The following is a 227231-nucleotide window of genomic DNA, read 5'->3' as shown; positions in this document are numbered from 1 at the left end:
TTTGTACCAGGAATATGTGATATTATTCCATAAAAAAGAAGTTTCATGTCATCGGGTACATAAATAGTTGCTTTTGTTTTGTTTCCATTTTGATCAGTGACAGAGTGGATTGGCTTAAGAAAAGAAGAGTGGAGGGTGAGAATATATTGCATGTAGGGAAGGAAAAGCTTCACAGAGGAAAAATGCAGGAAGGAAAGCTGAAAGAGGAGACCCACATGGAAGTGGGGAAGGCGGAAAGATAAGAGGAAAGTTTAATATTATTCTGAACTTTCATATGGGAGAAAAACGAAACAGGAGAGAGGATAGAAGATACAGAAGATTAAGGAAGCATAGGCAATCTTTGAGCTGGGAAAAACAAATAATGCAGATTTTTCTGGGTAAACAACAGGGACTGCTCAAGAAAGCAACCACGAATTCATAAAAAAAAGATTGAAGGAATGTCAGAAAACAGGCATATCTCTATTTTTCATGTAGAAAAGACTGTCATCCTGTGGCCCTTCAGCTGATGAAAGTATAGCTTTTATGGCTTTCTTTTTTAATTCCTGTAGGGGAGTTTGTGTTTTTTTTCCATCAAGCTTTTCAGTAGAAAGAGGTACAGAAGCCCAAAGAATGACTGGAATTGTTTACAGTCACATCAGTATTGAACTGAAAATTCAGAAAAGTTAAATTATTCCGATTATGAGGAAGTATTTCTTAAGTGTGAATATTATGGAAGAGTTGTTCAAGGGAGATTCTAGTTTTGCCCTTTGGGATATTTGAAACTGGCTTGGACAGGAGACCAGAAAGGTGACTGGTGGTGTACTACATGTTGTGTGTGTGAACGTGAGCGCTGCAGAATCGCATGCTGTGTCATGCGCAGCTGAACCACTATTGCTTTCCCTACATTTGCAGCAGGTCTGTATCTTTAGCTAGATTCACAGACAAGCAGTGCTGCATGAATTTGAATCCCGACACTTGTATTCCAGGCTGGGATTTGAAGTGCAATCAGGAACTGGCAGCTGCTCGTGGAATATTTGAATAGGGAGGTTATATTCAGAATTTTCCTTCAGCACCAAGTATGGGCAATAAATATTCTTATGCATAAGGATTTATACATCCCTCATTAGTTGCACATGTCTAAATCCTCTTTACATTGAGATACTTACAGTGGTGGTTTTAGTTATTCTTAGGGTTGATCCTTCGGCCAAAAAATGTATGACAGGGTTTGATAGTTGCACACTTGCTTCTGTTAAGCCCAGCTATTAAAAATACTTCTAATTTCCATTCAGTGAGTATACTCAATTTGTCTTCATAGCTGTGGTTGAAGGAACAGGTTTGTATTTTTCATTAGCTAATGGTTACACATTAAGTTTTGTGTCATTGGCAGAGAATTTTAGAGCTGAATTTCTTCCTCATTCCAGAGTCTACATGTGGCAGAAGGTTTGTTTGAAGAGGGACAGCTAAATGGTCTTCTCATTCTAAAATGCTTCTGGAAATTCCCTTCTTGACTCATACACTTGTAGATTTAGGTTCTGTTTGTCATGCATGAATAATGCCTAATTCTCTTCAGCCTGGCGGGATTATGTGACTCTTAGAGGTATTTATTCTGTTGGGCTTTGAATGACAGAGATCTGTACAAACAACAGTTTGTTCTTTCTAGAACAGTGTATGGTGCCATTGTCTGCAAAGAGGAAATATGTCTGCACTAGGAATAGTCATGAACTGCAGTCTTACATTCGTGTGCTTCTGAGTTGCAGGGGGATTTAGGGTTCTGAGTCCAGATCTTGGCTCAATACACACTTTTGTCTCTTACTAAGAAGGTGAATCACTGTCTTGACTGCTGGTCAGAATGACCACAGGCTTAGAGTCCTATTCACAGTCAAGACCAACATTTTGTGGTTTAGGATCAACTGTTGTCTAAATGTGTGAGACACATAGTGGGTTAACAACAGCAGTATAAATAGAATATATTGCAGCTTTTAGTAGCTTGGACAAAACGTCACGTTCAGCTGCTGTGATGATTTGCTCTTGGGGGTAGGAAACTTTGGAGCATGGAGACTGGCATTGCTGAATTTTGTCCTCTAGGGCAAGTGTGGAAGAGATAGGGTGGCTGGCTCCTGATCACGGGCTTGTAATGAAAGGCCAAGGCCCTACCTGGAGTTTCTCTGCCTGTGGGTGTTGTGTTGCTTTCCCGGCCCACCTCTAGCTGCCAGAGTGGGACTGCAGGAAGACCAGAATGATCTGGGCTACAGACCACTGCTAGGAGTTGTGGGTGGACATACTTCCATTTCTGCAAGTAAAAATGCCTTTCCGAAGAAAACGTCCAACTTTGACCTGGGCATTTTAGGTCATTAGAGATGTCACTAATTAGTAAAATGCCGGCAGATGGCGCCCGAGAATACTGAGTGCCGAGACCGGTCACCCGGACCCAGCATCATGGGCTTTATTACCTGAACATTTTTTCACATGCCGCACTTAAGAAGCTCCACGTAGTGCATCTTCTTAAATTAATTTGTAGAGCAACAAGTAATGTGTCAAATCGACAGCCACCCATTGCTACATGTAAGAACCGAGACTGTTGGTTGTGGCAAAAAGTAGCTTTGCAGTGCCACTGGCAGGGGAGGAGGCAGGATTCCAGAGGGTAATGCCGATGGCAGGAGGGAAAAAATCCCTTCTCCCAATTGTGGCTCCACTTCAAAAGTAGTGACTTGTCTGAAACAAATGCATACGGTAAATAAAACCCTTGCAGAAGGCCAGTTAATTGCAAACAGATAATTGCTTGGGTGGGTGTAATGGTGACGGTATGTCAGGAATTAATTGTTTTACTTAGTCATGCTTTGCAACATATGTTCAAGCATTTCTTTACTCTCATGAATATTGGAGAGAATGAGATGGGATGCCTAGACGTGGGAGTTTTCTTCTCTTGCTCTGGCACTCAGGTGCAATACACAGAGGGATTAAAAACGGATTAGATGAGCATTCTTGAGGGAATAGAGAACTCTGGGAATGGTGCTCTGGCCTATTAATTGCGAAGGATGCAAAAAACTGTCCCGCCCTTTTCTGGTTTGGAAAAGAACAGTATTTATATTGGCTTTTATCTGGTTTACAGCTTTCTTCCTGTTCTTCTCCCCCATCTTTCTTTTTAACTGTTTAAGCACATACAGTGTGTCTTCACAATTATATTCAGGTGTCCGTGATGTATCCCATGTGCCTTCAAATGTCAGTAGGACGGGAAATAAAACTGTGACTCATAAATTAATACTAAGATTCTTGTATAATTCGAACTTGTCAAGATACAGAGTTTTACTTTTAGGCAATTTATTCTCTAGGGCAGTGTTCTCTACCTGGTTGTTTCAGAACTTTATTGTTGAATTCAATGGGACGGATGGGAGGCCATGACGTGTGTATGCTTTGTGCACCCATTTTTATTTATTCTTGTGTATTTTCTAGATGATGAGTGTGGAGGATAGTCAGAGTGTGTAATTATTATGTGTTAATTAGTGCCCCAAAGCTATATTTAATTAAGCCTTTAAGAGCAACAGTTTACACCTATTCCTGGGAAATACATTTCTCTTTGTGATGTAGGGCTCCTGTTGTAATGCCTAATTAGAAACCCGACAGCTTGTCCCATTGAACACTTATTTTTCTGTGGGGAAAGATAAGAACACTGGTAACGAAGGGCAAAATGTCAGTGTCACAATTTTAGCAGCTGAAGCTATTCTGTCTGTCTCCTGCCAAATAGCCTATTAAACCTTTTAGCATTATGCTGTCTGTGACACTAGGAGTTGGTCCCATTTATACTAATAGCTTTATTGTGAGAGAGTAGCATGAATACCCTTCATTAGTCCTACAGATAAAATCCTGCATAGTACATGGAACATAAGTCTCTTAAAACATGTTGTTCTCAATGTACTGTAGCATGTGAGGTGGTATCTGTTGATGTAGGTTTAATATACAGCATAAACTGCCTGTCACTGTTCTACTGAAGCATCATGTCAGATTGAAAACATAAACCTGATGTCTATATTTTCCATTTATTCCACAGCTTCTGTCAAACTAATTGACCCTTTACTAGCCCCTTTGTCTCTTCTTCTATGTGTACTCTTTTCAAAGAAAGCACTCCTTAGAATTCTCAGTATAGTTCAGGATGGCACAAAGAAAATGTGCCAAACTGAGCAGAAGTTCACCAGGCAGACTTGTCAAAAACATTTTCTGAGCTGTGCTACACTTTAATGCAATCAAATGTTATCTTTTCATAGGGTTTGCTTCCTTACTTAGCAGTTGTTCAGAAATGCAGTATGCTATTTGCTTATGCACCATTATTTGATTCACAGAATTTTAATTTTTTTTTTTCACAGATACTAGTCAAGAAACCAAATCTAGTGCGGTTTTTAAAAAGTAAAAATATTATTAGGGACTTCAGAGTTATGGTATTGCTTAGAAACAGGTATCAAAGCCTTTTATCCTACTCTGTTGGGACTTTGAGTTCCTATGAAATTACAGAGTGCAAGATATTGTAGGAATCTGCCTGAAAAGCTTAAGCAGACAGTGAACTCTTAGTCATGGTAAGAAACCATACTGTCCTGATACAAAAAAATAATCAAACAAAAAGCAGTCAGAGGTAGATGTGTAGTCTGTGAATACTGAGTAAGAATTAAAAGAAAAACTGAAGCAGTAAAACACCTCAGACACTGTGCAAGGTGCTGCAACTCACTGTGCATGCTTGGAAGAAAAATCTTGCAAGACATTCACATAGAGTAGCAGATGCTTTTGGAGTAACTAGAAGAGGCATTCTGCTGCATGGTGTTTTGTTGCATTAGTCCATAAACAAGGACAACCTGCAGCTCCAGTAAAACAGACCTGTGTTCTAGATTAACAGAGCAATGACAGAAAAAATAAACAGAAACGAAGTATGCATGAGTGAGCAGAGAGTGAAATTTGCCCCGATTTGCCTATGTAAATTTAGTTCATCCCCGGTGTGTACATGGTTTATTATATAGCCTTTAATCCTGTAATCGCATGCTGTGGGAAACAGCTCAGTGAAACCACATTGTGATTTCTCTTGTCCACAGTTGTGGTACCATGCCATGCAAGGGTTTACATTCCCACACATTTATTTCATGCATTTCTCTTGTCTTTAGCTTCCTCCCAAAATAATGAAATAATTAAACAGCTTATATCCTGCAAAGATCTATTAGCCAGTATGTTCACTTTAAACTTTTCTATCGGCCGGGGTTGTAATTGCTGCAAATCTGTGTTTTAAGCATTATGTAAGAGTTGAAGCTATGTTCCTTTGTTATAGTCTGGTTTCCATACAGTGTTTGCAGAGATACTGCTGTGCTTTGTTTGCACATCCATCTTTTGGTATCCTTCTGGTTAAATGAAATTTTCCTTTGTCAGGCTTTCAAGTCACCAGATGCTAAAGAGGCAGCTGATAGAAGATTTTGTCCCCAAAGCTGCAGTTTGAAGACACATACAGTAATTCCTGGTCCCCATATACTATTGTACAGAACAACATGTGGTCTTCTGCCAGTCTTACTAGGGAAGCAGTGTGAATGTGAGCTCTTTCTGTCACTAAGATGGATGTATTGGTTTTTGCAGGGCTTTTGTACATGGCTATCAGTCAGTCTGATACTACTTCCAGGCTTTGATTTTGTGTAGAATGAACTGATCTTGAGACTTCCAGGAGGAAAAAACCTCAACATCAGAAGAGAGAAATTCAGTATTTCTTCACCTAGCATACTCTTGAAGGAAAGAAGATATGCAAATTCGTTTGGATTTCTTTATATCAGACTGGAGTTACAGCTAGCAGTGCCCTTACAACATGCTGGCTGTTCCTCCACTCAGCCTCTTGCTAGGTGATGGGTACTGCAGTGCAATCACAAAATGGGTGTGCTATTGCCATACAGTCTGTTTGTGTACCACGTATCCATTGGTTTGGGTTTTCATTTTCAGAATAGGCCAGTTTGAATTTTCTTGTCACAGTGAAGGCTTCTTCATTTAGGTTTACTGTGAGAGGAAATTTCACAGCTTCTACTTAAAGACTTGCAGAAGGCCTTCTTGCTGAGTCTCTAACGTTTCCTGTTAGGTAATTGAGGTTATTGTAACACATTACTTAAGGGGCATACAAGAGAACAGACTTCATTTGATATTCCAAAATAAACGCTGACACAGTTTTTCAGTTAAAAAAAGTTTGCCAGAATATTTTAGAAACTAACAATTATATGCTAATATTTCTAGACTAACAGGAATAGAAATTAGAATTAATGAGTTCTCTGCAGGTACATCTGTCACATATTTAATGAAACGAGGCATATTTCATGCTCACAGCACTCTGCTAACATTATGCAACCCCTGTAATCGCTCTCTGCAGTAAATACGAATCTTGATTTGCTGCTAAAGAAAATGAAACTTAGTTTCTAGGCATGAGATGCTAAGCGTGTCTCTCCCTGAAGTCAGTGGATAGAAGTGTTGCTTGGACTCTGTCAAAAGCTGTGCCCTCGTGGACTTGATGATATTGCTTGTGACTGGAAATGTCCTCCTCTAAAACATCTTTACAAGTTAGAAGCTCTGACTGCTGTAGCTGTGTGTTGCCCGGTTGGGTGCATCAGTTTGCAGTCACTGAAGCCTCGAGTACAGAGAAGCAGCAGTTTCCAACCATACCTGTTGAGCTGCTCATGTCTCCTGGGTTAAAGACAGAGATAAAGGCCAAATAGATATATTTGCTTACAGAACAAAATTTTAACCCGGAGCTATGCTGTCAAATTTTCTGTGGATGCTAATTAAGTGTCCTGATTTGCCTCTGTTGACATTCTCCCCGGTGTAAAATTAGAATAGTAATTGCACCTATCTTAGAAGAAACTGGAAGAAGAAATCCTTCCCTAGCACTGAGCCAGTGTTGATCCAGTCAAAATATGTCTTAATATTTCGTATGATAGAAAAAGTGTACCTAGCTAAGGTGCCAGGCACTGCTGCCCTTAACATCGTACACACACTGACAAGGGCATCCTCTTCTTCTGGCAGACTGTTTCATTCATAATAAACAGGTAGATACAGTGCTCTTGGCTTCCAGTCTTTCCATAATTCACAATATGGCCATAAACAAATTGCGTCCGTGATTCACTTAACCTGAAATTTCTAAAACAGTTTACCTAGAAGTGCAAATCTGTTTGAAATTTCGCTGTTTTTCACATACTTGGCTTATTCTTATTTTTAGTCACAAGTAATACAGCTGACTATGAGCAGTTATTAATGTAAAAGCTGAATATAAGGCATGATAGTTTCAACAGTTGCTGCTGTGGTTCTACCTCTGTGTGCAATTGGTGTCGAACTCGCTTGCTCAAAATAGAAGACCCCCTCTCAGTTGGTTTGAGTGTGGTCCTGGGAGATGTTCATGCTTCTTTCTGAACTGACACATCAGGATAGGATAATTCTATACATGTCTATAGCAGATATCCTTGGGCATAGAGGTGGGCCTAAAACAGAAGCTTTAATTTGGATTGGGGCTGTTTGAAGAGACTGAGAGGCTGTTTGAAGAGGGCTGTTTGAGAATCCCATTTTAAGCTTGATTTCTGCAGATTCTAGTTCTGCAGTTCTAGTTCTGAATTTTCCCTGGGCTACAAATAAGGAGAATCTTTCTTCAGTCTGGATGTTCAGTATATATTCTGTCTTTGACACCACTGTTGTTGGACTTCTTGACAGAATAGAAAACCTTTCATTTTGCCTGTTCAGGGAGTTTCTATTTACCCTGTGTAATAAAAACTTTTCTCATGAATGTAGCAAGACCATGCTTCATATTTTTGTTCCTGAATTGTAGGCAATACATTATTCCTTTTCCAGGGAAATGGGGGACTGGAGTACACGGAAATATTTTTCTTTCCAAAAGTATCTCATGCTGCACTTGAGTTATTAGGCTTTCTTCTTGCAGTGCTAACACATATAGCAAGCTCTTAAGCACCTGAGATAATACTCTCTTTTTTCCCCTTCCTTTCCAGTGCATCAGCATGACTGTTACTTTGTGCCTTTGCTTTAAAATTGGTTTCTTCTTGCAGACAAACATCCAGTCAGAAAGATATCTTGTTTGCAGGTAGATCATCTGGGCTACTGTCTAGGAGCCCCTCAAGCATATATTAGTGACAAAAATTTTTCAGCAGTACTCATTATTTAGTTCCTCCATAAGGGCTTTTGAAGAATAACTAAATTTCTGTTTATTTTTAAGGATATAGAAATGAGTTGTTGATAAGAACTCTTAATGTCTCACCACAGTCAGTGTCCCTGAACTGAAGAAACCAGTGTACTTCTGTTGCTGTTCGTTTGCTTTGTTTTTGAGCTGTAGCATCTGAAAAAAACTGTTTGTAAAAAGGAAAAGTAAATCTAGGGGTGATGTAATCTAATCCCGATGGTATAGTCCTGATGGCTGTAGACTGAATGTATTTAGCACGTCCTTGTTTCTCTCCCTCAGGACATGTCTGCCCTGGAGACCGCAATGTAGTTTAGAGGTATCCAAGCTGATCCTAAACTAGACTGTCCAGAAACAGGGAAAATTAGCCATGGCAGACTCTCTTCAGCATTGCTGTACCTGGAGAGCTTCCAGGTCTCGGTCAAACAAGCTGGGCTCGTTTAAATCTTGTTTTGGTTTCTATGTATTGTATCTGAAGCTTCGGTAAGGATCTATCTAGTTCTGCTTTTCCCTCTTTAATCTAGGGAAAATGTTATGTGTGCCATAGGAAAAGCTTTATGAGTTGTGAATAACAAATGTTGGGCGGGGACAGTAATTTTTGTAGAATGTCTTTAATTCTTCAGGGGCTGCACTAATCATCAGCACCTAGACAAGAAAGCGTGCTGGAGTAGAAGAGGATCATGTCTTGTATCCATTCTCCTAGAAGAGATTTTGAAACCACACTGAAATACCAAGAACTCTCTTTTGTTACTACTAAACGAAATTCCTGAGAATGATGAATGAGAAGAGAATAAAAGGGTTTTAATTATTTTGATCTAATCTGTGGAGTTTAGTTACGTATCCAGTTTTAAATCTGGTTATGTCTGCAAGTGGCTTTAGCACTTCCTCTTAATTCAAAGAGCAAATGCAACCATGTCATTCTCTCACAGACTTCTCTGTAAAAGGTCTTTAAGGTTGAAATGCCTGTCAGAAATATTAATTTGTTTTCTTTGTGTCCTTTTTTTATTCCTGAAAATTTGTTTGTTAATAATCTACAAAATGTGGGTAAGCATCACTTAGAAGAAACAAGCAAACTTGAAATAAATAAATGTGACAACTTTTGAGATTGAGAACAGTTTACAAACAGAAACAATACGGAATTATAAAGTCATGGTTTTGGTGACCTTTGGTCACTGTGCATGTGTGCTGCACTCTGCAAGGTGGTGAGCAGATCCTCCAGAGAAAATGTGCAAGGCCTTATTTCTGTTGCTTAGGGCTTGTGTTTTTTAAGATGAAAACAAGCATTCAGTACAAAGATGGCCAAAGTGACTCACTTTTCCCCAGGCCTTCACCCATCCAGGTCATCTGAAGCCTTGTGTCAGCTGGTTGCTCTTCCTCACTGTTCCTGTTCCTCAGAACCACACCTAAGGACTGTTAAAGTGTCAACATCTCTCCTGTCTTCCCTCTTTAAAAAGGCACCTCTTTACAAATGTTGCACCTTGCAGGTCATTCCAATTTGTAAGCACTTAAATTGTTGAGGAAGTGAACTAAACTGTCCAAGCCTTCAGCACCCTTCGCTGGTCCTGATCCTGGTTTGCTCATTTTAGGCCTCAGGGTGGCCATTTGCTTGCTGGCCGTTGCCAAGTCTTCTTGAAGTCAGACGAGAGCTATCTGAGTAATGGAAGATGAAGATCCAAGACTGTAAAATATCAGTGCAAGGCCGTTTTCCTACCGTGCAGATCATGTTTCGTTCTGAGTCATGCTTAAACAGGTTCAGCAGCTGTGCATTTTAAATTTTTTTAAAGGCATGTTATTTTCATGGCAAGGTAGATGTAAAAATAGAGTCTGAAATAAATCCAGGTTGACAAATATCGACTGTGTTAATTTTAGCAGGAATTAAAACTTCCCATTTGAAGCTGTGTTGGTTTTAAGAGCATCATGGATAGTTCATCTGAAGTGGTTTCTCCAGTTTTGACTCCTGCTGTTTTGTATCTCCAGCTTTTGATTGAAACAAGTTCCTTCACAACTGACAAGATATCTTGGAAGAACAACCTGTGAATTTCTGGACCTGGTCATCTTTATATAGCTACTCTGGCTTTTATATCTGGCACAGATGTCTCAGATAACCTCCATCTCCCTTTTTTATTGTACTAGCACTTCCATGCATATCCATGTTCCCAGCTATCTGTAAGATCCCAGCACACAAGCATGCACTGCATGTTAATAGTGCATCGTCTGTTGAAATTCAGCTTGCTTCTGTGAATTCATCTGTCTCCTGCTGTCAGCTCTCTGTATTGTATATTTTGTAATAGGGCAGCTCATGCATTAAAGATCCTTATTGATCAGCCATGATTTGAAGAAGTGCTATTCAGACTTGGCCTAGAGTTAAGCATAAGTCAAATCAAGGACAGGGCTGGCAAGTATTCAGGCTCAGGCACCACAATGCTGAAATCTGCATTTATTCTAATCTGTTCAGATATGATTTCTGCAATGCAGCCAGTGGCTAAGGCAGACCTTAAGTCCAAAGAATCCTTGACTGTTGGTCTGTTTCCAAAGACTTAATCCCTTTTTGTCTTGAGGTTCTTTTGTTCCTCCTTATGCCTCCACAGAATTTAATGATATTTCTGCTGCTGTTTTATTTTTCCTGAAGCAGTCCTTCACATCACTTATGGATTGTTGGTCCTTTTGCACATTATTTTTGAAGTATTAATTTCACTTAATCCTACTTCTGCAGCGCTCTCTTTCAGCTGACATGTGAGCACACTTTGAATTACATCAGTGCTACACTGTCAGTGTAGAGGCAGTATCCCACCGTGATGCAAGGCACTCCTCCTCCAAAGACTGAGTTGAACACGCAGCCTCCGCTTTCCTCCCTGTGGTTAAAAATTGGAAACTGAGCACAGAAATCTTCCTAGCACCATCATATCACAGATTAACAGTTTAGAGAGTTTGATGCATTAACAAGTGTTACAGATATTACAATTGGAACAAAAAGGGAAAATGAAGAAACAAGCTGTGCTGCCCAAAGTGCCCATCTGTCATCTTTGTAGGTAACCTGGCAATGCTTTATTTTATTTTGAGAGGTGGAATCTTTAATAGGTAGAATCAGCCACCTGTTGCTGTGCAGGCAAGACATCTTATCCCATTCTGCTCCTTTCCTTCGTAACGTCCTCGTGTCTATCTGTGTCCCACGTGCACTCTGAAAAAAACAGCTGCCTTCTCCGGGCTGACTGCACTGAGGAAGAGGTGACTGTGAGCAAGACAGGGAGGTTCCCGACCTCATTTTCAGTGCCCAGCCTGAAAATGCATCTGGGTTCAGCAATTACAGAGGAAAGTCCTTGTGACTTGCTGGAGCTCACACTCTGCAAGTGGGTAGTGGTCACACAGTCTGACTTCATACAGAGTTGTAAAAGACATCAGGATCTCCAGAAATTCAGTAGTTTCAAATGTGAGAAACTGTAAAGTACATGAGAGTTAGAATTCTTCTGAGAATTATATGTAAATTTATTTTAGGGACAACAAGATGCACATCTTGCCGGTTACAGGCTCTTCAAGAATAAAAACCAAAACCAAAACCAAGAACAAATCCCAAAAAAACGCAGCCCCTCTTTAAGATTTCTGTTTTAATATAGCCATGACAGTGTATTTTTCTCTATGACTTATTTCTTGGGAACAGCTGATTCATTTCTTGCTGAAAGTCTCTTCAAAATTTTTGGCCAGTGGCATGGAAAACTTTGATGCAGAGGTTTATAAGAAGCTGAAGTCTTTTTTTCTTTTTTTTTTTTTTAAATGGGGAATGGCAGGCAGCTGTACAGCGTGGAGTTCTGTGAGCCCAGAGTACAATACACGTATATGAAAACACAACCTTAACGTTGTCATCCAAGTGACTAGAACATGACTTTAATTCTGTTAAAGGAATGTAGAATATTTTAAAACAATCGAATCGTGTTTCACTGGTAGTAATTGTGTTCATGCAGGTAAACAAGGCTAGCATACTAGATTTACATATATTATGGACATCTGACCTTTCCCGTAAATCTGAGCAAGATAACAGGTCTTGGATTTCATCTGGAGCCTAGAGTTTGTATCCACTTAGCACTATGGCTGCAGCTTTTCTGCTCCTAGCAGGCAACTGCTTTGCCCTAAACTGAGATTCCGTATCACATAGCAAGTTTCTGTATTACAAAGGTTGTGTAAATTGAATTACACTAACACCACCTATGGATTCAGGGCTATCTTATTTGCATAACAAACGGTCTTAAAAACGGTGTGCATGCTGTACAGTCACCAATTAGGCTTTCTTTTCAATTCTCTTGGTCGTTCATAAGAAGAGGGAAGGTTTTTTTCTTTGGTGGTGGTGGTGGTGCAAAGAAAAGCTGCTAATGAAGGAACGATGAATGGTCTGATTGTGTTGCTGTTTGTGTAGTTTCACCTTCATTTGCATCAGTACCAGGCACAGACCCCAAGACTCATTTTTCAGTTTTCAGTGCTCCTCTTCTTTGGCCCCTGCCTGCACTAGAACCAACCAAGCAAGCACATTTATCTTTGCCTCCTAGAATACAGAAGAGGAATATGTCCCTTCTTGCATCACTGAGGCCTACACGTGGTGGAATGTGAACCTCTCCCCAGCACATCTCCTGTCTTCAGTTGCAGGTTGATTTGGAAATCTGAGACCAGCTGGAGGATACACAAAGTGTCCTGGAAGCTATCACTGTCCTTTCCCTCAAGAACGCTCAATGCGGTATCTCTAAGTGTGTATCCATGTCCTGATCCAAGGAATGGATCTCGTGTTTCGAATGCTTTTCCAGCAGTTCCCACAGTGTGTTTGGCACTGTAAACATAACTCCCCTCACCCCCAAAACCAGAGAAGGCACACAAACAGAGGGTCAGATTGCTTACATAGCAAACCCCTCAGTGACTCAAAAGTCTGTGAGTCCCCTCTGCAGTGGAGCAATCCCTCTTGCCCTCTAGCAGCCAATGAGTATACACAACCCACATCTGACAAGTGGCTTTTCAGTTCTGGATTTCTTTATTTCTTCCTATTTTTCCTGTCATTTTGAAAACATATCAACTGCCAAAAAAAAGTGGTTTTCTTTTTAGAATAGAAAAAAAAGAAAAAGAAAGAATGTGGCCCTTTGTTTTCTATATCTGTTCAGGGAACAAGCTTCATTTGATTGAATGCCAGGGAGAGGATAATGCAATCTCCCATTAGGCTTGTTTGCATCTTTTTCCAGGATGACAGTTTAAGTCTGCTGGCTACAGATGGCCTTTGACAACTGACAACACTTGCTGTTATGCCAGTGTATGACTTCATCTGTGTGACACTGCATGTGACTGCAGCTTTCTTCTTCCTCTTTGCTTCCAGAAACTCTTCTCCGTTTCAGTAGCACCAGAATAACAGAGGTTTCCCTTGCATAAAAGATCAAGAAGCCTAGAACTGCACTGCTGTTTATGCTAACAGACACTGGGAACTGGAAAAACAGTGTGGCTGGGATCTGTTTGTTTGGGGTTTCAGCCACCAAGGCTGAAGTTAACTTGGCCAAATTTGGTAAAGCATCTTTGCAACTTCAGTTCTTTTTTGAACCATCAGTTTCCAATTCTGCTGAGGTCCACCTGGCCAACTAAGAGTTTCTGTAATACCTGTCTCCTGTGCACCAGAGTGCTTCCCAAGTAAAGAAACACCAGGTTGTGCAGAGCTGTCTCCTTCTGGTGCAAAGCCTGCGGACCTGTGCTGGAATTTGCAGAAGCAGTTTTTGTCTCCTCTGAGTCTTGGCAACCCCAGGGAATGCTACAACTTGAATGAATTAAGTCATCCATCATCTAGCAGTGACTGGAGTAGGCTGAACTCATTCCCGTTCTGCCTTTTGCTTCTTCAGAAGCAGTAAAAACTAACATTTATATTCTAGACTTTTCTTTTTCCCACATTCAAACAGGGCTCACAGTTTGCTCTATGGTTGGTAGGTATTATCTTTTCCTAATTTTTATTACAATTTTTGGATCTAAACATGATCCTAGGGTCTATTTCAACACAGCTAACTTAATATTGACTTTTTTTAAAAAGTGGGAAATATACTTTTATCTTTCCCTCAACATTTTTTTCAGTTTATTGTTCTAGACAAATAGAAAGCTGAGATACATGTACAGTGATGTGCCTCATCAGGCAGTGCAGTCCGTTGTAGGCTTGGACTGGGGATGAAGTTTAGCAGATTCTGGGCCTCATGACAGAAGATGATAGCCAAAAAGTTAAATGCTGTGCAGGAACAAAACTCTAGTCCTTACAGAACATAGCAGTGGTATTATCTGTCAGCACCTGAGGTGCAGCTTGCTCTAGCAGACATGGAAATACTTTGAATGTCAGGCACGTGGCCTCTGAGCCCTGGGACACATACAGTGCAGGAGGGACCATGAGTCTTTCCTCTTCTAGGAGGTTCTCTGTTGTGTCTTGGAAGAGGCAATCTAGCTGGTTGTGGCAGAAGAAAATAGTGGCTTGCAGGGGGAAATCGGCTTGCCCAGGAGTTGTATTTTTCATTCTTTTTTATTCTTAATGGAACTACAGGAAGCCTGCTCTGAACTGTATGGTACAGGTATTTCAGATTCTTCATATTAGTCATTCAGTTTTAGCAAAATGATGTGGTTTTCAATATCCAGGGAGCAATGGAGAATATATACAATAATTTCTATTTGTTCAAAGATCACATTTCAGAGCTGATCCTTGGAGTCTTCACCTTGGAGTCACACTCCTGTGAAAATGCCACTGTCGTGAGCCTGCGAACCATGCTAAAGAATAGGAAAATAAATGTGCTTTTCTGAAAATTCATTTTCATTGAGTGATAATGTCCTTGAGTCTGGCCCACTGTCAAAAATAGTGGACAGTTTAGGAGAGGAATAAAAATTAACATCCCAAGATTTGTATTTGGTATTAGTAAGGAGCACCCTGCTTCTGCAGAGCATGAGGAAATTCCATAACAATTTCAGAAGACAGTTTATTAAAATAAAATTGAACTATGCTGAATAAGTAAGCTGCCTCAGAGGGAAGTTTTGGAAATAAAACACTCTGAGAAGGTGATTCTGGCTCTATACTGTAAGCAGGCTGAATTAGCCCTTGCCTGATGAATGAGTCACAGAACAGTTCAGTGACTCTCTTTACAAGAGAACTTCTGCACGTACTACTAGTAAAATGTTCTATCCCCCACATCCTGCTAAGAAAGGATGGGACAGATGCTGCAGATCTAAAACTTTGACACTTATCCCATCTGGTCATATGGTAATTTAAGAGATGACAAAATACAGGAATGACACTGGCCAAAAGAATTTCCATCCCAGCTTCTTTAGTCATGTGGCAGATGTGTTAGATGAACAATCAGGGTGACATCCAGTGTGTTGGAAGTGCTGAGTTACAGTTCCTGTACTGTTCTGAAATCCACCACCTCCTCTATCAGGCAGAGTGTTTGACCCCTTCAAGCTGGCAGACATGTGGCCAGCTAAATGTCATCTCTGTTGTTATGCTCAAACCGCCTTTTTCACAGATGTAGTTACCAGAATGTTCATATTCTTTCTATAGAGTCTCCTAATGCAACTCCTCTTCCAAAAGGTCTTGGATGAAAAATATGGATTGCTTCTTGTGCCCTTGATCCTTGTGACTGTGGATGAATCTGTCTGCTCTCTTGTTTTGAGACTTAAGAAGAACGTGTGAATTTTCCCCTTGTTCCGCCTGATCTTTCTCTATCTAGTGGCTGTGAAGCTGAGCCCTTGGGAAGGACAAAGACTAGCAGCTGCCTGGCTGTGAGAAATCACTTTGGCTGGCAGTTTGTGAAAGAGCACTGTCTGTTGACTGGTAGTGATATAAATACTCAGGACTGGATTGACAGTGTGCAGGACATGAGCCTGCTGGGAATAGCGAAATTGAGACATGACTTCTTTCCTTCTTTTGTGCTCCTTTTGTGAAGGCATGAAGGGTGTCCAGCAGCAAGTGTCTTTCCTTCCCCAAGATAAGCCGTTAGAGGACAAATTGAACTGAGCGGTGAGGAGTTGTTGGTATTGCCTTCCACTTGGTTTCAACTTCTACAAACAAAGCTAGAGCTGGTAAGTGAATATAGTTTAGAGAGCTTGCTGGACCCTCCCCAAAGCACTGAGTCTTAAGGCAGATCTTGCCTCTCCCAGGCTGAAATGACAGAGCGTGCTTTGGTGTTGGCTACCTTGGGCCATTTTTTTTTGTAGTTTACCTCACTGCCCATCAGTTTGAGGCTTGATATTTTCAGATAATTTCAGTGATGGTGCAGAGGCAGCTCTCATGACAGTTAGGGGACTGTATTTGAAACCTAATTAATATGGTGACATCAGTACTGAGCAATGTTATTTGCAGTCAGATGTGGCCAAAGTGACCAATGGTTCTGCTGCAAGACATAAGCAATTAAAAAAAAAAAAAAAGGAAAAGAAAAGTTTAAATAGCTTCCTAGTATATATATTCCCAGAACTTTAAAACTGATCATTAGAGCCCTTTTAACTTACCTGCTCTTGGGTCAGATGAAACCAGTATGATTACTCAGAAGCACTCGTAATATCCAGGTGGGATGAATATTACAGCTAAGCTAGGAAGCTGCTGTTCTGCTTATTACTAGACCAATAACTGCATCAGGTCTGGGATTTTCCCAGTAATATAACCTAGGACCTAAATCTGTTTGTGTGTATTATGTAGTGGCATGTGAAGCAGAACCGTTTTGTCTATTTACTTATATTTATGTCCTTTATTTCCCCTTTTCTTTGGGGGAATTTTTGTATACGCAGGAGGAAAGCACCTGAGACAAGCTCTGAAAATTGTTGGGTAATTTGCAGGCAAAAAGCATAGGAGGGGAAATGCATGAAAGGAAAACTACCAGATTGTGAAAGGAAACTAAGACTGACTTTTTGCTTTGTTCTTATTGATACATGCTGTTTCTACTTCACATTCTTAAGTTGCTGAGAAACCCTGTCATCTGCAAACAAAACCAGCTCATGCAGTATAGAGCTGTGTGCAGAATGTAAAGAGGGAGATGTCTGTAGTCAGCCTATAAGAGCTTGCCACATTATTTCCATGCACACAAAAAGTTACTTACTTTTTGGCACCAGATTTACCACCTTGAGAGGCAATCTTTCTGCATTTAATATATTTTATGTCAGGAAGTTTTTCTGAAGACTTCAGTCCCATATTCTTAACTAGTAAATAAAAAGTTAGTATTAAGTTATGCATTATGTTCCAAAGCATCAGTCAATATTGTATTGAAATTACAGTGTGTAGGATTACTACTGTATTACATAGTCTTTTAAGCAGGAACACCTGACTCAGGGTTACTGAATATTTCTCCATACCCTTGAAAAGACAAGCAGTTTAAGTACTAGATTCTTGCAGAATACCTCCAGTTAAGATTTTACTGGGAATCTGTACTTTGATCCTGTAGTATCTTCAACATTCTGTTTTCTGTCCATTTTTGTGTGTCCTGCCATCCCTTTGTTAACTCTCAGGATGAAAAAAAGGCCTTAGCTGTGGACTCCTTTCTGAGGTGCTCAACAGCATTTACCCAGTAAGGGCCAAGTCTGTCCTTGGATTTTTAGAATGAAGCCCTAACTAGGAAATGCTAAGACTGCAGGATTATATCTGAAATAAAAATTCGGTCCCAGTGGTGAAATCACAGAACATTTTCTCAGCCAAAAGCTGCTTAGTCAGACAACCTGAGTGTAATGGACTGGCTATATTTGTGTTGCTGCAGTGACACATTGAAAGCCTCAAACCAAGAGGGCCCAGCTGGCTCAAGATCCCTAATCGAAGATATTCACGGTAATGAAGCGTTGTCACCAGTGAGCTGGTGGTAGGCAGATGGCCGTGCACAGACTGCTGCGAGGGGTCTCCTCACATTCAAATTCCCCATTATATCTGCAGGGGTCTGCTGTCCTTAATAGGGGACTCATAGCTGGGCTTAATGGGCTCTGACTAATGACTAAAAAGGAAAAAAAGATGAAGAATTAGCTCCTTTGTGATTTTCCTTGCTGTCTTTCACCCATCCTTGACAGGCTGTAAATGGATTTTCCCTAGCTGCTACTTTTCACTGGGAAAATGAGCACGGTATGTTTTTCGATGATTAGTCATTATCTATAGGGTTTGTGCTCAGCTCTTGCCTTGCCACCACGTGAGAGCAGGAGGGAACAAGGAGACCTTTCAGTTACCAAGTGAGAATTCCTACTAGGGTGTCTATGGGAAAAAATTGCCTCAAAGCTGTTCATCCCCAGGGCAGGAACAAACCATGGCTACCTCATTGCTTGGACACTTTGCCTCAGCAGCCATCATGACTATCCACCTCCTCTGTAAGCAGCTGTATCTGAGCACGCTCAAACAAGCTGTGTACACATCAAGGAGAGAGAAAACACTGCAAACACTCACATTTTCTACCTTGTTTTAGCCCACGCTCGACATTTTTTGAAGGCTTCAGATTTCCAGATATTTGTGATCTAAAATATGTGCAACAAACAGCTCTTTTGTTGATAAGGTTAAGAAATGTAAAATGTTAGTCTGTCCTTCAGAAGGCTTAGCAAGTAATTCCAACATCAAGGGAAACTGCAGTAAGTTCCCTGATGTGTGGTGTTTACACTCTGTTTGCAGACACCTTGGCATACATGATATCACAGTGTTTGTCATAAGTGTGTTGGGTCAGTATTTAACTTTTGAAATCTTGAAAAATGAATGAGGGAGATTGACGAACTGAGAATACTGCTGTCGAGGGCAGGGGGGAGAAGAAACATTTATAATTCAATTTTTAAAAAATGCTTTCTTATGTCTTTATTTTGGTGAGTCAGTAAGGCCTGCTATAAGACAGGAAAGGAAAACCCTTTTAAAACAGGCAAGTTTTTTTCCAAGCTGAAGAACCTGAGAAGATCTGGGCTTTTTTCAAAGTATATGCAGTCCCCTAACAGATGCAGCCATCAACTTCTTCCAAAAGCCCAGCATGGTTATGACGCTACACTGTGGTGAAAGAGAGAATGCAGGGACTATTTAACTGGGGATTCCTGCCAGGGTGTCTATAAGAAGAAATTGCCCCACTGCTGGTTTTAAAAATGTGCTTTGACAGGTGAAAATGTGTGAAGGACAATGGGGGATGGAAAAGAGAAACCTACTTCCACAGAAGGGTAAATGTATGGACAATTTAAGCTACAGTTTTAGGTTTGTACATCTGAAATATTTGCCAGAACATTACGTGGGATGTTTCTTAGAGCTGAATGATATCCTGGTGTGCGTGAATTTTTTAAAAAAGAAACATTACATTTGTTAATGTTCTGTGATAAGCCTATTGTCAGTGTGAAGCTGAGTCCAAATAAATGTGTTTTGTTTTGCAAGGTGATTAACTCTGAGCACCGCAAGTGAGAGAGAGTTTCCCCTGAGCAAATCTTGAAGTGGTGCAACACTAGTCAGCTACTTGGACTCTCACAGGTGTGTGCAGTTTTAAAAGGAGCTATTATAGAAAGTTTATCTGGGGTTTGCCAGGCTTGCAAAGGCATTACATAGGTTGGTTGAGAAAGAAAAGTCATTTCAGCAGTCTGCAGAGCATGACTTAGTATTTTCAGAGCCAAAAAAAGGTTCTTTAGACTTCTTCTTCCTTGCTTTATGCCTATATATCCTTTTTTGAAGGATTCAGACGCTAGTGCTTATGGTTTGAAGACTTCATTGGTCTAAGAGCATAAATGTTGTCAGCCTACATAGAATGAGTGATGTGTACAAGTTTGTGTAGTATGGAATCCTCTTACTTAGTCATGAAGAGAAAATTAGTTACAGATTGCACAACAACTGAAGTGGCCTGTAAAATAACAAAATCTACAAATATTGTTTGGAAGTGGCCTCTCAGAGCACTGGCTGTTGGTAGGTAGGACATGCTTTATGGAAAGCATCAAACAGCTTTGAGCTGTCATTCCTCCCTACCTTCCTTCCCCTTTCCACCAAGCTGTACCTATCTGCACAGAGCAGTAAGCCTTTTCAGGATCATCTCTTTTGGCACTGAATAAGAAATCCACAGTCTTAAACAACAAATTGACTTGGTTTAACTAGGTAACATATGGAGATACATTTTTTGTTTACCAAGCAAGGTAAGTAGTAGATAGAAAATTAATTCTGCTGTTTACTACTCTAGTAGTAAGCCAGAAAGAACAATAAAGCATGTTGTGGTATAGAATAGTGCCCTGTATGTGTCTGTGAGATGGTGAAGTCAAGTTCTGAAGACAATGTCTGTTGAACTCAGTGGAAAGATTCTTAAGGAGTTGGGGTAGTCTGGAGTCTAAGGCTGGGGGAGAAGAGGTGATGTCACCTCAAAGCTGTGTGTCCTCTTTACTGTCCAGCAAGGAATTTTATCACTATTTTCCAATGTAAAAAATTAAAATATGCTGCTTTTGTTTAAAAACCATAAAAAGTTTAGAAGGTGTTTGAAGGAAACAAGCATAGAAAGACAGAAATAGCTAGAGAGAAAAAGAGGAAGATGATGTGGACCAAAGGGAAAGAAGGCAGAGAGTGCTGAAGTGAGGTCAGAAGTTGCTTTTAGAAAGTTTTCATTTTGAGGTTTTGAATGTATAATTTCAAAAAAGGATTTGTCTCCTCTGTGTAAGGAAAAGTAACAAAAAGAAGACAGAAGTATTACTAATTCATGGCTAGGGATTGACTATTGTTGCTTCCCCAGAAGCAGCGATCTGGATCTTTTGTTTCATTGTGGAAGTTGCAAGGCATACTGTGAACTCCGCATTGATGTAGCAAAGAGTTTGAGCTAGCAGAGGAGGCTACTTCCTCAGAAAAAGTAATGACTAAGGAGTGACAGCAACAGAAATAACTCCTGGTGGGGATGGGAGCTACTCAGCACCATTGTGTGACTGGGCTGAATCAGTTCCCTGACACCATCTTCAGAGATCTGCTGGTGAAAGCTCAAACTAGGGAAGGCTCTGCTGGGGCTGAGAATGGTTTGTGACTATAGCTGACTAAAAGATGACAACACATTCCAGTTTTGGGGTATTTCTTTTTAAAGCTGTTGTGTGATGTCTACCCAGTAATAGTAGAGAAACTGAGAGGCTGTTCCAGACTCACTCTGACTTTGCTTTGTTTGCATTTACAGTTAGTAATTCTGCTTCTCAGCAAGAAACGGGCATATTAACATGGACAAGTGTAAAAATATAGAAAAATCCAGAAGGCAGTTACATTCAGTTGGCCTAAATTACAGGTTAATTAACATAATTGATGTTTGCTGGTTTATTGCAGCTGAGGACCTGGCCAGAATAAGTACAGTGTGTAGCACAATTGTAATGTACCTTCAGTTAACAGAAAATTGGAAACACTTGTAATTGCTAGTATATCTGGTAAATCACAGGAAAGACTCATTCATTCATTTCAGTTTGAATTAATCTGTAAGAAGCAATGGCAGTTTTTCTGAAGCAGATATGTAAAATGACTGTAATAGCTTTTGTTCAGCCATGAAATGAGACATTTGAACATGGTAGATCACCCAGTGTTTTGATAACATGAAATAATGAATCAGTAAAATGCTCTTAGTACCCTACTAATTGGTTCTAATGGAAGTAAATTACCTTGGTTGAAAATTGCTTAATGGACAACCTAAGATAGGTTTCTGTTATAATCAGACAAAGCCAATTTTTATAAAAATATATATTTTTATTTGGGTTCAGTCGATTTAGGGTGGGAAGCAATAGGCAAAGCAGCACTGGGTGCATGGAGAGCCGCAACTCTGCCACACGCACCCCGAGTTCCAAAAAGCAGCGTTTTTTATACTCTTGTGCCATCGTCTTTAACCGATCTCCTCCCGGCAGATAGTTGTCCTGCTCTTTTCCATTGGGTCATTTGGGTTGCTGGGGTGTTTTGCGGAGAAATTACTCTATAACTTTTGGAGTTATAAAGTGGGTATGTTTATTCAGCACTGGGCACATGGGGGATCGCTCCACCACAAGCATGCGCGCCGTTTGCAGCTCCTGTCCAGCTTATATGTTACAGAATAGTGCATATTCATAAAACGCCTCCCCGCCTCCGCTTGCTTCTCATGGTAATCAGGTCTCCTCCCCTTGCGCCTGCGTACTGAGCTCCTTTGGCCTTGTTCGGTGGTCGCAGATTTACGGGCGAGGGTCGCATAGATGAAGTATCTCCTCTTCCTCGCTGATGAACTTTTCACCTCGTCGTTCTGCACAGCCTCAGTTGTTCCCTGGGCCCTGGCCAAACCACCAGGCCAGTTTGTGCTAGAATCTAGGATGATTTGTTGCTGGAACATACAACTTCAAGGACCATAAGAAACTTCTCTTTGGGCTAGGAGATACTCGCCTAGCAACGTTATCAACACCTGGTATGTCTTGTTCGAACAGTCCCATACGCCTCCCCTTGTTTTTGCGCAGACCTTGCACCATCAATCTAAGATTGTTTAGACTCCCTGTCTCAGGGGTGCATGTCCTCCTCCTATTGGGTCTTTTGAAAGTCTCAAAGCCTTGGTCTCCTGGTGCGCTTTTCTCCTTTTGGATCTCTTAAAAGCCTCATGATCCCATCCTTTTGGCGGGCTTTTCTTCAGACAGCAGTTACATGTCAGCTCTAGATGGGGTTTCTGAGATTGTTCCGTTGTTCCACATTGTTCCAACAGAATGCTAGGTGGGATTTCTGAGACACGGTTACATTGTTCCAATCTGAATGGCCCACTTTGCATTTAATTGTTCGACATTTACAGATCATTCAAGTGTACCTACCTGCCTTGCCCAACCTAGCAAATTAGTTACAATAGTTTATTACAGTTTCATTTGTTTGGGAGGTTATTGAGATGTTTATTGTATTGTACTGAAAAGAGGGTTTTGGTCAAAAACTTTTAAAAAATTAACCTGCTCATCAGAACCCATATTCATAAGGCAGTCCAGTTTGAACTTGAAAACCACATTTTCAGCACTGATAAAATTTTGCAGCTTGGGTGACTCTGAGAAACTAAGCAATTGTCACCTCTAACCTGTCATGTCTCAACATGGATGTTCAGTGTAATGCTACCATGCTTATAAAAAAACGCCCGAAAAACCAACCCCCCCGACCCAACCCAACCCAACCCAGTCACTGTGACAACTTATATTAATTGAAGGACTAACTCACTCTTCACCTTTCTGAGTTAAATCTGTGTGTAAAACCAATCTTAAGGTAAATGCTCCTTAATAAGTGCTCTGTGCCTCTCTTCGTCACCTTCCACCACAGGGAGAGTTCAAAAGGAAGGAGAATATCCTCTTTAAGGATATTTTTATCCTATTTAAGGGTCGTTTAGATGAGATGTTGGGGGATGTGGTGTAGGGAAGAACTTTGTAGAGTAGGGCTGAGGGTTGGACTCAATGATCCCGAGGGGCTTTTCTAACCCGAATGATTATTCTGTGATTCTGTGATGCAGTGGGAGCCTTGGAGAGCAGGGAGACTGTCCAGGGATTTACTGTCGAGGGAGACTATCTTTCAGTCAGATTAGTCTGTTGGAAAGATATTTCCAGTAGCTAGCAACAGGTTTTCCTCTTCTTCAATGAGTATAAACAATTTATACTTCAAACAGGGAGTTCAGATACAATTTGCTTTCTATTTTTAGTTTAACTCATAATTTTGTGGTGGGGTAGGTTCAGGTACAGAGACTACCTACACAAAGGAGACAATGAAATGTGCCAAAAGAGCAAGATGAAAGTTTCTGAAAGAAAACGATTTTTTTTCAGACAGCCTGTAATTTCATTTTGGAACAAGGAAAAGATGAAAATTATCTATGTCTGCTATTGGTGGAGGGAAGGAAAGAAAAGAATGACTGATACAATGTGGAAGTGAGCAAGAATAATTTTAGTCACGTTAGTGAAAAAATTTTTTGTCATACAGAAAATCCTCAGTTTTGACTGTCTCAGTTTACCCACCGGCTGCTCCCTTCAGTACTTTCACTTTCTCTGGCAGTACTTTCACGGGTCATTTCTGCAGTTGGACATTCCACATTTCTTCCTTCTGTCTAGAGATAACTACTGAATATCTTACAGTTCAGATGGTTGCTGCCCAGGTTAAAAGTGGGAAAGCAATAGTTGCTGAATTGTTAATTTTGTTTGGTCAGAATTTAGTGAAATAACTGTCTGCTTAACTCACTGTGGATAGTTTTTATGTTTGAAAAATATTTCGAATTGAAGGATTATATCATGCAGTGTGCATGACTGCTGTGAATCAGGTCCCAATTAAAGGTTTTTACCCATCCATCTTCTCTTCCTCTTTAATGTAACAAATATTAAATAAGATCACAGTAGGAAAAGTCTGAAGTTGTGATATCTTTCAATTAACTATTCTTGGATTTCTGCTATCATATTAGGGCTAATTCTACAGTCCCTTGGGGCTGTACAAAGATAATGGGAGCAGGTGTTTCAGCAAGTTCTCAGGAATAATTCCTGAAATTCACATCCTCTCTCTGAAGCTAATTCTTCATGCACCTAAGTATTGCTGTTAAGCAACACAGGCTTATTTCTTTGAGTAAAATTCACATGTACAGGTGAGGCTTGTTGAAGGTTTTGGGCTTCTCTGTAAATATGAAGCAGTGTAAATCAAACTAGGCTGTAAATACTTTTCATCGCTGTTGCATTCTTGTTGCATCAATACACAAACAGTAAAATGCAGTTTAGGAAAAGCTAGAAACTAGAATAAGATTTACTAAACTATTTACCAGTGCAAAGGCCCAATCTTGATATCTTTGTAATGATGTAAATTACTAAAGCCTAATATAAGTATCTGCTGGATGTGTGAGGCCTGAAAATAAGTTGGTTTGCACTTAGGAAGTCAGAGGAAATGTATTTGGCATAAACTATTTCATAAAAATTTAATACAGATCACTGCCTGACAGCCTGGTTGATCCTGTGTGTATTAAAGACAATTCTGGTGTTTTTGTACTGAGTGCTATCATCTTTTTGGCTGAAGTCTGCAATATTTATACACGTGAATTATTTTATTTATATGAATACTTTTATTGAACTCACACATGTAAATATTTTCAGTGTGGAGTGTTTGTCAGAGTAAATTCTTCAGAGAAGTGATTATAGTGCCTAATTTTTGGCTCTATAGTAATATACGATAATTTAAACACATATTGGAAATATATTTATAAAAACTTCAGTGGCAAATACTCTTTCTAAAATATGTTTTGAAAAAGGACATATTACTAACCATTGAGAAGAAATTTACAGGAGTGCAAAAACATTGGATTTACATATGTTGGGAAGCAAAATTTAATTTTTTTGGATAGACTTACTCAGTGTAATCATGCTGCATGTACTTAGGGAAAGGGAGGGTTTGGGTTTTTTTTAGCTGACTACATTTGAAGGGAAATTTATGGCAAAGGTTGTGGGACAAATAAAATCTGGTATCAGTGTTTATAATCCTGCTGATTTCAGTTGAATTACATATGGTAAATCAGGTTTGGACCACTTGACTGTCAACAATTTGTTGGTCTTTTGTAAAAAAGATCAAACTTAAGTCTAGTTGCGATCAAACAAATTTCCACTGAGGTTTGAGTCATACCAACTAAATTCAGACCGTGTCAGCCATTGACCCAATTTTTGCATAATGGGATACTTAAAGGAGTAGATGTTGGTCTTTCTGTGGATATTCTGCCATTGGCCAAAAGACTGGGCCAATTCTTCCATGTTAGTGAAATATATCTGGATGAAGTTACACAGTCAGATTAGTACTTTACACTGCTGACTCAGTTTCACCAATATAGTAATCGAAATGTGTTTGGTTGCCTAGGATTTCCTGCTGCAACATCTGTCTTACTGAAATCTTTCTTGATACAAAGATTCAGGTAAGAACACTGATTTTTTTTCTTGAAGCTTTGAAGTGTAGTCACTCAGAGACATGCATCAGGTCTTGTAATTAATATTTTTTAGCCATGCTATGTAGTATAAAGGGCTTCAGAAGCATCTTTCTGTGCCAGGCTGGAGTTCACTTTGCACGCTTTCTTTGTTAAATGTGAGAAGCACACCAGCACTCGAAATGCCTGCCTGATAAGCTGATGTACTTTTTATCTACTTGGAGCCTGACTGACATCTTTGAACACTGTTGTATCTAAACAGCTTGAATATGTGACCTCATTCCTTAAATACCATCACTTGAACAGCTCTTGTTGCTAAAATAAAAGCAGTGTTGATGCTCTGTTGTGAAAACTCCCACAGACCCTCTGACAAGCGCAAACTAAACCACACCTTCTTTTACTATGGTAAAAATGAGTGCTTTTTTGTAGCAACTACAGTGTACCTGTAGCAGCAATTACAGCGAAGGTCTTGCGGTTTTTTATCACATTCACTTTATGTTAACCTGTGACTGTCACAGAAAGCTCTGGCACGTGGAATAAGACTAGAAAACAGACCTCAGGAAAATGATCCCAGAAAGGTAAAGTGGCTGAATAATTTTGTTTTCTTATACTGACAAGTAGTTTGTTAACTACTCCTGAAACGGAGGGAAGACTGGAGTTGAGCCAAACTTTCCAGTAAGATGAAAAGAGGCCAGGATCAGCTTTCTCATTTTATGCTGTCTTTTAATGCTCTGAAATAAGCCTTCTGCAACGCAGGCCTGTGTCAGTACTTTGTGAAGTACAACGAGGATTTTAAAACCACAAACTATCCCTCCATTCAAACACAACTGTGTGTTTCTCTGGAAACAATGTGAGTTTTTTCCCAAGAGGTGATATTTGGAAAAGCTGAACTTTTACTGGGAAGCTCAAGTAGGGACTGGTTAAAAAGAATCTTAAAATCTCTGAAAACCATTTTTGTTGGAAGGATTGATGTGCTAATTCTCTGCAAAGTAAATAAAAAAGGAAAAAATGTCTTATTTTACTGAACGTATTTATTGACTATTGTTTAAACAGTCTTTGGTTAGAGTTTGGTGCTTAAAATAGTATTTTTAAATGCAATTGTGACTACATATTTACGTACAACATACATCCGTGTTTTACGGATGCATTTATGACTAGAGATGCAAACTCTGGTACTTGTTCTGTCACTATTGGTAATATTGAGGCAAGTGCCATAAAGGCCAAGGGGTCATAGGGCAGAAAGGATATTGAGGTGAGTGCTGCATCTTTAACAGAATCTGGACTTCTCCTGCCAAAAGCTGGCTATAGATTGGTTTAAATTGTGTTTTATTATCAGAGCATAACCTAATTTTCTTAAAGTAAAAATTTTTAAAATCTAAATCCCGCTCTTAGGTCCAGTCTGGCAAATATTTTGCTACTAAGCACAGTTTTGGATACTAGATAGGGCAGGTTGTGACTGTGAAGAGGAACATCCATATACAAGCGCTGCAGAATCAGGACCTGTTACGAGCAAATGAGAGTGCTTATGGTTTTATTCATGGATGTGAGGGTCAAAAGAATTAGAAAATGGTGTTGTCCCTGAATTACGTATTGCATACAACCATGGTTTACTTACTGGAAGTTTTACTGGTCTGAAATAACGGTGAATTACGTGGATTGATTTATGCTAAAGAGAGCTCACTATTTTTAATCTTTCCATCCAGTAATATGAATTGCCATTGGGATCAGTGTATGGTTGTCACCTGTTTCTGAAAGCTTGCTATTATTTTGTTAAGGGAAGAGTGTGACTGAGAGGGACCATTTTAATTTGTATTTTAATATATAACAAACAACTGGATATAGCATTTACATAAAAATAAAGGACTTCAGTGTAACTTTGGATGCCAAATCTGCATTTGGGGGGCAAAAAAGGGCAGAAAATCTTGTATACAATCTCTGTGTAACTGGCGATCACAGCAGGTTGGACATTTCTGCAGGAGAAAGGTAGTAGCCGCAGTCGTTGGTTGTTAGCTGGGCACATTTGCATACCTGCTGCTGAGACAGGGAGGACTTGGGCCAGCCTGTTTGGCACTGGGGAAGGTGAGGGAACAGCTGCCTTGGAGAAGGCCCTGGCCTCGAGATTCCACAAGGCTTTAAAGGTCGAGAGGAAGCACCTTGAGGCCAATATTGAATGTGGCTGGCAACCAGGGTAACTAAGCCACTAAGGGAGTTATGTGCTTACTCTGCTGCCAACAAAACTCCTGCCAGCATCTTTTTGTAGTAGATGAAGTCTATTAATTCTGCATGCATACACATCAGCAGAAAGGATCTAACATTACACTGATCTAAATGGAACAAAACATAGACATCAAGAAGGAGAGTCACATCCGAAAGAGGCAAGGAAGTTACTGGCAATATCCCCCAAAAGAAAGGAGGAACTTTTTGCTCCCATGAAGGCATCCTGGTACCAGAGATTCCTAGGGTTGAGGAAGAACAGTATGAGATGCTGGAAAAAAAATGCATAACTTAAATTGTATCTAGATAACATGGACATTTGCTCTGTTCATACTGCATTAATTTGCAGGCTTCTTAACACTCTGCACACAGAAGAGTCAGGTGCACTGACAACGCACAGAAGTGGCAGATGGAATAGTGGTAATGATTTTTAATTACATCTTTGTGATACTTGGCATAGGAATGAAATTTAAGCTTCCTGATTACTTTATTAAATCCATAAGTGAAAAATTTACAGATTGAAGGAAAGAACTGAAAGTAGTGCTGTGAGGAGATCCATAATGAGCAATTTAATGAAGTAGTTAAAGCCACTGTAGAACACAAACTGTTTTTAATTGGAAACATTGGACAGTTTAATCTATTGAATGTTCAGAGGAAATCAAATATGCCGTTGTATAAAAAGCAGCTGGGACACAGGGAGAATGGCACTTATATCAGTGCTCTGTAAGAGGTCAATGACAATTTTAATTGATGCTATTTCAGTTCTTGTGGTATGGTGGTAACTAGAATAGAAATATCTGAACTGCTTGTTGTGGACTTTATTCAGGAGAATCTTCAGCTTAGAATCAAGTACAGAGATTAGATGAAATACGCAGATAAAAGAAAATGGGTGTAGTTAAAGATCATTTTATGGGTACATCCCATTCCATTAATTTCTGAGAAATACAGGGAGTGGCAACATTCATTTTTTGTCAAAGACACAGTTAATAATTAAGCCAGATATTACAAAGGCATGTTACACAAAACCTAGCATACAATTCTAAAAAAAAAAAAATTACAAACAACAATTGCTTTAAAGATTTCTTTTCTTGATTTTTTTAAAGACTTTGCAGAGCCCTTTTATGGCTTGTTCTTTGTCAGCCTGAGATCACAGCATGGTCCTACTAAATCTGTCTCTTGATTTCTTTGGTGCCAGTGTTGCATACCATCCCAAATAGAAACTATTACTAAAGTAGTGGGAAGATTGGCTCCAGTTTGAACAACAGCAGTATTCCCAGTTAGGTTTTGCTTTTTTCATATATACAGAGGAAGATGGCTGTAGGGCATTAGAGACAATAAGAGGAAACAGAATATAACTAATTTTGGAGGTAGTGGATTCCTAAGCTTATCTGTGGGGAGACCTACTATCATTGCTTTAAAAAAGAAACAAGAAAAAGTTCTAGCTTTTGGTCTTTGAAATGGGATGAAAGCTTGTGGTAGGGTATTGGGAGGTATTTTTTAACTTGTGGTCCATGGGTATGTGAAGAGCCAATAATCTGTTGACCTCTCTGGACTGAACATCAGGAAGCCAGACTTTGGAACTCCAATGGTCCCATCCACTTCCATCTTGGTATCAGACTTTAGCTTGGAGTGTTATTCTGCAGAGATATCTTCTGATACCATGCTTTGCATGTAGCCCACGTTCCATTTAGTTAATTCTGACCCTCCTAAGCCTAACCGTAGCAGCGTAGATTCCCAGCTAACGCTGATTCCCAACAGCGTGTTAATTTCAGTGGAGCAGCCTGATCCTAAACTGGGATCTGATACCAAAACTCTTTGCATAAGAAGGTTGGATCTGATTTTAGTGACGATTATCTTAAATACATAATATGAACTCTCTAGAGCTAATCTTTATCCAGCTTGGTAAAAATTAAGGATCACTTCACTGTTCCCAGGAGCAAAGATACAAATGCATGATCTCACACATTTCTGGGATTATCTTTTGGAAATCGTACAGTCTACCAGTGTCATTAGCCTGTAAAGCTGCGACAAAGTGCTGTGGTATTCTTAGAATGAAGTTGTGCTCCTTACACTGCGGAGCTGTGTAGAAGAAAAGCTCCCTCTGGAGAAACAAGGGGGAGATGATTTCTGCAGGGCTGCTGCATGCCCGGAAAGTGATCTACAAGCTACAGTTCTCAGGCTGATGCAGCAGGGTTTCAGCTCTGTTCTTGCAGTAATTCAGACCCTCAGGAGCCCTGAGGAATGCATTAATATCGGTAACTTTACCTTAGGACAACACCAACTTCTTTTTAAATGTCCTTTTTTCCACTGCTAGCTCTGGTCCATGCAGCTTTTCCAAACTCTTGTCAGTGTTTCTCACTTCATCACACCAGTCTCTGGGTTTGAAGTGCCTATCCTGGGGTCATACTTTAGCTGAAGAAGTGATGAGTTAAATAGCTGCATCTCTTGAAATGTTCATTTCCAAGACTGAGTACCTTTGGGTTTTTTTCCTCAGCTCTTTTGTGCTTTCTAGGTTTTAGGTGTAATCCTTCCAAAATGCTTTAATCACATTAAAGGTTTAATCATAGTTTTGCTTATTACTATTATTATACTTTCAAATGCCTTTTCAGCTTTTATTTGTGGGTGGTGTTTTGTTTTTTTTTTTTGCTTAATAGTCGTTTGAGAATTAATTCTTAGTCTACAGGAAGTTTAATCCGAGTATATTCATAAATGCAGAGACTCAAATTTGTTATTATTTGTTTAATGAACGCATAGTTGTTTCAGAATATTATCTAACCTAGGGTGACACCTTCCTATTTTAATATCTTTATACAATTGGGACAAGCAGAATGGAAGGTCAGGCTGTAAAGTCAGTCCTCATCATACTAAAGCCACTGTAACTGCTGCCTCTTGATTTACCTTGCACCAGATTTTAGTCCTCTTGCCTTCAGATACCCATAAACATCTGCATTTTACTGTAGTAACACTTAGGTGCACATGCCTGAGAGAAAAACTGTCCGTAGAAATAAGTTTTGAATGAGAAGAGAAAATAGAGAATAATGTAGGCTTAAATGTATATTTAAAATACCAGAACTGAGTCAAACTGTAAGTGCATCCAGTGCAGCAAGGTAACTTGAAATAAGAGTTTTTGGTTGTTTTTCTGCTTCTAAGGAGAATTTGGTGCCCTTTCCTTTCTTCTGGCTTAATTTCAAATAACAGAACTGAATCCAGCTATTAATACATTCAGTGCAGCAAGGTAACCTGAAATTACATTTTTCACTGTTTCTGTGTCTCATCTATTTTTGTGCTAGAAAAGGGGATTTCTTGCCCTTTCCTTTCTGTCTTCATCTCTTACAATTGCTGTGTATTGGGCTCATGATTAATTTCACTCTTTTTCTCCTAACCCTCTCATGTCTGGCCAGAGGCCACTCTTCCAAAAACTTAGGGATAAGATTCCATTTTGTTCTGCCTGTTTTCTTTCTTCTCCAGCTGCTGCTGCCTGACACTGCTTGGCTTGTCCTCACATCCAGGCTGCAGAGCACCAGGAGCTTGCTCAGCTATCATTCACAGTTTCTGTGCACAAATTCCCACTTTTCTCATTTGCTGTTTCAGTCTCTTCCCCACTAAATCATCGCTGACAAGCCCTAAACCCCCTAGCTTCAGTATGGTGTTGGTCTTCCTGAGAAGCTGACTTCAGACACATGGAGGGAACAGCCAGCCATTCTTCATGCTACATGAGATGGCCATTATTTTTGGAAGAGTACCACACAGCTTATGACAGTGTCGGAGTTTCTGTGTAGCAGCACTGAGAACACAAATACCCAACATTATCTCTTGCAGCGATCTTGTGGGTTCCTCATCCAAGTCTTGCCAAACCCTAAACCTGCCTATCTTGTTAAATCACATGTGATGTTGCCCCAGGTGACATGGCTACAAACATTGCATACACATATCCCACACGTCTCTGTGTTGCAAATACTCAGAAATTATTTTAAAATAAATCAGTCATGTGCTAACATGAAGCCTGATGTGTTGGCAACAGGGGCATTGGGATCAAGGGCACCCTCAGCAAGTTTGCCAACACCACCGACCTGTGTGGTGCGGTGACATGCTGCAGGGTAGGGATGTGCCATCCAGAGGGACCTGGACAGGCTGGAGGGGTGGGCCCCTGCACACCTCCTGATGTTCAACAAGGCCAAGTGCAAGGTCCTGCACACGGGTTGGGGCAATCCCAAGCACAAATACAGGCTGAGCCATGAGTGGAGTGAGAGCAGCCCAATGAGAAGGACTTGGGGGTATTAGTGGATGGAAAACTGCCTGTGAGTCAGCAATGTGTGCTCACAGCCCAGAAAGCCAACTGTACCCTGGGCTGCACCCAGAGTAGTGTGGGCAGCAGGGCGAGGGGGGGGGGATTTTCCCCCTCTGCTCTGCTCTCATTAGATCCCCCCTGCAGTGTTGGGTCCAGCTCTGGGGGCACCAACAGCACAAGGACACAGACCTGCTCGAGTGGGACCAGAGGAGGCCATGAAGATGCTGGGGGGGGCTGGAGCCCACCCCCCCCCTCCCCCCCCGTGAGGACAGTCTGAGAGAGTTGGGGGGGTTCAGCTGGAAAAGAGAAGGCTCCGGGGAGACCTTAGAGCGGCCTCCCAGGACTGAAAGGGGCTACAGGAAAGGGGGGAGGGACTTGTCATCAGAGGGGAGGGATAGCATGAGGGGCAATGGTTTTAAACTGAAAGAGGGTAAGTTTAGATACGGTATAAGGAATAAATTCCTCCCTGTGTGGGTGGTGAGGCCCTGGCACAGGTTTCTCAGAGCAACTGTAGCTGCCCCCTCCCTGGAAGGGTTCAAGACCAGGCTGGACAGGGCTTTGGGCAACCTGGGCTAGTGGAAGGTGTCCCTGCTCATGGCAGGAGGTTGAGACTAGATGATCTTTAAGGTCCCTCCCAACCCAAACCAGTCTGTGATTCTATGAAGCAGAATAAATGACAATTAAATTGTTTTGTGTATTGTGCCGTTAACTTCACGGGCATAATGATTCTTCTGAACTTTAGCAGTGTGGGTTACCAGCACCTGAGTCAGCAGTGCTTCCAGGTGATGTGCTTGGCCTGTCTGTGGAGCATGAGAAATCTGATTGGAAGATTTTAAAAAAGCCCATCGTGGCAGGAGGTATTTATAATGTCCATGTATCATACAGGGGCTGTGATCAGGATTGTGGGTTCATCGTGTGACAAAGTGTGTGCAGTTAGCTATAATATAGTATAGAGTGCCTGTATCTGCTGTTATATTCTGGTCTGCTTATGTATCTAAATTTAGTATTATAGGATGCAATTCTTAGCTCACTGAAGGTAATTTTTTTACTCCTTTTTTTTTTTTTTTTCTCAATGCTTGTATATATTTCCTTGTTTGCTTTTAGATCTGTCTTTCAAATCCAAGCAAATCCAAAACATCTGCAAGAGAAATCAACTCACGAATAATGGTAGGTAGCAAACTGACTGCTCTTTTTCCACTGACCTCTTCGGTTTGTTGTTACCTCATTTTTCCAAAACACCCCCACGCAACATGTCTTTCATCCACCTGTTGTATTGGGTTTTGTGAACTGTGTGTAGGAGGAATTGACTTCTTAACGTGCCAGTACATTGCACAACACAGGGAGCCTTGGTACTTGACTGGGAAGCCTAAGCACTCCATAGGGTAAACATGAACTTAATGAAAGCCAAACAGCCAGTCAGGCCAGAGACAGAATATTTTGCTTTTTTGGTTCACATTTTACACGTGCATTTATACATCCAACCATATATATATGCCACACACAACTATAAAAGCATAGATACTTAGACTGAAGGAATATCCACAGTTTGAACTGAAATTCCCAAGCAGAGGGGAAGACAAAATCCCTACCAGAGTGTGTTTTGAGAATGAGATATTAGTAGGAATGCAATAAAAATTTTAACTGTCGTTCAGTTGCCATAAAATGATCTAAAGTTGAACCAATGTCTCATATATCATGTATTTCTATGGAGGCACCTAATTTCATTGTTAAAGCGGTTCACTTACCATTTCTGAATGGCACTTGCCATTTCTGAAAAATATGGGAGATGATATCCTGCACTGTTTTGGGGAATAATACGTTTATCTTTATTTGGTTGCAGTTAGATGGATGCTGTTTTAGTCTGAGGGAACTAAAGTGAATAGTTTTAGATTATGCCAGTTGCCAGTGCTGATCTTTGTATTGTGTGGGTCAGCAGCTGGAGGTCTAGTCCATTTTAGCATCCCTTTTTGTCTGCTCCCAGCTGTCTTTCCTCTTATCCCACAGTGGGATACATAAATTACTTTTACAAGTTCAACATCCTGGGGCAGCCAAAGAAATGGATTTTGGAGGGAAAAAAAAAAAAAAAAGCGCAGATCAGGGCAGAGAGGCTGAGTTGGGTGAGTCTACAGAGGTAGCAACCATCACTGACTTTGTGGAAAGGGCAGGATAGAAGTTTTGATGAAGTATTGTATTTAGTTAATATAAAATGCATATACATTTTGGTGTCTTACCTCTTTTTTTATTATATTCTTGAAGAAAAATAAAGGATACTTTGCTTCAGAGAAAGATTTCAGTACAACTATTGAACATCTGCACAAAGAACAAGCTATGAGAAGGGCAAAGCTAGGTCCAATGAGCAGCAACATGATGGCAGCAATGATCTGGTGAGGGGATTTGTCTAAAAGTGGACTGAATTTGAAGATTCCTCTGGGACAAGAGTAGAAGGTAAGGTAAACATGGCACTTGCTTAAGCGCTGAAAAGAAACCACATGGGTGATCAGAGGTACATCCTACCATCACATCAGTTACATGTGCATGTCAAAGTGTGAAGAAACTGCCTATATATGGTCTGTAATCATGCAACTATTGAGCAAAATAGAGGAATTCTTAGATTTCACTAATAGGAACAAGGCGGCCACCATCAAAATAATTTATTTAAAATGGCAATCAATAGGCCTGTTGTTTAAAGTTCATTCTTTTTTACTAGGGTACTTACCAAACAGTTTGACGCTGTAAGAAACATAATGTGCTGAAAGAATAAATAAAATTGATGTGAATTCAGTGGCAGCCTATAACTATGCATATATATATGTATGCCTTATTAACTTGTTCCTCCTCTGGATTATAGTCTAGGCAAGAGAAATGACACTGCTGGTGTAGTGTCAAAAAGCTGCTTATCATCACTCAATAAGGCTGGATTTACAGCAGACTACACAGTTGAAGCACTATATGCTTTTATTCTTTTAAGAGAAGTTGTTTGAAACTGATTTGCTAGGTGACGTGTTGGAAAAAAACCACAGAAATTTTAAGGAAGTCGTTATTCTCATGAAAAATCTGAGCCAATAGGGAATAGGTACAAATAAAAATTTAAGCAAAGAGAAATGGAGAATGAAATAAGTTTCTGAGGACAGACACCACCTGCCATCTTAGTTCATCTACATTAGCTTCAAGGAAGGTTGCAGTATGCTCCATCAGAGAGCTCTGTTCAACATGACAACAGCACACTGCAAAATTGTTGAATCAATTTAGTGGGATAAATCTTAAAGACTGCTAGTTCTAAATTCTGATTTTTATTTTCTAAAGCTTAAAGTGGATAAGATCTGGGTGAGAAATAAATAACATAGAGCTAGCTACCTCTAAAACCAAACTGATTTTTTTTTTTTTCAGTTTACCCAGGCATTTCTATCCAGGATACAGTCAAGTTATACTTATTTCTAGACTCATGCATTAAAACTTGAACAGCAACCTGATTCTACCTAATGGAATAAAACCACTTAATCTTAGCTAATAGCCTATGCTGAAGTAGTAATTTGTTACACGGTATTCAAGTAGTCAGTTTTTACCAAAATATGTTGGTTTTTCACAAGTTACAATGAGAAGAGTAAAATCTATATTTGCACTGCAAAAAATGCATTTCAAAAGAGCTCAGATTAAGTGATATCTGCCGACCATTGTGCCCTAGAAAGTCTGAAGAACCTCGATTTTCTTTGGGAAGTAGTCCTCTGTAGCTTCTTTTGCATGTGCTGTTTTTTCAAGATCTTTTCCTTTTGTTTCTATTCCTTTTCACAAGATATATCAGAGAGAATTCAGCCTACAAGATTTATCTCTTTTTTTTTTCCTGTCGTTGCCAAAACTGTGGCTGCACCTAGGTAGTCTTCACCACAGCCTGACTTACATGACTCACCTAAAATACATTCCTACCTACAACAGTGAGAAACTAGTTCCAAAACCAGTAAAACTAGCAAACTCAGGTTTCCTATAGCTTCAGGTCTTACATTGTTTGCATCTCTATCCTGGAATATCTTCAGTCGTTCTCACACCTCTCAGCCTCCTTTTTGGTTTTGCCATCTGGGTAAAAGACAGACACATTTGTAAAACCTGTATACTAGGTGTTGGCTCCTAAGTGGAACGGGTAATAACCAGGCTCTCCTGGCTCCCTCGCCACAGGACAGCTCATCAACTCTTTGTAATTTAGCCAGATGATGATTTTTACAAATCTGTCTGGATTGAATATCCTTGAATATGGCTGCTGCCACAGTTAACTGAAATTGTCCAAAGCGTTCAAAAGCTGGAGTGTTTTCTGTGGGGAAAGGTGAGAGTGAGAAAGGGCTTCAGTGTCTGATCAGCTTGGTGTGATACTGAGAAAACAGGATAGTCATGTTGAATTTTTTTTTAGCTGTCCTATCTTTGTCTAACCCAGATAAAAGGAAGAGCTCCCTAAATGCTCATAAGAAAGAAGCAGCAGTCAGAGTTTGGTGGTGTCTTCCAAAGGCACCATACCTGCTGTCTTTGGGAGTCAGAAACGCACTGCGACCCCAAAACACCACCATAACTCAAGTAAAGACTCCAGCTGCTGTGGTCTGATAAAAGCAGTTACAAGGGACAAGTTATTAAGCAGTGAGCAAAGTGCTAGAAAATGGGCTGGTTCCTTTCAAATGGGAGCCATTTACAATCAGTAATGTTGCTTCCAGTGCAACCTTTGCTTCTATATTTAAGTTTCACAGTCCCAGTAGCAATGCCATCAACCTTGTTTACAGTAATGGTGAAAATGTTGCTACTATCAATCTGTTTACTCCTCAGGCATATTTGGCAGCCAAGGGAATAACCCTGAATGTTGGTTAGCAGGCTGTTTCTTTCCTAAGCCGGTAAATATCAATGCTAAAAAAGAGCAAAAATTGATTTCTAATTTATAGGCACTTTTAAAAAGCAGACCAATTTAAATTCTAAATTATTATAACTTTCATGAATTCCAACATTTTAAAAAAGCTATTAAACTAATGTAGGGGTAAAATCCTGTGATTTCAGATAGTTCGTTCTTGCTGTTGGAGTTGTAAATTCTAGTCACCAGACTAGCAGCATCACAGCTCAGCATCTGGAAGCAGAATGGTGGAGCTGCCAGATCAGCTCTTACCACCTGCCTCTTCCCCTGAACATGCAGGGGATGTACTTTCCTCAATCGGTTGCTTCAGCTAATTCAGCTCAGTCACTTGTACATTCCAAGTTAAGAAATCAAAAGTTGAGCACCACTGATTTAGAGAGAGGTTAGATACTCTGAGCCTGGAACGTGGCATCCAAACTCTGTTCATGGTCTAAAACTACACCTGTAGCTTGTAAAACTGTTCTTCTATGCTCTACTTTGTGATGGAATGAGTAGATCCTCTTTTCTTCCCTCCCTGGGAATTGGACTGCACAAATGTGTCTGTCCAAATGACCTGAAAGCTAGTGGGCATCAGTGGACTTTCTTCTCTCCATTGAACCCCCAGGCATACAGGGAACAAACATTGCTGGTTCATTACTTTAAGTACAGTGTGTGGGATGTTCACATAAACCAGAGCAGAACAATAATAAAACCTTAAAAAAACAAGCTAAGTATCAAGGCTGAAAAGTTTGAATTTGGACATGTCCTTGAGTACAGATTTAGGGATGCTGAGATCTAAACTTGATACTGATTTCAACCATTCCTGTTTAAATGAAAAGTAGGAGGGGAGAACACGAATTAGAAAACGTAGTTGTGACACTAGCTTGATCTCTTTGCAAGAGGTATTAATAGAGAATGTTTTTTTTCTGTTTAGGTCCAACGAAGCTGGTGGTCCTTATGTTCCTTGGGAGTGTAAAGTATTACGGCCAAACTGGTAAGTGAATAATTTAATTGTATTTCTTAAAAGTGTGAGGGTCTGAAGTGTAGCCATATTAAACCTAAAGTGGGGAATTGCCTGTATTCTGAGTAATTTGAAAAGTTTTCATTCATTCAAATAAAACCATTGAATAAATGAAACCATTCTTTCAAATTCCTTAGAAAAATCTAGGAATGCTCACAGAGTCTCAGAAGACTTCACATTCTTGTATGTTTACATTTTTCTGCAGTGACGTGATGAATTTAGAAATTGGTATTAAAAATTGTTTAGCGTACATCATTGCTATGGTTTTGTTTTCCTAATATGCTGTTATTAACATGTGAATGGACTCATTTGATTCAATGTTGTTATTACTGTCTTGCATCATTATAATAATGAAAGGTAAATCTTTAAGTCTTAATTTTCAGTTAAGGACTTTTCTGATTGAGTGCATAGTCCCTCACAGTGTCCCACCCTCACCTCCCTGACTGGGTGGACAGGAAAGGACTTCGAGGAACATATTTATTTTCAATCCACACTATCAGCTTGTTGGGAACTTGTTATTCCTACAAGTTAAGCTGCCTTCACTGGGGTCAGTATTTAGATAGGAGGTTATCCAGGAACATGGAAGCACTACAAGAAATGTTTGAGGTTTTTGCATGGAAGTCTCATCTCTCCTCAGTGCAAACACTGTCTTCTTTGGAAGGATCCCACTGCTTAGAGCCCTATATGTCAGTAAGACATAACATTGGCATCTTAACTGTGTATTGTCTTTTAAGGCCTAATGGTTCTTTCCAAGGAAAAAAAGTAATTAGACCATGAAATGCTGGGGTTTCAACCCCAAGCCCCAAATTAAGGTTGCCATATGGGTGATTCCCACAGCCCTTCACAAAGGGGTGGTGAGTTTCCCTTTAGGCTTCCCTCCAGAGTGCAGCTGCCTTGCAGGGAGAGCCATTAGGTAAAGGAGCCCCAGGTGTCCCGCATGAAGTAAGCAAAGGTCCGGTGTCCCACTTAGGGATAAAAGCTGGGACCACTTGCAGGAAGGGGCAGTGTCTGTTTGTGAGGTAGATCCACTTTGCAGGGTTTCCTGTTGCGGGGGGGGAACCTCCCTTCTCCCTGGGACTGGGCTCCAGTCAGGTCTGGCTTTTGTAAACAGGCTGTGTAGAGATTCAATATGTGGATTCCTTGGTCTTATGTATTTGGCTTGTTGACTTGGTTGTCTCCTGTCCCTTCTATGGGAAACTGCATTTCACCATTTATTCCACCCATTGTTGGTCGTGCAGTGTTATTGTTGGGGTCAGTGGGATTGATGTCAATTATGTATTATCTGACTTGTTTGTACCCCCAGCGCTCACCCATGTACTGACCCTTTTGTATCAAATACAATTTGGTTATTGGTTCATCTTTATGCTGCCTGTGTCCTTTATGCTAGGCATAATAATTGGCAAAACAGACCAAAATCCAATTAACAGGGGATTCCAGTGCAGTTTTAGTGAGGTGAATTTCTTGTGTCACAGTCTCATTTGCTGGAGAGCATTTTTGTGGCTTTGATTCACTTCAATGTTGCTATATTTTAAGGGTGATCAGATATATTCTTGTTTGCTGTTGTAACATCTTTTTTAATGTTATGCACCACCTTTGGTTACTTTGAATGGAAGCTTAAACAGACCCAGCTGTGGCTTAGGAAGAAATTATCTGGATGTATGAATTTAAAGCTACAGCTAATGGCAATGTTTCACCTGTGGCAGTTGGTGTAATTTAGAGATGTCCTTAAACCACCCTCATTTATGCAGATGGATTGGCTTAGCAGCCAGCTGGTGGGCTGAAGGAAGTTTTAAAAAGTGTTTCGTGACAGATCTGAATCAGAATATTGTGTATTGACATGGTTATTAGGACATTTACCATAGAAATGGACTGCTTTGATTTATCAAGATGATGTTGGGGTTATCAAAAAAAGTGGAAAAATTGGCTCTAAGTAGGTTTATGGGATGTTAGAAACAATTCCAGAATAGGAAGTGCCCGGAACACTAAAGAACATGGCAGGTTTAAAAAGCTACTGTCAAGAAAATGTTAATTATACCAGGCCAAAAGTCAGGGCCCCCAGAAGATCCTGATAAAGCTGAACCTGACTCAGTTACAAAGAGTTGGTAATCCCTCTGTACTATTGCTTTAACACTTTTCCCCTCCCTATGCTACATTTGTATTAATAAACTAAGCAGTGATTTGGTCACAATATCCCACTGCTGATTTTGAGAAGTACAGCAGGTGTTCAAATGAAGGCAAACCTGCTAGGTAGATATGCTTGATGCTCAAGGCACTGCAGCACAGGTATAATCTGGAAACAGAAGAATCAGAGCTTTATCCTTCCAGTGATAAAGACATGATGCCTGAAACCTGGAGGATTGTACTTTGAGCTTAAAAGGCAGCATAGAAATCCAACCATCCCTGCAATTTTAAGTCCACCTTTTTAAATTGCTACCTGAGACCAAATGTTTTTTTTTCCTGTTTGATCCTGCTGTGAAGTGATAATACTTCATTTGTCCCATCAGAATTATCTTCCTAGTCTATGATATTCTGTGAGATCATATTACTTCTGTGTAAAATCAAGCAGAAGGTCACAGGGGACCGGAAAAAAGCCAAGCAGCACGTAGTCATTGTCAGCACTGCTGTGGAAATTCAGAAACATGCCAGCCGGTGTTTCTCTTCCACACGCTGAACCCTTTTCTTTCTAAATTCACTATATGAAAACACCTCATGAAAAGGTTTGTAAATTAAGTTGCTGAATATCTGCAAAGTACTCCTACTTGTTGACAGTCTCCATATAAGAATTGTGAAGTATTTTTCCAAAGAGCTAAAAGAAAGGGTGTTTTGCAGTATACTTTCAGTACTGGAGAGCTGTGTTTTCCTCTCGCTTGTTTAATTTGACTTTCTCAGGCTATCTGGAATTCCCTTCCTGTTTTCCTCCAAGACCTTTAGTCACTTCCTTTCTCTACATAAAAAAACCTTTCATTTTTCTTTAACTGATGATAGATTCTCTTTCAAGCATTACAATAAAATCAGCTGAATTTATACATAGATTTTTCCTACTTGTAGATGACCAAAAATCAGTGCAGTTAGTTATGTTTAGTTTCCATGCTAGTCTGTACTCAGAATTATACAAATTTTTAAAAGTATCTTGTTGCCATAGGGTATATTTTAATGGAATGTGAAAAGTCCATTTTCTTGTTTAACCAATAACTTGGCTGGTCAAATTATAAGGTATTCAACGTATTTTTATTTACTATACAAAAAAATGCAGGTTTACAATACAAAACCAAAAGTCTATTTACTTTCCTGGTATGTAATAAATGAGAACACAGAAAAGCTGAATTTTCCTTTTGTAAAATATTTTAGGCCCAGTCATCTACTGTGACTGGGGTAAAATGCCACTGAAAATTACAGACCTCTACTCAACCATAAGGTTGTTAAATCTGGCCCTTTTCTCTCACATCAAAGCCATCACCAGATTGTTACTCATTTCTTAATGTAAATTAGTATATTAAGCTTCTTGAAAGAGTAAAAATGTTCTATGAACGTACATTACCCAGAAGTGAGTGCCCTCCCCCAGGTACATTTTCCAAACTGACTAGTGACAGGAAAAGAAGAAGATTTTTGAAAAAATGTCAAGCTTTTCTCTGTGTGCACTTACTCTGTGGCAGCTGGTGTACGATACTGGGTAGATGTAGCAATCAATAAGTAAAAGAAGACTGAAGGAGGTATCACTTTATATCTTAAATTATGAACCAAATTAATTACTGGCTGGGCACAGTGGAAGTGCTGGCCCTGGAATTACAGGAGAGGTCTAAGCACTGTGATCCTCCATGTCAGCACCCACCGTTGCTACCAGATCAGAAATCCCACTCGGGGGTAACTGACATCTAGGTAAATTCAAGGTTGATAACCTAAGCTGCCTGAGCTGAATGCACCCTGTCCTAAGCAGTGTAATACAAAATTCAGTGAGGATGATGGGAGCCACTGAGCCTGCTCTGCCGTTATTGATGCATGCATAGTCCACTGGCTCGAACAGAGATGTAACAGTACAACTAGGAACAGAACTTAGCCAGAACTTCCATGGTTTTTATTTAACAATATATGGAATTTAATCCATCCATCCTGCTGCCACTGTAACATCTATCACTGCAAAAAGGGCTGACTTGAAACTATACATGGATAATTTGTCAACAGAAGATACAAAATTTGAGGGGAAAAGAATGAAGTCTAAAGACCTCACAGGTGCTTATTCACCTGCCGTGAAACTTTTACCTCCATCAGGGTAACAGTGTTGCCTTCCCTGTACTTATAAAAATGTTTTTCACATTCATTGGAGTCCTTACTGGTAAAGGTAGGGAATGTTGACCTCTCGGTACATACTTGAAACAGATCTCATCTGGAACTTCCTGTGCCCGAGCTGAGCCTGGATCGTATGCAGGCACGGGCTGCTCAGAGGAGCAAGGGAAGGGGTGACAGCAGAGCTCCTCTAGTTTTAGCTTAAGAAAGCAAGGGCTGGACAAAATGCATTCTTTTATGCAGATTAGAAATGAAAATTCAGAGAAAAGAACCATTTAAAGGGAAAAGGATATACATTGGCCTTGAGCAAATTAAGACTGGAAATTAGGAGGAGGTCTCTAGTTATTTAGAAAATGAGATATTTTAGAGTAGTCTTCCCAATACAAATAGCAGCAATAGCCCACCCCACGGTCAGGTATTCGGGTTCCAACAGTTCATGCAACGGATATGTTTTTGTGAGACAACAGAGGACTCAGGGCTGGGACCACTTAGGGTCCCCCCATCCGTGTGTTGCCATCCTGTTTTTCAGAAAGTGGCTGAACGCTGGAGATGAAACCCCAGTCTCACACTGGAGACTCTTCCCAGTGCAGGATGAACTGTGGGGTGCGCCCCTGAGCGCCTCAGGCTCTCGGATACCCCACACAGAGCCCACCCGGGGAGTTTTCCCGATGCCAGGGTGTCAAGTCACCCTGCGTAACGGGGCGACTCACCTGCGCGGCGTCAGCACGTACATGGCAGAAGGGCAGGAATAGGAGAGTTGTTGTTCCTCTCCCTTAAGCTCTTGGTGTCTCACTGAACTTGCAGTTTGCCTGCTCTGAACGTTTCCACGGACAAATCTCTTTATACGGGCACAAATAAATCACCTGTGGGTTAAAAATCCATCATAATAGTGGAATAGTATTAAATATAGAATTGTAAGTCCTTTTGGTCTTACAGTGGTAGCTGTGTGGATGAAAGCTGCCTGCAAATATACGCCATTTTAGTTAATTCAAGTGTAACCCTAGGGGTTTGGCCAACGTTCCACCTCTGAGCAGAAAGCAAAAGCCCCCACCAGAGCCTAAGGCGGCTCTAGAGAGACGGCACTTTGTGCTTTGAGCAGGAAAAAACGGCATCTTGTTCACAAGTTGCCTAATTCAGGTTTTCAAGAGAGAGATCTGTTTAGATGGCTGACTTCAACGAATACGAGTGGTTGAACAAGTTCGCCTCTTCTGAAAATGTCTCCTCTCCGTTTGTTTCAGACACAGGAAGGCTGTCGCACCGTCTGTCGGTTCGAGCCCCCACCTCCCGCCGAGGCAGGCGCCGCCCGGCCCAGCTTCCCACCCCGGGGGCGATGCTGTGGCCGCCGCCCGGTGCCCGCGGGGGAGGAGCGGGACCGGCAAGGCGCCTCAGCCCTCCCTCCCGGCATCCCGCCCCGCAGTGCGGAGCCGCCCGGGACGCCGCGGGCACAGCCAGGGCGAGGCAAACCCGGTGCGGGCTGAGCGGTGCCTTGCGGGTAGGTCCCCGGCGAGCCCCTCCCGGTGCCCCTTCCTTTCTGAAAAGACCTAAAGGATTCTGGCCGCTGTTTTAAAAGAGAAAAAAAAAAAAAAAAAAAGTAACACTAGTCCCGGCAGAGGAAAGTGATGAATCATCACAAGATGTCTGTCATGCTGCTGCCCGCGCCCAGCCCGCCGACGGAGGGAGGGAAGGATGGATGGAGGGTGACACCCCCCGCCCCACCCCGCATTTTCCGCGCTGAACTTTACCCGACTTCGCCATCCCTCGCGTCCCGCCCCCCCCTCGCGCTGCATATTCATGAGGTGGCCGCACCCACCCCCACCCCCCATCGCCGCGCCTCATTGGCAGCCCCCGCGCCCCCGTCCGTTCCTACTGGCCGTGGCCGCCGTCGCTCAGCGGGGCGGGCGGCCGCGCCCCGCCGCCTCCCCCAGCGGTGACTCAACAGGGCGTGGAGTCTGGGTCCCGCAGCGGCGGCGGCAGCGCAGCCCTCGCCCTGCCCGCCCTTCCCTCCCCTTCCCCCGCAGCCGGCACAGCCCCAGCGCCGCGCACTCATTGTTCCGACAGCTCCAGGCACCATGGACGAGCTGGACCAGTCGCCCCTGGTCTCCTCCTCTTCCTCCGGGCCAGCACGGCCGCAGCAGCCCCAGTTTAACTACCAGTTCGTGGTCGACGACGAGAAAGAGGAGGAGGAAGAAGAGGAGGAGGAGGAAGACGAGGACGAAGACTTCGACGAGCAGTTGGAGGTGATGGAGAGGAAGCCCGCCGCTGCTCCCGCCACTGCCGCAGCCCCGCAGGAGCGGCCGCCGCAGCTGCTGGACCTCGGCGGCCCTGCCGAGCCGCCCCGCCCCGCCGCTCCGGAGCCGCCGCAGCCCGACTGGAGTCCCCCGGGAGCCGTCTCCTCTTCCTCGTCCTCCTCTTCCTCCGCCACCACGCCGTCCCCCGCGCAGGAGCAGCCCTCAGCCCCCGCCCGGCCCGCTCAGCCCCAGCCGCCCAAGCCCGAGCCCGCCGCCGCCCCCCGGAGAAGAGGGTCCTCCTCCGGCTCGGCCGGTGAGTGCCTCCGCCCCGGGGCCGGGGAGGGTGGGGGGCAGAGCTCCTCGTAGCTGGGCTCCTCCGCCCGAATCGCTCCGCTTCCCGCTCCCCGTCGGGAGCGTCCCTTTGTCTGCCGGCCCTCGGCCGCCTCCTGCGGCATCGCTCCCTCCCCTCAGCCCGCTCCCCGGGGCCCCGCCGCAGCCCGTGCGGGGAAAACGCACGCCTCCTTCCTCGCCCCCTTTTTTTAATTATATATTAAAAAAAAAATTATCTTTCCCTCCTCCTCCCCTCTCTGTTATGCTAATCGCGGGAGGGGGGGGGGGGGGGGGCGCCGGGCCTCGCACATGGGCCGCCCGGGGGCGAGGCCGCCGCCTGGCAACGGCCGCGTCGTGAGGGGCTGGGATGGGGGGGGGCGGCAGAGCCCGAGGTAACGGCCGCAGCCTCCCGCCTGACCCGCGGCGTTCAGCCGCCGCTTTCCCGTCCCTCGGCCGCATTGTCCCGGGCGAGGGCTGACTTGAGGCGGGAGGAGGGGAGACGCAGATGCTTTGGATCTTACTCATTTTAAACAGATCACCTCGCGGGGAAGGGCGGGGGGAGGAATCGGGGAGCAGCGCTCCCTCCTTCCCCAACCCTGCCTCCGGGAGGCCCGAGGAGGGGTGGGAGGCGTCTCTGCGGGCCCGGCACGGCGTCCCTTTGTGGGAAACGCCGCTTCCCGGCTTCAGCCTATGAGTCCTGAGTCCCGAGCGGGGAGGAAAAGTAGGGGAGTACGTCTGGGAGCGACAAAAGAAGGCGCCCAGGCGGCTGGCTGCCTGCTGGGGGTGTGGCAGCTGGCGCCGGGGGCACCCCCCACGCCGCTCTCCTGGAGGCGGGTTGCTCCGCTTTTCCTTCCCTGGAAATGCGGGAGCAGGCTCGGGGCCGTGCCCGTGGCCACATCGGAGTGCCTCGGTATCCCGGGGGTGCGTTCTGATCCGCGGGGCTGGTGTCCTCGCGGTGCATTGTGTGTGTTTTAAAGATGCAGGGTTTCAGTCCCGGTTTGATGTCATGGTAGCAGGTGGGCGTGATACTAAAGACTTAATCAAAAAAAGCGTCTGGAACAGTAACAAAAAAGGGCCTGTTAAACCTGAGTTGAATTTCGGGGGGGGGGGGGGGGGGCGGCATTTTATTTGCATATGTGGTGGGACTCTACGATTAGTTGTGCTGATGTCTTCCATGAACATGAAACCTACTTTTTTTTTTTTTTTTTTTGTTATTCTGGTAGCTCTCTGTAGCAATCTGCCAGGGAGATATTTTTTAAAAAATTTATTTCCACCATTTGGAGGACAGATGATGACAAAAGCTTGCAACAGACTAACAGATCCTATACGATGGGTGAAGACAAATTTTTTTCTAGTCAGGCTCGTTGAGTGGAAGTCTGAGCAGAAAAGAATGGAAGGAATAGCATCAACCAAATTTTGCTGTTGCTTTGAAAAGTAGAGATAAAAGTGTGATTCCTAGAGCTGATTCTTTTTTTCAGCTTTCAGATCCCTGAAGGATAAGGCAGAGAGCGCAGTAATTCCTGAAATATTTCTTCATTGTTCGAGTAGAGGAGACCTAACTGTGTGAGAATTGGGTAGTGCAGCTGAAAAGTGTTGTTAGAAGAATTACTTTATCAGTGGTGATGAATGTAGAACTCTGAAGTGGAGACTGGCATCTCTGGAAGGCCTGGTTTTGAAGAAAAGACAAGGTGTTGTAACACATAATGCTCATCTAATGATGGGTTGGAGGGTTGGAATATTGGAGGCTGTCTTACATACCCGAAACTACTGGAGGAGACCAAATTGTTTTGATAAAAGCATTGTCTGGTTACGTCATGAATACTTTGGTCCTCTCACATGCAGGAGTACTTAGTTTGAAGCAGGTGAAGTATCTATTTAAACATCAAATGTTATTTTAGTTTTGCATCTAGCAGCTGTCATTAAGACTGTCTCAGTCAAAATGTTTAACTTGGGTTCAAATTCACTTTTGGTCTTGTTGTGAAATTGGCAAAATCAGTTTGATGCCTGCAACTTGTGGCATGGATAGCCCTGCATTGGGGTGGTTCCCTCTCTTCTGGAGAGTTTTGGGTTTCTTTACTTTCAGCTCTGTTGTATGAGTTTGAGGTATAACTGCAGAATTGCAGTTCATGACCTAGAAATTTTGAAAATATTCTATTGCCTTCGTATTTAAAATCTAAGGCTTTGATGTAGTGAGGATTTGAGGCAAATAACTTGGAAATCCTATTTCCCAGAGTAGGAGAATTTCCTGTAGCAAGTATGCAAAGAATAGTGGGGATTCTTTTATCTGCAACTATAGACCATGGTGCTGCTTTTTGTCAGTATAACAATAGAGAAAATGTATAGTCTACTCAATGGCCCATTAAAATGTATTATTTATACATCTGGAGGTGTTTTAAGTGGTAAATCTTTGTAATTAATATTAGTTGCGTACTTGGGAGTGTTCAGTATCGTTGCTCTAAGAGACTGGGATGTAATTATGTGCTGTAGGTCTGGCTGTGTATCAGCAGCCTACCTTCTTAAGAGCTAATATAAATATTTGCTGGAGAAGAAAACAAGAGAGAGGTCTGCAGTAAAACTCATGTTATCCTGGATGCTTTTTTTTTTTTTTGCTACTCATTGTTATGTGGGTAGCAAAAACTAAAGTTCTTCTTTAGAGATTACTACTTACAACTTTAGATTACCTGAATTTACATACAGTGCAAAGAAAAGTAAATCTGAGTTAGTCATACATGGTAAAAGTAGTGCACTTTTTTTTTTTGCTAGCTGCCCAAAGTAAGATTAACCAGTAAACTGTGCTGAGATGATACTGCTTTCCATCTTTAAAGCCCTAAATCCAAGCGGCATTAGATTGTGCTTTTGAAGGGAGGTCATATATCACTTTCCTGGAAGAGACTTTGTGTTTTGAAGTTAAACTGCACTTAGAAGAAACTCGTGTACTAAATCCACCAGACTGGCCACAGACCATCATTGAAGGGGATAAAGATGTCTCCTGGTGTGGCCGTGGCCTGCAACTCGGCCACGGTTCAATACATGGGCAGATGTTGTGAAGGGCACTTTATTAATCAGTCTTGTTTTTCCATTTAGTTTTATAGGACTCGGTTTTGATTCATCCGTGTTGAGGGGAGGTTTCATGAATGGTTCGCTTATGTGCCAGACAGTGTCAAGCAGAGGTCAGCAGGGATGCCCCAAGCTGTACCAGGAGCCTGCAAACTGCTCTGTATCAGCGTTCACCCTCCCCAGGCTGGCCCAGCTGTGGCAAGTCATGATGAAATGGAGTGACCTGTACCTGCTTCTGCTCTCTCTGGAGAGTGTACCTTTGATGCTGCAGATCCCCTAATTTGTGTTTTATACAAATTCTAAAGCAGCATGTAGGCTCCTCAGATATTTTTTTTTTTTTCCTTCAGCATGACTTGGAAAAAATACAGCTGTCCTTGAACACTACGTCTGGTGACTTCCATTTGCACCCTTCATTTATTAAAATATGTTCCCACTGATCTTCAGTGTTTCTTTGAGGTGCCAAGACCCTTTCTCTTCCCAAGTGTTGTCAGTAATGCTGTAAGGGAGGTGGTCACAACCTGGGTATATCAAAGGTAGAATGTGATATTTCTTTTCCTGTTACACAGTTTCCATTATAGTGATATATGGGGAGGAGAATAACCAGCAGTTTGACTGGTGTAGTATAAAGCCAGTATCTTCACGTTGGTATTTTATGTTCCCATCTAGGTGAGTTCAACAAGGATAGTTTTCTTTATTGTCATGGGCATGTGCAATGTCTAGCACAGTGGGGTCTGCTTCTGTAATTGAGCTGGCACAAGAGTCTCTAAAGCCAAACAGCTATTCTGTTAACCAGAAGTATGTGCAAGCGTAATCCTGCCAAGTTTGACAGTCTGTTTGCTTCGTGTGTGTATCCTTTGACTTGCTTTTCAGGATAAAACCACACAGGTTCCACCTACTGTGTAACAGTGTAGCCCTCAGGGAAGTTTTGAATTGGGTTGAGAGTTGAACTCCTTGGACCTGAACTCTTCCAAACCACAAGTTTGGAGACAGCGAAGAACGGCTGTTTTGCCCTTTTTTCCCTTCCCCCCTATCTGTATTTCAGTTTGCAGCATGTCTACAGTGATGCTATCTTGTCCACTCTGTTGCATCACCACTGGTGAGCATTGAGCTTCTTATCTCCTAGATAGCCACCACCAGCAGCACTTCTGTAATATAAGGGCAACATTTAAACCTCCCGGTCAGTGGTTTTCTCCTGTTGACTGGTACAAAATTGCCAGGAAAGTGTTGGGTCCTTTTGCAACAGCTGATCTATAGATGGGTTAGAAGTGAGTGGTTGTTGGAATATAAAGGCCTCGTGTCAAGAGTCTCAGACTTTGCAGCTCACAAGGAGACAAGATGGGGTTGTTGGCAATTAGTATGGTGAAAAGGCAATCTTAAAATAGATCTTTTATAGGAAAAATGTGATTTCTACTTGGCTTGCTGATGCATGCTGTGTTATTTCGGTAATTTGCGATGCACTTTTCTAGTATAACTTTGTGGTTGGTGTATTGTGAGGGTGATGTTTTCACTTTTCCTTCCTCCATTGCCCAGGGTGGGGAGCATGAGGATTTTGGAGAGCACTCAGTTTGGGAGCCTGGCTACAGAGCAGAAAGCATATAGGTGTCCTCTAACCCCAGGGACCAATTTTCCCATGCTGTTGGAATTCTGTGGGGCTTTGCTGCTTGCCACCTGGTTTTGAGGGAGCTTAGTGGCTTGGACTGCTCGTTTCAGTGTCCATTTTGCCCCACCCAACTGCTTGGTGGCTCTCATCAGATTGCTCTGGCCTTTGTGTGCTGGGAAGGTATTAGAATAACAAAGGGCAGTTAACCTACAATTTGAGTTATGTCTTGGTGTGCTTGAGTTATGTTTCTTTGTTTTCTGTTAGTATTTTGAATGAAATAAGCATCTTTTTTTTTTTTTTTTGAGCTGGTATGTTACTATAGTAACAATGAAACTCAGATATAAAAATTAGCAATGCACAGTTCAGTCTGAAAATGTCCTATGGGTTCTAGATATTTTCTAAGCAAGGAAATAGTTCTTGGTCTTTTGCTGGCTAAAAAATGTAAAGCAGCGTGTAGCTTACAGATGAATTGTCCTGAGATGTGCAGAAAAGCTTATACGTGAAGTATGAGGAAAATTGTGTAAGTATCAAGTTGCATTAGAAACAAAAGAAAAAAAGCTATTATTGCCAAATAAAAAATAGCGAATGGTGAGACCCAAGTAGAACAGTTGAGTATGTTTTCATGTGGTTTTTTTCAATTTCTTGGTTTATGATCTAAAATAGAAATTACTCCTGTTGCTTTGAAAACACCATATAATGATTTCTACTTTTTTGAGTTTTTAGGGCACCACAGTAGAGCTAGCACTGAGATCACTGGGCTCCAGCTTTACAACATACGCTTGGTGGATAGCTTTTTTAGCTGCTTTTTCCATCAATAAGAACTATTATAATAGCAATAAAGTAATGGCCTTATTAATATTCACAAAGTCTGAGAAAATCAAATTATCTCGGTAGAATGTTTTTATCTTTCAGGTGGAAATAATCAATCTGCTGTTAACTGTAGCTGTCAAAATATGAAGATTTTAAGTTAGAGTTGTTTTTAAATTGCTGCTTTTCCCCATGGTTGTCAATGGGTTTGTTCTCATTTATTGCTTTCTGATGTATAAAGAAAGAATACTTTTATTACACCCACCCACCCACACACACACCCCCCGGAAATTGTAGGAATACCAGTTTGACCCTCCTGGATTTTGCTGGAAGGCTTGCTTTGTGTCTTAGCTATGTACTGTGAACTTGCAGCCTTTTAATGATCAGAGCAATCGTGTCATCAACTCCATGGGCTAGGAAGAATATGTTAATTAAGGTGTCTTGAAATACAACACAAGACTGAGATAAATATAAACTTTCCTGCTGCCAATTAAGTGTTCTCTGTCTAATAGATGTCATTGGTCTGATGTCAAAAATCCTACTTATCCAGCCATTACTGGTTTGTGGCAGTTTCTCTTGAACTCTGCTATTCCCTCTTTTCTGACAGAAGGTAAAATTCCTCAATGCCTGTCCTTCTCGGTCCTTTGTGTGTGACAAGGAAATGACTGCCAAGTAAAACAGATGAAAGAGCATGTGCAAGGCCGTCAAAAGCAGGTTGTAGCTGCACAACTGAAAGGAACGAGCAAGATCTGGAGGAAGTAGAAAAATGTTATGTGGTAGTGGTGGAAGAAAGGTTGCTTCTTCCTTGGTCTTCAGCCAGGTCTTCCAAGTATTCTGCCTTCAGCTTGAGAAACGCTGTTCAAAGGACAAAGGGATGAATTTCCAGTGTGTTAAAAACCCAAGTATTCTTTAAAAGATCACATAGATACGAAACCCAGTTTTTCCATGTATGTGAATTGTGTCTAAGGGACAAAAATCTGAAGTGGATAGCTAAAACCTGATCAAAATCTATTGCAACCTAGGAGGGGCAGTGCTGCTTGATATCTGATCCTCTTTGTTGACAAGGAGGATGCCAGGACAGTGCTTGTAATCTTCACACTGCTTTATTATCCATTCCGTTAAAAGATATTCGTACACAAATGCTAATGGCTATAATGACTCCTCTAATGAATGTCCATGTTCTTTTTCCTTCTTTTGAGATGAAGGTATCTTATGCATCAATTTGTTTTTATTTTACAGACTACAAGCTCTTATGTCAGTGGCTTGTCACACAAGGTAATGTGTTGGGAATAGATGCTAAAAGAAATCAGTAGCATCTCTCCTCCAGTCTTGAAAGATTAATTTAGCTAATAAGGATATTCTTCTGCAATGATAAAGTTGCTAATCTAAATACTGCTTAATTTGTTTAATTGTGGGGAAAGCAGGGAAAAATTCCATCTGTACAGATTGGTAAAAGGGAATCTTATGATTGGTATAATCTCCAAAATTAAATTGGATAATGCCTGCATAATGATAGGATTTGCTTGGCTCTTTAGACCTCCTGCCTTTGAATAAGTTCTGGTGTAATTATTGTATTTTTCTGCTTTGTGGCACTGCCAGAACCCGAGTTTCTGTCTGTAGCTTCAACATATGGTTAAAGAGTCTGAGTCCTAAGGAAGAGTTACAAAATAACTGCTCTAAAAACTAAGTATCTCTTCGGTTACAAATATTGCCAAAGACTGAATACTTACCTTTAAAACCAGGTGTAGCTGGACACATATGTTTGCACTTGGCTAGATTGTTTCTTTCTGATTCTTTCTTTTTAATTAAATACATAAAAATACTTTGGTGAGTGTATATGCTGGATCTGTGAATGTTCATATCTGAGATTATTTAATAGTGAAACTTAGAATGAATATAATTGTGATTTACATATTAAATATAGTTGCGATTGTGAAGCCATCAGAGATGGGCTGTGAACAGTTGAAGTTGATTATTGTGGCCACCTGACTTCAATAAAGGCATTTACCTGCCACCTGATGCTAACTGTGTAAAAAGGCAGAATTGATGTGATAAGGTCAGTTGATACACTTGGGGGAGGAAGGCACAGGCTGTCAGTGCACAGTTAATCTCTGTAGCACTTCTTGTGTCTTAGTTGTTTGTTCTGGAGCTTAGTTTATGCTCAGAAGCCAAATAGTTTATCTTTGTTCTTCAGAGGATTTAACTGCCCTCACAGTGAGCCGCTGTGGATTGCCTGTCTGTGATAGGTATGTGCATCCAGTTTCTGAGAATTCCTTGTTATAGTTAGTATGAGGATAATGAAAAGTTTCTTTGGAGCCGACCTATGTGACTTTTCTCTTTGGTTGTTTACTTTTAATACCAAAATGTGCCAGATAAAATTCTGTTCCTGCTCTGAGGAGATACAGTGACGCTTGTGGAGGAGGGACTTTTAATGAGAGTGGCATTATGGACCCATCCTCTGGAATGCTGTTTGGATCCTGTGTTATTGATCAAAATGTTTGCTTGTGAGCGTGAGGCATGGCTGGCAGTTGTGTCTGCAGTATTTCATGGCCTTTGAAATGACCCTTGGAGCGGATATTTGCTTTGTCAATCTGGGAATTGTCATGGAAAGAATTGTGACAGAGTCAGAATTAATGTATTTTCCTTGTTCATCCATTCTTTGGTTGGCAGTTGGGTCTTGCAGGGGAATGAATGATACTGCCTGTCTTGCTTCTCACTCTATAGCTGATCAGAAGAAGATAAAACGGTGTGTACTTGCCTCTGTCATTGTATGCTCTACAGTATCTGCATTGCTGGGCAACTTGCCTCAAATGTCATTTTTCCAAAAGAGGAGAAGTTGCTGCAAGTTAGACCGTGTAAATATGATATTGGAAAAAAACCCAAAAACCTTGTTTGAACCAGTTTGGTTATAGATTTCTGCTTAGACCATAAGGAAACACTTGCTTCTTCCTGGAGACTTGTTTCCATAAACAGAATATTTAAAGCAGCAAGTATTGTTGGAAATGCTTGTTTTGAACTTCTTTATTTCAAATAATGTGAAATATCTCCTGTGCAATATAGTGCAACTCAGTTTGCAAGTGATGTATCATACCACTTAGCAGTAATTTTCATGGTAACCTGAGATCACCTGCAGCTGCCCTTGTTAACAATCAAAACTGTTGGATCCTTTTCTGATCCGAGCTGTGATACCCTTGAGAAGTTAAAGACAGAGCTCCTTTCTTGATTTAATCATTTAGTAATCTCCATCTTGTAGCAGCTTGGATACTTTCCTCAAAGGTTTCCAAGTAGTTTACAGTCTGAGTTTCCTAAACTGGAAACTTCTTTTTATTAACTTACACCTATCACTGAAAAGAGACAAATGAGAAAAACTCAGTTGCTTGCTGTGGCTCTGCAGGTTTATCTAATGATTTGAAAAGACGGTGTTAATGTTCTTTATCTGGAATCCCTTAAATATTTGGTGAAATGCCATATTTAGAACAACTGCATCATAACAGGAGATGATTTAAATGGAATTTTTGTAGGCAGCTGCATGTCTCAGGAAATTCTTGTGAAGTTGTGTGACCTTGTTTACTCTGCAGTAGGACATTAGGCATCCAAGAATTGGACTCTCCTTGAAATAATTTAACTTTTAAATGGCCAGCTATGTTGTCTTAGACTTCATTCCAAGAGGTAACAATTTACTCATAATAATTTGCTATTAACACACAGAGAAGTAGAAACCCCCCCAAACCATCGTAGTTCTTCCCTATGGTTATGAAGCCTGAAGGGTACTCCACTGGTCTCCAAAAGCCTTTTGAGGTAGTTCTTGGATTTGTAAAAGAGTAAAACTTCATGGTACTATTAGATATGTCTGTTTTACTTAGATAATGGCTGGAGATTAGAAATGCTGTTCAGGGCAGTCTTCACTGTGACAAATTAACAACTTGGTGCATTGAAGAAGCAGACAATTTCTCTTTCATATCTGCCCTAAAGGGTTTGCTGCAAATGTAACTTTTATACTACATGTGAGTCATGTCACAGATGCCATTCCTTTGACTATTAATTTTACCCTTTTTTTTTTGTTTGTTTGTTTTGTTTTACCTTTTGTTAAATATTTGTGTTAACAAGAGAGGGCCATCAGAATCAATGTCCCCTTGTGGTAGACAAAAGCAGTACCAGTCTTGTTAATTAGCCATTTTGCTCATTTTCTAAACACGCAAATGTGAAGTGGATTCTCAAAAACTTTATTCTTGCCAACTGCTCCTTTTAAGAATAGCATATATTTTCCAGCAAACTAATATAGGAAATGTTTTTTATTTTCTGAAGACTGAAACTGTCATCTAGTAGCCCAGTACAGTTTCTTACTGAATTTGTGCATCAGGATGAAGTTTACTCAGTGTTAATATGTAGAAAATACCTTTTTATTTTTTTCTTGATTATGAGCTAATACATAAAAATAAGGAGAATATCAGAAGGATAAACCTACCTTAGCCCAGACCTGCAGGTGATGCTTGGAAGGAGTCACAGGTGAGAGCAGATGGAAGGGTACATTAGTTACCCAAAATTCAGCCACGAGGGATAGAACATGTTCTTGCTGAGTTCTTACTTTCTGTGACTAGACTGAAGTCCTCTGGTTTGTGTTGGCAAGTATGTTGGGGTCGGGGGGTGGACAGGCAGGTTTTTTCATAAACTGTTTTTGTTGAAATTGATGTTTTGCAACTTTTTAATTTTAAACCTCTTTTCTGGAAATATTTGCAGCTACCTTCACTTTATCTTTCTTAGTTGTCTGGTAAATTTGTCTCCATTTATTTCTCTGCTTTTTATCCAAAATTTTGATATTAAATTTCAAGTTTTATGCTGGTCATTTCAGTATCTTGTAACAACACCAGTTTGTGAGCAATCAGCAAAAATTAAAACGAGAGTTTAAAATGACACTGCTTTGTCATGCTGATGGCAGGGGTTTTTTTGTTTGTTTTTTTTTTTAATTGAAATCTGTTTCTTGGTGGTGGTGCTTTGTTTTAGCTGAAATCATAATACCCAAGTTATAAAGTATAAGAGCTCATGGAAGGAGAAAACTACAGGGTTGTTCGTGGCTGCTTTATTAGGAAATACTTAATTTGCAAAAGCCAAGGTAAGGTTTGCAGGATGTTTTTGGTTAAAAATGGGAATGTAATCGGAATGAATCACTTGGTGCATCACTTCATTCTGTTGTTCCTTAAATGCTTTTTGTATCACGTTAGAGGGATATTTAAAAAAAACCAGCAAAGCCAGAGGAAACTGTTAACTTCCTCTCCTGTTAGGCAAACAGCAGCCATGCAGTCACTGGTTTGGTGGTGTGTGGGTGTATGTGTTTGAATACAGTATTTGCATTTTACGGAATGCTACTAAATCACCTGGTTGAGTCTGTCTCTAAGGTTCTCTTAAAAACTGCCAGTTGGACTACTTGAGTCACTGTTATAAAGCAGCACCATTTACAGGTAGGAGGTCTGTCTTTCTCTTAGCTGTAATGCTGAAGGTAGGTTCCTAACCTGCCTCATTATGGATTTTTGGCACATAAAATTGGGAGTGAAGACTTGTCTCCTGGAGATTGTGTTCATTTTGAGGTCTTATTCTTCTGTAATTCACGAAACAGTCTATCTTCTGATGGAAACAGTAATTGAGCCATTCATCTTACTGAAATAATTTTTTTTGCTGTGATTTGTAAAAACTGAGGACTTCTTCATTTAGATTTTCTTTTTATCTTTGGGTGAAGCTTTGCTGTAGTGAAGGCCTACTTTGTAGTTCGAGAAAGAAGTTTTGAATATGTACCTTTACTTGAAAATAGATTTGCTTAGAGCTTGATGTATTCTGAAATTTGTTTACTTAATTCTAGTAGCAGTGTACTTCTACTTTCTTTGTTTGAATCTAATTTCTGCCACTGATATGCAAATAGGAAAAGCCATCCTCAGCGGTAGGTCTGTCCTTCTCAGGCTTCTTTTACAAATGAAGTTATTCCACTGAACGTAGTACTTTATTACAGAAGTTACTGCATTTGTTGTCAGGTGGTAGCAGTGCTACCACTTGAGCAGTGGGAAGAGGCAGCCAGTTCTGCAGGCATTGGCTCAAGTGTCTTCCACTCTCCTGGTGCAATGCCTTTGTGCTGGGCGGTCTTGCTGCATGTCAGGTGACAGGCTGGTAGATGCTGCATTTTCTTTCCTCTTGTCTACCAAAGCACCACGGAGTTCTGTTTCTGAAAGGTTTCTGCCTCCAACATTGGAGGCAAGGATTCTTCTGTGCCATGCAGAAGGATTCTTCACCACATCATTTGAATTACAATCTGAAAAGAATGATTGGTTCAGTTAGCAATCCTGCTGATGTGGGAGTTGTAGAGGTCCTATTCTGTTCTTCCTACTTGCCTGGAGGTGTTAGAGGGCCCACAGCAGGAAAAAGTCCTTGGATCTTCTTCCTTTCAGCAGGAGAAAAAGCCGTTCTGCTGTGGGTGGAGGGAAAGTGGGTGGTTCTCCTTGGCCGCTTAGGAAATACTGCTTTTATGTAATCACTTCTCATACTCCAACTATGTGTGGAAAATAAGGTTTGGGTGTGGGCACAATACCCTTCCATTAAGAGAACCTGGGAGCTCACTGGCACAGCTACTGTATGTTTCTGTGTTGAGTAAAAGGAAGCCAAACCTGAGAAGGAGTTTGTGCATTGTGCTGTCTTAATGGAGCACTGAAAAATCAGTGTCTGTGCTCCTAAAACCAGGGATCCTCACCAGAAACTGAAACCTCTGTTTCTGGGGCTGGCAAGTATTAAAAAAGAACTTAAGTCTAAAACTTTTGGTAGAGATTGCAGTTGCTCTTTGGATACGGAGTGTAGTGCCCCTTCAGGGACTTGTGCATTTTCCTCTTTGCCTCTTTACCCCAGCAGACTAATTTTTTTTTTCCCCTCCTTTTATTTCCACATTTTCAGCACCTCCTCTCCATTGACTTGTTTGTGGTTTCCCTGTGAGTTCCTTTTCTGCTGGGTTGTCAGGGGTCTCTGTCTTCATGCTGCACAGTCGTGTCTCGCCGGACCCATCCTGCTTTCTCTCCCCTCTCCTCTGCTTCAGAGTGAAGACCCCTTCCAGCAAATAGAGGTTTTGCTGGTCTGGCGTGGCCGGCAGGAGGTGAGGGCATGTGGTTTCGGGGAAGGTGCAGGCTGAGGCAGGTGTGACTGGCCATATCACAGGTCCCTAGAGGCTTCAGACCTGGTGTGTGGGTGCAGTGCCCAAGGGGACTGTGCCACTGGCTGGTAAGATGAGCTGATGGGTGGACCTGCCTCAAGTGTGGAGTATGTGGACACTGGTGCTCCCTTTAACCAACAAGTGATGAGGTATTTCACATCCAGCATGCACGCTGAGGGACAGAGTTCTGCATCTGTGGTCAGAAGACGTTGCTTGCTCAGTCCATCTAGGCATAACGTTGAGAGAAGAGACGGCTGTGCTGCTGCTTGGTGCAAACCCTGAGGCTTGCTAGCCTAAAACTGAAAGCTCAGCTCTAACCCTTGATGTACCAGGCACACTAGAAACTGAAGAAAAGCCTCTGACGTTACTGCTTAAAAGCCTCATTTTGAAGAAGGCAGAGCAGCTGTCTGGACTGACAAGTCCCAAGCTGCAGTCTGACTGGAGCCCCTTGTTCCACTCTCCAAACCAGGTGACTGGCTAACGCTTGTCATGGGGCAGTGGCCTCCTGGTGAGTTGCCTGCTGGCTGCAGAGATCCCTGAGAGCAAGGGCATGCCGAGTCCAGCATTTCCTCAACTAAAGGTGATGCTTGGCAGTGTATGGCAGCAGCGCTGCCACTCGGTGTCACGTGTAGAGCAGTTGGCCTCCAGTGTGGTTTCTGTCCTTAAACCCTTTTGCCACCACTGAAGTGTAACACTGCTTTAATGTGTTCTAAATTTGGAATTGAGGTTTCTCTCTGTGTGGTCCTTAATAGGAAAATGTAATTTCTAGAAAACCGAACAGAAATCCCTTTGGCCTGGCAGGAATTGAGGAAGCTTCTAAATATTGAGTCCTACACTGCGACTGTATTACTCTGTTTTCTAATGGTTTTGCTGTATTTTGTGAATCGTAAACATCACTTGAAGATAAGTGTTCTGTGAAACAAAACCAACCCACTGTATATTGTAACAGGAACTGTAGGTCGTGAGGAGACTTGATTTTTGGAAAACTGCTGGTGGGATGAACTTCAGTGAGCCAGACAGGTCACGAGTATCTTCAAGTGGCACTGCTTGTGCCAGAAGGTCATGGTTCTATGCCAAAACAAAAATGACCTTAATGCTTTGCTTTGCTGGATTATTAGGTGTGAACTGCTGGGTCTACCATATTTCTCACTTTTTGCCTTTCATAATTTAAAATCAATTGTTTTTTATATTTCTTTTAATTTAAAAAAAAGTTATTTTTCAGTACTTGATTTTGCCCAGGCACATAACAAAACTGAAGACTGTTGATGTCTGTCCTAGAAAATCTAATCAAAACGCTTTAATACAATTTTGTGCTCTGCTAATAAAATCAATGTAAATGGCAAATATTTTTTAATGGCCTTAATTTGAAAACTTTGTGCACTCTTTAGAATGAAATATGTTTACCCAAATATTATTATAAACCTAATGCCAATAGGCCACGATGAACCTGGGAAAAATAACTGCTGCTGGCACAGAAATGCAGAGAAGGACTGGTTTTGATTTGCCTGGCTCCTAATGATGGCTGATATTGCTGTTTCTAGAGTGGTTTTTGATTAAATGCTTCATGCAGCTTAGTGGAATGTCATAGTTGTATGCTTTTACTTCCGCTAATGTGTGATATGTAGCTCTGGGATCGTCCTGCTTCTCACCATTGTGCATTAGTGAAGGAGGGTGTCTTCCTTAGAAGAGTGTCCTTCTATTTCCGTAGTTCTTTGGGTCATGCTAAAGAATGCTTTAAAATGCTTTTATTTGGAAGCTTGTCCGTACTAAAACACAACAAAAATAGTCAAGACACAAACGTAGAGCCAATAGTACAGTGGTTTACTGTTACCAGTTTGACCACTGTTGGCATGCCTGATCAGTGCTCTCTTTGTGGGGAGCATCAAAGCTTACTTGAGTCACTTTTTTTTCACAATTTTTGGTTGAGTCTCCTTATGGCTGCTGTTCTCGTACAAGTTAGTCGCTGTTAGTCTGACAGAGTAAGCTGATGAAGGATAGTGTGTCATTGTCAATGGCGGGTGTTTTTTCTCGTGCTAGAGACAGGGTGGATGCTTGGTACTGCGCAAGTTTTGAAAATTAAAGAGAAGCTACTGTGGTGGATCTTACCTGAAGACTGGTGGCTGGCTTGGAGGGTGGAGATCCCTCAGTTGCTTCAGGAAAGATCTCACTGTAAATGGAGAAATCTGAGCATTCTCTCCCAAATTACACAGCTTCTATCTAGTTCTGTGTTTCTCTGTGGGTGTAGATGTTGGCTATGGATCTGTTTGATTTACTGGGAACTGACCACTTGTGTGCTTTCTGCCCTCTTCAACCTAGCCTTTATTTCTGCTGAGGTTATTTGTTTGTTTTTCAGATGAGACCCTTTTTGCTCTTCCTGCTACATCTACGCCTCTGATGCACTCCTCTGCAGGCAAGTTCTTTCTGCTCACCTTTGTCTGAATACATCCTGCATTTCTGATCTGATCTCATTAACCCTTTCCAATTAGTCTGCCTTTACTAAGAAAAGTCAGCATGGGTCCAAGAATAGCCTCTATCACATTCTTCAGTTTTGACTTTTCAGCTGATCTGTTGAAGATTTTAATATGTATTCATTGCTTTACTTGGTAACTGTTTTACAAACAAGCTACAGCCATCTGTGAATTCTTGGACCCTTGATATAGGAGAGAAGTTGATACTATTAACAGGTTAACACATCAAAGCATAGTTGCTTGACTGATTTAGCAGAAAGATTTAATCCACAGTAACTTTCTGCAGTATTTTATAGAAGTAAAATTTGTACCTGCAATATTTATTTAGTGTTTTTTGTTAACTATGCTGTCAGCTAAATTCCCATTAAAAAAAAAGTGTGAAAAAAGATTTTTTTTTTTACTGGCATGCACGTTTGTGCATTCCTTTATGCACAAGCATACACACGTCCCTGCTCTCTCCCCTTGCCACCCCACCCTCCCTCTCTCACTTTGTTAATATTGTCTGCTGTACTTGGATGCTCTGTACTTGTCTGGCATCTTCAGCTTTACTGTGACCTTTGCGCTGCATAAAGTTGCTGCTTCTCTAGCCTCTTGCCTGCTTCTCTGCCAGAAGAGGTGAAATAGAATAGTATACTTTAACTGATGCTTTGTTTTAATGGCTAATAGTATGTATGATAGAACTGGGAAGAGCCTCTTAATAACTAACATCATGTGAACCTGTCGTGAAAGTTTGCATTGACTGTAAGAGCACTTGCATTCTCTAACTTTCCTTTCTGTCCACGGTCACAGAAGAAGTTATGGACTTGCAGGAGCAGCCAGGTAGCACTAAGTCGCTTGGTCAAGAAGATTTTACTGCAGTCCCGCTTGATACTGCTCCTTCTCTTCCCTCCTTCTCTCCTATCTCATCTGACCCCTTTAAAGAGCACGCAGCCTTTGGTACACTCTCAGATGAATTACCTGCAAGAGGCGTTAACAAAGAAAATGCGAGTGAGGTTTATAGAGAAACTATGGAAAAGGCAAGAAATCCATTTCTTGTAGAGGGAAATGAAAAGAACCTTTCAGAAACTAAGTACTCGGAACCCCCATTTGCTAAAGCAGAAGCAGCCATTTTATCTCCAGCTAAAGAAGAAACACAGCTAGAGGGCCCTAAAGAATTACCTAATCTGGAGAAAATGCCTGCAGAGCAGCTGAAAATCTCTCCAGAAACTCCTCAAGATTTGTTTGAGAAAAATAAGGAAGACCTCTTTTATAACAAATATGGACACGGTGACCAGGGTGAAAAAGGGGCACTGAAAAAAGACCCTCTTCAGAGGGAAGAATATGCAGACTTCAAACCATTCGAGCTGATTTGGGAAGTCAAAGGCACCAGTCACGGACTGAGCAGCGTGAGAGAGGATGTTGGAAGTAAGATAGATGCCAAACTAGAAAGCAGTTTAGGTGAGAAATACAGGGTAGATAAGCTGAATGTACAGGATTATGAAAGAGAGAGTGAAGGCAGCCCCGAAGATCGCTCTTTCCCAAGTACCCCAGAAGCTGTAAAAGAACCTTCGCAGACTTACATCACTTGTACTAAATTTGAATCCTCTGTAAGTCCCGATGGTAACAAAGTCAAATCTCTTTCTCCACTCGAGGAAGGCACTTCAGAAAATAGAACCGATGATGAGAAAAAAATTGCAGAAATGAAAGCTCAGATGAGCACAGAACAAGGTGATTTTAGCACTCTAGCAGTTGGTAAGCAGGAAGACCAGGAAGCTGACTATGCTAAAACAGAGAGTGTATCAACACTGCCATCTGACACTGCAGCAAATATGCCCGAAGGTCTCACTCCTGATCTAGTACAAGAAGCATATGAAAGCGAAATGCATGATGTGTCAGGTACTAAACTGGCTTACGAAACCAAGATTGATTTAGTTCAAACCTCCGAGTCAGTACAAGAGACTCTGAAACCCGTGGCACAACTCTGTCCCTCGTTTGAAGGGTCAGAAGCTGCCCCATCGCCAATATTGCCAGATATTGTTATGGAAGCCCCGCTGAGCACTGGGGCTGCTGGTGCAGAAGCATCTGCTGCGCAGCTCGAAGCTTCCCCGTTAGAAACGTTTATTCCTGCTGCTAATTATGAGAATGTAAAAGACGAGACTGAGAAACCTCCCTTATACCAAGAGGCAGTGAATGTACCGCTGACACAGGCCCAAGAAGCAAAAGAGGCGTTAGCCTTTAAAAAACCCGATCATGAGGGTAGCACCAGTCCGGAAGATCTAGAGACTCCATATATATCTATTGCATGTGACTTAATTAAGGAAACGAAGGTCTCTGGTGAACCTGCTGCTCCATCCTTTGCAGATTATTCCAAGACGCCAATAACAGAATGCATTTCTCGGGATGTACCTGATCACAAGGAGCTTGTTGAAAAACTATCCTCGCAGTTTGGGAAATCAGACTTGTTTAATAGCCAGCTGATACCTGACTTTGCTGAGAAGATGAATGAAGATCCGTCTCTCATCTTAAAGAGTAAATCAACTGAAAGTATTGTAACTGATGATGATGAACATGAGGAACGACTGGTGGATTCAGTGACTGCCCCAGGCAAGCCTTACCTGGAGTCTTTCCAACCCAAACTGGACTCTTCCAAAATGGTTGCTGCTTTGCCCACTGAGCCAACACCTCCTAAACCAGCCCAGGCAGAGAAGATCCCTGTTCAGATGGAAGAGCTGAATGCTGTGGCTTATGCAGCTGATGGATCTGTTGCTGCAGAACCAAAACTGGGAGAAGACAAAGCGCTCTCGCCCATGGAGTCTTCCCCAGTCACAGTGGAAGATTTTGTGATGTTAGCTTATCCCAAAGCTGCTCCTGAGTGGGCGGCAGAAGCTACTGACAGAGAAGTGATGCGCAGAGACGGAAGCGAAGAGGTCAGCAAGGCCATCCAAGGTGAGAAGAGGCCATTGCCTTGCTCAGAACTACCCTGTGATCTGTCTGTAAAGAATGTAGAAGTAAAAGCTGAGGAAGGTACTAATGCCTTGAAAAAGTCCTTGGAGGCTGTGGACAGAGAAGTGCCTGAAGTATCCATGATGTCCTTACCGGCCACAGATACCTCACCTTTATCTGCTGAAAAAGAGATAGTCAGTGTAGTAAAACCAGAAGCTTTTGAGAAGGAAGCTGAGCGAGAAGCTACTTCTGTTAAAGAAAAGGAAAAACCTACTGCTGTATTTTCAGCAAAGCTGAATAAATCTTCAGGTAATCTGTGCACGCTGTCTTGCAGTTCACTAATCTGCATAACTCTTTAGCTAAACTTAAGCATGTCATGACTCTTTTTAATAAAATCACTTCTTGTAAACTTCTCTATGTAGGCCGAGGGTAACAGAAAATGTTAGTGCCTGCACTTTGACTTTTTTCATATTTTGATTGCTTTAGTACTTTTTTTTTTTCTGTTTATCAGGGATGGACTCACTGTCTCCAGTTTTCTCCTTCAGTTCTCCTGCAGGTGATCTCTTGATACAGAAATAAATCACTACTCCCTGCAAGCTCCTCTGAGGCTGTCTACAGGCTGGGCATTAGGTGGCCTTCCAAACTTGTTCTTAATATGCGAGAGTAAGCCGAGGATGGTGTGTCAATCTGCTGTGTGTACAGGATTTGAAGAGGCTTTTCTTTCTTTTCATATACAGTTCAGACTTCAGACTGTGAAACTTAGCAAAACACCCTTGCTGCTACTGTATGTGTCTGGAGTCTGGAAAAGAGCCTGCCCATCTCTGCTCATGTGACTTGCAGCTTGCATTAGATCAAGGCCAGTGGTTTAAAATAAATACTGTACCTGAAGGAGCTTAGTATTCCAGGTGCTAGGAAAATGACCATTAAGAAGTTGAGTATCCTGCAGACATTAACATTGATTTATACACAGCACAGATACTGATTTTTAATTTCTCTTTTTAGGTGAAGCTTACACTTCAGTGTAGTTAATTTTTCTCCTGGTAACGTGTAGTTAAAGTAGCAGAAAGCTGAAGGAAGGATAAGCCCATTGCTGTGTTGCCTTCTGTTCTCTAAACTGAATGCCTCGTGACCTTCCAGCTCTTTGTAGACTAGAGTACTTTGCTTTTTGATACCACAGCGCTCTGCTGCTGCTTAAGTCTTGCATAAGAAACACTCCCACTAACAAAACAGCTATTGCAGAAAGCACGATGACTCTGTTCTAAATGGAAAACCAAAAGTTATTTGGACTCGGCAGGAGTGTATTTGTGCAGTAGCTGCATCTGCAGTTCATCAAGTGCTACTTTCCTAACGTATGTCCTCTGCATCACATGTGTTTTGGAAGGGAGTAACAGGCGTATGTTGAGGGGAACATCAGGATGTTCGTGCAATTGAAATAGGTTTTGGAAGATAAGGTACAAGGTGTAGTTTGTAATGTTTAACTTTGCACAATGTTGCCTTTTGTCCCGTCTCACCTCATCTATACATACAGTTGTGCAGAAAGGAGAGAGTTTCCCTTTTCCCTTGTGATGAGATTTCAGTGGTACCTGCACTGTTGAAACACTGTGTGTGTGTTTGGTGAAGGCCCCTCTCCTTGCACTGGGGCTTCTACTACTGTCTAGAGAACAGCTGCTGTGTATCTTGCCCTTCATGTCAAAGGGTTAATTGTTTAGAGCTCAGACTACTTTTTTTTTTTCCAAATAATATTACACACAGTATACTAGCTTATTTTGTTAGTTCTTTTAACAGGAAGCTTTTGTAGAGGTGTCTTTTATCACTGCATGGGTGTAGCAGACTGGGGGTGGCAAATCACTGCCCTGGGTAGAAAGACTCTTACTTTGATTTTGAGAAGGACACAGCTGCTCTTCTGTCTGTGGGGAACTGCCAGAGAAGCCACACATAAGCCCCCTGGCCAGAGCAGGAGAGGAGTTGAACAGCGGCTTGGTTCTCCCTTGTAGTGGCCCAGTGCTGGGCCAGAGCACACCTCTGTCCAGTGCTGGAGGGGTGGGAGCTGGGCCAGGCACAGGGCTGGCCCGGGGGTGTTCGAAACTGGGGGGCTGTCTGCAGTCTTTCAGGGCTGTGTTCGCTCTGTAAAGCAGTGGCAATTTTTGACATGTCTTGTTTGGGAAGAAAAACTTTTTTTTTTTGCCTTATGCAGGAAGAACATTTTCTTCAAGGCTAAATAGATGAGCATAGAAAGTCAAAAAGCCAAATTGATGAGCATACTAACTCAAAAACGTGGTCCATTTTTTTTCTAATGTGTTTTTCTTCCCCACAGTTTGTGCTGTTTCCTTTTTTTGCTCACTGTAGTATAGAATACAGAACTGGACTTCTGAGACCTGCCCTGAGGAGTCTAATACCAAGCTGTGAATGAAATAATTTGTCTGCTTTTAGTACCATACTACTTAAGCACAATTTCACAGTAGTGTCTAAGAACCAATACATACATCTACTTGTCTTCCATGTTCTCAGAAAGCAAGGATAATTCATCACAAGACCAAGAAATGATCTGTGCATGAGTTTGGCCTTCTGAGTCTCCCTTTATTGTGTGGGCTTATTTTTTTTTTTCCTCCTGTCTTCCGATCCCTGGAGGTGAAGTAGATTTTGCTGTGCCTCAAGACCTCTGGGAATCAGTTGGTGTGATAGTATGACTGATGCTTGTTAAAACATGAATCTGAACTGCTGTACTGGTGCACTTCCTTTAAGGTTCTTTTTTGAAAGTTAACCTAAACCCCAACACGCTTATGTGTGCCTCAGGGTGTAACTTCCAATAGTCCTGCTGGACTGCAGGGACCTAACAAACGAAAGGCTTGAAGTTGGTGGGTTTTTGTTTCTTTTAAACTCCGCCACTCCGATAAAGCAAATGTAAAGCTTGGAACAGCCTTCTTGATAGAAAAAGGTTTGTTTAATGCTGCGTGGCAGACCCTTGGGTAATGGGTTTTATTTTGTAATGTTATCAGACCACAGGGACCTTGTACCTCATAGCTGCACAGAATTAAAAAGCAAACAAACGAAAAAAAAACCCAAACCCAACCTAAAAGCAAATTCAGAACTATAGTTATAAAGAAATGCCCTTCTCTTTAAGAAGCTCTTTTTTATAACAGTTTCAACAGCATGTACTTCCCCTGTCAACCTCAGGAATTCCTACTGTTGTGAATAGTGATGACACCCCCTCTTCCCTTTGTCAGTACGTGCTGTATTTGGTTTCCTAGCAGATAACCCTGCTGCTTCACCCTGCTGCTCACCAGCCTTCAAAATACACGTTTCTGCTCTCTATAAAATTACTACCTATTAATATGCGATTTCAGAACGGATGGTTCCTGGTGGCTTGGACGCTTCTGCCCCGTGCCCCTTCCGGCGCAGCGCTGGGGCTTGTGCTGGGGAGGGTGTGTGCCCTTCCTGGCAGGGCAGCCCGGACAGCTAGCCACGGCTTAAGGCGGGCTCCTAAAAGAGGCCTTTGATGCCATCTAGTGTCTGTAAAAAAAACCTGTCACTCCAGCAAACGCTGCCTGGCAAGAGGATTGCATCCCAGCCCTTGAGATGAGCTGTTGCAATTAGTTTCATAGTCTTACGAGTCTCATGTAGCTGAAAACTAAATATATGTATTGCATATCTTAGCCTTTCTGCTATCCAGGCTTTTTTCACTGATAAGCCGTTATTTTCTTTTGCATAGAGAACATTAATTCTCCCAAACAGGCTAGAAAACCACACTTTTTTTGATCAGTGGCATGCTGAGGATTTCATATTACTGAATTACAAAGTCAAAGTATATTGTAGAACCCTCCAAATTATAAATCTCTGACCATGACAAAGTTTTGTACAGAGTGTAGCCACATTGGCAGTTTAAGTTGCTCAGTATATTCATGTTGGGCATTACAATAATACTTGAAAATGGTTTTGAAATCTTTGCTACAAAGACAGGCAGTTTCACAGGACAGTCTTGTTTTATGGTTGTTTTCAACATCAGGCTCTGTAGACATTAATTTCAGATTAAATCTTATGAGTTACAGATATCATGTTTTCATATAGGCTACAGGGCACTCTAACTGAATTATAGAAATGCAGCTAGTTACTAATATTTTACATTTCCTGGATTTTCTTGAAGGGGCAAATTCAAAGGTGAAGTCCAAGTGGAAAATGTGCTTAGAGAGTGTGGCTGAGTGCTGCTAATCATGAAGCTTTTAATTTTACTCGTGAATCATGGGGGCAGAAATATTATCCAGAAATACTTCCTGTAACAGCAAACCAGGTCATTAAGGTTTATGTGATGCTTAAGAGAGGTTAGAAACGCTGCCTTACACTAGCACTGTATCAATTTCTTTTCTGTTATTTGTAGTTAGTTAAACAGAGCCCTTCAGCAGATGGGAAAGTGTTTGGTTTGGTTTTGTCTGTTGTTTTTCACTGCAGGAAATGCCTCTGGAGTTTGTGTCAGGGTCAGTTTATTTGTAAAATATAACCTAATTCAACAGAAGATCTCGGTTTAATTTAATCTGATTGTATTCTTAGTTTCTTTGATTGTTCAGGTTCTCTTTTATTCTCCTAGGTAATAATAAAATGGAGGCTTCTGTTCCAGGGTGAAGAATCTGTGCAGGAGTAGGGAGAATGAGGAAAAAAAACCCCAATCCAAGGGCTTGAGTGAAATTTTCTGATGGGAAGACCTAGACCTGCTGTGTTTCATTAGGGTCACCCCTGTCAAGAGGCAAAGGCTTGCTAAGGCCTAACAGAGCAAGGTCTCTGGGAAGTTACTTGCAGAGTGGCAGAATTATGGAATAAACAGAGTGTTTGTGGTAAGTTATCAGCTTTCCCAGAAGTACGGCATTGAGTGAGGCTTTGGGAGTGAGCGGAATCAGATGATCATCCACAATGCTCTCCTGTGGGAAGCTGGGAACCCTCTTCAGTGCCAAAAATGCTGTTGAGTCCATCTGCTCAGGGTGATTTAATGTCAGCGTTGTGAGGAAAGCACTCACCCAGCAAACCACACAGCCCCTTGGAGTGTAGTACATGGTTAGAACTGATCCTGTCTGGTTTGGTTGTTTGGGTGACCTGATAATCCCGCCCTGTTAGTGGATTGGTTTCCTTTAAGTGTTTGTGTAGAAAGAGGCATGCAATTTTCCTAATGAAACAATAAAGCTCACACAGAAGTTTGTTTACAGTGCAAGTACTCCCGTTTATATGTAGAACAGGGTGACATGGGTGTGTTGCCCCTGAAGTAAGGGATGTTAGTGCGGAGGGATACAGCCTTTGTTTTGGGTATCATTTGCGTGTACTGGTAAGGGTGAACATTAAGTATGCAAAGAGTAGAGAGGAAGATCTTGAGGCCAGGGAGGGAGTTAGTGTCTCCTTTGAGATGGGAGGACAGGGACTGGTAACGCAGCAGCCGTGTCTTTGTCCGTATTGTGGCTGCTGCCAATTTGTTGTGGCTGCAACAAAAGGTCTGTTTAGGAATGTGTTGCATAAATGTACTATTTTGAGTATGTAACATTAAAATATATGAACAAGACATGAAGAGGCTTTAATTGTGTATCTTTAGAAATTTGACAATTAGTGGAAAGAACTTTCTGAAAGCATCAAGGTTTTGACTGATTTAGTGATACTGCAGTCATCCAAACAAACATGGGGGGAGAATCACAGATCTTGCTGGTTTCCAGTTGATCTTGAGAATTTCAGCTCAAAAACAGAAGCAGATTTTCAGTCCTTTCTTGTACTTTTTTGTAGATAATGCAACTTTTCAAATTTTCTTGCACTGTGGTGGTTGAATAGACACTTCCCATTTCCCTTCAATGTTATGTGTTTTGATTTACCTGTTGCAATTGTGAATGAAATGCACATCTTTATATAAGGTAAAAATATACATAACTGGTCTTGATGTCAAAGGAGGCCTTAAATTTATGTAGTGATTGAAGCAATAAACAGGGCTTTCAGGTAACTTTGTGGTAACCTTTCTCCACATAAGATTGTCTGTTCTAATGACAAGTGAAACTATTTAAGGGCTGAATCAGGATCTCCATCCCAGCCAGCCTGCAGTATTTTTGTGGAAATGTGCGAATGCACTTTTCTAGTTCTTGAGAAAATGGGGTATCAAATTTTTAAGAGGCTTTGAAGCAGTGCTGGGGAGTTTTTAGCACTTTATTGGCAGCCCTGGATCTTAAGAGGCTCCAGACTAGAAGAGTAGTTATATTATTTTCAGCAGGGATGGAAAACAGAACAAGAACATTGTTCTCACAGCTCCTCTCTTTCAGATTTTGAGGTTCTAGTTTATGCTGGTTTCATGCTTGCATACTTTCTGTGTGTTACTTTGTATATATTAGTAGTGTAAACTTCCAGGTTGTTGTTTTTATTGAAAGGAAGAGAACATTTGTCAGGTTTGCAGCGGACAACATAGGATGCTGATGTACAATAAAAAAGGTGTTTGGCTGTAGGAATTAGGTAGAAGGCTAGAAAGCTGCTGTCCTCAAGCCTCTGTTAAGATGAATGAATATGGCTGAGGAGTTTGTAAGGACTAAAGATGCCAACAAAAACACTTCTTGTGTTCTTCCTGAACCTCTTGCTTTTGTTACCGGCAGCGAAAGGGTCCCATTCTGTTTCCCTTTAGGCTTTTTTTTCCCTCACAAAGATGTCTCTGTGAGTCTTGTAGACAGTCGGGCATTTGTTCAAAAAACCCACAAACAACCGAGGAGAAGCAGTGTTATCTGGGAGGCTTGTAAGCGTGTTTTAACCATCGTTTGAAAAGCAGTCTGTTGAAAGCTTGTCTGCTGACTACTTTTAGCTCCGCTCGGCTGTGAAAAGCCGCTTAGTGCGGCTGGGTTTTTGTTAGGCCTGGGCGGGCCTTGCGGCCACGGCCCTTCCAGTGGCCTTGGCGTGGCGTGTCCAGCTCGGCAGGAAGAAGCCGTGTGCCCCCGTCCCGGCGATTTCTGCCTCAGCCTTGCCTCTCTCGGGGGCTGTGTGCAGGGAGGCAGGAGCTGCCCCCGCCGGCCGTGGCGGAGCAGTAGCAGGCTGGTGAGAGCTCGCACTGCGTCAGTGCTGCTGCACACCCCGCGCCGTCAGCTGACCGCGCTCCTGCACCACCAGTGCAGCACCGGCAGCCCCACGCTGCAGACGCTGCCGGGGGAGCCCATGTTTCCCATCCTGGGCTGGAGATCTCTCCTCTTGCAGCTCTCCTCCTGGTATGCATAACTGATAATCGCGGCTGGAGGGTAGACCCTTGGTGGAGAGATGGACAGTCAGCCGAGCAGTTGGAAGGATAAGGGTATTTGTTCTTTCACCTTTTTTCCCCCGTTTTTAAACCTAAAGATGCTGCGGGTTGTTTTTAGCAGATGGTCTTTGTAGCGTGTGTTTGGTTGTGAAATGTATCTCAAGATGTAAGATCTGTGTGTGCTGTGTGCGAAACTGTAGGTTAAAATGGCTAAAGATGAGCAATGCAGAGGAATACATTATTGATGTAGGTGAAATAGCTTGTGTGACGCTGCAGATCTTTTTCAGTCCTAGAGAGCATATTAAACAACAGCTTGTTTTGGTATGCACTGCACAAATACCAGTGTAGTCTGAATGTAGTTGATGTTCCTTGGAAATTCCTTGATCATTAATAATTTAATAATACTAACCGTTCATTTGAAAGAATGTCGTGTCTGCAGTTCGTGTAGTTTTTTAATAATTTTATGAGGAGAAACCGCACAGAGAATACAGCAGGGTGGTATGGCGAGTTTTTTTTCTGTTTGGCACAGTGTGTTTGGAATCTACCTTTAATCACGTTTGCTTTGGATTTTTCGTAATTCTCTTGGATTCTAGGTGAAACTGTCAGATCTGTCAGAATTTACAGCCATAGTATCAAATTGTTCTAGGTAAATAAGTAGCTAACCTTAAATTACTGTGGTTCTGACCTTTGTTCCTGGTACCACCAATGGGAGATCAGCAGTGTAAATCTCTGTGGATCATTATATTAGTGCTCAGTGTGTAAGAGTTTAAGCCTTATTTGAATATGTAATCTTCAAACTTTATCAACAAGACAATCTTTAAAAGAATTTAATCATCTCTGGATATTTAAATATGTTCTTAAAGGGCCATGTCATATGCGTGGTGCTTGTACTTGTGAAGCTTTCCTCTTTATTAATAACTGTTGTTCAAAGTTATGGTTTTTTTCCACTTTAAAAAAAAAAAAAATCGACAGCTGTCTAGAATCCATAGAATGCTCTATCAGAACCTAAATATGTAGAAAAAAAGCCCTGCAGGGGAAGAAACTTTGCCCCTGCAAAACAAGTTTCTAGAAGTTCTAATCTTTAATGAAAGGGCTGTGAAAGATTAGGAACAAGTACTCTGCGGTGTTTAGTCATGTGTTCTTGATGTGTAACTAGCCTAAATGCTCAGCACTCCCTACATTAGGCCTGAAATTCATGGGGTGGGGGGAAGCACTGAGGTCAGAAGGTTTTGGTACAAATTGAAAGGCGAGTTACCTTTGGGTATGCAGGCCCCATTTTCAGGTTTTCTTTTACAGCTCGACAAGCAGGGTTGGTGGCGGTCTGTACCTCACTGCAACCGAAAGCAGATATTTCTGAGCCTGGAATTTGAGGCCTGGAGAATAATGGAGTCTGTCTTGGTTTAAAATCCCTGAATTGCTCCTGCAGAGCTGGCCTGCATGGCACGCTCGGGGAGGGGGGGGAAGGCAGTGCGAGCCGTGGCGTTCCAGCTGCGTGGTGCCCGGGGCAGCGGGGTCTGTGCGCTTGGCTTCTTGGCAAGATGCAGTCCTGACTAGCACGTAGTGGAACTGTCAGCACACCAACAAAGCAAACCTGAACCCGTCCTACGTGCGTATTTTGTGCTGGTGTAATTGCTTCAAGCAGGGTTTTAAATTCCTCTTCCCCCTTGCATTGTTTTTACACAGTGGTATCTTAGTGGAGGAAGCTGGGTTAGTGCCTATTTCTCATTGCAAGGAAGTCCCTGCTGCCTTGAGGTTTAATTAGAATTTAACTTGCAGAGATAAGGTCTAAAAGAAAATGGAAGCAGAGCAAGAAGAGGGTTTTTTGGGGAAGCAGAAGACTGGTTCCTCTCCTTTTGCAACTGTTCTCGAAGCCTGGTTTAACATTGTTTCTGGTAGCAGTTGTTTATAACAAGAAGAAGATGCCTTGTCTCATGTGTTCTTCCTTCATTAGGTCCAGCTCCAGTGGCAGGGAGAATGATGGGTAAAGTTCAGGGCATGATTACACTATCATCTTGCCCCAAAATAAATATAGAAGCAAATATTGCAACATGCTTCTTTCCAGGCTAAAAAAAAAATACTCTTTAAAAAAATTAAAAAAGTAATGAACAAATCTAAAACAGAGAAGAGCCCAAAGCATAGTTCATAGCTAGACTTTCTAGCTAAAGCACTACTTTCTAATTAATACAATCCTGAATTTAGTTTTGCTGTGCTCCATCCGTGGTAGTTGAGGTACAAGCACAGTGAAAGTGGGCACAGCCTGGGGTATTGATTAATACCTGTGGCACTGAGCATCTAGATAGGCAGGGTGAAATAGGTTTTCCTTGGGGGGAGCAGGACTTATTTTTAGCACTTTCAAAGACAGGTCCCCATGGAGTAATTGGTACTAAAATGTGACACTTATTTTTTATTTATTTCGATGAATTGTCAGGTTTTAATGGCTGAATAATGCTAATGGTAGGATGGGTGCCACAGCTATACTCCAGGCTATTTTTTTTTTTTTTTTTTAAATGATTGTGCTGAAAATCTATCTGAATTCTGGTTCAGTTTAGTTAAATAGTGGAAAAGGTTGCACAAGCTTGTGTGGAACTTGATCTTTTTAAGTTTTTATTGTGAGTAGTCAGGGGTTCGGAATGATTTTCCTAGTTCATACATTTTGCACATAGGCACAGGTGTATGATTAAGTAGAAACGAAAGAAAAATAGTGCTTTGTCTCATGAGTAATTGTTAGATAGTATTTGCATTTTGGGGGGACAATCTGGTACTGTCAGACTGTATTTTCATTCTGGCATGTACTTTGTGAGATCTGTATCATTTTTTCTTGCTATGGATTGTGGGGCAGATGTGCCAAGGCGGAGCTGTGTGTGATGCAGACTTGATTTCTGACCTCTGGGACCCAGTTAGATGGGCCTGCTGGTTCCACTGGACGTGCCGCTCCTCTGTAATGACTGTCCCTAGGACAGGGAAAGCTCTGTTGGTTGAAGTCAGCTCCACGTGCTTGGCACCACGTGCAGTCATGCTATAACCACCCAGCTTCACCAGCCTGGGACTGTTCTGTTGTTACTGACTTGCAACAAGGCAGTCAAGGACCAAACTGGCTTCCCACACGGCTGAGCAGGGTAAAAGGAGGTTTCGGTTTTGTGGCTCTGACTACTCCTGCTTCTGATGCCATTTTAAATGGTCATTCACATGTAGGAAATTCTGAAAATGTCAAACCCCAGCCTGCTGACGGTGTCTGTGCTTGGCAGACTGGCCACCCGAGGGGGATGGTGGTTTTTCTTTGGTGTCTCTCTCCACGCTGGGCCCGCTCCATGCTCTGCATAAAACAGCAGTGGAACCCCATGGGCACTGTCATCTGTAAAGGTGAAGTTTAGTTAGTGGGACTGGAAAATGCATCTCTAAACAGAATTTAACAACAATTTGCCTGTTTGTGGTCGTGTACTATTTTTTGTGGGTCTGTAGCTCATTTTCCTCACAGCAGCCTGTATGGTGCTATGGTGACAGTTGTCACTGCGCATTTCAGATGCATTTGAGAGCTGCCCATTCTCTCAACTCTTCTGTTGCGTTTCATTTCTGTGCTAGCACAATGCTGGCTCTCATTACATTGGTCCAGAAAAGGCTCTTGTGCTCCTACACTATTTTTACTATTTGAAGACTATAAAGAAGGTCTCCTTACCTTTCAGACTACAGAAAGGTTCCAGTGTGATGGCAGTTGTTCATACAACGGCTGTAAATCGTACACTGTTTGTGTGGTGGTTTTTTTTTTTACTCTTACTTCTCCTTTTAAACAAACAGCCTTTCTTCGGCGCTGAAACCCCTTTTTTTGTTTGTTTCCAAATACTAGATAGAGAGTGGTTGTTCATTGTGAGCGCGACTCTCCGGGCTCGGCAGCTGCGTTCCAAGGGTTTAGCGGCTCGGCAGCCATTGGCGGGGGCCGGCCGAGGCGCAGGCTGTTGCGTAGCTCTGCTGACCTCCCAGCGCCCTGGCAGGAAGTGAAAAGGCTCTGGGTAGTCAGCTGTGCAAGAGCTGGGTGCATGCAGGCACACTCAAGATGGATGCCAAAATGGGTCAGTCCCTTTTTCTTGGTTTTCTTTTCATAGATGCGAATTAAAATGGGCATGTAGATCTCGAGGCTTTTAATTGCTCTTTCTAAAAAAAGAGAGGGTGACTTGGTTCAGGATTTTTTTTTTTTTTTTTTAAACAGGATTATCAGGTTAAATATATTAAACCACTTGTTTTTGTCATCAAAACCCACTACGAACCAGGCCGTTTTAAGATAAAATGTCCGTGAAAGAAAGAAAATGCTTCAAAAAAAATAATACAGTGACAAACCTCTCATGGCACTTGCTTTAAAAGCAAAATGTAATTGGATGAGTTCTGCATGTAAGGCACGGATGCTAGCAGTACTATTTTTAGACGTGCCAAGTGACAGTTCGTGCTTACCAAATGTAGGCAGCTGTTCTTGCTTTAGAATAGACCTGGAATACTTGAATTAAATGTGTGAGATTATAGTTCATATTGTATAAAATAAAGGTTAAGACACTTTCCATGAGGAACGATACTGCTTGCCAGGGCTGTTGCTTAGAATTGAAATTTTTGTTTTTCTGTTCTTTTAAATCTGCTGTGAATATCTTGTGTACGTTAAAGCCAGAAAGCTGCTTCTAGTAATGCTTTTAATATTTTCCTTTAGAAAGAAATACAAATACCTATTTGTGATCAATTGGAGAATATAAATGAATGGCATAGTGCACTTCTCTTGGACTGAAAATTACTAAATCAGCTTTTCAGTGACTTATAACTCTGAATTTCCCTTTGAGGAATTTACAATGAAATCAGATATGTATGTCATTAAGCTGAGGCTGATCTGGTAGTTCTCCAAATGGAGCGGAGACAGAGTGAGGAAAAATGCTTCGTGTACAGCTTAACTGGTCTGGGAGGTCTTAGCTTGGGGATTTTTCTTATTGATTACTGAGAGCAAAAGAGTTGAAGGTGGATCTGCTCGAGGCCATTTGGCATTTGTGGTATGCTTTCATTCCAGCAATTCACCTTTGTTTCTTGTATTCTGGAAACTGTCATACAGATGAATTATTGTCTTTACATTCCTTATACTGAGTTGAGGTATAATGCGTTACTGCTTGTGATAAGTGATTCCCTGTGAAACAGTAGGAACCCACTATGCGTGGAGAGGCTTTAAAACTGTGTGACAGAGGAGGGAATATCTCGTTTACAGATCTCAGGCTGTCTGCAAGCAGAGAGGGGTAGGGCTCATACTTAGTGTGACACATGATAGGGGAGCAGCACCCAAATTTGAATGTATGGATGCTCAAGTTGCAGTATTTAAAAATAAATATAGTTTTGGTATTTGAAGCAAATAATGGGAAAGCAATGTTTTTTTTCCCAAAGATTTCTTGCATTATTTAGCAGCACAAAATCACTGACTTTTTGCCAAGACGTTTTCAAATTCTCACCCAGGTGCTATGGATACTTGCAGCACAATTTAGGTTTGCAGTTTCAGTGATTTTTTTTTTTTTAGGTCAGGCTCCCGGTTTTGGTTCCTAACCTCCTTTTACATGCTAAACTTGCTTAAGGTAAGGTATACAGGGACGCTAATGGACACTTTTGTGATTAGAAGCAAAGCCCAAGAAACAACCAAAAAAACATTGTTAAATTTAGAGATGGTAGCCCATACAAAAGGAATTCTATGATGATTTGATTTTTGGGGCACTTTGATTTTTGCAAATATTAAAGAAAACTCCTTAGAGCTTCATTTATTTGTCAGGGAAAATGGAAGTGCAGCTTTGTAAGATGAAGAGAGCCAGCAGAAGGACAGGTCAGCAGGGTGCAATATGCCGAGGGCTGTAGATGGGAGCTGTTCTGGGAGCACGAGTGAGTGCCACCTCCTTCAGTTGGCTGCTCTATCTCTCACCCCATATGTTTGTGGAGTCACATGGTGATCCACAACCAGAGCATGATCTTGGCTGGCTGCTTAGTTTTTATTTTATGTTTTTGGTGCAGTAGTGGTCAGCACTGTACAGAAAAGCAGGCGGGTTCTGCCTGTGGCCCTGTAGAGAAAAGGAGGGGAACTGAGTGGTGCTGCAGGGGTGAGGCTGTTTCTTTCCACAGCAGTTCTGATTTGTGATAAATTTAAAGATGTTCATGTGACTGTAACCTGGTCCTGCCTGTAGAACTTCAGGAAATTTCTACCACAATGTGAATTAACAATTTGGGTAAAATATTTTGCTTCATAAAAATGGCGGCTCTTAAGTTCCTGACCAGGGTTTTTATCTTTCCAGTGCCTGCTGCTTAGTATGATTTCCCTATGGAAATAATTAGGAAAAGAGCTTCTGAAACACTGCTGAATTGCACCATAGCCAATTTAATGTTGTACTTACAAAGGGATTATGCAGACTTTGTCCTACAGAGGCTACTCAGTATTACATGTTGGTGCATTACCATATTTCCCTCCCGTAAGAAATAATAGCTAAATACTGTTTTTTTTTTTTTTTTATTTCCTTCTACAGTCATTCAGAGTAAGAATCTGTTCTCAATTGTGATACGCTATTTTACATTTCACTTTGGTGATGTTTAGGATGAAAAAGGATGACAAAATTTATGGTGTAATAGCAATAGTTTTTCTAGTATTTATCTTGAATTTTGTATCTCATACGTTGTTGCTATGAACAAAGAATCTTGATGCAGAAGAGGAATTTGTTGTGAAAGTCTAATCAGCTGTGAAAGCAGAAATCATGAAGAGTGAATTTTATTGTGGTTCTCACCATGAAGAAAAAACTAGAGTAGATGGCCCTGCCCACTTCCGTAGTCGGGAATGGTGAATGATACTTGCCAGATCTGATGAGTTCAGTAAGGGAATGGAGCAGGTGCAGCAGCACCTCAAACCAAACCAATCTGCAGTGCATGTATTAAACCATTACCCATGACTTGTGCAAGGGTGTAGTTTATACAGTGATGCTAAAAATGGCATAATATTGTGTTTTCTCATGAGGGTTGCTTAAGGAAGAAATAAACTTGGTTTCCAAATGAAGCACTCTGCATTGGAGCACAGCAGATTTAGCCTGGATTGAAATTTCAGTGAGATTTTTCCCTGTTGATGGCTCAGTCTGTCACCCTTAACGAGCATGATAAACTCCCACGGGAATGTCCTCACTCAAAAGAAACAGAATGAACTGTTAATGAGTCCTGAGCTTCGGTGCCTTGGCTTCTGTCAGACTTGCAAAGACGGAAGGGTTTAGAGATCTGTTAGTGTCTTGTCATTTGTCCTAACAGGGAATCGGAATCCAGCTCTTCAGAGAGTGACCTCCACAAAGCACACAAAAATAAATCGAAAGGAAGCACAAACTGCCACGGTTCTGCTGCAGAACACAGCACAGTAGTTGAAGAGATTATTTCTGACATTGCCTAAGGGTGGAATCATGCTTAAATTTTAGCAATTACATTTCAAATAATCCTAGTAACAGTAATGCAAATAATCTGAAGGCCAATGCAGAATCAGAATCAGTGCTAAAATAAACTATTTCTAGTTGTAATTTCAGCTCTGTCTTGATGACTTTCAGCACTCAAGTGAATCATGTTTTACTGTTTTCAAATGGATGCCAAAGGTACCTTGTTCTAATTTTTTTTTTTTTTTTTTTTTTTTTAATTTTAGTTGTTGACCTCCTTTACTGGCGAGACATTAAGAAGACAGGAGTGGTGTTTGGTGCCAGCTTGTTCCTGCTGCTTTCATTAACAGTGTTCAGCATCGTGAGTGTGACAGCTTACATTGCCTTGGCCCTGCTTTCCGTGACGATCAGCTTTAGGATATACAAGGGAGTTATCCAGGCAATCCAAAAGTCTGATGAAGGCCACCCGTTTAGGTGAGATTTTTCTTTTAATTAAGAAAAAGCGTGTTTTGGGAAACAGCCGTTTTGGTGCTGTTGGAAGCAGTAGATGACACATGCTGTAATATGTTGCATAATAATGTAAATAGTCTCCAAACTGACAAATCTCTTAGGCAGCCCATGACACTCTTCTTGCAACTCTTCTCAGTAGGCACACGCAGTGGTGCAGACAGTGAACTGAGCACCTTGTACAGGGCATTTTTCTGGGAATGTTACAGTCTTGAGTGACATTAGACAAAACTAAATACTTAAATCTAGTGGAGTAAGATGTGCACTTCGGAACGCTGTAGTCTTCAGAATGTGGACCAGTGGCAGATGATGTACAAAACTTAAAGAATACCCAGGAGATGGAGCATTTTCAATGCAATATATTTAGCAAAAAACCAGAATAAATGTAGCAGGGGATGCTTTTAGCTTTTTGGAACTTTTTTTGAAGAACACTCTTAAAATTTGTGTTTTGGTGTGTAGCAGCACAGCTGTGTTCTCCACATGCAGGGCTGACTTGTCATCAGCACAATCCAGGCGCGTCGCAGCCTGCCCAGATCAGAAGTCCAGAAACTTGGAGGAGCTGAACCATAGGATGAATTTAGGTCCTCAAAGCGGGCCTCCGAGCTCTTTGCTTAAAGTGATGAACTAAGTCCTCGGGGCATACCACGTGTGCACTTCCCTGCACCGTGGGAATATGGTACCCGTGGCATTCATCCTTTCCTGAGTACAGAGGTGCCCGCTCTTGCAAAACTGCATCTTCAGAGAAAAAAGAACTTACTCCTGTGTTAGGGTAGTTACTAAGAGCATGTGTTTCCATACCAACTCTATCTCGCACTGCTCAGACTTTGTTCTCTCCTTTTACTAATCACTGAAGGGTCAATCTCAACTTCCCTTCTGCCTTTAAGAAACTCCTGCTTGCCCTGCTGTTTACAGCTCTTACTAATTTTGTGGTGTTTCCAATTATTCTCATTCACTTCCTCTCACCTTCAGTAAGGCAAAATACAACGCTTTCTCAGATTTACCACCATGCCTCACTATGTGTGTAGTGCCTCAGACACCTGGTGGAGACCAGTCTGTGCCTTAAACAGCTGTGGGACAAAACTCTGGCGGGGGGAAAAGAAAAAAGAGTATTTGATTTAAAGCTTAGATCTAATGGTAAAAAAATGTCAGAACAATTGGCAACAACATTCAGTATAGCACTGTGAAATATTTATCTTTTGTAAACTTAGGTTTTTGTTTGAGTTGGGCTTTTTCACCCCTCAAGGCCCCGCATGGCCTTCCTTGCTCACCCTCATTAGGGTGAGTAAATCCCAGCTGAAATCCTGTTTGCTCTGTCTACCCAGCAGTGCTCTGCAGTATCCTCACTATTATTCCAAGTTTATCAGTTAAGTTCTTTCTCAGCAAAAACAAGCAAAACTTGTTCTACCTGTGTTCTTTCTGCAGTTTATCTCTAAAAACACTGATATTCACAAGAAGCTTCCAGACATTCTTGAGCAACATACCTGGTTGCTCACTTGGAGTCTGTGTACCTCGTACTATGAGAAGGGTGTTTTTACTTGAAGTCAGTTTGACAGGAAAGAGCACATCCATGACAATAATTTAACTTTTGATTCAGGGACCGAATATCTTGCAGATTCAAGCCAAGTGTGGATAGCAGAATGTAGCCTTGAAATGGCCACCCTCTGTAGTTACAGGTTAAAGTGTTTGGTTTGGTTTGGACTGGCCACAAGACTGTGTTTTACTTTACCTTAAATGACGTACATAGGAGCCTCCACTGTGGGGTTTTTATTTTGGAAAAAATCAAACCCACCCCAAAGCAGAATCGCCCCTTCCAACGAAAGTAGAAGTTTAACAACTGTAGTAACTTCAAAATGAGTGCCTTGTTACAGATATGCTGCATTGCTCCTGCTCCCTCCAACATGCAAATCAGAGAAATAAATTATTCTCTATATGAGACTCAATTGCCACAGCCACTGCAGCTACAGGTCAGAGTTACAGTGGACAGAACACTTAACCAGAGAAGAGTTTATATCTTTCTTTTGAAAGAACTGCTGTCACTAACTGTAAGAAATTATTTAAGCAAATGATGATAAAATTGCTGGGTTTACCGTGCCTTACTGCATGTGTTACAGCTTAATGGCAACTTCAGAAGTGCCTTCCAGCAGGATGTTGCTTCTGTAGGAGATTTTTCTGTTTGAGAAATTAAGTCTGGCAAAATATTAGGCTGCCTAACACAATAGTAAAAATGGAGAATGCCACTCCCCCACCCCCCCAGCCTTTCTGTGTCTCATTTTTTTGAATATGTGTTGGCCTTATTAGAGTACTAGCTGAGAGCACATGGGGCAGTGGTGTTGGAGGCTGTCGTGGCCATTCGTTGGCCTTGTCTCTTCACACCCATGTGCCAGCCAGCACAACTTTTTTGCCTCATCCAGGTAAGGCTGTGTGTGACTTGGTAAGTGCACTCACACAGCATGGGAGTCAGAAGGAAACTTTTTTTTTTCATCAGAGAGGTGGTGGATTTTTTTTAAGGTTTGCTTTTACCTGCTAAGAATACCTTAGGTTAGTTCTGTTCTATCCTCTTAGCGTTCCTCATACAGTGAGGTTTTTCTTTTAATAACATAAAAAGAAGGTGTGTTGACATTGTATGTCTAACATAGGCTGGTACTGTTTGGCAGCATTCTCACAGTGGAGTTCCATAAGCTCTTCTCTCTTACAGGGCTTACTTGGAGTCTGATGTAGCTGTGTCTGAAGAGCTTATTCAGAAATACAGTAATGTTGTGCTTGGTCACATTAACGGCACAGTCAAGGAGCTGAGACGTCTCTTCCTCGTCGATGACTTAGTTGATTCTCTGAAGGTAAGTTCACTTTAGTTCTAGGTACGGAAGCCTTGGGTCAGTAGGTCCCTTGCTGACCTGGGTTAGCAAAGCCCACTGGTCCTTACAAACATGAATGAACAATCACAGCTTTGGCTCTGTATAAGTAAATAACGACTTGTAGTTTGCTTTTGGAAGTCATAAGACGTTTTTGTTTGTCAAGAAGTATAACTTTACTTTAGCCACATGGAGTTGAATATCAAGTGCTGTGTGCAGTAATAGAGTGGATAACTTTATCGGTACTTTATTTTGACAGTATAATAAAAACAAATGGGAAACTGAAATAAGCTCTGGCTGCGTGGGGTTCAGCGGTTATACCTCCTCGCTGGTGCTTAACAGTAGAAATCTTTTAAGAAAACAAGACACAGCTCCAATATGGGCATTCAGAACAATGTGTCACCAAGGTGTGCCCATCCCTCTGGAAAACCCATGGTTTGGGGTAGAATGCCGCAGTCTGGTTTTGTTTTTCTGTTTGTTTCTGTCCGAGAGGAGTGAGTGGTCAGTGCACAGTTACTTGCCTCAAATGGTAGGAGTTCTTGTGCCCCCTTTTTTGCTCGAAGACAGGGACTGAGCGATGCCCTCATTTTCTGAATAAGGTGGATGATTGTTTCAGTCCAGGGTTTGGGTGTAAATAGCTGCTTCTTTTAGTGACACCAATTACTGAAATGGGTTTTGCTAGTTGCTCTGCCTTAAGTGTGCAGGGCTACCTAACAGGTATCTCGGATATGTCCCAGTAGTATTTAACAGGATTTATTGAAGGTGGCAGAACAAAACTGATGGTGAAGAACAATAATTAAAAAAATGTAGAAAAAAAGAGATAAGAATTGGTTGAAACCCCTTCAGTTTTGTTCTGAGAAGGACACTCTATCCTTACCAGCTAATCACCTTTCTCTTGTTTTTCAAACAGTTGTTTCCTTTACCGTGAACAGTGTGTTGTCCATTTCTTTTTCAGTTCACTTAATCTTCTTGAAATAAAGTTGCATTTATCCTCTGGTAAATCCCTTACTTAGTGCTTTGTAAAGACCTTTGAGTTGTCATGGGGTTGGGGGAGGGGGTTTCTAGCGAAGCTTGGAGAAAAATAAGAAGGCTGGAAGTGTCTTTGTTATATTTGTGGAATAGAAATCGGAGGCAGATCTCAGGATCTTACCCAGAGTGTCTAGATCTAGGTTCTTATTATGCTCCAGCCTAAACACGGTCAGTAAGATGAGTCCTTTCCCTGGGCAGACAGGAAAGATTAGAGGGCTGCCAGGTTGTTACCTGGGTTCTGCTGCTCCTGGTAAAGATTAATTTTCTCAGAAGGGAAAGAGAAGATGGGCTATTAGCACCAGGGTTTTGTGTGATAATGTTCCTGCCCCTAGAGGGTTGTGCAGTAGAAGTGTTTTTATGATGTGTCTGTGCATTCTTATTTTCTGGTTATTTTTCTGGACGTGATAGATACCTCTGCAGTCATTTAATGGGCAAATGGCTTCAGGGTGGCAGGTACTGTCCGTGCCTTGCCAGTGTTCCCACACATCTCTGCACCATCTCTAGGCCACAGCCCTGAGCCAAAGAATTACTGTTCACACAGCTGGAATTGCAGTTTGCTAACTTGAACTTGGCGTGTGAGCAAGGAAGGGAACATATTCTTTGTTAATCGTGTTTTTTAAGGGCATTGACTTTCTGCGTTCAAAGAAAAGTTATTTTGCTTAAGTCGTGTTTGGATCTGATTGAATGACATAATAGAAAAACTTGGGGTCGTATTTCTTTAATAATTAAACCCTTTGTGATATGTTTCTTCACCTGAGTTATAAGAATTTCCACACCATTTGTTTAGAGATCACAGTCCCTTGCAGTAGAGGAAAAGGAAGCAGCAATCAGCCAAGTGCCGTTTCAGTTAACACTGTTTTAAAAATTAGGCCTTCCAGGGGAAATATGTTAGAAGCAGAATTAATTCCAGTCAGACTGTCTGCAAGGCACTCTACCATAGTATCTGAAAAGTGATTATATAGGAAAGACATGTTTATTTAGCTGAACTCACTCATTTCCCCATTCTTCTTCTGACACTTAAAATTATTTCTGTAGGGTAATTAGTATAGTTGATGGTAGTTGGGAGCAAGCCCTTATATGAAACCAGTGAATGTCAGGACAGTTCATGAGCACAAGTTACTGGTTTTGAGGAGTTTGTGCTTCAGGAGAACATGAAAATGCTGGTGTCTTATGTAATATAATGGTCCTGTTTAAAAAAAAAAAAAAAAAGTAATATCTTGGCTCGTGTACTTTAAACATCTTCACTATAGGAAACGGCATATTTGTGTATAATTACAAAGCTTTAATGTAGAAAATGTCGGAAGGTCAGTTTATTGTGTGTAATAGTTCTGGCTGTAAAATTTGTCTTGTTAGGATATTTTTGTTTTTTATTAAGCAGTGCTTCAGTCATAGAAGTCTTAAAATGGACTCTAAATATTTATGCAGTGCAAGGAGAAGTTCCTCAGAGCCCTTGAGGAGCAATTCCAGAGGAGCCCTTGCCAGAGAGTCCCAGGAGAAGCTGCACTTTGTCCTGATAAACAGCGATCTGGTGATTGGCCCCCAGCTGCTGACGGCAGCTGATGGTACACTGGGGCACAGTTGCTCTCCATTTGTCATTGCTCAACCCCTGTTTTGAGAAACAGAGCACTTGGCTACATTGGAATTATTTTATAGCAAAGAAACTGCTAGATGGATGTTTCTGGATTTGCCATGAAACTGTGGTATGCTTTGGGTACTGGGGAGTCATTAATCACTGCAGTGAGGCAGGCAAAGACTTGCTTGAGCCTGTCAGATGTACTGGACTTTTCCTGGGTTCTGTGTCGCTGCAGCGTTGGTGCTGAGCTCAGCCCTGCGCTGTCCTTCTGCCCTGAGCTGGGGAAGAGCAATAGTGTCACTGGGTTGCTTCTGCTCTTTATTTTTTTTTCATCTCAGAGCTTCAGGTGTTTAGGTGAGCCTTTTTGCATTTGTTAGGTTTCCTGAGTTTGTCTCATTTCTAAGGGAGAGGAAAAAAAAAGGACCAATACAGAAATAGAGATGAATACAGAAATAGAGACCAATCCGTAACTGTGGAATTGAGATCAACTCCACTTAATCCCAGAGTGTTGCATTCACGGTCAGGAGTGTGTGAAGAGGGAAGGAGTTGTGGGGGGTGGTGCTGAGGATTTTGCTGAGCTCTGTTTGCCCTGTAGCCCCAGCTTTCAAAAGAGCAGTCCCTGACTGCGAGGGGGGGGTGTGTGTCTCTGGGCTCACTGTTCCCTCTCCTGCTCTGTGTAAATAAACGAAGTGGATTAAAACCTACTCGTGCAACACAGCTTGTTGTTAGACCCTGCTGCTGCTCTGGACAGACTTTGGGGGAAGCCAAGCCTGTGTCAGTCAAGTGTTAACTCTCCCCCATTTTATCCTTCCCTGGCCCTCAGTTCAGTGCTCACTGAAGAGGACTGCACAGTCCTGATAGGTGTTGGACTTTGGGACTGATTCAGCTCCCACACCCTGCTGTTAGGTGAGCTCATCATCTCTCCTGCCTGGGTCACAGCTCAGCACTGCTGGGGAGCGGCCACCCCACCGCGGTGGGGCAGTGGAGGAGATGGGGGCGGCTCTTGGGATGCTTTCCTCGTGTGCTCCCTGCCGCCAGAGAGGCTTCTCATGGATCCCTCACCTGTAGTAAGATTGTTTGGCTGTCCTGCCCTGGCCGGGGAGAGGGATGTGCTGCATGTTCAGACCTGCTGGGAGGGGGAGGCCTTTGCTCCCTTCACGTGTCTTGTGCGAGGAGGCTGGCAGGCAGCTCTCGCCCTGGCATGGCAGGGAGCGCAACTGGGCCAAGGTTTAGATAAGTCATGAGGGAGTTCAGAGAAATGTGTTTGATTTTTCTTGATAAACCTGCCAAAACCCGTCAGTGGGAACGCAGCTGATGGTGTCTGTGTCTGAGGGTGCCTCTAGTGCTGCCTCTGTCACATCTGGAAAGATCTGATGGATGAAGAACTGCATCATTTGTGATTAATCCTGCTGAATGTTGAAGGGGTTCAGCTTTGAATGAAGCTCTTCAAGCAAACTTCATTACAGGGGTTGTGCAGTTAAGCTTGTATTGATTGTCACGCCCTTATCTTGGTGTTGGCGTTTGGTTTGGACATTTTGCATTATTATGATAAACTAAAAATGGATGTTTGCGTACATAACTTGTGAGTAACTTGGCTGCGGGCTAGAGCCTTGCCTGCACCCACAGTCCCCCTCAACAGGCATATTTTTCTTCCCAGTGCTTTGTACCCGTTTTCTTGCATCTATCTCCTGCTATCGGGGTGCTTCCCCCTCGCCTGTTAACTCTGCCCAGATCTTCTCTCCCTGATGCCACCAGTGGCCTCCGCGCCACCTCTGTCCTGCTGCTCGGTGTTTGCAGTGTCTGGCACGGAGTAACCAGAGATGCTCAGTTGCTCAAAGTGCCGGGGGTCCCTCCTGCGTGCTCTGCAAACCCCTGTGGTGACACCCGGGTCCTGGCTGCGGCTCGGTTCCTTATGGGCTCTGCAAGACTAGAAGAACCGGGCCGGTTTTCCTCGGGAGGAATCCTGGACAGAAATAGAGCTGGCAGGCTCCAGCCCCCTCCCACCCTCGCATAGGTCAGGGGTGTGCTTGGGACACTCTCCACCTGGCAGAAAGCGGAGGGCTGGAGCCTCTGCAGATCCTTGTGTAGAGGAGGTGCAGCGGGGGGGCTGTGCAGGGCACTCGGGGGGGTGGCAGGGGCAGGACCCGTGGCGGGGGACGACTCGGGCCATGATACGAAGCCAGAAATGACAGCAGTGTGAGGGGTTGGGGGTCTGTTCACAGAAGGATGACTTTGCTTCTGAATTTGCCTCTGACTTGGAGCCAGCCTCCATTTTACGGCACTGGCAACTGGCAACTCCTCTCTTCCCTGATTTTTTTTTTTTTTTTCCTAGTATCCAAAGCTCCTATGTTTTTGTAACAGGAAAAAAGTCAATTAAGCCAACCTTGCCGCGTTACCCTCCAGACAGGTTTTGCCCTCACGTGACACAAACCTCTGTCCTGACTAGTGAGCCCTTCACAGACACCTTTGCTAACCCAACCCTGACAGGGGCAGTTTGGTGCTGCCATTTGTGCTGCAGCCCATGTGCCAGCTGCTGGGCTACCAGACCAAGGGCCTGCTGGTCCCATCACCCATGTCAGGCACCAGCCCTTTGGCCTCTCACTTGCCTGTGTTATTCCACCCCTTGAAGGGAGGGAGGGAGGAACTGCATTTGCCCATCATTGTTGAAGATGTAAGTGCTGTATGAGCACAGAGGGCGCTGAGCAGGCACCGAGTACTGACTGGCAGCATCGGGTCACTGCTGGCTTGGGCTGAGCTCAGCCCGGTGATAGAGGCACTGAACCCCTCGGCCATCTTGTCACTCAACTACAGGAGCTGTACAGGGGTGAAGGGCAATTTGGGGTGGTTTAGTTTCCTGTGTGTGTTTACAGAAGTTCTTTCACTGCTTGAACTAGTCTGTGCCAGTAAAACAAACCATGAGCTGATGTGCTGTTTGTTTTTTTTTTTTTTCCTTTTTAGTTTGCAGTGTTGATGTGGGTATTCACTTATGTTGGTGCCTTGTTTAATGGTCTGACATTACTGATTCTGGGTAAGTGTTTTAAATTGTGTTTGTACATGGCATGCCAAATAACTCTGGAAAAGCACTGAACTCTGCTCCGTACTGGGAGGCTATTCCAGTGTTCTTGAGTGTGTAACAAGATGTTAAAAGTTTTATGTCCTCCTTCTGGGACGTTGCTAACACTGCTGAACAGATAACTTTGAAATTGTGTTGTTGAATTAACAAATTTCCCAGACACTGTATCATTGCAAAGCACGTTTTGCTGTGCTTGTTCCTGCCAGGGTCAGCCTCCCCTGGATATCATCACAGTGTGGTGGTTTTGGGGGAGGCTCTGGCCATGCCCTGCTGCAGATAGTTGTATTTCTTGTATCCCAGAGCAGGCTGGCCTCAGGTGCCCGAAACTGAGTGATACTGCCAGAAGCCTAAGCATCCTTTTCAAAGGATTTGTATAACCCTCAGTGAAACAGTGAACTGTGACCAGACTTACTGTACTGTTAATGAGACTTGGAGAACAGCCCAGCTTCTCCCCAGTAGGGATTATTTAAATTACTGGCCAACAGTTCTTCTATGTGGCTTAGTTATTTCTTTTCCTTGTACCTTTTTGAAGGGAATGTCAAGGTGTGGAAACCAGTCTGTCTTACCTGAACACTATCCCTTTTGTCAATATTTACACCTTTGATGTGCTCTTTTCCAGCTTTGATTTCGCTCTTCAGTGTTCCTGTTATTTATGAGAGACATCAGGTGAGTGTTTATGATTCGTTAAATGCTTTATAAAACTCGCTTTGAAGCCAAACCAGGAGTGAATAAAACCAAAATTCATTTTGATCTTCTAAAACCTTTAAAGCCTTTAAAAGACAGGCCTTTAACTGGGAGTCAGTGCCAGGGCTGAGGAAATGGAGTTCCTGTGGAAGTCTCTCCCCCATTTGGGTGGAAGCGTAGGGAGGTTTCCCCAGCAGTTACAAACAAGGCCTGATGAACCCCAAAGCCTTCTCTCCTCTGGTCTGGATGTGGCCAGGCCTACATCAGCAGTAGGCACTGTGTGTTAATCCTGATGTAGGTACTTGTAAAAGAATTTATGAAGAACCCTCTTTGGAGCTGATAGTCAGGGTTTGTGTCCTAAAGTAGCCCTGGCAAAAACAGGAGGTGGGAGATGCTTGGCACAGTCTGCTGCTTCTCCTGGGGAGAGGACAATGTAAAAAAGGAGCCAAAATAAAAACTTCTGATGAAATGATAGTGGAGCTGGAGCAGGCAGTGTCTTGAGCAGGTCACAGCACAGGAGGGGGGAAGCCAGCTCCGGCTTAGCCGTGCCCTCTCCTCTTTCAAAAACAAGGGTGCTGGGGCTGGCAGCCAGCCCGGGATGTGGCAAGGGGGGACAACGGGTATGGAGCAGAGGGCAGAGCCTACCAGGCTCCTCTCCCAGCTGCTGGGAGGACGCTGTGGTCACTGGGAATCCCGTCGCCCCAAGGGGGGGATGAGGGACAGGTTGTGTGGCTTCAGGAGGCTCCCAGAGCCTCTCAAGGGGCTGGAGGCTGCTCTGGGCAGGCTGAGCTTGTTACCAGCCCCCAGCCCCTCGGCAGGCCTCTTAACAGCTCCCATCTTCCCTTGCAGGCCCAAATTGACCATTATTTGGGACTCGTGAACAAGAACGTCAAAGACGCCATGGCCAAGTGAGTTGGGTGGTGTTTTTTTTTAATTTCACTTTATAAATAACATTTCCAGTTCTTCATGTGTGGGGTACTCCTGGATATAAGAAACGCACTCAGTGCTCTAGTCCTGGGAGGAAAAACTCCTTTGTTTACATTTGGAACGGTTATGGAATCAGCTCCTTCCTCACAGATACTGTTAAGTTAATCCTAGAGAACTTCCAATAGAAATCTGTGTATTGGAAACAGTTGGTGAAACTCGAGGCCCTCGGCCTTTGCTGCTGAGGGCTGAACGAAGAGGAGTTTTGTTGGTCTGTGAGTGTAGTAAATCTGTGTTGCTGTGCTAATTATCTTCATGCGTTGCTGTTTTTAGGACCATGTTTGCTTTTGGTGTTTGTTACTGAAATGCTGTTTTTTCTTTTTCCTCTCCTCTTCCTCTCGTAGGATCCAAGCAAAGATCCCTGGGTTGAAGCGCAAAACTGAATAAAAAGCCTGAAGCAACTTATGGATAGGAAGTTCATCTTTAAGGGGGGAAAAAAAAACTCATTTGGATTTACATGGGGAGGGTCAGGGAATAGCAAAGCCCTTGACATTGCAGTGCAATTTCACAGATCTTTATTTTTTAGCAACGCAGTGTTTGAGGAAAAATAACTGTTTTGACTGCCATGTGTTTCATCATCTTAAGTATTGTAAGCTGCTATGTATGGATCTAAAACTAATCATCTTTCTTTATCCCGTGTGCAGCACTGGCTAATACAAACGATTTGAGAAAGCTGTACATTTTGCTTCGTCAGAGGTAGTCCCTGCTGCGTTCCCGAAGAGGTAGTGCAGGTGGCGCGGAGGAGAACACTTCCCAGTTTGTGCACTGTGTATGGTCTGTGTAGATTGAAGCAGATTTTCTAAAATGAGATGTTTTAGAAGAATATACCATTTTAGCAAGTTTTGAAAAATCTTGCCTTTTTGGTATGAGTATAGCTGTATCGTGATTTTATTGTTTTATCAATTGCCAATATATATATATATATATATGTGTTTCACAAAGCTTAGATCTTTCAGCTGCTCCACAGTGCTTCGTACTTCAGAGAATTGACTGAGTCCTGGACTAGCTCCATAGCACACAAGCTTGAGAAACTAAAATGTCTCCGTAAACACTAGCATCTCTTTAAGGAAAACAAAAGAGAAACGAACAAAGGAACTGCCACATATATTAAAAGAAAATTACAACATACACTTGGCTGCACAAACATTACAGTAGTTGATTTTGAGCAAATAATCCTACAGTCTCTCAAACTCTGATAAATCTGTGGACCGAATATCTAATGCTGCAAATGGTGTTTGGAAACTTAAAGCCTTGTTATGCAAGAAACGATAAGTGGAAATTTATATACTTGCAGTTTAAGCTGTATTGAACTAAGTCTGTGGAATGCATTGTGAAATGTAAAAAAAAAAAAAAAAAAAAAACCCACAAAAAAACCCCCAAAAAAGAAAAAAAAAACCAAACCACCCCACGAACAAAAACCCCAAGTATCAATAAAGCTTATAGACATAAAATAATATTGGCATTTTGCTTTCTTGAAGCAAGTTTAATATATTTGTGTTGATTTAGTTTAAGCTGATTGTGATTAACTACCCTTTGTAGCTGGTGGTGGCAGTAGTGTGTGAGGCGTTAGCCGTGTGAGTTAGGTGGGTTTCCCACGGGTCCTTTGCTGTTGCCCTGTGCGGAGGGAGGCAGTTTGTGCAGTGGCAGTTGGTGCAGGTGCAGTTGGTGCTGTTGGGCGTGGGGCTGGTGCAGAGAGATCCTGGCCCGGGGCACTTGGCTGTTGTGAGTCGGGTGTTGAGAGTTGTGGAAGAGCAAAGTGTTAGTAGGTTCTGCTAAAAGTGCAGAGCCTTGGTTTGTTTTAGTCTCGAGACTATAATAGATGATAGCAGACCCTAGCTCAAAGGAAATGGGAAACCAAGTCCCAGGGTATTTGCTTTGGATCAACTTGTGGTTGAATGTGACTGAAGAGATGGAAACGCAAAACAGGTATCCAAATTTATTTGATACAGATTTTAAATTAATATCATCTTGACCATTGAAAAATAAATTCATGCACTAATATTTTAGTTTACAGTATAATACATGGTTACCTGTGAACATGTTCTACACACAGCCAAACCATAGAAACATACAACTTTTCGGTGTTTTCCTGACAGACACTATTGCTTCAAGATATTTTTCACATCACCATTGATTAACTCATTCTGCCACACAAGTGGTCGGAGTCGGGATACAATCAGTGTGAGAGAAGGCAAAGATTGTTACGACATAGGCCAAGAAGGTGCTCACTGACATCACCACCTCACAACATTATGGGATTGGAGCGAGAAGGTTTCTGCAAAAAAAAAAAGACTGCATAGGGACTCGGTATTGTGTATCTGACAAACTGATCTTCTGTACAGTCATATAAGGCATTAATAAATTCAATTTTAAATAAGAAGGTGATTCTGTGAGGTTGCTGAAGCACTTTTGTGTGTGAAACGTACCTTGATCCACTCCTCTGACTGCACAGTTGTCACCTCCAGCAGCTGCCAGCTTACACAGTGGCCTCAGAAGTGGACTGGCAGGAAGTTGCCACAGTTCCAAGTGACAGCTGCCTGAACTGGGACTAAATCACTATCTTTTTTTTTCTCCAAAGAGTAAATGTAAGTGTAAATGTTTTATTTTGGCTTTCATTTGTTTTGATAAAGGAACAGTGGTGTTTAAAAAAAGGTGATTTCACAACATATATGTTTTTGCATGCCTGAAATACCAAAAAAATCTTTTGTTTTGATATTGCCCACATTTTCTGTTCCTTTCTAAACAGTTTCATTGGCAAAAGCTGAACTTTGTTTGCTTTCTCCCATTCTCATGTCATTGCATTTTTTGGTTCTGAGAAAGTGTTTTTATAGAACGCTGAAGGTTTGATCTTGCCTGTTTGTGAACATGTGGTGGTGGGTCGCCCCTGCCTCGGCTGTGAGAGAAGCAGGAGGGGGAGAGGAGTCACTCCCCCCATTGGCAAAGCTGAGGCTCTTCTTGAGGACAGGGACATTTCCTGGGACTTTCAAACCAGTTCTGAAATACAGGAAATGTCCACTGTCTGCAGGAAGTTGTTACCCAGAAAGCGCTTTTTCCCTGAAATTCTGTGTCAGAATTTCTGCAACCAACTCTGTCCCACTCTACTCACCGTCTGAGTTGAGATTCCAGTTGTGGCTGCACTCATGCTACCATTGCCAAGCAGTTGTGAACAGCTTACCAGGAGGTTCTTGCCGTCAGGATCATTTGGGAATTCACTTATGAAGGTGGTGGGAAGCAAAGCAGAAATCAGGGAGAATGTAAGTAGGCAGCTGGAAAAGGTGTTAATGGTGTTGGTTAGCCCTCCTCTGTGTGAAAGTTATAGCACCGTGTGTTGAAAGCAATTGGTGGGAGGCAAGACTCTAGCCCGTACTACTAGAAAAATTACTGAAAGGCACTTTATGGATAGAAAAGTTTGCCAAATATATATATTTAAAAAGAAAATGGACTGACTTAAAAAATGATAGTTTGCTCCTTGAATTACTGAAAGCAGAAGTGTGAACCCCAGCAATGTTGACTAAAAGCTGCTAGTTTTTCTCAGTGCACCACATGTGAGTGTTACGCAGGTGTTGGAAAGACAGCCGATTCCTTGAAGAAATGTTGACACCATAAATTTAGAAATAACGGAAATGTAAAGGGCCCAGCATGTCCTCAGTGCGCTCCTGTTTCAGCAGGGTTTGACTAATGCTGCATGAGGCAAAATCAGCTCTGTGAGTGGAGTGTTCCTCCCCACGGTCTACCCAGGGCACAGAAGGATCCCCTTTGCAGCTGCACCTTCTTACTCAAGGGTCTTTCAAATGCACCATCACATTCACGGTCAGTAAATCACACTGGGAGGGCGTCCCTGCACAGCGTCGCAGGCTGGAGGCATCCCTGGGCACAGCAGCTGCTTGGGGGTGGCAGGAACAGCAGAAAGTCATTGCCATTCAAAGACATCGCCAGACAAAGACACTACCAAGAAAACAAATGGGGGCAGGGTTATTTCCCCAGAGCAACTGATGGTAACTGTCATCATACCATATGATAGCACAGCACAAGACACCAAGTACATTAAATACACACAGGGTTCTAAACAGAAGTAACTTGACAGTTACTTGGCAGATAAATGAAGTAAATATTATTTAACAGTGGACGCTCTGTGTGCTGTGTATAGTTAAATTGTAAAAGAAGTGGTCATCAGGAGGGTATTGGGAACACTTGTGGGTAATGAGAATATTTTGCAGAGTTCAAAACCTGCAGGGCAAGCATCTAGATAAATGCAGGCCATGGTCAGAGATGACTGGAGACATGGTTCGTGGTAGAGATGGGTTTTCTCAACAATGGTGTTTGGAACAGCCCCCCCTCCCTCCTTCCCCCTTTCCCCCCCCTCCTTTTTCCTTTCCTTACCTGCAGTCATCCCCTCCAGTGCTGATCACGTACTTGTCGTCATGGGAGAAGCGGATGTTGGTGACATGTGCCGAGTGCCCGAAGTACCGCTTGTGCTTGGCCTGCGGGCGGAAGACCAAAGGTTGAGCAGGAATTCCCCCACACACTGACAGCAGTTCCTCTGCAGCCACAACCCCACAGCTCAGTCCTGGTGGCTCTGCAGCATCCCACCCCATCACCTCCTCAGTACCACTTGCACCATGGCCCAACCTCTGATGTTTACGTTACGTTCAAGTTCCCACTTACAAATTTTTCTGTGCACGGGAAATCAAACAGCTTCACCAGCCCGAAGTCATCTCCAGTGGCGACGTTGAGGCCCGCGTGGGTCACACAGGCACAGTTCACGTCGGCCTTGTCTGCATTGCGCGGCCAAATCCCCATCACTTCCTCTCCCAGAATGCTGCTCCAAAACCAAGTGTCAATAACAGCATTGGGACACAGCACAGCAGGGAAGAATTCCCACCCTTAAAAGAAAACTCTTCCTCTAAACCACGGCAGTTAATGCGATCTCATCAGAGCCCCTCACAGTAACGCGTCCGTCCCGGGTGACTCCCAACCACCTCTACCTGTCACCCCACGGTGTCCTGCTGTGGGAGCACCCACAGCATTTGCCCAACTCTCCGTCCCTTATGGACGCACTCGTACCCTCGCACAGCACTCAGCTCATACACAAACTTCCTCACTAAGAGGATACTTGCTTACATCTACAATATTTCTTAACAGATGTCTCCTTCCCGTAGCTCAAGTTCCTTCATCAGCATCATTCCTGCTTACCCACATAGTCACTGTCAGAGGCATCTGCCCCACCCCCACCATCTCTGCAGAGTCCTTAGAAATGAGTGATTTGGGATTTTTACCTTGTCCATGTGGCCCACGTGATCTTCTCTATCAATGCAGGATCTGTTATTTGCTTTCCCACAGGCACCTCATGAACCTGGCGCTTATATGCACCCGTGGATACCTGAAAGTACCAAAGGAAAAAAGCTAGTACCTTCGCCATAAAGACATCCTTTTCTTTATTTGTAACATATCCTGCATTAAAAATTACTCTCAACAACTTTGATCAAGAAAGAAACACCTATGATAACTTTTCCTTCTTTCCTGAGCAGCCACAATTCCCCCTGTGGGCTCTGCAGTACCAGCCACGTTGCACACTGGTAGCTGAGGGAGGTGTTCACACACTGCACACCTGATGCATTCCCCTTCTTTCATACACTCCTTGCTCTATCTCAACACAATTCTACTAAACCAGAAACATTTCACACACAAGCCTGACATAATAATTCACCTACCATATGAATCCCATCCTCGGGAAAGGCACGAGGGACTGTTTCTCTCTTGAGATTATAATCCACAAAGCTTCCTCCGTGTTGGACCTTTTCCCTTGAAATGAGAGAGCCCTTTGCCTGCCCTTGTCAGGGAGCTCCTGTTGGGTTTTGTACTTGGCCAGGAGACACGTGGCCAGCCCTTCCCCTCCCCTCCCCCCCCAGAAATAGGGGAGTGACAAAAAGAAAACAATTCGTAGCGTCAATAAAAACAAACAAAAAAAAATACTGAATATAACAAGACAGTCCAAAAGAAACAGGAAAAATGCAGCAGTGGCTGAGCGCCTGCACCACCAAAGTCCCCTCACGCGGACCCAGGAAACCCAAAAGGCTCTGGACAGAGACAGGCCCCTGCAACCCCGGACAGGACTGGACTTCACGTGTCATCAAACAACCCAATGATGCCCAGGAGCCACCCCCCCAGAGCTCTGCCCCCTCCTACCCACGGACACTTATCTCCATCCTGCCTACAACAGAAGAGTTGGAGCTGCAGAACCCAGGCGGAAGACCCGAGTTTTTACAAAGAAAGAGAGAACTTTGAACAGACCTCTCTCAACAGCCTGAAGGCAGCTTGACTTATCTGCCCTCCCTAGAAAGGTTATGAGGCGCCTTGACGCTCACAACAACTTTGGAAAGTCTCCCTCACCCTTTCTTATCTCCATCTTCTTACACCTGAGAACAGGTGACTCACAGCAAACACACGAGACTACCTCAGACATACCTGGATGTACCTGCTGTCTGCAGAGAAATCCATCTGGATGACAAAACTTGCAATGTCTTTGCAGTAGCCTATTCGGTTTAGGGTGGTACCTTGAGTGAGATCATAAAAATCTACAGTATGTTCTTGGGAACCCACTGCCAAAAACCTGTTATCGGGGCTGATCCTAGACAAACAAAAATGAAACAGGGACATAATTCACTGTTTCTAACATTAGTTTCTCATGTTAACACAACAACTTTCTTTTCCTGGAAAACAAGAAGAACTTTCTATCAACAGCAAGATTGAATCCAAACCTCAATGCTTAACAGAGGAGGAAGATTGGGGATCGTGTGTTAGTTATGCACTTGCAGAAAGCTCACAGCACGATGTGCAGAGCAACACTAATCCTCTGAGAAAAAGCAACAAATTGCAATTTTAAAATGTACTAATAATATCAATCCCCATAAAGACAGCGTACAAATTACTAGCTCTAGTTAAGAGACATAACTGACTTAATCACAGGGGAAAAAAAGTGTGTGCTCCTTTAGGAATCTGAAAATATAACCTTTACAAACGCATAAAACCACAAGTCAGCCAGTAAATACGTTTCATGATTTCATGTAGGTTTCAACAAATATAAAGTTGCAGAAATGCTGGAACTCAACTTGGAACCTGATGGACTTTTTCTTAAGGGCTGCCTATTTGGAGAGCATCAGTAGGGATTTCTGACATACCTGATATCCTGAATTGCAGACTTCCTGTCTCGCTTTTTGCCCCAAACCTTAAGGCTGTTTACAAGTAAAATAACAAATTCTCCATTCTTCATGCCAATGGCAACCATCTCCCCATCAGGACTATACGCGGCGCAGCGTGCGGGATGACCCAGATTCACTTTGTTCAGCAGTTTCTGTACGAACAAAAGCAACAGGCTCATACCTCCCCTGGAGACAACTACCAGGCACAGGGAAACCTTCCAAATGCCAACTATAAAAGTCACTTATTAAAAACAAATTGTCTGTAGTTTCCTCTAAATATAAATCTGAAACCTCACATCACAAATCACATCCCACCAGGCATATGTGCATATGAACAGACTTCAAAATATAGATGTCATTCTGACGGGGGTTTCAGGTTTGCATCTCTCTTCTTGCAGGGTGACCTCAAGCTTTACACCAGAAAGAATTCTATTTAGCAGAAAGGCCTGAAAAATAGATTCCCTGTTTTGGTTGCATTTTGATGGCTTCTACAACTGCTGATGAGAGTAGGTGCTAGATGAACTCATACCTGAATGCTCTTGCATTTTCACTTCTCTGACTGGATTTATAATATATTCATGTTCCATATTAAAGATTATCCCTGTTAGCTCAAGTAACTACCTTTTGAAAAGGTTCTGTTAATGTAGCTTAGCATAAACACAAACCCTTTTGTAATATTTTAATAATGTTTTATTTCTTATTTTTTAAAGTAGTCATTGTTAAGCAGTTTCATTGGGGAAAAAAAAAAAAAAGTTCCAGAACTACATAAACAACACGAGCAATTCTAAAGAAACGCTCTAAAAATGAGGGAGCTGTGCGGGGCAGTAAGGCAGGTTTACTGTCGGGGTCTTCTGTTAGTCAGTGACAGGACAATCTGTGCCACCCCACCTGTCAGAAGGGAATGAAAATGCCTCACTTATCCACATCAGCCTGTACTTTTAGATCAAAACAAGCAATACACCCCAAAAGGCACTCCATGGTCATGAGTGCCTTTAAGTAACGGCATTTCTCTGCAAACTGCTTGCCTTAGGAAAGAGCAGCAAGCTACCTCACCAAGGACTTACCTTTTCACATTGCCACACAGCAGGAAAACTAAAGGAAAACTGTACCAAAGCAGAACACTGCTCTCTTGACATGGCTGCTCAAAGGTGCAGATGTACCTGGCACATCACACAGCTGGAAAAATGCATCCTTAGGTCAAATGATCATTTCTAATGACGTACTTTTAAATACAGTGATACTCACTTTGTCAGACAGGTCCCAGATTCTTGCTGTTCCATCATTACTTGCAGAGATAAATATGTCTTTAGAGGGGTGAGTCGCCAAGCCCCAGATCTCCCCTTCCATGTGGCAGTCAATCAACAAGTTTGAAGCAGCATTTTTTTCTCCTACTTCAAGGATTTCGCCATCTTTTGTTCCCACCAAAATTTTGCCCTGTTTGTAGGGAAAAAAAAAAGTTTGAGAGATAGGTTGTCAGTATAACAGAGAGCATGTATCAACAGCAGTAAAGCACTGGGGTATTGCAGAACTACTTGTGCTACTCAACCTCACTTATACCAACTGCTCACGCAGCATCTTAGTAACAGGAGAGTAAACCACTAACATGGTCACATCTCCAGACCTGATACCATGTTGTAGTGTCACTGCAGAGTGACTATGGTGCATTTCTCTCTTGACATTAAGGCTTTTACTTCAGATCAAAGTGTCTACATACAAAACAAAATGTATACATATATACAAGTGTTTACATACAAAACAAAAGAATGATTCACATACCTTCGAGGTAACTCAATATAATATTTGGGCAATAATATAAAAATCCAACCAGGGTTTTAGGCTCAGTTAAACTGCTGAAGAGCACCTTGCATCTACTCTAAAGCCATCGTCTCAACTGCAAGACCTTTCTTAGCAAATACTTGGAAAAAACATAAGTAGATACAGTTTGGAATTGATTAATGGCTGCTTGGTTAGAAATATAAAACAACATTCCTCAGTGGCGGTATTATCAAAGAGTGTGTCAAATTTCTGGCAGCATTTCATAGAGTGGCAGGTTGGCAGATCCTCATCATACCAACTAACGCTCCTGCACCATCACACACTGCTTTCACGTTTACAGTTCAGACATGTGCAGGAATGACTTGAGCACGCCAAATAACTCGGTTATTTCGATTGCCTTCCACCTTACCAAAACTTAAACTCAATTAGTAATTCCCAGTGGCAACTTTTGTTATTAGTTAAAAAAACCCCAAAAACCAAAAAGCTACAATCCGTTCAGTCTAACTGAAGTGCCTAAGCTGTGCCGACACTTCAGGGGAAGCAAACTTTCTAAAGGAGGTGCCTAAGTTCCTTCTGTCACTTGAAAAGCAAGGCAGCAGGCAGGTCCTACCCTGGTGAAATCTATTCCTACACTTGGCACTGTCCTTCAGAGGTCTCTCCCTCTCCTTGCTGACTGCTGAAGGAAGGCAGGCACTAAGCACCAGTAACGGGATCCTCATGCAGTGTGCACGGAGCTCAGGAAGAGAAGCAAGGAAATGTCACTTAGGCAGGCAGAGCCTCCTCCCACAGCTTCACACAAAGCCTCTCCTGCTCACCTTTCCCCTGCAGACGGAGCGAACGCACTCGATCAGCTGCCCTGTCTCCAGCTGAAACGCTCGGCACCGCTTCATCTCTTGATCCCACAGCTTCACAGCTCCCCCTTCTTTCGTGCTGGAAAGAAGTGTGTTGTGTTATCCAGGTATCTCCCTCTGCACAGGCTACAACAAATCCCCTATGTACATCACGTCACAGTGAACCACCTTCTAGTTGTACAGACACACACCTCACTAGTGGGAATGGAAAGTAAATGATGCAGTTTACCCGCTACCACAACTTCATGTTTTAAACAGTATCATGTCTAATTTGTAAAAAACAAACTGTTCTCTTGTTACTTAATCTCAAACCTCTGTCACACACAAAGATAAGCTTGGCAAATATGTTCCTTCTACTAAACCAAAGAATTTACTAATCAGAGAGTCTCCTCTGGGAGACATGGTCTGTAGCTGGACACAATTGAAAAATTAAGACAAGCCCCCTTAGGCCAGGCTGGCAGGAGCTTACACAGGTGTTCACATCAGTTGCTAGTTGCAGGTTCAGGACATCCTGGGGCTCCTGCTCAGCAGTCCTTTACTTACTGGGACACCTGGGCACATTATATAAAAATCTACATTGAAACTGCTACAGTACAGAGACCTTTTATCTTGGGAAAGCATTGTGTGTGTCCAGGGTATCAGATAAATTAAAAACAGCAGCACATGAGAGAGAGAGAAGCTGTGCGCTTGAGGAAGATGATGTCTCTTACGGTCTCTCCTTCCCCCCAGTGACAATGAGTCCATCTCGAAGAGTCGTATACATGGTGAACACTGGCCCAGTGTGAGCTTTGGCCACAAGTCTAATCAGGAAATGATCCTTCCAGACGTAGACATCTCCATTTATGGCACCAGTAAATGTAAGGTTGTTCTGCAACAAATAGCAACAATCTCTGATATCATACACACCTTGGCATTTTCGTTCAGCTTGCCATTAGAAGTGTTTTAGCTACTGAACTTCCTGAGAAAAGGTATGTGAAAAGGCAACAGCTATGCAACGAATGGAAAAATTAAAACCATCTGCATTAAGAAAATGAGTTTAATGACTTCAATGACTGCACTCTAACTGTCTGAGATGTTTTCAACCACATGGAGGGCACGTTCACCTCATGTGTCTCATCTCGAGGTCTTTCAGATGCACGCCCTCCTTTTGCTACCTATGAGCTACATCACCTCCCACTGGAGAGGGGGACACAGGTTGCCACTGCTGAATTCTGAGAGACCATTCTTTCTTCTCTGAGTATGTATCAGTAGAATCTCAGCACAGGTCCCTGGCAAGCGGTATCTTCAAGATGTTGAAAATAAAGTGTGTAAACTTAAAGAGAGAACTAACTCAACCAGTTGCCTGCACCACAGCAATGGCATAATTTCTCCAAAAACATCCTCAATGAATGACAGATGATAATCAAGTCGACTTCATCTGCTGCTTTTAAAGGTGCCTCTTACAGGATGTTAGTTTTATTATTTTAGAAAAGAAACTGTCTGTTGGACTGTTTCTGCTTGGAAAGTACAGACAACCATTTTAGTTTGTTTGAATACTACATTCTGCTCCTTTTTTAAAACCACTTTTGGGGTCTTTAATGTCCATGACATTACTCCTATTTTATACTGGGACAATGCCATCAGAATAGAAAAAAGCGTTCAGTATTAAGCAATTTTTGACAACAAGTTCCTTGTTTGGACACAAGGATGAGGGTTTGGGAGTCTTATTTTATATGCTCACATTTCACCCATTAGTACTATTGTGCAGAGCAGATAATTAGGAGCAAGGAGTTTCTCTGAATTGGGTGATGCTTTACCTTTCCAGAGGTAATTTCGATAAGGTTTCTGGATGAAGCAGAACCTATTTCAGATCTTAGTATCACGGTAACAGTGCTTCTTTGCTGTCAGTGATCATAATGATCAATAAGCAAGCACAGTACTAATGAGTATTATGTACCGTCACCGTTAGTTGGATCACTACCATATGTCATACCAACCACTGGTAGCAGGAAAAAAGGTTCCAGAGCCTATACACAAAATAATCATATCACATTTTTCTAAGTTAACCAGTGAAGTGATAAATAACTAGCCAAGTAAAAAAATAAAAGCCGTGGTAGCTGATGCTGGAGGTATGCAGACATTGATAAAAAATGCTCACCAACACAGAAACCCAACCCTGCTTGGAAGACCTACACATGGATCTAAAGGCATACAAGCTTTAAATTCAAAGCTTAACTAATAAGTGAAAGCTCCACGGGCTTGCACTGTCCATGCTGTACAGGATTTCGACAGAGCAAACTGACACTTGCAGTTTTAATAAGAATATATCACAAAATTCTGTAGCAAGTAATTTGAACTCACTGCTCCGAAGGCCACAGAAAGCATGGTTTGCATTTTGGCATCTTCCATGGAACCAATGACTCCTTTCTTGTAAAGCAAAGCACTGCCAGCTAATGTCCAGAACTTCATGTGTTTCACCCCAACAGACACAAACTGAGTGTCTGAATCTGGGCGGAACTCCACAACAAAAATCCTCTCCAGGTGTCCTCCCCTGCTAGCAACTTTAGCTCCTGTATTAATCACGAAAAAATAAAAATAAAGTTAAATTCACCTGAAAAATTAAGCTCTGATAAGATTCTATAAAATAAACTGACCTGGCATTGGATTAGAGAACTGTGTTGCACATGCTGAAAGCTAAGCAAATCCCAACATTATTTAGCATATCAAACATTTTAATTCATGCAACCTGTCAGGTCCCTCATTATTCCACTGCATACGACAGTTTAGGAAATGCAGATTTTGGTCATCACAGCACGACTTGTCTCCTGGGTCAGTAAAATAACACTGCACAAGCTGTGAATATCATCAGTGAGTTACCACCTGGTGAAGTGCACAGGGACACCTCAGATGACCTGAGACACCATTTCTGATGATGAGAATTCCTTTCTGGAAGTGACTTCCCAAAAGCCTATCCATGGTGTGGAATTTCAAGTTCAAGTATTTTAGGAAGAAAAAGAAAATACTTTCCCTAATTTAATGGAATTTTATATTAAACAACATTCTTTCCTTAATTCTACGTACAACAGAGGTTTAGAACTTATTTCCTTATTTTTATTTTTTATGCCTCAAACTGATTTTGTGACTTAGGGAGCTACAATACTCTGAGTAAGAACACAAATCTAGTCCAAAGAGTTGAAAGTAAAAGCAAATAATTGTACACAGTTCAACTGTTAGGCTGAAGGAACATGATTTTTCCAGGGTTACCTTCTTGCCACCTCCAGACTGTGATAGTGTGTTCTGGGTCAACTCCCACTGAAACCAGAAGTTTGCCAGTTGCACTGAAGTTAACATAGTTGACCCCTTTGGTATGGAAGCAACGTAGCATTGAAATAGTTTGCTTACTCATAGCATCCCATATATGAATTGTGGGAGTGGTACCTACGTGCAAAAAGATGCATTGAAAGATAATTAATTCAGCATCTGGAAAGCTTCAGTGCAAAATAAGCATTTTCCAGGAACATTTAACCTGAACAGACACTCAAAAGTTGTGGGTTTTTGTTTCAAGATCAACACTACTCGAGAAAAAAAAAAATCGTAATAGCTTGCAAAACACAGAGGGAAATCATTCTATTTCATGAATTAAGACAAATTCTAAAAGAACAACATAACATTCATGAATAGCCTCATGCAAAAAAAAAATGTCTGTAGGTGTTGTCACTTGTATCCGCGATTCACACAGATACGAGGTAACGTGAAAGTTTTACATCACTCTGCTGACTAAAATTCATAAACGAATCAGCCTTACCTGGAAATTCTGTCATATCACCTGCATTGTGAGAGCAATGGCAAATGAGGAAGCACCAAGGGAAAACAATAGGTGAAATAAGTCATGTTTCTAATGCTGAAGTGCCAGCATCAGCACCAGAAGGAAAAACAAAAAATTAAAAACTTGAAAATGGACATGGATTGAATCAACAGAACAAATAAGCAGGAATATTGTTGAACTTCTTTGGGTATACTGTTTTTTTATACACAAATATCGCAACAATATTTAGTACTTCTGAGTTTTAAAAATGGTATTTAAAAGAAATGCTAAAGGCATGCAGTTTTACAAAATTATTAAATTTAAAACTGAAATGAATCTGTAGTTATTACAGAATATCAACCAAAATCAGAACCACTGATTTCATGGGCTCTTACTGACAGACTAGACAAAAAGGACCTGTAACAGCCACCTTTTCCGTGTCTCAGAAATCAGCATCTCGAACCAGAGCTTGGACAATATGTCCAGGCCTTTGTGTTTATTCAACATTTGAACTGAAATCACAGCACTAGGTACAGGTGACAAAGATGGTTTGTCAAGGTCTTCATCTACCACTCTGCCCTCCGTTCGGTTACTTATTGCAGAATTTACAGACTTCAGCCTCCTTCCAGAATGGCATGAATTAGAAGGACACCATTTCTTTTTCATTAAGATAATTAATCCAGCATTAAGCTGGTTTAAGTGCAGAGTAACAGATCCTTCTCAAGGCTTGGGACAAATGATCCTGTATTCCCCATACAGTGTTTACTCCTGCAAAAGGTACTAGGGAATCTGACAGGATTCTTCATGTCAATAATAAACACATAAATATACATGGCCTCACAACTGGCCCCTTACATGCGTTGTAACTTCTGTTGAGATTTGGCTCTATTTCTTTCCTTTCCTGTATAGCTTTTGTACTTCTGCACAGGAAATTTTCATTATTGCATTTTCACTGCTAAGTATTTTACTGCTGCACAGCACCTCGGATACAGGAAGGAAAGAGGAAATTCTATAAATTTTACTATTAGAGATTAATGAGATTATTTACTGCACTTGATCAAAGCTTGCTGTCTGAAACATGATTATACTACAGTTATCTCTAAAATCTAATGACTCACAATCAGAGAGGAAATTGAAATCTTATGAAAATCCTGAAGCTTGATTACCTCTAAAATCAAAGAAAAAGTTTGAGGACAGTAACACTGATGCCAGAGTTAAAATTCCTACACAGAAAAGCCCAAAATAAATCAGTGCCCCTGATAATTTCTGAGTAAAACTTTGTTATATGGAGAGTCACCTACCGATCTGGCTGGTAGCCACAATATTTTTATACTTCGGGTGCTGATTCACAGTTAGGCAGAGAATATCATCAGTATGCTCCAGGTAGAAACTCTGACTACCTAATGGAATTCAAACATGGTTTTATTCGCAACGATATCGACCAAAGAACCACCACTGAGGCCAAGAATATTCAAGCAGCGGGTTGCGACACTCCTGCTGCACTCTGCAGGGGATGGAGGGAGGCAAGGCAAGAACTGTGGCAACAGCTGCTGCCATCTCATTCCCAGGCACTGTCACCAAACTACAGACATATCCATTCACACACACACACACACATATATAAAAGAAAGCAAGATTTGGTAAACTAGCTATGCCCAAGGAGCCAAGAATCATCCTGCAACCATCTGTAACTGCAAGAAAAAGCAAAACTGGCAAACGCAGGGCCCAGGTTCCCCAACTAATCAAAGCAGTCAGTGGGAAGCGAGGTGCAGAGCAAAGCCCTGTGAAGTTGACTCTTTGCAATACCCTCCCAAGGGAAAGGGCCCCAAAAGAACAGATGGGATGGTGCTGCTGCCCAGCTCCACAGGTCAGAGGCTGCGCTAGGACTGGAGTCCCCAAAGGTCACCAGATGAAAGAGCTTTTCTGCCTCCGCCCCACCTTGACCATCTGGTTCACCACGGCACCAAGGGGCAACAAACCAAAGCCAAAATCCCTTTAATTCCCATTTTTATTTCTTGGGATATATGAAGTATACCAAGATGTTGGTGTTACAACTTAGGGCCAGAGACAGTTCTGGTGTTCTTCCTCCTCTTCATCCCTGACAAGGCAGGGAATATTTCTACCCCTTCCAAAGAGGAACTTGCTCAGCCTGTACCGCATCACAACGCACGCTTTCCTGGAGTGCCACGCCACAGGAGCCAACAGATGTTATTGCTCGGAGCATCTAGTGGTGCACTAGTCATTTCCTAATCCAGGCTCTCTCCTCCAAGAAAGCCATTCCTGTGTTTTCAGCAGGGACTTTAGTGAGGAACCACTGCAGAAACACAATAGGTTTCTAATGACACTTCCCGGCAGAATCTCATACCTGCTGAAAGGAACAGGGTGGCTCTACAGCATCATCTGAACAGGAGAAACTCTCAGTCTCATACAATAACCACCTAGAGTTCTGTGCATTGCTTATCAGGATGCAGAATGTGAGAAAGTTACAGCAATGTTGAAAAGTTAAGACCTTCAACCAGAAATATTTCACTTGTACAGCATTTCTGATCCCAAGTATTGTTTCAAGTTGAATTACCAGTGGAAAGATTCTGAACTACGCCTGCTGCAGCTGTGTGGAAAATGATATCAGCACCATCATTTAGGTAATGGAGGTTGTTGCGACAATCAAATCCTCTGTATCCAAAAACATGGTCTAAAGCCAGCTCCTGGTCAAGGAAAACAAAAAGAAAGAATAACTGTGAACTGAAGTTGGTCAACTAAGGCACTGCTTTTATGCTATTATTTCTTTAATATTTCAGCCAGCTGTAAATGTTTTGTTTCTGAAAATTTCCATTTAAAATATAAACAATTTAAAAAACAGGTTCAATTTTATTAATCTTCTCATCACAGTTTAATATCTATAACAGGTATCAGATATTTGCAAATATCTTTACTTCTACTTTAAAGAGTCTTCAAAAAATCATTCTTCTAAACTGCCAAATTTTAACAGAACAAATGCTGAGCTGAAAGCCCTTATACGAAGCAGACGCAGGCTATAAGTAACCCTATAATTAAAACACCCTTCTGAAGTGTAACTACAGCTTACAATAAGCAATTGTCAAGGAAATTTCCTCCAGAAAACAGTGACAGTTAATGGATTGTTATTAAAGTTGCTTTTATAGCCCAGAAGACAGACTTAATGTATCTGTCCCAAACACAAGTACAGTTTACTTGGAACAATTGGAATTACATTGACAGACCAAGCAGTTGTTATAAATTGTTCACGCAGATCACAGAATACTCCTTGTTCAGCATATTATGTGGAAAAAGTTGTTTGGTGGGGGCCTGCAGTTTGAGGAAAAAAGTACGTTCTAAACTGAATGAGCCAATTTAATAATTCAAAATCCCAGAAATTATTTTTCAGGTGTCAAGTACAGTTTTTGACTATATGTCCCTTGGGGGTTTGGCACTGAGTGTGGGTTCTGCTGTGGATGCACTTTGGCTCTACCTGCCCTTCAAATCAAGGGACAACTTCAGGGCTTGGAGAGCTCCAGTGTTACAGGTAAACTTTAACACCCTCAATCTGAGATTCTTTCCGACAGAGGTTGCTCTCTATCACATCTTCTGGTGTTTGCCACCAGAGCTAAGACATTCTAGAAATGTCTTTCTCTTTTACCTTTACATGACTTCAGTGGCCCTCAAAACACGGACGGATTTCAGCCAGCACATATTACTTCTAAAGCAAATGAAAAAGCATTAAGCCTGACCTCAACCAATTTCTTTTTTTTGTTGATATTGTTCTTTTGCAGTTTTTCAGGCTGAGGAGCTGCTCTGCTAACTGGTGGCCTGAAACAAACGTTTAAAAAAGAAGACAATCAATACGTTTTAAAGCAAAGTAAAGACAAAACCACAGCATATGTTTTGTCTGTGAACAGGAAATGGCTAATTGCAACTATACAAGTTTAACGCCTGGCTTTTTTTACAGAATAAACCGACTAAAATCATATGCATTTTGATGGAAAGAGCAGAAGTAACACTGATACAGATTTTGGGGACGACTGGCAGAACAGACCACTGTACAGCAATTTTTTTTTTTAAAATCACAATGACTTAAATCCAAGGGAAAATCCTTGAATACCAAATGATAGTAAATGGCTTCTCTCAGAAATGATCTGAAAGATTTTCTCCAGCTGGCAGCTGACCTTTCCCCAACCTTGCTTCTTCTGACAAACCCCATCACAAAACCTTGACAACACTGTATTAAAATCTTCTCAAAATCATATTAGAAATAGAACTATTACACTTTAAAATGTACGCGTGAATTTAACAGACACTAAGGCCAGCAAAGCATTTTTATACTGTTGCTAAAAGCAGCTAAAAAGACAAATGTAGAACACAGACTGAAATAAAATTTGATTCGTGCAGACGGTCTTGAGAGCGATATAAGCTTTACAGCTCCTATTTGACTTGATCCTTCCAGGAAAAAAAGAAGAGGCACAAACCTAAGAGGAGCAGAGGGAGCTCAGTCTCTAGAAGTTCACGACCTTACCACATCAAACGCCTGCTGCACTGGCTTTGCTTTGGATGGCCAGTTGTTAATTTAAGCATAATGATACTCCCTCTCTGTTAACAGAAATTCATGGGGCTTGATTGTAACCCTGTCAACAGCAGAACAGAGCCATAAAAACTGCACGGGATTACTGGAGGAATTAGCCCTTTGCAATCTGGCCTAGATTCCTTATCACGTCTGATCATCTTTTACTTAGAAAATAGGTCTTGGGGGAAGGTTGGCGTGTAAGAAGTGGTGATGACCAAAGAATAAAACCAGACACAGTTAAATGCTTGCTCCAAAACATCGCTCGATGGCTGCTGTTAATATAAAAACCACCCCACTGCATGCCTTTAAACTCCAATTGCAGATTCTGGAGACGGCGTTAAACCACTGTGAGGTTCTCTAAGTAAAAAACCAAAATATCTGGCCTCTAGGTTTTTGATAAGTGCTCAAATTTCGAAAGTATTTTCACAGATTAAGATTTCAAAAGGACTCAAACTTGATACGTATTATACGTCCTGTAAAAATTAGATTGTTCCTGTCCTTCTGCTGTAACTAATTCTCATTTCGCAAAAATTAATTGCAGAAGAATTAAATCCCTTCTGCTTAGAGGGACCTCTTTTTCTGGAATTGTATTTTTTATGGAAGATATTAATGGCAACAGTGGAGAAATCGCACAGGTAGAAGACATCACTACACAGCTGGAATACATCGCAGGAGTAAGTAGCATGAAAATCTGAGCTCTAAAAAAAAACCAACCAAAAAACAGAACAAGGCTGGAGGTAAACAAACCCATGTCTCAAGCAAACAAGCAAACTCACTAAGTACTAGCAAAGCACATTAGCAGGTGATCTTGTGAGATTAAAAGAGTGAAAGAGTTACCTTGATCCCCTTGTAAGCAGCAAACAAAGCCAAGTAAGAAACTTAATACACTTTAGGTGTACTTCTGACCACTTTACTCATGCACAAGCATTTTTAGAGTTGATCAGTCATTCCTTTGAGGCACAACACATGCTATTCAAGCATGCCAGCAAGAACTAAAACAGAAATTAAAGAGTGCACCAGTCTACAAATTCAGAAACACCATACCCTGGCATCCCCGGGTATACTCTGAACTAAAGATCATCCAGGGCAGAGGGAAAAAAGGAAGCTACATCCATGCTTCCTGCACACTTTATACTGAAGGAGAACGTGGTTCCAGGTGTTGGTTTATTTTCAGGTGCCTGACAGGGAGGGAAACTGATAGAAACTTCACAGTCTTATAAGCACTACTGAGAATTGCACACAATGGATGCTTGTTTCCTCTCCTAGTTCAGCCTGCAATTTAGCCTCATAATTGTTCGTTGCTAGGCCAATTTACAGGGACAGCCTGTTCTTTTTTTGTTCCCAGGGAAACAAGTACCTTTATTTTCTCTGAAAGTGGTCAATCAAGTCACCTTACATAACCATCAGTGGTAATTGGACCGAATAGCAGTGCAGTCACCACTACAGAAGGGGTGGAGAAAAATTATTACAAAACTTAATTCTCTTACAAAAGAAAATAATTATGTGATACTAGAACAGCAAAAGCCATTTCAGCCCAGACTGATGAAGGCCTTTTCAGCACTGATGAAAACAGTAATTTTTTTCTTGTATGCCTCCTGCTCTTTTTTCTGTTTTAGTGTAACTTTAAAATGGATTGGTTTTACTTTTCTTCACCTAGGAATATCAGTTAGAGTTTATGACAAGAGCAAGCCAAAATTTTTTATGAAAGCCAGAGAACACTACCACTATGACGTGACTAATAATCACTAGATCGTAAGCATGAGATTTCATTTGGAAACATACACATACACACAGATACTTTATATATATCTATTCACAGTACACACAAACACAGACCTTGTGTGCATTCATATATACATGGACATGTATATATACACACATATATGCATTCATTGCCTTGTTATCATCATAGTAAACCAAATGTAAAGCAGCATCACATTTTTAACACCTTAAGAAGTCATTTCACTTTTAACAAGTCTGAGTACACCTAGCTTACTTTGGTACATAAGATGGCAGTGTCAATACAACAAATCTGCACTGTAGCACATTACATATATTCACCCTTTTTGAGCTATGCAATCTGCATTGTATGGAAAAACTGTGCTTTTTCTGTGCTCTGTGTTGTTCGTACTTACTTGACAATTCCCTGCCTCCAAAGGAAAGCAAGTTAAAACATAATACAAGCATTAACGGATTCTTTCCAGTAATTTAAAATAAATGTGCTTATATTACGTTATGGGATCAATGAGTTCCAGGAAAGATAAGACACAGTCAGACAATAGAGGGCTTTCAGTTCTTTAGATACTGAGAATACAGCAAATAAAATTTTTGTTACTATGGATTATCCTGATGATACACAAGTACGCACAGTGAGAAATCAGTGAGCTAACTCCAGACTTCAGCTGACAAAATCTCACCCGCTGTCTTCATGCAGAAATGTAAAAGAGGTACCAGTGACAATTCATTTACTCTCACCTAAGCAAGAAGGCTATCGGAAACGGCCAAAGCCGCTGAGTAGGAAGAGGAGCCTAAATCACAGGTGGGGTGAACAGGCAGCACTGGGACAGAGGATAATAGATGGATGTATCACGAGCTGGGCCAGGGGGAAGAAGGAATGGGGGTTTGGAAGAGTGGGACACCTTGAGGGACAAAAACCACATGTGATCTGAGAGAACAGGGCCAAAGTAAGGAAAAAAAAAAAAAAATTTAGATCCATCTAGACAGAAAATAAAGGGGAGAACAATCAGACCAAAAATTGTTATGATATGTTCTATGGGGTAGGGATGACCAACTCATGTTTTTAGAGCACAAGGATAACTGCTATCTGATGAGAGGCAATATTTGCATCAGCAACAGATTGGGGAGAACACAAATATTCTGTTCTGAGGCCAATGGGAACAGAATTGGATCTTCAGAAACAACACTGCATGAACAGGACAAACAATGAGGGTTAGAGCAGGGACAGACAGACAAAAACATCCTGACACTGAGAAGGTGAGGAACTGGGCCCAGCAGGAATGGGTAGAGAAGAAGCTGAAGAGAGTCCAAAAGGGAGAGTAATGTCCATTTAGATGGCTGCTACCTGGAGAGGGAACATACCTGGATGCTACACAAAAATGAAAATGAGCAGGACTGCTCCCAAGAAGAGAAAGCAAAGATCAGAGAGATGGAAGGTGATCCACTGCTGGTAGGTTGGTTTGGACAAGAGAATTAAACATCCAAGATTTAACAAAAAAAAAAAAAAAAAGCACTGTTCATTTTAGTGAAAAAAGCAAAAGCAGCTTTTAAAAGTACACTTCCAGTAGTTGACAGGATGGGGACTCCCAAGTGTCCTAAAATGTGCTGTTAAACTCCTAGAGATTTAAGAAGTGATTAGATGTTTTTGTGAATCCTAGACCCTTCAATTCTCCCATCCCAACATACCTAGGAGTTTCACAAACAACTTTTCCCACTGCTACTTTTCTTTTACATTTTGTAGGTAACACAAGACAACAAAAAAGAAGAGTACTTCATATGAAAACATCCTGCTCTCTAATACAACAGATCAAAGCAAAGCTGAGACAAAACTAGATGGAAACATCAACTGTAATCTAAATTATATTTTAAAAGTGTAGCACTGGAAAAGCCTTAGCATGGTTACAATATTTATGGTTTCACATGTATGCTGATGCACTCTTTAAAAAAAAAAAGGTGTTGCAGAACATATGGTGGTGGTAATCATTTTCATATTTGGTAAGGGAAGCTAGTCATCGCATTCACATGTCATTCTAGTTCAGTTTCCAAATGTGAAAAAGCAGAAAAGCCAATTAATAAGAAGGGTAATCACTTCTGAATTAAATCTGAAGTCATTTTTTAACAGATTTGTAGTTCTAAACATCCTGTAAAGCTGTTAATCTAAACAACTATTGTAAATAGGCTGGCCCTATTGCATAGAGATCTGCCACACATAATGCAGGGCTGGCTAAAAGATCCTTCATCCCCTTCTCTCAAAATCAGCTTCAGGGAACGCACTGTAACCAGGAAAGCCTAAATTTCTGTCTTTGAGCTAAAATGTTTGGAATACCTCATGTAATGAGGCTTCAGGAGAACCCTCTCCACATACTACACTGAGGCATCAATATCAACCCAACTTCAGCACATTCTGGAAGGTCTCTCTTTCTTTAGGCTTTTCTTTGGATTTGTGATCTTGTTTGAGAAGAGGAGGCTTCCATTTGTTTTATTATTCCTTACATAAACTCTGACATGTTTTGGAAGCTGTGCACATTGTAGAAGTAAAAATATTCAGCCAATAGTATATGGAGAACTTTTGGGCTGGAAGTAAAACCTAACAAGCAGACCCTTCCCCTGCATAACAAAACATATCAGAAACAAAGCTTTTCCAACGTGACCTGGGCTACAACCTACACAACGACCCTCAAAAAAAGGTGAGTGTTTTCCATTGGCCTCAGCACAGAGAGCACTTGAGTTCAGAGAGAGAAATACTGGCACCACGCTGCGTGTTGTGGCAGTTTTGGCACCCCTCAACTCCACACCCACTCAGCATCACACACATGAAAAAGAGCTTTGGGCCAGCTTTGTGCTGACCTGTAGGAGAGGAGAGACCGACTCCGAGCGCAGCAGATTGGCAGGGACTGGAAAAGTCCCTGTCACAATGTGTTCAAAGGCTGGGAACAAATGTGATGAAACCAGCACTGCTGCCAAATACATTTAGGATGCATTAACTTGACATAATGCTGCTGAGAAAGTAAAAGTGACTATTCCCAAGGATGCTACTCAAACAGTGGGCTTCTGCTGAAATAAGCCCCAAGTTATTTTCTTCACCCCAGAGATGTGTTTTTGCAGATACATTTTGCATAGTTCCCACCTACACATAAATACAACACAGATTCACATTCAAAGCTTTTACACGGCACCCACAGAAGTGTGCATGTAATGTCCGTGAACAAACTTTGTAACCATATGTCTAGTAATTCAGTCTGTGGTACAAAGGCTTGCACTCGCCACTTGCGGGGGCTATTTTGAAAGCTCATCTAATTCATCTCGCGTTGTTTTAAAGGAGTAAATAATCAGAAGTTTAATATTCAGAAAGAGAAAATCCAACTCCTTAACCTTGTTTAACTTCTCATCTTGATCAGGACATACGATTACAAACAATGCAGAACGCCACAACTGAGAACAGGCTCCGAGACAGATAACTCACGGAGTTATCAAGCCACGGTGTCCAGAAAACAGGAAACCAGACAAACATGCTAAAGCTCATTTTTGGTTTTTACACATTCAACCTGCTTTAAGGGGTTTTCCATCACCAGGTGTGTTACAAGAGTATTTAGTTTATGTTGAGTCATGCAAATCAAACTAAATGAAAGCTGCAAACACAGGATAGGTGTTAGTGGTTAGTAGAACGCAAGATCCAAACTGATCTTTGCATCTTGTATTAGTAACATAAACAGAGGTTTTCACACAAGCTCGTTTTACTTCTTATCATATAAATTCTTTGCCAGTTAAAATGGTCCCAGTTCAAAGGTTTGCCCTTTCTGAAATGAAGCACAACTTCTACGTAGCACCCAGCATAGCTTACAGGTGTCCCAGCTTGTCTGGGAGAGCCCCAGCAGTGCCCAAGGGGCCCCGCGGGGTGGGAGCGGGGCCCTGGGAGCTCCCACACTGTGGGACCGCTCCTGCAGCACCTCCCACCGTCACCCTGCTTCTGCACCCCGCAGGCAGAGCAAAGGAGGGGAGGCCAAGTAGAGGAGCAGAAAGGGGAGAGGAAAATAAGGGAGGGAGGGTGGGTGGGGAAGAGAGGAGGACAGACACAGAAAGGAAGAAGAAGAAAAACAAAAAGCTTGGGGAGAGGAGAGAGAAACAACAATCAATTAATCATCTCAACCGAGCGCACCAAGACATTTTAAAACTGTTCCTCAGCCTCATCTCTCCTGTTTTTCCATCCTAAAGTTGTAACGGCTGACAGAGACAGTAAACATTGGGTCCTCCCCAAAAACACCAGATCATGATTTATTTCAAATCCTGCAAGCAAAATCTACCATGTAGCTCCTACATTCCTCCAAGACATCTGCAGAATCATTATTTTCATACATAAATAAATGAAGAAGCAAAAGTGCATTTGATAAAAGGCCTTCATTTACTTTTCTAAGGAAAAACCTTAATATAATCCCCAAGTTTGTCATATGTAAGTTTGTTGTCTTTTATAATAATTTCTCCGCCCAGTTTGCTTCAGGGCCTAGCACCCCGGAGATGTGAGGAAGACCAGTGTAATAGGGATGTTGCGTTCACTTGCTGGACTGTGCTGAGCCCAGAGCAGCTGCGATGCAGTAACAGAGGAGGCCCAGCACCTGCTCAGTCCCAGGTACCAGTGCTGCACCAAATCTATCTCCCTGCTCTCTCTCATGATGGGGGAGAGCAGGGACACGAATTGCTGGCTCCCCTCGCTTGACAAAAATACAGCTGAGTAAGGCTTTGTATTAATCTGGGGGAAGTAATTCACAAGTTGTTGGTTCCTTTCCAGAAAGGTGCTGGTTATTGCAAAGCTTTCCCCTCATACCCCGGGGAACTGCCATCATCAGCTCTCAGCTACGTAATGACAATCAGCTCAGGAGACAGATCACCATTCCTGAGATCAAACTCCTCCCAAACTGCACAATGATTTGTTATTTCTAGAGAGATTATGTACTTTGTACTTTCAGATTGACCATTCTTAGCATTACAGAAGCAGAGTCCTGTGAGCTCTGGCAAGCACAAAGGTTAAAAAGACAGAAATGTTGCTATAATAAGAAGGAAAATAAAACAGCCATCTTCTTGAACAAAAACTGTCTCCTAGGTGTCACATCGTACCTTTAGAGCATATTTCAATTACATAAGCAGGGAAATAACATTTTAAGCAACAATTCAACTTCTGAACGTTACTATTACAAAAAAGAAACATAGTGAGTTTAAAGTCCTGGCCCTCAAGAAGCAGGTCAGAGCCCCAGCCCCAGCTCTTCCCATCTCCTGCTTAAGCTGAAAGCTTGTTTTTCTATTTTTTCCTTTCTTAATTTAAACTCACTTTGTTTAATTCTGGATTTCTACCCACTACACCTAGGAAAACAGTAAGACATAACATTGGCATCTTAACTGTGTATTGTCTTTTAAGGCCTAATGGTTCTTTCCAAGGAAAAAAGTAATTAGACCATGAAATGCTGGGGTTTCAACCCCAAGCCCCAAATTAAGGTTGACATATGGGTGATTCCCACAGCCCTTCACAAAGGGGTGGTGAGTTTCCCTTTAGGCTTCCCTCCAGGGTGCAGCTGCCTTGCAGGGAGAGCCACTAGGTAAAGGAGCCCCAGGTGTCCCGCATTAAGTAAGCAAAGGTCCGGTGTCCCACTTAGGGATAAAAGCTGGGACCACTTGCAGGAAGGGGCAGTGTCTGTCTGTGAGGTGGATCCACTTTGCAGAGTTTCCTGTTGGGGAAGGACCTCCTGCCTCCCTGGAACTGGGCTCCAGTCAGGTCTGGCTTTTGTAAACGTGGGATCTGTAGAGATTCAGTATGTGGCTTCCTTGGTCTTATGTATTGGGCTTGTTGACTCAGTTGTCTCCCCTCCCTTTATGGGAGACTGCATTTCACTGTTCATCGCACCTGCTGTTAGTCATGCAGTGTTATTGTTGGGGTCAGTGGGATTGATGTTGATTATATAGAAGCTCATTGACTTGTTTGTACCCCCAGCGCTCACCCATGTACTGACCTTTTTGTGTCAAACACAATCTGGTTATTGGTTCATCTTTATGCTGGCTGTGTCATTTATGCTAGGCCTGATGACTGGCTGTCCTGGTTCAACTAGGATAGGTTAAGTTTCCCCAGCAGAGAGAGAGAGGGAAGGGATCTCTAGCTGGGTTATTCATACCATGCTGATGTCAGGTCCAGGGGCGGGAAACTTTGATTTTACTTTCTCTTTGGCTTTTTGGTGGTGGGGAACTGCTCAGTGACCATTTTGTGGTATTTCTCTGTATATTGTTTGTCTTGTTCACTGTTATTGCTGTTTATTGTTATCATTACAACTGTTGTTGTTCAGATTGTTTTATCACACTGTTGTATTAAATTTCTTATTTTAACCTGGGGTTTGTGCCAAACTTCCAGCCTGACCGGCTGAGGGTGGGGGAGGGGCAACAGCAGTGTGCTCTCTAGTCTGGGCAAGGCTTAAACCAACACAACCCATATTGGCGCACCAACGTGGGGCTCGAAAGGCTGAAATACGAATAAAAGTGACAGACCCTGACCAGAGTGTGATAAAGCAATCTGTTGGGTGTAATTTTTCTGTTTGATAAGAAAATGTTTGCAATGCTGGCCCACTTCTTTGTGTGGTGGGGCTGGATTACTCCTTATATCCAGTCTATGATCCCTGTGGTGGCATTTGTTATCAGTGGAAAACGTATAAAGGGTCTTATGTTGTTATATGGGCTATTGAATGCTTATAATGCCTTTGTATCGCTGTGCTTGGGGGTGGGCCAGTACCTGTTTGCTGTTTGGGCTTTTGTTAGGGGTCTCACCCCCTCTATGGGTGAGCCAGGGGAAGAGATCCTCTCGGATTTGGGGAGTTTCAACTATTCATGGAGCCTGCAGGGCAGTGTGATTGTGGCACAATGCCTGCTGAATGCCTGCCTGATTTCGGTTTTGGCCATGCGACATTTCTCTAACAATAGCAGCGCCCAGAAACGTGCCCCGAGGTCAGATAATAGTGAGTGGCAAGGGGTGTGGGAAAAGATGGGCAAAGGCCTGAGTCAGTGGGCACCTCCAATGCTTTGGAATTTCACTCCTGAGCAAATGCAGAGCCCTGAGAAGCTGATGGAGTGCTTAGAAAGGGTGTGTTACCAAGCTGGCAAAACGGAGGAGACACAAATCGCTGCAATGTGTTGGGGACTTGCCCATGCCTACCATGTCCTCTTTAATACCACCCACTGCCCTCAAGGGGGAGAAAAGGCCACAGAAGCTGAAACAATATCTGAACCGGGGTGACAGGCAGGGCCAGTCGCAGTCGCCTCCACCAGCACAGCAGCTGAGCCAGAGAGCCAGCCAGTGCCAGTGTCAGTCCCCCGATACAGAAAACAAAATACACCAGAAAGTCAGTTTGCAGAGTGAGGGATGAGGATGAGCCAGGCCCATCAGGGGAACAGGCGGAAGGGCTGGAGGTGATCGTCTGATCTCTATCCCTGACTGAGCTGCGAGATGTGCGGAGAGATTTCGGCTGCCTGGGAGGCGAGCAGATTTGCACCTGCCTGCTCTGATGCTGGGACAATGGAGCCAGTGCTTTTGAAATGGAGGGGAGAGAGGCCAGGCAGCTGGGATCTTTGGCCAAGGATGCTGGCTTTAAAAGGGAAATAGGGAAACAGACTCAAACCCTCAGCCTTTGGAAGCGACTCCTGCTCAGTGTAAGGGAGAGGCACCCCTACAAGGATGATATCCTATGTCAGCTGAGCAAATGGACCAGCATTGAGAAAGGCATTCAGAATCTCAGGGAACTGGCTGTGTTTGAAATGATCTATGGTGATCTGAATGATGAGCAGTCACCCATGGACCCAGATCAGGCCCCTTGCACACTCCTGATGTGGCAAAAGTTCCTGAAGAGCGCACCAGAAGCACACTCGAAAGCACTGGCAATAGTGTCCTGGTGGACAGACACCCACACTCTAACAGTGGATGGAGTGGTTGGCAAGCTCCAGCAATATGAGGGAAATCTCCCTTCATCTCAACATTCCCTGGTCTCAGCTGTGGAGGAACTGTCTCAGGGGGTCCAGAAAATGGAAGAGGACATGTCCTACATTCCACCTGCACGGGCTGATGTCTCAGCCATTAGAAGTAAACGTTTCCCCACCCAAGAGAAAGGCAGCAGAAGGCACACACCATGAGGCCCCCTGTGGTTTTTTCTCTGCGACCATGGAGAAAACACGAGGAGGTGGGATGGACAGCCCACTGCCACCCTAGCTGCACGCATAGAGCAGCTGAAAGGGAAGACCACTATGAAAGGAGAGTCCTCCAAGAAGAGCACAGCTCCAGTGTCCAGTCAGAAATCCCCCAGGCAGAATAGAGTGGTGAAGGTTATGTCTGACCCTCTTGAGGGGACCAGTAAATCGTTCTTACAAGGAGTGAGTGATGATGAGCAGGATTAGAGGGGCCCTGCCTCCAGCCAGGTGGAGGAAGGGGATAATTGGATTTACTGGACAGTGTGGATCCGATGGCCTGGCACATCAGACCCACAAGAGTATAAGGCTTTGGTGGACACTGGCGCACAATGCACCCTGATGCCATCGAGCTACAGTGGGGTTGAATCCATCTGCATCTCTGGAGTGACAGGGGGATCCCAACAGCTGACCCTACTGGAAGCTGAAGTGAGCCTGACTGGGAAGGACTGGCATAAGCACCCCATTGTGACTGGCCCAGATGCCCCGTGCATCCTGGGCATAGACTATCTCAGGAGAGGGTACTTCAGAGACCCAAAAGGGTACCAGTGGGCTTTTGGTGTAGCTGCCCTGGAGGAGGTTGAACAGTTGTTCACCTTACCTGGCCTCTCAGAGGATCCCTCAGTGGTGGGGCGGCTTAAGGTTGAGGAGCAGCGAGTGCCGATTGCTACCAGGACGGTGCACCGGCAGCAGTACCGCCCCAACCGAGATGTCCTGGTCCCCATCCATCAGCTGATCCATCATCTAGAAAGCCAGAAGGTGATCAGCAAAACTCACTCACCCTTCAACAGCCCTATATGGCCAGTGAGAAAGCCTAATGGCACATGGAGGCTAACTGTGGACTACCGTGGCCTGAATGAAGTTACGCCAGCAGTGAGTGCTGCAGTGCCGGACATGCTGGAGCTCCAGTATGAACTGGAGTCGAAGGCAGCCAAGTGGTACGCCACGATTGACATTGCTAACCTGTTCTTCTCCATTCTGATAGCGCCAGAGTGCAGGCCACAGTTTGTGTTCGCTTGGAGGGGCATCCAGTACACCTGGAATCGATTGCCCCAGGGGTGGAACCACAGCTCCACCATTTGCCATGGACTGGTCCATACTGCACTGGAGAAAGGTGGGGCTGCAGAACACCTGCAGTACATTGATGACATCATTGTACGGGGGGACACAGCTGAGGAAGTCTTTGAGAAAGGGAAGAAGATAATTGAAATCCTCCCGAAGGCCGGCTTTGCCATTAAGCAAAAGAAAGTTAAGGGGCCTGCAAGGGAAATTCATTTCCTAGGAATAAAATGGCAAGATGGGCCACATACCAATGGAGGTGATAAACCAGATAACAGCCATGGCCCCACCAACCTCTAAAAAAGAGACTCAGTCTTTCCTGGGCACTGTGGGGTTCTGGAGGATGCACATCCCGAACTACAGCCTGATTGTGAGCCCTCTCTACCACATAACCTGTAAGAAGAACGATTTTGAATGGGCCCCTGAGCAACAACAATCCTTTGAACAGATTAAGTGGGAGATTGCCCAAGCAGTAGCCCTTGGGCCAGTCCGGGAAGGGCAGGAGGTTAAGAACATGCTCTACACTGCAGCTGGGGAAAATGGCCCTACCTGGAGCCTCTGGCAGAGAGCACCTGGGGAGACCCGAGGCTGACCTCTAGGCTTTTGGAGTCAGGGATACAAAGGCTCTGAAGCTAATTATACACCAACTGAGGAGATACTGGCAGTGTATGAAGGAGTTTGGGCTGCCTCAGAAGTGGTCGGCACTGAAACACAGCTCCTCCTGGCACCCTGACTGCCGGTGCTGCGGTGGATGTTCAAAGGAAAGGCCTCCTCCACGCATCATGCAACAGAGGCCACGTGGAGTAAATGGGTTGTGTTGATAACACAACAGGCTCGAATAGGGAACCCCAGCTGCCTGGGGATACTAGAGGTGATTACGAACTGGCCAGAGAGCAAAGATTCCGGGATGTCACCAGAACAGGAGGTGACACGTGCTAAGGAGGCCCCACCATATAACGAGCTGCCGGATGAGGAGAAGCGATATGCCCTGTTCACTGATGGGTCTTGTCGCACTGTGGGAAAACATCAACGGTGGAAGGCTGCTGTGTGGAGTCCCTCACGACGGGTCACTGAAGCTGCTGAGGGACAGGGTGAATCCAGCCAGTTCGCAGAGGTGAAAGCCGTCCAGCTTGCTTTGGATATTGCTGAGCAGGAAATGTGGCTGAGGCTCTACCTCTACACTGACTCATGGGCAGTGGTGAATACCCTGTGGAAATGGCTGCAGCAATGGAAGCAGAACAACTGGCAACGTAAGGGTAAAACCATCTGGGCTGCTGAAGTATGGCAGGACATTGAAGCCCGTGTGGAAAACCTCGTTGTGAAGGTGTGCCATGTGGATGCCCATGTACCCAAGAGTCGGGCCACTGATGAACATCGACACAACCAGCAGGCAAACCAAGCTGCTAAGATTAGAGTGGCTCAGGTGGACTTGGACTGGCAGCGCAAAGGTGAACTGTTCATAGCTCAGTGGGCCCATGAGACCTCGGACCACCAAGGCAGAGATGCAACATACAGGTGGGCTTGAGATTGAGGGGTGGACCTCACCATTGACACCATTGCAGAGATCATCCACGGATGCGAGACGTGTGCTGCAATCAAACATGCCAAGCGGGTGAAGCCCCAGCGAAATGGAGAGCGATGGCTGAAATATAGATATGGAGAGGCCTGACAGATCGACTACATCACACTGCCACAGACCCGCCACAGGAAGCGCCACGTGCTCACAATGGTGGAAGTAACCACTGGATGGCTGGAAGCTTACTCAGTGCCCCACGCCACTGCCCGGAAAACCATCCTGGGCCTTGAGACCCAAGTCCTGTGGCGACATGGCACCCCAGAGAGAATTGAGTCAGACAATGGAACCCACTTCCGAAACAACCTCATAAATGCCTGGGCAGAAGAACACAGCATTGAGTGGGTCTACCATATCCCCTACCACGCACCAGCCTCTGGGAAGATCGAGCGCTACAATGGACTGTTAAAAACCACACTGAAAGCACTGGGAGGTGGGACCTTCAAAGACTGGGACATGCATCTAGCCAAGGCCACCTGGCTAGTCAACACAAGAGGATCTGCCCGTCAAGCTGGCCCAGCTCAGTCGAAGCCTCCACGTGCTGTAGATGGGGATAAAGTCCCTGTGGTGCACATGAGAAATATATTGGGAAAAATGGTCTGGTTTAGTCCTGCACTAGGCAAAGGTAAAGGCAAACCCATCCACGGGATTGCTTTTGCCCAAGGACCTGGGTGCACCTGGTGGGTGATGCAGGACAATGGAGAGGTCCGATGCATACCACAGGGGGACTTGATTCTGGGTGAGAACATGCCGTAAATTATGCTGTGCCTTTGTAAATTGTTATTTTGTTATTGCTAACTGCTAAATGGCAGCTGGACATGATGCAGATGGTATAGAATAAAGGGGTGGATTATGTCCTGGTTCAGCTGGGATAGGTTAAGTTTCCCCAGCAGAGAGAGAGGGGGAAGGGATCTCCAGCCAGGTTATTCATACCATGCTGATGTCAGGTCCAGGGGCAGGAAACTTTGATTTTACTTCCTCTTTGGCTTTTTGGTGGTGGGGAACTGCTCAGTGACCATTCTGTGGTATTTCTCTGTATATCGTTTGTCTTGTTCACTGTTATTGCTGTTTTTTATTATTGCAACTGTTCAGATTGTTTTATCACACTTGTATTAAATTTCTTCTTATTTTACCCCAGGGTTTGTGCCAAACTTCCAGCCTGACTGGCTGAGGGTGGGGGAGGGGCAACAGCAGTGTGCTCTCTGGTCCTGGCAGGGGTTAAACCAACACACTGGCAAAACAAGACCCCAGATTTACAGAATCACAGAATCATCTAGGTTGTAAAGGACCTTGGAGATCATCTAGTACAACTGTTCACCTAGCACTGACAGTTCCCAACTACAGCATATCCTCAAGCTCTAAATCAATGAGACTCTTAAACACCTCTAGGGATTGGGACTCTACCACCTCCCTGGGCAGCCCATTCCAATGCCTAACAACCCTTGCTGTAAAAAAATACTTCCTGACATCTAGTCTAAACTTTCCCTGGTGCAACTTGAGGCCATTCCCTCTTGTTCTGTCTCTTACTACTAGGCTAAAGAGCCTCAAATCCAGCTCTCTGAAGCTTCTTTTCAGGTAGTTGTAGCAGGTGATGAGGTCTCTCCTCAGCCTCCTCCAGACTAAACAATCCCAGTTCCCTCAGCTGCTCCTCATACAACATGCACTCCAGATCCTTGGCCAGCTTTGTTGCCCTTCTCTGGACATATTTGAGTAATTCAATGTCCTTTTTGTAGTGAGGGGCCCAAAACTGAACACAGGAATCAAGGTACAGCTTCACCAGAGCTGAGTCCCTGCTGGCCATGTTATTGCTGACACAAGCCAGGATGCCATTGGCCTTCTTGGCCACCTGGGCACACTGCTGGCTCCTGTTCAGCAGCTGTCAATCAAACCACAACCCCCCACCCCCTCCAGGTCCCTCTCTGACTGGCAGCTCTCCAGCCACTCCTCCCCAAGCCTGTAGCGCTGCTGGAGGTTGTTGTGGCCCAAGGGCAGCCCCCAGCATTTGGCCTTATTGAAACTCCTCCAGTTGGCCTCAGCCCATGGCTCCAGCCTGTCCAGGTCTCTCTGCAGAGCCTCTCTACCCTCAAGTGGATCAACACTCCCACCCAACTGGGTGCTGTCTGCAAACTGACTGAGGGGGTACTCCAGATCATCAAAAAGGATGTTAAACAGAAGTGGCCCCAACACCGAGCCCTGGGGGAAACCACATGTGACTGTCCACCAACTGGATTTAACTCCACTCACCACAACTCTCTGGGCCTGGTCATCCAGTCAGTTTTTTACCCAGCAAAGTGTGTGACTGTCCAAGCCTCAAGCAGCCATTTTTGCCAAGACAGTGTTGTGGGAAACAGTGTCAAAAGCCTTGCTAAAGTCAAGGTAAATTACATCCACAGCCTTTCCCTCATCCAATAAGCAGGTTGCCCTGTTGTAGGGAGAACAGGTTTGTTAGGCAGGACCTGCCTTTCATAAACCCATGCTGACTGGGCCTGAGCATCTGGTTGACCTGCATGTGTTGTATGATGGTACTCAGGATGAGCTGCTCCATCAGCTTCCTGGGCACCTGACAGGCCTGTAATTTCCCAGATCATCCTTCTGACCCTTCTTATATATGGGCATCACATTGGCCAATCAGTTGGGACCTCCTTCATCAGCCAGGACTGCTGGTAAATGATGGAAAGCAGCTAGGCAAGCACCCCAGCCAGCTCCTTCAGCACCCTCGGGTGTATCCCATCTGGTCCCATAGACTTGTGTGTGTCTGTGTGATGCAGCAGGTCGCTGACTGTCTCCTGGAATGCGGGGGGGTCGTTCTCCCAGTCTCTCTCTTCTGGCTGAGGAGGCTGGATTCCCTCAACTGGTCTTGCTATTAAAGACTGAGGCACAGAAGGCATTAAGCACCTCAGCCTTCTCCTCATCACTTGTTACCATGTTTCCTTCTGTGTCTAGCAGGGGATGGAGACTCTCCCTGGACTTTCTCTTGCTACTGACATACTTATAGAAACATTTCTTGTTGTCCTTGATTGCCGAGGCCAAATTAATTTCCAGTTGGGCTTTAGCCCTCCCGATTTCCACCCTGCATAGCCTCACAGCCTCTTTGTAATCACTGTGTGTGGCTAGCTCCTTCCTCCAAAGGCTGTAAACATTGCTTTTCTCCCTGAGTTGCAGCCAAAGCTCCCTGTTCAGCCAGGGTGGTCTTCTCTGGCACTGGCTTCTCTTAGAGCACCTGGGGACCGCCTGCTCCTGCGCCATTAACACTTCCTTCTTTAGAACTTAGGCTTTCCTGAACACTTACAGCTGACTCGTTGTAAACTTTAATTTCATCTGGCTTGACTGACTGTCACTTTGGATGCTTCTGGGTACAAAGATAAGTCATACCAATGCTTTCAGGAAGCTTTTAGGATACAGTCAGACAAACCCTTCATTAGCTGCTGCACTCTTCTATATTCTCAGAAAAGATGAAATCTGGCACAGTTATGAAGCTTTCCTCAACATTCATATGAAAGATGTCTTATGAAAGTCTTATGAAAGATGTCAGCTTCACTCTGAAGCACTCATAACTGGGAGGGTTGAGATTCTGCACAAATTGTGTGTGTATTGGTACAACTGTGGCCAAAACCTGAAGTCTTTGACAACTGCAGCAGCCAACACAATCTCATTTTACTGCACCCAAACCCCAGTACCTTTCACAGTTTAAGGCCCTCTCCCAGCACAACAGCCTCATAAAATGCAGCTTTGCCTACATTGCACCACAAAATCTGTTGCTAATAGTTTGACTACAAATTCGATTTATAAATAAATATTAATCTGATTAAGAAAGGGAAGTGAATATACCTTTGCCTAACAAGCTATATATGAAGAATATGGGATCTGTTGACAAATATATCAGCACAGCGAATACCAAAGATGTGATTATATTGAAGTAGCTGTAATTGAAAGAGGACATACAAAAAAAAAAAGTGAATACCTGTGATTCTTCAGCAGAAAAGATGGGAAGGACAGTTATAAGAGTTTATTTTTAAGCTATTTTAAAATGAAGCACCAAATTGTTGATTAACTAGAGGCAGTAAGAAGAAAAAAGATATGGAGAATGTTAAAACCTCTTTTTCTCTATTGAGTCTAAAACTTGTTCTGGGATAGACTAATTCTTCAGATAGGGCACAGTAAGCTGTTTCCATGTACAGTCATTATGAAGAGACTATTACAGAAATCAGAAGCAACCTCAGTGCAGAGGAGGTGTTTACTCATTTAATTAGGCCCACCAGCCACAAACAGAGGGGATGGTGTGGAAACACAGGAGGAGCTCCCAGCATCGGTTTTGCTTTGTTAGGTTGGATAGCACAGAGCACGTTTTACCTGCCTTATGGATTACCAGTGTCAGTTTGTCTTCCTACCTCCTGCTTTGGGGGTACTATATGTTTTGTTAAAAAAGTTGAAGAAAGGCAAACTGCCTGTTCATTCCAGGGGGTGCCTTCTGTGCAGTGGGTTCAGCTGAATTAATTTAGGCAGTTTAGGACTGAGAATGTGGCCAGGCTGGAATGTCATGAAGCCAAAGGTGCTCCTCTGAGAAGCAGGGTACTTGCTTTCGAGGCCAAGTTTCAGAGAAAGAAAGCTCCCTAGCGACCCAAAGGGCCTGCCCTGCCTTTCCCTCCTGGACTGAACATAGTGCTGAAAAGCTGCAGAAGAGACCAGTGCTTATGCTCATATTGTTGGTAATTCACTAGTACAAAACAACTGTAAGTCCAGCTTAACCGGTCAATTAAACTCACTCTACAGTCGCTTTTGCATCAGCAAAGCAGAATAAAGCAGCTGGAAGATACAAGGTTTTCTGGTGTAAAACATCTAGCCACTGGCACTTGCTGCTTAGTAACAATTCAGCAGTATTCACCCAAAGCAAAATATTTTTTTCTTTAACTTCATCTCAAAACATTCATGTGTACTAGATATTATGCCTTTTTGTAGAAAAAATGGAGGAACAAAGACTTTATATAAGTAAATGAGAAAAGGGAAAGAGATATCCTTATAAGAAGGGGAAAAGAAATGGCTATGGGCCAACCTTTTATTGAAAAAAACCCCCACTGATCTCCCTGGCTATATATTTTTGTTAAAATGTTGTGATGAAAAAAATAAAATAGGTGCAACATTTTTCTTTTCATCTTTCACACCCACCACTTGTTCTCCTATTCAAATACCAACTGCAAAATTATTAATTATCACCTTCCTGTCCATGATGTTCAGCACTGCTTTCTTTGAGAGCTTTAAAAACATAAGCTAATTTATGGAATCAAAGGTCTGCTTCTGATGAGATTAGGAAGTATTACTAGCTCCGTTTTGTGCCTTGCAAATCAGGACACCAATGAGATTTAAAGCCAAAAAATCAAAAGTTGCCACTAATTTTCAGTAGTGAAGTACAAGAACCTTAGCCCTTAATCTGTTCAATGTAATTACGTTTGTTCAAAGTGCTTAAGTGATCTCCCCTTGCAGCTGTGAGTGTGCAGTTTTTCTGCCAATTCAGCTGTCCTCCCCGCTGACAGCAGGAAATGAGGTGGTGCACAGAGCAAGCTGCTGCCTCTAAAAACACTCTCTTAGCCAGGCATGGCCAGAAGCTCTGTGACAGGAGCAGGAGCAGCAGGCAGGCAGCTCTCTGGAGTGCTTTCATCGCTGCCAAAACCCACAGCTGGGCTCCTGCAGGGCACCAGCCCTGCCTCTGCACCCCCTGTACTCCCTGAGCACTAGGGATCCCCTCCTCAAACTACTCTTCCCTGTGGGGAGAGCAATGTGTCATCACGCTACTGGCATTGTTACTACTCATATGTTCTGGGGAAACTGAGAGGAAATAACGAAGCTTAAATTCTTTTTGTGGGTTGACCCACAGCAGTGGTTTTGGTCAGTGCCCAACCCTGGGCAAAAGTAAGATAACTCCTGATAAAGGAAAGACCACTTACCAAGAGAAATTTTATCACATGAATTCACAGTTGAGTCATCAACTGGAGTCGCAGGTGCAGATTTACTCTTCCCCTTTCCAAAGGGGAATGTTTTTACTCACCCACTCCCCTAGGTCTGTGTTTCACTGGACCTCACCCTCTATGTTTAGCTCTTACCTATTTTCTTTACTGTCCTCACCACTACTGTTTCTCCTTTCACCTTATTTTTTTCAGAATAATTCAACCTAAGGCCAACACGTGCCACGGAAAATTTCAGCTTTAACAGTAACAACCTGGCACAATTATAAGCAACTGAAAATCCATCAACGAAAACATCACCAAAAACCGTAACTGTGAAGTATTTATAAGCTCACCTTGTCACAAAAGCCCTCCTGGAGACGTACGTACAGCTCCACATACTAATTAGACTGTAACTGCTTATGTGAACAGCAGAAGAGAACACAACACTGTGGTATTTTACTTACATACACAGATTTTTCTCCATCGCGTTAATGCATTGTACCCTGTGAATACCATTTGAAATTTTATCTTGTGAGTTTTCAAATTCCTGCTTTATTCTTAAGGACTAAGTTTAGTTGAATGAAAAGAGATCCAAAAGAATGCAATGTACATTTGGAAACGAATGCCTTTGTGTGACATACCTCTCTTCTACTGAAACTTCCTTCAGCTGCTGATGTGGTTTTGTCCCTTCCATTTCTCGGATGCTTACTGCATAGATCTTAGTGGTATAGTCAATTGCTTTTTCTCTTGCAACATCACTATCATAACCTTAGAGAAATAAAACATAAAATAAAACAAACTACCCTTGTTTTATAGGAGAAGAGTAGAAAACAAGATCATCTGCACCAATAAAAGGAAGGAAACATCCTAGCAAGCTCTCCCTACGCTGAACTTCAGCACACAAAAGTTTCTTGCCCACTTCAAGATAAACACCTGTGTGAGTCTCTGTGGAATCAAGACTAAGTTAAAGACGTGTTTTATATAATCCTTTTTACCTCCATCTTCTTCTGCATCTGTGTCTGATTCTTCACTATCAACCAGCTTACTCTCCTGAATGCCCAAAAATTCTCTGGTCCAGATCATCAAAGCTGTATCAGCACCACCTACAGTCAGCAGCACAGAATCATTGTGTAACCACCGAACGTTGGTTACCTGGGCGCTGTGACCCACGTACTTCTTGAATTTTGCATGTTGTCCCTGTAGTACAAAGAATTCACGTATTAGCACTCTGACATATTGCCCACAGCGTCTTCCTCAATTCCTTTTCTTGCGGGGTTTCTAATCACAGAAATAAAAACACTTATTACCTTCGCTGGATATGAAAAAAGCTTGACAAAACCAAAATCATCTCCTGTAGCTAACAGCGTTCCGTCTTTTGTAAGACTCGCTGCGTTTACAATGGTGACATCGCTGGGCGTGGGCCAGATTCCTTCACAAGTAGGACCGAGAACACACGTCCAGGTGTCCCACTCAATCTTCTCTATCTGCAATCAAAATGGTCCCAAGAGAACTCATCTTAATACATACCAAATACACACTGCTTTCATGCGTATTTTTCTATGTTTGATATTAACTTTTGGGGATTTTGCAATTTTAGAAACTGTTCACTGTTTCCAGCCTGTTAATGCAAATGGCATCTCTTCATCAAAAGGCTTAAACCTTTAAAACATTCCCACGGTAGAGGATGATTTGGATACAAATCTCCTTAAAGATTTCTGAGGGGCTAAACACTGGCAATTTTGTAGAAGAATTATCTGTCACAAATAATCAAGGTCATTAAAAGCCAGGTGATACTGTTTAAAGATGGTTTATAACCTGTATGCACATGGATTACACAGAACATGGGTGATGGTTCAGGAAAGGGGATTGTGGGAAATGACTGCTATTCAACAAACAACAATAAATTGAGATATACAAACAGAAACTTGCAAGTTCTACCGTTTACAAATGCTAGGAAAGACATATGCAGAATTATTAAATAATTCTAATTCTAACCGCTGTAAATATAGTATTTTAAAAGGAAAAAATATATCCTTTGAAGACAAAATATGCTATTTTTCAACAGTCCAGAAAAATAACTTTCACAGTAAAAAAATCCAGTAAGCATAATTCGTACCTCGGCAATTCTTATAATATGCCTTTTCCCCCTTGGTGCTTCAAAAAATAGTTGTTCTTTGGCACCAGAATTGACTTGCAATAACTTTCCTGGATACGAAATAAGAGTTTATTATGAATCTTATTCATTATTATGAATATTATGAACTCTCTTTTGATTGAGTGAAGAGATTTCTGGGGGTAAACTAAGAAATTATCCTCCAGAGAGTTATTCACAGCAAAAGTCAAACAGATGCTCAGAAGCTCTCTCGTAAGAACCCTATACTCCTGATTCACTGCAGCACTAACATTTTAAATACCATCCAACATCCTGAAAAAATTACTGTCTTGCAGCAAATCCCTTTCTTCTGATAGGAAGCATTTTGCCTGCATTGTCATCATCATGATGATGGAAAGTAAAAAAACACATAAATACGTACGCTATTAAGCTTTCATAACAATTTTGCAATAGAGCTCTGCCAAAAGTTAAAAACACTGTAAACTTCTGTCTGTTTTGTGTTGCCTAACTGGCATATATAGTCCAGGTACACACCAAACTGTCCCTGACTATGAAGTTTACCATACCCATACAAATATTATGAAGATACTCCTGTATTCAACTGATAGTATATTAGCAGGTATTTGTGCACCGAGTAGCAAAAAATGCTTTCAAATCTAGTTTTACAATAGTTCTCACATAAGAAAATTAGAGACATTTTCTGATTTTTCCAAATTGCAACAATTATACTAGCGTAAGAAGTCTCGTGGGGATTTATTATTAACATAAAAGCAGTTCTGCAGTATCTAAACTGCATGACGACCAGGGAAAGCACTCTTTTACCCCAACGGCACTGGATCAGATGATCAACTGACATCAAGTAGTGCAGTTTCAGCGTTGCTGCATTTTGACTTTGCTATCCTGCCCTTCATGGCATGTGCTAGGTTCAGTCTGTGGGCATCACTGACCAGAAGAAGTGCAATAGGGCACTCTAGCACTATCGGGCCTTTCCTACTGCACCTGTATAAACCAGGTTATATAATTTAGTACATTAATCCTTTATGTCTACAAGTTCAGTTGGAGTTTCCAATAAATACCATTAAGGACACAAATAATTTTCTGTTTTCTTCTACTTCCTATCTCTGCACGTAAGACATCCGAGAACTGGCTACTGCAGCTCATAGGGGCAGTAGCAGACACATGGCCGTTGTGAGGTTGCCAAGTGCCAGCAGCCAGAGCAGCAGGGCTGTGAGCAGGGGCAGGGTGGCACCACGGCTCAGAGCTCACCGACAGCACCCAGACCTGGTTCCGGTGGAAGCTCACACACACAGGTGCCTCCACACAGAATCATATTGGCTCTGGGAAGGCTCATTTGCACAAGCTAATTATCCATCCTGCTAGACTTAATTAGCTGTGACATTAAGGCTCTCTAACGTCATTGCCACATAACGCTCAGCAAAGAAAAAAGGAAATTGGACATAAAAGGTGGAAAAGTGTGCCACAACTACAAAACTATAAAAAGAACAGGGCAAAGAAAAGCAATATTACGTTTGTAAATAACATTCTGGTCGTATGCTGTCAGCAGTGAAGTACCAGGTACTCTGCTACAGATGCTGCAAGTGAGGATGAATTCCGCCAACAAATGTACCCATGTGATGTACCACTGAACCCATATGGTGCTCGGTGTTGAAAAATTATTTGCATTATTAGTTACAGTTTATCTTAGTAGCCATACGAGAACATTTTACTGACACTCTGTTTTACAGGCACTTTATATCTGTATCTCTGGTGAAACAATGTTTTACCTCTTGAGTCCCAGTCAATGTGTGTGATATAGCTAGATGCACCTTTACAAATGCCAACTCTTTTGCTGGTAAGTACATTGTAAATATCTACAAAATTATCATGGGAAGCCACAGCCAGGTACTTTCCTGATTCTGTAAAGAAGAGACACTGAGGTTATTAAAGGTGTACATGTTATAATTACTATTGTTATGCATTTTTACTACTGCAGTGCATCCAAATGCACCATGTAGGGGTGGGCATCATTACTCTTGGCCATACAGAACTGTAAAATGTTCAAATGCATGGAGCACACATAAAGCCAGTCTACCTTCTGAACATTCAACCTTCCAGCTAGAGGAGAAAAACAGGCTCCAAGATAAACACTGCCCTTTCACCTGATCAGCTGATTATACCTCGTGAAAACTTTATATCAGAGATCATTTCCTTTCTGTGGTGAAAAGAGACCATGTCTTCCACGGTGTCAGCGTTTACCACCAGAAAACTCCCATCATTCAGCCCTACAGCCAAGGCTTTCCCATCCGGGGAAAAGGCACAGCATCGTCCACCTACAAAAGGATATGGAAAGAGTATCTTGAGGTTTACAAATCTGGGACTGAGAAAACCATCAACAAACTCCGGCTGAAAGGTGTTTACTTCAAGTTTATACTTTTAAAATAGATTTGTTATTTATAAAAACAAATATGTGATAGGATGGCTATGATTAATATTTTGCTAATATTTTACTCTGTATAGGCTGTCCTCGAGTTGACAATGGTGATTTGATCAGTCTTGGGACAGGTTTAGGTGCTAAAGCCACCTTCCAACCACGTTCTAAACACACCAATGAAAGAAAGAAAATTTTAAAAACCAACGAAAACATACAGAAAGGATTCCCAGATGGAAAAATCAAAGACTCATTATGGGCAGCATAACTGCATGTCTGTCAGGAATACTACACTTGAAAGCTTCTTCATTATATGACTGAATAATGTTTGTTTTCAGGTGGGGCACATTCAAAACAGATGTTCTACACTTCCTCCACTTACTTTTTGCCTCAACATTATTTCTGACCATAATCTGTCATACAGCTATCCTCATCCGTCCCTGAGTTCACCTCTCCAAAACATTTTGACTGTTTTCCCTCAGCCATGCTCTGGACCTGTCACTGAAAATGAAGCAAGTTGATTTTACACCATAAAATTTCCTGAAGGATATCAGTAAATAAACAAAATAAGAATCATTTCAAGAACGCAGCATTTCAACACAGCCCATTGAATTTTATACAGAGGAGAGGGCAGGGAAACTGTTAGTTTTCAGAGCAGTTGGTATAACATGTGAAGTTCATATGGCCACTGAAAACTGATTGTACTTAACATGCAGATAATTTTAGATTTGTCTTTATAAGGAAACTTCTTTACATCAGCAACAAATATGCTGGCCTTAAGTATTCTTAGGAAGGAAAATGATTCTGAGGCCAACTTGTTCCTCTTAGAATCAGAGGGAAGAGATTAAAGTTCATTTTATTATTATTCATTACAATGAATTATAATCCTTTTTCTTTCTACCCTTTTCATTGACCTGACACGTGCCAAAGAAAATCTACTTCATATGCTTCCAGTTTCTTAATGACTGTGTCTTCTTCCTACCTAATTAATGCCTGTGATGTGCACCAAAAGCCAAGATGGAACCGTTACAGAAACAAAATAGTGTCATCACTATCCCAGTGCGTGGCCAAATCAGAATCACCTTTTTTCAGCTTCCTCACTGCCAGCATGCGGTGCTGGGATGAAAGTTCCCAGATTCGAAGTGTTTTATCATCACTCACTGTTGCACAGACAGGCAGGAGAGGATGAGCTGCCAAGCCCCAGACTTCTCCTTCCATATGCCCCTAAAGGAAATAATTTAATATAAGAGAAAATAATGCATTTGGGTTTATGTAATAATGTTTTAGCACTTGCCCTGTCTCCTTTCACAAGTCTGGGGCAACAAGGCTTTCAGCATCTCCTCTCAAAAATTTCCAGTAGTCAGAGAGACCCGAATGTCTGCTCTGTTTCCTCAGATAACCATGCAGCCTTCCCTAGTCTCTCGCACTACTGCTACCTGTAATTCATGTTCTTCCACTGCTCTCTCTTCCAGACTTAAGCGGGAAATAATAATGCCCCAAACAGGACTTTAGCCTAAAATCTTAATATGGGCTAATATGTCTTCATGGGTTTTTGATTTTTTAGATACTAGAGAACTTGTTTGCCCAACACACAGAGTTAGTTTAATCTTTCCTCAGATCTCAGTTTTCAATCTTTTCAAATCACTCCCCCTGTTTTTTCTAGATTTCCTCCAACCTGCAGTTTACTAGCACTGCATTTCAAGGTTAAATCACTCCTTACTATCCTCAATCTGGATTTCAGTTTGTTAACTGGCATTTTTGCTGAGATGAAGAAACACCATTAAAAGGAAAAGGGGAGGAACTGTCATGATATCTTGATTACAGCTGATGTTTCTTCTATTTTGGCTCACATCGATGCATGCAAGCATGTAATTTAAGCTGGATGGCAACTATAACCATTCTCTTCATCAAAAAGCTCACAGCAATAAAATAGTTTTAAGGTAATTTTACTATCTTGCAACCTTACTGTTCATGTGAAGAGAACTATAGAAGGATAAGCTTGCAAGTCCAAACTAGTCAATGAGTTAAATAGTTTATGAAATATAACTTGACACATTTCGGTTAGTAAGGCTGCCGTGTAGGCAACACAAAATGGAAAGACTACTTTATGTGGTCAGAAATAATTGAAAACAAAAATACCAGAGAAATAATTTTTTTGTAAAACAAAGTATTAATTTAGTCATTTAAGGAAAACAAAAACTAAAAACTTGACAAATTATAACTCATAAATAATATATACAATTTTCTATGTATAGACTTTAGGGTTGTTCAAGACACTAAACCTAAGCAACATCAAATACCTCAGTGGACATATTTATAAAAACTTTTAAACCAAACTTTGCAAAATACTTTGTCTCACAAAAAGAGGTCTCTGTATGCTTTGCAACATGTGCAATGACAACAGTGTGCCACTGCATAAAGCTGTTATAACTCTAAAATAATTTTTCACAAATTAAAGTGCAGGATCCTTCAGAATATGCTACAGTATTTCAGTAAAAGCAAATAAAAGGAACCACAGTGTCAAATAAATTGTGTGAGCTGTACTCTTCATTTTTCATTTTTATGTTGGGTCCTAAACTGTCTAAAAAAATGCACAGAGTCTCATCAAGCTGTTGAACTTAACAGACTGTTTGTTTTACCTTCAGTGAATCTCAAAGACATTTACATAAGAAAGCATCAACTTCTACCTGGGCAAGGAAAGCAACAGTGGCTAAGAGGATTAATGAAAACAGAAAGAAAATGTCTGGGAAAGCCTTATCATGTCCTGCGTTTCTACAGGGAATATTTTGATATGGAAGATCCATACAGTACCTGAACAAGTAGAGTCATGGGACCGCTTTTATCAATTTCCAGTATCTCCCCATTTTTAGTTCCTACTAGTATATGCCCATGTCCTAGACTGATGGCTCGAATAGAGGGATTGTCTTCTAAAAGTAAACCTAAAGAATACAAAGATATTAATCCTAGGTTTTTATTGTGAAATCAAAAAGAGCCTCATTATCACCTATAGTTCATACAATTTATATATAATCTGTAATTAAGATCTGTTTAAAAAGTGAGACACGCTTGCCTGATCAAACTACTAGATAATCCCTGGATTTTAACTAATAGTTCAAAGGAGAGGAGCTTGTGCTAGAACGTATTGTGGCAGTCTAAACACTGAAATTTTACTGCTTTAACAGAGACAGAATATAGGGGGTTCAGATGCTCCAGCAACGTGGATGTTAATTCTGTGATTATCCGTGAATATCACTTCACAGACTTCCACACTGATGCCTGGGGAAGTAGAGTTTAACAGGTCTTCCCACTAGATGAAATGAGGCCAGCTGAGGAAGCTAGCTGCTAAACACATCATGGAACACCCAGATCACAGCACATGCTTGTGACATTTCCTTTGAAAACCATTTCTTCAGTGAAAACAAAGGCAAATGTCAGGGAATAGAGGAGGAAATAGCAGAGCAAACTATAAATGGCAAGGAGTGTGTGAAATACAACTTGTATCAATCAAAACAGAGAATCCCAGCCTGGAGCAGTAAGTAGTATATGACTGTTTCCTTGGCGTTCTGGTAAGATTTGACAGCTATTAGTGCCATTTTACCAGCCTTCATGCATAAAGTCCTTACTAAAGCACACCTTTAGAACTGGCAGATAGTGCTGCTCTTTTAATAGCGTATGTCTTCAGACATCTTTCAAACATATCATCCCAAAGGGCCACGATTCCATCTTTTCCACCAGTCACAAATCCCTGTAGGATCACAGGATGGAAATATACACAATGTCACCACTTAGATGTTACTGTTTAAAAAAGACATATTCAAAGGCAGTATAAATCCTCCCCCGCGTTTTATTCTTGTGTTTGATTAAAAATACTGGAGCCTATACCTGTGAAGGGAAAATGTAAGGGGAGAAGATTTAGAGAATTGCTTTTCTGGGGTTATGAAGACCTATAACCATGCAGAGTACCTACTGTTGTACATACTAATGCTGGACCATAACATTTTTTCTGCATGTGGAAATAAACTATGGAAAAAGATGTGCTTCATCCTTTGAAGAGGCAGCAGTTGCTAACAACAGCTTTTCAAGTGATTCCAAACTCAGTGGACCTGACCGATGCTTCAGACCGAGTTCTAATAATGCACAGGGACCAACTCTCTGCTTAATTCCCTTGGTAGATTGTCTTCATCTGTGCCAAGTGAGTGCAAAACAGCATAAGCAACTAACAAAAAAAATGTCACTGAAGAGGATGTTTAGAAGATAAGAACACCAAGATCAAACGGAAAAACTGATGGAAAAGCTAGAAACAATCAATTCGGGCCAGAAGGGACTGAGCCACAGGGATCTTAACTGACCTTGATATATAAAACTGTTAACAGGCAATATCCTTCTTCTCATACTAAAAAGTTGAAACGATAATCTCAAAAAGGGTATTCCATTACCAACATCTTCAAAGCGTCAGTGGATTTCAAATGGCAAAACTTTGCCCCAACCTCATTTATGTGATGTCAATAATATATTTTGCCCTATTTTCTTTTACAATTTTCTTGATGTAACTGAAGGAAAATACTTTTGGTATCTGGAATAATTAACTCAGAAAAACCAAAACCTTTGCATGTCTGAAATCTTGCTTGCTCAAGATAAAGCGATAATATTAATAAGACTTTCATGGCTCATATTTTGGAAACTGATAGTGCAAAAGTATTTTTGGATCAGGTTGAAGAGGCAATGAATGTTACCTGTCACTCTCTTGTGGTATGCAAACATGGAAATGACATGCGTGAGCAGAGCGAGAAATAAATCCTGCATATTTAGAGGTCAGAAAGTTACTGGTACAGTAAGGAGCACATATAATGTGGTGCTTACAAATACAACACCTATTAAATAGCAGAACCCATTAATGTTGGTTTCATGATTTTAATTGCACTCACACTCATCCAGTACGACATGTTTTCTGTTATGGTTTGATTTATTGAAGCACCTTCAACGGTAGTGCAGTGCAGAGCAAGGTATTGCTCAGATACACATGCACCAAGCCTGAGGAACTTCACTGCAAGGTGTGTTAGTTATACACGTCTAAAATCCAGTCCTGTAACAAAAAACAATAGATGAAAGTGTCAGGTGGGAGGATAAATACCTTATCCAGTGCATGCATGGCAAACACAGGGCCGTCGTGGGCTTTCACTGTCTTCAGCAACAGAGTATCCTTCCAGATATAAATGTCTCCAGTAGCAGCACCAGAGAAAACGAGATCTTCTATGCGCCCATACGAAACACTCATCATCGTTTCCAATTTTCCAGTAGTTCCAAATGTTCCTCGCTTTGACGTAAAGCCCCCACCTGCAATATGAACGAGAAGAAATTGCCCTGTAATTCAGTTTGTCGCCACAGCGCTGTAAGACCCTGCCATCTCTTGTCATTGCCCAAGACATAGCAGGTAACAGAAATACTGAAAACACACTGCATGAGGGAAAAACAATCTAGTAATGACAGTTCTGAAGTGGTACAGGCTCTATTTTTTAGACTGTTATTTCCAAGCAAACGATAAATTTTGGTGATGAATTGGGTATGAAGAATTAATACAATGGCTGACAGAATATTTTTTGCACAGAATAGCCTGCCAAGCTCCTGCCAAGCTTTTTCTCTTCACAGGTGACCACAACCACACATGAGATACCAGAGGTTTGCATGAGTTGTCCACTGGCAACCTGACAATTTGACAGCAGTTTTGGAGAATAAACGGCAGGATTTGCTCCTCTGTCAGAGAATCAAATTGCCTTACTTTGATCCAGACAGGAAAATGTAGCCATATGCGCCCATGAATTGAGTGCTTATAGACAAAAACACACACACAATTACAAAATAATATAGGCAGTGGTGTCCTGGCTTCAAGTCATCACATATTTCACAGATACCAGACTGAGAGTCACAATTCCACAGAGCAATTCTTAATTATAAATATACCATTTTTATTGCAAAGAGACCCATCTTGGAGGAACATATTGCTTAATGCAAATTCCTGTAATAGAATTTGGCAAGCTGCAATGCAAGTGTAATTAACTACTACAAAAATAACCTCAACATAAAAAATGCAGGGAAAAAAATATTTTTTTTAACCTGAGAGCACCTGAACCACTTGAGCACTGTAAAGTATGGTAGAAGTATAGGAACTTCTTAGAACTACCTAATTTTGAGTTGTCTTGAGTTCTAGTTTTAGCTGCCCTTACGCTGCCTACCTCTGGTGAAGTTTACACACAGAAGATGCTGTCTGAAATCTTCTTACCAAGTACCCATGTAGCGTGTATACAATTAAAATTAATGAAGAACAAAAATTCCGTTCCTGAAGAAAAAATATCCTCAATCAGAAACCAACTATGCTGTCTTTCTCAGCTTGACAGAACAGTCTAGACTGACAGTCAGTTCCCATTCTGAAGTGCTTACTAGTTTGCAGAATCTTACCCCATTTTGAAATAGTGGAGAACACTTTTTCATTTTTCATTATTTATAAAAGGAAATAAAACTCCTATGTCAAATGAAAAATGTATTACCTTGATATCTTGATTCTTGTGATACCATATGATGATTTTTAGCCTAAGGGATAAAATAAAAATGACTATAACTGAACTTCTACCCAGTATCTGTTTCTTTCTTTATTTTTTGTTTTGCCCAGGCATGTATTTTAAGCTCCATCCTCAAAGCTCTCTTTCCAGCCTGACACCTCGAAACATGTGCTTCCATCTCTGGGAGTCATCTCTGATGACTGACAAACTGCTCTGTCTTCAAACTGAAGGGCTGCTCAAGTGTTACATCAGTAGCTGAAGTGCAAACATGACTGTTTTTAGCAGTGTGCCAGAGGCACCTAAGGTTCTTCGCTACCAGCTGGCAGCTTCCCAGGACGGGTCATCATCTGCCTAAGTGAATTACAGGACTGTCTGTTTTCTGAGAGCCAAGGATGCTTTCTCAGGAGAAATCCTTAATAGTATGACTTGAGGTAAGGAAATGAGTTCCAAAGAGAAAGGAATATTGTGACATTTGCTGATTCAGAGGTAGGTTTTCACCCCTTTCAAAAATTGATTTACAAATAAAACAAATTCTTAAATCAAGAACACGATGTTCCCATGTTAGAGATAAACACATTCTCAAATAAATCAAATATGAAGTATTCAATACAGTACCGGTTTGCTGCCAAAATTTGATGTGCTTCATCCCAACTGTGACTAGTTTGTCTACATGATGTGGATTACACTTCACTACGAATATTTTATCTTTATGTCCCCTGCAATAAAAATTAAAATTAAAAAAGACGGAAAGGGATGACTTAAAATTTCAAACTTAATGACATTTCATCATATTGGACTAATCAAACATAGTCTTCAACAACGACAAACTAATCACCATGACTGTCCTACTCTTGGTGAAATCCAACAGTATGGTTCTATAACACTATGAGGGCTGGCAGAGCAGTCACAGAGGTAATGTCTACATTATCTCTACCATCATTACCCTCCTTAACAAAAAGTAGAGCACCATATCCCTAATCTGCAAGAGTTCAGCCTTGGAAGTCTGACCCACAGAGCTGGCACTATCTATTTGAGCACACACCATATAAGAATTAGACTACAGAAATGTGGTGAATAAAAATTGCCTCCCACTGAATTTCAGTTCAGTGAAGTCATAACGAAGAAGCAGGCAGCAAAGGTCAGTGCAATTAAGAGAAGGCAAAAAGGGTAACATAAATATTTATATGGGTAAGAACCCAATAAATATTTAAAATCCTCTGTCCAAGAAAAATGAGGAAGTCTTTAACCTACTGTGCTTCAACAGGATAAATAAATAAACAAATTAGAACATTATAATTTAGGAAACAGTTCATTTAACAGCATATATACTGCTCAAATTTAGTTCTCAGGTAACTGAAGTTATTCTCAGTGGAGTATGTCTTTATGGGAATTTGTAATTTAAGTTTTACCATTGCAAAAAACATTCCCAGATGTAAAGTAGTAATTATTTCTATTTCAGTGTTTTATAAAACACCAAAAGCAAAACCCAGTAGCTTTTCACTATGAATTTTCAGGTGTTGTGCTATAACGTCACTTTCATCTCACAAGTTTAGTAGATCTGGAAAGTCACACGGTTCGGATGTGACTTGGTTTCAGTATTTTCTTATGGTCCTTTACACCTTTGATATTTGAAGTGCACTTTCTTGCAATCCCTCCTCCTCCTGTTCCTCTGGTCTAACCATGCCCAGCCTTTCAGCTCAAGCCCGTTATACTGCTGCTTCTAGAAGCATCTATCACACAGGCAAAATGTACTGCCCTGAGGCCAAAGTCAAACTAGTTGTGTCCCAGTGCAGGAGTCTCCTTGTCTGCCTGTGTGACAGGAGCAGTAGTAGCCACACACGAGATCTGGGCTGCCAATGTTTCCACCCCGATCTCCTGCAACGGTCAGAGCAAACCATGTACACAAGCCTGTGCAGTTTTTGTGTCCCTGGGACTACTGGCATTTGCTCTTACAGAATTTAAAAAAAAAAAAAAAAAAAAGAGCATGAAGTTCACTGATTTAGATTGTAAATAAATTTGACAATGCCCCCCTCAGCTCCCTTAGGGATTGCAGCCCACTAATACAGAACGCTGGGATCAAATAGGAGTGGCACTGCATCAGAGTGTAAGGCTTGAGAAGCTGATGAAGGGAGCTCAGATGCATTCTGATCCTGACAGCGTGCGCTGGAATGAAACCTGGCAGAAGGCTGCAGAGCCAAGACAGAGAAACGGACTGTAAAATTTATTAAATGAGCAATTCAAACAAACAAATAAGAGTATGTTCTCAGCACTGCGACAAGAAAACTGAGAAGTCATGCTGAAATAAATCATCCCAAGAATATTAAGCAAAAAGAACATTCACAAAAAAGAAATACAAAATAACTACAAAATGAACATAATGAATGGTTGTACACAGTGAATGTACACTTCATTTCCCAGGTTCATTCCTTTAGATGAATTCTTCTTGTGGGTCTATATGGTTGTAAGGAGATGTCCTTCTATTCTTATTGTCTGCTAAGGCCACATGAGGGTCGTATCTGAAATTTGGATATAAATTCTCCTGTCTCGGTTTTTGTCTCTCTTTGTATGTCCTATTGTACTTACCAGAATGGGGAAATTGCCTTTAGGCACTGCTAAAATATAAACAGTAATTTAAATTAGAACTTTTCAAAAGATAAACTATGATGCTGTGAGAACCCTCCGTATTTTCAAAATTAGAGATTAGAAATAATAATAGATGCCTATAGTATTATACAGTGAAAAGAACCCAAACACTTAATCTTGTCTCTTTCACTATGAGCAAGAAGAGACAGGCAGCCATAGAGCCCATCCTTATCTTGTTTTTAAAAGCTTAGTAGGTCTCTGTGGGAATATATAAAGTTATTTCTTCACTCATGAGGCTGAAGCAGAAACTGTCTGGAGACAGTAAAGCTAGGACTGGAAAGCCAGTGAAAATGTCACATTCTACAACACAGACACACTGGTGCTGCAAGTCCTACATCACAAATTTTAAATAAAATTTAAAATCTTGCTGCCTACGAAACTGGATGCCCGAGACAAAGTTATACAGCTGATATAGATTATGGTACACACACACCTGGATCAAAACATTTCCTTATTCAGGAATGGTATAGTGCTAACAGATGGTGCTGCCAGGAGGAAATCTTATTCTTTCTTCTGGAACATGTCACCATATAATAGTGATAACAGTGCCATACTTGAGGTACACTATATTTCATGAGCACTTTTTTGCAGTTACTAATAATTTGTACCAACCAGTTTCAGATCTTACATGATTGCATTCAGCATATGAACTGAACTCCCTGCCTTTTGGTATGCAAGTGCACGCTTGCATCAATTCTAAACAATTCTAGTACCTTGACCTCAGAGGTACATTTGCTTCGCTGGACAGAAACTGGGTGCTCAAACAGTTTGATTCTTCTAACGTACAACTAGTTGAGTGTAAAGAAAGTGTCTTCACTACAGGGTTATTAGCTAAGATTTCTGTTTGTAATTGCAAGAGCAAGTATCTCAGGAAAAGCTGACTCAGAAGGAAGGCAGGAATCAGTAGACCTTGAAAAATCTATTTATATTAGAGGGAACACTTTTTTCTATTTCAAAAAATGATCTGCATATGTACACTGATGGAATCTGGCATATCATCTAATGCATAAAGGAAAATATGACATCTCGGATGGCTTCCACCATGACTCAGGAAATAAAACTGGGAGAAAATACTTCCTTAACTTGAAAGCCACTGCATGAGCTAGAATATCAATGTAGCTGTCCTAACAGAAAGGCTATGGAACTCCTGAAAGAATAAACTCTAGATCCCAAGGATCTTAATCTGAATATAATTGCTCTGAAACAACTGTGGATGTTACTACTCAGAAAAATGTAATTGCAGGGCACATTTTCAGAGATGTATTCTTACCTGGTTGTCGCTAGCTTTTCGCCTTTTTTCCAATCCCAAAACACAATGGCATGATTATCATCTAGCCCAACAGATGCCAAACACTTTCCATCAGCTGTACAAAAGCAACAGTTATTGTTAAAGATGCTGAGGCTTTGGCTGAAAATATAACAGGCAACGAACACAATAAATATACTGTAACCTGAAATTCGAATGATCTATATAAATGAAGCAGAAAAAGGAACTAATACTTTGGGAGATTAGAGTTCAGATTCACTAAAGGTCTTCAGTTCCTGAAGCAGACTGCCTGCAGAATTAGACAACTGAACTGAGAATGACAGTCAGCCTGCCTAACCTCTTTAGGGGACCAAAGTTGACACCTGCTCAAGTTTTATCCACAAGGAGGGTGTACACTGTAGTATTGAGCACTAAAAGGAATACCTGCTGGGTGATGGCCCACCAGACTGGAATCCATAGATTTCACAGAGCATTCTCCTAATCCATGACCTAGTCTTCCTCTTCTTAATTAATTTGAAATACGGCCTCACCCTTATCAGACAGAACAGGTTGTCTTACAGGTCACAACAAGAGTTTTCTGCCTCATTTTTAACTGGATGATTACAAGAGGGGCTATCCTTTTACCAAAGAGGCATTCTTTTGACTTCATTATCTTCTATTATGTTTGTAAGTCTGATCTATTCTATTTTTTTTTTTCTATTTGTATGCCTTATCAAACCACTAATCTTTCCCAAAGGCAGACACAATACATTCCTGTGTCTAAGCATAAGGAAGGTAGGTAGGATCAAACAAGACAATGAAAATCAATTTCATAAAGTCCAAGCACTCCAAAATCACATTACATTTTATTTGAGATACTTCTGATCAGATGATGCTTCTCTTCTTTTGCTTGAAATGCTGTCAAGAATTATCAGTGTATAATGAAACGGGTGGTTAAAAATTAATAGGCAATGTAATGAAAGTATAAATATCATAGAAAATGGTAGGGCTAAAATTAACTGCTGGCTGTCATCTACTGCAGGAAAGACACAGCAGTAGTGATAATGAGAGGTAGAAAAGCAAGAACAGCATATCATACATAATTCAACAGTACCTAGGCATCCTTGCTACTTGTATGAAATAATGACAAACAAGAGCATTGTCAACAAACTTTTAGAGGCAAACTGCCATGAAAAATTGAACATTTTAAAAAACTAAACCATAATTGCTGAAGTATGTAAGAGAACTGAACTTTACAGGTCATAACAGGAGCTGATTATCTTTTTTTTTTTTTTAACCTGAAGAAACGTTAAAAGCGGAGGAAGTAGAGAACTGGCGAGACGGCCAAAAGACTGAATAAAAGGAACGATTTGAGAAGGTTACTTCTTGTAGAAGTTAACAGATATTAAGGACTCTATTTTTAAGCATATTTGACTTCAAGAATAGAAACAAGTACTACTGGTATAAATTACTCCATTAGAACTACTTCAGAGTTCATGAGGCTGAATAGCTCCTCACAGCTAGACTGGACTCACGGTATTTAGTGACCAAGTTCTATGAGAAGCAAGTCAAGAAGGAGAAGGGAGATTCCATAAAGAGGAAAAGAGTTCAGATTTGTACGAAACAGGCCTAGATGAAAGGCGTGTAAGTAGGCAGGAAGGAACAAAGTTGAAAAATGGGACAAGAAACTCAAATTGAGTCTATTTAAAAAAAAAGCAAAGAGGGAGACATAAAAGGTTAATGGGAAAGGAAAGGAGATAGTAAGAACCATTCTATAATAGTTTTAGTGAGATAGCTGATACAAAAGGTAAATATGCATTATGTAATACTTTTTATTTAAGAAAGAGGTATATTTGTGTATTTTGAACACAATAATTATATTTAGGGGTAACTCAATCTGTAAATGGAACGTGGTTGACAAACTTTTATTGGTAAGAATACAATCTAAACTTTATTTACCTGAAACAGGAAGTTTTATGCATTAACATGGGCTATGTACTCCGACTGATACCCAAAATTACAGATGTTAAGTTAGCCACCAGAGGGCACAGCCAAGCACTGCATGAATGCCATTATAATCTTTGAATCACCATGTGGTGAGAAAGGTCCTACAACCATGATCCAGCCCGTTCTCAGTGCTGGTCAACAGCAGGTGCTTCAGAAAGCAGGTACGGGCAGAGAGAACTGGCAGTATAGAGGCAGCTGCCAGACCAAGTACAGCCAAAAAAAGGTACCTTTGGACTTTGGGGTTTGTTTCTTTAAGCTTCAAGTAGTGTGACCCAAACCTAATTTAGAAAGGTCTATTATGAACACGATGAAAACTCCCTATAGAGTAGAGCCAACACAGCACTCTGATCCTGTGGTGAAGCATGTCCTTACACAACTGCCTGCTCCTCTCTCGCCAAGAATTCTGACAAAGCCCCTCAGGAAAGCACTAGGGGCATTCTCAGGAGCAGGTCCTAACGCAATGCTGTAATGACGCCAGCGGTTGCTGCTTGATAGAAGAGCTTTAATACTTTTGTATATATTTATGTCTGCAGAAAATGCACCAAGCTTATTCTTTGTGCTTTTATCAAGGTACCTGGACTGTAATACATGGAGCACTACTATCTATACAGCAACCTAGTTTTTGCTAAAATGTAAACTGCAAGGTAATCTCTAAATATATCAACACTTGTTCAACTAGGGATCTTAATAAAATTTTTTTAACTTCTATGCACACTAGGTCAATTAGATCCTCCTTAACCATTTTCTCTTCTAGTACCATATCTACTTTCAGAGCTAAGTTACACACCACAGTGGATCAGTAATTCAAATTCCAGCTCTCAGATGAACACCAAGGCTCCTCTTCTGATAATGGAATATGAACCAGTTCCACAGACTTATCTTTGTGGAAGTAAAACTTCTTTGGTGTAGCCCTGACTCATAAATGTGTTCTATGTCCCAATGAATTCTTACCACATTTCTAGAGAGGAGAATATGCAAGAAATTATGTCTGAAAAAAAATCAGAGTTATGGACAGTTCAACTAGAGTAATTTTTCTTTTATTTTACATAGAAAAAGGGAAAACAGATCTGTAAGCACTTCATAAAGACACAAAAGCACCTAAGTCAACACTGTAAGGATTACATTGTTCAGTGCTGAATGCAGGAATTACCCTTTGGTAACTGAGGCAATTTAGGTCACACATCTCAGAAAGACAAGTAGGAGAAATAAGCAGACAACTGTTCATCATATTTACTTCTTCTCTAAACTCACTGAAAAATGTGGGAGTTGTTAGCGAATGTGAAGAATTGTATAAGCCTACAGACCACATTTCCATCTTCTTTATGTACCTCAAGTCACCATTCTGCCATTAATGGTGACCTGAAACTTCAAGTCACCATTAATACAATTAAATTTTATACCACCATGTAGACAGCCACCAGAGTCCTAGCTGTAACACTCAATATTGTGTATCAGGCATCAAAAAACCCAATTATCGATCAGCTGAGCAAAGGCCCATTACTGACTTAACTACACACATTATTTTTATCAAAACTGTCAGCACACTTTCATGTAAAACTTGTATTGGTTGTAAAATTGGCTACCTATTCGAATTGTTTTCCACATAAGGATTGCTTTTTAATTAATTGTTTAGATAAATGTAGGTTGTGGCATACCTGAAAAATCCAGTGCACACACTCCTCTTTGGTGCTGGCCTTTGAGCAATGATAAACATTTCAATGTCTGTGTGTCCCAAACGTGGATAGCAGCATCTCTTCCAACCTAAACCAGAGGGTTCATTGGAACATCTGCTCACAGCAGCTCACAGCACACCAATATCACTGATTAGCACTATCACATCTTCACAACCCTCCAGAGGTAACTACTTTTCCACTTGCCCTATCTTATCTTTTTCTAGATCTATTTTCTCTTATAGAGAAATATCATCACATACTCTCTAAAACACCTGTATTCAGTATAATATTGATGATGCACTTTACCATGATCCATGAATACAATGAATAGATCATATTCAGTACCAGGTATCAGTAGAGTGCCCAACACAAAATAGGCTTTATCTGAGTAAGGCTTTTCAAGGCTACTACAGTACAGAAACACTGAGGCTGACTAATGAAATACCAAACCCCCCTAGGATGTAGACAAAATACAGCATTTCACTGATGAAAGCAGAGGTTCAAAGTGAATGTAAGATGTTTTGCAAGGCCACAGGGTAAGACTGGCCATTTTTCTGTTGCACAGAAATGATTTAATAATCACCTCAAATGGTTTCCAGTCCAGCACTCCCCAGCAGTCTGGCAGGGATATAGGAAACAATACACTCGCCCATATTTAGGGGGAAACACTCTACTGAAGGGCAGAGAACCACATTTTTTTTCTAATTATATACTATGAAGAGAATTTATTTTCATGTTTTACCAAGATCATCACTTCTAAATACCCACCTGTCCAGTAGCAACATAGTCTTTCACTGGGTGAATGCTTAGGCTGAGGATGTCATCATCATGGCCAAGATACAGCCTCTGAGTGTGCTGCTGCCTGTTGTACACGACAGCTACAGCAGCAATATGATAGACCACTTCTCCAGCTTGTGTGTAGAACAAGTTATTTCGACAGTCATAACCTCTATAACTGAAATAAATACAAAACAAGTTACATTCTGTTTCAAAACTATTCTGGTAATTTCTGTAACAAACTGCGCAACTAATTTGTGCATTAACTTGAAAAGAGTACAGCTGCAGCACCAACGCTAGCTCAAGAACATCACAGCACACAGGCAGAGAGAGACTGCTCCCACCAAGAACAGGCATTCGTGAATCCTCTCAAGGTTTAACTTTGCACCTAACTCCTAAATTAGTGCTGTTTTCACAAAAAGAATATATAATTCACATAGAATTGCATCCAAGTAAGTTTTACAGGGAATTGGATTCAAGCAGGAATCCATCAGGCATTTTGCAAATCACAGTTAACACGATTAACTTAGAGAAAATCTTTGCTCCCCAAACCATAATGTGTAGTCAGCAGCTAGTTTAAAATGTAATTTTATAAAATGCAATGCTGATTTATTATTTATTATATGGCTACAGTACTACAACCTCTCTTGTTCCTTAACAAATACAGCTGAAAAAAGAAAATCTGTCTGATATTCCAAAAATTACCCACAGTAATAATGAGAAAAAAATTAATTGTGGCAGTGGATAAGCATTGAAAAACACCTTGCTAAACACTGATGTGAACTGATTAACATAGCTAGGATGTTTCAACAATCAGAAAAAACAAGCATGATCAAATATTACTCTACCCATGTATAAACTGCAACTTTAAACTGTCCTCAGGCGCTCGCTCTCTTTTAAGGAAGGGCACAGAATAGTTTTTCTCTTTACTTTGCTGTTTCAGCTGAGGTAGGTCTTCTTTGTAAACCTGAAGAAAATTGTTAAAGTTAACTGCACGTCTCCAGTTTTCTAAATATCTGTATATATGAAAGAAAGTGACTTCAAGTATTACACTTAATACATGTTAATGTGATGTTCAGTAGTTATAACACATTGTGAGTCACTGTTGCTTCCTACAGAACTTCAGATAATAAAAGTTTTCCAGACAAGCAAGTCCTCTCCCGTCTGAGTGGCCCAGAACATTAGTCTGGAGTAGTAGCACCAGAGTGTATTTTTTCTAGAAGATTCCAGTGTCACTTGGTGAAAAGGAATTTCAATGTTGACTGGAACTCTTTAAGTGTCTTTTCACTTCATATGTGCTTCGTGTACATACTCAAAGCTGAACATAATGAATTAATTCTATCTAGGGATTATGTTGAAATATACAGTAACCAACAGCACTTAAGTGATTTGCCAATGTATCTGGAATCCTGAAGTAGAATTACAGCTCTATAGATACACAAAATACTATACATTTAAATCTTTGAGAAATGCTGAAACTCTGTAGAACTGCTAAAGAAGTCAGAAGTGTCTTCAAAGCCTGTCACTCGTATGTATTGTACTTTATCCTGAGTGTTCTCATCCATTTATTTACTGTTGCTCCTCAGTGAAGGCTCCCAATGAAACAGAACCCAGGAGCATCATTTTTTAACGCATCTCAAAATCTAGAATCCTCTATACTGTTTCTTCTGTAACATTAAAAAAACCCCCACCAAACCCAATTCTCAAGATTAATATTTTTGTTTCCATGTGCTTTTGAAAATTATTTCCTTTAACAAAATGTGAAGTGCAGCTTATGATTGGGGTTGTCTCACACTTCCCATATAAGATTCTATTTCAAGTTGCTTCTAGTTTCTTCATGCCTTAACCTGCCTGGAACATTGCTGTTTTACTGCCTACAACTATTTTTTCACTTTTAGTTTTTAAACCCAGGCATCCTTTTTGACACACAGACAGAGTGGAGGAGGATGCTGTCTAATTTGAATACAGATGGAAACTCAGGAGAAGGAGAGGAGGAGGAGGAGGACAGGACAAGCACTCCAGTGAGACTTGGAGTAGAAGAGAGGGGAGGGAGAAAATTTGAGAAACCCTCTGTGTCATTTGGCAAACACAATCAATCTCTGTAATACAGAGGTAAAATAAGCTGCTGTCAGAAGGACCTGTGTAATTTATTGCAGAACCTAGAAAGTGAGGTGAAAAGACAAAAGATGGTCCTTCCACATTGTAGAAAGCAGCTCTGTATCAGCTATTGAATCACTCAAACCAACCTGAACCAAGCTTACTGGGTATTTTTCATGCTTAGTACAAGTTCCCACTTCTGGTCTGAGGAAGTTCTGACCTTTCACCGCTGCAACTAATAAGGTGACGGGACAAGTTGACAAGTAATATTCTATTCACAATGACAACAGCTCCTGAAAATCAGGTCTCAGCTATTTTTAAACAGAAGTGAAAGTCAGAAGATAGATAGCAGAATTTGATGTTATTGTTTCCTTTCCTTCAAAGCAAGGATAAGAGCACCCCTCCACATGACAAACTGTTACAAAGATTAGTGTTTGCAAAGCACTCAGTATCATGAATAGAATGGAAAGAACCACAAGGAAAATAATTCTTCCTTCACAGAAGAAGAAGAATGAATGAAAAAAGAGCTAATAGTTTCTTGTTAGGTGAGAACTAAATATCCCCCACACCAAATGAAGTAGAAGTCCTGCAGAAAAGTGTAATCATAACCCATGCACCTAAAAAGGGCAAAACAACATTTTATTATGGCATTTTCTAAACTTCATGTGACTTTGTGACTTGAATAATGTTTTCTAATACAGTAGTGTGAGCGCAAATTGTTATGCTGCAGGTTAGGTGAAATCTCACATCAGGGAGCAGCAAGGTAAAACTGCTTTGTGAAAGAGGAGCCAGGAGCTGAGCATGGTGACAAGGCCCAGAGGGTGCCCTCACAGAGAGGGGTGCAGCCCCCTCGTGCCCAAGTGACAAAGCATAAATCAGCACTGAAAGATCACTACTATTCCTAAAAAAATCCCCAAACAAACCAATATCAATGCAGTAAAGAACACTTAGTCCTTTTCTTCTTGCATGGAAGCAATCTATCTTCATTCATCTCAGAACACAGATGTACCGAAAACAGAAAAAAACCATAAGCATATTAAGTGATTATTAAAGACCATTTTTGCTTGGTTCCCATAAACTAGGGTAATTTTAATTCTAATGCACTATTGTCCTTGGCAATAAAAAAGACACCGTCACAAATAAATGTATTATACAGGCTTCACACTCATTAAGAGAGTATTCTGCTTTGAATGTGCAAAAGTCAGACAAAAACTCCATGAGCCATATTCTACAAATTGGGATTCTAAATTTGATAGCACCAAAAAGCCTTCTCTAAAATTTATCATGGGAATGGGAAGAGCAATAGGGTCTCACAAAATCTTGTTTAATTTTGTGCTTTTTAAGATATATTCTTTATTCTAACATACAGTGGTACATACACTGATGTTTTTTCTCCAAACCCTGTTAAATTGTCATCTCCAGATAAAGTAAACTGTGTTTTTATGTATATTACTTGCATAAACAGCTGAATGCTGTCAAAATAATCTTCTTAAAGCAGTCTGATGAATTAGCTGCAAACTTCTTTTACTATTATTCACTGAGTAGTCACAATAAATAGTCAGATGATTGGCAAATGTGTTAATTTTTACTCACCTGGCGATCATAGTTGATTTGAGCTTCCTGCTCAATGTCAGAATCTAACTCTGGCACATCAGATAAATCTGAATCTGATTCTTCACTGTAGGAATCGACGCCACCCTCTGCATAAAAAAAAAAAAACAACCCAAGTAACATTGAACACATGTAATCACAAGAAAATAAAAGATGATGGGTTTATATAATTTAGCTTATGTAAAAAGCAGTATTCAAGAATTTGTGAAAATCACATGGGTTGACTGAATGTGTCAGCTTCCATTTCTGTTTCTCGTGTTTCAATGCCTGGGGCAGGAAGGTGGCAGGCGGGTGGAGAATAACTGAGTAGTTACTGGGACGTTTCCATCACCTGACAGAATACTGTCTTGTGAACAGGCTTTCGAGTGAAAACATACAGAAACGGTAAATAAAAACTTTCAGTCTGATCACTGTGTCTAAAAAGATTTGCTGTAACACAGGTATTTTACCAAATTGTGCAGGGATGGGGTGAATTTTGCCCTTTTGCTGCAGGGAATCCAATTTTTACACATCATGGATACAGCAAGAAAAAAATTCTAAAGTACAGCTATCACAGATATATGTGAATTTACACTGGAAAGAAAATTAAACAACTTGTCTAGTCAGGCTTCTGAATGCAAGTTAGATGGCTCATTTTGAAAATCTGGTTTGATCTAGTAATCTCTCTCTAAATATCTTTTTTCATAGGCTTTGACAAATACTACTCATGTATTCCTAAACATACAACACAGCAGAGTGCAGAAGAGTTTTTAACATACCCTGCCTGAAATAAATGGCTCTCCATGAAAAGTAAAATGTCCCAAACATGCTGAGTATATGTAATTCCAGGGAATTTTAATAGAAATATTCTGTGCCAATTCAATAAAAGCTTTTCCAACAGTGCTTCATTCTCTGTTGATTTTATTTAATAAATAACTAATAAGAGCTCATTTTTACCTTGTGGAGATGTTTCAAGGATGCCGTTTGTTATCCCTTCTGGAATAAATCGCCACTGAAAAACAGAGTGATCAGCCCCTCCTGTACTTAAAACCCACTGAAAATCATGGGACCAACGGACATTGGTTACATGTGCTGAATGGCCAACGTATTTTCTAAATTTAGCTCCTAAAAACCAAAAATAGAACTCTTAGTGAGAAGAAAAAAAGTAACATTGTAGCCAGCCAATGAAGGTATCAGTTGCCCTCTGGGCTGAAACCACAGTTTTATGAAAACTGAAAACATAAAAATACCTACATGCCTCTTGATATTCTCATACTAATAGTAATTATTAAATAAAAATAAATGGCATAAAATAGAGAGACATAATGGTATAAAATAACAGCATAAACCAGACAGTGAAACCCTGCTGAAGTTTCTGAAATTGTTACTGGCATAAATTTGGACAAATTATAGTAGTGCATCTGGTGTTGATACAATTTTGATGTGATGTCTCGCTGAATTAGTTTCGGAAAATGAAGTATCATAATAAGCACAAGTTAAACTACACGTTCTCAAAACAAGTACATACACATTGGCTGGAAATCACTGGATAGGGAGGGCTAAAGTCTCACCTTTATGTCCATTAATACTGGCGTGAATTGTGCACACACTAATTTGAAATACACACAAGAATCCAAAGCCACCATCAGAAAATATAAGGATATGGTATCCAAGTAAATACTGCATTCTTCAGAAAGAGAAAATACTATCTTACCTTTCTTTAGGCATGGAAATCTGAATAATTTAACCAGTCCAAAATCATCTCCGGTCACTAGCACTGAGCTGTTGTAATTTCCATCCACAGAGTTGACATCTGTAATGTTTGTGTACTTTGGCCAAATTCCATTCACTTCAGATCCTATCACACAGGTCCATGAGGCCCAGTGAATTCCTTTGATCTCATCTTTGCTAGTTAGATGCTTCCCAGCTGAAAATACGCCAGTGAATAATCTGTTCAACCATTTGTTTTTCAGTAACTTCCATTTCTTTTCATCACATTTATCTGTGTATTCTTCTTGGGATTAGTCTTTTAATTTCAATGAATTATAAAGATTCACAGTTTTGCCTTAAATTAGCCTAATCTCACATTTGTGGTATTTGACCACAACACACATCTTACCAGTTCTAATGGAGCTGCACATAAACATGCTAAAAACATACAAAAGTGGAAAAACGTTAGATATTTATCTAAGTTCCAGTCAAGAAACTCCACTTGCAGATATACTATTTATATAATTTTTTTATTATTCTTTCAAACCAACACTGACCTTTACTTGTTCACAACATGAGCCCCTTGTAAACTTACACGGCATCTTGTAGAACAGTCTCTCTCCTGCACCATCATTGGTTTGCAAGAATTTACTATCCACAGACCAGTCAATATGAGTTATAAAACTAGAAGATTTGTTGCACTCTCCTATTTTTTTGTATCGCTGAGCCACCGCGTAGATATCCACTGGGCCATCATTAGACCCCACAGCGAGGTAAGAGCCATCTGGTGAGAATTTCATTTCATGGATTACTTCTTTCCGGTCTTTAATATGAACTACCTCTGTCATGTCTCTGCAAGAGCCAACAGCCAAAACGGGAACTGTAAACTTGGGAACATGCAATCCACAAATATTTAAGACAAACGTGGAGATAGATACACTTAATGATTTGTAAGGCAAAAAGCATATTTCACTCCAAAACCCCCTTTTTTTGGGGAAGTTCCTGTTGCTTTTATGGGTTAGAAGCAGACTTTTACAGCAAAAGTTAGAAACAACTTTACCTGTCAACGATACTCTTCATTCTACCCACCTAAATTTAGCCGTAAAATAGTTAGCTGTCTAAACTAGACTAGACTTAGTTTTTGTTTTAACCTAGGCAGTGGAAAAAGAGTTCCATCTGAAGAGCGATTACCCCATCTCTCACAAGACCACGTTGAAATGGCCTTTGGGAGATATCCATTTCTCCACGTTGACTCTTTTGGGGAGACAGGCAAACAGTTGAGGTTAGGGGCTAACTATTAGACTGCTAGTTAGATATGATTAATCCTGCATGCCATAACCTCTTAGCTACAGCACTGGGGGTTCCAGCACCACCACAACCCACCAGTGGGAAAACAGAGAAGTGACAATAACTTTCATGTGTCTTTGGGGGGGGGAAGACAGCTTTATAGTCTACTTTTCAAAAAAATATTCAATTCTTCCCTATCAAATTACATTTGATATAACCGCCTTTCCTATCAACCAAGGAACCAAAAACTGCAATGCTACTGAATGAAGACAAAATTTTTTCAAGTAGGATTCCCCAAATTCTTTGGCTATGAGCAAAGAATTTTAAAAAATATATGTCTAAAATATTCCCTTGAGTTGACTGAGCAATGAGTCAAATCTTAGTGCCTTTAATTTTGTATTTACAAAGACAATCCATACTGGATAAACATTTGGGCTGTAAGAAAATTTTGTGAAGAACAGTCTTCTGCAGATGCCACGCTTCTGTTATTTCCCATTTAAAGTTTTTGAAATATTTTTCCCAATTTCTACTTTAATTAGTAACTGCTATAGCATCAAATTTACAAAAAGAACAAAATTTATTTAGAAAATAATAAATTTAGTTAATATATCTTAAAAATGCTGATACACAGTACTGTTAAAAGCAGAGTCCTGAAAGGAGAAAAATCTGTAACTGAAGATAGAGATTTCTGGGACATGCTGATATACGAATGGAGAGATTAATATTATAGATCATTGGGATCATAAAAAAACCTAACAGAATAATTTTGTTAGAAGTTTCTCTTAAAATGGTAAAACTCAAAAATGTCAATTAACAGTAGAAATTTTGTTGGGAAAATTCTTATTTATTCATAATCATTTTTTTCCTTCAAAAAGTGTTTTGAAAAAAAAAACCCCAAAAAGTTCCTGTTCCTAGTTCTACCTTATTACTGAACAGTGGTACCACAACTGTTCCATAGTGGGAAATACCGCAGCTGAGAAGAGCAGCTAATTCCTTGGATTATTCCATAGATCCAGATCCTTCTTGGCCATGAAAAAGGAGAATAAATACTCATGTTGCTGAGTGCATGATTCAAAAAATGCCAAGAAAACACTGTGCTCTTGTCCAGTCTGGTGGACGACGGGCTGCAGATCTGTTCCCCTTAGAAGATGTGTCACAGAAAAGGAACAGACAGAGATGCAGTTGCACTCAGGGCCTTACACAAGGGTGCTGCCACTCTTTCAGGAATGATTTGTTTGGCTGTTTCACTCTACACCCAATGTTATGTTTCACCTGCTTTTGTGTGCCTTCTGTAACAGTATTCCACAAAGAAAATGCCTACTGTGTATGATGCACTCGTGCAAAAAGAGGCTTCTCATCTAATATGAAAAGTAGAACTCACAAATATCTTGTTTAAAGATGTCTTTCAATCACTGATTATTTTGCAGAGTATCTGTTCTTGTGTATGGCAAGAAACGACCTGTATGGTCATGGAGATCTCTCTCAAAACTACGTTATCTCTGTTACGCACGTTTCTTTTCACAAGGTATTTGTATAATTTCAGAATAAAGAAAAAATGCCAAGCTTGAAAATCTTAAATTTTACCAATGCTGTTACTAAGAGCTAACATTTTGAATTAAAGAAAGCATTGCTCCTCACTTCCAAACTACCTCCTTTTAAAACACCAAGTGGTGTTTTAAGCATACGCTCAATTTTTACTCTCTGTTTCTGATAAAATACCCAATGATTTTTAATTTTTATAGGAATAAGAGACTTCATATCATGATCCTGAGTTACTCGGAAAAAAAAAAAACCACTGAGGTGAGAAATTTATAAGATTTTCTTGTACCCCCCACTAACCTGAGAAGCAAGGTAAGACTTTCTCACCTCACTCGAAGAACAATGAAGGAGCCATCCTTCATCCCAAGCGCCAGCTGCGACCCATCAGGACTGAAAGACACGCTGCGCACCGCTTCCTCCATGTTACACCGAGCTATCAAGGCATGGTCGGCCAGACTCCACAACCTGCATCAAAGGACATGGAAAGCAGTAGCGGATTTTTCTTGACTGCAAAACATTTCGATACCATCAGGAGGAAAAACACAAAGCCTAACTCCGTTGGTAGATGCTCATTGGCTTATCGATCTAGAAGAAGAGGAAGAGGGTGTGCAATGACTGTCTGAAGCAGACAGTCACAGAATGGACATGGAGTTTTCTGACAGTGGCACTAAATGTCGTTGTAAATAATACCAAATGAAGCTTTCAGACACCTTCATGTCAGGTTCCAGGTTAAAATTTCTTTCAAAATAAAGGAGCTTTTACTGTTCCCAGTTCTGGCAGTCATGGCGCCTCAGACCTGAATATGTATCTGTGAGAGCAGAAGTGAAAACAGGGGGAAATTAAATTACATAATCTTTTGGTGTTACCTCCAGACTTCACTTATCTGATATAACAGAATTCCCCTACATGAATAATTAAAAAATCAGTTTCTGTAAACAGAGAGGGTCAGGGCAGATCAGTCTGACATTTTCACTGAAAGTGAAAACAATACTCAGAGAGCATAAACGTTCCAACCATGGGGAAAGTTTTCTTGCCATAACCCTGAATGAACTAGTAGACAAAGCTGCATGCCGATTTGCTCATTTACTTAATTTTAAATCAAAAGAATCATCAATAAATTATGCCATAAGATGGAGAAAAGCAAATAACGAACCTATATTTTTAAGAAGGAATGGAGGGAGCTTCCCAGATGACTACACAAACAGTTCTCATTAGTATGCAAGATTTAGAAACATTTTTAAAGAAAAGAATAATTAAAAGTATGGAAGAAAATGCATTGAAGACCCCTTGAGCTAGAAAAATTGTCAGCAATACCCAACTATATTTTAAGGACAGCATTGTAAAATCTAATGCATCTGTAAAAGATTTATAAAATAGTAAAATATTTGACTAGTAGCATATGTGATTTTTGGCTAAACTCAAGAAAACAGCAATTTGCACAAGAACTGTAATGTGATACCGGATGAAGTTTTATAGCAAGCTTTACAGAAAGAGACAATTAGGCTGGATGGAAGATACTACTGAGATTTCTATGTACAAGCTTTGGAATAGTAACATTTAATACTTTCAAAGGAGACACAGGCACCAAAGATGAGAATGCCAATGAGATTTGCAGACAGCGAGCCAGGAGGCTCTGTGAACCCAGAGATGGATTTATCATATTGGAAGAAAGGGGTTTCTTAATGATGAAACAAATAGACATGGAATGAAATTTAAGCCTGTACTTTTGGAGCCTTATGGCTAGCACTGTGCTGTAAGCCTGGAACAAGCGAAACCAGAAAAAAGAAGATCTCACACTATTTTTCAGTTTTAGAATGACTATGATCCATGAGTGAGCTGCAGACAGGAAAAAAGGAAATTTGCTCCTAAAATACATCCTGGGTGCTACTCCAGGAGGTACACAAAAACAATAGCACACAACACATAGTGACCTCATCTGTCACGTTCTTGACAAGTTATTTCAAGAAATCAGAATAAAAACAGGAACAGATGCAGTGAATGATTATTAGGTTGATTAAGAGAATGAAGACTGTATCACATTAAAGAAGACCAAAAGAGTTTAACTTTTATACCTTAGTGAAACAAAGGCCAGGAAGGGATAGTATTGCTTCCAAAAATGCATCAGTGGGATAAACGTCAAAGAAGGAGAAAAACTTACACTGAAGGACCAGGTTGGCACTAGAACAAACAGCATAAACAGAACATTGAATATGGCCTGAAGAGAAGGAAGTTTCTGACCACCCCAGCAGTAACATTTAGATACAGCCTTGAAGTAGAGTAACAGGAGAAAAAAAAAAATAGCGTTTGATAAATTTAGTAAAATGGTTATAGAATTTGACTGCCTTCATTGAGAAAAAAATCTTTTGGGCCTTGTGAGGCTAATGTTATTAGAATCAGTCTAGAATCAATAACCCTGACTGACGCTCGTTTCCTCTTAGGCTGAGAGAATTCAAGGACGAGAAGGAACTTGAAAAGGCTTCTCTGGGAAAATAATGGCAAGTACCATTTCCTGGTGAAAAAAAAATGGATGCGGGATGCTAAAACTGTTTTCAAAGACAAAACAGAAGTAGTCAAGAGGCAAGATGCTTAGCAGCCTTGATAGGGAGAAGCTATGAGCCCAGTACAATAAAGAATGAACTAGAAAGGATTTGGAAAGATTTCAAAGGAAAAACCAGGGTAAAATTTAACTCCAAAATGTTGGTTTCACATGGATCACTTTGACCAATACATTAAAGTGTAATGGCAATACACGGCAGTGCAAGCAGAGTGATTCAGTTTTCTTTTAAAAAAAAAGCCCTTTTCAAATTAATAAAAGGGTAATTCCAAACATGAGCTTTTTAATTTTCTAACAGGAAAAAAAAAGCATTTTGCACACATACAGGCATTTGTACACGCAAGTGACAAAATAAAAGCCTGGCTTTGCTCATGAAAACAGAAAGTGTCTCTTCTGGAAAAATACTTCTGCAGGTTGTTTTTGGAAAAGCCAGATAAATAAACTATTTCTCTATAAAAAGTGTATATATTTTCAAATAAGGCCAAGACATGTGTTCATCATTCTTTGGCAGCTTTGCTATGCATTCGTTTAAATGAATGAGTTTTAAAAACCCAAACAGGCTCATGAAACATCATTATATTAGTCAATATTCCATTCTTGTCTGTCATATCCCTGACAGGTGAGTTTATTTATTGGAGCACATAGTGACTGCAGCCTCTCAAGAGGATGACTAGCACCCACCTCATTTGCAGAAAAAGCCACAGCTCATGCCAGAAGCTTTACCGCTACTTTGGTTTCCTTCAATTGGCAGAACGATGCTCACACACACAAAAAAATCTGAGCTATAAATATTCACATGGATTCATATAAAACCAGGTTATCAATCTCCTTATAAATGCAGGAGTACAGAAAGAGATCCTTCAAGAGGACAGGCAGCAGAGCGGGGACGTTCTGCCAGAAGAGCTGCTCGTTGGGGGTCCTGCAGCAAGACGTCCCAACGCAACAGGCAGACACGTGTGAGCTCCGCTGAACAAAAGCAATCAATAACGTGGTATGTCTCTTAGTGTTCAGATGAGAACGGTGTTTCTGTCCTGTTCCTGCTGTAGAAGACAGGAAGCAGGCAGCTTTGCCAGCTAACACGCTTTTGAAGTTTAAACCGTAGGAAACCTGTCCTTGGCTAGAGCCTTCTCCCAGCTCTGTGAGGGAAAATCTACAGTAATTCCCCTTCACTCTACAGTGGTCCTTTTCACCTAGACATCTAATTTGAGAAAAGAATCTGGCCCACTAAATACTTTTATTTGTAAAACAATTTAGAGTAGATTATATAGCTGCTCTTCTCAAAATAATGTGATAATCCAATACTAAGAAAATTTCCACAATGAACAGCAATACAGAAACATTCCCGTCAATACAATTTTATTATTGAAAAAAAAGGTAACAAAATCCCTTTGTGTACTTTTTTATCTTATTGAAGATATTTATATATTTGAATGGAATTCCTCACATAAAGCCATACTATATAAAAAATACCACTATCTGAGCAATCAATCCCATTATCTCATGTCTAAGCTGCCAAACAGATGTATGATGTAGGGCAGTAAAATACCTGCAATGTTAACAAACACACATTTTATAGAATGACAATGTTCAAAGGCATCAGTAATATAATAACAAAAACAACAATAATTGTGAGAGGCCCTCTGATTCAGCCTTTCTGTGCACAAAGAGCGTGCTTGCACCGTCTCTCACAAAGGGGCAGAAGTGTGTTCAAGCACACTTTGAGTCAGCAGTCCACTGTCCAAGCCAGAGCTGAATTACCGTCCCAAACAAGAGGTGAGTTCAAGACAGTAAATCCCAAATCTTAGCAAGGCTTCTTAGCCTGAGGGCAGCACAGAGCACATCCCAGTTTTGCAGCTCTTGCTCCAGACCTGGCTTGCATCCTACTAGAATGCAGGCAGTGTGAATTTGTGCCTGTCTGTAAAACTGTACACATAAACTGAATCAGAAGAGACTATTCACGGGTTTTACAAAGTGAAAGAAATAAGACTAATGTGTAGGAAACATGTAGATAACAGGACTGTAGTGAACAACCAGCAGTTCTGTTAGTTTCCCACTTCAGATTTTAATGATGGTTAGAAAGAGATGAGGGATGGCAGAAATAGGGAAGCAGTACAAGTAAAAAGATAGAAAGGAAAGGGAAAAAGGAATTCCAACTGACCAGCAAGCTTCAAGACAGAGGTGAACCATAATGTGGAATCCGAAGGAGCATAAATTAGAAGCCACACATATAGTAGAAGACTGATTGGCCTGTTGAAATATGGCCAAATGGTAGAACCCACGTATATGTTTCTGAAATAAGTTGACTAGTAGTCCATGAAAACTTGACAGTAAAGTCTTACTAAGCATATTAAAAATGTTTAGTTTTTTTTTCAGAGACATCAATTTGCCAAATGTTAACAGGGACAGGAAAAGGAATATCCTTGACTTTGAGACAATTCCCACAAATAGCTGTATGAAATTTCAATTCTCTGCTACAAAGCTTTGAGGCACAAGTGCTACAGCAAAACAGCTGGAAGATCTTTCTCACTGGGGTACAACAGTGCATTTTCATTAATCTCATTTTCTGGCATTTTAAATGAATTTGGTTTAGATGAGATTTTCTAAATACTCAAGGCTGCGGCAGACACTTGACGTGTAAAACATAGGTCAAAAATATTTAGGTTTCAGGTTTGTTGCATGTGATTAACAGAAGAGAAGAATGAGGTGACTATTCTCCACTTAGATACCTATACCTGCTGTTAATTGTTAGTAAACAATTAGTACTTAAAGCAGTGTATATAAATTCAGCACGTTTTGAACACAAATTCTGATTACTTTTACATGATGTCTGGAGCCCAAATAAGGAGGCTGAAGAGAAAAAGCAAAGCTGCTAAGAAAAACAGGGGAAAAAAAACCCCGTTTTCTTAATGAAGTCTAAATATAAGGCCAGAAAATAATTAAATTACAAGTTAATGTGTACATGCATGAACAGATAAAAAAATAAATAAGATCTAGCCTTACCGTACAGACCGATCGTCACTGCCTGTGACTGCCAAAGGCTTCTTTGGATGGACTGCCAGGGCCCAGAGCTCCCCTTCACAGTGACCCTGCATGATCAGCATGGGTTTATCTCTCTCTCTTACTAGCACCTCAAATATTTCACTGTCCTGGGTCCCTGCTAAAAGCCTGTCTGCTTTCCAACAGACACTTCGGATGGACAAACCTGACAGGGGACAGAATAACCTTAGATTAATGGCAATGACAAGACAAAGTGATAGTACAGCAAAGATCATTAAGACTTCAAGAGTTAATTCATAACAAGTGTTATGTTTTGACATGGAAGTCTCATAGTACATCACAGCAGATGAAAATCTCAGAAGGGTTATGTTAAATTATCTCCATTTGACAGAAGAAGAGAAAGCTCAATCCTGGGAAAATGCTGAGTGTCTAACATTTCCGCGGCCAGTTTCTCGTGGGATCAAGCTCTCATGCTTTGCATACGCCTTGGGAATTTACTTTAAAAAACAATTCAATTTCCCATAATTTAAAGATCTGAATTTTAGATTAGGCAAGGTTCCTGTGACTGAAACTGGGTTTATTTCTTTTCTCTCAGTACCTTGCTTTCTTTGCACATTTAAATAAAATGTTGAACAAAATTTTAATGGTGAATTTAAATGGTTTGTGTCCATGTTATCACACTTCTCCATTTTAGCCCCAAACAATTATTTTATTCAAAAAAAGCGAAGTAAGAGAATCTTGCTTTGCATAGCTTTTAAAGAAACTGACCTTATTCCACAAATCTGATCCTAACTTTGAAGACTGAATTTTACTAACCACAAGTTTAAAAACACCCTCTTAGCAATTTGATAGCATTCTCTGGTTGACTGCCTGAAGTGTTTGTATTTTCTGTTCCATTATATGAAATTAAAGTTTGGATAATGAGTCTAGATTCTGAGAGATGTGAATGAATAAAAAAATACATTTGTCATGTAGTCAAGGTCAATTGTGTCATCGTTTTAACATCTTTTGGAACCAAATACACAATGCAATTAACTACTGGTCACATAACTAAAATATATTGTAGGCATTTTGTGCCATCTCTTGAGAAGGGCAAATTAATCTTCATTTATTGGCTTGTCCATTCCCAGTACCTTTAAATCTTGATAATGTTATTTTCTGACTTAGCTAAATTTATACTGAAGTTATGATTGACATCTTCTTGATACACACCAAAGGCCACACAAGGAATGAAGTTGAGATGGTAAGTGGAAAATGGGTACTGTTAAGTTTTAGAATACAAGAGACATCTTGTGATGTTTTTGGTAATGTACCACACATAACGATTACCTATGATCAGACTTTTTTACTAATAGACAGATATGTTTAAATATAAAAGCCAAGCCTATGTTCAGATCCTTCCTGGGGAAGCACTCATTTACAAATCTTCAGCACTCTCCACTACAGCAAAAGTGATGAATGAGGATATATACGGGGTGGGAGGTGGGAAATAACTTCCAGGCACCCAAAAAAAATTATTTAAGTTTGAAAGTTGATGCCCTTGCAAAACTGTATGGGAAAAAAGTAATTGGCAAGAAGGAATAGGAGGTCATAGGTAAGCCCTTAAGGCTACCACCATTGCCTGAAGTTACACACGTGCTTAAACTAATCAGTGCCACTGACATAACTAAACAGAATTTGCAGAGTCTGTCAGCAGCAAAGCACTAAATGGAAGCGATCATCAGGGGAGGACATATGGAGAAGGAACCGCAGAAAAGGACAGAGACATAACAGGAACATTGCAGGCAAGACTGAAAGAACACAGAGAGAGAAGAAACCCTGAAACAGGAAAAAGATAAAACACTTTTTAAAATGATGGTGACAGGGTATAAGTGCACACTTGGATTTTATGACCCGCACTCACCCCCAAGGTCCTGATTTTTCACAGCTGCAGCCAACCAGCTGTCCCAGCACACTTATCACAGATACAGCACCATGCCTTTTTACTTAGTCTCAATGATTATACTCATGGGCACACCATCTTTGACTAAGGTCTGGTAAAATTCTGCAGACTTGCTTAAGTCTGTTTCTTGCCACTAAAGCAGGCAATGTTTTTATTTTAACAAACATACATAAATCTGGAGGATTTAAATGCTTTTAAGACAAGATTTGGACAGTGTTTCAGTTTTAAATTTTAGAAATCAATTATTTTTTAAGAATTTCTTATCGTTAACATAAAGATCTAAATGGCAACTCGATTCACTTTCTGCCAATGGAATTTTTTACTACTTTTGCCAACTAAGACGACAGTGAAACGCTCTACTGACTGTCTAACAGCTGCTGTTACAGTGCCTGGTTCTACTTCTCTGCTCCCAGCTATACATTCCGTTACTGTAGCATTTAGGAGATGGTAGAAATAGTGGCATCAAATTAGAATCAGTCCACAGCATGTCTAATGAGAATTCAACTTCAATAAGCCTTTCCTTGACTGAACTTTCATCAGGATCAAAATCTTTTCTTAGGCAGCCTGTAGAAGGGCAGCTAGGGGCTTCCTGCAGACCATGTGCTTGAGGAACACACCTTTATCAATACATTAAGCTCTGTAATCTAATTTTGAAGTAATAATTTTCCACAGAGGATAACTACAGTCAATTAAAAGTAACTCAAGTCAGCTAAAGTCTGTTTTGCATTGAGTGTGGACACATCCCAGGCAGCACTAAGAGTAAAAAAATGGCTTCTAATCTGTTCTTGCAAATGTGCTGGACAAAGCTCCCTCCCTGAAGCACTTCACAAAGAACAAAGGAGGCTGAAGATGCATGTTCCATGTGTGACCACTGCTCTCTCTGTGTCACCCTCCATATCTGCTATTCTGAGCTTTATCAGGAACAGACTGCCCGCCAGACTGGTATTACCCAGAAGGGTCTAATCTACAGGTGCAGGCTTCTTTCTCCACCATATCTAGAAAGTATTTCTAAATTGATCAGAACTGCTGTACATGGTCATAAGGTATTGCTATTGCTTTCTAGAAGTGAATGCTAAACATTATGACATTATGATTCTGGCCGCAAAAAACTTGGTAAAGCCAGAAGTGCAGAGCAAAGGGACTACTGGTTGAGGGTCTGGCAACTTTTTTGAGGGCTAAATTCCATGAGTTTAAACTAAAGTAAGGCAGAGCAGTGTTCATCTGAGACTGCTGGCAGTTTACTTGCTGGATGAGTCTGGATATTGCAAACCTATGCATTTTACCAGCGTTAGAATCATCAGCTCTTCTGGTCTAAGTAAGAGGAAAAACAAATGGAACAAGCTTGCCACTAGATCACAGGCCAAAATATCCATAATTCAGAAGGAAAATGTTGTCCTTCTTAGTGTCCTCTTGACTATTCCAGTGGTAATTTTAATATGAAAATTAAGTCTAAAAGCATATGGTAGGAAGCAGGGAAGATTAACATTATGCATTAGAGAGTTGGCTGCCAAAAGTCTATACAGCCTGCTTCAAACCAGCAGACAGACCACTACAGACCATCCAAATGGAGATGTGGAGCTTCCAGCAGACTAGGATCCTGGTAAAGAGTGCATCATGATCTATGGAGACTGGAAGTGCTCCCAGAGTCTAATCATACAGTGACGGCTAAGCTTATAGGAAGCATGATTAGATTCAACAAATACAATGGTCAAGAATTTAATAACATTCTCTCTATTAAATATGCCAAGTGCTACCATTCCAAACCTAATGCAGCATTCAGATGCTCAGCGTCTTTGAATATCAGGTTCCAGAAATTTCCATTATTTGAATAAATTGCAAATAATTAAGTTAAAGACAGTCTAACTTAATTCTCGTATCTTTTTGCATTTAATCAGTTTTTACTTATCTTCTTGTCTTTGCATGGTAGGGAGCAGCAACTATAAGCATCTCTCTTTATACTATGAAACATAGAAAACTCTTCAGGCTACGTCATTGCCAGAGGAAAAAAAAGGAGATACAGATCTCAAACGTCAATACAGTCATTAAGTAAAAAAAATCAGCAGTACGCAAAGGCATTTATGGTTCAAATTAAACTGTGTCATAAACCATTATCTAGACGCGTGAAAAGCCATTAAAGTAATAGCTCATTACCTTTGTATCCTTGTTCAGTCTCCCTGAGATCAATTTTAGTAATTGGCTTGAAATCAGTGTCCCATAAACGAATGCAACCATCTCTCCCTCCAGTGGCAAAACCTTCCTCACAGGCATACATACTAAAAATTCCAGCCTGTTAACCAACAGTATAACAAGTTTTAAAGTTCTTTACAATCATTTTAAACACAGAAAGCAAACATTTTTCAACAGGCTCTTATTAAAGGCTACAAACTGCTAGGCAGTCAAATGTTGTCCATCCAGAAAGCAAACCAGCAAACACAGGGGGATACTTTTATTTCAAGTGCTCCCACTTCAGTGATTTGTGTAGAAATTTTTGTACAAACAGCAGTGATACAGCCTATTTGCAGAACTTCAAATTTGGTTTAGCTAATATTATTACTAGGACTATTTAATAAGTAATGGGACACTTAAAATAAACAGTTACCCAGAAAAAACAAAAACAAGCAAACAAGCAATACAAATATTCTTACAGGTGCGGAGATGACTCAGACATTCTTTCATGAATTCAGTTCAGACATCATTTGGAATCTGACAGGAACTGAAAGAGTGTCAATTCATTCTCTTCGTTGAAAGACAAGATTATGTTACAGATTGAATTTCTTCATTTTTGAAAATGCCTCAATATTGATGACTGTGCTGTACTACATTGGAATATCTCTTGGAATGCCTGCTGATTCAGTATTTTATTAGGAAAACCTCTCAGTTAAGAGACAAGTTGAACTGCATGGACATTAATACAATGAAGAGAAGACCTCTGCTTTCAAAGCGGCCTGGTTCAATGTCTTAATAAATGAGCATTTCTAATAATTAATTACATAAAGATTAGAAATTGGGCAAGAGACTGCATATTAGCTGTGGCAAACCCCCTAATTTATCAGGATGAAACAGAACACATTATATAGAAAGAGATTATATCGAGTCATTCTAACAAATCTAAAAAAAATTCTGCAAATACACTACAAAGGTTTGTTGTTTGCCAAAGATATTCCCATGTTCTGGGAGTTGCACATAACCACAACCCGGCAATGACAGTAGTTCTGCAGGTAAGATGTCCCACTGACCAGGCTGAATGCCTTCAGAAATTAGGGATTGATTATACAAATAACGATTACTCTCCTTCCTGCACGCTTAGATCTAATTTGAGGAGATACTATGAATCTTGATGCACTGCCAACAAGACTCATTTTGGGAGGTCAGAAAAAGCTGTTCGGTTTGCAGTGTTCTTTCTAGAAAGGTTCTAGAAGAAAACTGTAGATTTCATATCACTCTTCTAAGGAAAACACTCGTGTTTCCTTTTATCCAAAAAACCCATGCTAGAATGCCAGTAGCCACAATCACATTCAAAACAGGAGTAGTTCTCAAATACATCTGAAACAAGACATGAAGACCCTCCTGTGCCTTTATTGCAGCAACAACAGAGACGTAAATTTATTGTGTTAGTTAGAAATCTAACATGATCGACACATTCCCCTTACTCTCTGTAATTATAACTGCTCCAAATTAGGGGTGGTTGTTAGGAGGCCAACTGCAGTGAACGGCCTTTGGAACACGGTGGGAATGCAATTCACAGATTAAACAGGTTTACTCCACATTGAAGCTTTCACAAAAAATTAATCTTCAGTGTTGGAAATTTTACTGCTAAAATTCTATTTAAAATAAGATCATTTGGTTACCAACTATTTTTCAGTGATATGAACAAAACTGAAGCTACTCAGTCAGTGAAACTTGAGATTTAGAAACTTCGCTTCAGATTTAGTCTGCTTGCTTAAATCAGTACTATAAAGGTCAGCAGTTCTGTCAATACCAGTTCAACAGGTTGACAACATGTAAACAAAGTATAAGATTAAAGTTCTTAATTGATGAATAGTCTTCTGACCTGAAACAGAAGAAAATCTTTGGAGACAAGCCTTCAAGCAGTTTTTCAATCCAGTGAACAGCTCATTTCAGAAATCGACATTAAAAACACCACTTACACTATGTGCTCCTTGGATTGTACGGACTAAGTTTAGCCCTTTCCAAACATAGATGTCACCATTTAAAGCACCAGAGTATGTGATATCTTCTTTTGCACATGCTAAACAAAGGATAGTTTGGAGATCTCCCGTTTTACCAAATATTCCTCTCTTTGCTGTCAGTGCATTTCCGCACAACGTCCAAAACTGTCAAATGCAAATATAAATGTTATTATTAAAAATGGTGTTATTAAATATAAATGTTTCATATTAGCGTGCAGATCTCAGAGGTATATCCTTACAGAAGAGTGTCTGGACAGAGCCTGAAGTGACTCCTGTCAGAACGCTCAGCACTGCAGGAACTGCCCGCTTACCAAGGGAGCCCTCACGCAAATGCAGGAAGTCAAAGAACAAAACAAAAGGATCAAACTGTCTGAGAAACTGAGGCTCAGTTCCAATTCACTATTGCTGCACTACCCCTTGACGTTACCTCACATCCTTCACCACGTTTGGGCTGGGTGATGTCTGTCAGTATGAATGCACGCTTTTTAAAGCCAAGAACATCCCACTTCTCTTGTCTGGAAAACTTAAAATACAGCTACGGTTCTGAAGTAATAAAATACTTTATATTAGGGAACTTGTGTGCCTGGAATAGACACTTCTGCCCTTTTCCAGAGCACTGAAAGACACACATCCTTCAAATACAGTTACGTTTACTGAGAAACCATCTGTTGGATGGAGACTGCAAACACTTGTATGTGAAACAGCCCTTTCTGACTGACCACAAGACTAAGAGGTTGTCTAAGTGTGGAATGGTGACCTTCTTGACTTCTACACAGACACGGTAACGTGCTGCAAAAAAAGAATGTAAGAGAAAAAGAGTCAAGAGGATACAAAGTTTGTCTTAGAAAGGTGTCTTTAGCGGTGGGCTAGAAATCTTGTTTCTCTTTTCTTTTTGAATCAGTGCTCCTTTTTTTTTTTAAATATAAATATCATTTTATAAAGCAGAGAGGGTAGTTTGTGCACTCAGCTCCCCCTCAAGGATCAGACCTTCCAGAGAAGGCAGAGTAAAGAGAATTTCAATGAGATGTGGAAGAGATGTGCTGAAACATCCAGGCCTGTCAGCACTAGGATGTAGCAAGTCCCGAATGGACTTGCCAGCTCAGGCCTTTACTAGTGGAGGTGTCTACGCTCTGTGGTCCCCTGCACACTGGAGAGATACTTCCAGAGCCCGGACAGGAACATTGAAGTGTCTGACACAGATGCATGTCTACCTCATTCCATTTTATATGCCTACATCTTTTTGTGGCTATAAGCTGTACTTTAAGGTCTTTCTCTTTGTACTTGCTCCTATAAAACTCCTATAAAGTTGAATTCCAGAAAGTCCTTGGATCAAGGATTTTTATTTCAGATCCTTCTCTGTTTCTAATTCACTTAAATTTTCCCTTTGACTCCTAAAGTAAGGTAATTTAAGAGAAGGCGGGGAGAATACCACCCTCAGGGCTTTCATCCTGGGAGTAAAACATGTTCTCTCCTCGCTTCTGGTTGGCTGAAGAAGGGCAAGAGAGCAGGTAGCAATGTTAGGAAACAGATGGAGGGAAGATCCTGAGCTCAGTGTCAGATTCCTTAGCTCCTAGGTTTTACCACAGCTCCTAATATCTGCTCAGCCAAATGAGCCAATAGAACTGAAATGCTAAAGGGGTAAATGGCACCATGCCCAAGTATTAGTCCTGATTCTCACAGTGATACAAGCACTCTGAGCTGTTCTTTTCCTTCATGGCAAGTTAAAGTAGTTATCACATTCCTGCAGCCTTATAATGAAGGACTGTTGTTTGAGCATCACTGGAGGGGAATAGCTAATCATTTTCCCTCCACGCTCTCTTTTTTTTTTTTTTTTTTTTTGGCATGCCTCTATCTAGATGTATTTACTTTGCCTGATATTATGCATGTTCAGGGTAATTATGGTCATTTTAAACATAATACAGGTGCCAAAGAAACACAGGTTTTTGGAAAACAGCTTGCAGAATACAACAGATGGCATCAGTGCTGCCAAAACCACCCACAGTTTGGAAGCAGTGGTGGTTTTAAGGGCACAAGCTTCTCAGTAACCAGAACTAGAGGTATTAACTGGTTTCCTAAACTTCTAGTTAAAGCTCTTCCCACCCCAGTCATGTGAAATAATTGCCATCTGTTAGGAATGCTTTTGATGAAACAGAAGAAAAATAGAAACCTGCAGGAAATATTGGCAAACAGAAAGATTTCTTTCTAAGCTTTCCACAGGCACAAGAATGTTTTATCCTTAAATTAAAGTATATATCTAGGTTCGTATTTACATCACCCCCAGAAAAGGTGAATTAGAGGGAGAAAACAGTGGGACCCTGGAGTTTTCATCTGTTCACCTCTGCAGGTCTTGCACACCTTTTCTGTGGTACTCCTACGAATGCTGGGAGCTTGATTGGACAAACTGCAGTTCATCCAATTCACATTTAATAACTTAGTTCCCCCTACACCCATTCAGTGACCCTCTGTGATGCTTGATCAGAGAAAGCACTAAAGGCTGAGACAATTTAGGTGGAATGAAGAGGGCAGAGAGACCCAAAATTACAAGTATGTAATGATGAAAATTACACCAAATGATCTTCCCACCTTGCTTGTTAAGCAGGTCTGCACCTCAGTCACTGCTCAGTGTCTAAATTGGCTTCAAATAAAAAGTTGTGCTCAAATGTTCACCGAGAGAAAAACATAACCTGTCTTATATTTAATGCCCTCATCATATAAGAGGACGTATTTCTTTGGTGACATTTAATTAGTTTTTAACAAGTAAACAACAAAAAATATTCACCTTTATGTGTTTTACTCCACAGCTGACAATTCTATTTGGTTGATATTGATCCCAGGAAATATCGAATATCTGTTAAGAAATACAGTAAGCCGGTATTTTAAATTATACAGTGATTGCATCAAGGCTCAGGTCACTTTTACCAATTTTTAGGCATCATTGCTGTTGCAACATACTACTAAAAATGAAAGAATGCTCTTTAGGTAGATCTGGAAACCCCTGTAAACAAAGATTAAGGCAAATACTCAGGCTTCCTCACATAGTTCTGCCAAGACACCTCATTCCTGCCTTCACAACACCAGTCTATTCCAACTTGTTATTGATGTAATTGAATAGGCAATATCTCAAATAAAATGGGACTTATGATGTAAGCTAACGTTCCTCAAGCTTAGGAAGGAAAGATTGGTACATTTATCTTGATTCATTATTTTAAGTAAAAGGTATGGTATTACCAAAAGACCCCAGTGACAAAATGGGTAAGTATCATTCATCTGACAATCTACAGAGTTAAAACTGAATTCTTCATTTTGACTCATGTCACATTTGTAACAGTATGCATCAAAAAATGAAGTATCAGATCCTATATACTTTACCAGAACAAACTTGCAGTGTATTTTACGACTACGGGATTATGCCTAACGGCAAATGTTGTATAAAGTTTAAAAACAGCAAGTTTGCACTTGGGTCCAGATTTTCAACAATATACTATTTTTCAGACTTTTTACCTTTGGCATTCAGCTTTCCAATGTCCAAGCTGAAAACCAATAAGGTTAACACAATCATCAGTTTCTTTAGGAAATGTGTGTCTGTAGAGAAAGACAATGGGACTTTTTTGCTGCTTTTAGCTCTTCAGTTGTTAAGCATAAATCACAAGAGAATTTCAATCAACTTAAAGGAACATATTACACATAATTCATTCTATACATGGGGAAGCATTGCCTTCCTACAAAATATATGTCATATTTATAAACGTCAGGATTTGCAGCAGTTCCAAACACTATTTTATTTAAATGTTGTTTGAACATTTAACTTTTTCAGATATTTCAAATATTTCACTTTTGGAAATGCTTTATGACTCCTGCACACTAAATCATCAGAATTTGTGGCCTAATTAGGTATGCATTCTTTCCCGCTGCCTCTTCAGTGGAAAATGTAATTTTTCTGGTTGTGAAAGTCTACTGGGACCAAGATTTTAGCACTTCTTGCCTGTCCTGGAGTCTTCTGCTAATTCAGAACCTGATCTGGTACCTACTGAGGTCAGTAGCAAAATTTCTACTGATGTAACTGGGAAGTGAATCAGTTCTGAAAGAGAAATTCGAATAAGGACTAAGATTCTGTCATGTTGTGAACACTGTAATTAAAAATGAACTACCAGATTTATTCAAGTGACACATATGATGCAGATAGACTTTATGTACACAGAAACTGTAAAGAAGGGTTTAGTCTGCTGCTTTGCACATATAAATACCCCATCATGTGTAGTAAAACATTACAGTACCTCAATACTATAACATTCTAACGTTATAATATCATAATATGGATAAGAGAACACGTTCTGCATTTATTTTAATGTATACAACCTTGTGCTCATGTACATTGGGGAGGTATTTTGCTAAACCTCTTCAAACATTTCCTAAACCTGAATAAGTCTAAACTCAAGCCTGTTCAGTTCTCATATTTATTGAAGTTATGATCCTTTACTTGCACTTAATAGATAAAGAAGGAATACTTATCCTAATTATGTTTCTTCTACAAGTAACTGTCTTGACCAAAACTAAAATAGAGATAATTAAACTTTCCCTCCGGATAAACGGTCTTCTTGACATCCTCAGGAAGAGCATGACCTTTGTTCACTGAGCTAGCATTTCACATCTCATATAAAGAGCTATAAATCATCCTAATCAGGGTGCAGTTGCAAAGCATTTCCTCCCTGGGCTCACTAGACAGCTCAAGAATCCATCACATGCCTCATTCACTAACACGGTGCTTTGTGCTCTGTCTGGCAGAATGAGAAGAAATAAAGACTTTGTTCAGTATTTTAAAAGCCAGGTAGAACAATCAAAACTATCTTCACATTAGCCCACTAGAAACAAAAATTATTTTAAAACCACTTTTGCAAGTGCCAGACAAAATGCGGTAAATCCTTCATACAATTACCCTGTCTGAATGGCCTGTAGCTGTTGCCAGTAGTTTTCCTCTCTTCCAGTCCCAAATACACACTGTATTTTTGGCATCCAGTCCCACTGAAGCTAAACGCTAAGGAAAAACAATAGTAATCCAGTCAATAGAAAATAAACTCAAAAATCACTTTGCTATAATTCAGATTATTATGTGCACACATTGATATTCCCATATGTGGCTTGTGTTTGGACCACAGTGCAAAGGCACCATCAAGGTATTTACACTTACTTATCCACAGGAGAAACCCCTGACATGTCTGGTCTTTGCTAAACAGCCAGGCTGTTCATTTGAGGTTACCAATGCCTCAAGTACAATTCTTATCATGAAGCATTTGAGGTGCTTGTTTCACGTGCACACCACCCTAGCATTTTGATTTATTAATCTGATAATGAATGTGAATGGGAAAGGAAAACTCTCGCTATTTCCAAATACAGTTTGGGTCATTATGTTCATTTTGTTGAGCTTTAGGATCAGAATTGGATATACTTTTAAAAATTGCCTTTTACGGAGCTTAACATATCAAATTACCACTTGAAACATCTAAAATATTAAACACCAAATTAACCAAAATTATTAAAATGGTTAATCACCAATTAAAATAATTTTAATACTTTTAAATTTCAACAGTACAAGAAAGAAAAAGAACAAAATTAAATGGAAGATCTGGAGGGGAAAAGGCAGACTGCATACATCTGCAACATATGCAGAGGCTCAGCAGTTACTGTGGAGGGTGTGGGTTTAATTCCCTTCCAACGACTGTGCTTATGACACCCAACTGTACAACTGCTGTCAGAGTCTCTTAGGAGGTGAGGGGTCTCTGTCTGCAGACCAGAGGTGGCAGGAGAGGGTGTCACAATCTGTAGCAGTGTGAAGGCAATGCTGGTGCCAAATGCACTGCAACTGTAGGTAATGGATGGGATGGGGAGATATCATGGATATGGGATGCTCTGTCCCACAGAGATCGATTGGTAAAAGGAACATGCCTGAGTGACTTGCATCATGGGAAGAGGAGAGATTGTTTTCATTGGAAACCATCTCATAGCTCAGTAATGGGACTTCTTGAGAAGATCCCTATCTGTTGGGTCCATACTGCCCACCCCTTGTCCTTCTCACTGTCCCAATTCTTATCAGAAGGAATTAACAGTCCAACTGAGGCTCCTAAGCATTTTGCTCTGTGATAGGAAAGTCTGCACTTCAAGAACATGCAATAAATAAAACTTTTCTTTTTGCCTCAGAGACGAAGGTCAGTAGATGAACCATCTGGTCCAAACAGACATATGTTTCAGCGAGTACACTGACCAGATCTCTTCCTTAAAGACTTGCTTCAAGCAGATGACTTGCAAACTGAATCTCTTCAGTTGAATTTCCTTCAACTCAACAACCACTAATTTCTGGCTCAAATTTTCAATAAGCAAATTGTTTAAAGTCTGGAGATGTCTACGATAATACAAAAGGATTGAGCCAGCAAAGAACACAAATGCAGTTACCAGACATTCCTCTAAAATGCTGTATTAAAATATTAATTACAGTAAGGCTATCAACTACTGTACAACGGAGAGAAAAAAAATCATTATTCACAAAGAAACAGAAGGCTCCAGTTTTCAGTCTGTTGCAAAATAATTCAAAGTACTCTGTGCCTTTTCAGGCCACTTAAGCATAAAAAAACAGCGTACATCCTCCTCAAGAGAGCCACTGTCAAAAGCCTCTGGTTTGAACATAGTAGGTACACAGCACCCTTCATTGTCTTAATAGTTACAGTCCCTTTGTTTTAGAGCAATGTAATATCTCTTTTTGAACTGGTTTCACGGGAGTTGACAACATGCATTATCGCACTGTGCGTCCCTTGTCTGTCTTGGGTTTTATTTCACTTTCTTTTAGTTACCTTCTGTTTCATTACTATTACTAATGTATTTTATTTCAATTATTAAACCGTTCTGATCTCAACCCACGAGTTTTACTTTTTTTTTCCCTTTCTGATTCTCTTGCCCATGCCCCAAGGGGTGGGGGTAGAAGTGACCGAGCGCCTGTGTGGTGCTTAGTTGTCAGTGACCATGACAACGCTCCATGTGCAAGTCTTAGAAATGGCAGATAAAGATAGGTTCAACATTTGGGGTTCTATTGCTAGATGTGATAGAGAAAATTTGGGGCTCTGTCTCAGATGTGTACTGAAGAGCTGCACCTACCCCAGGACAACATGCTTGATTGTTAGGCATGTGGTAATGAAGGAAAAAGAAAATGAAATGTGGGAAAGAATGAACATGCTCCTGCCAGTTACCCAGATAAAAATATTTATTTTGATAAAGGACCTTTAATGTAAACAAACAAAAAAAAAAGCTTCATTTGCCCTTGAGCAATCTGTGAACCCAGGAGTTTGGATGTACTGATCAAAACACACAAGATGTTTTTCATGGAAGCTTCACCAATTCCAACTTTTTCTCACCTCTTTTATACCCTTCTTTTCACCATGGAAACCATGGCAGTACTTACAGTATCTTTTAGATTCATGACGTGAACATCATCAGACCTGAACTGTAACTATCTACCAGGAAATTACCATTAGTGGGGTACATGGACAGTGAAAGTACTAGGGGAAATTAAGAAATATTTAATATTTTCTTTTAACCTAGGTCGACTGAGAAAGGTTTCCTGCTAGCAGAAAAGTGATAAATGCTGAATTTCCTTTTTGGTTGAAACACACTTTTAGTCCTCCTTCTGGAAGAGAACTTGACAGAATTCTGTTTGGAGAATTCAAAGAACTACCAGGAGAAAATATCTGCCAAGTCATTTATGCACATAATTAAACAATTATTTTTAAATCTGCACAAATTTAGAGGATCTGGCTGAAGAAGCCTGCTGCTGTCTATATGCCCAATTTAGAAATGTATGTATGTATTATGGCAGTGCCCTGCTCAGTCCATTAAAAAAAATAATCTTTAGAAAGCACACAAAAAGGGTTTATCTAAAATAACTCAGAACAGAAATTGAACTGTATAGTATTGGTGAAATGCTTCAATATAAAATACATCAGCTTTGTAGGTAATTCTGTGAAGGTGAGATGTTAGCAGCTTTAAGGAGAAATTGCAGTTTAAAATGTCTTTTGTTGAATCAGGAATTAATTACAGGCAAACTGAGAACTCTTCATTAAACATCTGAACAAAGAGCAGCTTCCCTCCCACCAAATGTCATTTACTGGGCACACAGAAAAAGCCCAAACTAAAATATCTATTTTTAAATTGCAACAGTTCTGCGAGATATTCAGCTCCCATCAGTACTTTTAAAATATAGTATTAATTACAGGTAATGTGCGAAATAAGCAATTTACTCAAAATATATTTGTCTCCCAATTTAAAACTGTTCATAGTGTAAAGGAAGCATAGAAGCTGTCCCCTGATTTAGGCTGCATGTTGATCTTCTCCATGCATTACAGAAAATAACAAATGCTGTTCACCCTCCACTACCCAGTTTGGGGCAAGTTATGCCCGGGAAGCACGGCAGAGACCACCAAGCTGGCTCCACACAGCGTCAGCTCAAGTCCAGCAGGGAATAATATTTGAGAACCAATTCACCGGAATGCCTGGAGCAGACACTCCCGAGTTCGTAGCACACGAAGAGCCAATGAACTTGGCTGAAATACAGAGGCGCTGTGTCACTGTGGGGAGACCCGTGCACAAGCCACACACCGGAGCTGTGCCCAAGCACGGCAGCAACCCCCAGAACAAGCACCCGGGCTGACTTCATGGGGATGCACCTCAGGGAGAGAAGCAGAATTATCTGGGCTTTTCCTCAGTCTACTTTTATTTAGAAAGTCGACAGCTGACAGAGTGAAGAAAAGAATACCTGTTTCATTGCATCGATAGCTCATGTGATTGTTGGATTTATTTCTGGTTTGGGGCTCAAATACAAATATTTCTTGGATATTAACCCTCAGTATAACAGAATGTAAAGCAGGCATTAGAAGGGAAGGTGCAGGCAATGTCTGCGAAGTCTGTTCTGTCATCTCACAAAGATGCCAGCTCCCTTGGGTGTGCTGACTAAATAAACTGGAACTGTTAGCAGCTCTGAATTCCCAGCACCCAAGCCTTTCCACCATGCCCTTTCGTTTTGGCTCAGCACAGCAGCTTCTTCTGCAAAACCAGAAAGAGCAGCCAAAAGCCAAGACACATTATCCATATTTATGTTTTCCAGCACTGGTCTTTATCCAGATATAAAAGCGTTCTGTGTAAATTTTTATTTCCAGAATAAACTGCAACTTCTCCAGCACTTCCAGAACAGAATGTTACTGTTCTGCAAGGTCAACACAGCAGCCAGTTCAGGTTTTAATTACAGCAAGGCACCCAGATGAATTTTCAGAAGAGACTCCACGTTTAACTCATATTCATTGGGCTCTTTGGTGTGTCTATTCCCATTAGGTGCATAAATCAGTTTGGAAAAAAAAAAAAGGATTTATCCACCAGTATTATGAAGTTAAAATTTAAGAGCAGATATTTCTGAATTAACAATATGTTAAAAACATATTACAGCATTATAAATTTTGTTCTGTTGATGTGAGGGTTTTCCAATTCTTCCAGAATTCCCAGGAACACCTTTAATTAGAACTGGCACTGGAGATTTCAGAGGAAATGGCTTTACTTTAAGAAAACTGGAAGATCACTGAAAGCTAGGCTTAAAATAGAAACCTAGTTCCAGTTTTGAATGGGGAAATACAATCCATAGTGTTGTTTAGTAATTCAAGTTACCTGATGCTTCTTGAACATGTTAAAGGCAATCACTCATGTTGGTGCCCCTCATTTCAGACTAATCTTTAAACTGAAGGTAATGCAGAATAAAAAGTGCTTTCGGTTCACCTGACAATACATTTTGTGCAATGTATGGCCAGTTCTGATCTCAGAAAGAGTAATAAAAGCACTGTGTGGTCAGTGGAAGATAGGGAAGCACTTCTCAGACAGCTAATCACCTAGTAGATGATTTTAAGAAAATAATCTCAATTATAGGGATACAATTCTGAGGCCCACAAGCAAACACAAACCCTATAACGATCTGTGCAGGAATCCAGCTATCAGCTAATCTACGCATTCCTAAAAGTACTTCAGCAACCAACTATAAAGCATGACCACAGTGTTACCCCAGAAAAGGCATCTGAACATCAATAATGACAAAATTTGCATGGATATTTATGAAATCATGAACGTGAAATATTTCTCAGGTCTATGCGAATTGTAGATTTTCCTCCTGCTGCATTTACAACTGTATGCTGTTAATAGTTTGCTCTGGGGGGTGGGGGATAAATTAACATGCTTAGCTGTGAATAGCTCACCATTTACTTGCGTTTTTAATTTTGTCTCAAGATATCATATAATCTGATCACAGACTCTGTGTCCTAACCTTGTTGCTCTATTAAATTGACTGCACCCCAGCCAATGAGACTCTCCTAGCAGTACCATTACCGGAGCTCCTCTGCCAAAAAAGCTGCAGGGTTGTGGGGACTTTGCCAGGAACTGATCTCTTGGAACAGCAGGTGACAAGTGTGTGGTGAAGCTATTATATGTGAGCCACAGAGGGACATTTCTTCTATGGATATTTGTCCAACATCCAGTGCCTCTACTCGATTTGCATGATAGAGATTTTAATCTCAAAAACACCTTTGAAAGAGATGTATTTGCAGTCCAGGCATTACAAATTTAATTGTAATAGGAGTTTCAGTACTACAGCCACAGAGCTACCTAAACAAAAAAATGCTTTAACGGGCAGGATCAGAAATCAAACTAAATTCAAAACACAGAGAGAGAAGATATACAAACCTGGCCATCTGAATCAAAAGCTAAGCAGGCAACTCCATGTGTATGTGCATCCTTAAGAACAGATACAGTCTGTACCCGGTAGGAATCCCAGATGCAAATGTAAGGGTCCTTCCCAACCTGTCCTGTTGCTACTAAAGTTTTATCCGGGTGAACTGCAAGGCTGAAATAGAACACAGTTAAAGTTATAATACACTTTCTGAATCAGCAAAATAGTACAAACCAAAATTTTTTAAAATAACGTGGTTTTTAAATTTCTCAAAAACTTCAGCTCCTTTTGGTTTATTGGAACAACCGTATCTATTGTGTTCAAAACTCAGTCTATCCCATTATTTACTTAAAATGTTTTACTGAGACCAACATAGCTAGTGCAGAATACAATTTGTCATGTAACAATATTTTAACTACAAAACTTAAGGAAAACGTAACCAGAGAATTTTTTAATACTTTTGATTGATAAACTGAATGAACACACATACTTTTTCATAGCTTTACAAAGTCAGTGGATGATTTTCTACAATTTATTCCTCTTTTACACATAATCTCAAATATTGTCCAGTGACTGAATAATGGATATTTTTCACTATTAAAAAAATACATGCAAGAAATCCTCTCATCTTTACACGTTTAAAGATAGTAACCTCAGAAGAGACAGAGAAATAAAATCTGTCTCCTATATCTGAAGAACAATGACGTATGTATTTTAAGATCTACTTTTAGTTACTGCTGCCTAAGGACGGGTAAAATTTACTGTATATCTGTTACCTCATTTTTTCTAACAGACAATTACAAACAGTACTTTGCACAAAAACAGTCACATCAAGTCGTATTTCTACTACTTAAGTCGAAGAAATATGCCAATGTTTCAGACACACTTCCTGGTTTTTGGTGATTAACTCCCCTAGCCTTCAGAGGACTCGCATTGACCAACTCTTTCTTAAACATTTATTAAACATATTAAACACTCAAGTTTTTTATTCTCTGTAGTATTTTACAGAGATACGTTACTGCAAGCTGCACTCCAATGCAGGCTCTGTTAGCAGAATCAAACTGTATTTCTGTTCACAATGAGTAAGATATGGAAATCTGCACCAGGCAGCCCGCAGTGTCCTTCTCTCCCACCCCTGCCTAAGTGTGAACACTAATATTTTCTTCCATTTTGTTGTGTCAAGAACATTTTCTCTTAGATGTCAAATATTTTCTGAAACCAAGCAGCAGCATCATTTTAAAAAAAAATATATTTTCCTCATCACACATAACAGATTTTCATTGTAGCACAAAAGACCATCACTGAGCACACTTCACCCCGTGGTAACAAGAGGGATACAGGCTATCAGTGGTGACACACTATCAGAAGCTGCTCTTAGCAATTATTCTTGGCTGTTGCCAAGCTACCCTTCAGCCTTTGAGGTATTCTGACAAAAAAACAGAGGATCTAGTTTGAAAACCTAGCTTGAGGATACTAATAATAAAAAACCCCTTCCCAAAGTAATGTGACTACAAAGAGTTTTACATTGCTAACCAGAAGACAAATTTAAACAATGTTACAGTATGCGAGCTACAGATAGAATAAGGAAAAATATCCTATTAATAAACTGACATCTGACAGATGGCTTCAGAAAGCTGAGTATCTCTTCTATCCCAGGAGTGGATAATACTAATTATTAAGAAGAGTTCACAAAAAAAAAAAAAAATAAGGAATTTTCACAAACCTACATGCTCATTTCTTTCACGTTAAAGAACAATTCATGTAAAACCCAACAATTTTAGTACAATGCCCAGTAAAACTGTTTTATCTGCTCCAGCACTTGCTCATCGCCCCTTTCCTTCATAGGCCTGGATTCTACATTATACTGTGTGTTGACTAGTTCACCTCAATTCTAAACCTGTAAAGGAATAAAGGATGACTCCACCACACTTAAGCTTTGATACCTATAATTAAACTAGAATACTTTCCTTCAGTGATAAAAACCAGATGGAAAAGATTAATTAGACTAATCCATCTCACTGCTAGAACAGAACTGCAGCTTAATTACATCTGCCACTGTTCTGTACAGTTTGGTTTTCACATACTAGAACTTCCTATTCTACATTTTGGATTTCCTTTCCTGGATGTAAGGTTCAGAACAAGAACACATTTCCTACCACATAAATACGTCTGTACTGAACATCTCTGCTATTTGTTTTACCCTTTTTGACGCATGATGTCAACTAGTGGGGGAGCCAAAATTAGGAAGTAATATACATTTTGGCACCTAAATAAGTAGTCTAATTTCTGAGAACCGCTAAGGACATTCATCTCCCGCTACCAGCCTTTACAATGCACTCCAACTGCCTACGTGCAGTCTGGCTGTTAGATAACCAAGCGTTTATTTCTGTCAGACGGAACAGCGGGTTACAGAGCAAGGAGATGGGAGCCCAACTGCACGCACAAATCTTGGTAGTTTTTTGATACTTGTATATATGATTTACATGCTTGCTGTGAATTAAAATATAAAAATTGTATGCACAACTATACAATACCTCTGGTGTACAGGTCAGGTCCTGTCTTCAGGTTGTAAGGTTTCTTGCTGGCATAGGCTCTGTGCCTTTCTCTGCCTTTTAAAATGAATATAAACCTCACAACTTGTGTTTTGAACTGTTAGGTGCATTTCTTCAACCTTTCGATGTGAACATCCTATCTGATATCCAAATCCCTTTTAACGACACCACATCCCTCTCTGCACCACTGGAAAATACCAAGATACCGCGATAATCACTGCAACACCAAAATAGGATTAACAGAGATGAGGCATTCAAACAGCAGCAGCTGATGGTACAGAAGAGTATTATTTGGGAACTACTTCCCATTCCTTTCAATAGGAAGAACACCCAGAAACACTAAAGTCTTTATTATGCAACCAGAGGATTCTCTGCAAGTCTCAGGCCACAGGGCTGCAGATGCCACCTGAGCTGCCCCAGCGGCTGGACCGCTGAAGACAACATCTCTGAGCAAGTCACTTGCTTCTTTACTCCCACCCTTCCTGCGACACAACCTGACCTCCCCCAGCCTGTACTCCATTGTTCTGCTCATCCAGCAGAGTTTGAACAGTCTAATCCCTGGATGTACATTTGCAGACCTATTCTCAGTCCTGAGAATACGTAACAGTTCCAGTACCAAGTAACAAGAACAAGTAATTGGAAAAAACAAAATCCAGACTTTTATATTAAAATCATGAGCATTTCTCTTAGAAGTAATTCACAAAATTCCCAAGCTTTTCCATAAATGTACCATAAAAACTATTTGGCAAAGGCTTCACTGTCCATGAGCCACCAGAGCAGGGTTACTCCACGGGGAGGGATGAGCATGGAACCGAGGGCAGCCACGACAGCACGTGCAGTGCCCTCCTGGACCAGGGTGGAGTCCCGCAAGATCCAAGTGTGAGGGCAGAAGAAATTTCCCAAGACAATTTCTCCCTACTTTCCATGTTTGTGGGAAAAGGAAGTGGACACTCTCTTGCTAAAGAGCAGGGATGAAAACAGAAAGGATAAGAGCAGCAGCAGTTGCTGCTGGCATGGCTTGCTGGTAGTGGCAGTCACTTCACCACACGACTCGACCTTCCCTCTGTGGGAACAGTAACAGGAGCAGATGCACATGTAGGGTAAGAGGCAGAGATCAACTGCTTTGGAAGTGCATGTTCCCTTCCTCCCAGGGAAGGCAAAGAAAACAAGGGGATTCCTGGCAGTCTGCTCTGCTGAGCAGCTGAACGCTTTGTGCATGCATAAAGCTAACTGTGAATTCCAAAACCACTCTGATGCGTTTGCAAAAAACCGCCTCTAATACAAGTGCCTTAATAGGCACTTCTTCTATGCAAACAATCCATTTAAGATGAACCAATAAACTTTAGGTAACATTTTAACATTAAACTTTATTAATAAAAAGGTCTATTAGGAAGAAGAGATTTCAGGGAACATTGCCTTTGCCTTTCCTTCCAAGATCAACAATTCTGAATCTAGCATCCAAGGCTGGAACCCTGTTAATTTAGGATAATTAAAGATGCCAGTCATGTGCTCTGGCAGGGTCTGGTGAAATACTTTATGAAAGTCATTAGTGGATCCATCTGGTCTGGGGGCCTTGCCAGATGGTAAACTCTTACTACCTCCACAATTTCTGTTGCAGTAATATCCTTCCCGGAGATCTTTTTTTTTGTTTGTTTTGTAACCACATTAGAATTTCAGGGGACTGAAAGTATTTGTTTCTTGTCTATACTGTATTTTTTTGTTTTGTTTTTCTGCAACAGGTTCCATACACTTATATACATGCAACACAGATCTAAAGTTTAAAACTGAGACAGAACCAAGTAGAAAAATTTAGATATGGAATGGAAACAACTTCAAGTATCTAGTTGAACTGAATATTAAATTGTTGAATTGGATTGAATATTAAATTGTAACTTCTGTATTGTTGAATTGAATATTAAATTGTAATTTCTGTATCTTCTCAAAGTATGGATAAAGCTTTTTTTTTTCTTCATAAAGCACATAGTCAAAGAAACAGAGAATTACAGATGCTGGAAAGAATGGAGACCAGGAAGAACAAAAAAGGGATGAGGGAACTGATCATGAATGAGGACAAGAGGAGAAAAGAGAAGGCTCCACATGGGTTTAATGACAGTCTTCCAGAACACCAAAAGCAGTTATAGGGGAGGTGGAGGTACTCACTCCCTTCACAAGGATGCACATAAGAGGACAAAAAGCAAGACACACAAGTTGCTTCATGGGCAGTTCTGTCTGGATACAAGAAAAATGTTCTTCACCACAGAAGATTGGGATAGGTTGCCTAAAGAAGCCCCTTGTTGGAAGGGATTCAAGACTTACTTGCTTTGACAGGACCCTGGATGACCTAATCTAAGGCCGTGCTCGCAAGAGAAAGCTGAACTCAATCTCTGGAGGCCCCTTCCAAACCAGGCTTTACTGAGATTCCAGATAATGAAATACATCAAGAGAGTCTAAAGTAATCAAAGTAAAAATGTGTTTTGGCTCACAGCAGTTCACTTGCATTAGGTAATTGCTCCTTGATGCTGCAAAAAGAAAGTAACTCCTGTTGCCTTTAATACATACATCCAGAACTGACAGGTTCACGGAGATCTTGAATGGGTGTATCAGATAAGAGACAGAAGTTTAAAGCTCACTATTCTAGGTCTGTTAAATATATCACCATGTTATCCTATTTATCAGGTTGTCAAAACACTTTTTCACTGCAGCTGCCAAAGTCTGAACATTTGCTGTTATAGTTTTGAGTGCATAGTTTTTCAAGGTATGTTTTCTATATATCCAAGTCATATTAAATTGAATCTTTTCATAACCATCCTATTAACTATTATCTGATTAGCATGAATCAAGCAAATACACTTTTCATACAAGCTGTTTCCAGGACGTCCCACCTGAGAAGCAAGAATCGCTTTTTGAAAGAGGAAGTAAACACCTACAGTTCTGATTTAAGTCAATGCAGGCTGTGACTGAAAAAAAAATTAAAAAATCACAGTGTTAGATGGACTTGTCATCCATCTCCTGACAACGCAGCTCACCCTCAGTGCTGGGGCTGTTTTGCACCTTAAAGCAGCACGCAAATTTGATGCTGTTCTAAAATAACTCCAGATAGTTAGACACTGATAAATTATTCTCTACTTCAAACCCATCCAGTTTTAAGCTCTGAATAACATTCATGTTTGGAGAAACCTTTACAGGATTATGAGTTTTATGTAACACAATGATATACAATGGTAATGAAGATACTGGGAGACCTGCGATGTAAATTTAAAAACAAATTCCACAGCAATGCAGATACTGTCTGTATATGATTCATTGTCTTCAGAAATAAGTGAAAGAATTGGTGCTTTCTGGCCCAGAATCTGCTACAAATCCTACAGCGGAGCAGAACAGAGAACACAGCAGGTCTTTCCTCAGAATTTAGGTCAAACTTGTTGTGAAGTACTCGGGGCACTGACTGTGCTATGCTTGAATGACGGACGGATAAATAACACAACTACACTTTTTTTCTTCAGACTTTGTAGCAAAAAATATCTCCAAGAACAAAAATTTCCAAGAAGCCCCAAGCCTGCCCCGAAATGGGCCATTATGTGCCAGTAGGTATTTTCTTCTTGGTTGCCACCTCCTGCTCCACACTGTTAGTTCTCAGTGCGGGAAGAAGTGACACTTTCAAGATCCTGACAGGCCAGCAGGCACGTCTGCAGACCAGGGAGCTTTTCAGCTCCATTTTCCTGCTCATGAAGCGCTAAGGACAGAGCTGTCTTCACATGTCTGCAAAGAACACAAACACGCTTTCAGGATTTCCTCATTTGATGGAACAAAATGAGTTTCCTCAGCTGTGGGGTCAAAAGGGAAGACTGTAACTCGCTGCACACCCAGTATTATCAGTGAAATAAGGCAAGATGCAGCCCAGCCCCTATTTCTGAAAACAACTCAAAGCATAACCAAGCCTAATGAAAAGGAGCAATGGAATAAAGACCAGCAGTTAAATGGAAGTAAATGTGGGGGCTGCAGAAGCAACAGGGAACAACAGAATGGAAAGGGGAGCTACGCAAAGGGACGTGGAACAAGGGAAGGACAAAGCAACTGGCACAAACCCCCCAAGATCCTGCTGTAAAACTGGAGAGGGGTTGAGCAGAAGACTCCAGGCATTTGACATATTTATCCCACACACAATCTCCTCCCAGATTGCTTCTGAAACACAAGCACTGCAACTATCACTTGAGGAAAATCACTACCTTAATAACGAAGGGGATTGCCACTCGTGCACATACACAGCTCCCAAGGTTTTGCTGTTCCAGGGCGTTCCTGTGACGCCCACGTGTGGTAGGAGCAGGCAGGCAGATCACCCCCACCCGATGTTACTGGGCTCTGCAGGCCTATGGAACAACTCTCGTTGGGAGAACAGAGGCAACATGGAGCTGGGAGCTCCCCACATGCAGGCTGTGTGCCTTTTAATGTGTGCCAATTAATGTACACGCTCATACAACTTAATTACTTTTAACACATGTGAACATACAGCTGTAGTAACACTTTTAAATATACAAAATATTGCCACACAGTTGTTGCAGGCAACTTAAGTACAGAACATACTTGTCCTGACAAGTGTTCATGGAAACACCACTGACAACATTTTAATTTAGTGGCTTGGTTTTTCTATGGTAATATCTTGTTCATAAGTAACACAGAACAGCATATGTGTGCAGAAATATGTTTTTAAGATCATCCAGTGAATAAGGCATTTTTCAGGTCTAAGTTCTTACAAACTGTTCTGCTTGCTTTTCCCCACCGTATTCCCTGTGTAGGAAGAAGAGTGATACAGCTAGAGGTTCTAGCCCTTATTTATCATTCTGCACTGGCTCCCTACCTAGAACAAGTCATTGCAGGCTAACTTTCCCAGCAGCAGTTTCTGAATTTGGTGGCCTGCCTCAGACAGCTACCATCTGCTTGTCAGAGGAAGTAAACACCTACAGTTCTGAATGAAGTCAATGCAGGCTGTGCTTGGCACTCCTAACTGGTCTTGGCCACAAACAGAGCCTAAGTTTAATCATAGCTCAGCTGGGCTTAATAAAGCTCTTTGAAGCACACACATTAATAACTGTTGCTAGGCTAAGGTACACTTAAAAGTGTCCTGGGAATGCAAGGGGCAGTTTGACAAAGATTTTATTTCTGACTGTTTTCCAGAACTCAGAGGGGTACGATGGTGCTAGACTCATGCAAAGTTATAACCATTCCTGCTGCTCTAAAACTACTCCTCTTTGTCCTTGGGAAATTACTGCTGACCTGCTCCCTGGGCCAGTGCTTCTTATTCAACCTATAGAGTTATTCCAGCATGTTTCCATAAGGTTTATTCAGCTGCTCAGCGCTGATTAGAAGTCTTGACAGATCAGGCCTGTGAGGCTGCATAAGCAATGCAGCAGAACACAGAACTGATGGTTGCACCACGGAGCCACAGAACTCTTGCAGAGGCACACCAGACTTAAAGACTAAATTGTTTTTGATCAAGTGATAAAAATTTCCCCTGTAACAGAAGGGAAAGAAGCAAGAAAAAAATCCCTCTTAGAATACAATGTTTTGAGCTAAAAGGTTCTGCATTTTAATAGTGGCCAGCACTGACTTACACTTATATGCACCTGTAGACAGAGAAAAATTTGGCAAATTTAGTAAAAAAATGGCACTGCAGCACAGTCCTAGAGCACTGTGGTTCCTCGTCACACATGGCTGCAGTAACACAAAGGTCACACAGGCCCACAATGATGTATTTTTCTCAAATATATTTATTTAATATCTATCTCATTAATATTTTGCAACTCTGAGCTTCTGCCAGTGAAAAGCAGTCGCAGGAGATTTTATCCAAAGCCCATTTAATGACATTGAAAGGTAAGTACAAACAACTGCTGATGTCCTTGTGAATTATGGTTTTTAAGCAACAAGTGATCATGTAAAAATACGCAGTATTTCTTATTAGCTGCAGCACACTAGACAGACCCGACTGTGTAATTCTGAAATTAAATTACCATATACCAGTTTTCCCCCACAGCTTTCACATAAATGCACAGTTTCCATCTGAGCCTAATTATATTTGCATTCATGATGATGACTGCAGCATGCTGCAATGTCTGAACACAACCCCCAAAATGACACAACTATGACATTTCTGGAACTTCTCATAGGTAGCATGGTATGACTATTTTTTCAGGAAATACCTGAAGATATATTGCCAAGAGAGGCTCTTGGCCCTGGCTGGGAGGAGTACGGAGATGCCGCTAAACAAACATGAGTTGAGTAAAGCTGTGTTGATGGTTGGAGTTTAGTTGTACTGGGTCTGGCTGAGCCAGAACTGGTTTTCCCCTATAGCGGCCCCCATGGTGCTGTGGTTTATGTTGGGAGCTGGCAGGGTGTTGATAGCACCCTGGTGTTGCAGCTACTGCTGAGCGGTGCTTACACAGCACCAAGGCTCTTTCCGACATTTCCCCCTGCAGTGGGACGGGGTGGGCAAGATCTTGGGAGGGGACACAGCCAGGACAGCTGACCCGGACTGACCAAAGGGATATTCCAGACCATATGGCATCTGCTCAGTATAAAGCTGGGAGAAAGGAGGGAGGGGGTGGGGGCACCCTTGGTCCTCCGAGGCAACCACTACTTGTATCGGAGCCCTGCTTCCGGAGAAGGCCCAACATCGCCTCTTCACGGCAAGTAGAGAATAAATCTCTTTTTTTTGCTTCCGCACACAGACCTTTGCTTCATTTTGCTTATATTAAAACTGCTTTTGTTTTACACACAAGGGTTGTGGTGGGGTTTTTTCCTATCTTCTTTTCTTTCCCCTCTTTGCCCTGTTGAGAAAAAAAGGGGGAAGGGGGGGAAGTGATAGAGCGACTTGGTGGGTACCTGGCATTTAGCCAAGGTCAAACCACCACATTAGTCAAAACAACTATAGTACTTTTTCTGGTCTGAAATAAAACAATGATTTCTTTTTTTTTTTTTGGGGGGGTGGGGGGGTGGGGGTGGGGGTAGAAACAGAGCAGGAAGCTACCAAAACTATAAGTTAGAAAGAAGAGAGAATTGGCTTTTGAGACACCTGAAGGATTTATTTTAGGGTAACCTATTGCTGCTTGACCTCATTCTTGGCCCTCCTTGAAAATTTTAAGTATGCAAGTCTGAAAATCATAGCAACCACTAAAAAAGGTAATGAGGTAATAAGACTGTGAAGACTTTGGCCAAAACCCATGTAAATAAATACCCAGAACAGATAAGACACACTGGGAATCTCTTGATTTAAGCATTGTGACTTGACAGAAATCAGTAAGATGGAGCTGAATCAATCAGTTGTAAAGAAAAACAAACTGGAATTGACACTAAAAACAGAGGGTCAGGAAAGAGCTCTGTTTAGCTCAGCATTATATTTGCCCCCTACCCTATTCTAGTCTATGTTTACGATAGTTAAACAGACAACATAAAATGTTTTTAAATAAATGCGTAGTAAAACATCAAGTAGATACTTGGTCTATGATGATGAGATTAAAGCCAGCAACATAAATGATATCACATTAACTCAATGATTTTTCAATACATGGAAAACCAATTGCACCCTCCTGTAAATTTTGTATTGCTCAATAGAAACTAGCAAAACTTTCATTTTCATCTGGTATAAAGAATTTTAAAGGCAGTCAGAACACTGTGATTGAAAATACAATTTATACATCCAATAAAATCTTTAAAGTTAAGAAATCAGGGCCACTGTCACATGTTGTAGCCTCCTGTATTTCCCGTGTTCACCCTATTTCAGTCTGACTGTCAATATACCAGATTCAAAGTGCAGTCAAAACAGACAACACAAAGTGTGCATTGCTGCTAGTAATAAAACTGTTTATTTTTCGGATTTCATCACACTCTAGGGCTGAAACAACTGACATGACAATGAACTGAACATAACCGTGCCTTTTCTCCCAAATGCAGTGATGTGATCATAATTCAGGCAAAGATGAAGCCAACAGCTCTAAAGTTGGTGGTGACAATGAACAGCAAATATTTGTGCACTAGTTAATTGCCCACAGCACGATAATGTCAGCCCACTTATACTGCAGATGGGCCCTGTGCTTGACAGCACAGCTGAAGGTATTCTTTCCAGGGGCTGAATCAGCCACTGGGCTTTGGGATTTCCTGGGTCTACTCTACTTTTTGTATAGCGGCCCAGTCATCAGTCATAACCACACAGATCACTCAAGACACAATCCAAGTCAAAACATTTGCAGAAACAGCTGAGAAAGAGGAGAAAGAAAATAGTAAGAAAAATCTTGGAAAGAGGACAAACAACAGATACAGCTAACAAAAGGAGGAATCAAGAGGGAGCTACAAAATGACTAAAATATAGGAGGCATGAGAAAAATAACAAAAAAAACCCAGAGAAGAACAGTCAAGGAGAAACAGGAAATACTATAGAGAAGAAGGAAAAATACCCAGCCATTGTCACAACTTGTCTGGATCACTCCCACTTTAATTTTTACTTTAAGTGATTTCATCTCATCCTGTTGACTACCCCTAGGTATATTCACATATATGACAAGTTGTATGATCTGACAAAACTCATAGGTTCTTGTTAAAAAAATTCATGCTGGCATAATAATAATATTTGCATAGGTTTGCCTTTAACTGATGAGCAGAAACAAGGATTTTAAGCCTAGGAAATCTGTTCTTCAAGTGCAGTGAATGCATGATGTTACAGCTGCATCCTTTTTCAGCATTTTTCTCATGGTAATCCTGGCACGCAGCATTTTGAGTTTAAGCACTTTAATGGAAAGAAGTGGAGAAGACAAGACCTGGGTTCAGTAATGCATCAAACGAGCACACAGCAAGCTGCATTTGACTGGCCAGAAACAGATGATGATTCTTTCTACACAGGAAGTCTACAGATGTCTACAGAAATTATACATGTGGCACTACTAAATGTGGCTGGAGAAAAACATTAATTTTTAGATGCCCTAGACTATGGGGAGTTTTCGGTGCTACTAAGAATGCTTTTTTCTCCTTTGAACACTAACAGCTGACATTTCTTCTCATTATCCCACTAAAACATGAAGCCAAAACCAGCAATTTTGTTTAAAAAATACGGTATTGCACACCAGATGATCATCACATCACACTGAGGGAGATAAAAGAATTTTCCTGTGGTGGAGAAGGGATTAGATTTTAGTTTTGTACTTTCTGAATGACAACTGTCCATAATCTGTGTCCAGTCACACCTCCATAAACTAACGGACCTCTGATGCCTACAGGTAGTTGGTGCTAATTGCTGTGAGGGGCCTCAGACAAGAACACATCAAAGACATAATTTTTACAGCTGTAACGGGTGCATCCTGGGGAGGACAGAGAAACTGACAAGACACTTCTGGGAGCCAAAGCTAAGAAAGCTGAGAAACTTCACAGACAGAGCAATAAGCCAGGACAAGGCCTTATATGAAAAAGGACTCAGAGTTCATGGGAAGGACACTAAGAGACCCCTCTTCAACAGCCACTAGGAACCACCACAGACCACCAAAGACCCCCACGGAAGCTCCTCAGGGACACTTCCCCAAATTTTAGTAGGCTTGCACAAGGTATTAATGTATGCATTAGATCCTCTGTAAATAGGTGTGGGCTTCTCAGAAATGACACAAATATTCATTTCTTTTATTGTATATAATGAATGTGCTTTTGTCTTTCGGCATGCATTTTAGATGGAATGATCCCCCCTGTATCCAGCACTTCAACAACCAAAGCCTGCCTTCTAAAAGTGCAAACTCAATCTCAGAGGGTGTTTTTGAGACCAAATTTACAGTAACACCTCGAGGTATAACGGAGCGCAGAATTTTGTGCAGTACACAGGAATTGGAAGCATCTGCACTAACCAATTGCTGCAAAACGCAGTCAAAATTTGTTAGCCATGCTGTAGTAGAAGGCATGTAACACTGACACGTTGGCTACATACACGGGTATACTCCAGTTTTAGGACTCCTGCTAGACAGTAATAAAATTTAATCAAACTTCTAAGTCAGCATGGTTAAGTGTCTAAGATAAGCTATGCTCTCTTTTGAGTTTTATTTCTACTTCACTTAAACTGAGACACCTTGTTCTGTTAAGAACTGCAGAGAGGACAGAATTGTTAACGCCATTTTCACAAAAGCAGTTGAAAGCTGTCCTGGTTCAACTAGGATAGGGTCAAGTTTTCCCCAGCGGAGAGAGAGGAGGAAGGGATCTCCAGCCGGGTTATTCATACCATGCTGACATCACGTCCAGAGGCGGAGCCTTTTTACTTTCGCTTTTGGTTTTGGGGGTTGTGACACACGCGGCGGGCTTGTTCCCTGACCATTTTGCGGTATTTCTCTGTACGTCTTTTGTCTTGTTCACTGTTATTGCTGTTTATTGTTGTTATCATTGCCACTGCTGCTGTTCAGATTGTTTATCACACTGTTGTATTAAATTTCTTCTTATTTTAGCCCGGGGTCGGTGCTTAACTTCCAGCCCAACCGGCTGCGGGTGGGGGAGGGGCAACGGCAATGTGCTCTCCGGTCCCGGCAGGGCTTAAACCTGCACATTTTAAATTGGCGCACCAACGTGGGGCTCGAGAGCTGAAATAAGCATAAAAAGGGACAGACCCTGACCAGAGTGTGATAGAGCAATCTGTTGGGTATAATCTTTCTGTTCGTACTTGTGTTTGTTTGATAAGAAAATGTTCGCAATGCTGGCCCACTTGTTTGCGTGGTGGGGCTGGATTAATCCTTATATCCAGTGTATAATCCCAGTGGTGGCGTTTGTTATTGGTGGAAAATGTATAAAGGGTCTTATGTTGTTATATGGGCTATTGAATGCTTATGCTGCCTTTGTATCGCTGTGTGTGTGTGCGTGGGCCGGTACCTGTTTGCCGTTTGGGCTTTTGTTAGGGGTCTCACCCCCTCTATGGGTGAGCCAGGGGAAGAGATCCTCTCGGCTTTGGGGAGTTTCAACTATTCATGGAGCCTGCAGGGCAGTGTGATTGTGGCACAATGCCTTCTGAATGCCAGCCTGATTTCGGTTTTGGCCATGCGACATTTCTCTAACAATAGCAGTGCCCAGAAACGTGTGCCCCAAGGTCAGATAATAGTGAGTGGCAAGGGGTGTGGGAAAAGATGGGCAAAGGCCTGAGTCGGTGGGCACCCCCAATGCTTTGGAATTTCACTCCTGAGCAAATGCAAAGCTGAGATGGAGTGCTTAGAAAGGGTGTGTTACCAAGCTGGCAAAACCCAGGAGACACAAATCGCTGCAGTGTGTTGGGGACTTGCCCATGCCTACCGTGTCCTCTTTAATACCACCCACTGCCCTCAGTGGGCAGAAAAGGCCACAGAAGCTGAAACAATATCTGAACCAGGGTGACAGGCAGGGCCAGTCGCAGTCGCCTCCACCAGCACAGCAGCTGAGCCAGAGAGCCAGCTAGTGTCAGTGTCAGTCCCCCTGATACAGAAAACAAAATACACCAGAAAGTCAGTTTGCAGAGTGAGGGATGAGGATGAGCCAGGCCCATCAGGGGAACAGGCGGAAGGGCTGGAGGTGATCGTCTGATCTCTATCCCTGACTGAGCTGCGAGATGTGCGGAGAGATTTCGGCTGCCTGGGAGGCGAGCAGATTTGCACCTGCCTGCTCTGATGCTGGGACAATGGAGCCAGTGCTTTTGAAATGGAGGGGAGAGAGGCCAGGCAGCTGGGATCTTTGGCCAAGGATGCTGGCTTTAAAAGGGAAATAGGGAAACAGACTCAAACCCTCAGCCTTTGGAAGCGACTCCTGCTCAGTGTAAGGGAGAGGCACCCCTACAAGGATGATATCCTATGTCAGCTGAGCAAATGGACCAGCATTGAGAAAGGCATTCAGAATCTCAGGGAACTGGCTGTGTTTGAAATGATCTATGGTGATCTGAATGATGAGCAGTCACCCATGGACCCAGATCAGGCCCCTTGCACACTCCTGATGTGGCAAAAGTTCCTGAAGAGCGCACCAGAAGCACACTCGAAAGCATTGGCAATAGTGTCCTGGTGGACAGACACCCACACTCTAACAGTGGATGGAGTGGTTGGCAAGCTCCAGCAATATGAGGGAAATCTCCCTTCATCTCAACATTCCTGGGTCTCAGTTGTGGAGGAACTGTCTCAGGGGGTCCAGAAAATGGAAGAGGACATGTCCTACATTCCACCTGCACGGGCTGATGTCTCAGCCATTAGAAGTAAACGTTTCCCCACCCAAGAGAAAGGCAGCAGAAGGCACACACCACGAGGCCCCCTGTGGTTTTTTCTCTGCGACCATGGAGAAAACACGAGGAGGTGGGATGGACAGCCCACTGCTGCCCTAGCTGCATGAGTAGAGCAGCTGAAAAGGGAAGACCACCACGAAAGGAGAGTCCTCCAAGAAGAGCACAGCTCCAGTATCCAGTCAGAAATCCCCCAGGCAGAATAGAGTGGTGAAGGTTATGTCTGACCCTCTTGAGGGGACCAGTAAATCGTTCTTACAAGGAGTGAGTGATGATGAGCAGGATTAGAGGGGCCCTGCCTCCAGCCAGGTGGAGGAAAGGGATAATCGGATTTACTGGACAGTGTGGATCCGATGGCCTGGCACATCAGACCCACAAGAGTATAAGGCTTTGGTGGACACTGACGCACAATGCACCCTGATGCCATCGAGCTACAGTGGGGTTGAATCCATCTGCATCTCTGGAGTGACAGGGGGATCCCAACAGCTGACCCTACTGGAAGCTGAAGTGAGCCTGACTGGGAAGGACTGGCATAAGCACCCCATTGTGACTGGCCCAGATGCCCCGTGTATCCTGGGCATAGACTATCTCAGGAGAGGGTACTTCAGAGACCCAAAAGGGTACCAGTGGGCTTTTGGTGTAGCTGCCCTGGAGGAGGTTGAACAGTTGTCCACCTTACTCAGCCTCTCAGAGGATCCCTCAGTGGTGGGGCGGCTTAAGGTTGAGGAGCAGCGAGTGCCGATTGCTACCAGGACGGTGCACCGGCAGCAGTACCGCCCCAACCAAGATGCCCTGGTCCCCATCCATCAACTGATCCATCAACTAGAAAGCCAGAAGGTGATCAGCAAAACTCACTCACCCTTCAACAGCCCTATATGGCCAGTGAGAAAGCCTAATGGTGAATGGAGGCTAACTGTGGACTACCGTGGCCTGAATGAAGTTACGCCAGCGATGAGTGCTGCAGTGCCGGACATGCTAGAGCTCCAGCATGAACTGGAGTCGAAGGCAGCCAAGTGGTACGCCACAACTGACATTGCTAAATGACCTGTTCTTCTCCATTCTGATAGCGCCAGAGTGCAGGCCACAGTTTGCGTTCACTTGGAGAGGCATCCAGTACACCTGGAATCGATTGCCCCAGGGGTGGAACCACAGCTCCACCATTTGCCACGGACTGGTCCATACTGCACTGGAGAAAGGTGGGGCTCCAGAACATCTGCAGTACATTGATGACATCATTGTATGGGGGGACACAGCCAAGGAAGTCTTTGAGAAGGGGAAGCAGATAATTGAAATCCTCCTGAAGGCCGGCTTGCAATTAAGCAAAAGAAAGTTAAGAGGCCTGCAAGGGAAATTCAATTCTTAGGAATAAAATGGCAAGATGGGCGTCGCCACATCCCAATGGAGGTGATAAACAAGATAACAGCCATGGCCCCACCAACCTCTAAAAAGAAGACTCAGTCTTTCCTGGGCACTGTGGAGTTCTGGAGGATGCACATCCCCAACTACAGCCTGATTGTGAGCCCTCTCTACCACATAACCCATAAGAAGAACGATTTTGAATGGGGCCCTGAGCAACACAATCCTTTGAACAGAGTAAGTGGGAGATGACCCGAGCAGTAGCCCTTGGGCCAGTCCGGGAAGGGCAGGAGGTTAAGAACACGCTCTACGCCACAGCCGGGGAAAATGGCCCTACCTGGAGCCTCTGGCAGAGAGCACCTGGGGAGACCCGAGGCCGACCTCTAGGCTTTTGGAGCCGGGGATACAAAGGCTCTGAAGCTAATTACACACCAACTGAGAAGGAGATACTGGCAGCGTACGAAGGAGTTCGGGCTGCCTCAGAAGTGGTCGGCACTGAAACACAGCTCCTCCTGGCACCCTGACTGCCGGTGCTGGGGTGGATGTTCAAAGGAAAGGCCTCCTCCACACATCATGCAACAGAGGCCACGTGGAGTAAATGGATTGCGTTGATAACACAACAGGCTCGAATAGGGAACCCCAGCCGCCTGGGGATACTAGAGGTGATTACGAACTGGCCAGAGAGCAAAGATTCCGGGATGTCACCAGAACAGGAGGTGACACGTGCTAAGGAGGCCCCACCATATAATGAGCTGCCGGATGAGGAGAAGCGATATGCCCTGTTCACTGATGGGTCTTGTCGCATTGTGGGAAAACATCAACGGTGGAAGGCTGCTGTGTGGAGTCCCTCACGACGGGTCACTGAAGCTGCTGAGGGACAGGGTGAATCGAGCCAGTTTGCAGAGGTGAAAGCCATTCAGCTTGCTTTGGACATTGCTGAGTGGGAAAAGTGGCCGAGGCTCTACCTCTACACCGACTCATGGGCAGTGGCGAATACCCTGTGGAAATGACTGCAGCAACGGAAGCAGAACAACTGGCAATGTAAGGGTAAAACAATCTGGGCTGCTGAAGTGTGGCAGGACATTGCAGCCCATGTGGAAAACCTCGTTGTGAAGGTGCGCCATGTGGATGCCCATGTACCCAAGAGTCGGGCCACTGATGAACATCGACATGACCAGCAGGCAGACCAAGCTGCTAAGATTAGAGTGGCTCAGGTGGACTTGGACTGGCAGCGCAAAGGTGAACTGTTCATAGCTCGGTGGGCCCATGAGACCTCGGGCCACCAAGGCAGAGATGCAACATACAGGTGGGCTTGAGATTGAGGGGTGGACCTCACCATTGACACCATTGCAGAGATCATCCACGGATGCGAGACGTGTGCTGCAATCAAACATGCCAAGCGGGTGAAGCCCCAGCGAAATGGAGAGCGATGGCTGAAATATAGATATGGAGAGGCCTGACAGATCGACTACATCACACTGCCACAGACCCGCCACAGGAAGCGCCACGTGCTCACAATGGTGGAAGTAACCACTGGATGGCTGGAAACTTACCCAGTGCCCCACGCCACTGCCCGGAAAACCATCCTGGGCCTTGAGACCCAAGTCCTGTGGCGACATGGCACCCCAGAGAGAATTGAGTCAGACAATGGAACCCACTTCCGAAACAACCTCATAAATGCCTGGGCAGAAGAACACAGCATTGAGTGGGTCTACCATATCCCCTACCACGCACCAGCCTCTGGGAAGATCGAGCGCTACAATGGACTGTTGAAAACCACATTGAAAGCACTGGGAGGTGGGACCTTCAAAGACTGGGACATGCATCTAGCCAAGGCCACCTGGCTAGTCAACACAAGAGGGTCTGCCAGTCGAGCTGGCCCGGCTCAGTTAAAGCCTCCACGTGCTGTAGATGGGGATAAAGTCCCTGTGGTGTGCATGAGGAATATATTGGGAAAAACGGTCTGGTTTAGTCCTGCGCCAGGCAAAGGTAAAGGCAAACCCATCCACGGGATTGCTTTTGCCCAAGGACCTGGGTGTACATGGTGGGTGATGCAGGACAATGGAGAGGTCCGATGTGTACCACAGGGGGACTTGATTCTGGGTGAGAACATGCCGTAAATTATGCTGTGCCTGTGTAAATTATTGTTTTGTTATTGTTAACTGCTAAATGGCAGCTGGACATGACGCAGATGGTATAGAATAAAGGGGTGGATTATGTCCTGGTTCAACTAGGATAGGGTCAAGTTTTCCCCAGCGGAGAGAGAGGAGGAAGGGATCTCCAGCCGGGTTATTCATACCATGCTGACATCACGTCCAGAGGTGGAGCCTTTTTACTTTCGCTTTTGGTTTTGGGGGTTGTGACACACGCGGCGGGCTTGTTCCCTGACCATTTTGTGGTATTTCTCTGTATATCTTTTGTCTTGTTCACTGTTATTGCTGTTTATTGTTGTTATCATTGCCACTGCTGCTGTTCAGATTGTTTATCACACTGTTGTATTAAATTTCTTCTTATTTTAGCCCGGGGTCGGTGCTTAACTTCCAGCCCGACCGGCTACGGGTGAGGGAGGGGCAACGGCAAGGTGCTCTCCGGTCCCGGCAGGGCTTAAACCTGCACAAAAGCTCACCTTCTCGTTTGTTCTCAGAGAAACTATCTTTGCCTGTATTTTAGAGGTTGAAAAATAGCAGAAATAGGATAGCAATTATTGTATGATTGCATAGAAATCCTGCTCCCTGATTGGTGTGCCGAGGCGAATAACAACAAAGATAACACTGGAGCAGAAAACATTGCAGAGCATACAGAAGTCACTTTTAGCATTCAAACAGGTCTGTATTCTAAATTTGAAGTTGCAGTGCATCAGTGGCAAGGTCAGGAATATCAGTTTTCTAAGCACTAGTCAGACTTCTGAAACTCTGTTTCAACAGCTAATTGTGCACAACAAACAGTAGTCCTAAAAATTCCAAGACTGCTTTTAAAAACTATGTATTATAAATCCATTTTCCCTTTTTCTAGCAACTACAACCAGAAAAGTTTCTATAAATAATCCACTAAATAATTTTCTTTTTCAAGAATTTACTAAAAATAAATATGACAGTCTTTGACTTGCTTCATGTTATCTGACAGAATCTGAAGACAAATATCTTTTTTGTATGGGCTAGATTAGACAAAGATTCAGTACCTCAGTTACCAATTACTGTGACACAATGCTACTAGAGTCCATCCAGCATCACCTACTTGCCAAACTTCTTCCATAAAATAATGTATCTAGTTTCCTAGTGTCTATTCTAGCTGTCATATAGGGAAAGCATGTCACCCAGCTACAGCCTATTATTAAACAAAAAGTAGCGAGGTATCATTATTTTTTAACACCAAAATTTAAAATCATTAAGGATTATAAACAAAGCCTTGGTCTCACCCTACTTTTCTATACTTCTGGTAATGAAGTTATGCACCACCACAGTACAACCAGCAAATGTACAACCAGTAACATACCACTACTCTGCACATAAAATCCAGAAAAATAAGCAGTAAAACACCAAAGAAACACACTTAGAAATTAATACAGATCAGAATTTTCCACTGTTTACCTTTCAGCCTTCTCTCCTCTCTATCACAGGCTTTGATGTTGACACAGACATTGCCACTACAGCTGATTTTAAATTCAGTAGTACAGTGCTCTTGATTACCAGCTAGCCATACTAAATTTGAACAACTAGGTAGGGAAAGATCTGCATTTTAATGGAAAAAATATTTCAGAAATTATTTTTAAATTTCTTTAACAAATGAAACAATATTTTAAAGTGTTGTGGGTTTTTTTTTGTTTGGAAAAGCATAAATAAGCATCCTAAGTGCTTACCAAGTCTCCTGAGAAGCTGCTGTGAGTCCAGCTTAACAACTCAATTCTACCTCTAACCCACAACTATATTCCTCTCCCTCTTCCAGCTGATCCACATTTGTTGCAAATTGACAACCTTGGCAAGTTCAGGTGCAGGTATTTTAACTGCCCACTTCTAATTGCGACTTCTGAGTTCATTTTTTCAAGTGCAGCAGGTTAAGGAGAGCTAAAAGACTCATCTAAGAAACTTGTGCTTGACTGGGGTTAGACAACAGAACAACCTCACAAGACAGAGCTGGTTTTTATCAGCAGAAAGCTACAATTCAAGTCCACATCAATTTGATATCACAGATTTAATTCTACAGTCTTTTTTCCAGTAGAATCTCTAGTGTCTAAGAGACAGACATTTAAGGTGATGGCTTGGCCAAGTGGAGGATTTCAGATGTCTAGGAAAAGGAAGCTCACTTTGAAGCCTTATACTGAAATAAAATCCTTATTAATCAAAAGACACAATTTTAATGGAAATCTGGCTCATAGCACTGCCTGCAGCTGTGTAAAATGCTTACAAAACTCAGTTGCTCAAGCTGAAGGATGGTATGTATTTTGCCCCACTTGTGAAAATAGATCTAATTATGGCCAACTCAGATGTCTTAGAAAATCACTCTCAAGACATACCTATTTGCTTGTGGAATCCTCTGAAGATCCTGGACGCAGACATCAGGACTTCAGCTACAGCTGCTTCACCTCTGACTATGACCCCAGGTGCAGGAACTGGGAACAGGCTGGTGAAAATGTCTGAAGATACTAAGAGATCTTGAAGCTAGCAGCAACAGAAACCTGTGGGACTATCAAGGTCCATTTCTTCTCAGAAACTGGAAGTGAACGCAAAATTTCTCCAGCTCCGCCCTACTGCTACCGACTAGATGGAAGCTGACTAGCAAAGGCTTTATCTCACCTCCTAGCTGTTATTCACCTGGAGGCACTAGGAAAGTTAAAGGACTGTAAAAGCCCGTGTAAAAGATAACAAAACATATGTACAGTTAGCTTAGTGCCTCCCTCTGCATCACAATTAAATAAAGGAAGCACCTTTTCTTCCTGAGGGCAGTGCACATGAATATATCCACTACAAACAAGGGCAGATACCCAATATATCTGTGAAAGGAAATCTAAAGTTATTTCTTCACGAAGTGTAGGTAAATGGTGACTACATCCAGGCCATATAATCTGTGGCCTTTGTCAGCTTGAGAACCGTAATGCAAAGCATTTCAATAAAATGTAACTTTTCCAAATTTATTTAAGAGTCAAATTCTGCCAAGTTTTTGTAAGAGTTATATTTTAGGATACTGGCTAACTAAAAGTAACCTAGCACTGACACTCCACTGACACACCTACATCTCCTATTACAACTACTAAACCCACTGTAAGGGCTAGATAAAGACTTTGAAAGCCCTTAAAAAGCTTTCACAAACACAAATACTGTTGAGTTTATCTTTACAGAAACCAAGAGCATGAAAATATTACCCTTTGCTATGGGAGCGTAAAACCCCAAAACTATGTGAATAAACAAGTTTCATCTACATCTGGTGAAAGACAGAAACTAACTGGTCATTTTTGGAACTTAACTGTACATAGAAATTATAATCAGGAAAAGGTTCATTTAAAATTCTTTATGTCTTTCCTGGTTCACCGATCATTTTTATGCGTTAAAATAATTCTATGATGCTTAACATCCAAATAAACTTTGTACAGTCACTCGAGAAATTAAAAAATGTTTTAATTGTTCCAATTCTAATTTCTTTTTAACCCTCAGTATTTTCCTGCAATATTATTATTTCTTCTAAGCCATTTACTGCCATGTTATATAAGTACTTTTTATGCTTTTCTTAAAAAAAAAAAAAAAGATAAAAAATAATAAAACCAAGGAGAAAAATAAATAAATGGCTTTATTAGTTCCTTAGTACATCAAGCTCAGCCTAGCACAGTGGTCCATACAAAAGCAGACTGCCTGAGGAGTTAGAAAGCCCATTAGAAAGTCGATTATATTCTTCAAATATCCCACTGACTAACCAAGTAAAAGAAAGAAGCAGCTTCAAATATAAATGTTAATACTAATTACAGATGCCAAAGTAACATCTTTCTTTGCTTTTTCCTTTTGGAATATCACAGAAGACTCTGTAAGCTCTCAAGAAGTATTTTTTCAGGCTAATGTGGGTATGAGTAGTGCTTTCAGATGAACAACTCTAGTTCACCAGGAGTAGAAAATGGAATTACTTTTTAGATTTCCACAATATAAAAATCTTGTTCTTGAGATTGTAATTCAAAAAATCAGGAGTTAATAACAACATAGTATTTCAATTATATTAAGGAAGAATAAACAAACTTCCTTTAATCTTTATGGTAATTGTTTGCAAGCATATTAAGGCATTATATCTGTATCATAATGAATATACAACCTAAAGGCTGAGCAGGCACAAGCTCGTACACTATCTAAGAAAGCCCATGGTTTGTATCCTGCCTGAAAGAGAAGATGCAGGTGCATGAGACACCCATTGTCTCTGCTCTGCCCCCAAGATCCACCTGCCTCTCTGCTGCAGATGAAAGCAGAATCTACTTCTCCCAAATGTCTCTGTCCTACAAAGGCAGGCATCATAAATTAATAGTTCTAAAAGCAATAAAATGATAGATAAAGTTCAAAGAGGCTCAAGCTGTCTACCTCAATGACAGTTCAAATTCTGTCAACTCTTATGTCATGTGGACAGTCCCAATGTATTATCTGGCACTGCATTCGTAAATGTGAAATTCCCTGAAGGAGAAGGATATACAACACAGCTGTCTGTCTTCATACATCCCAAGCTTTGCCTGCAATGCTGGAAGAACCACAAAGAGATTTTATTCTTCATTAGCTTCAAGACCAGGAGCATGGGACAGCAAATAAAACTACTAGGAGTGAAATAGATCACAATGCTGTTCTCCCAATAACTGTTTAAGCTTTAAGTGCACATGAAAATGTAATTTAAGATTTGAATAAATCTACATCTACAGGGTCTGTGGGATACACCATATATACAGCATACCCAGGGTATAGCTTTTAAAATTCTGTGTTGAAAAACAGCTTCTGAGCTGATTTGGACATTCATATCTTGTGTTGTGTTCTCAGTATAGGCAAATAGATAAAGTGGGAAGCAGACATATTTTAAGTAATGGTGTATTGGAGGAATTCCTAGATTGGCCATAGAAGGAATAATAAAACTAAGTTTGCCCTTTTTGAGTTCCATGCTAGTGGTACCTAAGCTAGCTAGTTCAAAATATCTCCAGGAACAGTATAGTCTGCAGTACTAACATACTTCCAGCTCAGCCAACAATACAGCCACCAATATTTCCTGATTATACTTGTATTTTTCAAAGCCAAAGATTAATACATCTGACTGATGTGTGACACATTACCCACGTTGTTCTTCTCTCACAAAAATATCAGACTAGTTGAGAAACAACTAGAATTTTAATGTATGTTAATTTCTGCAATGTATCTTGCATAAATTTGCTTTTATTTTTGTATTATGCAGGCAGCTGGAGTAAGTAAAAAAAGATCTGTAATCGTCTCAGAATTTTAAAAAAATTGAAAGCCAAAGCTTTATTCCATATGCGTGATTTAAATATTAAAATAGTAAAATTATACGCTTTAACTTTTATGATCTCATCATGAAGTAATAAATATATTTAGAAATGTTAGCATTTTTACTTTGAAAACGAGCTTCATAACCTGACTGGAACCTTAAAAAAAAAAAAGTTGGTTTTTTTTGGTTTTTTTTACAGGGCATTAGATAACTGTATCTTTTTTATTTAATTGGAAAATGACTGAAATGGTTGCAATTGAGTTTTAAAAATATACACGTTATCTTACTTGGCTGAAAATATGGCTCACTGGACCTTTTTTTAAAAAGTTTTTTTTAACTATGCATGATGGCCTATCAACATTAAAACAAGTAGGTACTCCACATGGAAGAAAGATTTGAAACTGAGATTAATGGAATTAAAGGCACATGCCAGCCCAGCCATAGCAATATGTACCAAACGCTACTACCTGGGATTCTGCCAGGCACATCCCTGAAAAGGCTGAAGTCTGCTCTCCCCATATCAGTGTTCGTGACCTTGCTTCATTTCCTCACTGCTGTCTCTCAGGACCCTGAATTCCAGCACCTCCGTGGCCACTGCAGCCAAGCCTGCCCGAACTCTTAACAGCCCTGACCAGTTCTTGTTTGTAAATACGGGGTCTGGCAGGACATCAGCTCTTGTTATTTTTTTTGCCCCCGCGACAGAATAGATCTATACATTCAGTTATTTATAGACATTAAGAACAAACCTAACTAGCCCTTCAGGTGCAGTTCAACAGTGTTGAACAAAAAAACAAATCTGAAGACTGCCATACATTTTTCCAACAATTCCTCATTTTAAAACCACTTTCCTTTGTCTAGAGTAGCTGTAGGATGAGGACCCTTTTTACATTTTAATTTAATCTCTTGACAGGTAATACACACATTTGAGTCACAGTTCCTCCCGGCCAGATGGAAATAGCTTGTTACATATAAAGATGATCTCTCCTAGGTTTCAGCTGAGTATTTTGGAAACAATCCTCTAAAGAAACAAAGTCCCTTCTTGTGGAGCAATACTTCTAGTGATGAACAGGGGAAATGTTTCACTAGTTTCTGCTGCACAACTGCATATAAGCAACATTTACTGCAAGAGACTATGGGCATGTATAGAAAAAAAAAATATTGACATGTAGGGAAGATGTTCCATTATTTCTTTGGGTTTTATATTAGTCTGGATAGTTTGGATAAAACAGTTCAGCCACCAAAGGGTGGGAGAGATTAACACCAATAGTTTCTGCAACACTCTTCTTGGGAAAGTCAACCTTCCTGGAAATCTGCACCCTAGCACGCATGCAAGCAACGTCCAAAAGAAATTATTTTCAGAGATACTCATATATGTATAAAATTCACATGAGAGCAGAAGAGAAAGGGAAATGATTACACTCTGATGGGCTTTTTTTTCCCTGGTTCTGCAAATGTGAAAATATTGAAACGCACAGCATGGTCCTGAGAGCTTCGCCAAGTGACTGAGTCTTGGAGTGGCTGATGGTCAGTCCTGTGTCCATCTTGTTGTACTTCTGTGTCTGGCTTGTTGTACTTCCAGGTGTTTCCAGTACTGGTGGCCTGATGTGAACCTGTTATCACTCCAGCATTCCAACACGAGAGGGTCTTCAATTTCTCCGACACATTTGTTGGCCATTCCCTGATTGATTTTTTGCTATTTAGAGTTGGATATTTAATTGCCAAGCCCTCAGCATAAACAATGTTATCAGATATGACTATACTAGCACATAAACCACTCCAGAATGTGGATTCAACACTGACCCACTCTCATGTATGCTAGTGAAGTAGCAGCAGTTTTGGTCCAGGGTATTCAGTGCTTTCCCAGACAACGCCTGGACAACGTTTGGAAGAGAAGACATGGCATGGACACTTCCCATGCTCTGGATGCTGTCACCCTCATTTCAAGAGGAAAATCAGGCAAGTGTGTGGATGGAAGTTGTACCATACTATTTGCTCTCAAGGCTGGAGAACCAAATCACTTCACTGTTTTATTCAGAATATAAAGAAGTCATCAGTTGCCCCTTGACCCTTGTGTTGAAAGGTTACAGTCAACCAAACCTCACTTTAGAGAAATAAATACTCTTAGCCATGTGAATTAGCACCTAACTCTCACAGGTTTGGTGAAATACTGCAGATCCAGAACAGATTATTGTTTTACTCAAGGGGTATCATCTTGTGTGGAAGGGAAGGAACTGTAACATAAATATCTAGACTAACACAAAAGAGTGAAAACAGAACAGGAAAAAACCTCATGCAAGCCCAACAGAATTAAGAGAAAATAAGGAAGGAAGCTTTCCACATATTAGCCAAAGAATGTCTTAGAGTTAGCATAGAGAAGAGACCTTTAGCCAGCCTTTAGGGAGGTGACAATGGGGTCATCAGTCAAAGCAGACTGTTTCAGCCGTGTGGGAGTTTGAGTGATAACCATGAAGTCATCTCCCTAAAGGCCAGCCAGAAGCACTCAGTTTTATTCACTGTGTCAGCTGAGCTTTCTCTTTACAACAGTGTTAGAAAAATTATAAATTTGGAAAAAAAGAGAAAAATTATTAAATCAAAATAAGTATACTTTAAAATATAAATGAAGCTTCTAATTAAGAAATATAAAGATTAAATGTCTATCAACAAATTGATCTTCCAAATTCACCACATGCTGCTGACTTTTTCTATAGACTCAATACATCGGGGTTTTTTTACTAGTTTCTGAAACAGCTGATCAAAGGCATATGCTGCAAGTTTCAAAATAAGATAGGTAAAATATGTTGACACACTGCACGCACAATCGAATCTGGGAAGTCCCACATCAGTGAGCAATCCAAGAGCCAAACAGGAGAGAGACAGACATACTTCGATTTGAATTCCATCGAAGCTATTTCGTTTGGGGTGGTGGATGCCAAAGGTAACGAGAACCAGCTGTAGCATCCTGACTCAAGGGAGCCAGAGAAACAGCTGGAATAGAACATGTGAGAAAGAGTATGCTAACACTCCCACAGCGACCATCAGTACAGAAGATAACTGGGAATGACATGTGAAATGCCATGATCTGTCTTCAGAAAGAAACAGGAGCTAGAAATGCCCGTGATCTTTTGAGCAAAATGTGATGTATAATGTTCGTGCCTTAAATTTCCGTTGAAATATAGTGAAGCTCTTCTGTTGTGATTTATTGGTAATTATGCTATTACTGATAAACTAGATTTTGACATGTTGTCATAAAGCTAGCAGATCAAACCACAAAGAACAAATCATGGTTGCGACTGTCACTTTTCTTCTGCTATCACTTCTTTAAAAAAAAAACAACCAACTATCACACACCAGTGACAAAAACCCCCTCCTGTCAAAATCCAAAAGCTTTATTTTTTTTTTTTTTTTTACTGGTAACGTTTCCCAGCAATCTAAAATTCTGTCACAACTCAGAAAAATCTCCGACTTGCTGATACTGAGCATTTCCGTCTAGTTGTAACTGCTTAGCAATTTCAGGTTTATGTCCACTTAATAAACTCAGTGAAGGACAGCATCACTCATCACTACCACCATCCGTGCACAAGAGAAAGGGGCCACAAGTTAAAAGGAGCAACCCAGGGGTGGCCACAGTACAATTTCACTGTCAAGAGTTCTACTACCACTGATCTGAAATTATGGAGAAATGGACTTCTTGGAAAGCTGAAGGGAGGCTTGTTCCCAAATTTGTTGCTGTATGAACACACATCTTACTGGGAGAGACACAGTCCTGTTTATCTAGAGATAACTCACAATTGCATGGATGGTGGCTATGATCAGCTCAATCATCCATAAACACAAAGAATGCAAGATACTGTAACATGGAATAGAGATGTGGGGTTTTTTTTTACTACTGAACATTTATATAAAACATTTAGTCAACAATGCATTTGAAATGCAAATATATATATTTTATATATTTATGCATGATATAGTTCTATATAATTTTATAGTTTTTAGATGTATATATACACACACTATATATATGTGTGTGTGTGTTTGTGTATAAAAAAAAATATTAAGAAACCAGAACACAATCCTGACAAAAGACTGAGGTGGATCAGTACACAGAAACCATAGCTCAACTGGTAGTAACCTGTGAGAGCTGCAGAAAACGCTCAGTTTCGAGGAGGTTGATTAACTAGTTATATCCGATAGGGAGAAAGCAGGCAGAAAAGAATTTGTGCAGTGCATTTAACTGTCGTCATGTACAAAGCAATTCATACCCAAATGACAAGGTAAAAGAACATTTAGCGCTAGGCAGTAGGGAGTTCCACAGATTCAAAATGGAAAATAATGGATACCACAGGGAAAACAGGAAACGCAATACACTGTGCGTGGAGCACATTCAGAATAATTCCATCAAATAACTATTTAATACAGGAAGACAGCATTCTAAAGAGCTGTTTTATTTAACAGCAATGTATTCATACCTGATTTAATCTGTCCTCTGTTGAAAAACAAAATACCGTGGTTACTCCTAATTTAAATTCTCTTATGACCCATCACCATATCTAACAGTTAGCTGAAAGATTAAAACTGTAAAATTATACTGATGTAGACACAAGTGCCAAAATATTCCTTGCTCAGATAAATGGACACTGCTCTCTCGGGTCTCTTACAGAAAAATCATCTCACATGATGTCAACCCTCAGAGAAAATCTGAACTATCTGTTCAGATTTAAAATATTTTTTAAATAGACATTTACAAAAATAAATAGCTGTCACCCATCTTCTATGTGGGTCTAAAATTACCTCTGATGACTAGTCCCACTCATGTACTCACCAGATTTTGGAAAGTGAATCTCTTTCTCACTTGAGATCTAATCTGCCGATTTATACAACTTGAAGTCCTATTCACCTGTTTTGAGCTCAGTCTAGTCACTCCCCTGGAAGCACACCAAAGGTCACATGCAGACAGACTCGGTGCTGTCACTCTCAGCAGATACATGAAGAGCCAGACAACATACAGACACCTAAACCAGAAGCCTTTCCTGACACCAGGACTCCTACCACCTCTCCAAGTTGTTATGTTCGCCAGTGATACCATCTACTTTGAATGACATTTCAGGATGATGATTTAAAAGGAAAGAGCTTCATCATGGTATTGAAATCATGCAATTCAGAGCTAGTTTCAATGTCCACTGAACCACAGAAATGTGCATAAAAATTTTTCAGCAGAGTTACATTAGTAAACTGTAAAGATTTTGGAAAAGCGTAAAGACTTTCAGATTTCTTGTGTTAGTATTTTACAGTGAAAGATCTACATCCTAGTTCTCATCAAAGCATACAAATAAGCCCTGGAAATTCAAGTATTTTCTAAACATTTTAGACACTGAAGATTAACTTCCAAACTTTTGAAACGATCCATCTGTGTTGAAAGCGCCATTCATATGTTAGCACATAAGGTAATGCCCACAGAGCCATGATAGCTGAAAAGTAAATTATGCCTGTGGTAACTCTACAGAAAGATAAGAGAAGTGGCAAAAAATGAAGATGGAGTTTGGAAATCTAGTCTGTTCTTTGAATCAGATAACTTCTCTGCTGGCTACAAAATGGAAAGCTGGAAAAAACGTATGAAGGGAAATTGTTCAGTCCCTCTACTTAAGGTTATTTTAGGCAACTAACTTGGTAGAGGTTTGAACTGCCTGCCTGGAAGCAGTTCTCCTTTGACAAGCAAATAAAATTAACCTGCTGACTTTAGTTTCTCGAGTTGCACCTAAGCTAGATGACAGAAGGAAACTATGTAAAAACGTGACAGACTGTTCAAAGCCCACTGGCTACACGCACAATCTGACTTGATATTCATTTATCTTGAGTTAAACAATGTTGACAGGATTGCTTTATACTCACTTAAAAATAAAATTGCTATAAACACAGTAAGTTTCAAGTAAAAAGTAATGCCACATAGTTAAATTAATATTTTACATCAGTAGATTAAATTTTCAGTATTCAATTTCTGGGGAACCGGAGGATCACCAAAGTGTTCATTAACCTTCATGTCCTGGTGAATGACTCATGGTACACTATGAAAAGATATTCACAAACCGCTTCAGTTTTGGTTTTTTTTTTTCCTTCAGTAGAACTGGCTACGCTAAGCACCCTCATAACATAGGGCTGCCCTGTTATTCAAAACACACATATATATATAATATACAGTTATTAATTATCCATGGTTATTAATTTTACCTGTGTTTGACTGGATGTGCAGTCACAGACCCAAATATGAAAGAGCAGGTGTTGCAAAGACATTACACTACCAAAATCCATGAAATGCTGGATTTGAGAGAGATTACAGTTATCCAAAGAATGCCTTTCAAACTTTTTTTTGGTGAGACTAACCAGAGTTATATAAACAAACATGCAATTATTACTTTTTATGTTTTTATGTAATCACTATGACTTATTCTCTTGCCCATTATTTTTTCTCTTGTTTTCTTCATTTCTTAGCAAACTATTCAAAGCAGAGATTCTGAACCTGGAGCGATGCTTTCTATGAAATCTCAGTGAGCAGGTTTCACTGGAGACCTTTTTGCTGTATTTTCAGTTCAGCATTGTGGTAGAGGCAGAAGGTTTCACGCAATTATGTAACTGTCTGGCAGCATGTTGTTTCAGGCAGTTATAATCTGGTTTACTGCCTATCATTTTCTAATACTCCGGGTTTTCTCTAGCTCATGGTATGATGGATGTCACAGGGTTTTTTGCCTTCTACATCACAGCAGGAGAGAGCAGGCTTCACAGCACAACTGCCAGGTTCATCTGACAAACAAAACGTGTCTTCTTCTTCATACACCTTTTTCAGTCACTCCTGCCCCCATAGACAAAGCACTACACCTTCCCCTTACACAAAGTGGGTTTTGCTCATATGATACTTGGAGGGTAAAACTTAACAGAGTCCTTGAACATAAACTCAATTTAAAATTAGGGGAGTGCCATGTCAATAAAGTCAGCTCATCAATTGGATTCAGCTTGGTTTAGCAGACTTGCAGATTTACCCATGTGATGGCAGACAGCCAGGAGCCTGAAATAGCAAGGGACTTACTTGTGTGCAGAGCTGTAAAGAAACAGGCCTCTGTGTGACTGATTTAAGATATTAATTAGTTTCAGAGCTTTAAAAAAAATACAAGCTTTTAAAGAAGATGTCATGTGCCCTTGTATACAGTTCAGGTATCTACTTGCTCTTTCTATTCTCTTAGAGGTTTCCTGAGCAAAACACCCTCTCTCCATGAAAAGACTTCTGAGAATGAAACTGCATCCACGGTAGTATCTCTTACAAAAAGACGTATCATACCCAACTCTTCTAGTACAAACCTAAGCTAAAAACTACAGTGGACAAGCTCTCCAAAAACTTATTCCAATCCTGGCATTTATTGCTAATGCAAGTCACAGATTTTCTGTTCAATGCATGATATTATTACTTATAATTTCTCTGCTAATTCATTAATCTACACTGCAATTACAACTGTTAAAACATACACCGACATAACCAGTTTGGTGCAAGAGTTGAAAACTTTAGGCTTCTGCCAGATGTGTTTTTAAGATTTATTATTCTAGAACTCTCTACATCGACAGAGCAGACAATGAAACAATAGATCATATTCTGCTAAAAGCCTTAAGTACCACCAACATTTATCAACTTCTGTATTTATTTCCTACACGGGGAGAGGAATAACTTTCCACAGACTCTACTATAAAGATACTGCTGGGTGCTTATCAGGACCCTTTCTTGCCTCCTTCCTAGCTTTGTAACGCAGCAGTGATGCCTTGGAGGTAACCCAAAATCAGTAAGAGCCCTTCATCAGCAGTATGGACTCCACTCACTCTGCAAGTAAGACTAAAACAATATGATATTCTTTCATGCTCTATTTTATTTTTATCTCCAATAAATTAATCTCCTTACAAGAGCAAAATAATAACATTTATGTCTGAAAATTGGATAGAAGCCCAGAGAAAAGCAAATACAAAACCAAAACAAAACAAAAAATGCAAGCCCCTCCAATTGAGCTAAGTTCCGTCTCAAAGGAAGAAATTACTTTCTATCTATTTTCTTAAGGTCGTAATTATTTATAAAACTATTAGTGTTCTGCCAGGAGGACTTGAATTTATGAAGGGTAATTTTTAAAAGGATATAAGGAGAATTTAAAAGGATGAAAGAATAATTTTTAGTCATTTTAGGCTGCCATACAGACGAGGACATTAGTCATACGAGAAATGTTTTAGTATTGGAAGTGATTTACTTAGCACTACATCTTCAAGCAGCATTGTACAGGAGCAGCTAAGTAGCTTGCAATCTATTTAAGAATATCAGAATACTCTAACAACTGTGAACTAGTGATATAAGTTTGTGATATAGAGTGAATAGGGATATTAATTTGCTGCTCAATTAAACACAATGCAACTGTGATAATTCAGGGTCTCTATACTCCTTCCAATAATTAAAATCTCCCTTTTAGTTGGCTGGGTAAAATTCCACACAGCCCAACACATTTTGCTCACAGGTATTTAAAAATAAAAAAATCAGGTTTTGATCCCATCCTACTTTTAGACAGAATTTGAGCGATTTCATTACATGCAAATTTCATTAAAATGTCAGTATCTGAAGTTGATCACAGAAAAATTCTTTAACACCTCAGGTTTTTTTGAAACAATATTTACCCTGTGTGTGTGTGCATGTGCACATGCTTTAATACTGTCGTTTAATTCTGTTCTTCACAGGGATTTATGATGGAGTCCCTGAACATTTTCTCATCTTATTTCTATTTCTGAACTACTAATTTCACTGAAACAGAAATATTAGCATGTATGGTAATTAAAAAAACCCAAACAACAAGCCAAATGAATTTAGAATTACTATTCTTACTTTAGAAAGAGGTATATAAGTTTTAAAGACATACTGAAATCTTCCTTGGCAAGGAATAAATACCTTCACCAACCCATTATATAAATTTAAATTAGAGGCTACAGAGGATAAGCGCATGGATTAATCTAGTTATCTACATTTGATGGCTATAGCTATATAGTGTGGATTAAACTATACTACCTTTTTTCATCTATTTCTAAAAATATATTTTATAGCAGAAATATAAAAGTTTTCACAATTTAAGCTGGACTCAGTAATTATTTACTACCATCAGTAATAAATGCATGCATTTTATATGCTAGTCATACTGATTAGTCATAGTTTACAAAATAATACATTTTAAAATGTGGCAATTACAGCTAAAAATCACCTTTTCCAGACCTCTACTTCCAGAAGTCTACTCTTCAATGTGCTTTGCAGCTACTGCCTTTCTCAAACATCAGCTTTCACTGTCACTGTCTTTACTGTATCAACATTTCAGCAGGACAAAAAGAGGAATTAATGTTTAGAAGACCAAAACCATAAAGAGCAAGCTTATTCACACAGATCTGCAGTGTGACCTACCAGCAGTTTGCTTTGAAGTTTCCAGTTTGAAATAAAGTATTTAGCACCTGCACAGCTGCTTCTTAGAACAGATCTTCTGGACTGTGAACAATGTGCACCAGCAAAAATTGTGTTGTTGGGTAGATTAATCAAGTTTCACTTGGAACAAAGCAATAGTTAAACAATACTCTTCCATTCACAAAAACGCATGGGATCAGTGTGCTGCTATTCAGAAGATAACAAGACGCAGAAACTAATTATGGTTAACACATAGGCCTTACTCCCAGATCACCTTGTTGTTCTTCACCTTAATTGTCCACACTTTTTAAGAACACAGTATTGCTATCGGGGCAATTTCATAATACCCAGAGGGAAAGGTTACAAGCTGATGCACAGGAAATGGATACAAACTGTTTGATAGCCACTTTATTACTGGCCTATTGGCTTAATTAATCTTAACTACCCTCTTTAGTGCTGCTAGCCCATTCTCTATTTACCCCAAGGTCTCTTATGCAGCAGTCATATCTCAAACAGTACATCCTACAAACTGCTTTTTTTCTCCCCCATTTGCTCCCAGAGAACTTCAGCCTGCTCAGGTTAACACCGTGACTCATTTGTTAAACTATCATCGCAAAACATTTTAGAGTATATAGAAAGAAGAAAGGAGGAAGAAGGAGTCCAAAAGCTCTTACAGCTGCCACCAGACTCCATCTATGTTCACAGGGTCAGCGTTAGTCTAGCGAGCCTCACCATCTCCCAGCTCCTCTCGGGCAGAGAAAAGGAGGCTCCTGAAGTCTGTGGAAGAGAGATGAGACCAACGCAGATGTGCAGATTCCTTTAGAAAGTGATTCTCCCTCCACTTAACAGAAGAGAAATAAAGAGAATTATCTCTCTTAATTTAAATTTATGCTTTGCTAAAATTTTCTGTCACAATATCAAGTGTTAAATTTTCATGTGAAATTCATTTGATACCTGTGATACAATTTATATCCAAAATTCTATATTCAAAAGAGTCCCATATCCGAAAGACCCCCCCCTCAAATTTTAATTACATTCTGAGTGTCAGGACATGTGGTATAGAAACCAATGACTAAACAAAGAAGTGTGAGAAATGAATAGAGGAGGGAAGTACCATGCACAAAAGAAAAAAAAAAGGACAGTGGCACTTCTTTTACAGAATTATTTAACAACATTAAACACTCAAAAAGTCTTATCAAGTCTCAAAGAGCAAAAAACTGTGTATCCTGAGCTGTCATGGTTTAACCCCAGCCAGCACACAGCCACTCGCTGCAGTGGGATGTGGGAGAGAACTAGAAACACAAGTAGAACTCGTGAGTTGAAATAAAGAGAGTTTAATAAGGAAAAAGAAGAGGAAAATAAAATTTCAAAAATAAAATATACAAAACAAGTAATGCACAGCACTCTGGTGAGCTCCACACCTGCTGACTGGGGGCCAGCCACCCCCTGAGCCGCAGTGCCCCCCAGCCCATTGCCCCCAGTTTCCCTACTGGGCATGACGTCCCATGGCCTGGAACACGTCTCTGGGCAGCTGGGGTCAGCTGTCCTGATGTGCCCCGCCAGCTTATAGTGCCCCCCAGCCTCTGCTGGCCAGGCAGCACAAGAGGCTGAAAAGTGTAACAGCCTTAGTGTAAGGACTGCTCGGCAATAGTTAAAACATCAGTGTGCTACCAGCATTATTCTCACCCCAGATCTAAAACCCAGCACTGCACCAGCTACAAGGAAGAAAATTAACCCTATCCCAGCTGAAACCAGGACATGAGCCCATGTCCAGTAATCTCAATCTTCTGAAAATATCCAGGAAGGCTCCAAGCAAGCTGTTGGCTAAGCAACCTTTCCACCACGATGAACGTTAAACCTTGGTGCAGAAGGCACTCCTGGTTCTCCCCGGTGGCTCTATTCAAGCAGGTTCCCTGAAACAGCATCACCTGAACGAGTGCTGGTGGTACCTGGTGTGAAATCATACCACTTCCAGAACAGGGGTACCTCTCAGTAGGTATACATCTACCCATTACTAGGTAATAAAGTTCTCTGTTGTGCTTTGTTTTTTTTAAAAATGTTTAATAAATTATTACTTGGTTACCCAATTAAGGACACCCACCTGCCAGACCTATGGTGTTACACTAAACTAACATGCATCTGAGAAAGCAATATTCCTGTCTGTGCTTTTAGTGGGCCACTGCTTCAAGCACCTTTTGTAAAATTCTGTTGCTTGCAACCACACAGCTCCTCAGGTGCAATTCTTTAAAACCTGTTTTCTGGATTAAAATGCCAAATAGCCACTACATGCTGAAACTAGAGTATGTCTTCATTATTAGTCAGATGTTAGTAACTCTGGGTTAGATCCCCATCTGTACTGTACCATTCCATTCTTATGCCACAGAATTTCCTTTCTTATGCCACAGAATTTATGTAGGCAGCCCTACCTGCAACCAGAGAAGGTGCCAACCACACAGACATGGGGGAAACAGAGGTACCGTCTGCTGCAAGGCCACCTCCAGTCACTTCACCCAACAGCCAAGAGCACTCTCTGGCAAAAGGTATTTATGTTATTTACCTCTTGGGAAGGAAGGACTGCACTGTAAGCAGTCCTACACAGAATACAGAACAGAACTGCCCATTCTAAAAGCAGCTTGTCTAACCGAGATGGTTATATCTAATCCCCAGAAATAACCAAACAAAGCTCCTCAGCCTGATGAGGCTTGAAATAGTTCTTTCAACAAGGCAGTTTTCCTAAAGACTCCATATAATATCTTTTTAGATATTTGTGGCCTCCTCCTGTTGCCACATATTTAAAAAAAAAAAAAAAAAAGATGCAGACCTCTAGAAGTAGTAGAGCCAGCCCATATGCAGGGATCACTCTGCAAATTAGACCTTGGACCAGCAGCATAATCGTATGTTGCAAACTTGTTTTACAGCTGCTAACAGAAAGAAGAGTTTCACTGAACAGCATTTCAATGGGTGTTTAAAATAAAATACATAATTTCTAAACTGATGACAAAGAAATCTCAGAGTCCTCAAGGAACCAGGAATCTACTCTAGACCTGTGCTAAAACCTGTTTAAATGTGGCTACACCAGCACATATTCAACACCAATGTAAAGAGGGCCAGGGAGTGTAACTTGTCACATATACATATCCATCTTGCTCATATTCTGCCAGACAGAAGGACGAAGAGAAAGCTGAACTGTTACCCAACCATAGACTCCAGCATTTGGAGAACTAAGCCAAAAGTTCCTTTAGGCACCTTATGAATAATGTTTGAAAACTAGAGATATGAGAGAAAAAAAATAAGGAAATGTAGATCTAACATGTTTTCTGGTCAGACAGAAGATGACTGTGACTAACCTTTTGTTAAATATATCTTAAGGTACATAGAAGAAGGAAGTATGGTCTGACTAGTCAGGGTGAAAGGAAAAAATGTTCTAACTGACTGCAAGTAGAGCTGTAATAAACTGAAGGCATATTTTATGGTCTTGTTTTACTATAGTTAATAATTTCTAGAATAAACAACATCTCTTTTTATTAAAAAAGAGGGAAATATTATACTCTCCTAAATTTTTCTGAAGTTCAGCTCATATTGCCCAAAACTGTTATAAATACCATTATTTTGAAATTAATATTTGCAAGTAATAATAAAGACAGTATAAGAGGATATGACACGTGCAATTTTTATCTCTGCATATTTGAAGACAATTTCTGAAAATGAGGAAGCAGACGTTTTGCATAAATACATGCCCAATTTTGATGTGCATGCATCAATATTAGCATGAGTATATATAAAATGTATTACAAGATAGCAAATTGCATGTAGGATTATCCCTTGAACATTCAGGTCTGGTAAAAATAATGAAGGCACTCAAAATTGCCAATAAAAATTCAGGAAAATCTCTTCCAACAAGGAGTGTTGAGCAACCCAAACAAAGGGGTTGCTGTATTTCCATCAGAGTATAGTTTATTTCAGATTCTATTTTTATTACCACAGTTTCAGTGTATTCCAATCCATCTGTCACAAAATCAAGAAGACTTCAACAGCAGCATCAACAGAAATTGTATCAATAAGATACAGCATACTGAAGTTCATCATGCTGTTAGCCTGTTTAAAGAAACTGGAAGTATTTCATATTAAAAACACATTAGTACACGCAAAACCTCTCAGCAGTAATTCTGAAACGCCAGTGTGCACAGCAACACAACACACGTTGAAACTGGGAACCAACAAGTGCATCTCTTACTGCCGAGCTGATTCATGGTGCTGCCAGTCGTGTCTGGTAAGTGCAAAGAACTTGAGAGGTCACAAAAGCAAACGCACAAGCCAGGACATCACCACTACGGCAAGTCACGCAAACAGCAATACCTCTTTGTTTCGTTTGAGCAGTACATCATTATTAAGTTGTTCTTAACAAACCTGCACAATTTTGTTCAGAATGCAAGTTAGAAATAATGTGAAAACTAAACCGGTAACTTTTATTTCCAGTGTATTTGCAGAACACATGCAACCCTTTCCCTGAAACAGCAGTGACCCCAGACAACGGCTCTGAGATGTTCTTCCCGGGATGCACCAGGGTCACTGTCCCTGAAGAAGTAGCAGGGTTGAATGATGTTTCCTTTAGAGATCTCTTGGGTTGGTTCATCACGTCAGTCTGCAAGAGGGACATAAACAAATGGTCTAGACTTGGCCTTAAGTTCAGGCCTCCCTAAAGCTTTGGAGGTCTCATTCCAAGTCTGTTATAAATACCACCTCTAAAGAAGAATTTAAATTCAATGTGTCTGTTAGACAGAAACTCCAGGCAACTAAATGCTCCTGGGGTAGAAATGCATCTCATGAAAAACAAGCTGCTATTCCAAAGAAGGGTCTTTAAGAGGGGAAAAAAAAGCTGGCTTTTTTGGTGTTTACCAAGGTTCCTAAAAAACTGAGCAGCAGGCAAGTGAGCAGAAAACTCTTTTAAAGACCTTAAAACCCCTTCTGCTTTTGCAGAGAAGCATTCAAATACCTGGCGCTGTAGAAAGCATATGGATACTAGGCGCAAGCCTAAAGTCATTGAGGATGCTTCATAGAAGCATTTATGGTACCTGAGAACAGTCGCAGCAGTTTGTCCTTCTGCAGAGATGTATCAGAAGTACTAGAAATGTTGCTGCACTTCCTCCTGGTCCAAGTCTTTTTTTAATTTCAGTAAGTAACATCCTCCCTCAAACCTCAATGCTGTTTCTATCCCCAAACAGATACTGTAGCAAAGGAGCTACAGTAAGTGTTAAAAGAAAGATGTGATTCTTCCTGCAAAAACCTAATCAAGACTTAAAAGAAAGACAATAACTACCTGGAAATTGCCTAGATAAATCTATCTGACATCCATTTAGTCAGAAAGATGGGAATAATAGTTCATGGAGGCTGATCTGTCCTACAAGATCCAGTTTATAGACTTCGGTATAAATTAGAATTTGTAAACTTTTGCAGGAAGTTTTATAGTAGAAAATGGTAACACAGAACTGTCCCATAAATTCTCCCCATCCTTCTAAGATAATTTGAATTTCAGGTTACTCATATCAAAATGTTTTGTATGAGTTTTCATCCTGTTAAACAGCAATTATGCACGACTACCTGATGACTCCTAGTCATCTTAAATCAAACTGAAGTAAAACAAGTAAGAGTTTCAGAGAGTTAATGCAGAGCAAACATAAAACAAACAAACAAACAAACAAAACAACCCAACAAAAGACCAAGCCAACAACAAAAAAACACCCAGCAAAAATTAAGCTTAGGTGTTTGGGGTTTTGTTGTTGTTTTTTGTTTGTTTTTGTTTTGTTTTTTAAGATACTGTAAGCAGTGGAGGAAAAAAAGGTAAAAATAACGTGACAGAGAAATGTCTAACTGCAGCATTCCAATATAAGACTAATGCATACCAAACCCTTGGTATTTAATAAGCTGGGTACTCAGTTCTGTGTGATCATGAGGGCCTTCACACAAATCCAATAAAAATTTTAATATACTAGCTGATACAGACTTAAACACTGTCTTTTTTTTTTCAGCTGTGAAAAAAAGATAAAAGCATAATAAAGATCCAAATGTTTCTATAGAAGAATGCAAGTGCTTCCTGTTTTGTTGGGCATGTTTGTTTCTTTTCCATGCTTAAAAAGAGTTAAATCAATCTGACCATTTAAACATTCAGAAGTCCACTTGTGATTTTTAATAATAAACATTTTTTCACTCAACCAAACATGCAGGCAAGCTGTAACTGGGCAAGCAATAGATCTTACTTATTCCGCTCCCCTATCTGGGCGTGTACACAGTCTCGTCTGCTTAAACACCGTAGTGAGGTGACAGCCCTTCTCATAGACACAGTGCCACAAATGCCTACTGAGCTTCTCTACACTTTTAACCAATCTATGTATTTTAAAAATCACATTCAATAAGATAAGGCATCCGTATATTCCAACATGTCTGGTACATTGATCTGGGTATTGAAGAAACAAATATTTATAGCAGCTCGTGCCCCAGTGAAGACTTAAAATCTCAGTGCACCACAACAATCAACGAAAGCAACAGGAGTGGCCACCAGAACTTCATGAAATCAATGGCATTTCCCCGTTATTTTGAGATCAAAAGCAAAAGCAGCAACAAGCTGATTAGATCAGTTTTTGTGGGGGATTAATTTCTTTAATATGAAACTCCTTTAACAACCTACTGTCTAAAAAGAGATCCCAAAGCATGTTAGCATACACAGATCCTGCCTCACCCTTGCTGTTCCAAAGACACATCTTTCAAGTTTTCATGGCTCTGAATAGGAACCTGCATAGCATTTGCCTAACAAACAGGTCTGGAATTTCTGTTGCCATCTGTTAGGTCACTGTGTCTCAGCAATCCTGCGTGGGCACCTTCTGTGACTCCAGCCCAGGTTTCGCCACAGACAGCACAGCCTTCCATGCACTTTTGATGAGAAATGACCACAGTAACGTCAACATCACGCTGTAGCTGTCACCATCCAAATGGTACAACTAAACATAAAGTATTTCAGATCTCTTCAAACAAGCACCACCCTATAAACAGAAATAGTATTATGACATGATTTTAAATAAAACTATTAACGTACAATGTAGATACTTTAACTCTGCGATTTTGATTTCCCATCAATTTACTTATTCCAAAGTTAATTTATTCCACTCAACATCACAAAACATTGCTTCAAGTGTTTTGTTCTTTTCCCAACTGCAGAAAGACAAGAAAACATGCAGCCATGCTCCAATATGCCTCCTGTCTCCTGAAACGATCGCTCTAAAGAACAAACCAGGCCTCCAGTCACTCTCATTGCCCCCAGTCAATCTCATGGCCACTGGCACATCCACAATTTTTATCTCAATCTGTTGGAACACACACACCAATATACTTACAGGAATACTCTGATAAACCTGACATTGCTATTACGTTGTAAGCAGCCTTACATAAACAACATGCTTTGGCATCCACAGATGGCAGGGTGGCTTCCCAGGTGCTGTGCCCAGGCAGCACACACTGCACAGGCATCTGAGACAGGGACCAGGTCCTGCGGCAGAGACCAGTGACTTGCCTGAAGGCAACTGGAATGCGAAACGTGCTTTTGTAAATGCAGAAACTACACCATAGCAGGTGACACAGAAAACTGGGGTATGTAAAAAGCACAGGTGAAGCCTCCAATATGCTGTCAAAGGTGTTCTCTCAGTCAGTTTGGACGTATTCAGGAAGACTGTTCACTACTGCAGAAATTCTTGGAACCACAAGAACAGGAAGATGTAACTATTACTACACCATTGGAAAAAGTTCTCAAGGTTAGGAACCTCTGATTACAAATGAATTCTGGAAGAATAAACAAAATTGCATCTAAATAATGAGAATTATCTCAACTGGTTATGTTTTTATTTTTGCTGTTTCCCCTGGCAAGCTTTTTTTGCTTTCACATGCAGAAATTGCAGAAAAGTAATAGGAAAGAACTTCCTCCCCTCCACCATGGCACTGAGAGCAAAAAGAGGAGTCATCTAACTGCTTGCTCTTACACAAGTAATGCACAATATAAAAGTAAGAAAACCTTCTGTTCTTGTGAACATGTTCAATCACTGTCAAAACTAACAACCCCGTCTTGCAAGCGGTTATACTCCAGACAAACCCTAAATTTGTGTGAATCCTGTTGAAGGCAGCGATGCTGCAGGGATGGCAAGACTTTAACATACACCCAGTACAATGAGCTGCTGCACAAAGCCACATTTGAATCACTCCAGAAGGAAAACAAGCCCCATACATTAATATTACAGCTTCTGAAACCTATTCCCGCAAAGCACAAGTGACTGAATGCAATGAAAATCAGTGATGTGCCAAACAATATGTCTAGACGGCACTTTCTCGGTGAAAAAGTTGCTTTTGGATAGCTGTTGCACATGAGCTGTGATGTTTCAAGAAGATCCTGTTTCAAGAACAATCAAATGTTGAGCTACCGTGAAAGACACATCACGAGTGCTCTGTGGTCTGTAATGTGGAGCTCAGGGTAACAGCAGGGCTCACAGCTCAAAGAGGGGAGGAGTGTCCTGACCTTCACCACCCCCGAGCTGCTCAGCTGTACTCCATAACCAAGGCTTTCAGTTGGGAAAAAAACAGAGACCGAGAAGATTAGGGTGTATTTCATGCTCTTTGATTATAAAGTAAACTTCATAAATAACATGTCTTTGACATCTCCAAACACAATACATCAGGAGCCCGCAGAGACCACAACCAGGCCTAGTGGTTTCAACCAGGTGTTGACCCTCTTTTACCATGACAGCACACGTTCATCAATACCATTAACAAGTCCACAACTAGGCAACATGCAAGAAGAACTGCATAATATAACTGGAAGTAACAAAAGAATCACAGAATACTTTCGGTTCAGAGGAGAGCTCTGGAGGTCACCCAGTCCAACCCCTCCACAGAGCAGGCTCACTCCAAAGATCAAAGTGGTTAGTTCAGGACCTCACCTCATCATGAGGTTAAGAAGGAGGAAGAGCTGGGAAGCACAGCACCTTACAGCGGCTTTGCACAGAAAACAGAGTACTGCAGAGCTCACTTGCTCATACTCTGAACGTTCACCTTACCAGCTGAGTGCAGTGCGTTAACTCCCTTATACAAATAGAACTTATTTTTCAAATGTGAATCCTGGAAAAAAATGGCATTTCTCCATTAATGCAATACAGTCTGGTCTGCATTAGTCCAAACTAAATTATGTCCAGCTGCATTATCTTGATACAAAACAGGAGGCAGAACCATTAAACTTGTGAAAACACATTTAACATGCACTTTTAAAAACCCGACCTTTTCACCAAGGACTAATATTCATTTTCATGATTTTAATATGATTGCTTCGAAGTAATACACAGCTCCTCAGCCTTCCGAACCGTGGGTTCTACTTTTTTTTCCCCCAAAAGTAGTATTCACTGAAACCTTTGGACAAAGAAGGTGCTGATGGCAATCCTCAGAAGCAGCTTCCCACTTCAGGGTCTTCCAGTCTGAATAATTTCAGAGTACCTTCCAAAATCTGTAAATTTCCTTTTTCTAAATTTTGTCTCAAATCTCTTTGGAAATTGCAACCTGTTGGACTGCAAATGTAAGCACTAGTCTTTGTAAATTCGTCTCAGGCAAGTGACCACCAACAAACCCAGAAAAACTGGGTAAGTACATTCATGGCATTCATCTCCATCAGATGATAGCTCTGAAGCCTGAAATGTGAGAATTCAAATTCTGGCATTATTAGCCACATCAGTGATAACCATATCAGGAACCATCTACTTAAAAGTACTTAATAGTGCTGGGATATTACGACAATAAGGACTTCCAAATGCATCAGAAGCAAAGCAGGCAACCATTACCAGGTACAAACTATAGAACATTCTGGCAGCATTTTGGAGAGCCTCTACTTCCTTAAACCCCACGTGACAGCAACATTTCATGGCTACTACAAGCTGAAATGAACTGTTACTTGGGTCCTACTCATGCTTTATAGACCCAAATGTTTCATCCGTTGTTGAAACTACAGTTGTCCTACAGCATTCTGATCGTGTTGCAGATCAGAAACAGACCAAATCTTTCCAAAGCACGAGCTGGACATATAGCAAGTCCCTCAAAACACCTGCTGATCTGAACAGGAGGTTGCCAGTTTTCTGTAAAGAGCAGAACAGGCACAGGCTATGTCAAACTACAAATATCAGACACTCTCATTTTTTCTATTCCCGTTGTACATTATAAATGTGACACTGACAAAAGCAGTCTGAAAGGGCACAGAAGCTGTGCAATACATTTGGTTTGGGAAGGGAGGGGCTGTCAGGTATAATCATCAGGTTGTTTCTTCCTCAGCTGATAGAATATTAAAAAAAAAAAAAAAAAGAGAGAAACAAAAAGAGAGAACCAAAGCATCACTGTCCAACCAAAAACTGGTGGATATATGTAGACATGTAGTTATCTCTTGACAAATTATATTTCTAGTATTCAAATATAAACTCAGACATATCCAGCTCTGTACATGGATTACACTTCCTATTCTGTAGAGAGTCAACATTTACGTCCATACAACAAGGAAAAAAATGAATTTCATGATACTGCAGATGCATCTGAAATACTCATTCTTCTCTGAAGGACCTGAGCAGCCAAGTGTCTATTTGAACAGCCTTTTGGAACTGATAATGCCTCTGCAACCAGAATCGACTTTTATGCACATCCACTGCACTTCATAAAATGCTACTGCTGTAACACACTACAGAGAGGAGGAAAATGCTATGGGGATGCACAGCAGCCAGAAGTTCCCCCTGGGAAAAGGGGATGGTTTTCTGTAAACAAGGCTCCAGAATGATTACAGGACGATTAAGGGATTTTGCTGCTGAGTGTCAAAACTCTGCCTTCAGCAGATGTTTCCACAGTACTACCGCACCATGAGTCACCTGGGACTGTTCTGGTTTCACCTCATCAAGAAAATGCTTCATTCATGCTGGATTAGGTGAATGGGGAGGGCAGCACTCAGCTGTGCTCAGAAGAGCGTCATGACCATGCAACACCCTTCCTAAGGATATTCTAGGTTCAGATTTCTGTCATGAGGTAGCACATACAACATTCATTTTCTGTATTTTAGTCAGATTTTTTACAAGGCAACCTTGAACTCTGTAACCACGTTTTTACTGTGTTATTTTGTGATGTGTGGTAGGATTAATATTTCTGTAGGACAGCAACACCAATTAGAGCCACTTTTTAGGCAGAATTTGAGAGAGACAAAAAACTGGTCAGACCAGGAGCAAGACCCGTGCTTCTGTAACCATCTTGCACCAGCAGGCTTGGGATTTTTTGGCTGGAGTACAAACAGCTAAACTTCACTGTGAGTGAAATTTTTCTGAATTATATTTAAAAAAAATAGTTTGAGCTCTGTGCCAAATTTATGGCAGTCTTGTGCTGGGATCTGCTGAGTGTAGAGAGCGCCACACCTGCCTTCTGTAAGATCAGAGCTGCTGAGCTGGGGTCCCAGCTCTGGGAAGATTAAGGCGCCAGATCCACAATTTTGCAGCACTGTTGCACTAAGATTTTCCTTCCCAGCACTCTTCTATGCCATAAAGAAGTGCTTCGCTCTTGGTGCAGTGCAATAGAATGAAAAAACAAACACCACCTTACCTTCGCTCTTACTCTCGCAACATTTTGAAGCTTTGCTGCAAAAATAATAAAAATCAACAGTATCTAGGAACCCAGCTTTCACCCAGCCTGCTAGTAACCAGCATGAGCCGCTTAGAAACGACAGGTACGAGCCGAGCCCTAAGGCGCAGGGAGGGGGGATTCTGCCAGCCCCACATTCTCCTCCCTTCCCTTTAAACCCCACCCCACCCCACCGCCAGGAAAGTCAGCCCCCTTACCTGATAATATCATCGTTGTGCCCGAGGAAGAATTTCTGGCTGTGCTCTCGGGTGTTGTAGACGACGCCGACTCCGGCCACGAAGTAAACCACCTCCTTGCCCGCGGTGTAGTACAGGTTGTTGCGGCACTGGTGGCCCCTGTACCCGTAGACCCACTCCAGACGGAGCTGGCATCTCGGAGCCGTCCGATCCGCCATGATAACCAATCCCCTCTCCCCACAAGCACGCACCAAACCCGGCGCTGCCCCTCCTTCCCTTAGCTCCTTCCCCCTTCAGGGGTTTTCCCCTTTCAAACGGTAGCGGGGTCCCTGCCCAGCCGCCGAAGCTTCAGGTGGCACTTCTGAGCGAGGATGGTCTGAGGAAAAACGCATCGGCGGATCAGGGCTGGCGCCGCTCCCCCCGCCGCGCCGCCACCATAATCTGCTGCTGCGGCGGCGACTGCCGAGTCCCCGCTGCTGCGCGACCCAGGCGGCTTCTTGGGGGAGAAGGGAGATGGCAGAAGCACACCTACATAAGCAGCAGACAGGGCTTTGTCCTCCCCAAGGCAAAGTAACTTCTGTGCGTCACCACCACCACCACCTGCCAAAGGCTGCCCGCTGCATCCCCCCTCCTGCACCTCCTCGGCTTCCTGCAAAAAGCTTCCCGGGTGCTCTCCTGTTCCAGAGGTGGTCTGCCTTCGGGTCCAAACTGAAAGAGAGAGGGGAAAAAAACCCAAACCAACAAACCCACAAAACCAAAAAATGTCGTTTTCAATTGCAGAACGCACTGTATTTCAAATGCCAAGGGGCTGGGCGGCGGGGGCAGCGCGGTTTGGAGCCGTGCCGTGGCCGTTCTGCCTGCTCTGAGGTCTTCTCGCAGGATCCAACGCTCTGAGTCTCCCCAGGAGGTATTATTGAATGACAGGACTCCTGTGCAGCACCCAGCATCAGTGTGGGAATATTACCCCACCTCTCCTTACCGCCCAGCAACACAAAACTTCCTCCTTTCAGAGCCTGCAGCAACTATGTAATTACACCAGCTCCGTAATTACAACTACTGTGTTCCCATTTCTCAGTCACAAACCGCTCCGATTCGACACCAAGGAGCGGGGGCTTGTGTTTTTATTTACTGTCGCCCTTTGGAACGATATTCCCAAGGAACACGTTTCCTTGCTCGCCTTCTGCGTTTCCTACAGCGAGGCTTTGTGTTGTCAGCGTTGTCTCTGGTGAAACATCCACCGCTTCACCGAGCCCAGCCCCCCAGAGCCTCGGCCGCTGCCAAGGGGACGCTGCGAGCAGAGGAGCAAAACCCGAGTCAATGTCAGAGCTCAGCGCCAGGTGGAAGGGGACAATCACCCACACGCCACGGGGCGAACGAGTGCGCCTTTCCCACCGCACACGCGCGGTGGTACCGGCTCACGGTGCCGGGCCACAGGCGGGGGAACCCGCAAAAGCGGCACAACCCGCCCTCAGGGAACGACGCTCCTCGCTTGCAGCAAACCTGAGGGGAAAACCCGGCTCCACATCCAGAGCGACGGTCCCCGGAGGGAGCCCCCGGGCCGGCAGCCCCCCCCGCCCCGGAGCAGGTGGCCTGCGGACACAAGGGACGGCGCCTCCCTCAGTCCCGCCGGTGGACACCGGCACCGGCCCTCCCGGGCGGCGGCGCCTCGCAGTCCCAGGGCGCCCCGCGGCGGCCCTTCCCGCCCGCCCCGAGGGCGCGGCCCTTCCCGCCCTCCCTCAGGCCGCGGCCCCTCGGCTGTCGCGGTTCCGCTTTTGCTGTTGCAACCCAGCGCTACAAAAGCTGTTTTCCACAATAACGGCAGCCCAACACACACAACAGCCGAGATATTTACGCCTCGGCGCTGAACTCCGTGGTTTAAAATCCGTTGGGACGAGTCCTTCGTCTTGAATTAAATTTCCCTTTGGGAATCAGGCCAGAGCGCATGGTACCCCCGCATAAAAACACCTCGTCCTTCTGGGGGACCCTTGACAAACGTCTTTGCCAAGACTTTTGAACAGTCACTCGTGCTGAAGTCAGTTCTGCACCTCACTGGAATGCTTTCAAAACCTGCTGAAAATATTTCGGATTCATACAGGGTGAAGCATTTTCATGAGTGCCTGTGTGACTGACTCCCACTTGGTCAGAAAAACAGGGCTCTTTGAAAATTTCCATAATATGTAATCACTAAATCAACCCTCTCCCCCACCTCTTTTTAGGTAACTGTTTACAGAACGTGTTTAAAGTAATGGAAGTGTATTTAAATTTTATCACAAAGAAACTCTTGAAGGTTTAACATACCTCTTATATTTTGTTGTTACAAGATTGATTCTTGGAAGAACCCTGAATAAACAATTTAATGTTTCTTGTCTTAAGAGCAAATAGTTTAATATTGAGCATGAGTTTCCGTCCAATATAGCTTGTCTTAAAAGACTTCTAGTATCAACAGCATTAATAATAAGGTGATATATTATCTCTGAATGTCAAACTGCCAAGCGACATTGTAATTAGGAAATAATATATGCACTGCAGGCATTAATTCAAGATAACCAAGTCTTGACATAAATATAATATTTTGTCAGCCATGGCACTGTCGATTAGATATGCTATGGTAGTGGTTTAGTCAGCCAGCATGTGAGTAAATTATTTACACCATTCTCCTAGTGTTAACTTTGCTTCACCAAAAACCTGCTAGTAAAATACAGCTAGTATTTTGTTATTTTTAATCTGCTCACCTCTCTCAGTCGGGTCATGTAACGGACTTGGGTGGTCCCACTGATGATGCTGCCACAGTCAGCTATGGGTAGGCAGCAGGTTTTTCTTGTAGAAGAGAAACATGACATAAAATTTCACATTCTTGTATTGGTGATCTTCATGTTGTCTCAAAGGGCAGGAGCGAGAACAGCTTTAGAGACACTACGAGTTGCATTACCCACGGGCATACAGATCCACTTGTGCTGGAAACCTGGGTGAAGTATCTTCATGGAGCTACGAAACAATTTCCACCTCATTTTATTTTTGTCTGCTCTGAAACATCAGAATGCAGAAAACTTTTTTGTCAACTAGTAGAGGTCGGTACCTAATAAGACTTGCAAATAATTATGACTTCCTTATTCTTTCTCATCCCAGTATTATTCAATGGAAAACTTCCATGTGATCTTTGCCTTCTTTTTACAATTTTTTTTTGTTATATAATTCTTATTTAAAAATTAATACACATGACAAATAGACTCTTTACCTACTCAACAAGGACAAACTAAAAACTAGTTTCAAGTCCCTGCTTGTATGGCTGTCACCTTTCTGTGAGCGACAGTGATCAAGCTGAGCTTTGTCATTTCATCCTTCAGTAGAACCTTGCCTTATTTTTAAATTTGTAATATTTAGTATGGTAAAAGTGTGGAAGCATTTAACAGTAGCCACTGGTTTATTAAAAACATATCCTCAGCTTTAGAAAAAAGAGATTTGTTAAAGATCATTATCACTGTAGCAATGAAGTGCTCTAGTCACGAACCAACACCCCAGAAAACCTTGAAGAAAAACCTTAAAAGTGGAACTACAAGTTCAGTTTCCATGTATTTTCCTATAATCTGTACTCTCAATGATTTTGTGGAATTTGTTTTGGTGACTGAATTACCTTTCATGATGAGTTTTTTGTGTATTTTTGTCCAATTAAGAAAAAAATAAAAGCCTCATTACTTTCCTATTAGGAACGATCACGTTGCTAAAACTGTTCCTCAACACTGCAACCTACCGTTCATTGTCAGTACAACACAGGTATCGCTGGTGCTTGCGTGTTTTCTTTTTAGTGTTAATACTGGGTACAAATCTAACAGTGCAATTCTTGAGGTAGAGGCCTAATAATAGAAGATTTATTTTAGATTGGCAGCTGTAAAAAACACAGCTGGAGTCCTCGGTATCACAAACATGAGGAAGGCTGGAAGGGAGCAGCGCAAACCAAAACATAGTGTGAGCTTCAGTAAAAAACGGTATTTATGTTCAACAAAGGGTAGTCTGAATGTATTCCAAGTTTCAGGTTATTCTTGTAGAAATCAAAATATAGTTAAGAACATAATTAAAAGATACTTAAAAGTTTGCAACAGCGCCACCATGTTTTCTCCTTGCGGTGGCAAGGAGCCCGTTAACCTCGCCTAGAACATGCATCCCATGGCATTTACTACTTCTTTTCTTTTAAATGAAAAAAACAAACTGATGCAGCATCTTGTATGACTGGTACCTGAGTGAAAGTTACCACACCCACCCTCTGCCAAAGGGACCATTCACTACTGCTGGGTGGTTTGAGGGATTTGGGGATTTTTTTGTAGATTTTTTTGTTTGTTTTGTTTGCTTTAAAGCATGCCTTGTATAGAAGATGCCAAAAAGCACCACATCTCAAATTAACTCCAATCCTCTGTGATATATCCTGCCCACTCTATACATATCTAAGAGCTGTGATTAAAAACGAACACTGAGATCTTCCCTCCCAGAAACATCTGTGTTATGTCCTAGATCTCTGCTGCACAAAATACCACTTTTATGGTATATAATAACTCGTATTTTTATGGATGAATGTACAGCAGATGCACTGAGATGGCACATTAATTGGTATTTCAAAATAGGTACCTCTTATTTGAGCTGTAAGTAATTTAAGTTATATAAAATCTAGAAGAACTTGGCGGGGGGGATCAGAAGCAGGAACTGTGATCCGGTTCTGTTTGTTGCCTGGCATTACATTAATCCAACCCTGATTGATGCCTCTCAGTGACTTCACAAGTTAACTGCAAAAAAATAACAGGGGAATTGGCTCTAAGTTCTTACTCCTTGTGGGCAGAAACACTGATTTGCACTAATGAAATGCGAGGATCTGGCCAGAAATAGTGGTAGGGGAAAAAAAGAAAACGAAAAAACCCCAATCCTCAAAGGCAAAGCAAGCCCTTTTCTGAAAGATCAGCCGTATTCTGTCAAATCCCAGCCAGGAGAGAAAGTCCTCCTGGCCAACCGTAATACATCTGTCCTGCTGCACATCCTGGCGGGGACTGCCCCAGACAGCAGATCCATAGAGCCCATCTGCCTTGGTGCCCTGTGCCCGTCCCTGCCCAGAGCCCTGCCACAGCGGCCAGAGCCTGCTGGGCAGGACAGAGGCAGGGCGCTCCAGCCCATGGCTCCTCTGCGCTGCCGCTCCACCTGCCCTGAGGCTGTCCCATACCTAACCCAGAGCTTGCCTCGATGGGACTGCTTTTCAGAGAACCTCAGCAATCAGTTCCCAATTACCACCACCACTGCAGAGATCTCGAGTTTCCCCTGGAAACTCCTCTGATTTTCTCTGCCCCAGCAAGGATGGTGGTGTTGCTCATATTTCACCAGACATCCCGGCTGCCATACCTGGCTTGGCTTCCCTCCTGCACTGATTCATCCGGGGCACACCTCAGCCTTGCCCCAAATTCACCAAACTGCTGCAAAATCTGACTCGTCCGAGTTAAGAGGAGTTGTCTTAATTCTCTTGAGCTCACAAATACTGCTGAGGTGACAGCAGATCTGTTGCATTTAAACATCCCTCTGGATAGAGTGACCCCTCCTGGATAATGCTGGTATTCTCTGAACACGGGAAATATTTTCTCAGCTGCCCGTGGGAGTAAACCGGCAGTATTAATAACAAAATATACCGTAGGCCCAGATAATTTCTACTGCTGTAACATAATGAGCCACCACAACCTCTCATGTCATTATGTGAAATTCATTAATATAAAAAGTAAATGATGCTTCAAACATAGACCAATGTGTGTAATTAAAGTGCAGGGTAGATTGGATGGTCACCGGCACCTGGTAACCAGGATGCTCAGCCTAAGCATCACGGGAGGATCATTACGGGATGCACACACAGAAAGTCCTTCCTTTCCCACCTGGGCGAAGCAGTGTGTGTTTGAGAGCAGGGCCTTTGGCACCCCTCGCCCCGCAGGCATTTGTCAGAACTTGAAGCAACAAAGGGCACAAGCCGAACGGGAGGGTAAAGCCCCAGCTCCTAAGCGTGGTGCGCTGAACTGCTCTGTGCTGTGATACAACTCTCTTTATTCTCACCAGCTGTCCTGTGCACTGCAGTTTACAGCTCTGCACTGTGGCTTTGGTTTAGGCCGTGCCTTATTTGTACTTTAACCATGTTTAAAATCCTTCAAAACAAAAAACCATAATCTACCAGAACCAGAATATTCATTGAATTGCTGTCACAAGGCTAGAGAAAAAGGCTTGACAACAGGGGATAAATTACATTCAGCTGTAAGGAAGGAAATAAATTAAAGTCTCAAGTGCTAAATACTGACGCCTCAACCAGGCCCTGCACACCCGTAGCCGGGGGGACAATTCAAACCCCGGTGCAGTCAGTCCCTTCTTACCCCAGTTTTGTTATGCTCGACCTCTAAACACGCCTTCTTGGTAGCAGGGCACAGAGAAGCGAGCTGACTCCTTCTGCTGAGTGAGAGCTCCCGTCCCTCCTGCTGTCAGATGTGGCCTCCACTGCTCAGTCCACAGGCAGAGCTGTCGTGTCAGAGAGCTGAATGCTTTTTCCAGTAATGTAATCAAGTCAGTCACTTAGCACAGCCTGCTTATTTATTTTTTTAATAAAAAGGTCTAATGTTTGTTCCATCTCACTGTGGTTTAAGTTTCTCTATTTATTCAGCCACCTGTGATTAGCGAAGGTAGAAAAACCAAAAATCTCTACCTAAAAAAAAAGCAAAACGGTATCATACCTGCAAGTTATTTATTACAAAAGTATATTCCTAAAGACTGTCCAGATTTAAGGTCCATTCTGTGTGATCTCCATCCTAAAAAAGAGAACACAGTGAAGTGAAAAACCACCTAAAACAGTATTTCACAGGAACAGATTAATCATCCATCCACCTTACCATTAATCTCCTCATATAGAGTGTCACCCTATAACAGAACGTATTCTCTACGCACAACAGATGGATTTACAGATTATTTGCACCAATCTAAAAGA

At 41.3% G+C, this 227231-nt stretch overlaps 2 protein-coding genes across 20 annotated transcripts; one reads left to right on the top strand and one right to left on the bottom strand.

The window, feature by feature from the left end:
• Positions 1-16046: 16046 nt before the first annotated feature.
• On the top strand, positions 16047-90934 carry RTN4 (reticulon 4). Of its 9 annotated transcripts, XM_074904655.1 has the most exons (15): positions 16047-16219; positions 25911-25965; positions 33581-33643; positions 34733-34921; positions 38269-38328; positions 43875-44128; positions 44695-45177; positions 60192-60248; positions 61096-63537; positions 78117-78324; positions 81053-81191; positions 86767-86836; positions 87501-87547; positions 88415-88473; positions 88894-90934. In XM_074904655.1, the coding sequence occupies exons 7-15, from the start codon at positions 44706-44708 to the stop codon at positions 88934-88936; spliced, it is 3537 nt and encodes a 1178-aa protein (XP_074760756.1). In that variant the 5' UTR covers positions 16047-16219; positions 25911-25965; positions 33581-33643; positions 34733-34921; positions 38269-38328; positions 43875-44128; positions 44695-44705; the 3' UTR covers positions 88937-90934. The 9 variants fall into 9 exon arrangements, 8 of the variants coding, with proteins under 8 accessions (XP_074760756.1, XP_074760995.1, XP_074760899.1 ...); XR_012633551.1 differs by lacking the exons at positions 16047-16219; positions 25911-25965; positions 33581-33643; ... (1 more) ...; positions 38269-38328; positions 43875-44128 and having other exon boundaries at positions 44570-45177; positions 88894-90475; positions 90646-90934; XM_074904894.1 differs by lacking the exons at positions 16047-16219; positions 25911-25965; positions 33581-33643; ... (1 more) ...; positions 38269-38328; positions 43875-44128 and having other exon boundaries at positions 44570-44751; positions 45052-45177.
• EML6 (EMAP like 6) lies at positions 88972-221375 on the bottom strand. Of its 11 annotated transcripts, none has more exons than XM_074903970.1 (44): positions 220268-221375; positions 175351-175510; positions 169529-169627; positions 167375-167443; positions 164554-164739; positions 162557-162692; positions 158467-158668; positions 153240-153377; positions 150682-150938; positions 150091-150303; positions 149334-149501; positions 148380-148486; positions 145538-145656; positions 144681-144867; positions 143895-144000; positions 140257-140350; positions 136959-137059; positions 134921-135123; positions 133423-133534; positions 132601-132728; positions 130872-131013; positions 129539-129691; positions 129146-129277; positions 127365-127453; positions 126556-126732; positions 126244-126445; positions 125890-126016; positions 108871-108885; positions 107573-107581; positions 105906-105984; positions 104735-104864; positions 103457-103559; positions 103113-103129; positions 101619-101792; positions 100716-100924; positions 99086-99243; positions 98340-98454; positions 96994-97182; positions 95728-95900; positions 95015-95177; positions 93826-93929; positions 93215-93368; positions 92930-93030; positions 88972-92494 (listed from the first exon to the last, which is right to left on the bottom strand). In XM_074903970.1, exons 1-44 carry the CDS (start codon positions 220462-220464, stop codon positions 92470-92472), a joined length of 5922 nt encoding a protein of 1973 aa, XP_074760071.1. In that variant the 5' UTR covers positions 220465-221375; the 3' UTR covers positions 88972-92469. The 11 variants fall into 11 exon arrangements, 8 of the variants coding, with proteins under 8 accessions (XP_074760071.1, XP_074759832.1, XP_074760226.1 ...); XM_074903731.1 differs by lacking the exon at positions 103113-103129 and adding an exon at positions 102160-102180 and having other exon boundaries at positions 95728-95944; positions 96990-97182; positions 103461-103559; XM_074904125.1 differs by lacking the exon at positions 107573-107581.
• Between the last annotated feature and the right edge of the window lie 5856 nt (positions 221376-227231).

The sequence above is a fragment of the Athene noctua genome, chromosome 1 (genome assembly GCF_965140245.1).
Source record: "Athene noctua chromosome 1, bAthNoc1.hap1.1, whole genome shotgun sequence".
Lineage (NCBI taxonomy): Eukaryota > Metazoa > Chordata > Aves > Strigiformes > Strigidae > Athene > Athene noctua.
This window is presented reverse-complemented; position numbering and strand designations above follow the sequence as displayed.

Excerpts from the sequence above, each read along its gene's own strand:
- RTN4 (XM_074904798.1), top strand. The coding sequence starts at position 44,706 with ATGGACGAGCTGGACCAGTCGCCCCTGGTCTCCTCCTCTTCCTCCGGG. Across the intron at positions 60,249-61,095 it reads TCTGATGCACTCCTCTGCAG|AAGAAGTTATGGACTTGCAG; the intron begins GCAAGTTCTTTC and ends CCACGGTCACAG. Across the intron at positions 86,837-87,500 it reads TCTGACATTACTGATTCTGG|CTTTGATTTCGCTCTTCAGT; the intron begins GTAAGTGTTTTA and ends GCTCTTTTCCAG.
- EML6 (XM_074903731.1), bottom strand. The coding sequence starts at position 220,464 with ATGGCGGATCGGACGGCTCCGAGATGCCAGCTCCGTCTGGAGTGGGTC. Across the intron at positions 162,693-164,553 it reads CAATCCAAGGAGCACATAGT|GCTGGAATTTTTAGTATGTA; the intron begins GTAAGTGGTGTT and ends GTTGGTTAACAG. Across the intron at positions 99,244-100,715 it reads TTTCTGTGGCCTTCGGAGCA|AACAACCTTACATTTACTGG; the intron begins GTGAGTTCAAAT and ends TATTTGTTGCAG.